Source organism: Eumetopias jubatus, unplaced genomic scaffold, assembly GCF_037043125.1.
Source record: "Eumetopias jubatus isolate StellerSeaLion01/CBP00866 unplaced genomic scaffold, mEumJub1_p1.0 scaffold_9, whole genome shotgun sequence".
Lineage (NCBI taxonomy): Eukaryota > Metazoa > Chordata > Mammalia > Carnivora > Otariidae > Eumetopias > Eumetopias jubatus.
This window is the reverse complement of record NW_028274815.1, coordinates 72,611,087-72,899,444: the sequence shown is the minus strand read 5'-3', so window position 1 is coordinate 72,899,444 and position 288,358 is coordinate 72,611,087. Positions and strand designations below refer to the sequence as shown.

The 288,358-nt window shown below is 45.0% G+C and overlaps 4 protein-coding genes and 2 pseudogenes across 4 annotated transcripts; 3 read left to right on the top strand and 3 right to left on the bottom strand.

Annotated features, from left to right (window-relative positions):
• Nucleotides 1–86,841: 86,841 nt before the first annotated feature.
• On the bottom strand, nucleotides 86,842–87,121 carry LOC148163557 (large ribosomal subunit protein eL43 pseudogene; annotated as a pseudogene).
• A 602-nt stretch (nucleotides 87,122–87,723) lies between these two features.
• On the top strand, nucleotides 87,724–104,166 carry EPCAM (epithelial cell adhesion molecule). Its single transcript, XM_088026628.1, has 10 exons — nucleotides 87,724–87,729; nucleotides 89,920–91,192; nucleotides 93,408–93,515; nucleotides 93,799–94,045; nucleotides 95,011–95,076; nucleotides 96,920–96,983; nucleotides 98,379–98,480; nucleotides 99,961–100,161; nucleotides 102,048–102,092; nucleotides 103,719–104,166. The coding sequence occupies exons 1-10, from the start codon at nucleotides 87,724–87,726 to the stop codon at nucleotides 103,758–103,760; spliced, it is 2,154 nt and encodes a 717-aa protein (XP_087882754.1). The 3' UTR covers nucleotides 103,761–104,166.
• Nucleotides 104,167–114,095: 9,929 nt separating this feature from the next.
• On the top strand, nucleotides 114,096–189,679 carry MSH2 (mutS homolog 2). Its single transcript, XM_028104039.2, has 16 exons — nucleotides 114,096–114,358; nucleotides 123,560–123,714; nucleotides 127,567–127,845; nucleotides 128,981–129,127; nucleotides 137,772–137,921; nucleotides 139,382–139,515; nucleotides 148,123–148,322; nucleotides 163,468–163,577; nucleotides 175,878–176,001; nucleotides 177,852–178,002; nucleotides 179,461–179,558; nucleotides 182,071–182,316; nucleotides 183,357–183,561; nucleotides 184,586–184,833; nucleotides 187,245–187,420; nucleotides 189,231–189,679. The coding sequence occupies exons 1-16, from the start codon at nucleotides 114,148–114,150 to the stop codon at nucleotides 189,399–189,401; spliced, it is 2,805 nt and encodes a 934-aa protein (XP_027959840.1). The 5' UTR covers nucleotides 114,096–114,147; the 3' UTR covers nucleotides 189,402–189,679.
• LOC114209828 (annexin A2 pseudogene) lies at nucleotides 154,285–155,289 on the bottom strand (annotated as a pseudogene).
• Nucleotides 189,680–216,444: 26,765 nt separating the features above from the next.
• Nucleotides 216,445–264,384, bottom strand: KCNK12 (potassium two pore domain channel subfamily K member 12). The gene is made up of 2 exons (XM_028103786.2): nucleotides 263,994–264,384; nucleotides 216,445–217,369 (listed from the first exon to the last, which is right to left on the bottom strand). Exons 1-2 carry the CDS (start codon nucleotides 264,382–264,384, stop codon nucleotides 216,468–216,470), a joined length of 1,293 nt encoding a protein of 430 aa, XP_027959587.1. The 3' UTR covers nucleotides 216,445–216,467.
• A 9,512-nt stretch (nucleotides 264,385–273,896) lies between these two features.
• Nucleotides 273,897–275,072, top strand: LOC114209691 (uracil-DNA glycosylase-like). The gene is made up of 2 exons (XM_028103804.2): nucleotides 273,897–274,699; nucleotides 274,970–275,072. The coding sequence occupies exons 1-2, from the start codon at nucleotides 273,897–273,899 to the stop codon at nucleotides 275,070–275,072; spliced, it is 906 nt and encodes a 301-aa protein (XP_027959605.2).
• The last annotated feature ends 13,286 nt before the right edge of the window (nucleotides 275,073–288,358 follow it).

Sequence of the window (288,358 nt, the reverse complement as noted above, 5' to 3'; positions counted from 1 at the left end):
GGCACTGTGGGAGCAGCTGGGGAAGGCCTGGGAACTGTGAGGTCTCCTCAGTGGGCCAGGCTAGAGTCTGAACCCCCGTGGGAGCAATCTGGGGGCTTTGCTTGCCTTCCTGTTGCTGATCTAAGCAGGACCCTCAATAAGCACCCTGCCTAGCTCCATGAGACCTGAGAGTATCCTGGACCACATCTCCACATTCTGATCGCCAAGAGTCCAAGTTTCGAAATGTCCTTATTTTGCGGCCTGACTCAAAAGGGTAAGGAGTGGAAAAATTATAGACGGCAGCCACCAAGGGACCTTGGCTTAATATAACTGGTGACCTGGGAAACAACAGGCAGAAAATAATTTCCCTCTCAGACTGAGAGAGCCTGAGAGGGCCTGTCACAGCTGACTCAAAATAAAGACATTTCCTTCTAGCAGACGGAGAGCGTTTGTGTGTTTGCAGGACAGGAAGACTCTTTTCTCTCACTTCCTCCTTGTTACGTTGCTCTTCCCTCCCCTCCTTCTCCGGCCCGGCTCGGCCCTCCATCATGCTCCTCTTGGCTTGTCTTTTCCTTCCTTGCTCTCCTTTCCCACTCCTCCTTCCACCCTGCCTACTTCCTTGCCCTCCTCTTTCTCCTCCTTCTCTCTGTTCTTTCAGCTTAAGCACAAGCCAGATATTTGAAACTGGTAAAGGATAATTTTTTAAAAAGTAAAATCATGACTTATGCAAATGTAAAATGAACACCTGCCTTCAACTTCGTCTACCTCATTAGTTAATGAGGGAACCAGTAAGATGTTATAGCCAGTTCACGGGAGAATTCGTTTTTTTTTTTTTTAAGACTTTATTTAGGGCGCCTGGGTGGCTCAGTCGGTTGGGCGACTGCCTTCGGCTCGGGTCATGATCCTGGAGTCCCGGGATTGAGTCCCACATCGGGCTCCCTGCTCGGCGGGGAGTCTGCTTCTCCCTCTGACCCTCTTCCCTCTCGTGCTCTCTCTCTAAATCTTAAAAAAAAAGATTTTATTTATTTATTTGAGACAGAGAGAGAATGAGAGATAGAGAGCACGAGAGGGGGGGTGGGTCAGAGGGAGAAGCAGACTCCCCGCCGAGCAGGGAGCCCGATGTGGGACTCGATCCCGGGACTCCAGGATCATGACCCGAGCCGAAGGCAGTCGCTCAACCGACTGAGCCACCCAGGCGCCCTCATGGGAGAATTCAAAACGCAGACCCATATATAGGCCATCAGGGATGCGGGGGGGATTTGCTGAGAGATGCAGAAGTGGCATCTTCCTTCACATTCCTAGAACAGGAATCCGTGTCTCAGCATCAGCCATGCGTAAGTAAGTAAACTTCTATCGCTACAGAGATGTAGCGTCATCAACAATAAAAGGCGCAGATCCCTGTGGAATCAGACAACTCCAGAAGGGTCCTGTAGTCCAGGCAACAGTCTAGACAGTGCCTGACATTCTGTTGAAAAGGTGCCCAAGGATTTTTGCCCCTTTCACAGTCTTTCACAGTTTTTCTTGATAAGACCTTAGAAGAGTACAGGAAAGAAAGGCGGGAGCCAGGTTGTTTTTACAAGTTTCCAAACAGGTCTCTGTTTAAAGATGGAAACTGATTCTGGCCCAGAGGCTCAGTCCCGGGGCAAGAGGTAGAGGAAAAGAATGGCTGGCTCTGATCGAGGCAGTGGGTGATGGGGCTTGGCCAGCACTCCATAAACCCTCATTCTCCTCCTCCTGCCATCATCCTCCAACCTTGGAGACATGGGGAAGGTCAGGGCAAAGTTGGAGGAAATCCACCCCACATGTGACCAGACCAGTGGAGGCAGTCCTGGGCCTGAAATTGGCCATAGGCCACTTTGTGGCCACAGGCCACAATCACTGACTGTGAAGTCAGTCCTACCCTATCCCCAATATTTGGCTCTTTCCCTATGAAAGATGACAGCTTTCAAGACCATCTCGCCGGGCTTTCAGGCCTGTCTCCCAGGGTCTGTGACAGGCCCTCATCACCCATGGCTTGGACCCTGCACCGACATGTTGCCCACTCCTAGACTCCACCCAAGTTCTCCGCAGCTGTCCCAGATTTGGCCTTCCTGGACCTCCGAAGTTAGCTGAGAACAACCAGGCATGTCTCTAAGGTGCCTGGAAGCATGAAGCAGCCAAAGTTCCCTGGGGACTACTGAGTGGCGGCCCCTGGGTGACATGCTTGGCAGATGCTGAGGGGAGGGTTGGGGATGGGGCGAGAGAGGGTAGTGTTTGCAAAGATGTGATCCCTGCTTTCAGAGAATTTCTAATCTAGCTAGGGTTGCCAAATACCCAAGAGACCCCAACAGCTGGTGGCAGATGTAGTGTGTGAGGGGAAAGGGATGTTGGGGGCAGGAAAGTGGAGTGGAGAACCTCTGACCTCAGAACTAGCTCTAGAGGAGAACAAGGAGCCCATTCACCACCAGAGTTCCTACAAAATTCCTCATCCCCTCGAAAGAAAGGGCAGCTACCTTACTCACCTACTTAGAGCAGGTGTCCTAAACTTTACCTACCTACAGAGAGGGCCTCAGGCTGGACCTCAGCCCCCATCCCCACCCCCTTTTTATTCCCACCCCTGCATATAAGGAAAACAGTTTCCAAGGTGGAAACCCCAGATGTGTAATCAACGAATTAAAAGTGTTTCTAGGTTGCAGAGGTAGGGCAGGTGATGAAACCTGTTCCACCAAAGGGCCTTGGGGCAGGGCTTAGGTGCAGATGGAGGATACTCAGGTTTGTTTCTTTCAGCTGCTCCAGGAGCTGTGTGATTCCGACGAAACAAGTTCTCAACTCATCTGTCGATAAGGGGTTTGGACTCTAGATTTATTGATTCATTTAAACTTAATATTTTTTTTATTGTAGCAAAATATACACAATATAAAATTTACCATTTTAACCATTTTTAAATGTACAATTCAGTGGCCTTAAGTACTTTTACATTGTTGTACAACCATCACCACCATTGATCTCATTTTTTCATCCTCCTCAACTGAAACTCCGTAGCCATTTAAAATAATACTTGCCCATTACTCGCTTCCCCCAGCTCCCTGGTAACCACCACTCTCCTCTGTCTCAACAAATTCGACTACTCTAGATACTGCATACAAGTGGACTCATTTGTTCTTTTCACATTTCTCCTTTTATGTCTGGCTTGTTTCACTTAGCATGATGTCTTCAAGGTTTATCCATGTGTTCAAATGTCATTGTTTTGTAAGACTAAATAATATTCCATTATGCCATGTTTTGTTTATCCATTCATCCACTGGTGGAATTTGGGTTGTTTCTACCTTTTGGCTATTGTGAATAATGCTGCTGTAAACATGGCTTGTACAAATACCTCTGCCAGTCCTACTTTCAGTTCTTCTGTATATATAGCCAGAAGTAGAATTATGGAATCAAATGGTATATTTAATTTCTTTCTTTTGTTACTGTTTCTTCTGCATGTGGATATACACTTTTCCTGGCACTGTGTTGTTTCCCTTAGTGGCTGCTCCACTGCTGCAGTCCCACTAGTAATGCACAAAAGTTCCATGTTCTCCATATCCACACCAACACTTGTTTTCTGTTTTTCCAAAAGCAGTCATCCTAATGGGTGTGAAGTGGTATCTTGTTGTGATTAAGATTTCTATTTCCCCTGTGATTAATGATGTTGAGCATCCTTCTGTGTGCTTATTGGCCATTTGTGTATCTTCATTGGAAAAATGCCTGTTCAGGTCCTTTGCCCATTTCTGAATTGACTTGCTTGGTGTTTGCTATTGAGTTTTAGGAGTTCTGTATATTCTTGATGTTTATTCTTAGTAGATGGGTGATTTGCAAATATTTTCTCCCATTCTGCAGGTTGCCTTTTTCCTCTGTTGATAGTTCCCTTTGATCCATAAGAGTTTTTAATTTTGGTGAAGTCCAGTTTGTTTACTTTTTCTTTTGTAAGTGTAGTGTCTAGCCCAGTAGTCACTGCCAAATCCAATGTCATGGAGTCTTCATTTGTGTTTTCTTCTAAGACTTTTATAGTTTTAGCTCTTGTGTTTACGTTTGACTCATTTTGAGTTAACTTTTGTATAGGGTCCAGTTCATTCTTTTGCAAATGGATATCTAGTTTTCCTGGCACCATCTGTTGAGTCACTGATTTCCAAGATCCTGTATCAGTTAAGAATTTTGTTCATCTTCAAGAAATAGAAATTGTAATAGCTTAAACACACAAGTTTGTATTGTTTCGCATAAATGTTCTCAGCTGCTGTGAAGATTCCATGGGGATCTAGGCTCCTTCAGTCTCTCTCTTCTGCCATGCATGGCTTCCATTCTAGGTCCACTATGGCTGTTGGAACTCCAGCCAGTGATACCTGTGAGTTCCAGGCAGTAAGAGGAGAGGGGGAGGGATACAAGAATGCCACTCCTATGAAACATTTCCGCTTAAATCTTGTTGGCCAGATTTAGTCACAGTGCAAAGAAGCCTGGGAAACGGAGACTTTCCTCTGGGTACGTTGCCATCCCAAATGAAATCAGAACACTCTCACCAAGGAGGAAGGGCAAGAGGAATGCTGGCCCAGATCGCTCTGCCTTGGGTTCCTCACACATCTGAAACTCCGTGGCAATCTGTCTCTTGGAGGAAAAGAAAAATGAGAAAATGATTGCAAAGTGCTTAGATAAATGCTCTCTCTCTCTCTCTCTCTCTCTCTGTTTTGTTTTGTTTTATTCTCTGGTCTCAGATAGGCCTGTTTCTATACCTGGGGGAACAGACAGTTCTCTGCATGATGTCGTTTACGGACTTCGGAAGTGAAAACTCCTTCCCAAATATCTTCCACACCAATGCCTTAAATACACCATTAGTGCTCCAAGTCTCTGTTTCTCTCTTCAGGCCTCATTTTCTTTTCTTTTCTTTTCTTTTTTTAAGATTTTATCTATTATTTGACAGAGAGAGACACAGCGAGAGAGAGAACACAAGCAGGGGGAGTGGGAGAGGGAGAGGCAGGCTTCCCGCAGAGCAGGGAGCCCTGATGCAGGGCTCGATCCCAGGACCCTGGGATCGTGACCTGAGCCAGAGGCAACGAATGAGCCACCCAGGCGCTCCTTCAGGCCTCATTTTCAATGCTGAGGAAGGAAGGGAATAGGTAGACTTCAGGAACAACGCACTCAGCCACCCTCGGCCACAGTCTATCGGATGCTCTTTTGCCTGGCTGCTGGCTGGGATCCAGGCCCCTGGGGAGTGGGCATCAGGAAGGGAAGGGACGTACACAGACAAGAGAGTACAGGCTGAGTGTGCATCTCAGTGAAGATGGAAAGTACAGGAAGGGGGCTGGTTGGCTGCCTTTGTGTACATGTGGGGGTGGGGGCACTTAAAGGTGGTGGAGGGAATGCTTTGCCCCTCCTTGTCCCTCCCTGACCTATCTGGACACACTGTCAGGCCCAGTCCAGTTACCTGCGGTGAAACAGGGCAGGCTGCAAAGGCTTGGGATCCGAACCGGAACCACCTGCAGAGTAGAGGCGCTGTAGAACCCAGAGGGTCAGAGATATAGCCAAGCCCAGGTGGGGGTCTTCAACATGGTTCCAGAGACCTGCGATCACTCGTCAGTCAGCTCTAGAACAATCTTTCAGATAGTAGGGCCCCAGGCAGGACTAAGCTGGGCTGCAAAAGTCCTTCCTGGGAAGACTGTCTAGATCCCTGTCCTTGTAGTTAGGTGTCAGCAGGTACACACAGCCAGGGAAAGGAGTGAAGGTGGAGCTGGAACCTCATGTCAGAAACCAGGCTGCAGGGGGTCCATTTAGTAGCAGAAGAGTGGGCTCAGGGTTAGCTCAAGTGGGTATGATATTCAGAATATTGAATCATCACAATGGCCGGACTCCCACATCAGGACACGCGGGCCTTAGAACTAGGACAGGGTCCTGGAGACCTCCTAATAGGCCAAGGGCCAACCAACCCTTTATTTTGTGGATCCTGAGAAGGTCCTGGGGAGTGTGGCAGAGGGGCCAAGGGGTCAGGAAGGGAGTCCTCAGGGGACATGGAGCTGCAGCCATTTCCCCACTGCTATGGAGGCACTTCAGTATTCTAACCAATAGTTTGTTGGTATCGGAGCGTCAGCCCTAGGCCTAGAGGGACAAATGTGGCTTGAGGCCCCTGACTTTCCTACCGTCTAGGGTCATTGGGATAGACTGGGTCAGAGCTGAGCCTGCCCAGGGAACAGTGGACTCCTTACACACAGGTACATACTCTCCCCACACCTCAGCGGACCCCTCAGTGTAGTGTTTTGGCTGAATCAGTGCTCTGACTGGAGCACAGGGGCAGGTGCTGGTGTACTTGGGGTGGTCGCTTGCTGGAGATATGTGGGCCAGAGGCAACCAAAGGTCACAGTCAAAGGCAAGATCAACCTAAAAAAACCAACCAAACAACAACAACAAAAACCAAAGGCAAGATCAACCTAAAAAAACCAACCAAACAACAACAACAAAAACCAAAGGCAAGATCAACCTAAAAAAACCAACCAAACAACAACAACAAAAACCAAAGGCAAGATCAACCTAAAAAAACCAAACAAACAACAACAACAAAAAGCAAAGGCAAGATCAACCTAAAGGGTCAGTTTCTAGGGAGAAGGTAGAGAGCACGAACAGGAACTGTGTGTCAGAACCAATACCAAGGGACAGGTGCCAGGGCCTGAGGACACACACAGGTAGTATATCAGGTGCAAACCCTATGCGCAAGTCTTGGGTGAAGGAACCGTTTGGGGCTGACCTTTGGTCCGTGCTGCCAGATCCCTGGAGAGAGCTAGGACAAGGCTGCAAGAGTCCACACTGGCCGAGTCAGAGGCTAACCTGTCTGCCAGCGGTGAGCGAACACAGGCTGTCCCCAGTTGGAAGCATAAATGACTACAAAACTGGTTCACTGGCAGCAGATTCCTGATGGACAATTAGGTGACAGTCAAGAGTAGCTTCAAGAAGGCTAGTATTCAAGGGGGCATGGTGGAAAGAGGGTCGAAATGGGACTTAGGGGCTCCAGTCTCCTCTCTAAGCTCTGCTGTTCAAAGGCTGTATGACCTCAGATGAGTCACTGCCCATCTCTCAGCCACATTTTCTCCACCTGTGAAATTAGAGACTGAGGCCTGGCAAGGATCTCCGGGGTAGAGATCATGACCAGAGGAAGAGCCATCCCTGAGTGAATCAGGGAACATCCAGGCAGGGGCTGCTCAGAGTGTGTCAGAGTAGAATTTAGCTTCAGCATCTGGGAAGGCTCCTGAAGTCCCAGTCCAGAAAATGCAATGGAAGAAAGGTGTTTTGAATCTTGGCTTGCTCCCAAAGATGCTCAGATCTCAGACTTGCATCAAGACCAGAAAGCCAGAGGGCAGAATTATCTTGAAGCTAAAGAAGTTTCAGGGTCCCCTACTTACATGAGCCCTTTCCAATACCTTGGAGAGCTCAAGCCCTATGTTCACTTTCTTTCCCTTAGAGAGGGTATCCCCAAACTGTATCTGTTTAAACCCCACGAAACCTGGCCCTAGCCCTGCCAGATTTGGAGCCATTATTATGGCAGGTGGGAGATACCAACAAGCACCCATTCTGGTCAGATGAGCAAGGCTCAGTGACAAACAGCAGGCAACTGCACTGTGGTGGCTTGGTGGCTTGACATGTACTTATTCACTTATATCTGATAAAAAGAATAATAGCATACACGCCTACCCCACTTTCACCTTCATTATCCCAGTCAGTTCTCCCCACAAGCCTGTGAGGTTAGCAGGACAGGTCTTACCACCTCTGAGCTCAACAAAGAAACTGATGCTCGGAGAAGCTGAAAGACCTGCTCAGGTTTACAAGGCTGGCTGAGGACAGAAGCAGGATTAAGCCCAGGACTTTCTTATGACCAGCACACAACTCTTAAGTTCCGCAATTCAGAAGCAGCCACAGTGATCCCAAAGCATACATAAAGAGATTCAGCCTTCTGCACCTGAAGAGGCACCAAGTGGCTGCTGGTAGCACAAGCACCTCCATCCTGGTCCAGGGAACAAAGAAGGCACATGTGGACATGAATCAGAAAACGCAACTTGGAATCACAGGGACAAAAAAGTCCAAGAACTTTGGGAAGGAAGAGATTTCTCCCTTTTCCCCTTATTTTCTTCCCAAACTTTGCATTCTTACTCATGACACAAGTCATTTGAATCAACTTTATTTATACTAAATATAAACACAAATACTCAACCAAAGTATAATTCAGTTGGCAATAACTTCTCTATGATATCCAGACTGGAAACAGCAACTGGAGTTTTAGGAACCCAGCGCGCACACAGCACACACACACACACACACACACACACACACACACACACACACACACACACACCTCACTGTAAAACTCTGGTGTCTCAAAGCCACAACTATGTAGAAGAGGGAGATCCAGCCCCCACCTCAAATCTGAGCCAGATCTGTAGAGTTGGTCTAGTCTAGTGAGACAACCCCACCCAGGCAACCTCAGGACCAAACCTACCAACTAAAACAACAGAGAAAGAAAACAGCTGCCGAGTGGCCCTGCTGAGCGGCCCTGCCGAGCTACCTTCAGTTGCTCTATGCTAACAAGGCCACCTGGGACTTCAGCGTAAGTAAGACCAAGTCTCATGGCCACTTGAGATAGTGTGTGTATGGCACCTCCAGGGCAGGGTTTCAAACCTGGGGAGACTACCAAAGAGCAGTTTGGAGGAAACATGCTGAACTTTTTGACCTCCTCTCAGAAGGTGGTGTCTACATTCTCAGTCTGGGTCACCGCAGGATACTGAGATTCGTTGGAGGGAAGCTTTGTTCCTACAACTTTCTGGCTTTAAAAAGGGAGCCTCCCCTCTATTCTCCCATAATTTGGAAAAATGGGCTTTCTTCCAGCCCTTTTCTGATTTATAGACTCTAATCAAGTCCTTTCTTTTTTTTTCTTTCTGATGGGTGAGACTGAATCCTTCTTAGACTATCTTCAGTGGCTTTTCTTCCTTCTGTCTAATCCCTCCTCATCACCCTGGATCCTCTGCAGAGAGGTGCAGTATGCCTCTTTGGAGGTATCCCAGTCAGGATTTGGGGTTTGTGTTGGGGGACATAGAGAGGAATTCCCACTTAATTCGATTGAAACTGCCCTTTATCTTATGGCTTATGTGATAGCCAGCCTCCAAGATGGCTACATGATGATTCTGCCTCCTGATATTCACATCCTTGTATAGTCCCCTCCCATACCATGAGCTGACCTGTCTGATCAGTAGAATATCGTGGAAATGACAGAATGTGACTTCTGAGGCAAGGTCATAAAAGACATTATGGTTTCTGCCCTGTGCTCTGTCTTGGAACCCTTACCCTAGCAGAAGCCTGCTGTCATGTGGTGAAGATGCTCAAGCAGCCCTATGGAGAAGTCCCTGTAGTGATGAATAGAGGCCTTCTGCTAACCTATGTAAGGGAGCCAACCTGGAAGTCAATCCTCCACCCAAGTCATGCCTTCAGATGATTGCAGCCCTGACTGACATCCTGATTCTGCCACCTTACAAGAGATGCAGAGCCCAACCACTCAGCTAAGCTAGAGATAATAAATATGTACTGTTGTTAGACGATAAGTTTAGGGATGATGTGTTACACAGTATTAGATAACTAATCATCAAAGCAAAAGGGGACAGAGCATAGAGAGCTGTTTGGAGCCCTGACAAATTACTCTAATTCTGGTGAGATGCCCAAGGTCTGTAGTCCCAGTGATGGGCACATGACCCCTGCTTGGCACATACAACTCTCCATCTCCTTGGCTCCCTTCTGACTGAAGCTTCTGGAAGTCTGAATTGAATTCGGAGGCGGCAAAAAGTAGAAAGGCAAGGAGGAGAAAGTTCAAGTGCTCTGTACTTCAGCCCAATCAAAGGATATAAAAGCAAAAAGTTCCTGGTTACTGGACTGTGCCTTTCCTTAACTATGCTGGATAGGAATTCCTGTGCCCTGCTCTTTTGAAAGGATATGGAGCCAGCATTCGCTTCCATCTATTTAAAAATAAGTGGATGGTGGGTGCTTGGGTGGCTCAGTTGGTTAAGCGACTGCCTTCGGCTCAGGTCATGATCCAGGAGTCCCTGGATCGAGTCCCGCATCAGGCTCCCTGCTCGGCAGGGAGTCTGCTTCTCCCTCTGACCCTCCCCCCTCTCATGTGCTCTCTCTCTCTCTCTCATTCTCTCTGTCTCAAATAAATAAATAAAAATAAATAAATAAATAAATTATAAAAATAAGTGGATGGCCACTTGGATGGCTCAGTCGGTTAAGCAGCTGACTCTTGGTTTCTCCTCACATCATGATCTCATGGGTCGTGAGATGGAGCCCTGCATCAGGCTCCACACTCAGCACGGAGTCTGCTTGAGAGTCTGTCCCTCTGCCCCTCCTCCCTCTCACAAGCATGCATGCTCTCTCTCTATCTCTCTAAAATAAGTAAATAAGTCTTTAAAAAAATAAATAAGTGGATCCAGGAGAGCCTGGGTGGCTTACTCAGTTAAGCGGCAGACTCTTTTTTTCTTTTTTTAAAGATTTTATTTATTTATCTGACAGAGAGAGAGAGAACACAAGTAGGGCGAGCAGCAGAGGGAGAGGGAGAAGCAGACTCCCTGCTGAGCAAGGAGCCCGACGCGGGGCTCCATCCCAGGACCCTGGGATCGTGACCTGAGCCGAAGGCAGACACTTAACCGACTGAACCACCCAGGCGCCCAGGGTGGCAGAATCTTGGTTTCAGCTCAGGTCATGATCTCCAGGTCGTGGGATCAAGCCCCGCATCAGGCTCTGCCCTGAGCATGGAGTCTACTTGGGATTCGTTCCCTCTACCACTCCTCCCACTCACGTACCCTCTAAATTAATTAGTTAGCTAATTAACTAATTAATTAATTAAATCTTTAAAAATGAAAATAAATGGATCAAACTCAGCGTAGGATTTTGGTGGAGCTGCATTTTTGTCCTCCTATCTAATTAGGGGAAAGGGAAGCAGTTTGTCTACATTTTCTCCATATGGAACATATAATAAGAGAGATGGAGAAAACATGATCTGTCTTTCAGCAACTTATAGTCTAAATGGACGATCATCTCTACTGGAAGAAATATCACAGTTGGCTAGGGGGACGGGGCACATACCTGGGAGTGGGACTGAGGTAGACCTTCCAATTCGCAGGTGAAATAAAGGCTGCCTGCAAACTTCTCTGGGGGGAGCCCTGCAAAACCCGTATTCTGGACATTTTATGTAAGTGGAATCGTACAATACATGATCTTTTGTCGCTGATTTCTTTCTCATGGCATAATGTTTTTCAGGTTCATCCATGTTGTAAAGCAGGAATCAGTATTTTATTTGTTTTTATTGCTGAACAAGTTTCCATAATATGGATATACTACATTTGGTTTATCCATTCATCATTGAGGGACACTTGGCTTGTTTCCAGTGAGAAGTTTTTAAGGAAGCCTGATCTTGTTGTGTTCAAAGTGATTTTAAGTGATGTTTCCTATCCTTGGGTCTCGGGGCCATAGAATCCTCCCAGGAAGCAGTGCACCCTGCTCTCACAGTGCAGTCAAGAAGTGGATACTGTGTTCTGTAAGGATGAAATCAGCTACATAGCTGTGGATTGACTGCAGGGAGTCCCAGGTCATGAAATTTCCCCCTGGGTGTTTTTCTTGGTATTTAGGCAATACCAGCTATTATCGCAAGCCTACCCCGGTGAGCTTGCTAGAATTCCTTTCCTTTTGCAGCCTGCCTGTTTCCAAGCTTAATGACAGCAGATGTGCTTTTACCTAGTCATTTGAGCAAATGATCACCCTGTGCCAGCCTAGAGATGAAGCAGATGATCATTCTTGACTGGATCATGTGGTATGCGGAGGGGAGGCCTGGTTGTGTGTGAGCGGGAAAGCAAAGATGATGGATGACTAGAAAGGAGTCCTTTTAAGTAAAACCACATTATCCATCTATCAGCCAGTCATTCTGTAAGTTTTCAGCCCTTCTGTGGTCCTAGCCCTGTACCAACACTATGGGGGGTGGTACATATCACTTCTTCTTAAAGACCTTAGGGCCTAAATAGGAAGGCTGTGATATATTACAGTACCTGATGAGCGAAAAGCCCCAGCTTCTATAATAGGGACAGGAAGGTTGCCTTGCACAGAGAAGATAATCGAATATTATCAAAACCAAAAGCCTGAACCCTTGAAGGGGAAAATAACTGCAAATAGGAGAAGTGTAAAGAAATGACACCTCTAGTTCATTTGCTAGAAAATTAGAAAGGAAAAGCTGGATATGCCCGTTACTAAGCTACTAGCTCTGGGACTACATATACTTTCTCCTTTGCCAACTGCTCCCTAATAGACTCTACTGTGGGAACCTGCAAGGCTGGAGTAAGGACACAGGGTTTGCTTCTTCTGATTGCTACCTGGTCCTGACAGTGTCACACCAGCAATGCATCTGCACCTGGCAGTGGCAGCTCCTTCCAGGGAGCAGCAGAATCACCTTCCGCAGCCCCCTTGGAGACACCAGGAGTGTTCAGGCAGCAGCCCCTCCTCAGAGGCTGAGTTCCAGCTCCGCAGAAACCCTTGTCCAAGTTCTAAGTGGCAGCAGTTCCAGCCTCTTTCCTTTGTTCCCTCAGCCTTAGGGGTGAAAGATGTGTCTGGCAGTTGCTACATCCACAATAAGTTAGTATTCTATTTTTGCCTTGTCAACTACCTTGTTACCACTAGTTTACAATAATTTAGTTCAAACTGTCTGTTAAAATAAATGGGGTGGTTCCATCTCCTGGCAACCTCTAAGCCCTGGCTGATAGAGTGTATCCAGACATGCTGAAATTGCTCTTGCTGTCCAGGGGAGACCCTTCCTGAATGAATATCCTACTTTGGTTAGGAGATGGCCAGAAGTGAGTGCCAGGAAGTCCACACTCTGCAGGAGAGGCCTCCAGCCATGCCATGTGAGCCAGAGTTAGGAAGACTTTTCATTCAATAGATAAATTCAGTTTCATAGATATATATCTTAAGAAGGAATAAGGGTTGAATGAAACTGGGCAAACTTTGTATAGCCCGCTACAGCATCTTCTTTTTTTTTTAAGATTTTATTTTTAGGGCGCCTGGGTGGCTCAGTTGGTTGAGCGACTGCCTTTGGCTCGGGTCATGATCCCAGAGTCCTGGGATCGAGTCCCACATCTGGCTCCCGGCTCAACGGGGAGCCTGCTTCTCCCCCCGACCCTATCCCCTCCCATGCTGTTTCTCTCTCTCTCTCTCTCTCTCTCTCTCAAATAAATAAATAAATAAATAAAATCTTTGGGAAAAAAAAAAAGATTTTATTTTTAAGCAATCTCCACACCCAACATGGGGCTCGAATTCACAACTCCAAGATTAAGAGTTGCATGTTTCACCAACTGAGCCAGCCAGGTGCCCCTACCACAGCATCTTTGCATATACATCCTGTTCATGTGTGGATAATACTTTAGATTCCCAGAAGTCATACTGGGGAGTCTGCACCCGTAAGTCTGTTCCTTGTAGTGTCACTTATTAAGAGAACCTGGTAGAACCTCAATGAGATACCACCTCACACCCGTCAGAATGGCTAAAATTAACAAGTCAGGGAACGACAGATGTTGGCGGGGATGTGGAGAAAGGGGAACCCTCCTACACTGTTGGTGGGAATGCAAGCTGGTGCAACCACTCTGGAAAACAGTATGGAGGTTCCTCAAACAGTTGAAATTAGAGCTACCGTTCGATCCAGCAATTGCACTACTGGGTATTTACCACAAAGATACAAATGTAGGGACCCGAAGGTTTACGTGTACCCCAATGTTTATAGCAGCAATGTCCACAATAGCCAAACTGTGGAAAGAGCCAAGATGCCCATCGACAGATGAATGGATAAAGAAGATGTGGTATATATACACAATGGAATATTATGCAGCCATCAAAAGGAATGAGATCTTGCCATTTGCAACAACGTGGATGGAACTGGAGGGTGTTATGCTGAGTGAAATAAGTCAATCAGAGAAAGACATGTATCACATGACCTCACTGATATGAGGAATTCTTAATCTCAGGAAACAAACTGAGTGTTACTGGAGTGGTTGGGGGTGGGAGGGATGGGGTGGCTGGGTGATAGACATTGGGGAGGGTATGTGCTACGGTGAGCGCTGTGAATTGTGCAAGACTGTTGAATCACAGATCTGTACTTCTGAAACAAATAATGCAACATATTTTAAGAAAAAAGAAAAAGAAGAAGATAACAGGAGAGGAAGAAAAGGGGAGTATGTCAGAGGGGGAGACGAACCATGAGAGATGATGGACTCTGAAAAACAAACTGAGGGTTCTAGAGGGGAGGGGGGTAGGGGGATGGGTTAGCCTGGTGATGGGTATTGAGGAGGGCACGTTCTGCATGGAGCACTGGGTATTATGAACAAACAATGAATCATGGAACACTGCACCAAAAACTAATGATGTAATATATGGTGATTAACATAACAATAAAAAATTTAAAAAAATTAAAAAAAAGAGCACCTGGTAGAGTCCTTTACCTATCCTTTTAATATTTCTTTCAAAAGACTCAATTTCTGACCTATGGCTCATAGCAAAGGTTTTTAGTCAAAGTGAAAGGATAGCAGAAACCAGTTGCTAATGACAAAACTGAATGACTGGTTAGTTTATTACAGTGACCAACCAACAATCCCAAAATGAAGAAGAGTAGACTTCTCCACTGGGTATAATATATAAGCACTTCATAATAATTCTGAGTTAATAATGTATTGTCGTCTTTGAGGGCATTGACAAATCTCAAGGTCCTTCTAATCCATCCCATAAAGGTGTGTTACAGTTGCTACTGGTTAGCAAGAGAATTTTAAACATGGGAAAAATTTTTAAAAATTAGTTTGTTGAGTTATTGTGTCTGTCTATGCACCTGAACACCGTCTGCTTCTTCTCATCCTGGAAGGTCAACAATCGCTGAAGTTACACTTTACCTGTTCCTAATTGACTCAGGAGAGTTGATCTCTTTTTTTGTTGACGGTTCTTCCCGTATGGTGAGCTTGAGAAACACAACAGCTCTCACTATCAGATGAGCGTTAAAACATGGAGATTACCAAACATACCTAATTATTTCCAGCATCTTTCCTTTTACAAAGCAAGAAAGTAGACTTTTGGTAACTGGCTGACTACTAAGAGTAACAGTGCAGTATTTTCAAATAAACAGAGCAAAAAGTATCATCATCGCGATGGAATATAGCTCTTTCAGAAGTGAGGAACATTTTTTTTAAAGATTTTATTTATTTATTTGACAGAGAGAGAGGGCACAAGCAGGGAGAGCTGCAGAGAGAGAGGGAGAAGCAGGCTCCCAGCTGAGCAGGGAGCCCGATGTGGGACTTGATCTCAGGACCCTGGGATCATGGGTCTGAACCGAAGGCAGACACTTAACTGACTGAGCCACCCAGGAGCCCCCAGAAGTGAGGACGTTTTGATGTTGGTTCAAAAGCACCAAAAATTGGGGAACCTGCGTGGCTCAGTCAGTTGGGCATCAGACTCTTGATTTCAGCTTGGGTAGTGATCTCAGGGTCGTGGAATCCAGCCCCATGTCAGGCTCCACACTCACTGGGGAGTCTGCTTGAGATTCTCTCTCCCCCAATGCTTGCTCTCTCTCTCAAATAAATAAATAAGTTTCTTATTTATTTGAGAGAGAGAGAATGCAAGTAGGGGAGGCAAGGGAAAGCAGACTCTGCACAAAGCGCAGAGCTGACCCGGGACTCGACCTCATGACCCTGACATAACCACCCAAGTCAAAATCAAAAGAGTTGGTCACTCAACCGACTGAGCCACCCAGGCGCCCCTAAATAAATAAATCTTTAAAAAAAAAACACCAAAATTAATGGGCTTCTGAGGAGGAATATTCAGTTGATATAAGTCATCTGTGCTCTCTAGGCAGATTACACAGATGGTAAATAATTTCTTACTATCATTGGTGAGAAGCAGATCAATTTTGAACCATGCATCTTCTCTTCATCATACATAATTTATTTTGCCTATTCATTTTAATATTTATATGTATGTATATATATTTATTTAAACATATACAGTTATGTACAAACTTAAATGACAATCTTAGCTTTAAAACATAACTTAAAAACATAAAAATAGGGCACCTGGGTGGCTCAGTTCGTTAAGCGACTGCCTTCGGCTCAGGTCATGATCCTGGAGTCCCGGGATCGAGTCCCATATCGGGCTCCCTGCTCAGCAGGGAGTCTGCTTCTCCCTCTGACCCTCTCTCCTCTCCTGCTCTCTCTCTCTCACTCTCTCTCTCTCAAATAAATAAATAAAATATTTTTTAAAAAACATAAAAATAAAAAATAAAATATAATTAACCTTATATTACATGACAAAGTATATACCATATTAAATTTACCTCTTTATTGGCACTTTAAAGATTTTATTTATTGATTGATTAAGAGAGAGAGCGCACATAATTGCGGGAGGGGCAGAGGGAAAGGGAGAGAGAGAATCTCAAGCAGACTCCACACTGATTGTGGGGCCCAACACAGGGCTCAATCTCACAACCCTTAGATCCTGATCTGAGTCAAAATCAAGAGTTGGATACCTGACTGAGCCACCCAGGTTCTCCTCTTCATTGGTGCTTTAAAAAAACAAAACAAAACAAAACAAAAATCTATGCTTGGTGATCCAGTTCTTTTCTCTCTGCTTCTCTGTGAATTTCAAAGTTCTTAAAATATATTTCAGGCAGCCAAAGATTTCTCATTAATTAACTGAATATTCTGTAATATTAATCTTAAAGTCTAGATAGAGCATGAGCCTCTTAATCTCGGGTTGTGAGTTCAAGCCCCACGTTTGGTGTAGAAATTACTTTAAAAAAAAAGCCTTAGGTGGGCGCCTGGGTGGCTCAGTCGGTCAAGTGTCTGCCTTAGGCTCAGGTCATGATCCCAGGATCCTGGGACTGAGTCCCAAATAAATAAATAAAATCTTTAAAAAAAAAGTCTTAGTTTTTTTGAGTAGCTTGAAAATTATGTTTAAGTTGCAATTACGAAATAACACAATCCTTGCTATTAAAGTTTGTCAGAGAGATGACAATTGGAAATTTTCCATGAACACTTGAAGGAGAAATAATGAAGTGTAAAGGATTTGAAGCATTGTCTGAAATTCACAAAAACCAACCATTTTTTTTCTTTCTTATCAATGCATTCATTATTACAATTCAATTTAGTTGAAAGCACATATTTGCATTCTCATAATCTTAAATACTTTCTGGAAACAATGATAATTTGTCTAACCCATAAAACCAAAAAATTAGAAAGTTGAAATTAATTAAGCTTTCCAAAGAAAACAAAAAACCCCGAATCTTACCTAAGATGAGATGTACATTTATATTACACCCCACACTGTGATAAAATGAAGATGAAACCATAGAGCTGTTTCTAAACCAAAATTATCAAATCAGTCTTTTTTTTTTAAGATTTTATTTATTTATTTGACTGAGAGAGAGAGAGCACAAGCAGGGGGAGCAGGAGAGGGAGAAGCAGACTCCCCACTGAGCAGGGAGCTGGATGTGATTCGGGTTCCAGCTCGATCTCAATCCCAGGACGCTGGGATCATGACCTGAGCTGAAGGCAGACGCTTAACGGAATGATACACCCAGGCGTCCCCATATCAAATCAGTCTTATCTGTTCAAGGAGTCACCTCTCCTGAGAGTATTGGTGAATGTGGATCCAGATATAATTCTGCATTCATTTATCAAATTTTGAAAATGCTTCATAGCAGTTCATCTTAGTACTTTTTTATGACTGTGTATTGACTATATTTTCTTATTTCCTGTCATCAAATTCAAAATTGGCATTTGAGGCCTTGATCCTGGACGGACTGGCCCTCCCAGGGCTAGCCAATTCCTAGAGAGCAAACATTCCTCTATAAGAGTGCCTTTGATATACAAACCAACCAGTTCAGAGCCTACACCTGACCATCTTTTTTTTTTTAATCAAACCCTCACAGGGGCGCCTGGGTGGCTCAGTTGTTGAGCGTCTGCCTTCGGCTCAGGTCATGATCCCAGGGTCCTTGGATCGAGCCCCGCATCGGGCTCCCTGCTGGGCGGGAAGGCTGCTTCTCCCTCTCCTGCTCCCCCTGCTTGTGTTCCCTCTCTCACTGTGTCTCTCTCTCTGTTAAAAAAAAAAAAAAAGATCACAGTCATGCAGGACATGAAACTCCATCAGTTTGTTACAAGAAACTGATGTTACGACAAACTAAAGTTTGTTACAACTTTACAAGAAAAACACGATCTTAGTAATAGCCAGACCTCCAGGAACCTATAGACTCAATTTCCTGGAGCCCTAACATCACCTTCCCCTTCACAGGATTAAAAAAAAACAAAACAAAAAACCCTCACACACCACACCAGTATTTCCCCTGCCCTAAATCACCTCAGGGCTGGGTACCAGACAACTAGGGACTGACTATAGCCCAAAGCCCACCAAAATTACTCAAAACACCCAATGCTAAATTTACTCAATGCATCTACCCTGCCTCACCCATTCCTTCCTATGAAAAGCACAATAAAGTCTTTGGGTAGTGCTCCCTGCTTCTGTCTCCTGATCAGTCCTGGTGCTTCCCCATGTGGCCCTGAGTGTCATGCCTAGCCTCCTGTTTCTAGAGATCTGTGAGTATAAATGTCTCATGACAATTGTTTCCATGTCTGCATGACTTACCATTCCTGATTTTTAAAAAACTTCTGGCTTCGGGGCACCTGGCTGGCTCTGTCAATAGACCCTCTGGCACTTGATCTCGGGGTTGTGAGTTCAAGCCCCACGTTGAGTGTAGAGGTTACTTAAAAATAAAATCTTTTTTTTTTTTAAGATTTTATGTATTTATTGACACAGAGAGAGAGACAGCGAGAGCAGGAACACAAGCAGGGGGAGTGGGAGAGGGAGAAGCAGGCTCCCCGCGGAGCAGGGAGCCCGATGTGGGGCTCGATCCCAGGACCCTGGGATCATGACCTGAGCCAAAGGCAGATGCTTAACAACTGAGCCACCAGGCGCCCCAAAAATAAAATCTTAAAAAAAAAATCCCGGATTCATTTTTAGAACAGGCTAATTGTTAGTTTGATGCCTATTTGTATTTCTTTTCCTTTTCCTGAGATCCCCATAACAAGTACAAGTGACAGGTTCCTGTGATCTGTTAACCCAGTTTCCCTCAACACTGCCAATCACAGGTACACAGACAGATCATCACACGTGGCCAATTGCTTTTCCTGTGTGGAGAAGGGCAAAGGTTTCCCTCACACACAGATGCACAAACAAGAACCACAAGTTCCAGTGCTCTAGCTTTAGCCATGGGTCAGACACAAGTACAGACACTAACACATGGGCCTACAGTAAACAAACAAAAACAAACAAACAAAAATAAGCCTCTGTAGGTAAACCCCTCCGAGAGTGCAGAACTGGACACGTGGAAAGTGTGGGCCACTACTTTCTCCCCATCCACCCTGGGGATCGTTCATGGTTCCATCCCGTGGAATTCCTTAAACAGAAATGTTGACAGAAGCCTGCAAGCCCAGGTCTGGACTTCTCCTCTGGAAACTCACAAACTTCCCAGCACAAACGTGGTTCCACAGAGCCTTACCCAGGCTCCCAGCCTTTAACCTGGAGGATGAGCATTTAACTTCCAACCTTGTCTACCAGGCCTTCTCTCTGGTCAGTGCTTCTGGGGCCCAGACCAGGCCTTTCAAAGGTCCCCTGAAAGACAACATCAGGTCCTAGCAGTTTCCAACGGGCAGACAGACATGACTTAGAGAACCATATTTTCTGTTTCTAATTTTTGAAAGACAAAGACATCTTATGCACAATGAATAGATAGGTATGACCACCAGACTTTGACGCAAAAGAGCTCTGAAAATGAACCAAATTTGCCGTATCTTGGCAAAAATTCATTGGCTGTGATGTAGAAAAGACGTTAGGGTTCAAAGCCGAATGCCAAGAAGAACTCTTGAGACGTCTTTGGCACGAAAAGGTGGTTTTATTAAAGCACGGGGGACAGGACCCGTGGGCAGAAGGAGCTGCACTGGGGTCATGAGGAGTGGCGCATTACTTACTTTCAAGTTGGGAGGGGGTTGGGGACAGCACAAGTCTCTAAGGAATTTTGGAAGCAAGGTTTCCAGGACCTTGAGGTGGCTAGCAGTTGTTGGGAAAAGGTCACTTATTACAGTCTAATAAGACCTCAGTCATGAGACCCTTCAGGTGTATATCAGTGGGCCATATGCTTGGCAATCGGTGTGATTGCCAACACATACCTTGGAGGGTTTAGAGATAAAAGAAATTTCTAAAGGAAATTTTATGTGTTAAAGTAGGCTTACAGCATCCTGGGGGGCGGGGGGCGGGCAGAGAGGAGGGTTAGGCGAGGATTATCTTTAGCCTTTAGCAAAGTATTAACATCGAGACAGTTGAATCCCTAGAGGACTGTCACTCTGCCTTTTTCAAGGACTTGTCAATGGGCTGTAGGTAGTAAGGAAATTGAACAATTTCTCTCTGCCTTTGTTTCCCACATCAGTTGGCTGAAGCAGTCGGAAGGCCCGGGAGGCACAAAGTATCTCTGTGAGGTTCTGGATCTAGGGCCTGCTCTCTGTTTTAGGGAGTCTTTGTGAGGGGGCAGGACCTCTGAAACTGTGAAATTAAATGACAATAATAGTCAATTATTGTCTATCAAATGAAGTTATATTCCTCAGCGAGTCGGCTGAGCTGTAGTTTGCCCTATTAGGACACATTCCTAGATGATATTAACACATCACATCTCTGCCTTATTTCCAAGTTTTGTATCATTTTCCCTGAACAAAGTTTCATTTCTGGAAAGTAGAAGCACAACCACAAGTAAAAGTAACTTCAAGCGCTAGATTTTCTGATTCCTAAGAAATGAGAAAACATTACCAGATAATTTAAAAACAGAGTCAGATGTTGAAAGTGTTCATAGGCTTTGAATTCAACATTCCACTGCTAAAAACCTATTCTGCAGAAGTATTCAGAGATGCATGTGCCCAAAGCTTCATGCCCAAAGATGTTTGTCTCAGTGCTCTTGATCGCGGAGAAGAACTGGAAATAGTCCAAAGGGTTCATTAATGATGTGTAGTAGAAGTTCTGACTCCTTCAACATGCTGCGACTATCCTCACTTTTCACTCCTTACCTAATGCACCGGGAACTCCTAGCCTTTCCTTCCTAGTCTGTAAAATTAAGACTAACAATGCCCAGGCCTGGATTACCTGGCATATTACACAGAGCAGATGTGTTCAGGCACTAGTAAAGCAGGGGCACCAAAGAAAATGCTTTTGAAGCAATCTAATGTTTGATAAGAAAAAAAAAAAAACACCACCAAAATAGTTAAAATAAAGTATACTTTCTTATGCTTATTTGATGCTTTTTTTGTTTGTTTTTGTTTTTAGTTTATGAACCCTGTAGTGGTACCATGATCTTGTTGGGGGAGAAAAACTTTACCTTTACCCTCTTAAATTTAATGCTTGGGACCTGTGAATTAAACTGACAGGAGAGATTAGCAAGAGAAGAGATGATTTTAATCACGTATGTATGGGAGTTCACAAAGCAGTGTGTTTCAAAGCAGTGATTAGAATTTGGGGATTACATACCATACTAAGAGATGAAGCAGAGGAGAGGGAGAAGGGCATGGTAGGGGAAAAATAAATGGGCCCTTAAGGGAGAGTATGGGAGACAGGATAGTTTTGTGACAATGTCTGTTTGGGCATGGTGCTGACTTCTCTGGGAAGATTAGAGTGGCTCCTGGGGAGGGGATTTATGACAATTGAGTTCTTTTGGGAGGCTCTGCATTTAGGCAGATAAGGGATTTCAGGAACTCAAAATATTTCCAGTCCAACTCAAAATAATTTTTGTACCATTGCCACAGAGACTTAAAAGAGGACCCCTTCAATCTCCTCCTAACCATGAATACTCTTTGTCAGTGATCAGTGTTACATGGATAAGCTACTTGAGAATTTGGGAATGAGGGAAGCAGAATTGCTCCAGATGGTGAACTGTAAACCCCGTGACTAATGCATCAGAGAGTGGATATGCAAAGTCACTGAAAGAGGCTCAGCTGCCCAGCAGGGCTTGACTGCCACCTGATTAAATATATTAACATATCTAAGGAAAGTGTGTTATTTAGAAGGAGGGCTGAATTTTCCCCTCCCAAGTAATTATTCTATTCCCCCAACTGCTTGTCTTTAAAGCAGACCCCCCCCATAAGCGTTTATGAGTTTGACTTAGGATGGCAATGAACAATACCTCCATTTATTGACCACCAGATGCCAGACGTTGGGCTAAATGTCTTAAGTGCATTATCGTATTTGAGTCTCACAACAGCCCGAAGCCCAAGTATTATTAACCCATTTAACAAATATTAAGAGAAACAAGTGTGTCGTCCAGGATATAGCCCAAGCTATCAGGTGGCCAAGCTAAGACCAAACCTCAGAATCCAAGCTCCTGCCCTCCATGCTGCCATAGTCCAGTCTCCACTCCAGGTGTCTTTCTCCTAGACTTTTGAATGGTTGGCTAGAATTCCCCCTACCCAAACTTTTGCTCATTTTTACAGTGGACCAAAGAAATGGAAAATAAATCTGGCTCTCCTGCCTCCCATTTGGGTGACCCACAAAAACATAAATCTTGCAGGGTCTTCAGCACCCAAGATGCCTAAAACCTAGGAGGTGTTGAACCCAAACATCACTGTGGAGGAGAAGCAGATAGTCCCTGTCTGAGCCCTGTTTCTGCAAACGTCTCCCTGGGTAATATGGGAGAAGTTGCTAAGCCTCTTTAGACCTAATTTTCTCATTTTAAAATGAGAGCAGTTATTTAAAATAAGATCATGCCTTAGCACTACCATCCTGGGATTCTATAGTTCAATAAAAAGGGTAAAAGGCTCCATAAGGGTAGAGGTTGCAGGAAGAGAGACTGAGTCCTCACTAAAGTGTTTTCAATTCCAGTGATAAAGCTATTTTTAGATTTGATCTGGTTCCCTCATGCATGTTGCATGTTACAGGATGGTTTTCTGGGTCAACCTTTCTCAGATAAACTGTCATCTAATCCATGACCAGGACATTTGTCCCTATAGAGTAACAACTTTTCCCGCAGTAGCATTGGCTGTTTTGAGATTGCTTTGCCCCAGTTATCTGAATGGCCTTCAAGAACTGTGATGTAGGGTCTTCACGTGTCTTTGTTTGAAAGGGGTATCTTGGAGGGTCTAGTCTGTCATACATGGACTTTCATGCATTCATTCATTCAGTAATTTGTTTTTCTAGGGAACCCACTTTATGCCGGAAACTTAGAATATGATGTGAGCAATAATAGACAGGATCTCTACTACCAAGAAGCTTACACTGGGGGAAAAGGCTTGAATTAAATAAGCCTACGAATTTTCATTGTGACTGTAACAAGTGCTACAAAGGACAATTACCGGGTGCCCTGAGAACTTAAAATTGGAAGCTCAAAGAAGGCCCTTAGGGAGGTGCTATTTGAACTGAGTTCTGAAAGATGAGGATAATTAAATAGGTGCCAAGGAAAGGGAAAAGCATTCCTGGAAGAGGAAAAAGTATAGGCAGAAGTCTATAAAAGGAAGAATCATGGGACTAAAAGAAAGCCAGTGTAGTTGAACAGAGATCAAGGGTATGTCAGGGAGGAAAATATTTTCCTCTACCCTCTTAGGTTCAGTACTAGAGGCTTGTGAATTAAACTAGCAAAAGAAAACAGGAGAAAAAAATATTCACATATACATGGGAGCTTACAAAAGAAGTAGCTCAAGGGGCGCCTGGGTGGCTCAGATGGTTAGGCATATGCCTTCGGCTCAGGTCATGATCCCAGGGTCCTGGGATCAAGTCCTGCATCAGGCTCCCTGCTCTGCGGGAAGCCTGCCTCTCCCTCACCCACTCCACCTGCTTGTGTTCCCTCTCTAGCTCTGTCTCTCTCTCTCTCTCTCTCTCTCTCTGTCAAATAAATAAAATCTTAAAAAAAAAAAGAAGTAGCTCGATAAATGGTTAAAGTCAGAGATCTATAAGCCTCATTTCGTAGGGAAAACAGATGGGGAGAAGGCCTCTATGAGAAGAACAAATAAGTTTCTTTAGAAAAGACAAATGGGTTTCTAGAAGAACAAATAGGAGATAAGAAAGTTTGTGATAATGCATGTATACGCATGTACAAGTGGTCTTTCTGACTCCTTCATGGTAGTAAAATTCCCCCCAGAAAGGGAGTTCATGGTAGGTTAACTCTTGATCTCCTTCCCAGGAGCAAAAGCTACCCTGAAGAGGGAATTTGTGGCATCTCCATCTCCCCAAAGTTTCTACATTTAGTCAGATAAGGGAAGCTCTAAGAAGGCTTCTTTCTGCATCTGTTGAATCTCGAATATCTTCAGTTTAAAATAATCTTCATACCATTTCTGGGGTTCTAAGTGGGTTTCTGTAGGTGGCTCATGCAAGGTGATGCCAGAGAAGTAACAGGGGCAAGATGGCACACAATGCTGCGTTAGGCTATGTTAGTTTCATCCTTTTCTTTAGGACAATGGGAAGTATTGAAGGGTTTGAAGCAGAACTACAGGATTAGATTTGCATGTCTTGAACTTGAGGTACATTTGAGAACTCCAAGAGCTGATGGTGAATAGGCAGCTAGCTGGATATACCCACTTAGAACTCAGAGGAGAGCTCTAAAAATCTTTGTATGAGTCATCTACATATAGATGGTAATTATAGACTAGTGTGTGGTTGAGATTGCCTAAGGAAAGAATGCATAGGAACATAATGCTCCTTCCCACCCAGGGAAGGAAGGGAGGAAGGAAGGAAGGAAGGAAGGAGGGAAGGAAGGAAGAATGGAAGGAAGGAAGGAAGGAAAGAAGGAGGGAAGGAGGGAAGGAGGGAAGAAAAGAACAGAAAAGAGGGTGCCTGGTGGCTCAGTCGGTTGAGTGTCTGACTTCATTTCAGCTCAGGTTATGATCTCACGGCCATAGAATCGAGCCCTGCATTGGGCTCTACAGTCAGCGCAGTCTGCTTGGGATTCTCTCTCTCCTGCCTTCCCTGCCCTTCCCCTACTCCCTGCTCTCTCTCACTCTCTTTCTCTCACTCTCTCTCTCTCTCACACACACACACACACACTCTCTCTCTCTCTAAAATAAATAAATAAATAAAATCTTAAAGAAAAAAGATTTTTTTTATGAAAAGGATAGAAAAAAAAGTTGTAGGAAAGAAAGCTAGTTTGCAGGGAAACAACCCATTTTGAGATTTGCAGACAGGACCTCTATGCAATTGTAACTGTATTATTTATATTACTTCATTGCAGCTCTGCCCTTGGAGTTGTCCCTTCATCTGAGAAATTGGATTTACTTCAGCTACTTTAAAGGGACTGATGAAACTCAAGTAAATATGAAGATTCTTACAAAATACAAAGTATTATAATATTGGTATTGTTGTTATTACAAGTGTTATTATTATCATATCATTGTTGGCTGAGAAAGGAAGGAAAGTGACACAGAGAAAAATAACATTTATTGTAAGTTTACCAATTTACCACACTGTGCCAACCAATTTGCATTAGTTAATCCTCACTAGAACCATAGTCAGATAGGTGCTATCGTCCCACTTTACAGATAAAAAATTGAACTAAGGCTCAGCAAGGTAAAAAGATTGCCTAAAGTTTCATAGCTAGGACATAATAGGACTGCAATTCACACACTCCTGACACCATGGCTCATTCTCTTCCTTTTTAAAGTTCTTTCTCTCCAACTGTGCGACCCCACTCTCTCTCTCTCTCTCTCTCTCTCTCTCTCTCTCTCTCACACACACACACACACACACACACACACAGATTTGTCAGCTCAAATTGTGCAGTACAATCAAAGGGAATAGAATTTCAGAGGGTCATAAAGTTTGGGCTGGCCAACTCCTCCGGACTCCTCCAGACTGGTAAAGCTCTTGTTCTGACACTCACTGGGGAAATGAAGAATGTCAGCCTTGGTCCCTGCTGTTCTGCTGCTGAACATGCCATTTGGCAGTGTTACATTATTATTTATTCATGTATGTCATCACAGACTTCTTATATGAAGAATTAGTAGCTGCTTATCTAATTGAAAGAGCTGGAAATCTATAAAATTCCCATCTCTGGGCCACACAAATCAAATCCTACTACATCAAAGGTATTCCCAAGCCTCAACCAACCAGTTTTCTGTTCTTCCATTTTCTTATAGTACAGGAAAAACTCCCAAAAGAAGAGTAAGGAAAAACTTTGGACAGTGTAGGTGTGTAGTTATTCAATAGCTCTGTAGTGAGAACCTTAAACACTACAGAGGATATGTACATGTACATATCCTGTCCTCAAGGAGCTTACACACCAGATATCATCTAACAGCCATCCTGCTGGGCCTTGCAAGTGAGAAATAGCTGCTCTTGCTTCAGAGGAAGGTCAGAGAAGTTACCGTGACTAGGGAGATTGAAGACACATTCACAGCAAAGGAGCTGCTTGAGTTTTGAAGAAAAGACAGGGTTCAGAGAGGTGCGCAGGAGAGCATTTCAGGCAGAGGGAACCACAGAAAAAAGGCACAGAGGTCAAAACTAAAAAAGGCAGGTTTAGGAATGGGGACAGGACCTGTCTGTGAGAAGCAGAAATGCATTTGGAGAAAAACGGTTGGACATGTGGGTTAGGGGCATATAATGGAGGGCTTTCACTGCTGAATCAGCTTAACTCAGGGTGCCTCAACCTCAGCACTACTGACATTTTGAACCAGATCATTCTGTCTGTGTTGGGGGGGTAGAGGTGAGAAGATGGAACTCTCTTGTAGATAGGGATGGTTAGCAGCCTCCCTGGTTTCCACCCACTAGATGCCAGTAATACCCTTACCGCCAGTTGTCCTCTCCACTCAGCTGTGACCCAAAAAAATGTCTTCAGACATTGCCAACTGTCCCTTGGGGGTCAAAATCGTTCAGTGGGCTGCGAACTACTGGGTTAAGGCGTGGTGATAGTGTGTGCGATCTGTGTGCGATGTTTTTCAGGGTCAACGTATCTGTCGTAAACTGGCTTCATTCTCCCATACACCATCAGGATTCCTGTGCTCTGGGCCTGTGGCGGTGACCTACACAGCCCATAGAGAATCCATCTTCCTGTCGGACTCCCTCGTCCAGGTGTGGGTGGCATCCTTATCTGCCAGCCCCTACTTCAACATGCCTAGAGAATGGCACTAGGGGAGAAAGAACAGGGAAAATGCATCAGTTCAAGAATTAACAAGAGCCTGCCATCCAAGTGGAGATGAAACACCTAAACAAAGATATTAAACAAAAACACATGGGAAGTTCTCAAGCAGTTTAGTATTAACATCAAACCCTTTAGGACGGCTGCTATTGACAAAACAGAAAACAGCAAGTGTTGGTGAGGATGTGGAGAAATTGGGAACCTTGTGCACTGGTGGTGGGAATGGAAAATAGTACAGCCATTATGGCAAACAGTATGGAGGTTCCTCCAAAAATTAAAACTAGAACTACCATGGGGCGCCTGGGTGGCTCAGTTGGTTAAGCGACTGCCTTCGGCTCGGGTCATGATCCTGGAGTCCCGGGATCGAGTCCCGCAAGGGGCTCCCTGCTCGGCGGGAAGTCTGCTTCTCCCTCTGACCCTCTTCCCTCTCGTGCTCTCTCTCTCTCATTCTCTCTCTCTCTCAAATAAATAAATAAAATCTTTAAAAAAAAAAAAAAAAAAAAAACTAGAACTACCATATAATCCAGAAATTCCACTGCTGGGTATCTACCCAAAAACTGAAAGCAGGGTCTCAAAGAGATACTTCTGTACCCATGTTCAAAGCAGCCTTATTCACAGTAACTAAAATGTGGAAGCAACCCAGGTGTCCATCGACCAGTGAATAGATAAGCAAATTATGATATACATACAATGGAATATTATTCAGCCTTAAAAAGGAAGGAGATTCTACAACATGCTACAGTGTGGATGAACCTTGAGGACATTATGGTAAGTGAAATAAGCTAGTCACAAAAAGACAAATACTATATGATTCCACTTACATGAGGTAATTGGAGTTGTCAAAATCATAGAGACAGAAATCAGGATGAATTTAATACCACTGAACTGTATACTTAAAAATGGTGGAGATGGTAAATTTTGTGTATGTTAGCACCATAAAGAAAGTGAAAAAAAACTAACACCAAGAATGGTGGGAAAATGCCCTATTTCCTTCTGAACATTGAGCCCATTAGCAATAAAATGACAACTGTGATTGTCCCAGAGTTGGACAGTGAAATGTTGTCCAATTAGACCTGGCATCAAGCCAACTCAAGCCCCTGATTAACACCAGCTGGGATGTTTAGAGGCTGACGTATTGTTTTCTTGCCCTCTGTGACTGGCAGGTTGTTGATATAGGAACCCTGTGAAAATGTTTACCATTATTCTGGCTTTTCCTAATTAGAGATTCCAGAACCACAGACTTTCCTCAGGGCCTCTGACATGGGGAACGGAATGTCAGGCATTGGAATGGAGCTGTGTGCTGCTGGGTGACCCACGGAGCACAACTTCCTGTCTCCCTGCAGGTCTTTCGGCAACCTGTTCCCTTCCAGTGTTATCTGGAAAGAAAGGCTGCTGAAATACCCACCTTGGAGCCTAGGAAACTTTAAGAATGTCATTCTGTTACTGTTAGAATGAATATTTGAGAAGCTGAATCCCATTGCAATGATAGCTAGCATTTACCTAGTATTTACTATCCTTAAAGGTGTTACCAGCGCAGGTGTGAGGAATCTGAGGCTTGAAAATGGCAGATGACCTGCCAAGGACACACAGATGGTAACTTGTACACTGAGAAGTTGAATGCAGTTCTGTATGTCTCTTGAATCCCCTTAACTTGAACATGACATCAGAATGCAGCAGTCAGGCCTGCCTACGTGGGCTGCTGATGGAAATTCTCCAGCCTTCACAAAAAGAACCTCTCTCCGTCAGGATTGCTTTCCATCAAGCCTGGGGACTTGCAGACATCTTGTCTGTGTCCCCTTCCTGACCAGCTTCTGCCTAGTAGCCACGGAGAACCTACGACAGTTCCCTTCTCACTCTTAAAAAAAAAAGAAGTTTCTTTTGCTTATCTATTCACTGTAGAAAGTTAGAAAACTCCTAAAACGCACAGGAAGAAAAAAAAAATCATCCGTGATTACAAAACCCAGAGATAAGCTTTTAAAACAGCTCAATGCATTTCCTTCACATACAACGTGTTTTTCAGAGGCCTGTTGACCCCAGACTCTCTACCAGCTGCTAACCCTCCAGCATTGGCAGTGTTCACAGGCAGGCCCACCCAAGATGCTACCCACAGGAGGTCCAGGAAACCCATGGTCTAGCACCCCCTGTGTCCTAGAAGCTTCTCCCTTTACTCTCATGGGTGAAGAGTTTCTCCTCAACCCCATGACGCTGTTCCTATAGTCTTCCTGCCTCAGGAGAAAGTCAGAATTTTGAAGCCAGCTTTTGAAGAAATCTGGAGAATTGACCACAAACAATGATATACCGTTTCCTCCCTGAACATCTTATCCTGAGCATAATGCTGATTTGCTTCAAATCCAAGCCCGGCTTTTTCAATTTCTTTTCTAAGATTTTGTTTTTTTTTATTTGAGAAAGAGAGAGAGAGAGAGAGAGAGCCTGCACAGAGGGAGAGGGAGAAGCAGACTCCCCGCTGAGCAAGGAGCCTGACTTGAGGCTCGATCCCAGGACCCCGAGACTATGGCCCAAGCTGAAGGCAGACACTTAACCAACTGAGCCACCCAGGTGCCCTAAGCCTGGCTTTTTTAGAAGCCAGGCACCCCACTCAGGCTAATATGGGGTGTACAGTTGCAGCCCTAGTAATTAACCACGTCATAAATCATCCAGTCCCTGTCCCACTAGACTGTCCAATAGAAATATAATGTGAGCTGCATGTGTATTGTAAATTTTCTAGCAACTCCATAAAAAAGTAAAAAGGAACAAGTGAAATTAATTTTGAAAACATTGTTAGCCCAAGATATTAAAAATATTGAGATATTTTACAATCTTTTTTGTGCTAAGTCTCTGAAATCCAGTATGTATTTTACCCTTATAGCACATCTCAATTTGGAGCAGCCATATTTCAAGTGCTCTATAGTCACAAGTGACCAGTGGCTGCCATATTGGGCAGAGCAATTCTGGACCCATTTTAACTCCATCCGGTGACCTGCAGCAGCCTCCCCAACCATATCCCCATTCTCAGGTCATTTCCCAGCCGGTCCTGAATGCTCCAAGAGTGGGAGAAATGGAGAAAGGGTCTTTTTTTGCACACTGGACAGCCCTGCCCTCCAGCATACTGGATGGCAAGAAGCCGAAACTGATGAGAGTCTCTGCAGACCTGGTGATGGTAGGTGCAATATCATTTAATGTGTAAGCCCTGATCACCTTCCTGGAAGGCGGAGGAGCACATCCCACTCCCTTCTTAAAGCCTTCCCTGGGTCACCTGGGTGGCTCAGTAGGTTAAGCGTCTGCCTTTGGCTCAGGTCATGATCCCCAGGGTCCTGGGACTGAGTCCCCTGTTGGGCTCTCTGCTCAGCAGGAAGCCTGCTTCTCCCTCTCCCTCTGCCTGCTGCTCTGCCTGCTTGTGTGCGCTCTCTCTGTCAAATAAATAGGTAAAATTAAAAAAGAAGAAGAAGAAGAAGAAGAAGCTCTCCCAGTAGCTTCCTATCGCATACACAATAAAGTTCAGACTTCACAGGCTGCCACCTAGCACTGATTTACCTCCTCTCCAGCTGCTTTTCTCGTGACTCCCCAGTGGGACCTTAGCTAAAGCCAAGCCATACCAACTTGGCACCCCACAAACATGCCTGGCACCTTCCTGCCTGCATGTCCTTGTGTCTGCCATTTGTTCACGGCTAGAACTTCCCCACCTACTAAATTCCAGCCGCTTCCGAAGGCCTAGGTCTTCACTTCTTCCCTGAAGCCTTCTTTAATGACTTCTGCTTGAGGGTCTTTGCCCTCCTCTGACATCTGTAACACATTTATCAGCAATAACCAGGTCCAGTGACGTCATGTTTTAGGACCTGTCTTATTTATTTTTTAGGTTGTAAACACCCAAAGGGCAAGCCTCAGAGTCTTAGAAATAATACAGGATGGTTTATGTCTATCGAGCACTTACTGTATTCCAGGCACTGTGCTAAGCACTTTACCTTTAATCCTCAACAACAACCCTGGGAAATTATTTCCATTTTATAGGTGAGAAAACAGAGGCAAAGAGAGGTAACTTACCCAGTCCCAGAGCCAGGCATGGCTTCAAACCCAGACAGTTTGAATGCTGGAGCCTGACCACCTCCCACCTAATGCATGTTCTATTGCCTCTCTGCTACGGTTGTTCCTTCTCCAAAATGGTACATGAACTCCGTAGACAGTCAAGACACATTTAATTATATGTCAACTACTTGGGGTTTTTCCCAGAGCATCAACCAGTGTGTTAGGCACATAATAGCAATGTAACAGGGATTTAAAAATTAATGTCCTCTACCCGCATGGCCACCACGGGACTGGACAGTCCTCGCACACCCGTAGTGCAGCTCCTTCCCCACCCCACCCCCAGCACCTATAGCACAGCTGTGCCATCAAATGCTGCTCTGTAACTTGATGTCAGCTTTGTTCTCGGTCTTGGTGCACACCACATACGGTGGAAGACATAGATCCAGACACTGGGGAGCAAAGAACATCCCCATGGGACACAAGTGAATTCCTCCCCCCCCCATTTCTATCAACTTTATCTGCTTGTTGTGGCTCTTATCATGCAGAGTCAATTTAATCCCCCTCCTGGAACCCAAAGTCACATACTCATTCCCCAAGGAGCTGAGGTAATAAGAAAGACCAAAAGTTTAGGATTACTCCTTGATAAGAGTCTTGTTTAAACAAGATCGCATATAAAAGCTGGTCTGCTCCCGCACATCCATCCCCCCCTCCCCTCCCTCTCTCTCCCTTCTTCCTCCCTTGCTTGGAAGATTATGAGATTGTGCGATCCCCCCAAGGGACTCGGGTTCTGACAGACCGAACGCCCATTGCTTTCAAACCCACAAATGTGTTTCCCAGCCCTCTCTGGGAGTGTGTGTTTGGGGCTCCCCCAGGGCTGATTGCTCAGACCAGTTCCTGGGCACTTCCCACTGGCACTTGCTCGTTTACATTTTGAAACTAGAGCAAAGTTCAACACCCGTTGGCTTCAGCACCCTACGAATTGCCCAACCCTGGTTAAAAAAATGCAGACAATAGCATCCTGGGAAAACTGCCCTCCTGAAATAGCCCAGCCCCACAGCATCTTGGCGACAGGTTTCCCTGCGGTGACTCTCCCCGCTCTGCAACAGTGGAAACACCCAGGGATGTAAATAGCAATGAAAAAAGGCCACTTGTGCCACTAGTGGTTTTCGTGGTGGCTGGTTCATTTCCCCCCACCCCCCCCCCAAAAAGCATCGGTTACATTTTTTGTTGTTGTTCTGTTTACACTTTGGATAAAAGCGTAAACACCATGAGTTGAGGCTCAGTTGTCCCACTTTCGTGTTTGTTCCCCTCCTTGTAGTGACCTGGCTCCTCTGTTTCAGCTCTGTCCTACCCTGACCTCCCCATCTGAAGACCAGTCCCTTTAGCTTCAAAGTGAAGGTAACACCACTGCAGCCTCAAGAGCTGGGAGGGATGGAATGAAGCAGCAGAGCCCCACGCCTGGCGCGGCGCCCACCTGCCACAGGCCATCTGAAGGTCTGAAGGTTAGAATGGGTTGCTGCAGGCACTGTGGGGGCGCGCACTCGCGGACCCCCTCGGCACTCCCCAATCACACAGGCACCTGGCAGGCTGGCCTGCTGGGCAGGGTGCAGGAGCTTCAGGTAGAAGCAGCCAGCGCGCCCCCCCACCCCACTGATCCCCTTTTGCAGGGTTCCAGGCCAGGGCCAGCAGCCCTTCGGCACAGAACTTTCTGTACATTCCACAGCAACTGAAAGGGCTTTTGTCCCCAACAGGAAGAACAAACGACAAAGGCAATTGTGTGTCTCCTTGCAGGCCTGTACAGCAGGCTTGGAAAGAGAAACTTCTTTCCCCACGAGGCCAGTTTGCCCGAGCAGCTGCGATCACAGATGTGGTCACACAGCCACACAACGCCGTGTAGTGTTGGAGTTCCCATGTGTGTGGCAGGGTGCTCATCTCACACACGGTACACACCCTCGTACACACACACAAACCCCAACAAACTGCTGCCCGGCCCAGCAAGGCTGTGAGTCACGTGCCACTACTGCAAGGGGCCCCAGGAAGGCCTCCGACAGGCTCCTTCAGGGCCATCACTTTATTCTTCCTCTTTTCAGGTGGGGCCACAAAGGTCCCAGGTCACATTGTTCTTTTCAGGGCCCACGGTCCCTTCCCGTGAAGAACACCGGGCAGCATCAGGGAAAGACCTATTTACAAGAAGTCCATCCTGGGGTCCCTTCAAACGCAGTTATTTCTGGCCCATTGGGTTCTGGGTTTGAACTCAAGACCGCCCACCTAAGGGCCATTACGTGGAAGGAGATTCCTCACTGGGGAAGGGTAGATCTCTCCATTGGCCGGTTTCTCCCTTCTCTTCTTCCCTTTTCTCCTATAATTGCCATAACAGGACACTGAAGGTTTGAAGGGTTTTAAAATGTGTTTGTTAAAGGGAAAAACTTTTCTTAGCAAATGAAATTACTATGTATCATTTTATTGCACCCTGTGAATTTCCCCCTGCAGCTCTGGCTGCCAGAAGGCTCAGTGCTGAGTTCGGTGGTGTATCGGTTAGAGCCACTTACTCATCCCAGATATATCTACTTCCCCCAGCAGGTGTCTGCCCGGATGTTTGTTTTTTAATTGTGTCTTGTCGCATCCCGAATTTAAACATCATAAGCGATCTTTGTGCTGTGCAAAAACCTTGACCTGGAAGAGTTGGGAAATCTGAGTATTATTTCTGGCTCTGCCTGTCGGATCAGTTCTACCTAGAGCAAGACATCCCCTCTGTCTGGGCCTTGATGTCCTCATTTATGAAACACAAGACTGAGCTGTCTGTGTCTCCCGAGCTTGTCTGTCACAGCATCCCCAGGGACTCTGGTTAACCGTACAGAACCCCAGACCCCTTGCCTGGATGGCAGGGGGAGGCTGAAATCTGTATCTTTAAACCAAGCAGCGCAGTGGATGGTTAGCTTCCAGCAAGTTTGGAAAACACTAACACCAGATGGTTGCTAAGGTCTTGTTCTGCACTATGCTCCATAACTTATATAAATAATTTTTTAGAAAGAAGATGCAACAAGATGATGATTTTGAAACTGTACGTTTTGTATTTACTGACTAGAGTTTATTACGATCCTCAGTTTTCATTTATAAACGCATGAGGGGCACACTTTGTATTTCCCTTTGCAGAATAATAACCCCACCCAAGTGCTGGGTCCTCATTCGGTTGGATTTTCACGAGGGTCATGCCCTCCCTGCTCCTGCCCATGGAGCCTGCGCTTCTTCAGGAGCTCAAGAGACGTTTCCGCAGACACGTGCGCAATTCCATACCTCACCACCTTCCCTCGGGTGCTTATTCGAATGTCACTTATCCCTGAGGACGTCCATGGGGTTAAGATCACAGCTCTCTCTTCGCTTCCTATCCTCCTTACCCGCTTTGTTTTTGTCCTTAGCACTCATCACCGTGTAATCTACTGAATTTTCAGTTATTTATCTTGTATGTCATCTGTCTTCCCTACTAGAAAACAGGCCCCTTAAGGGCAGGGATTTTTGTCTGTTTTGTTCCCTGCTATATAGCTTCAGCGCCTGGGCTGGGACATAGTAGTTGCTCAATCAATATTTTTGGAATCAATGAATGAAATGCTCACTGGATGAATGAGTGAATGAATGAATGAAAGTCCAGAATATGTCCAGATGTTTGACCCTAAGCTCTACACCCATGCCAGTCTCCAGGCTTTCTGCAACTGTGTGCCTAGCCTCTTGCTCATGCACACACTGGTCACATCAGATTCCGATGAACATTACCCAGTCCTGCCTTGCTCCTGTGGGATTGGTAACAGGGCGCACAAATCCCCATGGGCCCCTGTCCTCCCTTGCTCACAGCTTACTCCTTGATGTCCTTTAACATAGTCCCTTTTTTTCCTCTTCTTTTCCACTAGGACCTACTAGACCTTGCTCACCTTTGCTCCAGGCTGGGCTTATCCACCTCCCAGCCACACTCCTGAACCTTTCTCTAAAAACAAAATTTTCTTAGGGCTCAGATGGTTGGGTGTCTGCCTTCAGCTCAGGTCATGATCCCAGGGTCCTGGGATCAAGTCCTGCATCGGGCTCCCTGCTTCTTGGGAGCCTGCTTCTCCTCTGCCTCTCTCTCTCGCTGTCTCTCATGAATAAATAAATAAAATCTTTAAAAAAATAAAATAAAAAAACAAAAACAAAATTTTCTTATTAAAAAGAGGAGAAATGGTAGATGCCGGGATGCATCTCCCACCCAGAGGGATGAAACAGAGTCACAGGACTACAAGAGAGGTGGAATTAAGCAGGGGACTTTAACTAAGGTTTCTTGTATTCCGACCCAGAGAAACTGGTTCAGGCACTCATGGCTCTTCTATCATAATTAGCTGCCACAGTGTCCAATACCGAGGCATCAGCAGGGCCATGCTCCCTCCGAAGGCACTAGGAGAGAATCTTTCCTTGCCTCTGCTGGCTTCAGGTGGTCCCAGGCATCCCTGGCTTGTGGCTGCATCCCTCCAGTCTCTGCCTGTGTCCTCACACGACCTGCCTTCTCTGCCTGCCTTGTCTTCTCCTTTTCCGTCTCTTACAAGGACACTTGTCATTGGATTTAGGGCCCACCAGGATAATCCAGGATGATCTCACCTTGAGATGCCTAAATAATTACATCTGCAAAGACCCTTTTTCCAAATACGGTCACATTCACAGGGTCTGGGGTGAGGACATGGACATATCTTTTGGGGGGTTGCCATTCAAACCACTCCAGTAGCCTTGGTAATTGTGTGTGTGTGTGTGTGTGTGTGTGAGCGCACGCGCTTGTGCTCCCTTGCTTACTTAAATGCTATTGGTCAGCGTTCATATTTGGAGAGCCATTCCTGAAATTCTCTTGCCCCCTTTGCAAGTAAATTTCTTCTTTTTTTTTTTTTAAACCTTCCCGGTTTTCCTTTGACAAACTATCATGTAGGTTTGCCCCATTATTCCCCCTGATTTAGAGATGAGGAAACTGAGGCCCAGAGATGTAGAATGACATGGGAATTACGTGAATTCTCACAGGCAGTCTGCTCCAAAAACCCTCCCCCACAACTCTGCTGCTCAAGCGATAACTCACAATAACCCTTTGATGTGTAAACTTCCAGTCGTGTATATTTATTTTATTTTTGCGGAGTAAGAGTCATCCTGCTTCCATTTCATTACATACTGTTCAGCCCAGGCTTTAGTGGCTGCCATCGTTCCTCATGTGGATGTCCATCGCTCAGTGTCATTAGTCCAGCACATGTGTGTGCAGCCTTTTTATGTGCAAAGTGCTGCTGTGTTAGGGAAGAGAGATGATGAAGCCAGGTCTCTCTCTTTCAGGAGCTCACGGGCTAGTATGTGATTCTCAACCCTGGCTGCATACTAGAATCAACTGAGAAGCTTTAGTCTTTTTTTTAGGATTTACTTATTGGGGCGTCTGGGTGGCTCAGTCATTAATCATCTGCCCTCGGCTCAGGTCATGGTCCCAGGGTCCTGGGATTGAGCCCCACATTGGGCTCCCTGCTCAGCGGGAAGCCTTTGCTCCCTCTCCCACTCCCCCTGCTTGTGTTCCCTCTCTCACTATGTTTCTCTCTGTCAAATAAATAAATACATAAATAAATAGATAAGATTTACTTATTTATTTGTTGCGGGGGGAGAGCACGAGCAGGAGGGGTAGAGGGAGAGGGAATCTCCAGCAGACTCCACGCTGAGCATGGAGCCTGAGGCGGGGCTCAATTTCACGATGCTAAGATCAGGACCTGAGCCGAAATCAAGAGTCCCTGAGCCGAAATCAAGAGTCGGATGCTCAAACTGAGCCGCAACCCCCCCGCCCCGCCCCTGTGCCAGCACTGCTGAGGAGCTTTTAAAATACAGCCAGCTACCCCACCACAGACCAACGACTTCCAATTCCCTGCAGCTCCGGGCCCAGCATTAGTATTTTTAAATCTCCCCAGGTGATCTCAGTGTCCAGTCAGGGTTGAGATCTTAGGGCAGGGGACTCAAGCTCCTACCACATATGCTAACACCTACTCTCTTTGAAGCCCCTTTCCTACCCCCTGGGCCAATGGTTGGCCAGATCACAGAACTCACTGCAGGGTGGATTAACCCTTATACTCGGCACTTCTGCCCTGCTGACTTCAGCAGCAGCAGCCTCAAGGGCCTCCTGCCCATGTGGATGGTTCTGTGCTCCCAGCTCTTCTCTCTGTGCCTTTTTTTAATTTATTTTTTATTTAAATCCAATTAATTAACATATAATGTATTATTAGTTTCAGAGATAGAGGTCAGTGATTCATCAGTCTTTTTTGTTTTTAAGATCTTATTTATTTATATGAGAGAGAGAGTGCAAGCACAAGCAGGGGGGAAGGGCAGAGGGAGAGAGAGAAGCAGGCTCCCCACTGAGCAGGGATCCTGATGCAGAACTTGCTCCCAGGACCAAAGGCAGATGCTTAAACGACTGAGCCACCTCAGTCTTATATAATACCAAGTGCTCATTACCTCACGCGTCCTCCTTAATGTCCATCACCCAGTTACTCCATCCCCCACCCCCTTGCCCTCCAGCAACCCTCAGTTTGTTTCCTGTGATTAAGAGTCTCTTATGGTTTGTCTCCCTCTCTGATTTCATCTTTTATTATTTTTAACTTCCCCTATGAACCTGTTTTGTTTCTTAAATTCCACATATGAGTGAGATCATATGAAAATTGTCTTTCTCTGATTGACTTATTTTGCTTAGCATAATACCCTCTCGTTCCATCCACGTCATTGCAAATGGCAAGATTTCATTTTTAATGGCTGAGTAGTATTCCATTATAGATATAGATATAGAAATAGATGTCTCACATCTTCTTTATCCATTCATCTGTCAATGGACATCTGGGCATTTTCCATAGTTTGGCTATTGTAGCTATTGTGGACATTGCTGCTATAAACATTGGGGTGCAGGTGCCCCTTCAGATCACTACATTTGTATCTTGGGGGTAAATCCCTAGTAGTACAGTGGCTGGGTTGTAGCATAGCTCTATTTTCAACTTTTTGAGGAACCTCCATACTGTTTTCCAGGAGTGGCTGTACCAGCTTGCATTCCCACCAACAGTGTAAGAGGGTTCCCCTTTCTCTGCATCCTTGCCAACATCTGTCATTTCCTGAGTTGTTAATTTTAGCTATTCTGACTGGTGTGAGGTGATATCCCATTGTGGTTTTGATTTGTATTTCCCTGGTGCCCAGTGATGTTGAGCATTTTTTCATGTGTCTGTAGGCCATTTGTATGTCTTCTTTGGAGAAATGCCTGTTCATGTCTTCTGCCCATTTCTTGATTGGATTATTTGCTCTTTGGGTGTTGACTTTGATAAGTTCTTTGTAGATTTTGGATACTAGCCCTTTATCTGATGAGACATTTGCAAATATCTTCTCCTATTCTGTTGGTTGTCTTTTGGTTTTGTCGACTGTTTCCTTTGCTGTGCAAAAGTTTTTTATCCCAATAGGTCATTTTTGCCTTTGTTTCCCTTGCCTTTGGAAACGTGTCTAGCAAGAAGTTGCTGTGGCCAAGGTCACAGAGGTTGCTGCCTGTGTTCTCCTGTAGGATTTTGATGGATTCCTGTCTCACAATTAGTCTTTCTTGCATTTTGAGTCTATTTTTGTGTATGGTGTAAGGAAATGGTCCAGTTTCATTCTTCTGCACGTGACTGTCCAATTTTCCCAACACCATTTGTTGGAAGAGACCGTGTTTTTTCCTTTGGATATTCTTTCCTCCTTTGTCGAAGATTAGTTGGCCATAGAGTTAAGGGTCCATTTCTGGGTTCTCTATTCTGTTCCATTGATCTATGTGTCTGTTTGTGTGCCAGTACCATACTATCTTGATGATGACAGCTTTGTAATAGAGCTTGAAGACCAGGATTGTGATGCCACCTGCTTTGGTTTTCTTTTTCAACATTCCTCCGGCTATTCGGGGTCTTTTCTGGTTCCATACAAATTTTGGGATTATTTGTTCCAGCTCTGTGAAAAAAGTCGATGGTATTTTGATAGGGATTGCAGTGAATGTATAGATTGCTCTACGTAGCAGAGACATTTTAACAATATTTGTTCTTCCAATCCATGAGCATGGAACGTTTTTCCATTTCTTATCTCTTCCTCAATTTCTTTCATGAGCATTCTATAGTTTTCTGAGTACAGATCCTTTGCCTCTTTGGTTAGGTTTATTCCTACGTATCTTATGTTTTTTGGTGCAATTGTAAATGGGATCGACCCCTTAATTTCTCTTTCTTCTGTCTCAGTGTTAGTGTATAGAAATGCAACTGATTTCTGTGCATTGATTTTATATCCTGCCACTTTGCTGAATTCCTGTATGAGTTCTAGCAACTTTGGGGTGGAGTCTTTTGGGTTTTCCACATAGAGTATCATGTCATCTGAGAAGAGTTTGACTTCTTCTTTTTCAATTCAGATGCCTTTTATTTCTTGTTGTTGTTTGATTGCTGAGGCTAGGACTTCTAGTACTATGTTGAACAGTGGTGGTGATAGTGGACTTCCCCACCATGTTCCTGGCCTTAGGTGAAAGGCTCTCAGTTTTTCCCCATTGAGAATGATATTCACTATGGGTTTTTTGTATATGGCTTTTATGATATTGAGGTATGTTCCCTCAATCCCTACACTGTGAAGAGTTTTAATCAAGAAAGGATGCTGTACTATGTCAAATGCTTTTTCTGCATCTATTGAGAGGATCATATGGTTCTTGTCCTTTCTTTTATTAATGTGGTGTATCACATTGATTTGTGAGATGTTGAACCACCCTTGCAGCGCAGGAATAAATCCCACTTGGTCGTGGTGAGTAATAATCCTTTTAATGGAGTGTTGGATCCTATTGGCTAGTATCTTGGTGAGAATTTTTGCATCCATGTTCATCAGGGATATTGGTCTATAATTCTCCTTTTTGGTGGGGTCTTTGTCTGGTTTTGGGATCAAGGTAATGCTGTCCTCATAAAAAGAGTTTGGAAGTTTTCCTTCCATTTCTATTTTTTGAAACAGCTTCAGAAGAATAAGTATTCATTCTTCTTTAAATGTCTGGTAGAATTCCCCTGGGAAGCCATCTGGCCCTGGGCTCTTGTTTGTTGGGAGATTTTGTTGTTGTTGTTGTTCTTTTTTGATGACTGCTTCAATTTCCTTAATGGCTATAGGTCTGTTCAGGTTTTCTATTTCTTCCTGGTTCAGTTTTGGTAGTTGATACATCTCTAGGAATGCATCCATTTCTTCCAGGTTATCTAATTTGCTGGCATAGAGTTGCTCATAATATGTTCTTATAATTGTTTGTACATCTTCGGTGTTGGTTATGATCTCTCCTCTTTCATTCATGATTTTATTTATTTGGATCCCTTCTCTTTTCTTTTTGATAAGTCTGGCCAGGGGTTTATCAATCTTAATTCTTTCAAAGAGCCAGCTCCTAGTTTCGTTGATGTGTTCTACTGTTCTTTTGGTTTCTATTTCATTGATTTCTGCTCTAATCTAATTAATTCTGTTCTCCTGTTGGGTTAGGTTTTCTTTGCTATTCTTCCTCCAGCTCCTTTAGGTGTAAGGTTAGGTTGTGTATTTGAGAGTTTCTTGTTTCTTGAGAAAGGCTTGTATTCCTATATACTTCCCTCTTAGGACCGCTTTTGCTGCATCCCAAAGGTTTTGAACAGTTGTGTTTTCATTTTCATTTGTTTCCATGAATTTTTTAAATTCTTCTTTAATTTCCTGGTTGACTCATTCATTCTTTATAATAAGATGCTCTTTAGCCTCCATGTATTTGAGTTCTTTCCAAATTTCCTCTTGTTGTTGAGTTCAAGTTTCAAAGCATTGTGGCCCGAAAATATGCAGGGAATGATCCCAATCTTTTGGTACCCGTTGAGACCTGATTTGTGACCTAGCATGTGATATATTCTGGAGAATGTTCCATGTGCACTCGAGTAGAACGTATATTCTGTTGCTTTAGGATGGAATGCTCTGAATTTATCTGTGAAGTCCATCTGGTCCACTGTGTCATTCAAAGCCCTTGTTTCCTTGTTGATCTTCTGCTTAGATGATCTGTCCACTGCAGTGAGGGGGGTGTTAAAGTCCCCAACTATTATTGTATTAATTTTATTACTAATTAGTTTATATAATTGGCTGCTCCCATGTTAGAGGCACAAATATTTACAATTGTTAGATTTCTTTGTTGGATAGACCCCTTAATTACAATATAGTGTCCTTCCTCATCTTTTTTTACAGTCTTTGGTTTAAAATCTAATTTGTCGGGGGCCTGAGTGGCTCAGCTGGTTAAGCGACTGCCTTCGGCTCAGGTCATGATCCTGGAGTCCTGGGATCGAGTCCCGCATCGGGTTCCCTGCTCAGCGGGGAGTCTGCTTCTCCCTCGGACCCTCCCCCCTCTCATGCTCTCTCTCTCTCATTCTCTCTCTCAAATAAATAAAATCAAAAAAAATAAAATAAAATCTAATTTGTCTTATATAAGGATTGCTACCCCAGCTTTCTTTTGATGTCCATTAGAATGGACACTTTCAATCTGGAGGTGTTTTTGGTCTAAAATGAGTCTCTTAACAGCCAGCAAATCAATGGGTCTTGCTTTTTTATCCAATCTAATACCCTGTGTCTGCACCCTGTTTACCTCTTTTTCTCAGCTTCTTTATTCTCCATCAATTTTGTCTTCTGTATCACTAATTCTCTCTTCTGCCTCGTTTATCCTAGCAGTTAGAGCATCCATTTTTTATTGCATCTCATTAATAGACTTTTTTATTTAGACTTGATTAGATTTTAGTTCTCTTATTTCTCCAGAAGGGGATTCTCTAGTGTCTTCTATGCTTTTTTCAAGCCCAGCTAGTATCTTTATAATCGTTACTCCAAACTCTAGTTTTGACATCTTATATTCATACTGATTACGTCCCTGGCAGTCAGTACTCTTGTTCTCTTTTTTGAGGTAAGTTTTTCTATCTTGCCATTCTTGCAGGAAGTGGTCACTTTTCTATTTGTAGAGTTGCAGTTATTCTTTTCTTAGATCTCTGGTTGAGTTTGCAGGTGTTCAGAATGATTTGATAGCTATCTAGCTGAATTCCTGGGATCAGGGAAAACTAAGGTCTCCTACTCCTCTGCCATCTTGGACTATCTCCTCTCTGTGCCTTTAGATGGAGGATGAGGCAGGGTATTCATAAGTGGTTCAGGAGCAACATCACAGGTCTGGGAATCAGAAGGCCTGAACTTTAGTCCTCTCTTGGAGCCCATACGACCCTGGCCCAGGCACTTGCTCCATTCAGTACCTGTAATCAGATGGGTCAGTTCTGAGTTTGAGGGAAATTCATAAATTTGTGAAGTGACCGCAGATGCCACTGGTCCCTACCATGACTTTGTACAAATCCAAGTGAATTCTGGATTTTAATAGTCCCTCAGCTGCCTGTTCTTATGCAATGAACAACCTGAAAAATTATACCTGGCCTGAATGAAACACACCTTAAAGGGAATTTAACTGGCCAAGAGAACACCGGACTGGGGTGCCTGGGTGGCTCAGTCATTAAGTGTCTGTCTTTGACTCAGGTCATGATCCCAGGGTCCTGGGATCGAGCCCAGCATCGAGCTCCCTGCTCTGTGGAGAGCCTGCTTCTCCCTCTCCCACTCCCCCTGCTTGTGTTCGCTTTCTCGCTGTCTCTCTCTCTGTCAAATAAATAAATAAAATCTTTAAAAAAAGAGAGAGAGAGAGAGAGAGAACACCGGATGTCTACCTTCACCTGAGATGAAATGAAGGGTCTACAAATGGAAAGAATGGGGGACAGAGGAGGCTCCGAGAGCTGCTGCAGCCTCAAATGACCCCCGTAAAGGGCTGGGACAGACAACCAGCGAGCCACTCAGCATGCATGCTCTCAGCCATCCAGTGGGGCTGAAAGCTGGTTTGCAAACCTAGCAATACACGCTTACATGCCCACAGTCACACTCTGCAAAAAGAAGCTGTAATTTTTTCTTATTTTAATGAAGATTAAACAGAATCACTGAAGCTACAGATGTTAATCTTCCATCTGAACATTTGTGAAATTAGGCAACTTTGAGATACTTCCATGCCCACTTTGCTTTTTTCCTCCCCTTCTCTGTGCCCACTTAACTTTTTTTTTAAGATTTATTTATTTACTTGAGAGCGAGAAAGAAAGGGGCAGGTACGATAAAGGGAGACAGAGAATCTCAGGCAGACTCCCCGCTGAGTGGGGAGTCCAATGTGGGGCTCTATCTCATGACTCAGAGATCATGACCTGAGCTGAAACCAAGAGTCCAATGCTTAACCGACTGAGCCACCCAGGCGCCCCTGCCTGCTTAACTTTTTTACATGTCCAGCGTCCCCTGTTCCCTGCTTACCTTCCTCAATCACCTCACCCTCATCCCATTCCCATTCTACCCTTCCAGTTAACGTGAAAAGTTATTGAAGGGGCGACTGGGTGGCTCAGCCGGTTGGGCATCCAACTCTTGGTTTCAGGTTGGGTCATGATCTCAGGTCATGGATCTCAGGGTCATGGGATTGAGCCCCACATTGAGCTCCATGCTCAACGGGGAGTCTGCCTAAAAGATTCTTTCCTTCTGCCCCTTCCCCCACTCAATCTCTCTCTCTCTCTAAAATAAATAAATAAATCTTTTATAAAAAAGTTACTGGAAAGACTACAGACTTTGCAGCCAGACCGATCTGGATTCAATTCCTAACTAATTATGTGTACTTGTGCTAGTTACAAAACCCATTTGAGCCTCAGCTTCTTCATCTATAAAATAGGGATAATGATACTTAGCTGATATAATAGCACTTAGTGGATAGGGTTGCTGTGATAATTACCCAAAAATAGGCACAGAGTATCAGGCATATAGTAGGTGTTCAATAAATGCAGATTCCACTATTTTTTTCTCTCTGGAAAGTGCTGCTTTCATTTATTTAAGTTCTAGTACAAATTTGAATCATATCTTCCTTTTCCTTTATGTCTGGGCATTAACACTTATGTTGTTGTTGGTTGTTGTTTTGAAGCATTGTTGTATCTTGAGAAGCCCCAGGAGGGCTTGTTTCCTGAAATGCACTGATCTTAGCAAATGCTCAGTCTTGGAGGGGCAGGCAGCAAGGAGGCCAAGCTGCGTGAAAGAGAGCAGGGTACCCTGGCTTTATGCACACTTGACCAGTAGCCTGCTGGGACAAATGGTGGTGAGTCCTGGAGACACATGTATGGATGCCTCCTTGGCATCAAAGGCACAACAAGATGCAGCCACCTGCCCTTGAGCCTAGCAAGCCGGGGTCTCCTGCCCTGCCCACCACTGAAGCTCCACACCCCTGTTCTTTCCTGAAAGGCTCGGGCCACCGGTTTCCCACTGACTTTCTCAAGTGAGCTGCTGTCCCAGACTTCAATACAGAGGGAGTGCTGCAGCCTCCTTGAGCCTGGCATCCCAGGCCTTGCTAAAGGGAACAGCAGCCACTTGAAGCCACCCAGATGAAGAAGAAGTGCCACTCAAGTGACATTGGCTTTCCCCTTGGGCAGCTGTGGCTCCCAGGTCCGTGTGAACACCTGCACCCTTCCGAGGGCAACCTCTTCTGTGTCTCCATTATCTACTCTTCTTATAACCTCAAACTCTAAAACAGGACCTCTTAACTTCTTAGCCCTTGTTTGGAAAGAAAGTGTGAAATCTCTGTGCATTTTGAAGCAACAGAGCTGAGTCATAACCAGCAAAAAGCTCACTTCTTTCTGTCACACAACCGACCATAACTGCGAAGCCCCAAGGCTCTCCTCCCCCACCAGCTTTCACAACCTTTCACAACCAACCAGTCTGGCCTTTGAAGCTCAGAGTGTGCAGGTCAGAGCCTGCTCAATGCTATGGAGGGGGAGTAGGGGTGTTTGGTCTTTTGCTGGGGACAGTGGTTAAAATATTTGAAAAGCTAGCTCTCCCTAAGAGGGAAAGAGTTTCTAAAAGAAGAATCCAGGGGGGCCTGGGTGGCTCAGTCAGTTAAGCACCGGACTCTTGATCTCAGCTCAGGTCTTGATCTCAGGGTTGTGAGTTCAGCCCCGTGATGGGCTCCATGCTGGGCATGGAACCTACTTAAAATAATGATCATGATAATGATAATGATAATGATAATAAAAGAAGAATCTAGATGTCTTTCCCGGGGTCCATCAATAAGTCATTTTTGTAATAGATCAAAAGCAAATGTGGGTATTAACACTTTTATTATCGAAAATCTTTTTTACTACAAAAGCAGTGCATGTTAATTTTCTGAAAACCCAGAAAAGCAAAAGGGAAACATAGAAAACACTACAACCCCCCCCCCATCAGCACATTTACAATAAAAATCAATTGTTGAACAGCACAAGCTAGGCACAGTGCTCAGCCCATCATGTGCCTTTTTAAATTTAATCCACACAACCCTATACAATAGATACTATTTAAATCCCTAACAAATGATTTAACAGTCTCAGGGTAAGTGTACAGCTAATAAGGAGCAGAGCTGGGATTTGCACCCACTCCTCTCAACTTGGACTGTAAGACTTTATTCTCTGTTAAGGGACCTTCAGGCAGCAGAGATGATATTTGGGAGCTGAGGAGCTCTTTCCAGCCCCCAATCTCAAAGCTTCAGAAGCCTCCCACTCTGGAATTCTCTGCCTGGTTGGCCACCCCTGTCTGCACCCACCTGCCTACCTGTGCCAGCTTCTGCAGTGGCTTCGTCTTTGCCAATTGCCACAGCAACACATCTGCATGTGGCCCTTGGGGCTACTACACAGCATGGACAGAGCTCTCACTGGTAGGGCTGCTGATACAGGAGCCAGAGGTCCTGCCCATCACTACCTTGCAGGGTGACCTTGGGCAAGACCCTAGAGAGTTCCCATCTCTCATAGGAATAATAGCAATCAGATTTTCCTGTGGTTCTAAAGGAGGTAAAGTATACAAGACCAGCCAGATAGTTTAAAGATTTATTTATTTATTTATTTATTTATTTGAGAGAGAGAGTGCCCAAAGGCGGTGGGGAGGGGCAGAAGGAGAGGGGGAGAGAGAATCTCAAGCAGACTCCCTGCTGAGCACGGAGCCTGACATAGGGCTCCATCTCACAACCCTGAGATCATAACCTGAGCCAAAATCAAGAGTCAGACACTTTAGGACACCTCAGTGGCTCAGTTGTTTGAGCATCTGCCTTCGGTGGGGTCCTGGGATCGAGTCCCGCGTCGGGCTCCTTGCCCAACAGGGAGCCTGCTTCCCCCTCTGCCTACCGCTCCCCCGCTTGTGCTCTCTCTCTGACAAACAAATGATTAAAATCTTAAAAAAAAATAGTCAGACATTTAACCGACTGAGCCACCCAGGCGCCCCAAGACCATCCAGATAGTTTAAATGTCATATAACAGACAGTTACTGAGAAGGCACAAGTAAGTCGTATATAACATGTTTCCAATGTTCAGAGGGCATTTGATGACACGAGGCTATGAGAACAGATGCAGGCAGACCAGCTGACACCAAAGTTGTCTTAGGGGTAGGCAAATGCATATTGACAGAAGATTTACCTGACACGCCAACCCGGAGTAGGTAGGTTCCCTGTGACACTGGATGGGAGGAAGCTGGGACCCTGCAGATGAGACTGAGATTGGGCTGGAGGCAGGAGGCCCTGCGCTGGGAACAAGATCCTGATTTCTCATCTGCTCTGGGGTGGCCCTTCCTGGAAGAGGCTGAGTCCCATGATCCTCGCCCATCTGTTTTGGACTTTCTGGAAGCTGGGGAAACACCCCATGGACTTTGTCTCTTTGGACTTCAGAATAAGGCTTAACTGAGAAATAGGAGAAGAAAGTGGGCCAAGGCGTAACTGCGCAAACCAAGGGTCCTGCTAATTTCTGCATCTAAGCACGTCGACCCCCCCAGCCCAGCGTGCTAGATCAAACTGCTCACTTGTGGCCCCATGGCCTTCTGGGTCTAATGCCCTATAGTTTTAAATAGCCATCTCCTGCAACAGGAAGAAGAAAGTACTATATTTCTTCTAGGCTTCAACAGGCCCTTAAAACAATGCTGTTTCTGTTTCAGGTGATGCTACCCTGAAATGACCTGCCCATCCCTACAGCTGCTCATGCACCCTGTCAAGAATTAATTGACAGACTAACATTCTTAGCAAGGACACTGCTGAAGACCCAGTGCTGTGCTGGGCCTAGGAGGTTACCCAGGGGTTCACAACCCTGTCCCTGTCCTCAAGGAGGTTAGCCTCCAGATGGTGTTTGAGTCACCCTGGAGCTCACCATGGGCACCAGGGGAAAAAAAAAAAAAGTACAGGAAATGTGTTCCTTGGTGTCAGCCTGAGGACATTTGCCTGTTCTGGAAATGTTTACACGAAGATTGCACTGTATGGAGCGTGACACCACATGCATCAGCTTTTGTGGTTGTATTGTCTGTCCTTGAACATTTCCAGGGGCTAAGGAAGGGACGACAAGGAACATTCGTGGGCTCCCTCTGTGGGTGAGCACTGCAGCAGCAGTCTCCCGGGGGTTACTCCTCCTTACACCACCTGGTGGGAAGCTTCAGCCTTCTGCTCCGGGGAGGAAGCCCGCACCTCTCAGGGGCAGGGAGTGCTGTGCGCCGGGGCTGGGGCTGAGCGTGCGGGTTTGTGCGCTGTTTGTTGTAGGCGTGGGCCATAAGGTGACACAGCCCGTTCCAGCTCATGCAGCGCTCGGGGGCTGGCTAAGGAGTGGGACGTTCCTGGGAGCGGCAGGAGCTGCTCAAGGGCGGTGCTGATGTGATCACATCTGCAGGGAAGCGCGGAGGCAGCTGTGTGAGGAATGGCAGGGTGAGGAGGCCTCACTGCAAAATGAGACCAGAAGAGAGGGTTCTGGAAGGGCACATCTGTTGTCCCTCTCCTCCTCCCCACACACACAGAAGAATGGTTCCTGGACTCGAATAAACCATTTTAAATAACCCAGTTTTAAAGTTTAGACCCAAGTCAGTAGCCTCTATGTTAATTTGGATAGTCAAAATTAGCTAAACTGAGGGAGGGAAGCCAGGGCTGTGGGCAACGGCCCTGGGAGGTGGCTGCTAGGAGGGCAAGCGTGACAAGATCTGGCACCACGGCTGAGGGAGTGCCCAGCGGGAGGTGCTAACTGTGGATTTAGGCTGACTTGAGTTTGACATCTGGCTTGGCCCGTTACTAGCCGTAAGACCTTGAAAATGTCATTTAATCTCTGATCCTCTCTACCTCGTCTGTAAAAGGGATTTCATCATCCCTCTCTTGCGGGATTATGGAATTGGAGTATTCAAAGTGCCTAGCACACGGTTGGCGCTCAGTGACCTTAGCTGGTGTGTCACCTCCTGCCCTGGTTCTTCCACGGTGATGGCTGCCGCCGGCCTGGCTCTGCCCTGTGGAGCAACAGTGCCCTTTAGTGGCCAAACCTGGAATGACAGGTCTCCCAGGTGCCCGGGGGGCCCCCCTCCGGCCCCACCCCACATCCCACAGGTTCAAAGTTTCCTTTGTCCTCCACAGTCAGAGCTGACAACCACTCAGACCCAGCCAGCACGTGCCTCTCAGAAAAGCCCGAACCGCACTCTGGTCAGCAGGTGACAGGTTCCACTGTCCTAGAACTGAAGGACCTCAAACCCAGTGGGTTCTGAGCCTTGGGCTAGGAAGAAAACACAACCTTGAGTAGCCTGGGAACAGTTCTCTAGAGATGGCCATGACCTCCAGCCCCTCCTACCCCACCCCCAGGGATAGTGTGAGTTCAAAGCAAAACGTCAGCTGCACAGCCAGGCTTTCCCCAACAGAACAAGGAGGGGAGCCATTCATCAAACCCTGGGCACCCTCCAGGCCCCTGGTTCCACACCAGGCTGCAGATACCGCAGCCAGCAAACACAAAGCCCCGCCCCCAGGAAGCCGACTATTTAGTGGCATAAGGACATTGACCCAACACTCACCTGTATACATAATTGCAGACCATAATAAGGTTATGAAGGAAAGGTTCAGGGTGCTGACTTCATCCAGAACCAGATAAGGTGTGGTCTTTACTGCTCCCATGGGCCTCATGAGCACCTCACTAGTTAAGGAGCTGCCCCTAGGCTGGGTGCGCTTAGCATAATTTAAATGTTCATTGCTTTTTGGAGGTGGGCTGAGGTAGCTCTGGGCTGTCTGCCCCTCTGATTGGTAGACGGCAGTCAGGGAAGTCACCAAAGGATGAACAGGCATTAATAAGTGCTGGTTTTTATTTTTTTTTAAGATTATATTTATTTATTTGACAGAGAGAGAGACAGCAAGAGAGGGAACACAAGCAGGGGCAGAGGGAGAGGGAGAAGCAGGCTTCCTGGTGAGCAGGGAGCCCGATGCGATGCGGGGCTCGATCCCAGGACTCTGGGATCATGACCTGAGCCGAAGGTAGACGCTTAACGACTGAGCCACCCAGGCGCCCCAAGTGCTAGTTTTTAAAAAGAACATTCCCGGAAGCAGTACAGAGGTCCTGACGCGGGATCTCATGGGGCACCACGGTGCGCAGAAATCAAGGGCAGGGACGGTAACGCTAGAGCAGTAGGCAGGGGGTGATAACCAGGAGCATAGATGCCACCTTCGGGGCTTCTGTCCCCCTGCCAACTGCTCACCTGCCAGCTGCGACAAGCCCCTCCACCCCTCCTCCCCTCACTGCCCAGGTGCCTCCATCAAGTCTTGTCTGGACTCCAGCCTTTTTTCCCTTTTCCCTAGAGCATCCTATCAACTGTGACGGAGATGTTTTCCCTTTCTCCCTCCTTTCCCCAGAAAATCCTAAGTAAAAACTGGTCTTCAAAATCATACTCCCATGCCTAAGCTGCAAGGATTTCTTGCCCGCCCTGTGTGCCCAGCCCTGTGCTAGGCGGGGCCGGGGATGAAAGAGGAAAATATGCTCCTTCCTTACCCCTCAGAGGCTTCCCATCTTGTCCTGAATCCGGAGACTGGCTCTCAGCTATGCACTATTACAATCTGAGCCCTGTTGATGGAAACAACCCTTAAACGTGTTCCCTCTCTTTCTGAACATTCAGGTCCACACACCAGGAGTCAGCCTGGGGGCCAGTCAGCTCATCTGGTGAGTGGCTTGAGATACACAAGGAAAGAGCGTGGCAATCGGGAGTCTAAACCCCTGGGTTTGTAACCTGGCCCTGCCATTTTTTTTAAGCTGTGTGTCCTTAAATTTTCCCACTTCTCTGGGCTTTGGTTTCTTCATTGATGAAGGGGGGAACGAGAAGACTTTCTCTGCTTCCCTTGCAGAGGGTTTATGAGGATCAGATAAGGCACTGCAGTGGTCCGCAGATGAGGCTCCTAAGGTGCCACCCATGAGGACATTTTCACCAGCCCACAGTCAGCTGAGGAAAATGAGGACAATGGAGGGAGGTGTTCACAAAGGTAGATTCATTCAACTGGAAGGACTGGCCTATATTTTCAGACTGTGTCCTTCTTTGCATTGAAATTGCATTTATCTGGGAGCCTGGGGGGTGAAGTCAGTTAAGCGTTGGACTCTTGGTTTCGGCTCAGGTCATGATCTCAGGGTCATGAGATCAAGCCCCGCGTGCTCAGCGTGGAGTCTGCTTGGGTTTCTCTTTCCCTCTGTCCCTCCCCTTGCGCTCACTATTGTTCGCTCTCACTCTCTCTCTCCTGTCTCAAATAAATCTTCAAAAAAAAAAATTGCATTTACTTTATGAAATGATGTAAGAACTTTTTTTTATTTTAATGTTTTCACTTGACAAAATAAAAGGGTAACTATTCAATTTGGGGGAAACTTACTGCTCTGTGAAACCCCAAATCCACCCAGGTAAGGGTAACCAGAAAGCCCCCTGCAAACCACAGGTACTGCTCATGCTGCCCCACCTTCTGGACTTCTGGCCACAGCCTGTGTCCTTGGTGGTGGCCTTCTCATCCTGGCATTCAAAGTAAAGATTCTGGAATCTGACCATTAAGGCTTCAACACCAGTCATGCACTTCCTAGTTTCGAGTGATCATGGACACATTGCTTATGCTTAAGTTTCGGTGTCTATAGTGAAGTTTTTTGTTGTTGTTGAGTAGGGCATATAAGAGGCACCTGGATGGCTCAGCCGGTTAAGCATCTGCCTTCGGCTCAGGTCACGATCTCAGGGTCCTGGGATTGAGCTCCACATGGGGCTCCTGGCTCAATGGGGAGCCTGCTGCTTCTTCTCCCTCTCCCTCTGCCCCTACCCTCTATTTGTGCTCACTCTCTCTCTCAAATGAATAAAAAAAAAATCTTTTTTAGAAAAGGCACATAAAATAGCATGTGGCACATATGGGCACTCAGTGAATGTGAGCTGTGATTATATAATGATTTTTCCTCCCAGCCCCAGCTCCCAGGTCACAGCTGCCTGTGCCAAGCCTTAAACCATCATGAGCTCTGCTTCTCTGTCTCCATCTCCAAACCCTTTCCAGATCTGCCTTCAGGGACCAAGAAGCCATTGGCTTCTCCTGGAAAGTTCTGGGAAGGGAAATGTACAGGACTGTTCCCAGTAAGCAGAAAGAAGAATTTTAACTGTACTTTTGTTTCTCCTTTCCTTCTAAGACTCTGCCCATTGACTTGCAAAGAAAGGATCGCTTTCAGGTTTCAGCCATCTTTTGCCACAGCCAAGCCAGAAGGGGAACTTGGAAGCTGAAGACCCAGAGAGGAGCATCTGCTTGGTGGAGGCCAAGTGTTTTGGTTTGTTTGTTTTAAGGGAGTCCTTTTCTACTTCAGTTTCCCCTTCTCAGGACACAGACTCACGGTCCCTTCCGCTCATGGCAGACACGCGTGCTCTCAGTCATTTGCTAAGAAGACAGCACAGCACATGTCTGCCTTGTGATTACAAACGTGCAGGGAGCACGCACCTGCTTCCAACACTGTTCCATTAAGAGAGAACTCACAGCTGGCCCTAGGCTGGGGCCAGCGCATCCACATTTCAGCAGAAGAAGACAAGATGCTTGCTTCGTCCTGGACCTCCAGAACAAGCTGAGAACACCAGCTAGTCCCCAACTCCACGCTCTTAAGAATCAGCCGCTGAGGGCGCCTGGGTGGCTCAGTTGGTTAAGCAACTGCCTTCGGCTCAGGTCACGATCCTGGAGTCCCTGAATCGAGTCCCGCATCGGGCTTCCTGCTCGGCGAGGATCCTGCTTCTCCCTCTGGCCCTCCCACCTCTCATGTACTCTCTCTCATTCTCGCTCTCTCAAATAAATAAATAAATCTTAAAAAAAAAAAAAAAAGAATCAGCCACTGATGCCGCCTTGGAGCCCACAGAGGTAATGTGCTTTTGCTCTTGCTTATAGCTTGTGGTACCTGCATAATTGACAGTTGGAAGTTTGCAAGCAATGGCGTTTCCATTTTTTTTTCATACTTTGAATAATGGACACCGCGGGGTTTCTTGTTAGACTCTCTACCGATTTTGTCCCTAAGTGCCCCAAAAATCATGCAGAGGGTTTTAGCCTTCACAGTTGCTTTAATCAAGGTCTGGCTCCCTTTATCTGTGGTTCCCTAAGCTCTACCTTCTCTCCTGCTCTGCTCACACCACCAGCCTGGTGGCCAGATGGCTCAGGTGGGCCGTAAATGTCCCCAGGAAGAGAGGAAACAGGTCCAGCCCAACACGAGAAGCAAGAATCCTAAAAGTCACCCTAATAGGACAGCTCAGGGCACAGGGGCCCCCGTGAAAGCAGCGATGGTGCTGACTGGCTGTGCTGACCGGGGACCCCAGGAGCTGGGGCTGGGGTCCCCTTCCCCTGCCAGGTGTGGGCTGTGTGAGGAGGGGGTAGACACGAAGTCTAGGAGGATCATCAATAATGCCCACCACACAGTCATTCTTGAGCTTTGGAAACTGCTGACAAAAACTTGTGCCTACAAATTTAGAGGGTTTGTGGACTCTTGAAGTCCATCTCTGGGGGCCTGTAGGAACCCCCACACGGTCCTATTTGATTCAGCAGCTGCGACATGCTGCCTTGGAAGAGCACACACCTTTATGTCCCACTCCCCCTCAGAAACCTACCGGAGTCCTCTCTCATTACCTGAACTCCCCGAGCTGGCGGTGGCCCATGTCCCCTCCACCTGGTGCCACTGTCCCTCTCCACCTTAGCTCCCCCACCCCCTCCCAAGGGCCACTGCTCCTGGAGGTTTCCTGCAGGCGGCCTTTGAGCCTGCCACTCTCCCCGCCTGGATTGTGCTTCCTGCAGTCTCCTCTAGCCAAATGCTACCCTTAAAGCGGAGCCCACCCAAAGGCCCCCACACAGCCAGGCCTCATCAGAAGCCCGTAGCTCCTTCCCTCGTGGCTCCTGTGGGACACTGTGCCCTGGTAGTCAAGTGGCTCCTAGAACAGAAGGACCTCCAACTTGCTCGACAGCAGAACAGGCCTCCTTCACTCCGGCAGGGTATCAGTTCCTGAAAGAGGGAACAAATGAGCAAAGGTCTACATTTATACAGCTCTACCCTCTCGCAGTTTGTCCACATTTTCTCACTCTGTTTCCCCGCTCCCTGGCTAGACTGTGGAACTGAGCCAGGTGCCGTGACTCACACCAGCAGAGGACATGTGACTCTGGCCTCCCCAGCACAGGCCCCAAATAGCTGCGCTAACAGGATCTGGAGCACAAGGGTGCACTGCTTACACTGACTGAGACCCCGTATGACTATCCAGGAACTCAGATAAGTAGCAAATTAATTTTTAGAGAGAAAGGATTCTTTATCCCCCAAGTTACTCCCTTATTGTCTCTGACCCTCACAGGGCCTGTATCCTCCATGAACCACAAACCATGCAGTGGGGCTTCAACTGAAATAAATAAGAATCTGTTGAACATGTTCTTTGTTTAATTCCACATGTTTAGTTAGAGCATCCGCTGTGTGCCCGTAATTGGTCTAGATGGTAAGAATATGTCAGCAAACAGACAAAATCACCAACCTTCTAGAATGTCCTTTCTAGAGAAGGAAGGTAAGCAATAAACAAGTAGGTGTAATATTTAGTATGCCTGAGGGTGAAAGTAGTTTGGAGGAAAATAAAGTCGGGGAATGGGAATGGGGACCAATGGCAGTAAGAGAAGGTTTGGAATGTTCACCAGGGTAGTCAGGGAGAGGTTCACTGATGAAGCGACATTTGAGCAAAAGACCTAAAAGAGAAGAGGGATCAAGCCCTGCAGAGAGCTAGGGAAAGGACTTTCCAGGCAGGGGGAGAGCTAGTGCAAAGGCCTTGTGGTAGGGACAGGTCCAGGGTGATGGAGGAACAGTGTGGAAGGCTGAGTGGCTGTAGCGAGTCAAAGTACTTGGTGTCCAGGCCTGGGCTTGGCCTTCAGAGCAATTCAAGGCAGGGGAACAACAGAGCCCTTGATCTCAAAGAAGCAAGGAGCTTCTAAAGCCCACACAGCAAATGCTAAAATAATAGCACACCTAGAAAACATCGAGTCCCAGTCCATGCTGTGAGAGTTCAGAAGAGAAAGCTCGGGGTGCTCAGGGCTTAAAGGGACAGTGGAGACCAGCTGGGTAGGCATTAGACAGGCATGGAGGAAGGCGGTGTGGGCACACTGTGCGCTATAGGACATTCTGATCAGCTATCAGCATGTTCCCTGTAAGTCTCTGAGATTATTGCCGCTTGGGATTTGGGGAGACAAATCACAAAGGTTCATATTGTGCAGGTATTTCCTCCCAGGAAGAGATGCTATATCAAGGCCTCTTCTCCTTTCTTTCCTTTCCTTTTTTTTTTTTTTTTAAGATTTTATTTACTTATTTGACAGAGAGAGTACTAGCAGGGGGAGCAGGAGAGGGAGAAGCAGGCTCCCTGCAGAGCAGGGACACCTCCCCCAGAATCATGACCTGAGCCGAAGGCATATGCCTAACCTTGACTGAGCCACCCAGGCGCCCCTGGTAAAATTATTCTTAAAATTATCTGGTTTAATAATTCTTAAACTGATTAAAGGTCAAAGTAGCAAGACAGTGGCCACAGAGCATTAATCCCGAGTACAGACCCCTCTGAGCGTGGGACCCTTCTGAGCATGGGGCCTGTGTGACCACACTGGTTGCAACCCATGGAACCATCCAGGCGACAACTTTCAACACATGTATCTTATGGTTTAGGTCCTCTGCAAAGTCTGTTGCTCCCAGTAGCTCCTATCAGAGCTGGGATGAGTCCTCAGACTGGTATTAGGAGAGGTGTGAGGCTCCCCATTACAGTAATAGAAACATCCTCCAAGGCCTAAGGAGGATCACCTGAGCATCCTCAGATTGGGATCACTGCTGCCTCATCACCTTCTTCCAGATGCAAAAAGCACCTCAGGGTCTTGGGGACCTCATTTTTTTGTGTCAGATATAATAACTTGCCTGGTGATTGCTTTTAAAAACTGGATATGCTTCCATCTGCCAGCCTCTGAAATCAGACCCATGTTTCGTGTTTCCCAGTGTGCCTTTGAGAAAAGTCTATAAACCCATAAACACTTTCTTTTTTCTCTCCAAGGAGCAGTTTAACCCTAATACTTAATACCACTGATTACTGAGGAGTTGTGTGGAGAATATCTTCTCTTTGAGGCTCCATTTCCCACCCCAGGGGACTGGATGAATATGCACCCACACTTCATTATGGAAGATTTCAAAAGCCTCTAAAGAAAATGAAAGCAGGTTTGAGTTAAACCTATAAGGGAATAGAGAGGAAATACTGGTAGTAGAGTTTTCTATTTGGATTACTGATCCATTTGCAGAGATCTGGTTTTACAAGAGTAAAGAAAAGCCCCTAAGCATAGTCGCTTGTTTTAATACCCAAACGCATTATCCGGCAGCTGAGAGCATCTAACTTACTTGGTCATACAAGCGTATCTGAATAAATCCCAAATCTCTGCTGGGTCCTTGTCCTCTGTCTGCACAGAAACTGGCACCTGTGGGCTTGGCAACTGTGGCCGAGTCGGGAATCAGCAGTGCCAGGGTCAGCAATGTAGCGGAAGGAAAGTTCCATCAAAGGGCTTTTTGGCCAGGAGTTGTTGAGGGCTCAGGAGTCAGAAGAGCAAGGGGGACTCTCCGAGGTGCGCCGCCACCCCCAGAGCAGGGCAGAGTCTCCGAGGGGACTCCGGGAGGGGCCCACGGCCCCGCAGTCGGGCGGGTGGTGCTCTGAGCCATCGTTCTTTGAACATTTAAGCCGGTGCGACCTAATTCGCTAAGCACAGGCTTGGAGAAGTTAGATATACCTGCTTAAAGTCAAAGCCAGAGACACTCGGGGGTATTTTCTGAGGTATTTTCCTGGTGGTTGGACAATCGTTCTGGGATTGATTTGCCTCCCGCCTCGCGCTTAGAGTCTTTCCTCAGTCCTTCCCAAATGTGGGAAAGGACGTAGTACTCATCCTTGGTTTTGATGCGCTATACCACACTATGGCCAGCAGGAGGCAGCACTGCATTTCAGAACGGCAGTTTGAGAGCCTTTAAAAAACTCAAAAGAATTTGAGCACCCCCCCCACCTTGTCATTACTATCCCCTTCATATTATTCGTGAAGGCTTTGTTTTCTTCTGTTTCCTATTCTGGGGAACCTCAAAGCCATCTGAAATTATTCCATTGCTGTTGTGAGGGAAAAAAATGGATTTCCTCATTGGGATGGACGAGCAAAATTATACCATAGTAGCCCCCACCCCCACGCCAGGTAAGCCCAGCTGGGTTCTTTCTTTCTCCCTCCCTCCCTTCCTCCCCGTCCCTCCCCGTCCCTCCCCTCCCCCCTTCCCTAAATACAAAGTTTGCTGCCCATTAAAATGAATGTCAGGCATCAGTGAGCAGCCGAGGAAAACATTTGAGGAAGTAACAGGTCAAGCCAATAGTGTGAGAGTCTGAATCTCCGGTCCCAGAAACACCAGTGCCTGTAAGGTGAAGTCTTGCCTCCTAGCCCTGGACCCAGCTCTCCTTGGTAGTGCTAGTCATGGCTTCTAAACTGTTTCCTAATCATGCCCATGACTGAGCCCAGTGTAAATGTGCCTTACGAGTGCCAGGGAGTTTCCTCTGTGAGACGTGTTTTCCTTTACCCTGTCCCAATCCACAATTAGCCAAATCTTAGCCCATGCTACAGGCTGGGCTTTGGCTGTGAGACCCCTCCTTGCCCCTTCCTCCGCCTTCTGGCAACCGGTACCCTTTCTCAGGCTCCGAGGGAATCTAGAGGAGGGTTTCCTCCCAGGCTGCTTTCCTCAAGTTTTACCTCTGCATCTCTTGTCTGCTGGGGTGTGGTTCTCCAGTAGAAGTCCTACTGGGAAAAGGAAAGCTCATGCACCATTCACAACAGGATGTTCACGTTGGGGAAAAAAAAAAAACTTTTTATTTTTTTTTTTTAAGCAATTTCTACAGCCAACATGGGGCTTGAGGGACAATAACCCAACAGAATTGAATTCTAGAGGTGAGACTCCTAGTTTTGGAGCAGGGTACATGGAAATAGAAGAGACTAGGTTACCATGTAGGGAGCTGCCTCTTCACCAGTCACTGAGGCCAGCCTTGAGTCTAACCAGCTGGTACAGGGCCAAACACCCCAGCCAGGTCTGGTAAGCAAGCACTTCTGCCAAGCACTGTTGCTTTCACAGAGCCAGAGGTGATCTCATCACAGCGGCTGGGTCTCTATTATCTGTCCCAAGCACAGAAACACCTCTAATAACCTTTGCGGGTGGCAGTCTATCCTGAGCAGCTCCTGTATAGTCCGTACTGGGCTAATCTCTGAAGAGGATTTAGTGAAAGAACCCTCAATGCCTCAAGAAGCCTGCCACCCACCTCTTCCTAGAAGCTCCCTTCCCTTTCCACGTTTTTCTCATGGGCTTTTAATGGGTCATTTCAATAGTCCCACTCCATTGAGCAACATTGTATGCTCAGAATGGTGACGGCAGGCTTTGTTACACACTCCCATTACAAACTCCGGCATATATTTACATACGCACTGGTTCTCACCAAGGAAATCAAAGCCATTTACGGATCCTGTCCCGTTTGCTCTTACGGGAGCCCCGAAGGTAGAGAAGAAGGTGTGGGGCTCATTCTCTCTGGGAACAAAGAGACTGGAAGAAACTTCCAGGCCTTCTCTGATAAAAGATTCCTCCAACGTTAGTCATGGTCACCCATCTGTGCTTAATCGACATTTTGAGTTGATAATCCTAGGGCCATCTCATGAAACTCACATCTTGCAGGATGATAATCCTCATTCAGGAGCCAGGGTTCTCCTATTGAGTTCATAAGGCAAACTGAAACATCTAGATTCTGTGACAAGGGGTCAGTATAAGGACCAAGGCTTAAGAGCTTGCCTGGATGGCCAACCAGAGCCAGGCCGTGGCAAATCCCAGAGGATGGCATAGGGTCTCAGGTAAAATGAGAAGTTAGAAGAACCCAGACATTTTCATTCAAATGGCAATTCATTATTGTACAGACACATGAGAAAAGGTGAAAACGCCGATGTGTGAGAGCGTATCTGGGGAAATGACAACTGGGTCATGAGTGGGACGGGAGAGTGAGTGCAGGTACAGTGTGAGAAGCAGCTGGAGAGGCCACGCCGTGCAGAGCCTGTTCACTCTGACAAGATGGGTAGACTTTATTCTAATGGTTCTCTGACCGGCTTACACAGGATGAAGACCTGATCGGATTCGATTTTTGAAAGAATCCCTAGGGGGCGCCTGGGTGGCTCAGTTGGTTGAGCGACTGCCTTCGGCTCAGGTCATGATCCTGGAGTCCCGGGATCGAGTCCCGCATCGGGCTCCCTGCTCGGCGGGGAGTCTGCTTCTCCCTCTCCCTCTGCCTGCCTCTCTGCCTACTTGTGCTCTCTCTGTCAAATAAATAAATAAAATCTTAAAAAATAGTAAAATTAAATAAAATAAATAAATCTAAAAGAAAAAAAGGAAGAAGTAAAACATGTGATTACAATAGCGTAAAAGGTGGATGGGAGTGAAGAATTGGAAGTTTATTCTTGTAAGGTTCTTAAATTTTATGTGAAGGGGTATAATAATATTTTAAAGTATTCTGGGATATGTAGTTTATCCAAGGTTGCAAATACAGTAGAGCTGGGAGCAAATCAAAAATTCCCAATCACAAAGCCTTATATAGAGAAAGAAGATGGGAGAACAGGCTCACACAGCTGTGGAGTCCTACAGTGCTCCAAGACAGAGTTGTACCAAAGGCTATGGGAATTAAGCCCCTTCATCCCTGTAGCCAGTGGAATTGTGTCTTCTAAAAAGACATGTTCAAGTCCTAAACCTCTGTACTTGTGAATGTGACCTTGTATGGAAATGGGGGGGGTTTACAGATATCATCAAGTTAAGAGGAGGTTAGGGGCACCTGGGTGGCTCAGTCGGTTACGCGTCTGCCTTTGGCTCTGGTCATAATCCCAAGGTCCTGGGATCGAACCCCACGTAGGGCTCTGTGGGGAATCTGCTTCTCCCTCTCCCTCTCCCTCTACCACTCCCCCCTGCTTGTGCCCTCTCACTCATGCTCTCTCTCAAATAAATAAATTAAATTTTTTTTTTTTGAAAAAAGAGGTTATACTGGATTACGGTGAGCCCTAATCCAAAGATGAGTGTCTTTTTCTTTTTTTTAAGATTTTATTTATTTATTTATTTGACAGAGAGAGAGCACAAGTAGGCAGAGCGGTAGGCAGAGGGAGAGAGAGAAGCAGACGCCCTGCTGAGCAGGGAGCCCAATGAGGGGCTTGATCCCAGGACCCCTGGATCACGACCTGAGCCAAAGGCAAACACTCAACTGACTGAGTCACCCAGGCACCTGACTAGTGTCCCTTTGACAAGAGAGAAATTTGGACACAGAGGGGAAAAAGACACAGGGAAAGTGTTACGTGGCAGTGGCGAGGCAGAGACTGGAATGATACTTCTGTCAGTGTTGGAACGCCCAGGGTTGACTCAACCACCAGAAGCTGGAAGAGACAAGGAAGGATCCTCCACTAGGGTCCTCAGAGGAAGCATGGTCCTGCCAACACCTTGATTTGGGACTTCTGGCCTCCAGAACGATGAGAGAAGAAATATCTATTGTTTTAAGTCACCAAGTTTGTAGTAGGTTGTTACAGCAGTTCTAAGAAACCAATACAATCCTGAAAACTTGCTTTTCCCTCATGTTCCCAGTCTTTGCAAGGTGAAAAGGCTCTGGGGGCCCAGGTAGGAAGTGAATGAGGACAGCAAAGCTCTAAGTTGAAAAAACAAACTAGCTTCAGGATCTAAGAGCCATAAAGGAGGGAACTGGTTGGACTGGTTTTCTCATAAAACCCAGAGACTTTAATCCCAACCAGGTTGAATTTTAAAGTTAATTGACTCAGTGAGTAACAAGTAATGCTCGAACAGCTCGTTGTGTAGTGTGTGTGTGGTAGTGTGTGTGTGTGTGTGTGTGTGTGTGTGTGTGGTTGTGTGTGTGTGCACGCATGTGTGTGGTTTTTGTGTGTGTGTCGTTGTGTGGTGTGTGTGTGGTTTTGTGTGTGGGGGTGGGTGTGTGTGGGTGTGGTTGTGTGTGTGTGGGTATGTGTGTAGTTGTGTCTGTGTGTGTGTGTGTCCCTGTGTTAGGCCCACAGAGGAAAGCCAGATGAATCAGATGCCCTCAATCTTGAAAAGCTCTTTCTAGGAGGACTCACCTCAGTGAAAGATGTAATGAAATAAGTCAATGGAATTAATCAAGTAAGTGAGTAACTAGCTACAGGGGCTCAAAATCAAGAGTGATTCATTCCACCTAGAGGAAAATCAGCCAGATGGCTTCAAGGAGAAGGAGGAGACACTGTACCAAATAATGCTTGAGAGTGGAGGCTGCTGCCCCAAGGACAAGCTGATCTTCTGTGTCCAATTGATACAAATGGAGGAGAGCAAATCTACCAGGAATGCTGGTGTTTTTCCCCCGGGAACGTTTCATGATAATGAGGTAGTAGCGCTCTCTGCTCCGTGGAGAGGTATAAAGCTGTCTAGCCCTGGCTTGAGCAGGGAACGATTCTCTGGGCTCTCAGAGTCTCTTCTTTTCCTTCCTGGTTCTCCATGTGGGGTTGGTGTTCATCACCACATTCTGCAGAGGCTGAGGAAGGTGGCGAAGTTAGAGGAGGGACAGAGTGATATGGAACTGCTAATAATCTCTTAGCAACTACCTTTGTTTGAGAGCTGGTGGTGGAAGAAGGAGAGGGCAGAGCTTTGTCTAAAATGTGCAGGAGTCAGGGTAAGAGCCCAGCCTACATGTCCCAGCTCCATCCACATTGCCAAAAGGTAGCACCCCTTGGCCCCACTTGGGCCTCCCCCATGGCATGGCCCAGAGTCTGGAAAAGGGACCCAGAGAAGAGGCCGTGTCAACCCTGAAAGCAAACATGACCCTTCTGAGCAAGGACTTTTGGTGTCCTGAGTACCCAGGATGTGGTCTAAAAGGGAGGTGCAGGCTCTCGTAGGTATATTCCCGTGGCCCTCTTGACCCTTAACCCAGGGGGAAGAGACATGGCTGGAACAGGCCTGGAGCAGGACCCTCTAAAGCCTGGGACCTGAGCTCACTGACCCCTAGATTTCTCTGAGTCTAACATAGAATTGGGCAGAAGCACTCTTCAACTCAACATGAACTGAGTTTCTTGGTTTGTTCTGGTAGCTGGACAAGCTAATACCAATCATCATAGCAGCCTATGTAAAGAATCTCATGGAGGGTAATGTGTCTGAAGCAGTGGTTTTCAGCTGGGGGCAGTTCTGCCCTCAGGGCCATTTGCCAGTGTCTGCAGACATTTTGGGTTGTCACAACTGGAGGGTGCTACTAACATCTCGCGGATAGAGGCCCCCCCCACAGCAAGCAATGATCCAGCTCCAAATATCAATAGTGCTGAGGTTTGATACATGAATTTTTCAGTATTTTGAGCATGTGGACTTCCCTGCTGCAAGATTCCGAGGCTAGAAAGTATGTGATCACAAGAGTTGGGGCTCCTAAAGAACGACCCAGAGTAACTGCTTCCAGAAAAATGGGTAAATACCAACAGAAAAACAGCTTTACGGTGAACCTGTGACTACTATCAGCCTCAACAAACGGGCTTGCGGCCCATACCAAGATCTGCTAACACCAACTAGTCCCGAACCATCAGCCCCTTTCCCTTGTGCACTTTGCCACACACCACCCGCATCACCTCCACCGGGCCCTAGTCTTTGTTCTTCACAGGGGCAGCTCTCCAACTAAAACTCTAATGCTTAAACTAACTGAGTTTTCTTTGCAACTTAATACCATGCCTCACAGTGTCTTCTTTTATCAGGCTATATAACTCAGGACACAGGCAAAATTTGGCCTTAGGTCTGTGTGGTGAACTGAGCAATCAGTCCTAGTTCCCCAGAGCAGCCAGGGGTCAGGGAGGGATGCTTTGGGCAACATTTCACCAAATGTTTTTGGCCTCCCTCTAGCCAGAGGAGAAGGTGGCTGTCAGGACATTCTGAACAACAACGCGTCTTCTACCCCCCACCCCAGGTTCATGATGAGTCGGCAGGGCCAAGTCCAAGATCATACCCCTCTTCTTCTTCATAAGGCCTGGCATCCCAGCTGTTCTGGGATCTAAAAGTTCTTCAGGCTCCTAAACTTTCCAAAAATGTTTTCCAATAATTTCCAGTGATGTTTTCCTCAAAAAATTTCCCCAATCACTAGCTAAGAAAAAAAGGAAAACATGTATTTTTATTGACTCCGTCAATTCTTTATTATTCTGGGAGGAATTCTCCCATGAGAAATCCCCAGCTTCTCCTTTTCTCCCAGACTGTTCTTCATTCATTCCTTCATACATCTTTATCTGGAATCTACTAGATACCTTGGCATGTGTGTGTAAAGAGCCGTTTTCCTGTATAATATCACACAGGCTGATTCCCAGATTTACCATCGTAGTCTGGAAAGAAAGAAAAGTGTTTAATGAAATATTTGCCATGCAATTTCACCAGAGTAAAAACATCCCAGGAAATAATTCCTGATAACTTCAGTTATTTGAGGGCTCTGTAAAGGAGTCTTTAAAAAAGGTGGTATCGGAGAAAGGAAAGGGAAGGACGTTTCTGAGAGACTGGGTTGTTTTTAAAGCACCTTCACTTGGGACGCCTGGGTGGCTCAGTCAGTTAAGCGGCTGCCTTCAGCCTGGGTCATGATCCCAGGGTCCTGGAATGGAGTCCCACATCGGGCTCCTTGCTCAGCAGGGAGCCTGCTTCTCCCTCTCTCCTTCTGCTTGTGCTCTATCAAATAAATAAAATCTTAAAAAAAAAAAAGCACCCTCGCTTGGTCTGGTGGTTTTCCTACAAATAAATAGTACACCCATCTTTCAAGATCTGAAAAGTACTGGTGAGCATCAGTTTTAGGGAGAAATAAAACAACAGAGCTTCCTTTGTGCAGTAAGAATATATTAGCTTAACTTTTCTTTTCTTTTTTTTTTTTTTCCACAGACCTTAAAAATAGTGAAATCTAAGAAATTGGATTCTGGAGCTTGAGGTGGGAGGAATCCCAGGGTTGTGGGCACACAACCACATCAACAACAAAAACAAAAGGGAAAAGAAAAAGTGGGGGCAGCCGCCGGAAATCCCAGGAAGCCTGGTCCCAGCAGGGAGCCCAGGAAACTGCCAGGAGCTCGGCCCCATTCGAGCCACGTGATCCCCCTCTCGCGGGCCCCTGGGGCCTGGGGCCGCAGGAGGGGCGGAGACTCGGGGACAAAGGGCAGAGCTGTAGAAACCAGCCTGAGGGTGAGGATGCCACTGTTACCGGTCTGAGTTTCTGCCTTTGTTTTTTATCGCACCCAAGGGAAGTTAAAAATTCACCCGAGCTTGTAAAAGGACTCCTGAAGTAAAGATGTAGGGGCCTCTAAGGATACCTGCTCGTCCTGTCTGTTCGCCGTGCTGAGGCTAGAGCGCAGAGCGGGGGCGGGGGGGGGGGGGGCTTTGGGAGAGGCCCGAGCCCCCACGCCCCGCCCCTTCAGGGCCTCCCCCCCTACCCCCACCCCCTGGCCCCCCTGGGATCTCTGAGCAAACCTCTGGCCTCTGCCTCCGTATCAGCAGCTGTGCGTGCCGGCGCCCAGGCCTGAGCCACCTGCCGGGTGCGAGAGGACTCTGTGCACACTGAGATTGAGGCCCACCCACACAGCCGAACAGCGTGAAAGAGATTTTTGTTGTTGTTATTGGTGATGTTCCGAGAAACGCAAACAGCACGATGAGGAGGCCAGTCTAGAAGACACCGGGTTCGGGTGCTGGCGTGGCTGTGGGTTCAGGGAAATGGTGTCCTCTAGCTGCAGGATTCCCATGATCTCCGTTATTTGAAAGTGTATGTGTCTCTCCCTCACACACACACAATGAGAGCTAGATGAGGGTTTAGAAGTCACATATCTGTTGAACGGTGAATTTAAGTTTTGGAGAAAAGGAAAGAAAATCCCAGCTCTACAGTTCCACCCTAAGTTTATCTGCCTAGTCCCTGTATTGGGAGTTTTGGCTCCTCCTTGCTTCTCTCCTCTTGATTTCTCTCCTGGCTGAAGGTGAGGTATGATGGAGTCGCAGGCTCTGCCAGACTTTTTCGCATCAAAGGGCAAGGATGTGCATCGATGGGAGTAGTCTCTTGAAAGTGGCCCGGACACAGATATAAGGAAACAGCGCGTAACGTTTTCCTTGGTTGCTTATCAGTCTGCCCTTAGCTCTCAGGGCACCATTTTTCTTTACTTTCATTTTGTAAAAAATTGAGATATAACTTAGATATAATAAAATGCACAGATGTTAGGGCGTGGTTCGGAGAGTTTTGACAAGTGCATATGCTTGTGTAATTCACAGCTCTATCAAAATAGCAAACGTTTCCATTACCTCCTACCCCCCAAAATTACCTTATGCCTTTTACCAGTCTCTCCCCTCCCAGTCCCACCCCAGTCCCAGGCAACTTTGTTCTGATTTCTATCACCCTAGGTTAGCTTTGCCTGTTCTGGAATTCCATATAAATGGAATCATGCAATAAGTACTCTTTTTATCGGGCTTTTATTGCTAAGCATAATGTTCTTGAGATGCATCCATGTTGTTGCAGGTATCCATAATTTGTGTATATCTCCCTGTATATTCCAGGCCAGTGTCGGCTACAAGGGAAATGTGTGTGGTATTTGGAAGATGGCCATCAGCCATGATTTTAAGGGTCTAAAGGCAGGTGCAGGGCACCAGGCACTGATGCAGTCCATGTGCTCGGCTAGTTCACGGGCAAGAGGCAGCACCAGGACCCACCGCACTTGTGGCTCCCACCAGAACTCCTTTAGCTTCTCCGTGGGCTGGGTCAAGTGTGTGTGGCTCCCAGGAAAGGTGCCAGGATCTCCTGGAGGGCACCCATAGCATCTAGGCTTGAAGGGGTAAAAATAACACCTGGGTTTCAGTTTGTCCTCATGAGTTCCCATCTGTCCTCGCTCTCAAGTCAAATCCAGCTTTCTTTCCTGGCAGCCGGTGTGGTGACCTATAGTGACTTCAGGCCAAACATTAGATCCAAAGGCAGCAGCTTTGCTGTGCTGTCTTCTACCAGTTCCCATAGTTGTGTAATTCTAAATAATCCCTGTAATACATCCTTTATTCTATACCATTCATAAAGTTTCTGCTTCTCTGGGCAAACCCTGACTGATTCAGGAAGGACTAGAAGTCGAGATCCATGTGGACAACACATCCAACATGAAACCTATGCTCCCAGCTCCTCGGATTTGGAACCCGGCAGTCCGCTTCACCAGGCTTCTGCCGTGGACCCTGAGCTCTGAGAGCCCCTAGAATGTTCCACCTCTTCAGCTCCCAGCACACATTCTCGTTCTTCCCGTCTTCTCACTCTCCTTCCCTAACTACACCTGCTCCTGGGCCTCATCTAGCCAGCCTGCTGTTGACCACTCCTTTCTTTTATCTCCATCCCTCAGCTTCCTCTGGCTCCCCGTTTCTCTGCTCCATTCTACACCTCCTAGAACCACCTGGACCACTTTCTTGTCAGCAGCTTCAGAGCTATTAAGAAAAATTATCCAAATGTGGAAATAAAGCAAGACAATGACTGCTCTTTCAGTGTTTAGCACTGTTTAACGGGCTCACTTAAGATGATTTCTTTATCTAGAAGAAAGAATCCAAGTTTGACTTTGCTATTTACTATTGATTACAGCCCAGACACTGTGAAGTTACACATTAGCTTACAGATTTTTGTCCAATAGAGATGCAAATTATTTCTGTCCAATGGGAAGGATAAACTACAGTTTTGTTGCCCTGTAGGACATCAACCGGTTTTATATCTAACTTAGCAAATGTGTTCTAACATTCCTGTTCTTTGCCTATAAAGACCCAGTTTCTCAGTGCTCTTGGAACAGGCTTTGCTGTCTTACTGGTTCACTCATGAATTGATGAATCTTTAATGCGTGTTCATTTCATATTTGTATCAGAATCACATTTTTAAATTTTTGAAAATTATACTTTTTAAAAAAGATTTTATTTATTTATTTTATTGGCAGGGGAGGGGCAGAGGGAGAAAGAACATAAGCAGACTCTGTGCAGAGCCCAATGTGGGGCTCGGCTCAAGCCTGAGACCATGCCCTGAGCCGAAATCAAGAGTCAGTGGCTCAACCAACTGAGCCACCCAGGCGCCCCGAAAATTATACTTTGGCAACACCTTCACCCCTTGTGCATTTGGAGCATCAGCTCTACAAACCACCAACCCTGGGTGCGTGCCAGCCTTTTGTAGCAGGCTGTTCTGTGATGTGGTTTTCCTCCAACAGTGTCCTCCAACAGCAATGCCAGATGTGGGTGAGGCTATTTATGGTTGCTCTCTAGGAGCTTCATTGACTATGTCTCTTTCCCATATCTTCACCTTCTTTCCTGACTCCTTCCCCTCAGCTGACAAATGGGCTCAAATTTTGCCCACCCTGAAAAATATATCCCCCTTGACCTGAGAACCTGCAAGCACAGGAACAAACATCATGGTTCTGCTTAGGTTATCACACTCCTGAATCATTGGCCCTTCTGCTCCGCTGGAGTGGGAAAAGCGAAGAGTCAGGTGAGAAATGAGGAGAGAAGAAGGAAATGCAGGTCTGTTTGGGTTCTTGGCTTTAGGTCTCCTACACCCCATGTAGAAGTGGTTCCTCATATGGTCTACTTTCCCCAAACCTGGGTTTTGAGGCCAAAGCCTCACTTATAACATATTTATTGTCTATATAAACAATGCATTGCATTACTTACTGAAGATATAATGGACAACAAAGACCTGGTCCTTGCTCTACAGAACTTAGTGTGATAGGAGAGAGGGACATTGTTCAAATACTCCCCGAAATACAAAATTATGTTGGGAAAAAGTACAACAAGAGATAGCTACGGGGGACTCTAGGAGAATCAGACCTGTCTGTAGGGTCAGTGAAGGTTTCTTTGAGGAAACAGTGATCATGCTGATGTCTGAAGGATGAGTAGGTATTGATTAGACAAAACCGAGGGGGCAGAACATTTCAGACTGGAGGGGTGGGCAAAGCATGGTCAAAGCCCTACAGGGGTAAGGAGGGGCAAGGGGGAGCACAGTGTGCTGGAGGAGCAGAGGGAAGAAGAGGGCCCTTGGCAGCAAGGGCCCCAGGGAGGCTGGACGGGGAGCGGGGACCACACCGTGAGGGCCTTGGTGGTGTTAGGGATTAGGGTTTTGTCCTTAGAACAACAGGAAGCCACTGGAATGGGAATGGGGTAATTGGATTTGGGTTTTGGAAGATTCCTTTGGGTGTTGTGTAAAGAATGAGTTGGAGGGGGACCTGAGTGGATGTAGGAAGGGGCGGCTCGTTAGGACCAGGATGCCAATGTTGCTGGGTACCCTGATTAAATGCATCTTCATCTCGCACCATTCATTCCCATGCACCTTCATCCTTCCTCTGTTCCTCCTTGGTGGTTTCACCCCTACCTCGGTGTTTATTTTAGTGTATTATTGTTGTCTCTTTCATTAGCATGAGCACTTCACCATGGCAGTCTCCTTCACTCCTCTCCCTTCCTCAGCCTCCACCCCCCCACCCCCCGTGTTTTCAGCGTGATGACTGAGGCATAGTAGGTTCTCAAATGTTTGTAGACCTGAAGAGTATCTTCCTCCAGTTTTCACTCCAGGGTGAGGGAGAGGCCGTGCTCCCTGCCTCCACCTCTTCATGTCCCACTCACTCCCACCTACTCGGTATTCTGCCCCCAACACTCCACTGAAACTTCTCTTGCTAAGATCACCACAGCCTCCTGGTGGCCAAACACAATGGGCAATTTTAGTTCTTGCCTTAGCTTGACCTCTGCCTATCAGTGTTTTTTAACTGTTCCTTAGCTCGACTGTCCTCTGCTAGTTTGGCCCTCCCATTGTTTCTTCTCGATACTCCTTAAGGCTCTAGTTCCTCCAAATATCAGTGTTCCCAGAGATCCACGTCAGCTTTCTTTTCTTGCCTTCCTGGCTGATTAATTCATATGTACTTATAATTCCAGTTATGACCTTAGATTCTGAAGACTCTAATATCTATCCATGTACCTATCCCAAAACTTTCTTCTTAGCCCCAGACGTGTGCTTTCCTCAAATATACTAGATATCTGTGCCTAGTTGTATAGTAAGCACCTCAGACTCAGATATGGACTCATTCTCTCCTTGGTATCTACCACCAAACCTGCTCCCTCCCCTTCACTCCTTGTCATTGTAAATAGGACAACCATTTACCCCATCACCAAGTCCCCAAGTCCCAAGAGTAGAATCATCCTAAATTGCTCCTCTTTTTTTTTTTTTTTTTTTAAATCTCCTACATCCTATTGGTTTTACCTCCCAAGCCCCACACGGGTTTACACTCTCTTCTCCAGGACCTCCTCCTTGCCAGCGTCAGTTCAGGCCCCTGTTTGCTCTCTACTCTGATATGGTCTCTGTCGTCTCAGCCCTCTGCCCCTCCAATCTGTCCTCTGTATCGCTAGCAAAGGAATTTCTCCCCATCTCTGGCCACATCACTCCCTGGATTACTCATCACTTAGATAAAATCCCAACTCCCCAGTCATCTGGCTCTTACCTTCAGCCCCATCCCTACCATCTCCCTGGATGCCCCTGGAGATCTAGCTCTATGCAACTACTTTTGGCTTCCCAAACTTGTCACACAGATTCCCCATCTTTCAGCCTCTGTGTGAACTCTCCCCTCTGTTCCAAATGCACTTCCCCACTTGCTGGCCTGACAAATTCCTGTTCGCCTCCTGGACCGTTTGAGCAGCCCCTTCTCTGTAAAGCCGTCTCTGCTCTCCTAGCACCCTGACATTTCTATACCACACCCCTTATTTTTCCTGTAGTCCGCTCAACCTGCCCGAGTCCTGGGCTGTGAATTCCCTGAGCAGATTGACCCTGTCTTGTCCCTCTGAAGATCCCCAGTGCCCAGCACTGCAGATAATCCAGTAGACAGTGATTAGAAAGACAGATGACTAAGTAAAAAGAAACCCTCTTTAGTCAAGAAGTTCACTATTGGGTAAATAAAGCTAATGTATAAATAAAAAGGGGAAAAGAATGTAGAGCTATATACAAGTGAATGGAAATTAATAAAATGCCATTAGACTCAGACCAGAACTTAATGACGAGAGAAGTATCATGATTCTGTTGGAAAGAGATGGATACTTCATTAAATGATATTGGGAAAATGGGTTATTTTTTAATGTATTATTTTAAATCCTGACCTCATGCCATGCTCTAAGATTAAGTCCATATGAATTAAAGAATTACTGCAAATATATCATTTTTAAGAACTAGGAGAAAATTTTATCAGTTATGTGCTTTCTGGATGAGAAATGTTTCTAAGCGTTAATGGTCATGGAAGAAAAAACCTTAAAAAGGCTGATAGATGTAACCATATGAAAATAGAAATCTTCTGTAAATCCAAAAAATAAAAGTACAAGTCAAACAAGAAGCTGGGAAAAACACTTGTCTATAAATATGACAAAGTATTGTCACATAGCTGCTTATAAAAGTTGATTTTAAAAAAACCATTAAGATTTTGGGGCCACTTGGTGGCTCAGTTGGTTAAACGTCTGCCTTCCGCTCAGGTCATGATCCCAGGGTCCTGGGATAGAACCCTGCAGGGTGGGGGGGGAGGGAGGCTTCTCAGCGGGGAGCCTTCTTCTCCCTCTGCCTCTACCCCTCCCCCGCTTGTGCTCTCGCTCTTGCTCTATCTCAAATAAATAAATAAAATCTTTAAAAAATAAATAAAAACCATTGAGATTTCAATAGAAAGTAAGCAAAGGACACCTACACATAATTTAAAGGAAAGAGTCATGATTAATAAAAAATTAACATCATTAATTATCAAGGATATACAAATTATAACAATGGCCAGATAGTTTTGTTTTGTTTTGTTTTGTTTTTGCCTATCACGCTGACAAAGATTTATAAGATGATAACCGTCAATGGTAACAAGGGTCCAAGGAGCCACACACTCATGCCGAGCAGGGGGGAGCTTAAACAGAATCACTTTCAGAAAAGCAAAGCATAACTAAGGAACAAAAGGCTAAAAATGCATCTGACTGAGCCACCCAGGTGCCCCTGATTATGGTTTTCTTCTTTACGCTTCTAGATATTCTTCCAAACTGGTACGGTTCTTATAATTACAAATCAGTTTTAGGGTTTTTTGATACATGTAGGTTTGAGGGGAACCTGAAGTCCATGTGGAGACGAGGTACATCCAGTAAAGCTGACTGCCCTGCAGGGGTTTGCAGGTGATGCCGTGTTCACCTCTAGCCTTCCCCTCCACTGGAGATTCTTAAGTTACCAGCCTCAGAAAACCGTGCTTCTGGGGCGCCTGGGTGGCTCAGTCCGTGAAGCGTCTGCCTTTGGCTTGGATCATGATCTCAGGGTCCTGGGAGCTCTCTTCCTCTGCCTCTGCCCTCGCCCCTGCTCACACTCTCTTGCTCACTCACTGACTCTCTCTCTAAAAAAAACAAAGAAAAAGAAAACTTTAAAAAAAGAAAGAAAACTGTGCTTCTACCAACCAGACATGGATTTTGGGTAGAGCTAGCTTTGGGGGCAAGTGGTAGTTCTCTACCTACTGCCTCTACTTTCGGGAAACTACCTGACTATCCTCTGTGTATTTATAAAATGGAGGCAATAAGGCTAATACCCATTTCAAAGAATGAAGATCCCTATAAAGATGAGCACCCACTTACAAGCTCCTTTTAGAATTAATTAGAAGTTATTAACTGCCAGAGTTTATCTGAAACACAAACATTTCTCTCCATTTTCATGACTAAGACAAACACTTTAGGGCTGACAACAGCATTCGATGAGTTAATGCATATATGCTAGTTATGATTTCACAAATTATTGAAATGTTATCGCTTATGGTCCAAATTGTTACCATTTGTTAGAACTGGACTTGCATGAGAAATTAAAATATAATAATAACATCCTTAATTTTTAACCAAAGTGTTCTCTTAGCTAAATGCTTTCTTGTTCGTCTGCCATAAATATGTTCAAATAATAATAATTTTCCTTGGTGTTCAGGAGATCAGTATTCAGACATAACTTTGGAGCCTAAAGAAAAGCAATTAACATCCCCTGAAAGATTCTTCTGGAGATTAGTTTATGGACTCCCCAGACCCCAGTCTCATGATGGATTTGGGCACCATGACTTACCTTTCTTCTGGAAAGCTCAGTGCTGTACTCTAGTTTTATTGTCTGTTGTTAATATGTAACCGTTTATTTTTTAACTTCACATGTTTCGGATCTCTCCCAACTGGGCTAGAGGTTCTTTTTTTTTTTAAAGATTTATTTATTTATTTATTTGAAAGAGAGAGAATGAGAGAAAGAGAGCACATGAGAGGAGGGAGGGTCAGAGGGAGAAGCAGACTCCCCGCTGAGCAGGGAGCCCGATGCAGGACTCGATCCTGGGACTCCAGGATCATGACCTGAGCCGAAGGCAGTCGCCTAACCAACTGAGCCACCCAGGCACCCTGGGCTGGAGGTTCTTGAGAACAGAGCCTATGTCTTTTACTTCTTGGATACAAATAATGCTTAGCATAGAGTTGCACAGCTTAAATTAATTATAAGTGCTTAGTAAATATGTATTAAGTAAACAAGTCACAAATTAATCCCCAGCCAGGCCTGTGCTTTAGAGGGGTGATCTGACAGGTAGCAAAGGACCCTACTGCCTCAAACACCTCCCTCAAAACCAACTTCTGTGCCTCTTTTGGATGAAACATTGTCTCAAAGAAAACTGTATTAAAATGAAAATATCTAACCTGGGAGGTCTCCATCACTAGTACATTGTCTTTATCGTTTCCTAGCAGGGAGCTTGGGCCTAGGGTTGAGTCTGGGGAAAGGGCCAGAGAACCTAGGGTCCTGTCTGGGGGTGTGAATTAGGCGGAGCCACGCAAGGGCGTCAGTCACAGATGAGGGAGGGAGCGCAGAGCAGGAGTCCACCGGGCTGGGTCTCTGTGGGATGGGGCAGGGAATACCTAACCGGGTTAGAGTTTATCTCCATACAACTAGAACTGATCTGTAGTCGAGAGCCTTCAAAGAGAACCAAAGTGGGGCAACAGAGGAGAAAGTTTCTGGGGGAATCAGAGGGTTTTATTAACTCAAGTTTCCATCTGGAATTGCCCTCAAAAATGATGAGAGGAGGGGCACCTGGGTGGCACAGTCCGTTGAGCCTCTGATTCTTGGTTTCAGCTTAGATCCTGATCTCAGTGTTGGGAGATAGAGCCCCACATCAGGCTCTGGGCTTAGAGTAGAGTCGGCTTGGGTTTCTCTCTCCCGCCCTCTCCCTCTCTCTCTCTCTTGAAAATAAATAAATCTTTTTTTTTTTAAGATTTTACTTATTTATTTGAGAGAGAGAGAATGGGAGACAGAGAGCATGAGAGGGAAGAGGGTCAGAGGGAGAAGCAGACCCTCTGCTGAGCAGGGAGCCCGATGTGGGACTCGATCCTGGGACTCCAGGATCATGACCTGAGCCGAAGGCAGTCGCTTAACCAACTGAGCCACCCAGGCACCCTAAATAAATCTTTTCTTAAAAAATGACCCCGGGGGCGGGGCGCCCTGCGTGGCTCAGTCAGTTAAGCATCTGCCTTCAGCTCAGGTCATGATCTCGAGGTCCTGGGATGGAGCCCCTTGTCGGGCTCCCTGCTCAGCGGGTAATCTGCTTCTCTCTCTCCCTCTGATCCTCCTCCCTGCTTGTGCTCTCTCTCTCTCTGTCTCAAATAAATAAATAAAATCTTTAAAAAAAAAATGATGGGAGGATGGGTCAATGTAGTATGGCTCTTGACCCACACCAATACAGCTTCTGAATTCTGAGCAATCTGGACGCAAACATACCTACACCCACGCACAACATACCTATGCTTCAGTGCTTCCGTGGATATAAATCCAGGATATTTTTTCTATGAATCATTTGCTAGGAGTCAGAAGTCAGCATCATCCCAAAGTGAGTGAGGAGTCATGGATACCAGGCAGGGTCCCCTCTCCGTTACCAACCCCCAGTAGGAAGCAGACAGGGAAGGTTCCTATGGTTACAAGGGCTTGGCTGCTTTATTGCTTTCATTCTTCTGGGTGTCTTTACAAGAAGTAAACAAAGTACAAATATTTTATAGTCCTTTGGTTAGAAAGTATGATATCCCATTTCAAAGAATGAAAGCCCCTATAAAGGTGAGCACCTAACTACAAGCTTCGTTGGGAATCAATCAGAAATTATTAAGTACCAGAGCTTATCTGATACACAAATAAATATTTCTCTAGGTTTATGACTGCTAAGACATAGCGCTGAGGGCTGATGGCACTGAAACTGTGTGGGGAAAGCACATGGGTTTTGGAGTTGTACAGCTTAGGGTCAGGCCTTAGCACCACCATTCTCGAATCGATCATTCAGCTCATCTTGGGCATTACCTTACTGTGCCTAACCAGTCCTCTCATTTGTAAAATGGAAATAAAAGATATAGTCTCTGTGAAGATTAAATAAGATAATGTGAAAAAAAGCACATTGGGGGAGTGCTTACCAAATATTCGTTTTCCCTTCTCTTCCTTTCTTAATTGGTCAGCTGAATGAACTACCTGGTGAGGAAGATCTCCGATCAGTAGCCAAATAAGGCTCTAAGAACCCTCGAGGGTAAGAAGAATCTGAAAAATAAGCTGCAAAAAAGAAAGCAATCTGTTTCATAAACATTTTTAATAATTTAGAACTGGAGAGCAGCTAGACCAATCCTGAGTCTATTAATTCTGGGCACTGAGTTCTCTGTGCGGGTATCTGTCTCCGCCCTGAAGCTAGACACTCCTCAAGGGAATGCATGAGGACCTTGAACACTAAGAACCCTGTCTTGTTGGACTAGAATCTCCACAGAACTAGTGTGGAGCCTCCCAGTTTGATTGTTGATTAAAACAGAATCATTTTATCTCCCCTCCCTGCCAGTTGGCTCTGAAATACGATTCTCCTTAGGTAATTTTGGGTCCCCCTGAGTCTTACTTACAGGCCAGCTTTCACATTTTTGCCCCCATTTTATGCCCAATAACATGCATCAAATAAATTTACCTGTGCTTTTCAACAGCTGATTTCTGTAGGGGTGAGCCAGCTTGGGTTATGTACAAACCAAGCTACGCCTGTGTTCTCCTATACCCCTATAATTCTACTGCTTAGCCGTTGCCATTCAAAGGGGCCACTGCTTTCCCCTAAAAAGCCTTTTGCACCCAAGGATAGAAGCAAAATGTGATGTCCTCCATGTCAAGATGGCTAACTAACCCACCGGTCTGAGATAGTCTATGAGTTATTTGTAGCATTTAGACCCACATGCTATTTTTTTTTCTGGGCTATCTTTTTTTTTTTTTTAAGATTTTATTTATTTATTTGACACAGAGAGAGAGAGTATAAGCAGGAGGAGCGGCAGGGAGAGGGAGAAGCAGGCTCCTGTTGAGCAGAGAGCTGGACTTGGGGCTTGATCCCAGGACCCTAGGATCATGACCTGAGCAGAAGGCAGACGCTTAATGACTGAGCCACCCAGGCGCCCCCTGGCTATCTTTTTGACGTAATAAACCCTGCATGGAAATGGAAATGTAGTAATTACTTTATTGGTTCATAGTCTTCTCTACAGATTTCTGGAAGTTCCCTTTTTTTTTCTTTTTAACAAAGAGGGAACCAAATAAGGTATGACATATCCCCCTCCCTCCTCTACCCACATTCCTTTATGTCCTTCTTTCACATTCTTCTACCAGTTCATGGCCCTAATTCTCCCTCTAATACACTCAGTCCTCAATGACTGCTGACCCCTAGCACTGCAGCTGGGGACAGCCTAGAATCTCCCAGGAACATTATCAAACTGGGTACATTCCGAGTCAGTATTATATACAGTGATGTGTGTTATAAGAGGTTCATCTGGGCCATGACACTTGATAACCCACTCACCTGAGTAAGAGTGCCAATGAAATTAAGTTTATGGTATTTACTTCATTTTTATCACACACCTTGATTTTCTAGGACATCTCAGGAGACCCTATGGGGACAGATAATTCCGGAAAGGAAAGCCATGTAAGTGTGTATTTTTCCTTTGTTGTTTCTTTCTCGTGCCTTGCAAGCTGCCAGTGTGTTCCTTCTCAACCAGCAATGTGAGAACCCTGGTGACAGTCCTGTTTGACCCTGTCCAGTTATTGGGACGGGGAACTTCCTCAGAATTGTGTATGTATACCTGGTTGCTTTGGAGACATCATTAAACTTGAACGCTGTCTGAAATAAGCTCTCAGGTTCATCAGGGCTGTTGCATACACTGTATATGACCATCATAAAGACCCCACCCCTCTCTGATTCTGATAAGGTGAGGGTAAAGGTCCATCTCTGTTTGCCACACTCTAGTTCCTTCTGTCTAGGCCACAACACAGTTTCTGAAACCAGCCAGCTCTAAGAACACTGTTGGTGTTGAATGGTTAAGTCATCCACAAAGTAAATGCTCGGTACTTACTAATGATCACGACTCAATCATTCAAGGTGGTGAGTAAGCTAAGACTGGTCACCCCACAGCCCCTACTTCACTGTATCTTCCCCGAGAGAGCACCTCCACCCCTCCCTCCAAAGATTGCCACCACCCGCCATGATACTTTGCAGGGCAGGGCAGTCATCGTGAAGTTACTTGACCCTTGTATTCATACTCAAACTCTGCACCTCAGGCTGATTTCCCATCTCCCTCCAAGAGCCTGCCAGGCTGGTCAGACCATGCTTTATATCCCATTTGCCCTGGTCACTGCCAGAGGAGCAAGACTTCTAGGTCACCCAATGTCACAATGGCCATTCATCCCAGGACCACTGAGCTCCTCACCTAATCTCATCCAGTCCCCCTCTGCCCCCCCCTCCCATCGCACTCTTACTGACTCCTGCTCTGTCCCCATCAAACACCCTGGTAGCCTCCTCTTCCGTGAATAGCCCTTCCGCCTCCAGACGGTGAGTGAACCCGGCTCCTGCCGCGTGTGGAAGCTGCTTTTACTTTTCCCCTCACCTCCCAGGCACCTCAGGGCCAGGGGATGTCCTTGGGTGTTCTGCTTGTCATGTCCGGACTATTTCTTTACTCCCGTCCTTCGAAACATCCAGCTCCTTCAAATGCCCTGCTGTCACCGCTTGTCCTTTCGGCTCCTCGCTTATGAGCCCCGTTGTCGTCGTTCTTCTCTTTTGTCCGACAGACACTTGTCCCCTCTCGTCCTTACTTCCGAGCCCTGCTTAGGTCATGGCCCGGCATTGTCATCCCGCTTCTGCAGACACCTTCCACACTCATCTGGTCTTTCTCTTGTTTGCCCTGTTGACCTGGAATATCCCGCTCTGTTGACCCCAACTCCCTGGCCGTCAGAGCTTGTACCCGAACAGCTGGTTCTTGCTAGAAGAAATCGCACAATGTAGCTGATGGATTTCACTTTGGGTTTTTTTTTTTTTTAAGACTTTATTTATTTATTTGACAGAGAGAGACACAGCGAGAGAAGGAACACAAGCAGGGGGAGCAGCAGAGGGAGAGGGAGAAGCAGGCTTCCCGCGGAGCAGGGAGCCCAACCTGGGGCTGGATCCCGGGATTCTAGGATCATGACCTGAGCCCAAGGCAGACGCTTAACTGACTGAGCCACCCAGGCGCCCGGAGGGATTTCACTTTGACTTGTGACCTTAAAGCTCAGAAGAACACTCAACACTGCCTGGCAAATACCATCACGTTTTCCAGGAAAGTTCACTGTCCCACTCTAAAATGACATTCTCAGGGACACTTGAATGGCTCAGTTTGAAGAGCTTGTGACTCTTAATGTCGAGTTCATGGGTTCAAGCCCCTCATTGGGTGTAGATTAGTGGAATCAGTAAATAAATTTGTCAGAGATTTTGCTTTAAAATTGTTTAATCATCTTTGTTTGAGTTTTATTTATTTAAGTAATCTCTATACCCAAAATGGATCTCGAACTCACAACCCCAAGATCAAGAGTCACTTACTCCTCCAACTGAGCAAATGGGGCACCCCTAAAAAAAGTTTTTTAAATAAAAAAATAAAATGAAGAGGGCGCCTGGGTGGCATAGTAGGTTAAGTATCTGCCTTCAGCTCAGGTTGTGATCCCAGGGTCCTGGGTTCAAGCCCTGCATTGAGCAGGGAGCCTGCTTCTCCCCCTCCCTCTGCCTCTCCCCCACACTTGTGCGCTCCCTCTCTCTCTCTCTCTCTCAAATAAGTAAAATCTTAAAAAAAAGAAAAGAAGATATCAGACAAACCCCAACTGAGGGACATTCCACAAAGCTGTACTATACTCAAGAGTACTGACTAGTAGATTTTTTTTTTATGATTTTATTTATTTATTTTTAGAGAGAGAGAGGGCAGGTGAAAGGGCAGAAAGAGACTCTTGAGCAGGCTCTGCACTGAGAGCAGGGCTGGACATCTCACGACCCTAGGATCATGACCTGAGCTGACCAAAACTCGGATGCTTAACCGACTGAGCCACCCAGGCGCCCCTGACTAGTAGTACTTTTTATTTTTTTTAATTAATTTTTTTTTAAGATTTTATTTACTTGATACAGAGAGACAGCGAGAGAGGGAACACAAGCTGGGGGAGTGGGAGAGGGAGAAGCAGGCTGCCCACGGAGCAGGAAGCCCGATGCGGGGCTCAGTCCCAGGACCCTGGGATCATGACCTGAGCCGAAGGCAGACACTTAACGGCTGAGCCACCGAGGCGCCCCATAGTAGTACTTTTTAAAAGTGTCAAGGTCATGAGAGAAAAGGAAAGACAGAAATGGTCACAGATGGAAGGAGACTAATGACGTATGATGATTAAATGCAATATGAGATCTTAGATCAGAACCTGGAACAGTAAAAGATCATTAGTGGAAAAAGTGGGAAATCCTGAATAAAGTCTATAGCTTAGCTAATAATATTGTACCAATGTTTAGTTCTTATGGGCCTCTAAGGTGTTAACACTAGGGGAAACTGGGTACAGGGCACTGAGGACTCTGTGCTACATCTTCAACTCTTCTGTAAATCTAAAATTATGTCAAAATAAAAACATAAACTAATAATTTTCACATCTCATCTTCATACCCTTCTTTCAGCCAGTGACCTCACCTCATACATCCGTGATCAAATAGGAGTGTGGGAATGGAACTTTCTTTCTCCCACGACCACATTAGCTGGTGTACCTGCATCTGCTTCCATCCTTCTGGAAGAAGAGCAAAGCTGCCCCTGCTCTTCTCCAGGGCTACCCCTTCCTCTCTGGGTCCCATTCCCTTTCCCTTCTCCCTTTCTCGAGGATGCCCCTTCCTCAACTACTCCTCTTTTGTCCTGCATCAGCGACCCCCTCCCTCCTGGGTCACTCCCAACACCATGTACACCTGTTGTGCTGTCTCAGATTAAGAAGACCCTTCCCTGTCTCTGTCTCCCATTGCGCTACCCCATTTTCCTTGTCCCCTCGGAAAACATTTTGCAAGACTTATTTGCACATGTTCTCTCCTCGATTGCTATTTCCTGTCAATTTCTCTCCATGCTTGCTGTGATTCTACCAAAATTACCAAAATCCAATGGACTCCTCTATGTCATCTTATTGATTTCTCAGTGGCATTCAGCACAGTTGACCATTAACTGTATTTTGAAAACCCTTCTCTCTTGGCTTCTGTGACGCTCCTTCTCCTAGCTTATTCCTACTTCATTGGCCACTGCTCCTCAATGTTCTTTCCTGGCTCCTCCTCTCCAGCTCAACTTCTAAATGATGGAGTACCTTAGGGTTCCTTCCTCTTTTTTCTACCTACATTCTCCTTAGTTACTTGGTATACTGGCTTAGCTTTAAAATACCATCTTTATACAGATGACTCTGTATGAATTTAGACTTCCATATGCCACACCCTACTTGACATCTCTGCTTGGATGATTAATGGGCCACTCAGACATTTCCACCCCAAGTACTCCTCCCCAGTCTTCCTCTTGTCAGCAAATGGCACCATTATCCTCCTCAGCTGCTGAAGCTAAGAGCCGAGGAGTGATCTTTGATTCCTCACTTACCCTCATGTTCTGCATTGGCATTAGTAAGTCCCATCTGCTCTAACTTCAAAAATGCATCCCTTATGTATTGGTACTTCTCTCCATCTTCACGGCCACTAGTCTTGTCCAGGTTAACATAATTTCTCACAGAGACTACTGCAGTAGCTTCTAAATTCATCTTCCTTCTTACACTCTACACACCATGCATCTCTACAAAGCATTCAGAAGTGATCTTTCTACAACATAACCCATGTCTGTCCCCTGCTTCTCTCCCTACAACAGAATAAAATCCTTACCATGCCTCAAGGCTTTGCCTGAGCTGACTCCTGCCCTCAAGCCTTTCCCCTCTCGACCACAAAATTCTAGGCCCATTGACCTGATTTCCGTTCTTCCAGCATACCTTTTGTGTAGTCCGCTTTCCCTTTTGTTGTTGTTGTTTTGCTTTAAAAGATTTTATTGGAATCCTTTTGATAAAAACAAGTATTTATGTTAAAGAAGTCAAATTGGTCTAAAAATATTTAAGCATCTGAAAATTTCTTTTTTTTTTTAAAGATTTTATTTATTTATTGACAGAGAGAGACACAGCAAGAGAGGGAACACAAGCAGGGGGAGTGGGAGAGGGAGAAGCAGGCTCCCTGCTGAGCAGGGAGCCCGATGCAGGGCTCGAACCGAGGACCCTGGGACCATGACCTGAGCCGAAGGCAGATGCTCAATGACTGAGCCCCCCAGGGGCCCCCATCTCAAAATTTCTGGGCAGTTTCTTTCCTCCAGTAAGTTGACAGCTGCTCACATATGTTGATGCAGGAAAGCTGGATGGAAGGTCCTAGGATCTGCCCACCAGCAGATAGGAGATATCTTCTGCCTTAACATGGTCCACTTTTTCTATCTTATCTTATAGCAATACTGAATTAGATAAAATATCTTGCTGAAATCAAGGTGTGCCATAATTTAAGGCTGTAACTCTTAGTCAGAAGTGGTACTGCCTTGCCCAAAGGGCTGGAAATGTATGGAGGTCTTTTTTGAGTTGTCTAAATGACTGACTGAGTAGATTAAGTGGGTGGAGGCTAATCTCCTTGAAATATTTTGAAGAATATCCCATCCAAAAGTCCAATATAGTGCCTCATGTTGAGACACCTACTCTAAGGCATTCTTGTGTCCATAAAATACTTGTAACAGTAATATTTGTAGCAACTTTATTCATAATAGCACCAAACAGAAAACATCCCACCCGTCCATCCATAGCAGAATGGATTAAAGAAATTGTGGCATGTTCATACAGTTCAATACTTCTCAGCAATAAAAGAGAACAAATTGTGAACACATGCAGCATGATAAGTTTCAAAAAATTTTTATGCTGAGCAAAAGCAGCTTTGCACAAAAAATGACATATGGTTTGATTCCATTTGTATGACAGTTCTAGTGGGACCAGCTACATAAATTCCAGGGCCTGCTGCAAAATGAAAACGTGGACTCCTTGTTAGAATACTGAGAATTTCAAGATTGTTACAGCTCGCATTATGCCAAGTATGTTACCCTTTTAAGCATAGGGTCCTGTGTGATTGTACGGGTTGCATGTCCATGAAGCTGCTCTTCAGTGCTGGAGTAGGCAAACTAATGTATACTGGAAAACAAATAAAAATTGGGATTGCATCTGCAGGGAACTGGGATTGACTAGGAAAGGAAAAAGAACTTTTTGGAAATGATGGTTAGATTAATCTTTTTTTTTTTTTTTTTTTTTAAGTAGGGTCCTGACCCAGTGTAGAGTTCAATGTGGAGCTTGAACTCACAACACTGAGATCAAGACCTGAGCTGAGATCAAGAGTCAGATGCTTGGGGCGCCTGGGTGGCTCAGTGAGTTAAGAGTCTGACTCTTGGTTTCAGCTCAAGTCATGATCTCAGGGTTGTGGGACTGAGCCCCAAGTCAGGTTCCATGCTCAGTGCAGAGTCTGTTTAAGATTTGGTCTCTCTCTCCCTCTGCCCCTCTCTCCCTCCCTGTCTCTTTCTCTCTCTTAAATGAACAAATACATCTTAAAAAAATAAAAGAGTCAGATGTTTGACTGAGCCACCCAGGCACCCCAGTTATATTTATCTTGATAAGAGTCTGTATCACAAGTGTATGTACTTGTCAAACACTTAAATTTTTTTCTTCTTGTTTTACTGAAAAAAAAAAGAACAAGCTTTAAGTGAACATTGATCTTCAGTTAACAGTACACGTAACTGAAGCAGTTAGAGAAAAATGTGTACAAAGTCTTCAATTAATTTGGAAATGCATCAGAATAATGACAGATGGGCAGATAGATGGATAGGTATGTGATGAAACAAGTACAGTAAAGCATTAATGGTATAATCTAAGTTTGGCTATTTCAATACTCTTCTCTCGATAATTGAGAGTAGTGGACACAAAATCAGAAGGAATAGACAAGACCTGAAAAACACCATCAACCAACTTGAACACTCCACCTAACAAAATTCTTTTCAAGAGCACACAGAACATTCACCAAGATAGACCATAGGCTGGGTTTTGAAACAAGTCTTGATAAATTTAGAATTGACATCACCCCAAGTTTATTCTCTGACCCCACTAAAATTAAATTAGAAATCAATAACAAAAACTTATCTAGAAAATCTTTAAATATTTGGAAATTAAACAACACACTACTTAATAATTATGGGCCAATAAAAAATCATAAGGGAAACTAGAAAATATTTTTAATTGAATGATAACTATAACAGTACAAAATGTGTGGAATGCAGCTGAAGCTGTGCTTAGAAGGGATATTATAGGTTTAAATGCTTATGTTATAAGAGAAGAAAAGTCTAAAATCACTGACCTAAGCTTTTACATTAGGAAGTTAGAAAAGGGAGAGCAAATTAAATCCAAAATAAGTGGAAGAAAGGAAATTATAAAAAAAAGAGAGAAGGGCGCCTGGGTGGCTCAGAGGGTTAAGCGTCTGCCTTCGGCTCAGGTCATGATCCCAGGGTCCTGGGATCGAGTCCCACATCGGGCTCCCTGCTTCTCCCTCTGCTTCTGTTTCTCTCTCTCTCTCTCTCTCCTCCTCTGTCTCTCATGAATAAATAAATAAAATCTTTAAAAAAAATAAGAGAGAAAACCAATGAAATAGAAAACAGACAAGCAATAAAGCAACATCAATAAAAACAAAGTTTGGCTTTTTGAAAATAACAATATAATTCATAAATCTCTAGCTAGATTGGTCATTTTAAAGAAGGAAGAGGCAAATTACCCATAACGGGAATAAAAGAAAGACATCTCTAAGTATTCTACAAATATTAAAAAGATATAAGGAAATATTATAAATAACTTTATGCCAATAAATTGGATAATTTAGATGAAACAAAAATTTCTTAAAAGACACAAGTATTAAAACAGACACAAAAAATAGAAAATCCAAATTGCCTTCTATTTATTAAAATACTGAATTTGTAATTAAAATTTTTCCTACTGGGACACCTGGGTGATTCAGTTGCTTAAGCATCTGCCTTTGGCTCAGGTCATGATCCCAGGGTCCTGGGATTGAGCCCTGCATGGAGCTCCTTGCTCAGTGGGGAGCCTGCTTCTCCCGCTGCCTGCCACTCCCTTGGCTTGTGCTCTCTCTCTTTCTCTCTGACAAATAAATAAATAAAATCTTTTTTTATTTAAAGATTTTTTAAATTATTATTTATTTGTATACCTGAGCCAAAGGCAGACGCCTAACTGATTGAGCCACCCAGGCATCCCAAATAAATAAAATCTTTACAAAAAAATTTTTTTTCCTACAAAGAACCTCCAGACCCAGATGGCTTCATTGGTGAATGCCTACAAACATTCAATAAAGAAATATATATATGCATCCATAAAAACTCTTTCAGAAATTAGAGGAAGAAAGAATATTTTCCATCTCATTTTAAGAGGCCAGCATTGGGTGCCTGGCTGGCTCAGTCGGTGGAGCCTGTGATTCTTGATCTTGGGGTTTTGAGTTCAAGCCTCACATTGGGTGTGGAGATTACTTAAAAATAAAATCTTTAAGGGGCGCCTGGGTGGCTCCATCAGTTATGCATCTGACTCTTGATTTCGCATCAGGTCATGATCTGAGGGTTGTGAGATCAAGCCCCGTGTTGGGAATCTGCACTCAGCAAGGAGTTTGCTTGAGATTCTCTCGCTCCCTCTGCCCCTCCTCCCACTCAAGTGCATGCTCTCTCTCTCAAATAAATAAATCTTTTAAAAAATAAAATAAAATCTTAAAAAAAAAGAGGCCAGCATTAACCAAAGTGATAGGAAAACTACAGACAAATATCCTTGATGAACATTGTTACAAAACTCTTTAACAAAATATTAGCAAGTAGAATTCTAATTTATAACAAAAATAGTACATTATGATGAAGTGAGGAACGCAATAAATACAGGAATGCCGGGTTAGATTAACATTCAAAAATCAATGTAATTTAAAAAAATCAGTGTTGGATGGAGCTGGAGTGTATTATGCTAAGCGAAATAAGTCAGTCAGAGAAAGACAAATACCATATGATTTCAATTTTATGTGGAACTTAGGAAACAGAACAGAAGAACATGTGGAAGGGGGGAATAAAGGGAAAGACAGGGACGCAACCATAAAAACTCTTAATGATAGAGAACAAACTGAGGGTTGATGGAGGGTGGTGGGTGGAGGATGGGTTAAATGGGTGATGGGTATTAAGGAGGACACTTGTTATGATGAGCACTGGGTGTTACATGTTAAGTGATGAATCACTAAATTCTACTCCTGAAACTGGTATTAAGTATAATGTTAACTAACTAGAATTTAAATAAAAATTTGAAAGAAAAAAATTTTTAATTAAAAAAAATTAATGTAATTTGCCAAAAAATAGAAAACAGAAGGAAAATCATATGATTATCTCAATAGAAGCAGAAAAAGCATTTAATGAAATTTAACCCCCCCAAAAATGGGGTGCCTGGCTGGCTCATACAGTAGATCGTGCAACTTTTGATCCCCGGGTTGTGAGTTCAAGGCCCCCTTTGGGTGAAGAGATTACTTAAAAATAAAGTCTCTAAAAAAAAATTTAACACCTGTTTATGATATTCCCAGGAAACTAGATTTTTTTAAAAAGTGTTTCAACCTGAAAAGGCATCCATAATAAAAAACCTGCAGCTAATATAATACTTATATTTGTTAAGATTCATTTATTTGAGAGAGAGAGAAAGAGCTCATGTGGTGGGGGAGTGGGCAAAGGGAGAGGGAGAGAGAATCTCAAGCAGACTCCTCACTGAACACAGAGCCTGATCAACCAAGAGTTGGAGATCAACAGACTGCACCACCCAGGCACCCCAGTATAATACTTAATAGTAAACAATTGAATGTTTTCTCTCTAGGATCAGGAATAAAGTGAGAATGTCTACTTTCATCACTTCCGTTCAATATTATAACTGGAGATTCTAGTCAGTGCAATAAATAAGATTTAAAAGGAAGAAGTAAAACTTTCTTTGACATGATTGTAGGACGCCTGGGTGACTCAGTTGGTTAAGCATCTGACTCTTAATTTCAGCTCAGGTCATGATTTCAGGGTCCTGGGATCAAGCCCGTTCTGGGCTCCATGTTCAGCAGGGAGACTGAGATTTCTCTCCCTCTCCCTCTGCCCCTCTCCCCCAGCATGTGCTCTCTCTCTCTCTCTAAAATAAATAAATCTTAAAAAGAAAAAGATGACATGATTGTGTACATATCAGATCCTAAGAAATCTACAAAAAAAAAAGTTGTTAGAACTACCAATGAATTTAGCAAGTTTGAAGGATATAAAGTCAATATATAAAAATGCATTGTATTTATATATACCAGTAATGAACAACTGGAAAATGAATTTATAATACAATTGACCCTTCAGTAGTACAGGCATGAACTGCACAGGTCCACTTATAATATAGATTTTTTTATAGTACAGTACTTTATTATTTTATTTATTTATTTGACAGAGAGAGAGAGCCCAAGCAGGGGGAGCAGCAGGCAGAGGGAGAGGGAGAAGCAGGTTCCCCTGCTGGGCAAGGAGGCCGATATGGGGTTCGATCCCAGGGTCCTGGGGTCATGACCTGAGCCCAAGGCAGATGCTTAACTGACTGAGCCACCCAGGCGCCCCCCCTTATGACTTTCTTAACATTTCTTTCCTCTAGCTTACTTTATTGTGAGAATACAATATCTAATACATATAACATACAAAATTTGGTTAATGAACTGTTTATGCTATTGATAAGGCTTCCTGTCAACAGTAGGCTATTAGTAGTTAAGTTTTGGGGGTGTCAAAAGTTACACGGGGGATTTTCCACTGTTGGGGGTCACGCCCCTAAACCTTGTGTTGTTCAAGGGTCAGTCATAGCATCAAAAGATGAAATGCTTATGGTTAAATTTAACAAAATATGTGTGAGATCGCTACACTGAAAATGAAAAAACACTTTGAGAGAAATTAAAGTGAGATATAAATAAAAGGATAGACCATGAACATAGGCTAGAAAACTCAGTATTACTAAATGTTAATTCTCCCTAAATTTGATATGTAGATTTTTTTTAAGGGTTTTATTTATTTATTTGACAGAGACACAGCGAGAGAGGGAACACAAGCAGGGGGAGTGGGAGAGGGAGAAGCAAGCTTCCCATGGAGCAGGGAGCCCAAATCAGGGCTGATGCGGGGCTCGATCCCAGGACCCTGGGATCATGACCTGAGCTGAAGGCAGACACTTAACATCTGAGCCACCCAGGCGCCCCTGATATGTAGACTTAATATGATCCCAAAGTCCCAGCAGTCTTCTTTGTAGAAACTGACAAGCCTACACTAAGATGTATATGGAAATGCAAAGGAGCAAGAGTAGCTGAAACATCTTCACAACACTGGAGGACTTCTGCTACTTGATGTCAGGATTGCCTTAATTAAGACAGTGCAGTCCAGGAGCAAGGATGGGCACATAGATCAAGGAAACAGGAGAGTTCAGAAATAGACCCCACTCACCATGGTTAAGTGAGTTTTGGTAAGCAGCAAGGTAATTCAGGGGAGAAAGGGTAGTTTTTTTCACTGTATGATGCTGGAATGACTAGCCAGACATCGAAGTTAAAAAACAAAACAGGGGGTCCTGGGTGGCTCGGTCGGTTAAGCGTCTGTCTTGGGCTCAGGTCATCTCCCAGTGTCCTGGGATCGATCCCGCCATCGATCCCCGCATCGGGCTCCCTGTTCAGTGGGGAGCCTGCTTCTCCCTCTGCTGCCGCTCCCCCAGCTTGTGCTGTCAAATAAATAAAATATTAAATACACACACGCACGCGCACAAACCTTAACTTTTTTTTAAACATAAATTAACCTATTGATTATTGGCTAGCAATGTTTCAAATGGTGTAGCTTCTACTGGTCTTTCAATTCCTTCAGTCTCCTGATGGCAGATTTTACTGTGATGGCAAAAATGGTGTCATAGGTCCAGGCACTACCAGCCACCGTTTTCATGAAAGAACCACAATGCCAGATTCCCCAGAGCTGGTCTTTTCATCCGGGTTTTTCTACAGAAGGAGCAAGTGTACTCAGTGTGCTGGCTTATTTCAATTTTCTTCACCATTTTCCTGAGGGAGGCACTATAATGGGTCTGCTATTTACTGATGGCTCCGACCTTCTTGGAGCGTTTGGCCATGTCGCCCCAAACTAGGTCCCAGCCCAGGGAGTCAAAAATTTTGACCCTTACATCATACACAAAAATTGACTTGAAAGAGATTACAGATCTAAACTTAAAACCTAAAACTATAGGCCACCTGGGTGGCTCAGTCAGTTAAGCATCTACCTTCCGCTCAGGTCATGATCCCAGGGTCCTGGGATGAGTCCTTTGCTGGGCTCCCTGCTCAGCAGGGTGTCCGCTTTTCCCCGCCCCGCCTCCCCCTCCCCTCCCCCCGGCTCGTGCATACTCTCTCTCTTGCAAAAATAAAATCTTTTTTTTTTAAAGCTAAAACTGGGGCGACTGGTTGGCTCAGTTGGTTAAGCGACTGCCTTCAGCTCAGGTCATGATCCCAGGGCCTGGGATCTAGTCCCACATCGGGCTCCCCCTGCTCAGCAGGGAGCCTGCTTCTCCCTGTCCGACTGCTGTTCCCCCTGCTTGTGCGCTCTCTCTCTGTCAAATACATAAATAAAATCTTTAAAAAAATAAAATTAAAATAAAAAATAAAAAAGCCAAAACTATGAAAGTTCTAGAAGAAAATGGTAAGACAACAAAACGTGGGATGATTTCCACATAATGGAGAGATGTGGGTAAGAGGCTTTGTAAGAGAAAAATAGTCTTCTACAGTGGAATATGAATAGATACCACATGAAACAGGAGAAAAAGCAGCTAAAAACAAAGTGGTTGCCTCTAGTGGAACAAGAATCAGTATGGTGAAGGGAGCTCCTATTTTTTATTTTAAATTTTGTGGGACTACTTGACCTTTATACTGTGTACATGCATTTCTTTGATAAAAGTAAAAAAATCTACTGTATTATTTTTAATTACAATAGATATCACCTAATAAGCATCTACATATTAACGTACTAAACAGTGTACTAAGTATTATGTAGCGCTTTATATTTTATAAAAGAATTTCAAGGGTCCAAAGATATGAAAAAGGGTTTTTTTCATGGTTAGGGGTTAAAAGTTTTGCTTTGGAAACAAAGTTAATTTTTTTTTAATGACAGATAAAATGACACTTGATAAAAATTATACCCATACATATATTAAGGGGGACTCTAAATACACAAATGCAAACTCGTTTTATAAACCTAAACCAAACTAAGTAATATCCTCCATTTTACAAAGAATAAATCCTATGAACCTGATTCTTTAGGATATGTGAGTAGAATTAATGAACAGGTAGCATGAATACCAAACCATTAACAACGATTATCTAGGATTTCGTTTTCTGGATAGTGGTCAAGAACTTTCATTCTTCATTCTTTTTTTCTTTTTTTAAAGATTTTATTATTTTTATTTATTTTTTAAAAAGATTTTATTTATTTATTTGACAGAGAGAGACACAGCAAGAGAGGTTCGGGACACAAGCAGGGGGAGTGGGAGAGGGAGAAGCAAGCTTCCTGCCGATCAGGGAGCCTGCTGCGGGGCTCGATCCCAGGATGCGGGGCTCGATCCCAGGATCCTGGGATCATGACCTGAGCCGAACGCAGATGGTTAACAACTGAGCCACCCAGGTGCCCCTAAAGATTTTATTTTTTAAGTAGTCCCTACACCCAACATGGGGCTCAAACTTAAATCCCCAGATCAAGAGTTGCCTGCTCTACCGATTGAGCCAGCCAGGTGCCCCTCATTTTTCATTTTATATAATGTACTTTTGTTTTCTACCAATATATTACTCATGAAATAACAACAAAAAAAATTTTTTTAAGAGAGGGAGGCGAGAAGCAGAGGGAGATGCAGAGAGAGAGAATCTTAAGCAGGTTCCACCCCCAGTGCAAGCCAGACACTGGGCTCAATCTCACAACCCTTAAGATCATGACCTGAGGGGCGCCTGGGTGGCTCAGTTGTTAATCATCTGCCTTCAGCTCAGGTCATGATCTCAGGGTCCTGGGATCGAGCCCCGCTTCCGGCTCCCCGCTCAGCGGGGAGACTGCTTCTCCCTCTCCCACTCCCCCTGCTGTGTTCCCTCTCTCGCTGTGTCTCTCTGTCAAATAAATAAATAAAATCTTAAAAAAAAAAAAAGATCATGACCTGAGCTGAAATGGGAGTCTGACACTTAACAGACTAAGCCACCCAGGTGCCCCAAAATAAAAAAAATTTTAAGAACTAGCAATCCTTTATAGTAAATGTTTACACATTACACTTCCCTTGCCCATTTTCAAGAATAACATTTATCCCATTTAAGGTTTCATTAAATTCACATATTATAGGTACGCACGGGCACACATGCACACACACACTCTAAAATCTATGTGAAGAAACTACTATAGGATATTAACTAGGTAATTTTCTTAAAGAAAAAGTAAGGTAGTAGTTAGGTAACTAGGTAATTTTTCTTAAATTTTCTAATTGTTTTTTAAGCAACATGATTCTTTTCTCCAATGCTGATTATATGTAATATGATATAGTTTTACTTTAGAAGTATCCCTGGGGCGCCTAGGTGGCTCAGTTGGTTAAATGTCAGACTCGGATCTCAATCTCATGGTTGTGAATTCAAGCCCAGTGTTGGGCTCCATGCTGGGCATGGAGTCTACTTAAAAGAAAAAAAAAAGTATCCCTTACATAGTCAAGAAAAAGTCATAACCAAAATCCCTATTCAACCAATATTTTGTACTACCCATATATATACATTGTACTACATATATATATATATATATACAGGCGTGCCCGTCAACTTTTTTTTTTATTGTGGTTTGGACGCTACTCCCGCTTTCCTTCGCAGTCCATTTTAGCTTCCACCTTCCTCTTCCCAGACCTCTCACTCTTTCCTTCAGGCCCCATTTCTTCAAGGTTTCAGCGTCGTGCTCCCTCTAGTAAAAGGAAGACTCAAGTTTTTCTCCGTGGCCACCAAGGGTCCTTGCCAACTGTCACGGCCGCAGCCCACCGCCCTTCCAGCCCCCACGGACTGCCTCAGGAGGAAGCACCTGCTGGCCGCGCGGGGTTGGGCACCGCCCGCGAACACCTGGGGAGGGGGTGGCGCCCAGAAAGCCGCGCCGGGTGTGGGGGAAGGGCGCTGGCTCCCTCGCGTCCGCCCCCAGGCGGTGACTCACCGCCGGGGACCTGCGGACAGAGGTGAGCAGCCTGGGGCAGGGCCCGGGAGGCGGGGCCGCCAGGTCAGGCAGGTCTGCTCCGCCCCGCCGCGCCCGCAGAGTGCGCAGTCCCTCGGCGAGCTCGCGCCGTCCTCCTGGCAGCACTCGCCGCCGTCCTTCCGACGCGGACCCGTGCGTCCCAGGCCTCGCGTCCCCGGACGGCCAGCGGGCTCCAGGCACCCCGCTCCCTCCACGCGCCTTCCCGCGAACCCCCAGCCCGCCTCGCGCCCCTCTCGACGACGCGCGCGCACTATGGCGCGCCCCCAGGTCCTCGCGTTCGGGCTCCTGTTCGCGGCGGCCACCTTGGCGGTGGCCATGGCTCTTAAACGTAAGAAGCAGAGCTGTGGGCTTGGGCCGGGCGGGGGCGTCCCTCGGCATCCGAGACGGAGATGGTGGTGGAGGGGCTGCGGCAGCCCAGGTCCTCTGCGCAGGAGGCGGCGGGAAGGCGCCCGTTCGCACGGCCGCGAGGGAGCCTACTCGCTTCGCCGCTTTGCCCTGCTCTCCAGGAAAATGGCCCGCAACAGTGGCGGGGGGCAGGCAGGGAACGGAGTGGCCACGTCCGGGGACTTCTCGGCCTCGGAACGGGCCAGGACGGCCCAGGGCGGCGCCGTGGCCGCACGCCGTCTGGGCGCGCCCACCTCCTCGGGCCGGGCGCGCGCCTGGGGTCCTAGCGTGGCAGAAACTAGCAGCCGCGGGGAGAGGAGGGGAGTCGGCGGCCAGCAACCGCTGGCCTGCCCCTCCCCTGGGCACCTGTGGCTGGCCCCGGATATGGGTCTCGGGCGGGGACAGGTAGCTGCAGGGAGGCCGCCGGGGCCGCCACGCACCTGCGCGCGGGAGCAAGTCCTCCTGGGCCTTCAGGACCTCGCGTGTGAGTGTGGGTGCTTCCCCTTTTTTAAGGATCGTGTAGGTAATGCCAAGTTTATTGTAGGGAAACCAGAAATACCGATACCTGTACAGAGTAAGAACAAAAACCAATCCACAATCCCAACACTTCAAGAGAATCCCATTATTAACCCCAGTATATTTTTCTTTTAGACATTGCTGTAAACATTGCCCTAAACCGAAACACAGTTTTATATCTTTTGTGTGTATATGTGTTTTTACTCCCACATAACATCCAGAGTTTTCCATTTCTTTTAGTCTTGGAAATTGCGATGTAAGTGGTGACGGAACAGTCTCTGGTGTGGAAGGTCGCGCCCATATCCACATATTGGGCATGTGGTTTGATTACAGTTTTCTTAGTTTGGAATAAACATCTTGTCTGCCATCTCTTGATGTTTTGTAAGAAAGTGGCAGTTGGCCAGAGCTTTCTGGAAAGGAGACCTTCACCAACAGCGCATGGGCCAAATTAATTACACATTCAAAATAATGCGGTTTAATCAGCTCCTGTTTTTCTAGCTTCAGTCCAAGGCTAAGTACTTAATCTTAAATTTCTTTAAAGTGATGGTAGCTGCTATAGGTTCAGAAAAATCTGTACCTGATTGGTCTGTTTTAAATTTCACATCCCTTGGGCATGGAAAGGTGCTTTCGAGCCGTGGTATAGTAGAGTGCTGCATAAGGTTTTAACTCCTTGAGGACAGCCACTATCTCCTTTTGTGATCCCAATACTGAGTTTAGTGCTGGATGGATTTTAGAGGTGGTTCATATTAATTATAACTTAAACAGGGAATAGGGCGCCTGGGTGGCTCAGTTGGTTAAGCGACTGCCTTCGGCTCAGGTCATGATCCTGGAGTCCCGGAATCGAGTCCCACATCGGGCTCTCTGCTCAGCAGGGAGTCTGCTTCTCCCTCTGACCCTCTTCCCTCTCGTGCTTTCTATCTCTCATTCTCTCTCTCTCTGAAATAAATAAATAAAATCTTTAAAAAAAAAAAAAACTTAAACAGGGAATAACTAAAGCCAACTTGAGATATGAAGGAGCAATACAAAAATTCTTTGTTTTGTCACTGTTTTTTGTTAATGATTGGGTTCTCTCAGATAGACAATTAAAAGGAATTAAGAGGCGCTTGCCAATTTGAAGTTAAAACAGCTTTTGAAATAGTCAAAGATACAACTTATTTTCAAATATTTATTTGAGAGGGAGTGCGCGTGCGAGAGAGAGAGAGAGAGAGAGAGAGAGAGAGAGAGAGAGAGGGAGGGAGAGAGAGAGGGAGAGAGAGAGGAGCAGGCGGAGGGGCAGAGGGAAAGGGAGAAGCAGACTCCCCCCTGAGCTGGGAGCCTGATGTGTGGGACTCAATCCCAGGACTCAGCCCAAGGCAGTTGCTTAACCAAGTGAGCCACCCAAGTGCCTAAAGATATAACTATTAAACTGGCATTAATATCCAGGATAAGCTGTGTAATATCACTTTCAAAGTTGGGTACTAGAATTTAATTTGGTTAGGAAGGCAACAAACAAAAGTGCCCCCAAGTTCATATGAAAGTATAATTTTTCCAAGATAAAAAATTGCCCAAGGGTTGACTGTATTACCAGTAAGCTCAAAAGCAAGCATCTCTTTTTAAGAAAATGGGCTGGGAAGAGGGAGGAAATGTGAGTTATTCCAGATCCTAGAATTGGAATTGTTGTTTTTCGGGAAAAGAGTCAGTAGCTAACAAGCAGGTTTTGTCTAGCAGTACCCGAGGAGGGAAGGATCTGAGACTGGGAGTAGTATCATCATGGAGGCAAAGCTGAATATGATGTTTAAAGGGCTGTGTTATTGACTTAAAAAAAATCAAAATGGGAATGCATGCAAATTAGACTATGTGTCTGTATAATATATAAACTATTCACCATAGTATCAGCCACTCAAATTACAGCTGAAAAATAAAACAAATTGCAGCTTAAAAATAAAACATTTTAGGGCGCCTGGGTGGCTCAGTCGGTTAAGCGTCTGCCTTTGGCTCAGGTCATGGTCCCAGGGTCCTGGGATCGAGCCCTGCATCGGGCTCCCTGCTCGGGCTCCCTGCTCGGCGGGGAGCCTGCTTCTCCCTCTGCCTCTGCTATTCTGCCTACTTCTGCGCTTGCTCGCTCTCTCTCTCTGTCAAATAAATAAAATCTTTAAAAAAAAAAATAAAACATTTTAAGGCTTTGTGGCTCTGTAACTTAGGCATTATTGTTAGAGTATAATTTAGCTGAGACACCAGAGTTCATAGTTGGATTCACATTTTAAAATGGGATTTTGTTTTTTTGATTTATCTAGCATGTGTCTGTGACACGTACAAACTGACCACAAACTGCTCTTTGAACATAAATGGTCTGTGCGAGTGTACTTCACTTGGTGCACAAAATTCCGTCATTTGCTCAAAACGTGAGTAGAATTATCCTCATTGCCTTTAAGTTGTATTTTGACTTAGCCTTCTTTAATTGACGTGTCTCGAGTCGGGAGGCATTTTTTGGGCTCAAATTTGAATCATGTTCTTTTGTCAAAATTATCTCATAGCTGAAGCTTTTTAAAATTGAGAAAGTGAACATGGGAACACATAAGTCTGCAATAATCTTTGGCTGTGGGAGTTTGGAGTTAAATTAAAATTTTTTTCCTTAAGCATAAAACTGCAGTTATTTTTCAACGTGACATTAAGCTTTCTTTACAGTGGCAACCAAATGTTTGGTGATGAAGGCAGAAATGACCCGCTCAAAGTCTGGGAGAAGAGTGAGACCTGAGGGGGCTTTCCAGAATAATGATGGGCTCTATGATCCTGACTGTGATGAGAAGGGGCTCTTTAAAGCCAAGCAGTGCAATGGCACCACCACGTGCTGGTGTGTGAACACTGCGGGGGTCCGAAGAACGGATAAGGATAATGACGATGAAATATCCTGCTCCGAACGAGTGAGGACCTAGTGAGTTGGGCTGCCCGTGTTCTTGTTTTCATGCTTTTCAGTTTCATTTAAGTAAATTTATTTTTGAATATGTAATATGATTTGGTGGTTTAGAATTCAAAAGAAAGGGAAGGGTATGTAAACAGTGCAAAGTTTCCATTTTATCTCACCCCCCCATACCCAGTTTACCTCCACAGAAATGGTCACCAGTTTGTTATAGAACCTTCCAGAGATATTTAATGAATTCACTAGCAATATGTATTTCTTATTTAAAAATTTTTCCTTGTGGTAGCATACTAAACATGGTTTTCCTCTTCAGTTTTTCCTTAACACTGATCAGATTTGAAAGTTGGATTAGTGTTAAATGTATATGAAAAATTCAAGTTGTTTATATATTTGCTCATTTATTGTGTTTTAAAACGAGGTATGTTTACTCCTGAAACCAGTATTGCACTGTATGTTAACTAACTAGAATTTAATTAAAAATAAAAATAATAAAACCAAAGTATGGTTGTCTCAGATTTATACAGTAAAAAGGAACAGAAACACACTCAAGCTAGCTTAAGCAAAAGAGGTTTTATTAAAAGTGACTAGAGCTGAAAAGTCATCCAGACCAAGGCAGGCACTCTCTCCTTTGGTCTTCTGGAGCCTCATGGTCACTTTTCTGTCTCTCTCTGCCTTTTTATCTCTTCCCTTGAATGTGGCCTAGCATGACCAGCTAAGCCTTGGCTTTACATGATCTTGAGTATTGTGGCCCAAAGTCAGGGGTTGACCTGTTCGAAAGGGTGTTTTCTCCTGGATGAGTGCTTTATGAGCAATGTGTGGGGGCCAAGGAAGAAATGAAGGGCAAACCTATTGCATGAATCCTTTTCTGTTGATTGTACTGTAGTTCCACTTGGGAATTTTGCTATTAGCTTATTAGGAAAAGACTATAGAAGGCTGAGTTGTTATAGTCAATCATTAAATACTGTCTTTTTACTTTACAGCTGGATAATCATTGAACTAAAGCACAAAACAAGAGAAACACCTTATGATACGGAAAGTTTGAGGACGTACGTACTGTTAAGTGCATTATACTTGCACAGTTGGTACTCAGGTCTTCATTCTAAGCCATTAGAAACACTAAAACAAGTCTTAATGCTTTTTTATATTTGTGAAAAAATAAAATACTATAATGTTTTAACCTTATTTTGAAATAGTTGCAAGAATAGTAGATTCCTGTAGTACTCTTCACTCAGACTCACCAATGAACATTTTGCCCCGTTTTCTTTTTATATGTGTGTGTCTGTACTTTATATATCTACCCACACATGTATAGATATTTTTTCCCAGAACCATTTGAGAGCAAGTTGTAGATGTCATGCCCCTTTACCCCTAAATACTTTAGTCTATCTTTTCCTAGGAATAAAAGGCACTCTCTTTTTTTCTTTTCTTTCTTTCGTTCTCTTTCTTGTAATCTCTATGCCCAATGTGGGATTTGAACTCATGACCCCAAGATAAGAGTTGCATGCTCTACCAGCTGAGCCAGCCAGGCTCCCCAAAAGGCACTCTGTTTTGTAACCACTCTACAGTTACCAAATTCAGGAAATTTAATGTTAACACCATATTGTGCCAGTTTTCCCAATGTTGATCTTTATGGTAATTTTTTTTTCCCCTTTCACCCAGAACTCAATCTAAGATCATGTATTGCATTTAGTTGTGATGCTTTATTCTCTTTTAATATGGAACACTGTCTTGGCTTTTCTTGATCCTTCATGATGTTGATATTTTTGAGGAGTATAGGCAAATTATTTCATAAAATGTCCCCCAGATTTGGATTTACCTGATGTGTCCTCATAATTAAATCCAGGTTAAGCTTTTTTTTTTTTTTTTAAGATTTTATTTGAGAGAGAGAGAGTACATGAGAGGGGGTAGGGTCAGAGGGAGAAGCAAACTCCCTGCTGAGCAGGGAGCACAATGCAGGACTCGATCCCCGGACTCCAGGATCATGACCTGAGCTGAAGGCAGTTGCTAAACCACCTGAGCCACCCAGGCGCCCCAGGTTAAGCATTTTTGACAGAAAAACTACATAAGTGATCCTATGTCCTTCTCAGTACCTCACATCGGGAAGCGCATGATGTCTTCTTGTCTCTTTATTAGTGATGTTAACTTTGATTAAGGGAATATCTATCAGGTTTGTAATGTTACTGGTTACCTCTTTGTAATAATTTTTTTGGGGGGGCACCTGGGTGGCCCAGTCGTTAAGCGTCTTGCCTTCGGCTCAGGTCATGATCCCAGGGTCCTGGGATCGAGCCCTGCATCGGGCTCCCTGCTTAGTGGAAGCCTGCTTCTCCCTCTCCCACTCCCCCTGCTTGTGTTCCCTCTCTCGCTGTGTCTCTCTCTGTCAAATAAATAAATAAAATCTTTAAAAAATAACAATTTTTTTTCAATTTTTTAAAAAGATTTTATTTATTTGAGAGAAAGAAAGAGTGCACAAGCAAGGGGAAGGGCAGAGGGAGAAGGAGACACCTTGCTGAGCAGGGAGCCCAACACAGGGGTCAATCCCAGGACCCTGGGATCATAACCTGAGCTGAAGGCAGAGATTTAGCCAACTGAGCCACTCAGATGCCCCACCTCTTTATAATTAATAAATATAATCTGTGGGCAGATACTGGGATCCTGCATAAATATCCTGTTTCTAATCAAACTAGAACTGAACAGTTTTAGCATCAATGGATGATTCTAGCATGAATCAATTACTATGATAGTTGCAAAATGGCATAACATTTTTAAAACAAGTTTGATTAATGACAATTCTAGAGCTTGAACTACCTGCTTAGTTAAAAAGTAGTGCTTCTTAAAACATAGTGCTGCTTAATGTTGTGTAGTACTAAACAGATTTTTAATTATTTACAGTGCACTTCTGGAGATAATCACAACTCGTTACCAACTGGATCCAAAATATATCACAAATATTCTGGTAAGATTTTTGTTTTTAATAAATGAGCTCTAGCAGGAAGTTAGTGGGATAGAATGGTTTGGGTATGACTTTTGGTAGTGGTTAAACTGCAATTGAATACAGTTTAAACCCTGGACACTTAATAATTCAAATTTCCTTGAGTTGTTGTTTTCCTTCCATAGCCTTTGAATACCTCAGTTTTACCCTTAAGGAAAATGTAGTATCTCTGGTTGAAAAATACCTGAATATGTGATGGAACTTTTTTAAGGCAGAAAATTAATGTTATTTTTAAGGACAGGAGGGAATATACTTTTTTGCTCCTTAAAAGCAGAACATGGTAAATGCATATTGCATTTTGGATTGCATTTCTTTAGCATTTTATTTATTTTTTTAAGATTTTATTTAAGAGAGAGAGAGAGAGTGTGCAGCAAACACAGAGGGAGAAGCAGACTCCCCACTAAACAGGGAGCCCAATGTTGGGCTCCGTCCCACGACCCTGAGATCATGACCTGAGCTGAAGGCAGATGCTTATCCAACTGAGCCACCCAGGCGCCCCTAGCATTTTATTTTTAAAGTAGTCCTAACCAAATAAGATACTTTTTTGTGTGTGTGTTTTCTTTTGTTTTTTTAAAAGTAAGTGCTACAGGGATGCCTGGGTGGCTCAGTGGGTTAAGCGTCTGCCTTCGGCTCAGGTCATGATCCCAGGATCTTGGGATCAAGTCCCGCATCAGGCTCCTTGCTCAGCAGGGAGCCTGTATCTCCCTCTGCCTGCCTCCCTCTCTCACTCTCTCTCTCTGACAAATAAATAAAATCTTTAAAATAAATAAGTAAATAAAAATAAAAGTAAGTTCTACAACTAATGTGAGGCTTGAACTCATGACCCTGAGATCAAGAGTCGTATGCTCTAGGGACTGAGACAGCCAGGCACTCTCAACTAAAATGTTTGGGTTTTTTTTCTAATAAGATACTTTATTTTTTAAAAAAAAAGATTTTATTTATTTATTTGACAGTACAAGCAAGGTGAGTGACAGGCAGAAGAGAGGGAGAAGTAGGCTCCCCGCTCAGCAGGGAGCCTGATGGAGGGGGCTTCACCCTTACCCGACTGAGCCACCCAGGCGCCCTCAAAAAAGATATTTTAATACCTTGTTTTAAATTTTTTTTCAAGGGAAGAAAATACTCTTTTGAAAAGAAAATAGGCATCATCATTACCTTTAGTTGCATTGCTGTCTTATTTCCCTTGGAGAGATTTTAAAACCTCCCAAAGATTTGTAAATTATTTGTACCAAGTGGAAAGGAACACTGACAGATGTAGATTACAGAAAATCAAAAACTGAATATTCTGATTTTTGAACCATGATATTTTTACATGATTTTGGTTGTATTGATATTAATTTGTATTTTTTATTTTTCACCCAGTATGAAAATGATCTTATCACTATTGATCTGATGCAAAATTCATCTCAGAAAACTCAGAATGATGTGGACATAGCTGACGTGGCTTACTATTTTGAAAAAGATGTGCGTATAATCTTCCTTATTTTATTCCTGTGTTTAGAAATGTAATGTTGTCTGTCATGCCTCAATGGATTTAAGATCTTTCATCTTCTTTTTCTCCACTTACACATCAACCACACCTCTGTTCTCCCAAGTGGTTCTTGTGCTGCAGTTAACTTCGTCCTCATCCCTCCCATGCATCTTTCTCACCCACCTTTCTGACCTGTTTGTTGTATATTTATGCCTTTTTTTCCAGTTCTTTTACCTAAAATGTTTTCTCTCATAATTCTTACCTATTGCATCCTTGATCGTTACTCAGTGTGTGTGTATAGCCTTCCCCATTATAATGTCCGTGAACAAGAGGTTATGTAAGAAATGCTGTGTCACTAGTGTGATTAAAATAATTTGTTTCTACTTTAATATATTATCAAAAAAATAAATAAACTTTAGGGGCGCCTGGGTGACTCAGTCGTTAGGCGTCTGCCTTCGGCTCAGGTCATGATCCCAGGGCCCTGGGATGGAGCCCCGCATCGGGCTCCCTGCTCAGCGGGAAGCCTGCTTCTCCCTTTTCTCTTTCCCTCTGACTCCCCCTGCTTGTGTTCCCTCTCTTGTGCTGTCTCTCTCTCTCTCTCTCTCTGTCAAATAAATAAATAAAATCTTTAAAAAACTACAAGTAAATTAACAAATTTTAATATGTTCTAAGTGAGCCATTTTCTTTTTTTTTTTAAAGATTTTATTTATTTATTTATTTATTTATTTGAAAGAGAGAATGAGAGAGAGAGAGAGAGAGAGCATGAGGGGGGGAAGGTCAGAGGGAGAAACAGACTCCCTGCTGAGCAGGGAGCCCGATGTGGGACTCGATCCCGGGACTCCGGGATCATGACCTGAGCCGAAGGCAGACGCTGAACCAACTGAGCCACCCAGGCGCCCCTAAGTGAGCCATTTTCTGATGAAACCTGGGATTTTCTCCAAAATAAACTGGCCCAGGGGGAGGGGGAAGGAAGGAAGGATGAAACCAAGAATGGATTGAAGAAGGTTGGCCATGTATTTATATTGTTGAATCCGGGATGATAGGGATAATGGGACTTCATTATACTATTCTTTCTACTTTCATATATGTTTGAAAATTTCTCACAATAAAGTTTTTTTAAAGTTTGAGCGCATGAGAGTATTACCATTGAAACCACAAAGATCCTTGACAGCAGTTCTTTCAGTGTAGAATTGACAAGTAATTCTGTGTGGCCATGGTGGATTTTCTTTTTCTTTTTCTTTTTTTTTTTTTAAGATTTTATTTATTCATTTTGAGAGAGAGAGAGACAGAGAGAGCACAAGCAGAGGGAGAAGGAGTAGCAGACTCCCCGCTGAGCCCGACGCGGGGCTCCATCCCAGGACCCTGGGATCATGACCTGAGCTGAAGGCAGACGCTTAACGACTGAGCCCCACAGGCGTCCCCATGGTGGGTTTTCTTAAATATTTTAAATTGCTTTTCTCCTTCTCAATACAGGTTAAAGACGAATCCTTGTTCCATTCCGGTAGAATGGACCTGAAAGTAAACGGGGAACAATTGGATCTGGATCCCGGTCGAACTGCAATTTACTATGTTGATGAAAAACCACCTGAATTTTCAATGCAGGGTCTACAAGCCGGTATTATTGCGGTCATTGTGGTTGTGACCCTAGCAGTTATTGCTGGAATCATTGTGCTGGTGAGTATAGAACTAGTCAGCTTTCCCTTGAGGACAATATTCTTCCAAGAAAAGGCGACAGCATAAGATCCATGTTCTACATCCGTGTTCTAGAACATATTAATGAAACAAAAGCTTCATTTTTTTATAATTTGGTATAGTGAACGAATCTCTTGAATCTGGTCCTTTTTTATAAAACAGTCCGTTTCTGAAGCAAGAAAGGATACTAATCTGAGAAAAGCTCGTAGCCAAGCCCCTCACAGGCCAGTTACGTGGCCATCAGGCGACAAGTGTCCATCAGTTCTCTCGCCGCAGTCTACCAGTCCTGCCAACGTCAGTGCAAAATCCCTGAACTCCCAAACCATTGGACGAAATGCAACAACAGAACCCAATTAACATTAGCATGGAAAGGATTGAAAGTGGTAAATATGAAGAGCAGTTCTAAACAAAAGATTTACAAATTGAATTTAGCAGTGCTTCAGCAGAACAAGGTACTACCTGAACGGACAGGGTTTATTTTAGATGTAAGGATGCTCCAGCATTAGAAATCTTAACAACATAGCAGAATTCAGAAATACATTTGATGGTATGTGGGAACTTAGATTTTCGGTTCAATGGAATTATACTTGGCTCTCCATCTGGAAGAAAAAAATGTTGCATTCCTATTTGACCCCACCGTGGTGGGCCATATTGCCCACCTGTGTGAATGGCACATCATGGACAGTGCACCCATTTTCAAACCCAAATTCCAGATGGATTATAGTCCAAAATGTTAAAAAATGAGAACAAATTTCAAAATTAATTTAGGAAATGTTTGTACAACCTTGTGGTAAAGGGAACCAAGTAAGGCAAGAAATCTGGAATCCATGAATGAAAAGATACATATTTGACTGAATTGAAATTAAACATTTTATATGGCAAAGATACCGTAAAGTGAAAAATGTCAATGTTCGGTTGGGGGAAAATCTCCATGATGCATAAAATAAAAAAGGTTGTTATGCATAATACATAATTAGTTCTTACAAATTGATGAGAAAATTAAACAATAGCAAAAGGCATGGATAGATGATTTACAGAAGAAATCCAGATGGGAAATAAGCACAAGAGAATCATAGAAATCAAATTGTCTCATAGAAACAAAAGCACAGGTTCTTAAGAAGCATGGTCAAGGTTATATATTGTGGTGTTGCCAGGAAGGATGAATCTGGAAATAACTTGTGTGTACGTCTGTGGGAGAACGGATGAGTAGATTGTAGAATATCCATGGTATGGAGTAAAGTTATTAAAAAGAATGAGCACAATCTATAGCTTTTGATCTGGAAAGGTTCCTGTGATGTGGATACAGACTGTGCAAAGAGAGAAATGATACTGTATTATCCCATTTTTTTAGACTGCCCCCCGTTTCCCAAAACTCATGCACATATGTTTTTGTGTATATTTTCATGAGGATGGAACAAAATGTGGAAGGATGCATACCAGGCTGTTGGATTTTATTAAAGATTATTCATGGTTTTCTCAGTGCAACTTTTTTTGTTTCCCTGGTTGTGTTACGCTTTTTGTTGTTGTTCCAAAAGATTTTGGTTTAGCAGGGGAGGAGGTCTTGAAAGTTTTTTTGATTTTTTTTTTTTTTTAAATATAATATTCAGTGTTACATTAGTTTAGTTTCAGGTGTACAACATAGGATTCAGCAATTCTATACATTACTCAGTGCACCTCATGATAAGTGTAGGCTTTTTTTTCTTTTAGTTTAGTAGGGAAATTTTAATTTAAGAAATAACATCTGTGGATAGATTTGTAAGTTAAATTTGTTCAGATAGGAATTATATCCATTAAAATATGTGTCAATTTAGATCAACTTTTTCTTTGGATAGCAGTTCTAAAATAGTAATCATTTTTCTTCCATTCAGGTTATTTCCAGAAAGAACAGAATGGCAAAGTATGAGAAGGCTGAGGTAAATGGATTACTTTATAAAAAGCCCCTTTTCTAATCTCTTACTCTTGATAATCATTGTACCTTCCAAGACACTGATAGGACTCAATTATACTGGAGCCCCTTTATAGTGTAGTTCTTAGGGTCTGTCTTTCAATGCTCCCTTACTTACATTCCTTTTTTTTTTTTTTTTTTAAGATTTTATTTATTGAGAGAGCAAACACAGCGGGGGGGAGGGGCAGAGGGAGAAGCAGACACCCCGCTGAGGGGATACAGGACGCGGGGCTCGATCCCAGGACCCTGAGATCATGACATGACCCAAAAGCAGACACTTAACCAGCTGAGCCAAGGTGCCCCTTAACTGCATTCTCTTGCGTGAGATCCACAGCAGGCCAGCTGATACTGAGTTCTGTCTCAGAGTAGTGGGATAGGAAGCCTGCGAGTTTTGTTTGATAAAGTGTCAACTTTTAGTAGGGTCTTTTAGAGGCATACTCTATAGATTCATGTTAGAGAAACTCCATGGGACTGAAGACCTGATTCACTGTCTCTATGCCAGTGAAATCATCATTAAAAAAGACCTTAGTTTATGTCCTAGTGGATCAGTTGCATGCTAACTAGTCATGTACATTAGTGTGGAAACAAACTGTCGGATCGTTAGTGTGTCAGCCACTTGGATATGAAACATACTTGTTCCTGAACCCTGTCAGTAACATTTTCAGTACACCCACCAATTTTTATATATTTATGCATTTATTTGTATAGTATATGTACTTTTTACTAATATTTTACCAAGAAATTTTTATATATTATGCATTTATTTGTATATATGTACTTTTTACTAATATTTTACCAAGAAATACAGAAATGTAAAAGAATATTGAGAACAACCCAATAGAACTAGAAAGTTGTAAATTTTTTTCCCATACCATAGTTGATCATCTGGCTTACCTGGTTTGGTGACCATAGGTCTAGGGGATAGACTCTCCCTGAACTGAAGCATAACAGAAAGTGGAATGACAATGTATTATAGTGGTTAAGAGCAATATAGATGTGGGTTTGACCACTTGTTAGCTGCGTAGGCAAGTTACTTAACTTCTCTAAGCCTCCATGTTTTCCTTATCTATAAACTGGGGATAATATTACAGACCCGTTGTAAGGATTAAACAAAGTAGAGTGTATAAAGTATTGGTCCCATGCATGCCACATAGTAGAATGTTTGCCAGCATTGGTAGTTTCCGTCATCGCGTCTCAGCTCTGCCCGTAACTAATTGTGTGATCTGGGACAAGTCACCTAATTCTGAACTTCAGTTTCCTCATCTATAAAATTAAAAGATTGATGATAGAAAATAAGATTCTTACTGGATGTAAAAATGGCATACATCTAATAAAGACCTTATCCGTTCTTACAGATGTAGCTCACCTGCTGCTTCCCCTGTCACTTTGACCCACCTTACCTCCAAATAACAGTTTGGGTCATGCCTTCAGTGTGTGCTTCCTTGTAGTACATTTTTCTCTTTCTCCAAATAAGGCTCATAAATGTGGGAGATAATCATCTTGCTTTCCTCTTTTTTTTTTTTTTAACTATTTTCAAGATGAACGAAAGGTTGGAAAATTACTTAAAATTTTTTCTCTTTTTCTTCTATTTCAGATAAAGGAGATGGGTGAGATGCATAGGGAACTCAATGCATAATGACTATAAATTGAAGAGTAACTACAAGAAGGGAAATTAGCAGATTGCAAGTGTATGAGCATGGGACAGAGATCTTTGAGGACCACTATTTTGCTAGTTAACATCTTCATCTACAGTGAAACCTGTACTCAGTATATAAACAGCTTCAAATTGACTCTACCAATCTTAAAATTTGACCACAGGGTCCTATCTTTGCAGATCTGATATAAAACCCAGAACTTGGACTGCATAGTTAAAATTATTTATGCCTAACATTGAGGTGTGTGCCTTAAGTATGCTTCCACAGTAGAGTTTCAATGATGCTGTCTCATCCATTTGTGATTGAAAGCTGCCTATCTACTTACTTTGAGTCTTGTACATATAAACTTTTTTTTTACAAACTGAAATAAAACATTTTAAAACTGAATTTCCTAACTTTGAATCATTGAATCAAATTTCATAGTGTACACATAAGGTAACAGGTTGAAAAATGCTCTGAATGCGAACTACAAATTAGAGTTTTGTATGAGTACTTATAATCGTGTATTTAATAGAAAATGTATAACCTAAAATATGTAACTTCTAACAGGAAAATCAAACAATTTTATTCTGAATGAATCTAAGGTTCTGTTTTAAACAAATCAGCACTTTGGCAAACACTTAAGCCTTGGGGCAAAACTGATGGAGAATGTTGTGAACCATGAGTGCTGTGCTTGGTTGAATTAAAGCACCAGTCATTCAACATCTTACGTAATGAGTAATTGTAGTACAAACACATTTTATATGAAGTTAAAGTATCCTGAAGTATTTTGCTTTCAATAGGAAATTTTTTAAAACACTTTGAAAAGAACAACATTAAAGAAAATGTAAAAGCTAGATTGAACACAGATTTTTATCTCTTCTGTAGTAGGCAGAATTCTAGGATGGCCTACAAGATTGCTTATCTCTGATGGATATGCCCTCCCCTAGAGTGTGGGTAGGGCCTGTGCATGTCCTGAACTGCCACTCCCAAGATGAAGTTACCTTTTATGGCGAAGGCCAGGAGATCTTTAAGTGCAGATGTGATTAAGATCCCTAATAACTCGACTGAATTAAAAGGGAGTTACAAGAGTGCCCAAAGGTAGGAGACAAGAAGTAGAAACTGTAGATGTGTTCTCCCGTTAGCCTTAAAGCAAACTACCATGTTGTGGAAAGGGTCACCTACCAGCAAACACCAGGCTGCCTGAAGGGAGGGCCTCAGTCCCACGACCTCAAGAACTGAATTCTGCCAACAACAACGGAACTTGGAAGAGGACCCCAGCTCCAGATGAGATCACAGCCCTGGCCAACATCGCTGTCATCTCGAGACCCTGAGAAAAGGATCCACTTACGTGATGCCTAGGCTCCTGACCCATGGGAGCTGAGATGATAAAGATTTATGGTCATCAGATCCTGACTTTGTGGCAATTTGTTAGGCAGCAATAGAAATTGATACAGCTAGTAGGAAGTAAAGAAAATGGGAATAGATAACAAGGAGCAGCCATTACCCTTAGGGCTGAGAGAGCACCCAAGGAAGAGCTCTACTTTCTCCTAAACCCCACTCCCTGGGCTGAGATCCGGACCTTGTGGGAGGGCAATGGGGCTCCTTGAAGAGCAGGGAAGTGGCCTTGAGGCTGCACTGGAGGGGCTCAACTGAAAACCTGCTGGCTAGGACAGGAGTCCTCAAACTACAGCCTGGCCCACCATCTGTTTTTACATAGTCTGGGAGGTAAGAATGGTTTTGCATTTTTAAATATTTGAAAAGAATGTTCCCTGGTATGTGCAAGTGACATGAAATAAAAAATGTCAGTGTCTATCAATAAAGTTCTGTGGGAGTACAGCTACGCTTATTTATTGTGTGTGGCTCTTTTGCACTATAGCGAAAAGAGTTGAGTAGTGTCAGACCCAGTGGCTGGCACAACCTAAAATATTCATCCTGGTCCTTCACGGAATGAGCTTGTTGACCCTTGCTGTAGGGTGCTGGGGAAAAGCTGTTCATGAGGAGGTGTCCTTCCAGACACCAAAGGCCCTCCATAAAGCTGCTTTTTATAATTTGGGTGTGGGAGCAGGTACTCGGGGAAGCTGCTGACTACTGTCCCCTGCAGGAGCAGCCGTGTGCTGGAGAAGCCCTGGGGGCTGTGCACTGGGGAAATAGCAGGTGTTACAAGAGGAGCGAACTACCCTTTCTTGCATGGTCTGTCCTGCATCCTCCACTGACAAAGCTTTGGGTGCATTTTTACAGAGCAGGCGAAAAGAGTGAATTTGCAGGTAAGAGGCAATAAATCGATAAGGACACGTTCTTCAACTCCATGCCCTCAAGTTTCTGTCCTATCTCTTCTGAAGACAACACTGACCTACTAATTGCCAATGGTCCTTTTTCCCCAGTGTTTAGTCATGTGATCTCTCCACAGCTTATCATGATGACTCTCCCATTTCCTACCCCAGTATGTTGTTTACAGATTTTCTTCTTTAGCATAATTGGCATTAGTCTCCCCTGATTGTTTCCCTCTTCCACTGACTCTGAAACACTGATGTTCTCAGGATTTAGGCTTATTAATATTTTCTACTCCTGTGGATATAGTATTACTAAAAACTGTGCCTTTTCTTCTGTTAATCTGCCTTCTGTCAGTTTAATTCACATACTCCCAAGAACTGAACCTAAGAGGATAGAGGAAAGTTTGTCCTCTACAAATACACTTCTGAAAGGTACAACATAATTTCATAACTCTTTTCCGTCATCCTAAAACATGCCCCCAAACTCCTCTAAAAATTCCCACTGACCTCCCTAACAAACTACCATTCCTTTGTCCTTTCTTATCAAACTTTCAATTTTTAAAAACTTTAATTCCAGTATAGTTCACATACAATGTTATATTAGTTTCAGGTGTACTATAATTCTGTACATTACTCTGCTCACCACAATAAATGTACTCTTTATTTTTATGTAATCTCCACACCGAACATGGGGCTCAAACTCACAACTCTGAGATCAAGAGCCACACACTCTTCTGACTGAGCCAGCCAGGTGTCCCATTTCTTGTTTTTCATTTTATTTTAGCCGTTCTGACAGGTGTGAGATGATATCGGATTGTTTTGATTTGCATTTCTCTGATGATGAATGATGTCGAGTATCGTTTCCTATGTCTGTTGGCCATCTGTATGTCTTCTTTGGAGAAATAAATGTTCATGTCTTCTGCCCATTTTTAAATTGGATTGTTTGGTTTTCCGATGTTGAGTTATATAAGTTCTCTATATATTTTGGATACTAACCCTTTATCGGATATCATTTGCAAATATCTTCTCCTATTCAGTAGGCTGTCTTTTAGTTTTGTTGATAGTTTCCTTTGCTGTGCAGAAGCTTTTTATTTTGAGGTACAGTCCCAGTAGTTTATTTTCGCTTTTGTTTACCTTGCCTGAGAAGACACTTCTAGAAAAATGTTATTACAGCTGATGTCGGAGAAATTACTGCTTGTGCTCTCTTCTGGAATTTTTATGGTTTCAGGTCTCATATTTAAGTCCTTAATCCATCTTCAGTTATTTTTGTGTATGGTGTAAAAAATTGGTCCAGTTTCATTCTTTTGCATGTAGCTGTCCAATTTTCCCAATACCTTTCGTTGAAGAGACTGTCTTTTTCTCACTGGATATTCTTGCCTCCTTTGTCGAAGATTGACCATATAATTACGGGTTTATTTCTGGACTTTCTATTCTGTTCCACAGATCTATGTGTATTTTTGTGCCAGTACCATACTGCTTTGATTACTATAGCTTTGTAGTATAACTTGAAATCTGGAATTGTGATACCTCCAGCTTTGTTTTTCTTTTTCAAGATTGCTTTGGCTATTCAGGGTCTTTTGTGGTTATATACAAATTTTAGGATTGTTTATTGTAGTTCTGTGAAAAATGATGTTGGTATTTTGATAGGGATTGCATTAAATCTGTAGATTGCTTTGGGTAGTATGGACATTTTAACAATATTTGTTCTTCCAATCCATGAACATGGAATATCCTTCCATTTGTTTGTGTTATCTTGAATTTCTTTCATCAGTGTTTGATAGCTTTTTTAAAAAAATGTTTTATTTACTTATTTATTTGAGAGAGGAGAGAGAGTGAAGGAGCAAGCACGAGCAGGAGGGGCAGAGAGAGAGAGAATCTTGAGCAGACTCTACGCTGAGTGGTGTCTGACAAGGAGCTCAATCTCATGACCCTGAGATCATGACCTGAGCTGAAACCAAGAGACACTTAACCAACTGAGCCACCCAGGTGCCCCCATTCCTTGATAGTTTTTAAAGTACAGGTCTTTCACCTCTTTGGTTAGGTTTATTTCTAAGTATTTCATTATTTTTGGTGTAATTATAAATGGGATTGGTTTCTTAATTTCCCTTTCTTCTGCTTTATTATTAGTACATAGAAATGCAATGGATTTATGTACATTGATTTTGTCTCCTGCAACCTTACTGAATTAATTTATCAGTGCTAGTCGTTATTTTTGGTGCAGTCTTTAGGGTTTTCTGTATGTAGTATTATGCCATCTGCAAATAGTGAAAGTTTTATTTCTTCCTTACCAATTTTGATGACTTTTATTCCTTTTTTTGTCCAGTTGCTGTGTCTGGGACTTCTAGTGAGAGAATAAAAGTGGTGAGAGTGGACATCCTTGTCTTGTTCTTGACCTTAGGGGAAAAGCTCTCAGTTTTTCACCATTGAGTATGATGTTAGCTGTGGGTTTTTTCGTATGTGGCCTTTATTGTGTTGAGGTATGTTCCCTCTAAACCTACTTTGTTGATGGTTTGTATCATGGAATGGATGTTGTGCTTTGTCAAATGTTTTATTATGCATCTATTCAAATGATCACTGATTCTTACCCTCTCTCTTATTGATGTGATATATCATGTTGAGTGATTTGCAAATATTGAAACACTCTTGCATCCCAGGAATAAATCCCACAATCATGGTGCATGATTTTTTTTAAAGATTTTATTTATTTATTTTCCAGATTGAGAGAGAGAGAGAGAGAGAGAGCACAAGCAGGGTGAGTAGCAGGCAGAGGGAGAAGCAGGTTCCCTGCTGAGCAGGGAGCCTGATGTGGTACTCGATCCCAGGACCCTAGGTTCATGACCTTAGCCAAAATCAGATGCTTAACTGAGCCACCCAGGTGTCCTGAATGAATTTTTTTTTTTAAATAGGTGCTCTTATTTATTTATTTATTTATTTGAGACAGACAGAATGAGAGAGAGAGAGAGGGAGAGCACATGAGAGGGGAGAGGGTCAGAGGGAGAAGCGGACTCTCTGCCGAGCAGGGAGCCCGATGGCGGGACTCGATCCCAGGACTCCAGGATCATGACCTGAGCCGAAGGCAGTTGCATAACCAACTGAGCCACCCAGGCGCCCCCTGAATGAATTTTTTAAATGTATTGTTACATTCTGTTTGCTAGTATTTTATTGAGGATTTTTTGTATCTATGTTCATCAGAGATACTGGCCTCTAGTTCTCTTTTTTGTAGTGCCTTTATCTGGTTTTGGTTTCTGGGTAATGCTGGCCTCATAGAATGCATTTAGAAGTTTTCCTTCCTCTTCTACTTTTTGGAATAGTTTGAGAAGAATAGGTATTAACTCTTTAAACGTTTGTAGAATTCACCTGTGAAACTGTATGGTTCTGGACTTTTATTTGTTGGGAGGGTTTTTTTGTTTTGTTTTGTTTTTTAATGTAGGCTCCACATCCAGCGTAAGTCTTTATTTCAAACACTGAGATCAAGAGTCACATGCTCTGCTCACTGAGCCAACCAGGTGCCCATGTTGGGAGTTTTTGATTACTGATTCAATTTCATTGCTGGTAATCAGTCTGTTCAAATTTTCTATCTCGTCCTGATTCAGTTTTGGGAGGTTATATATTTCTAGGAATTTATCTATTTCTTTTAGGTTGTCCAATTTGCTGGCATATAATTTTTCATAATATCCTTTCCTAATCCTTTGTATTTCTGTGGTGTCAGTTATTTCTCCACTCTCATTTCTGATTTTGTTTGAGTTACTTTCTTTTTCTGATGAGTCTGGCTAATGGTTTATCAATTTTGTTGATCTTTTCATAGAACTAGCTCTTGGTTTCATTGATCCGTTCTATTGTTTTTTCAGTTTCCATTTCATTTATTTCTGCTTTAATCTTTATTATTTCCTCCCTTCTCCTGGTTTTAGGTTTTGTTTGTTCTTCTTTTTTTTTCCTAGCTCCACTAGGTGTAAGGTTAGGTTGTTTGAGATTTTTCTTGCTTCTTGTGATAGGCTTGTATTGCTATAAATATCCCTCTTAGACATCTTTGGCTGCATCCTAAAGATTTTGGACCATTGTGTTTTCATTTCTATTTGTCTCTATGTATTTTTTGGTTTCCTCTTTGATTTCTTGATTTCATTGTTTAGTAGTATGTTATTTACCCTCCTTGTATTTGTCCTCTTTCCGGATTTTTTCCTTGTGGTTGATTTCTAGTTTCATGGTATTGTGGTCAGAAAAGATGCATGGGGGGCACCTGGGTGGCTCAGTTGGTTAAGCAGCTGCCTTTGGATCTTAGGGGCTTGGAATTGAGCCCCACATCGGGCTCCCTGCTCAGCGAGGAGTCTGCTTCTCCCTCTGCCCCTCATCCCACTTATGCTCACTCTCTCTCTCAAATACATAAAATCTTAAAGATGCATGGTATGACTTCGATCTTCTTGAATTTTTTCAGTTTGTTTTGTGGCCTAATATTTGATCTACTTTGGAAAATGTTCCATGTTCATTTAAAAAGAATATGTATTCTGCTGTTTTAGGATGGAATGTTCTGAATATATCTGTTCCAGTGTGTCATTCAAAGCCACTGTTTCCTTGTTGATTTTCATTTGAATGATCAGTCTATTGATGTAAGTGGGGTGTTAAAGTCCACTACTATTATTGTATTACTGTTTTAAAGTCTATTTTGTCTGATATAAGTATTGCTACCCTGGCTTTCTTTTAACTTCTATTTGCATAACAAATGCATCTCCCTCCCTTCACTTTCAATCTGCATGTGTCTTTAGATTTCCGATGAGTCCCTTGTAGGCAGCATATACATAGGCCTTACTTTTTTAAAAAAGATTTTATTTATTGGGATGCATGGGTGGCTTAGTCAGTTAAGTGTCTGCCTTCGGCTCAGGTCATGATCCTGGGGTCCTAGAATCAGTCCTGCATCAGGCTCCTTGCTCAGCTGTTTACAAAAGATTACAAAATATAAAGATTTTGTTTATTTATTTTATAGAGAGAGATGGAGAGAGCATGCAGGGGGTGGGGGTGGGGAAGGGGAAGAGGGAGAGAAGGAGAGAATCCCGAGCAGACTGCACTGAGCGTGGAACCTAACACTGGGCTTGATCCCATGACTTGGAGGCCATGACCCACGTGGAAATCAAGAGTCAGACACTTAACCGACTGAGCTACCCAGAGGCTCCAAGATTACAAAATATTTTCAAAGCTATTACCTCCTTTAATCCTCACATCAATCCTGGAGGTAGGTATTATTATTACCATGCTGCCTCCCTCTGAACTGACTATTTAGAATGTGAACTAGGAAAGGGGAGAGATGAGATGACACTCAAAGACAAGTTATATAGAAGCGGTTATTGTGAGCCATAGTTCATTCATTTACAAACATTTCCTGCACACCCAATAGGTGCCAGGCCTTATGGTATACACGATGTGGGAAACAAAGGCAGAGGGAAATGGAGATAAAATTAAACGTCCTTATAACCTGCAGCCCATTGACAGATACTTGAGATAGACAGATTACAACATTCCTCCAGGATCCTGAGTCTTCTTTAGCATATGAAAATCCTTTTGGAACTTCCCTTTTCTTTACTCCCTTCAGCCCCAAGGTATATAATCAGTTGCCCCTCACAATCCCTCTTTCTGCCCACAGGTCCTGTCCCATGCTTTCATAAAACCACCTTTTTGCACCGAAGATGTCTCAAGAATTCTTTCTTGGCTGTCGGCTCCAGACCACACCAACACACCAATATTTTAAAAAAATGACATCACACAGATGGTTAAGCATACAGAATCTGGAGCAAGACAGAACTCTAGCTCTACCACTTACTACCAACTCTGTAATCTTGGGCAAGTTCTTCACATCTCCAAGTTTCAATTTCTTCATTGTCGAATAAGAATAACAATAGTACCTAATACCAAGAGTTTTGAAGATTAAAACAGTAAACTCATGTAAAACTAAGGAAACACCTGACAGTCCATGAATGCTGATGAACAGTAGCCATTATCATTAACTATAAACACCCACTGGTGTCCTCTCCAAGTGCTTAGTCAAAGAGGTGAACAGTATTTCTAAAACAATGCAGCGAATATTGTTATAATATAAATATGAATAAGGTGGTACTCCAGAAGATAATGCAACTAATTATACCTGTGGAAACTGGGCAGGTTTGAATGAGGAGACATTTGGGCCTGGAAGACAGAATGATGACTAGCAGTTTGCTAGACAAAGAGCAGGAAAGGGCCATTCCAGAAGAGGGCCAAGTTTGTGTTGGAGCCACAAGTGTTGAAAGGGAAGGGGAATTTATTTTAATTATAATTATTATCTTTCAGTAAGCTCTCAACCCAGCATGGGGCTTGAACTCAGGACCCAAGATCAATAGTCTTGTGCTCTATGGACTGAGCCAGGCACGGGGAAAGGGAATTTACTGGCCCAGATCCCAGAGGCTGCAGTGAGAGGCTAGAAGGACTGCAGGCTGCGGGAGATGCAAGTCTGTTGCAAAGTAGTCTGCAGTTGGATGATCCACTTCCTCTGCTTCCCAAGGTATTTGAATTTTAACTTGCAGGCCAGTGGTTTCAGAACTGATTGTCAGGACTACCCAAGGAGGTTTTTAAAAACATCCCAACACCCCACCTTCAAAAATTCCAAGCCTTTATATGTGGGTGGGGCCCAGGAATATCTCTGAAAAGCCTCCGGGGGTAATTCTGCAGCTCAGTCCAGGTTGGGGCTGCTTCCACAGTTTAAGGGTGGGCTTAACAGGAGCGTGCAATACCATTCCTAAGGCAGCTAACTGCAGGACACATCCTGACCCGCAGGTTTTTTTTTTTTAAAGATTTTATTTATTTATTTGAGAGAGAGAATGAGAGATAGAGAGCACGAGAGGGAAGAGGATCAGAGGGAGAAGCAGACTCCCTGCTGAGCAGGGAGCCCGATGTGGGACTCAATTCCGGGACTCCAGGATCATGACCTGAGCAGAAGGCAGTCGCTTAACCAACTGAGCAACCCAGGCGCCCGACCCGCAATTTGCTCAATATTAAAAAAAAAAAAATTTCATCCTATGTTTTTCACCTGAGCAGTTATCTTCTAACAGTTTACTTACTATACATTTACTTACTGTATCATCTGAATTCATTCATTAGAATGCAAACTGAACATTACTAGTGATCCTCAGATTCTAGAAGAGGCTGGCACATTGAAGGCACATCGTTTTGTTTTTGAATGTGGGCTCCTGGGTGGCTCATTCGTTAAGCATCTGCCTTCGGCTCAGGTCATGATCCCCGGGTCCTGGGATGGAGGCCCGCATTGGGCCTCACATCGGGCTCCCCGCTCAGTTGGAGGCCTGAGTCTTCCTCTCCCACTCGCCCTGCTTGTGTTCCCAATCTCTCTCTGTCAAATAAATAAATAAAATCTTTAAAAAAAAATGTTTTTGAATGAGTCAAAGAGTGGAGGAAACGAGAATGTGGCTAGTACAGAGCAATAAGGAGGTTATGGAAAAACCTATAATCTTGATGTTGGCAGTTGGTTAAAAAGGAAAAGGAAAGGCTGTTAGGGAGAGTGGGGTGCAGTTTTATTTTTTTTAATTCCAGTATTAACGTACAGTGTTATGTTACTTACAGGCGTACAATATAGTGATTCAACGATTCTATACATTACTCAGTGCTCAGAGAGGAGGTGAAGTTTTAAAAAAAATGTAGTGATGGGGAGAAAGGCTGGTTTTTCCTGTTCCCGAGGTTCTTTCTGATTTCACTCTCATGCTTCCGAGTACTAAACTCATAAACCGCCAGATAGGCCCACTTGGCCGCCTTCCCTAACTACCTACCCACCCGGATTCCACGCGAGCACTGCAGAAACACCTGACCTGAAATCTTCTAATGTCGGCCGTCTGCAGGGTCTGCGCGCGACCTAGGTTTACGCGTGCGCAGTAGACAGAATTACCACCGTGCGCGGGAAGCTGGGCCGCGTCCGCCTATGATTGGCTGCCGCGGCGGACTCCCACCCACCGAAGTGCAGCGGTGGGTGTGATTGGGTGTCTCAGCAAAGGCCGGACGCCGCACGGGAGGGAGGGAAGGGAGGCGGGAAACAGTTTAGGGGGTGCAGGGTCGCGTAGTTCCTTCTGGCAGGCGGTGAAGAGGTTCCGAAATGGCGGTGCAGCCGAAGGAAACGCTGCAGCTGGAGAGCGCGGCCGAAGTCGGCTTCGTGCGCTTCTTCCAGGCCATGCCGGAGAAGCCGACCACCACGGTGCGCCTCTTCGACCGGGGCGACTTCTACACGGCGCACCACGAGGACGCGCTGCTGGCTGCTCGAGAAGTGTTCAAGACCCAGGGGGTAGTCAAGTACATAGGGCCGGCAGGTGAGGGCGGGGACGGCGCGGGCTCCCCTTAGGCCGCGGGCGGCGAGCGGGCTCTCGGGCGAGGAGGCACGGGGGCGGGGACGTCGGTGTCTCCCAGGGATGGCGATTTCGCCGGCCGCTGCCTGGCCGAGTGGGGCGCCATCCGCCCCTGCCCCACCTCCGCCCTGAGCGTGTCCCTCTGCAGCGGCCCCAGACCTGAACTAACAACGGACACGGGGGGAGCGTTCACTCTGGCAGGCGTTTTAATACACTGTTCTTTTTAATTGCACAGCAGTCGCGTGGGTGTCTGCCCACGGCCCCGCCTTGGCCCTGTAAATCTCCCCCGCAAACTCCGGTCCGGGAGTGAGATTTAAAGTAGGGGGTTTGGGAGACCATTTCATGTCACCAGTGTGGTTTTGCCCACACTCCACTTAACACCTCTGGTTCAGTGTGGGGATCTGGAACGGGTTGCTGTTAGACCTCGAATTTGGAGCCAGATTTCTTGGATTCACGTCGCGGCGCCTCCACTTAATAGCTGCGTGACTTTGGGCTAGTCACGTATGTCTTTGCCTCAGCTCGGCATTGCGTGCCCTCCGTAATCCGACCCCATCTCCCCCTCATCATCTCCCCCTGTAAGGCTACAGACTTCTCACCCAATGTGAGCGAGATGTTCTAGATGTTTTATATTGATTGCTTTACTCCCCGGCATCGTTGTGATGATGGAAAGAGCATTCTGGGGGGAGTGAGGAGTCGTGGGTTCTAGTCCTGCCTTTGCCACATGCTGATGGAATGTCAATATTTCATTCATCAGACAAAAGTTTGAGTGCTGCTGTGTCAGGGTTATGGACAGTTGGAAAGACAGTATCCCTGCCTTCACACACCTCACTCTAGTGGAGAGCAAGGCAGAAATAATAACTGAAGGTGAAGAACTGTGGAGGTGTGCGCCATAGCAAGTTTTTGAAGAGGCATAGAAGCAGGTATGGCAACAATTGGAGACCACAGAAGAAGCATTAGATGAGAAGCTAAATTCCACTTGAGTTTTGAAGGACTACACTTTCCTGGGGAGAGGGCCTGAAAGGAGGCAGATTGGTGGCTCTGGAGCAGAGAACCCGGAGGAGGGTAGCCCAGGTGGGTGGGGTCCGAGGATGAAAGGTTTTTTGTTGTTGTACTGAGTTGAAATTTTATGCTGTAGGCCCCAGAGGTTGGATGACTTAAGGTGGAGTGGTGTGTTGGATGTTTGGCTGTAAGATGGGGGGGGATGGGGGATGGGTTAGAAGGGGGCAAGAGGAGATTAGGATCAGTGAAGACCAGCCAGAAATAGTGAGGGATGGCTTCATAGTTAATGATGGTCTAAGTTCCTTTCCAGTTTTAAACTTGAAATTCAAGGCTAGTGCACTTAGCTCTCCTATTATTGTATTACGCAGTTTAGAATAACTTTTAAGCATTTAAAATGATGTAAAAAGTTATAAACGTACTTGTATGTTTGTGTAAATTGAATCACTGATTTTTCTAAGCACCTGTTAATGATTCTAATGCTTTTATTTTTCTAATTTAGATTATGAAAGGAATAATGGAAGCTAAGCATTACACCCATTTATTGGGAAGGAAATTTAGTATGAATATCCAGAATCTTCTATACTGGAGTATAGACTTTTAAAAAAACAAAAATTTTCCTTTCATTGCTCTTGAAGGTTAAAATGTAGGTGTTTACTGGGCATATTTCTAAGAATAATCTCGACAGTCACCTCCTATTCATGTTGATAATAGTGTTAAAGGTGAATTTAATTTTTCAGAGATTAGCAAGTAAATGTGAGTTATTCCTAAGTATGTAGTTCTTAGGTTAGACGTTTATGCCAAACACATTTTAGGTAAAGGATTGTCCTAATATGTGTTTGGGTAGGATAATAACAGTAAATTTTTTTTTTTAAAGATTTTATTTATTCATTTGAGAGAGAGAGAGCACAAGCAGGGGGAGAAGCAGAGGGAGAGGGAGAAGCAGACTCCCCCGCTGAGCTGGGAGCCCAGCATGGGGCTGGATCCCAGGACCTGGAGATCATGACTTGAGCCGGAGGCAGACACTTAACCACCCAGTGGTTGATGGGTGGTGAGCCACCCAGTCGCCCTGGATAATAACAGTTATAAAAAGATTGATCATTTGTTACTAGAAATTGGCTGATATAAGTGAAAGAAAGAGGGACTCACAAATGTCCCGGGGATTCCCAAAGTGGGTGTCTTGCAGTTTTCACTGTGCAAGGTGCAGTGTAACTGAGCATCTTTTTAAAGAATGTAAGGCTGCCAATACTTGTTTTTTGGGAGGAATTTTCCTTCATTTTATTATTATACCATTTAGGTAAAGGGTTAACAAAACCTTTTCCTGTGCTTCCCTATTCCACCTGGAAACCGTGATCAAGTTGAGAAGGTTACTTACATTTCTAGGCAGCATTGCTTATTGCAGAAATGACCCTAGAGCGGTAACTTATATCTGGACTGTAACGCCTGATGAACTATAAATAACTGATGAGGATCCCATGTACTTGGACTTGAGGCAAATCTCCGAGCCTGTGACCTTTTCCAGCATTCTTTAGCAGTCGAACTTGTCTCTGACTGTAGAAAACAGAAGTTGTTAGAACTCCCATCAATTTCCTGCTCTCAAACCTATACTTTTTTTTTTAATTTAAAAGATTTTATTTATGTATTTGACAGAGAGCGAGAATAGGAGCACAAGCAGGGGGAGTGGGAGAGGGAGAAGCAGGCCTCCCACTGAGCCGGGAGCCCGATGTGGGGCTTGATCCCAGGACCCTGGGATCATGACCTGAGCCAAAGGCAGACGCTTAACAACTGAGCCACCCCGGCGCCCCTACTTTTTTTTTTTAATGTAACTGGTTTGTTGAGGTATTATTCACATACAATATGATTCACACATTTATTTATTCTTGATTCACACATATAAAGTATACATTTCAGTGTTTTATCATTCAGGGGTTTTTAGTATATTCACAAAGTTAAGCAACCATCATTATAGTACATCTTTTTTTTTTTTTAAGATTTTATTTATTTGAGAGAGAGAGAGCATGAGAGGGGGGAGGGTCAGAGGGAGAAGCCGACTCCCTGCTCAGCAGGGAGCTTGATGTGGAACTCGATCCCGGGACTCCAGGATCATGACCTGAGCCACCCAGGTGCCCCATTTTTTTTTTTTTTAAAGTAGGCTCCAGGCCCAGTGTGGAGCCCAGCATGGGGCTTGAACTCAACGACCCTGAGATCAAGACCTAAGCTGAGATAGGATTTGGACACTCAACTGACTGAGCCACCCAGGTGCCCCACCACAGTGGATTTTATTTATTTATTTTTATTTTTTTAATCATTACCCAACATGGGGCCTGACCTCAAGACCCTGAGATCAAGAGTCGGATGAATGCTCTACCGACTGAGCCAGCCAGGTGCCCCCACAGTAAATTTCTAAAACATTTTTGTCCCCAAAAGAAACCCTGTACCCATTAGCAGTCACCCCTCCTCCCCCCCAATTCTCCCAATGCTAGGCAGCCACTAGCCTGCCATCTCTCTAGATTGGCTTATTCTGGACATTTCATAAAAATGGAATTATAAGGGCGCCTGGGAGGCTCAGTTTGTTAAGCATCTGCTTTCGGCTCAGGTCATGATCCCAGGGTCTTGGGATAGAGGCCCACATTGGGCTCCCTGCTCAGCGGGAAGTATGCTTCTCCCTCTCCCTCTGCCCCTCCCCCTGCTCATGCGTGCATGTGTGCGCTCTCTCTCTCAAATAACTAAAATTAAAAAAAAATGGAATCATAAAATATGTGGTCTTTCATGACTGGCTTCTTTCACTTAATATTTTCAAGATGTATCTCTATTATCAATACTTCATTCCTTTTTATTGCCAAATAATATTCTATTGTACGGATATACCATATCTTGTTTTTACCTGTTTGCCAGTTCACAGACATTTGGGTTATTTCTTAAACCTATACTTTTTAATTTCATCTGTACCCATTCTTTCCTCCCTATTGTGCCAGTGAAAAGATGAGCCTTTTGCTTTGGTCTGGATCCCAGTCCCCTCTTCTCAGAGGTACTTTCTGTTTCCTCTATCTGGTTCATGCTATTCGCATTTAGACTTACATCTTTTTAGCTACTTTCAATCTTCAACATCTAGTACTCACATTGTTATAAAAAAGCCCTGTGAGATGAGTTAGTACCTAGCTCCAATTTATAAATAAGGAATGTGAGTCCCTGAAAAAGAAAATTACTTAGTTTGTGCATCTTTTGTTGTCAAAACTCAGCTTAGAAAGCATCTCCCTTTGGAAGCCTTTGTTTTGTTTTGTTTTTTAAAAAGATTTTATTTATTTTTTTGACAGAGACACAGCGAGAGAGGGAACACAGGCAGGGGGAGTGGGAGAGGGAGAAGCAGGCTTCCCGCTGAGCAGGGAGCCCGATGCGGGGCTTGATCCCAGGACCCTGGGACCATGACCTGAGCCGAAGGTAGACGCTTAACAACTGAGCCACCCAGGCGCCCCGGAAGCCTTCGTTGATTCCCATGTTAAGACTGCCTGGTTAGCTGCCCTGCCCCTCTTAGGTATTCCCGGCTCTTGGATCTCCTCCTTACCCTAGACACTGCATTTATTCTACCTATTGCCTGTCTATCCCAATAGACTGAAAGCTCTTAGAGAGCAGGATCTATGTTTTAACTAATGCCTGCCTCTGAACCCTAGCCCCTGGGACAACGTCCACATGTAGCAGACACATGGTAATTGTCAGCTGAATGAGGTTGGGGTCTCCAAATTATTCTTGAAGAGAAGAATCTTGTACGAACCTGAGGCTATTCTTTCTGCGGTACCCCAGGTGGAGGCTGGGTAGCTTTCTGTTCCTGTTCCCCTTATTTCACACCAGGAGGTCAGTTTTACTTCCTAGCTGGTTAGACAAAGCCTACAATGCTAGTCTCTTACCAGCAACATAGAGTAGCTATACTTTAGGTGCTTGTCAGTAAATAAGACTTAATGCACTGTCACCCAGTATGTCACAAAAACTCCTTTGAGAGAAATAGTATCTTTGGAGGATAACCTTGGCAGTTGGGCAGCCTGATTGTACATTAGCAGTGGAGATAGGGGAGGCCATGGAGGGAGGGGAATCACCTCATTTGTCTCTTCACCCCACCCACTCTTAAGAAATCATCACTGTTACGAATCTGTGTTCCTGTTGAAAGCCTCATTATTAAAGAGACCAAATTGCTCTGAATCCTTCTATCTAGAACCAGGTAGACAACAGTGATATGCAGAGTAGTTGGGTGTAAGAGGGAGTGGTGGGGCTTGTGTATCTGAGAGTGCTTGTTCATCCTGTGGTGGCATTCAATTTCACGTACTTTAAAAACCCTGTGCTGGCAAGACAGTTCTCCAGGCACATCCTACTGGTTTAATGACTTAAGAGCTATTTCAGAATTTTGCCAAACTAATGTTTTTTTTTTCCCCTCTCAGATTTGTTTTTGCTGAGTTGGACTTTACGTTTTGCCTTTTAATTTTAAGGATGATATGACAAACAGTGGGGTTTTTTTTGTTTTCTTTTTTTTTTAAAGATTTTTATTTATTTATTTGATAGAGACACAGCGAGAGAGGGAACACAAGCAGGGGGAGTGGGAGAGGGAGAAGCAAGTTTCCTGTGGAGCAGGGAGACCGAGGTGGGGCTCGATCCCAGAACCCTGGGATCATGACCTGAGCCGAAGGCAGACGCTTCACTGAGCCACCCAGGCGCCCCTGAAAAACAGTGTTTTTTATGTCTTGTATTTACTGGAAGTTGCTGGTAATACAGTGGCGTTTATCAGTGCCTTTAGGAGAAATTCTTCTCTGATTTTGTATTAACTCTAGTTTGCTGCTTTTCCTTTTCTTTGTTTTTTGTTTTTTGTTTTTTAAAGATTTATTTGTTAGAGAGACCCTGCACTAGCAGGGGTAGGGGCAGAGGGAGAGAGAGAGAATCTAAAGTGGACTCCACACAGAACCCAGCTTGGGGCTCGATCTCACAACCATGAGATCGTGGCCTCAGCCAAATCCAAGAGTTAGAAACTTAACTGACTGAGCCACCCAGGTGCCTCTGCTGCTTTTCTTGAGCAAGTTTTTTTTCCCTTCATTTTTATTTTTATGACGTCTTTATAATGAATAATGTTACTCATGTCGAATTCAACTGGATGGATTGGTAGGGTGACCAGTTGTTCTGATTTGCTTGGGATTGAGGGGGCTTCTGGACCATTGGACTTTGAGTATTAAAACTAAGAGAGGCTCGGGCAAAATGGGATGAGTGCTAGGCAAAACCAGGAAATTATTTATTAATTATTTTTAAAGATTTTATTTATTTATTTGACAGAGGGGGAGAGAGCACAAGCAGGGGGAGCGGCAGGCAGAGGAGAAGCAGGCTTCCCACTGAGCAGGGAGCCTGATGTGGGGCTCGATCCCAGTACTCCAGGATCATGAGCCGAGGCGAAGATAGATGCGTAACCTACTGACCACCCAGGCGCCCCCAAACCAGGAAATAATTTAGGTAGGGCTGACCATTCCACTCAGGTTCTGATCCTGAGTGACTGTTAGTTGGGAGATAGAAGTCTTTTGCAGGCTGGAGGCCTTTGGTCTCGCACATCCCTCTGAGAATGTGAGTATAGGCCTTGTTGAATGGGATTCTAGAGTAAACATAATATTCATATAATTTGCTTTCTAAATGCAAGCTAAAAACATTTTAAAAAGCTAAAAAAAATGCAAGCTAAAGAAACAGCAGTCTATTCAAGTCTCTAAGAAAATATGACTGTTAAACATACTGAGTTGAAAACTGGTGGCCTATATAGTGTTTTGCTCTAAGTTTGAACTGATTGCCTGTATTTTAAAAATTGGGAGATTTCAGGGAAAAAATTCATATTTTGAGCTGCTTCTGAAAAATCTGCACAGTTGAAAACGTGGGGTGTAAATATCCCTGCAGTTCAGCAGTGGTTTGGAGCTGAGCGGCTGCTCTCTCTGACATAGTCTAGACTCTTCCTTTACCCTGATGTGCTTTCTTTTTGTCACTGTTCCCACCACTCCATATGGTCTCTTTTGAAGCCACTTGTCATGTCAGCTGTGTTGTTGCTCTTCTTTTGGCTTCCTTTGCTTGTTTGGTACCTGCCTGGTCCCTATAGATACTTGTTTGCCAGTCCTGGATGAGGTAATGAGGAATGTTCTAGGGAAGAACCTTGGAGAGGCAAGATTTGAGCCCTTTCTCAGGGTGTCTGACAGTGGGAATTCTTGCTAGTACTTGTAACTAATGAAAGGGATATTGGAAGCCTCAGCTGTCCTTAGCTGTACAGAACGATTGCCTTATGTCATTTAATTAATCTTTATGCTTGTTTATATTTGATATTTGTACTCGGCATGATCTATTAATTAAATTTAGGTTACAGGAGCACCTGGGTGGCTCAGTCGTTAAGCGTCTGCCTTTGGCTCAGGTTATGATCCACGGTCCTGGGATTGAGCCCCGCATCGGGCTCCCTGCTCAGCGGGAAGTCTGCTTCTCCCTCTCCCACTCCCCCTGCTTGTGTTCCCTCTCTCGCTGTGTCTCTCTCTGTAAAATAAATAAATAAAATCTTTTAAAAAAAATTTAGTTTACATCTTTATTTTTTATTTTTATTTTTTCAAAGATTTATTTATTAGAGAGAGAGCACGTGAGCGTCCACACAAGTAGACCCAGCAGCAGGCAGAGGGAGAGGGAGCAGCAGACTCCCTGCTGAACAGGGAGCCCGATGCAGGACTCGATCCCAGGGTCCTGGGATCATGACTGGAACTGAAGGCAGATACTTAATTGACTGAGCCACCCAGGCACCCCCAAGTATTACCTTTAAGTGAATAATTGGTATTACCTCTAATGTATGAAAATTGAGTTTTTATTCCATTTGGTGGTATGGGTGATTTTATTAATTTTGTAGGAAATTGGTAATTGCAAATCAAAACTAAGGTGGGACACTTTCCTATCTTGACCTTGGCACTATTGATATTTTGGACTGAATAATTTGTTGTTGTGAGGGGCTCTCCTGTGCATGTTTAACAGCATCTCTGCCTCACCATTAGATTCCATTAGTACCCCCCTTTCCTCCCTCCCCCAGTTGTGACAACCCAAATGTTCCCAGACATTGGCACATGTCTGCTAGAGAAACAAGATTGTTCCCAGTTGAGAACTAGTGATCTCAGGTAAAGACCAGAAAGTTTTAAAACTCTGTTGATTGGATAGGGGAAATAGATGCACTCATACTTTATGGATGATAGTGTTAATTGCCATAGCCAACCAAGGAGAATAGTCTGGCAATATTTATCAAAATCACTCATATTCTTGATAATTTCCAGTTTAGGGGCTTTATCTTACAGATGTACTCACATGTTTGGAGAGTGAAGCATGTACAAGATTATTTATGCAGCATTGTTGTAATAGCAGAGACTGGAAACACTCTATTATGTCCATCAGTAAGACTAAATTATAGAATATCCTCAGAGTCATTGGAATGTTTGCAGCTGTAAACAGAAAGGAGCTGATTGTACTGATGAACAACCTCCAGAATATATTAAAATTAAAAAAAAGCCAATATACAGAACAGTGTTTGTAGTATGCACTTACTGATATAGGAGAGGAACAAAGTAGTGCTTGTGTGTGCACAGCTTGTGTTTGGGAATATATTTTATAAACTTGATAGCACTTGGCTGGTGAATTGGATGTGTAGGCAATCAGTGGTGAAGGGGAAGGCTCCTTTTTGCTGTACTTTTTTGAACCTTTGAATTTTGATCTGTGTTACCTAGAACATTTTGCAATGAATAATGACTAATTTTTTGGACTTTTTGGAGAAAGTTTTAATTCTGTACAAATGCTAATATAGTTATAAGACTTTTATTCAGACTTCTGAGAAACCAGTTATAAGAAAGGACAAGTAAGTTTAGCTATGTATGTATATACTCATTCTTTTATCTTTGTATCTTCTTAATTTTTTATTTTGATGTGTAGGTTCCACAGAAGGGGGCCGAGTGGGGTGCTGCATCTCTTCACCTTTTTATACCCTTCAACTGGGACGAGTATTAAGTGCTTGATAAATAGTTTATTGAAGGAATGAATTACTGAGAGAAGAATTTAGCCTCGGGGTAGCCATTGTGTTGAGTATTTGAACACTTACTACTTTAAATCCTCAAATCTGTAACATGTATTTTTAATATTTTTCTTTAGGAACAAAGACTCTGGAGAGTGTTGTGCTTAGTAAAATGAATTTTGAATCTTTTGTAAAAGATCTTCTTCTAGTTCGCCAGTATAGAGTTGAAGTTTATAAGAATAGAGCTGGAAATAAAGCCTCAAAGGAGAATGATTGGTATTTGGCATTTAAGGTAATTATCTTCCTCTTTAATTTGGTTATGATTTTGAAGAGTAGAAAAAATAAAGATGTGGGGGAATTCTATTGTGTGTTTTCATATTTTAACCAGGTTGTGATAATAAAATGCTTTGAGAAATAAATACTCTTTAGCATGTGGTTTTTAAAATCACAGTTTTATAGCAGTATAGAAATTCAGTAAATCCTTATTATGAAAGTGAGTTTTGTCAGTATCCCTGAAACCTAAATAATAAAATAGACTTTACATAAAATTGAATACCAGCATTAAACAACAATTTGATTTTACTGTTTTTAAAGTAGTATCACACAGATTTACTGTATCCCGAATATCTCATTTATACACATTTGTTTTTTAAGATTTAAAAAAAATTTTTTTTGAAGATTTTATTTATTTATTTGAGAGAGACAGCATGAGTGGGAGGGGCGGAGGGAGAGAGAGAATCTTAAGCAGACTCCATGCTGAGCATGGAGCCAGACGTGGGGCTCTATCCCAGTACCCTGAGATCGTGACCTAATCAAGAGTCAGATGCTTAACAGACTGAGCCACCCAGGCACCCTATTTTTATTTTATTTTTAACGATGTATTTATTTGAGGGGCACCTGGGTGGCTCCATCAGTTAAGTGTCTGCCTTTGGCTCAGGCCATGATCCCAGGGTCCTGGAATCAAGCCCCACATCGGGCTCCTGCTTGTGCTTTCTCTCTATCCCTTTCTCTCTCTCTCTCTCTCTCTCTCAAATAAGTAAAATCTTTAAAAAAAAAAAAAGATTTATTTATTTGAGAAAGACCTCGAGAGCAAGTTAGGGGAGGGACAGAGGGAAAGATTTTCAAGCAGACTCCCCACGGAGCAGGAGCCCCAAGGCCAGCTCAATCTCATAACCTTGAGATCATGACCTGAGCAGAAATCAGGAGTCTGGCACTTAAGCGGCTAAGCCAGCCAGGCACCCCCCCCCCTTTTTTATTCTCAATTTTTTTTTATTTTTTAAACTCTATTAATTTAAAATAATCTCTACACCCAACGTGGGGCTTGAATTTACAATCGAGTCACGTGCCAGTCAGGCGCCCCTCATTTGTACTCGTTTGTAATGTGTTTGTATCTTTGTATATCCTTTCTCTTCCATTAACTCTCTAATTTTTTATAAGTCAGGGATTTTAGTGGTGATCCTATTTCTTGATGTCCTTAGAAAGGCTCACTGACATGAATGCTTCTGCCTTCATGGAGGTAGTCGTGCTATTTGGTTTTGTATAATGATTCCTTCGTTGTGAGTCTGTAAGGTCCTGTGTTTGATGTTCAAATGCAGTGCCTACAGAGTAGGTTCCCAATAATACTGGAATAAATTAATGGTTAGAATGTAGTTGGGGAGGTGAGATTTATTCTCGAAAGGAAATAAATGTGTGATAAGGGAGACAGTGCTCTGGGCTTATAGTCAACATATGTTCTTTTCTCCTCTGTCCCTCTGGGTGTCCTTGGCAAATTTCCCAACCTTCTCTTGTATCTGTTTCTCCATAAGCAATAAAATTAGAAGGTTTTTTTTTTTTAATGTTTTCCAATTTGAAAGTCCTTTGATTTTTTTTTTTGTCTTGTTTTCCTTGTGAAGTTTAATAGAATACTTAAACATTTGATCTTGGTACTACCCCAAATACAATCTTTTTTAAGATTTATTTATTTATTTGTCAGAGAGAAAGCGAGAGAAAGAACATGAACAGGGGGAACAGCAGGCAGATGGAGAAACAGGCACCCTGCTGAGCAGGGAGCCCAATGCAGGACTCGTCCTCAGGACCCTGGGACCATGACCTGAGCTGAAGGCAGATGTTTAACCGACTGAGCCACCCAGGCGCCCCAAAAATAATCTTCTTCAATCTTTGTTCCATAGTGTGTCCTCCTCCCCTGCCCACCTTTGTAAATGTAGACATTTACTGAAGATTATATCTGGGTGGGAGAATTTAGCATTTAACATCATAGAGTTTCCTGGGGATTTTCATTGGTGTTTTCCTGAGAATGGTGGGGCCTTTACTTAGAGTTTTAGCCTATGTCTTGAAAGATTTTAATAGAAAATTGAGGGTACCACAAAGTGATGTTTTCTATCTCATTCTTCATAGAACTCAGTAACACCAAAATGTGGAATCCTAAATTTAAGAGATTACCTTGATTATCAGCCCATCACACCTCACTCTGACATATCAGAATCCTTCAAGATGAATTCTCCTTAACCCCTACCTTTTAGGTTGGGGAAATTTTTTCAATTATTTATTTTTATCAGATTAAAAAGGTGGTATCTTCATCCTGACATGTTAAGTTCAGATCTAAAACTGCAAAAGCTGATTTATCATTACATTTTTTAGCTTATTGATTCTATGATAAAGTTTAGTGATATTTAAAATAGTTGATCTCTATGATTGGTTTTTTTCTCATGTTCTCGGTGGTATGTTCAGAGCAGGAAAAGACCTTGGATACCATTTAGTTCACAGGTTACCAGTCTTAATCATTTTCAAGCACCCTCAAGAACCCAATTTTATTAGCTACTGGTTCCCTTTTGAGAGTTTTTTAAAGGTGTGCTTCATAATCTGCAAATCCAAAGTGTATACGTAAAAGTACTGTTTACCTTTGCAATTGAATCTGCTTTTAAAATTTGAATGCAAGATAATGCTTTTTCCATTTCATTAAAAATTTTTTTAAAGGGTGCCTGGCTGGCTCAGTTGGTAGAGCATGCAGCTCTTGATCTCAGGATCATGAGTTTAAACATTGGGCATGGAGCCTACTTTAAAAAAAAAAAAAACATAAGCAAAATAAAAAATTTTAAAAAGATTTTAAGTAATTTTTACACCCAGCATGGGGCTCAGACTCACGACCCTGAGATCAAGAGTCCCATGCTCTTATGACTGAGCCAGCCAGGTGCCCCCCTTCATTTCATTTTTGATCCAGATTTTAATCAACAATCCATAGTTATAGGATATTTAGAATCATGTTATAAAAAATAATTGATTGTCATGACTATGATGCTAAAGACCTTCAGGAACTATTGAACTATTGATGGCTGTTGGTTGTTTAAGTTTGGCTGTCACCATGGTCATTTGGACAGTTTGTGACGATCTCCTGTATCATAGCATGGGCCGTCAATTGCCCCGAAAAATGCCATATGCTACCAGCATATTTCAGCTTCTGATCAGGTTGAAATACGTAGTGTCACCACTGACCTGACACAAGTTCAGCCAAAAGCAAAGAAACTTGAAACTTTAGTTGACTTGTATAGTCTTAAAGAGAGATTTCTAATCTTTTTGAAATATTGAAAATAGGTCGAGGACCCTGTATTTCTGGGTATTGGAAATCACTGATATAGAACAATCTGTATTTGGAAATCGCTGATAAAGGAACAATCTCTGCCTTTTACAGATAAATATATTGATAGAGAATTGACTTTCCGAGGTCAGCATTTTTGGCTAATTTTACTGGTCTCCTGTGTGGTATAGTCAGTGAAAATACTGGTATGTGCAACTAATAGGTAGATATTTTCACAGGACATAGAAATTTAAGCATACCATTGATAGGATTATCACTTTGAACACCTTAATGATTATGTGTGTATAAATCCAGTGCCAAATTTCAAATTGAAAATCTCTTTTGATATGTTTATTTTTAGATATGACCCAGTGTCCTGAAAATAATTGGAAAAATAGGGAGGATACTTTATAGAAAACAAGATAATAATAATTGGAATATATTGTTATAAGCAGTTTTTTGTAAGAGAAAATTTTGTTAATAAAATTGGTCAGGGTTGGGTAATGCTTGTTTACTAGTAAAATTTTAAAGTACAGTCAACAGTTCTTAAAATTGTTCTTTATCTTTGTTAAGGCTTCTCCAGGTAATCTTTCTCAGTTTGAAGACATTCTCTTTGGTAACAATGATATGTCAGCTTCCATTGGTGTTGTGGGTGTTAAAATATCTACAGTTGATGGCCAAAGACAGGTCGGAGTTGGGTATGTTGACTCCATACAGCGGAAGCTAGGACTTTGTGAGTTCCCCGACAACGATCAGTTCTCCAATTTGGAGGCTCTCCTGATTCAGATTGGACCAAAGGAATGTGTTTTACCAGGAGGAGAGACTGCTGGAGACATGGGAAAACTGAGGCAGGTAAGGGAATCAAGTTAGTGATGGAGGAAAGTCTAAGCCTAGGAAAGACTAATTAACATGATAGACACTGTTTTATTTAAAAAAAAAAAAACAACTTCAAAAGTCAATTTTTTATATCTAAATACAGTAACGTATTTTGAGGAAAATGTTGATGTTCATCTTTCACAGGAACTTTGTATCTTTTTTTTTCCCTTAAAGATTATATTTACTTACTTGACAGAGAGAGAGAGGGAGAGCAGGAACACAAGCAGGGGGAGTAGTAGGAGAGGGAGAAGCAGGCTTCCTGCCGAGCAGGGAGCCCAGTGTGGGGCTCAATCCCAGGACCCTGAGATCACAACCTGAGCCGAAGGCAGACACGGAACGGAGCGACTGAGCCACCAAGGCTCCCCAGGAACTTTGTATCTTTAAGAGGACATTAGAACAGGCTGTTTATTGTTGAAGACTTGTTCTACTTCAGATCATTTCCCCCTCTCCTTCCTTCCTTCCTAAAAGAGTAACAGAATGTCATCTTAAGGGGATCACATCTGATAAAAAGTAATGCTTTCACAGTTGGGGGCGGGAGGTTATTCAGGTCTATTAAAAATCCACCAATTTATTACTTACTGTGTTTAGCATGGGTTTATCAAATAAGATGTAGGTCTTCAGGATTTTTTGGTAGTTCAGGCGGGACGTGTAGCCTCTTATTTTACCGAGTCTTTTTAAAAAATTTGATTGTACTGATTGTGTGCTTTATTTAAGTATTTAAGGGATGTTGTATCCTCTAAGGATTCTTTTCTTTTTTGGGCCGCAAATGCCATACAAACTGCTTGGGAAAGAGCAAATCTGTGATGGGCATTGTTAGCATAGATGGTATCTAAGCAACATTCTGCAAGTATTACTCTGTTAAGAGTTTTTACTATTGGGACTATTTTTTGAAAGCTTTATGTGAACTTAATTTTAAATTTCCATGGAAACTTAGCTTATAGATTTTAAAAATACTTGTTTATATATTACCAATGTCTTGCACATTGTATAACAATTTAATGTGGGTTAATAATTGGTGAAGCTGTTGCTACTGTATTTGTGGTATAGTTTTTTCTCATTTCTTTTTTAACTCCTTTTCTTGAAGTAATTTAAATTATTTCTTGTAAAATAGGTTATTCAGAGAGGAGGAATTCTGATCACAGAAAGAAAAAGAGCTGACTTTTTTACAAAAGATATTTATCAGGACCTCAACCGGTTGTTGAAAGGCAAAAAGGGAGAACAGGTGAATAGTGCTGTCTTGCCAGAAATGGAGAATCAGGTATGTGCATTACAATACAAATTTACTCTTAAATTATGATCATGACTTATAGAAGGCTGCTTGTTTCATCTCTCTCAAGGTCTAAACTGTGGATCACTGATATTAATTAAGTTTATCATTACTGTGATGAAGCTTGTGAAAAATAAGGAAATGACTATAAAAATTGAAACATAACCTTAAATATAATTAGTTATATTTATGCAACATATATCCTTGGGGCAAGAAGAGTTTTATTGATTTCACAGGAAAGAGCCTGATTACTGTCATTTAAGTGGATGAGATAGCATAGTGGTTGTAGGGGGAAAAAAGACCTAGCACAGCAATTATAATGTATAAGTAGTGGGTTCCTTAATAAATTACTTCACCTTTATGACAGGCAGTTTTATTTTTTGTTAAATAGATAATTTTTGTTTTTTTTTTTGAAGACTGCACTTTTTAAAAAATATATATTTTATTTACTTATTTGTCAGAGAGAGAGAAAGTGCACAAGCAGGGGGAGCAGCAGGCAGAGGGAGAAGCCGGCTCCCCACTGAGCAAGGAGCCGGATGTGGGGCTCGATCCCAGGACCCCGGGTTCATGACCTGAGCCAAATGCAGATGCTTAACCCACTGAACCACCTAGGCCACCCAGACATCCCTAGATCATAAATCTTAAAGGATTGTTGTGAAGATTAGGAAGTAATAAGGTTGGAAGTATATATAGTATGCGTAGTGCATAATAAATACTACATTTTAACAGGTTGGCTAAAAAATTGGCACTGGTTATGTATGTTTAGTTGTAGAAGTGAATATGGAAACAATGTAATTTTTTATGGGATTTTTTTACTGGTTGAAGTGTTTCTTTGTTCAAACCTTTGAGGTGAGTATGGCATGAGATGTATTTTTACATATTTAAAAAAATATGGGAAGCTCTTCACAGGATATTTGTGGGTCACTGATAAGTAAAATGAAAAATTCTATTGTATACTTAAACAAGACAGAACAAACTTTATAACTTAGAATTCTCAAAGTAGATTTCAAACTAGAATGAACTGGGACTGTTATGATTATCATGATTTTGAGGTGATTGCCTGTCATAATAGTTTGATTCTTTATTTTTAAGGATTTTATTTATTTATTTGACAAGAGACACAGCGAGAGAGGAAACACAAGCAGGGGGAGTGGGAGAGGGAGAAGCAGGCTCCCTGCTGGGGCTCGATTCCAGGACCCTGGGATCATAACCTGAACCGAAGGCAAGCGCTTTATGACTGAGCCACCCAGGCGCACCCTAGTTTGATTCTTATAAATTGAATAATTATTTTAATGTTTGTGTGTGTGATGTAATCAAAAGCCAGTATATATGAGTAGTAATACTGGTATTAGAAACTTAAACTCTTGAGGGTACTAAACGAGAAAAATATGCAGCCAAGAATACTTTTATCTAGCTAGGCTGTCATTGAAAATAGAAGGAGAGATAAAAAGTTTCCAGGACACACAGAAACTAAAAGAATTTACAATCACCAAACCAACCCTGCAGAAAATATTGAAAGGGGTCCTCTAAGCAAAGAGAGAGCCCAGAAGTAACATAGACCAGAAAGGAACAGAGACAATATATAGTAACTGTCACCTTACAGGCAGTACAATGGCACTAAATTCATATCTTTCAATAGTTACCCTGAATGTAAATGGGCTAAATCAAAAGACACAGGGTATCAGATTGGATAAAAAAGGAAGACCCTTCAATATGCTGTCTGCAAGAGACTCATTTTAGAACAAAGACACTGCCAGATTGAAAGTGAGGGGTGGAAAACCATTTATCATGCTAATGGACATCAAAAGAAAGCTGGGGTGGCAAACCTTGTATCAGACAGATTATAAACCAAAGACTGTAATAAAAGATGAGGAAGAACACTATATCTTACTTAAAGGGTCTATCCAACAGTATCTAACAATTGTAATTATTTACACCCCTAACAAGGGAGCAGCCAATTATATAAGCCAATTAATAACAAAATCAAAGAAACACATCAACAATAATACAATAATAGTAAGGAACTTTAATAATCCCCTCACTGAAATGGACAGATCATCTAAGCAAAAGATCAACAAGGAAATAAGGGCTTTATTTTATTTTTTTTTTAAAGATTTTTATTTATTTATTTGAGAGAGAGAGAATGAGAGCGATAGAGAGCACGAGAGGGAAGAGGGTCAGAGGGAGAGGCAGACTCCCTGCCGAGCAGGGAGCCCGATGTGGGACTCGATCCCGGGACTCCAGGATCATGACCTGAGCTGAAGGCAGTCGCTTAACCAACTGAGCCACCCAGGCGCCCGGAAATAAGGGCTTTAAATGACACACTGGACTAGATGGACTACATAGTTATATTCAGAACATTCCAGAAGTGCCTGGGTGGCTCAGTCATGAAGCGTCTTCCTTCAGTTCAGGTCATGGTCCCAGGGTCCTGGAATCGAGCCCTGCATCGGGCTCCCTGCTCAGTGGAAAGCCTGTTTCTCCCTTTCCCTCTTCCCCTGCTTGTGTTCCCTCTCTGGCTGTGTCTCTCCTGTCAAATAAATAAAATGGGTGGCTCAGTCGTTAAGCGTCTACTTTTGGCTCGGGTCATGATCCCAGGGTCCCGGGATTGAGCCCCACGTCAGGCTCCCTGCCCAGCGGGAAGCCTGCTTCTCCCTCTCCCGCTCCCCCGCTTGTGTTCCCTCTCTCGCTGTGTCTCTCTCTCTGTCAAATAAATAAAATCTTTAAAAAAATAAATAAAAAAAAGAACATTCCATAACAAAGCTACAGAATACACATTCTTCTCTAGTGCACGTGGAACATTTTCCAGAATAGATTACATCCTGGGTCACAAATCAGGTCTCAACTGGTACCAAAAGATTGGGATCATTCCCTGCATATTTTCAAACCACAGTGCTTTGAAACTCGAACTCAGTCAGAGGAAAGTTGGAAAGAACTCAAATACATGAAGGCTAAAGAGCATCCTACTAAAGAGTGAATGGGTCAACGAGGAAATTGAAGAAGAATTAAAAAAAAATCTTGGAAACAAATGAAAATGAAAACAAAACTGGGGCACCTGGGTGGCTCAGTCATTAAGCGACTGCCTTTGGGGGCGCCTGGGTGGCTCAGTCATTAAGCGACTGCCTTTGGGGGCGCCTGGGTGGCTCAGTCGTTAAGCGTCTGCCTTCGGCTAGGGTCGTGATCCCAGGGTCCTGGGATTGAGCCCCGCTTTGGGCTCCCTGCTCGGCAGGAAGCCTGCTTTTCCCTCTCCCACTCCCCCTGCTTGTGTTCCCTCTCTTGCTGTGTCTCTCTCTGTCAAATAAATAAATAAAATCTTTAAAAAAAAGCGTCTGCCTTCGGCTCAGGTCATGATCCCGGGGTCCTGGGATCGAGCCCCACATCGGGCTCCCAGCTCCAAGGGAAGCCTGCCTCTCCCTCTCCCATTCCCCCTGCTTGTGTTCCCTCTCTCACTGTGTCTCTTTCTGTCAAATAAAATCTTTAAAAAAAGAAAAAGCACAACTGTTCAGAAATCTTTGGGACGCAGCAAAGGTGGTACTAAGACAGAAGTATATACCAATACCAGCCTTTCTCAAGAAACAAGAAAGGTAATGTCTCAAATACACAACCTAAGCCTACACCAAAAGGAGCTGGAGAATGAATGGCAACGCCTAAACCCAGCAGGAGAAGAGAAATAATATCAGAGCAGAAATCAATGAAAGAGAAACCAAAAGAACAGTAGAACACATCAACGGAACTAGGAGCTGGCTCTTTGAAAGAATTGATAAGATTGATAAACCCCTGGCCAGACTTATCAGAAAGAAAAGAGAAAGGACCCAAATAAATAAAATCATGAATGAAAAAGGAGAGATCACAACCAATACTGAAGAAATACAATTATAAGAACATACGAGCAACTATATGCCAACAAATTAGACAATGTGGAAGAAATGGATATGTTCCTAGAGATGTATAACCTACCAAAACTGAACCAGGAAGAAAGAAAACCTGAACAGACCCATAACCAGCAAGGAAATTGAAGCAGTAATCAAAAATCTCCCAACAAACAAGAGCCCAGGGTCAGATGGCTTACCAGGGGAATTCTACCAAACATTTAAAGAAAAATTAATACCTATTCTTCTGAAACTGTTCCAAAAAATAGAAATGGAAGGAAAACTTGCAAACTCATTTTATGAGGCCAACATTGCCTTGATTCCAAAACCAGACAAAGACCCCACCAAAAAGAATTACAGACCAGTATCCCTGATGAACATGGATGCAAAAATTCTCACCAAGATACTAGCCAATAGGATCCAACAGTCCATTAAAAGGATTATTCACCATGACCAAGTGAGATTTATTCCTGGGCTGCAAGGTTGGTTCAACATCCGCAAATTAATGTGATACACTACATTAATAAAAGAAAGGACAAGGGGTGCCTGGGTGGCTCAGTTGGTTAAGGAGCTGCCTTTGGCTCATGTCATGATCCTGGGGTCCTGGGATCAAGCCCCGCATCAGGCTCCCTGCTCAGCTGGGAGCCTGCTTCTCCCTCTGCCTGCCGCTCTGCCTACTTGTGCTTTTTCTCTCTGTCTCTCTGTCAAATAAATAAGTAAAATCTTTAAAAAAAAAAAAAGGGCAAGAACTATATGATCCTCTCAATAGATGCAGAAAATACATTTGACAAAGTACAACATTCTTTCTTGATTAAAACTCTTCACAGTGTAGGGATAGAGGGTACATATCTCAATATCATAAAAGGCACCTATGAAAAGCCCACAGTGAATATCATTCTCAATGGGGAAAAACTGAGAGCTTTTCCCCTAAGATCAGGAGCATGGCAGGGATATCCACTATCACCACCATTGTTCAGCGTAGTACTAGAAGTCCTAACCTCAGCAGTCAAACAACAAAAAGAAGTAAAAGGCATCCGAATCGGCAAAGAAGTCAAACTCTCACTCTTCGCAGGTGGTATGATACTTTATGTGGAATACCCAAAAGACTCCACCCCAAAACTGCTAGAACTCATACAGGAATTCAGTAAAGTGGCAGGATATAAAATATATGCACAGAAATCAGTTGCATTTCTTTACACTAACAATGAGACAGAAGAAAGAGAAATTAAGGAGTCGATCCCATTTACAATTGCACCAAAAAACAAGATATGTAGGAATAAATCTAACCAAAGAGGCAAAGGATCTGTACTCAGAAAACTATAGAATACTCATGAAAGAAATTGAAGAAGACACAAAGAAATGGAAAAACATTCCATGCTCATGGATTGGAAGAAGAAATATCGTTAAAATGTCTGTGCTACCTAGAGCAATCTACATATTCAATGGACTCTCTATCAAAATACCATCAGTTTTTTTCAGAGGTGGGACAAATGATCCTAAAATTTGTATGGAAGCAGAAAAGACCCCAAATAGCCAGAGGAATGTTGAAAATGAAATCCAAAGCTGGTGGCATCACAGTTCTGGACTTTAAGCTCTATTACAATGCTGTAATCATCAAGACATTATGGTATTGGCACACACACAGACACACAGATCAGTGGAACAGAATAGAGAACCCAGAAATGGACTCTCAACTCTATGGTCAACTATCTTCGACAAAGCAGGAAAGAATATCCAGTGGAAAAAAGACAGTCTTTTCAACAAATGGCATTGGGAAAATTGGAGAGCCACGTGCAGAAGAATGAAACTGGACCATTTCCTTACACCATACACGAAAATAGACTCAAAGTGGATGAAAGACCTAAATGTGAGATAGGAATCCATCAAAATCCTTGAGTAGAATACAGGCAGCAACCTTTTCAACCTCGGCTGCAGCAACTTCTTCCTAGAAACATCCACAAAGGCAAGGGAAACAAGGGCAAACATGAACTATTGAGACTTTAGCAAGATAAAAAGCTTTGCATAGCAAAGGAAACAGTCAACAAAACCAGAAGACAACCGACAGAATGGGGAGAGTTATTTGCAAATGACATATCAGATAAAGGACTAGTATCCAAAATCTATAAAGAACTTCTCAAACTCAACACCCCAAGAACAAATAATCCAATCAAGAAATGGGCAGAAGACATGACATTTCTGCACAGAAGACATCCAAATGGCCAACAGACACATGAAAAAGGGCTCAGCATCACTCGGCATCAGGGAAATACAAATCAAAACCACAATGAGATACCACCTCACACCAGTCAGAATGACAATCAGGAAGTTGCAGATGTTGATGAGGATGCAGAGAAAGGGGAACCCTCCTATGCTGTTGGTGGGAATGCAAGCTGGTGCAGCTACTCTAGAAAACAGTATGGAGGTTCCTCAAAAAGTTGAAAATAGAGCTACCCTACGACCTAGCGATTTCACTACAAGGTGTTTACCCCCAAGATACAAATGTAGTGATCCGAAGGGGCACCTGCACCCCAATGTTTAAAGCAGCGATGTCCACAATAGCCACACTATGGAAAGAGCCCAGATGTCCATCCACAGATGAATGGATATAGATGTGGTGTGTGTACACACACACACACACACACACACACACACACACACACACACACACACACACACGGAATATTATGCAGTCATCAAAAATGAAATCTTGCCATTTGCAATGACGTGGATGGAACTAGAGGATATTCTGCTAAGCGAAATAAGTCAATCAGAGAAAGTCAATTATCATATGATCTCACTGATATGTGGAATTTGAGAAATAAGGCAGAGGATCATAGGGGAAGAGAGGAAGAAATGAAACAAGAAGAAACCAGAGAGGGAGACAAACCATAAGAGACTCTTAATCTCAGGAAACAAGCTGAGGGTTGCTGGAGTGGAGGTTGGTGGGAGAGATGGAGTAGCTGGGTGATAGACATCGGGGAGGACGTGTGTTGTGGTGAATGCTGTGTTATTGTGTAAGACTGATGAATCACAGACCTGTCCCCCTGAAACAAATAATACTTTATATGTTAAATAATAATAATAAAAAAACCTTCCCTCTTGAAAATACCAAGAAGCTTTTAGGGTTACTGAAAAGTGTTTCTATCTGTGTGGTAACATCGTAGGAGGTTCTGACAGTCTTACACATTTGCTAGAGTTTGGCAAGGACACATAGATGACTGTTTTCAATTAGGGAAAATAGGTTACAATTTACAATCCAGTACCAAGTATATTTTATTTATTTTTTTGACAGAGAGTGAGCACAAGCAGGGGGAGAGGTAGAGGGAGAGAGACAGCGAGAAGCAGACTCTGCTGAGCAGGGAGACCGATGCGGGGTTGGATCCCAGGCCCCTGGGATCATGACCTGAGCTGAAGGCATTCGGTTAACTGACTGAGCCACCCAGGCGCTCTCAAGTATGTTTTAGTATGTAGGATTCGTCTTTGGGCTCTCAGTTTGATGTCCTGAAACTTCTTATGTTATAGTAATAACATAGACAGTTTATTTAAACTTACTTATTTTCAAAAGATTTTATTTATTTTAGAGAGCGGGCGCTTGAGTGGGAGGAGGGACAGAGGGAGAGGCAGAATCTCAAGCAGACTCCACACTAAGCACAGACCCCGTGTAGGGCCCTATCTCACGACCCTGAGCGAAAATTGAGAGTCATACACTTAACCGACTGAGCCACCCAGGCGCACTGAAATTCTTATTAAATACACATGTAGGTAAGTGCATATATCACAAGTGTATAACTGAATTTTTTTTAAATTTTTCTTTTTAAATATTTTATTTATTTGACAGAGAACACAAGTAGGCAGAGTGGCAGGCAGATGGAGAGGGAGAAGCAGGCTCCCCGCTGAGCAGGGAGCCGGATGTGGGGCTCGATCCCAGGACCCCAGGATCATGACGTGAGCTGAAGGCAGCCGCTTAACCGACTGAGCCACCCAGGCGCCCCTAACTGAATTTTTGTAAATTGCAAATACCCAAATAGCCAGCATCCATGAAACCAGATGGTACCAGCACTTCAAAGACCTTTTTTTATGCTAACTTACAATCATTACCCACCAGACGTAACCCTGGTTCTTAACTCTGACAGCACAGATTAGTTTGGCCTGTTTTTATAGTTTATATTAATGAATCATATAGTTTGTAGCCTTTTGTGCCTGGCTTCTTTTGTTTAGTATTTGTGAGATTTATCCATATTGTCGTGTGTCACTGCATTGTTGGTGCTTATATCTTTTTGTGCATTATACCATAGGGGTGAACATACCAAACTTGGTAGGCATTTGTGTCATTTCCTCTTTTGGCTATTACAAATAGTGTTACTATTACAGTAAATTTTGACTTTCTAAAAATCATTTTCTTTTTTTTAAATTTTTTTTTAAAGATTTTATTTATTTGAAAGAGAGAATGAGAGAGAGCACATGAGAGGAGGGAGGGTCAGAGGGAGAAGCAGACTCCCTGCTGAGCAGGGAGCCCGATGCGGGACTCGATCCCGGGACTCCAGGATCATGACCTGAGCCGAAGGCAGTAGCTTAACCAGCTGAGCCACCCAGGCGCCCATTTATTTAAACTTTTCTGATTTTCTTGATTTGGATTGGGAAGGAACACCAAGGAAAATGATCACGTTTAGAATTTATTTCCATTTTGCCGTTTTTTTTGTTTTTGTTTTTGTTTTTTAATCTCTAGGATTTTAGTGATAGAATCTTTCCTTTTAAATTCTTCATCTTAGGTTGCAGCTTCAGCATTGTCTGCAGTAATCAAGTTTTTAGAACTCTTATCAGATGATTCAAACTTTGGACAGTTTGAACTGACTACTTTTGACTTCAGCCAGTACATGAAGTTGGATATTGCAGCAGTCAGAGCCCTTAACCTTTTCCAGGTAAAAAAAAAAAAAAAAAAAAAATACACGGTTAAAAATATTGAATGGTTATTATAAGATGTTTCCTTTATTATATACTGAAGAATACTATTAAGGAGCTTAAATATTTTGAAATATTATTATACTTAGAATAGATAAGCAGTTTTTAAAAATTTTTCTAGTTGCTATATAAATAGTATTTGTCTTAACTTTATGAATAGCTTTATTAATGGCAGTTTTTTAAAAAATTACATTTTAAGTTTTATGTATAAAACTAGTAATTATAAAGTGATTTTGGTTTGAGGAAAAATAACAGTGCAGAAAATACAGATTAAAAGGTTGGAAGTTTGATTTTTTTTTTTTTAAAGATTTTATTTATTTGAGAGAGCGAGAGAGAGAGAGCACATGAGAGGGGGGAGGGTCAGAGGGAGAAGCAGACTCCCTGCTGAGCAGGGAGCCCGATGCGGGACTCGATCCCAGGACTCCAGGATCATGACCTGAGCCGAAGGCAGTCGCTTAACCAACTGAGCCACCCAGGCGCCCGGAAGTTTGATTTTTTAGGAAGAGTTTGTGGTGGTTTTTTTTTTTTTTTAAGAAAAAAAATTTATTTCTTTACACACATTTTGCTTTAATAGCCACCAAAAAGACTGTTTCATTTCCTCTAGTGGACCCTGTCTACCAATTATGTTGGCCTTCAACATATGGCCATGGCAACACATACTAATATATATTATGCATTTAAACATGCATACACACTTTCTAAAGCACCATAAGACACAAGCTAGGCTTTCACACAACTGGGAGCCTCTCACATGCTGTTTTCAAATGACCGTGGGATTGCTTTACTCAAGACTTTCAGTGGGCTTGGTCTGGCCATTAGTACCAGTTCTCCAGAGATGAGTTAGAATGACAAAATGGAACAGTATTTTTTTTTTTTTAAGATTTTTATTTATTTATGTGAGAGAGAGACAGAGTGAGAGCTTGAGCACGAGCAGGAGAGGGGCAGAGGGAGGGAGAGAGAGAAATTGCAGCAGACTCCCCCCTGAGCAGGGAGGCCAATGCAGGACTCAGTCCCAGGACCCTGAGCTCATGACCTTAGCTGAAGACAGACGCTTCACTGACTGAGCTACCCAGGCACCCCAAAATGGGACAGTATTTAAAGTGAAATCGCCACACTGTGGAGGTCTTAAAAGAATGGAAATGGGAGGTGTTAGATTAAACATAAGATGGCATCTGGGAAGCCAGCACTTGGACTGTGTGGATTCAAAATACTCAGGTGCTGCAGTATAGACTGCCATCCAGCTTGACAGTGACCCAGCTGAGGAAGGGGAACTTCTGTGCAGATTTCTCATTTAGTATTTACAGAATATTAAGTGTTCTTGTTTCCAAAATTCTTTAATTATTTTTCATGGCACAGTAAGGTTTTCACTAATGAGCATGCTATTCTTCCTATTTTGTTTGTTTGTTTGTTTGTTTGCTAGGGGTCTGTTGAAGATACTACTGGCTCTCAGTCTCTGGCTGCATTGCTGAATAAATGCAAAACCCCTCAAGGACAAAGACTGGTTAACCAGTGGATTAAGCAGCCTCTCATGGATAAGAACAGAATAGAAGAGAGGTATATTTTTCATGTCCACTTCTGTAAGCTTTGATAACTTCTCATTACTCCAGGATTATGCCACTGTAGTATGCAGATTTGCTCCTATATTTTAGTATCTGACTACACAGAGAGCTACCTACACAGTAATAGAGTAGCAATGATTTAGATTGATAGAGTAACTTAGTTTATTAATTACTATTTTTTCCACTATAAAAAGGTAAGGTTTTATTATGAAAATGGATGGATAGTGCTTCAGAGCATGAACTTGGGAGCCTGGGTATCTTGGTTCAAATTATGGCTCTACCACTTATTAGCTGTGTCATCTTGGGCGAGTTACTTAACCTCAGTGTTGTAGTTCCTTCCTTTTAAAATGACAGTAATAACCTACTTCATAAGAGTTATGAAGACTAGATGATTTAATATATATATTATAAAGTATTTTGAAGAAGGTCCAGTACATAGGAAACAATTATTTTAGAAAGGATTTAAGGCAGCCTAAACATATATTTCAGAAAATCTCTTAAAATTGAGGAAATGAAAGAAAAAGTTTTATAATCCTGCTACCCGAATATGATTAGCACTTGGGTATATTTTGTTTTTATCTTTTCTTTTAGATATGAGTTTTAAGACTTTTCATTGAAGTATAATATCCATAAGAGCACAAATTCTAAGTGTGCAGCTTGGTGGGTTTTCACAAAGTGAACAACATCAGTGTAACAACAGTCAGATCAAGAAACAACATGACTAGCATCCCTAGTAACTCCCCTGGATTCTTCTGCTAGTTACTACCCCATCTCATTTCAAAAGTGATTACTGTCTTCTTAACATTTATAGATTAATTAGTTTTACCCATTTTTGAACTTTATTTATTTTTAAGATTTTAAGACAGTGCGTGGGGCACCTGGGTGGCTCCGTTGGTTAAGTGGCTGCCTTTGGGTCAGATTTTAAGACAGTGAGTGCATGGGGCACTTGGGTGGCTCAGTTGGTTAACTGACTGCCTTTGGGTCATCTCTTTTCATGATCCTGGTGTCCTGGGATCGAGTCCCACATTGAGCTCCCAGCTCAGCAGGGAGCCTGCTTCTCCCTCTGACCCTCTCCCCTCTAGTGCTGTTTCTCTCTCTCTCTCTCTCTCCCTCAAATAAATAAATAAAATCTTAAAAAAAAATATTTTAAGACACTGAGTGCATGGGGGTGTGGAGAGGGGCAGAGGGAGAAGGGAGAGAGCATCCCAAACAGGCTGCACTAAGCATGGAGCCAGACACTGGGCTTGATCTCAAGACCCTGAGATCATGACCTGAGCTTGAAACCCAAGAGTCGGATGCTTAGCCAACTGAGCCACCCAGGCGCTCCATGAACTTTATATAAATGGAGTCATTTTATATGGTTCACTCTTACATTAGTCCTTTTTTTCCAAAAATCATAGTTGGAGGGGTGCCTGGATGCTGTGGGTGAATTCTTTTAAGGAGAGCAAAGATTTCTCTTTCTTCTGTTTTCATTAGAGCAGAGGTAGGGACAGATGTGACTAGATACTTGAGTTTGGTGCATACATCTTATGAAGGATAATAGCCTTGTTGATAACTTCAGCAATAATGACGGAAATGGGATTACCTTTAGATTATTGTCAAGCTATTAGAAGGCGGAGGGTGATAAGACTGGTATCTACTTTGTGCCTGCCTGGCAGTTTGCTAAGCATCTCGAATTCATCAGCTGTAATGTGGTGGAGATTGGATTTAAAGCCAGGCTGGCCTGACTACAGAGCCCAGGTGCTTAATTAATTGCTGCACTGTATTTATTACTTCTATCAGTACTATTTAATTTGATCCTAATTGGACTACTAGAAATGGAACATATTATTTTGACTTTTATTTAAGTTATATCCATGGAATGGCTGTATCTGTTGTCATGCTGTTTCCATTCACTAAAACCTATTTGCACTGAGACTACAGATACTTTTTATTTTTAGCTAATGGCTTAAATACTTTCGTCTTCAATGAGAATGGTAAGTTATTTTTACTACCTTTTAGGGGCGAGTATCAAGGTAATTTCTTCTTTTTTGTACTTCATCTAACAATCAAATTAGAAATTATAATAAGAACTCTGTCCACCTTTTGATTCATTGCTTCCAAGAGAGCAAGATGGTTCCTTTCTGGAGTCATTTAAAAAAAAATTGGCTAGGGGCACCTGGCTGGCTCAGTCAGTAGAGCTTACAACTCTTGATCTCCGGGTCATGAGTTCAAGCCCCATGTTGGGGGTAGAGTTTACTTTAAAAAAAGAAAAAAAAGTATTTAAAAAAGAAATTCAGCCAGGATTCTCGTCCTTGCCTCATCAGCATAAACTGACATGGTCTGATCCAGAAATAGGGCCTCAATATGTGCCACTAGTGTTTGTCAGTGCCTGAAGAATATGGGCTTCATGAAATTGGATTAAGTGAACTTCCTTGAATGGGTCATCCCAAGAGAGACCTACCTAACTACAGATGTCCAAGATACCTACCCTAATGCCAGCTCTTTGTATATAAAATAAAAATATTTGAATTAAAAAAAAGAACTTTGTTCATATTACTATTTGTTTTAAAGATTTTATTTATTTGACAGAGAGAGACACAGCGAGAGAGGGAACACAAGCAGGGGGAGCAGCAGGCAGAGGGAGAAGCAGGCTCCCCACGGAACAGGGAGCCCGATGCTGGGCTCAATCCCAGGACCTTGTGATTAGGGCCTGAGATGAAGGCAGATGCCTAACGACTGAGCCACCCAGGTGCCCCATGTAGCAATTTTAATAGAAACATAAGTCTCTGAATTAAAGTATGGTTCCTGTAAATTTAGATAAATAGTGATGAAGCTTATGTGATAGTATATCATGCTTTTTGAGGCAGAGGTGTACTCCTAGGTCCCTACACTTATGTCTTTCCAGGTTATATTATCCTTTTGTGTAAGGTTATCTTCAGTTACTAGTCCAGGCCCAGAGTGTGTCTCCTTTTACTTTTATTACGTGACAAATTAAAGGGACCAATCCAAAATTTTACACTTTTCTTGAAAGTCTTCAGCTGCCTCCTACCTCTAAGCAGATCATCTCCTTAATCCTTATAATCTCAAAATATATCTGTATTTTCAGTCTTACTCCCTGGCTCTTAGAAGAAGAAATAGTGCTTTTTCCTTTCCAAAGCCAACCTTTTCATTTTACCTTTGGACATAGTTTTTCCTATTCTTTCTCTGCTTCAATTTCCCATTGCATCCTGTTACTTTTCTCCCTTCAAGTCTCTGCTGTGGCCTCCCATCCCAAGTAGTCTCCCCCAAGTCCTATTTCTGTAAATCCCAACTGTGCAAAGTACAGGCAGATGAAATGCCCCAAAGTGAAGTTTTCTTATCCATATCATGTTTCATTACATTTTTTATCTCAGCACTAACTGTAAGATGGAGCATGTCCTCCACTAGATTGAATATTCCTTAAAAACATGTTCCTCTCTTTATGTCTTGTCATGCTTTTCCTTTTTTAATCTTCTCAGGCCTAGCAGAGTACACATCAGATGAGTGGTTCTGACTGCATTTAATCATGTGAGAACAGGTAAAGAAGAGACTCAGAAATTTATGATTGTAGTTCTTTAGGGACCAAAATTGTTCTCAGCCATATGAATATGCTGTTGTGAAATGCCAGGCAGCTGTTCTTAAAATCAGAGATCAGAAATGCTAGTTTTTTAAAAAAAATTTTAAGACTTACTTGAGAGAGTGGGAGAATGCGAGTCAGGGGTGGGGCAGAGGGAGAGAATCCTGTTTCACGCAGACTCCATGCTGAGCACAGAGCCCTGCAACCCGTGAGATCGTGACCTGAGCTGAATCCAAGAGTCAGACGCTTAACTGACTGAGCCACCTAGACATCCCCAGAAATGCTAGTTTTAAAGAAAGGACAGAATGTGGGTTTTTTAGGATACCAAACTTTTCATGATTAATTTCATGATTTACTCTCTTCCAATTTTAGAGATGAACTGACCCTAAAAAATTCTTTTATTCTAGTCAATTTGCAAATTGCTGTGTCATATTGTGTACAGCTGAGTAATTTTATTGTGTAGGATTGACAGGTATACTGTGTTATGCCAACAGTAACTTTGGAGCTTCTCAAATTGTGATTTAAGAGTGGCATTGTCATAGAAACAGTTAGCAGAGCAATCCTTCTAAAAAACTTGTTAGCCAGCACATGAACTGACACTGTAATTATTTCTGAAATGGCATACTGAACAGACTGTGAAACTAGCAATTTATTGAGCTTTTAATGATACCTGGACCAAAGATTGAGGCGGCTGTGTAAAGTGCCTTGTACTATATGTTTTAGAAGCTGTTTTATTCCCTTGCTGTCTTACTTCTTAGAGACCTACTGGAACTCTATGCTCTTGAATGGTGTTGATTATTTTTTAAGGACACAAAGTTTGCTTTAAGTATTTCTTTGGGGGAGGGGACATCACACTTCTACTCAACTAAGAGAAACATTTCTACATTCCAGAGGTCTTTTTTTTTTTTTAATGTCTATCATGCCATGAATTCATAGGGAATGGGTTCCAGCAGCTCAGGCTCTTTTCTGTAGTTCTTAAAAAGTGTGCTTCTCTGCATGGAGCAGCCTGGTGCTTCACTTGGACCCAGGTACTTTTCTCCTGGCTTCCGTTTTCTCTGATCATTTTCCTTCACAGGTTGGAAAGGCTGAATGCTTAATATGCTCAGTATATACACTAATTCTCTTGGCAAGAATCTTGCCCTTAGTTATCAGCATGCTGGATAACACTGTGTAAACTCTTTGAGTTTTGCCATGGTAACGTTCGTGGGGTGTTACTTTTTGAATAGTGCCATTCCCCTGATGTCTATACAGTGTCATCATCTTGCTTGTAGATGCGCATATCTGTGGCCAAAGGACCAACTCTGTTCTCTAAAAGACCTAGAGAACATAGTGGGTGCCTCTCTCCATTTGTGTTGGTCGTTTTGGCAGATTACAGGGCCAAAAGGTGGTGCTGATGACTTGGGACCTAGTCCCTGATCAGTTTGAGAGGAAACAGTGATAAAATAGATGGAATAGGGAAGAAGCATTTTTTTTTAAAAGATCATCTTTTGTTTTTTAAGAAGATTTAAAAGAAGATTTTTTTTTTTTTTAAGATTTATTTATTAGAGCACGCACAAACAGGGAGGGGGCAGAGGGAGAGAGCGAATCTCCAGGAGACTCTGCTGGGCATGGAACCCCATGCAGGGCTCAATCCCACCACCCTGAGATCGTGACCTAAACCGAAACCAAGAGTCGGACACAGCCAACTAAGCCACCCAGGCACCCCTGGAATATTCTTCTTCTTCTTCTTTTTAATATTTTATTAATTGACAGCACAAGCAGGGGGGAGTGGCAGGCAGAGGGAGAGGGAGAAACAGGCTTCCCTCCGAGTGGGGAACCCGATGCAGAGCTCTATCCCAGGACCCTGAGATCATGACCTGAGCCAAAGGAGACGCTTAACTGACTGAACCACCCAGGCGCCCCACCCCTGGAAGATTCTTGATCAGAAATATCTTCTCTGTGGATTCGTCAATTACCTAAGAGTGGCCTAAGGATACGGGAATCTTAGGAAAAGAAGAGAAAAAGATCAGGGGTCAGTCAGCCAAGCATCAGGTTTCTTTTATCCTTTCCTCACCCCTTTAGTCACTTTCCCCACTTTATCATGGGAGCTCAGGGCTTTCTTGTGATTGTTAGGACTCAGACTTTATCAAACTGTTGGTGCATGAGAAGCGCATGGAAATTTCACCCCCAGGAATATTGTACTGTCCGCTTCCAAGTGACTTCTGTGCTGGTGATCTTGAACTGAACTTAGAGATGGCCAGTTAGAGCCCCAGAGGTTTAGGTAGGAAGACCCAAATTTCCTTTATTGGATTATGGGACTTGACTGCATCTGTCTGCTCAAGTTCTGTTTTGTCTTTTAAATCTAGAGTACAAGCCATATAAGTCTTCTGGAGCAGTAAGTACCTGAAGTGTTCTAGAAGTTTGTTTATAGCCCCAGGGACTGGTACACAGTATAAGACCAGCTTGGTAGCAGGACCTCCCCCGCCCACTAATTTGGCATTTGCCATAGTGCGTATCTGCTGCCAGCTGCCTAGATATTACCTTTTTTTTTTTTTAAGATTTTATTTATTTATTTGAGAGAGAGAGAATGAGAGATAGCACGAGAGGGAAGAGGGTCAGAGGGAGAAGCAGACTCCCTGCTGAGCAGGGAGCCCGATGTGGGACTCGATCCCGGGACTCCAGGATCATGACCTGAGCCGAAGGCAGTCGCTTAACCAATTGAGCCACCCAGGCGCCCTGCCTAGATACTACCTTGACATTTCTATAGGATTTTAGTTATTTTTCCCTTTTCATCTTTTAAAAAGTGATTCAAGTTTCTTTAAGCTGGTGGTTCTCAGCCTGGGGCAAGGGGACGTATAGCAGTGTCTGGAGACATTTTGGTTGTTACCAGAGTGTCAAGTGTAGAACTCAGAGAAGTTGTTAAAGAGCTCAGAAGAGCCCCTCACGACAAGGAATTGTCTAGCCTAAATGTCAGTATTGTCAAGGTTCAGAAATCTTGCTTAGGTGATTACTCTGGGGGCAGCATAATTTTCCCCTTATATAATATGCTGGAAGAACATTTTGATGATGGAGGAATTGTAAATGCTGTTGGAGAGATCAGTAAATAGTTAAGAAACTTAGAAAGCTGATTTGTTTCCTTTCTCCTTGTGTAGTTTGAGGGTTAATTTACTGCTCTTCTAGTTTACAAATACAAGGAAATGGTTGCTCATTCATAGCCTTCTGAACCTCGGACCATTTGCTATGCCCATGGTTGATTTTCCTTGCCCCCTCCCCTTTTTAAAGTAGGCTCCTCGCCCAGCGTGTGGCTCAAACTCACGACCCCAAGATTAAGAGTTGCATGCTCGGGGCGCCTGGGTGGCTCAGTTGGTTAAACTTCTGCCTTCGGCTCGGGTCGTGGTCTCGGGGTCCTGGGATCGAGCCCCACATTGAGCTCCCTGCTCAGTGGGGAGCCTGCTTCGCCCTCTCTCTGCCTCTTACCCCTGCTCATGGTCTCTTTCTCTCTCTGTCTCAAATGAATAAATAAAATCTTAAAAAAAAAAGAGTTGCATGCTCTACCAACTGAGGCAGCCAGCCAGGTGCCCCCACCCTACCTTTGATTACTAAACTTTACCTTTTGTCTATATATATGTTACTGCAGTAGGATCTATAATACAGCTTTTCACACTGCAAGTTGTGACCCAGTAGTGAGTTATGAAATTAGTGTAGTGGGTGAAAACTAGTATTTTTGGATAAATTAAATATGAAAGAAAAATAACAATACATTACATATAGTAAGAGTAATAAGTATTGTTTGTGTAGCCTATTTTAATTATATATTGTAGGGAAGGAAAATTTCTTTTTTTCTACTACCCTCAGTAGGTTCCCTGGCTGAGGCCCTATAAGACTGACAAAAGACAGATTAACAAGAGAAAAACAAGTTTATGCTTTTACACTGGAGCACTCAGATAAGTAACTCCAGGGTTGATGAGAACTTGGGCATATATAACATCTTAGCAAAGGAACAATAAATTTTCAGAGAAGAGACAAGACAAAGGAGAAGGATTTTGAGTTTCTAGGGCTGCAAATTATGGGAAGCTAATGGTAGATAAAGGCTAAAATTTGTTATGTAGATTCCTCTGGTACCATTTCCAGGCTGATAAGAGTCTAATGTTGTGGTTAACTTTTGTTCTTTCTGGTAAAGAGGAGGGAGAGGACATCTGTAAATTTATGTCCTGCTTTTGGGCAAATAGGGAGAAGGCAGAGGGCTTTTCTTTTTGCTTCTTAATTGTTGTCAGCTCAAAATAGGCCTTAAGGACTCTAAAGTGGCATGTTTTGAGGTGGCATATGATGCCTCCTACAATATCTATGCATGCATGTGCTGGGTCATGATGTAAAAACATTTCCTTTTTTCCCCTCCCCTTCCCCCGAAACATTTCTTGCGGTGAGTTACAAGGAAGAAAATGGAAAGCTGTGGATTCCAATAAATTGCAAAAGCAATATGAGCTGCATGTTTTGTAGTTCTTCGAATAGGCTAAGATTTTATATATTGACTTAGGGGAAGCAATAAACTTATTTCAGTTTTTTAATTAGAAATTTTTGGCTTTGTACTGTCATAAGGTAATTGTAGAATGCATTCTGAAAATTTATAAGAACTTCTGATAGAATAAGTATTGGATTTGGCAACATTCTTGAATTGTAATTGTTTTATTGAAGATCATTGTTTACATGTGCACTAATGTGTCAGTAACAGCAGTGTTCCAATAACGAAATCCTTATATTTAAGAAAAGGCAATTTGATGAAAGGCAAACGAAATTGGGTATATATTAATATCTTCTGATACTACTTAACTAAGTGTTAGTTTGGTTGTTAACTAATCAGAAAGTGCTTATTACATCACAGTATTATGGCGCTTTCCATCCTCTCTAAGAAGCTGACATTTAAGGATAGAGTCAAGCTTCCTGCATAGAATTTTTGAGTTCATTTAGTTGATTCTTATGTACCTAGTAGACAGATTTTAATTTTATACCAAAATATTTAAGATTAATTCCAGTGCGATTTTTTTTCAGACTGAATTTAGTGGAAGCTTTTGTAGAAGATGCAGAATTGAGGCAGAGTTTACAAGAAGATTTACTTCGTCGATTCCCAGATCTTAACCGACTTGCCAAGAAATTTCAGAGACAAGCAGCAAACTTACAGGATTGTTACCGACTCTATCAGGGTATAAATCAACTCCCTAATGTTATTCAGGCTCTGGAAAAATATGAAGGTAACAATGATTGTGTTTTTGTTTTCCTTTACTCTCAATATACTTAGCACATATGCTGTCCTTATAAAGTTGGGTCTGGTAACTCACTCTTAAGTTTTTCTAATAACAGGTTAATATTGACCTATAGCTGCGTTGCAGAAGTCAGGAATCATGAGACAACTTAGAATTTTTGCTTATTTTTTTATTATTTTATTTTTAAGATTTATTTATTTATTTGACCGCAAGCACACATGCGCATGAGCAGGGGGAGAAGCAGGCTACCCCCTGAGCAGGGAGCCCAATGTGGGTCTTGATCCCACGACCCTGGGATTATGACCTGAGCTGAAGGCAGACACTTAACAACCAACTGAGCCACCCAGGTGCACCAAATTTTTGCTTTTTAGAAGTGAATTTTAGGGTAACTGGATTTATTGCACTAGCAGTGGCAGTTGACCAGAGTTCAATTGCTAAAGACTCACAGGACCCAAAATGACATTGCTTTCAAATCTGTAGTTTATTAAAGGAAAAAGGTACAGTCTAGGAGTAGCACCAAGGGAAGGATAATGTGTCACAGCCAGTCTCATGGCCGGGGCCCAGGGAGGTCAGGTGCAGGCTCCTATTGTCCTTCCTTTTTTTAAGATTTTATTTATTTGAGAGAGAGTGAGCAAAAGAGCACAAGCTGGGTGGGGGGCAGAGGGAGAGGGAGAAGCAGACTCCCTGCCGAGCAGGAAGCCCATGCGGGGCCTGATCCCAGGACCCTGAGATCATGACCTGAGCTGAAGGCGGATGTTTAACCCCACTGAGCCATCCAGGCGCCCCTTGTCCTTCCTTTTGAAAGGTCCTTCCTGAGGTGCAAGATTTCTCGCATCAGGGACCACCAATGTGTGCAGAACACCTTGGAACTAGGGAGCTTAAAATGGAGTCTTGCTGGACTTCCTTAAATTTTGCTGGTCTTGTGGGCATATTCCTGTTCTGTAACCAGCCTCTGTAGGAGAACCCTCTGGCACTGGAAGGCCTCACTGAGACCAGGTGCAAATTATCAATCACAAACAGTGCTGACAAGCTGAACAAACCACCCTGATTATCCTCAGATCCATGATTACAAAACAACATGCCTTGACCAGGGATCATCGCCATAAAGGAACTTTAGGAAAACAGTTCAGGCTAATTCCAGGCCTGCTGGAGTGAACCTTTCCAGCACACCTATAAAAGAAAGTTAAGACAAGGGGTCTTTTTTTTTTTATTTTTTTTAAAGATTTTATTTTAGAGAGAGAGAACGTGACAGCACAGCAGGGAGCCCCATGTGGGGCTTGATCCCAGGACTCAGATCACGACCCAGGCCGAAGGCAGCTGCTTAACCAGGCTAGCCACCCAGACACCCCAAGACAAAGGGTCTTGATGATCTCTAACAGTTGACATCAGAATGAAGTTACCAGAATAAAGTGTGCAAAGTCACATATTAATCAATATAGTATTGGTGGATAAAATCAGCTTGCCCTTACAAGCATAGTTTTTAACTTTTAAGTGAACGTAAGTACTAAATTATTTGTTGTAGAAACGTATGAAGTTATATGTCTAATATGTAAAGCATTTTAAATTTCAGAGTTAAAAATCACCATCCCTTAGAACTGTTAAACCTTTCAGTATTATGAGAAAGCTTTTCCTGCAGACAGACTTAAAAAACTCAACTCTATAATGACAAAATAAAAAATAAGCATAGATTTTTTTTTTTAAAGATTTTATTTATTTATTTATTTATTTGACAGAGAGAGACGAGAGAGGGAACATAAGCGGGGGGAGTGGGAGAGGGAGAAAAGCAGGCTTCCTGCTGAGCAGGGAGCCCGATGTTGGGCTCGATCCCAGGACCCTGGGACCATGACCTGAGCTGAAGGCAGACGCTTAACCGACTGAGCCACCCAGGAGCCCCAAAATAAGCATAGCTTTAATTTTATGATAACCTTTTCCCTTAATTATCTCGCCAAGTGTGGAAGATATCTTAAGCACTTACCTTAAAGTACCACTGTATAAAGAGTATTCCCATTCTAGCTAAGGCTCCTCTTTAGACTGATGACGCTTAAAAGCCCTTGCATTTTGTTCTACCCAAGTGGGATTAAAGAAAATGGGTCTTAAATCTTTCCTGTGCCCACATTTCTCTAGTATAGTTTAGGCTGCCATTTACCCTCCTTTTGCTTCAATTTCCTCATCCAGTAAAGGAAGATCTTTTACTGCTGTGCTTTTCTGATTCCATATCCTCTGGCTCCATTTCAACAGGATTAACTGGGAGCACAAGGGGATTAACCAGTAGCAGGGCTATAAGAATTAGATTATAATGGAGATAGGCTTTCTAAATTAGTTCACTCTTAGCCACTTATATCAGCTGTTTTGAATCTTTTCTCTTCTACATCTCTCCCTTCCCATAGGAACAAAAATGCACCCTTGTTCCTGTGTCCTCTAGTACCTACATCTCTTTTTCACATTCTGTTCCCAGCCAAGGTTTAGAAAGCGTACATTTCCATCTTCCATTTGCTCAGTTGCCTTCCAGCCCTGACCACAGCACTGAAATGGCATTTGCGAAGTTACTTATGTTGCTAAATCCAGGAAACACCGTCTGGTCATTATCTTACCAGCTTTCACTGCTGAGTTTGACGGTTTTTTTCCTTCCAGTTTTATTGAGCTATAACTAACATAACATAGTATAGGTTTAGGTGTGCACCATGATTTGAAATATATATGTATCGTGAAATAATTACAATGAGCTCAGTTAACATCTGTCACCTCACAGAGCTTTTTTTCTTGTGTTGAGAACTTTAAAGATCTGATCTCTTAGCAGCTTTCAAATATACAGTACAGTATTTTTTTTTTTTAAAGATTTTATTTATTTATTCATAAGCGACAGAGGGGGAGAGAGAGAGAGAGAAGCAGAGGGAGAAGCAGGCTCCCAAGGAGCAGGGAGCCCGATGCGGGACTCGATTCCAGGATCCTGGGATCATGACCTGAGCCGAAGGCAGACGCTTAACCATCTGAGCCACCCAGGCGCCCTACAGTACAGTATTTTTGACTATAAGTTGCCATGCTATACATTACATCCTCAGAACTTAAATCTTACAACTGGAAGTTTGTACTTTTTGACCACCTTCCTCCATTTCCCCTCCCCCCGCTGCTGGCGAACGCCATTCTTTTCTATTTCTGTGAGATTAATTTTATTAGATTGCACATTTAAGTGAGATCCTAAGTGACTTTCTCTGCCTGACTTCCTTCACTTAGCATAATACCCTCAGGGTCCACCATGTTGTCACAAATGGCAGAGTTTCCTTTTTTATGGCTGGTAATAGTCCATTGTGTATATACACCACATTTTCTTTATCCATTTATCCATCGATGGACACTCAGGTTGTTTCCTTATCTTGACAGGTGTGAGTATACTGCAGTGAACAAGGGAGTGCAGATATCGCTTTGAGAGAATGATTTTCTTTCTTTTAAATATATACCCAGAAGTAGAATTGCTGGATTCTTTTATAGTTTGCTTTTCCCTTAAGAGTCCTCCACCCCAGTTCTGTTTTTGGCCCTTTTTTCATTCAGTAGCAGTAACTTAAAAGCTAGAATTTTTTTTAAAGATTTTATTTATTGGGGCACCTTGGTGGCTTAGTTGGTTAAGCGACTGCTTCGGCTCAGGTCATGATCCCAGGGTCTTGGAGATCAAGCCCTGCATCAGGTTCCCTGCTCAGCGGGAAGCCTGCTTCTCCCTCTCTGTCTGCCGCTCCCCCTGCTTGTGCTCTCCTGCTGTCTTTCTGTCAAATAAATAAAATAAAAAGATATTTATTTATTTATTTAGAGAGAGAGTGAAAGCGAGAGAGATCACAGAGAGAGAGGGAGAAGCAGACTTGCCACTGAGCAGAGAGCCTGATGTGGGTCTCGACCCCAGGAGATCAGGACCTGAGCCAAAGGCAGACACTTAACTGACTGAACCACCCAGGCGCCCCAAAGCTGGGATTTTTGAATGAGTTCTTAGAATGGTCTTGACATTTTATACAAGATTTTGTGTATGTGTATTTTTTCTGGGAAAAGATCTGCAACTTTCATCAGATATTCAAAAGCATATGTAAAACCCCTCTCCCCCAAAGAGAAAGGGTAAAAAATACTGTTGTGCACATTGTTTGGGGAATCTTTCTCATTCCCTGGAATAAGCACAGAAGTTAGGAATTGTGCTTAAGAGTAGCTTGGCTCTCTTCCTCCTGCATATGTGTGGCTCAGTGTACTCAAGAGTCTTGCAACACGTCATTAATTTCCCACTTTTGTGGGGTTATGCTTAAGTTATATACACCTGTGAGAGAACATAACATCTAAATCAAAAGCTTCACATTATCAGTTTGACAGCTGATGTTTGCTGTACGGTGTTTGAAGTCACCCAACCTAGAGAATATTAGAGGAGGAAGACTGTTCCAGGTATTGTGGTGCTACGAGCTATATTTGTTCTTTTCTTTCTGTAAGAAACCTTGGAGGAGGTGCATGGGTGGCTCAGTTGGTTAAGCGTCTGCCTTTGGCTTAAGTCGTGATCCCAGGGTCCTGGAATCGAGCCCTACATCTGGCTCCCTGCTTAACGGGGAGCCTGCTTCTCCCTCTCCGTTTGCACCTCCCCTGCTTGTGCTGTCTCTCTCTCGCTCACTCTTTCTCTCTCTCTCAAATAAATAAAGAAACACTGGAGAGTCTAGGTGTGTCCTAGTCATTAGGAACCTAACTGTTCTGAATTTTGTCTTAAAAAACAACAGAATGGAGGCTCCTGGCTGGCTCAGTCATTGGAGCATGCGACTCTTGATCTCGGGGTTGTGAGTTTGAGCCCCATGTTAGGTTCAGAGATTGCTTACAAACAAAATCATTAAAAAAAAAAAATGGCATTTTGCTGAGTTCAGCATAGCTCTTTAGCCACTGATGTCATGGAGGAAGCCAAAACTGAGGCTAACTTATGAGGAAAATAAACCAAATGCACTGTCCTTAAAGATTTTTCTTACTTATTCTTTATTTATTTGAGAGAGGGAGAGAGAGAGAGAGAGAGAGGAAAGCATGAGCAGGGGAAGGGGCAGAGGGGGAAGAAGCAGCAGACTCCCTACTGAGCAAGGAGTTCGATGTGGGGCTCGATCCCAGGACCCTGAGATCGTGACCTCAGCTGAAGACAGATGCTTAATGACTGAGCCACCCAGGTGCCCATGAATTGCCCCTAAAAGGAGAATCATGATATAAAAAAAATTATTTCTAGGGGCGTCTGGGTGGCTCACTGGTTAGGTGTCCATCTCTTGGTTTTGGCTTAGGTCGTGATCTCAGGGTCATGAGATTGAGCTCCAGTCTCACGTGCTGAGAGTGTGGAGCCACCTTGAGATTGTCCTCTCCCTCTTCCTCTGCCCCTCGTGCCCATATGCACTCTTGTTCAAAAAAAAATTTTTTTTGTATATTAGTATATTGCTAGATATGTTCTCCTATCTTATGGTGTTTTTGGTTTTTGATTAAGTTTAGGTTTAAAGTTATATTAACATTATTCCTAAAAAAAATATTAAAATAAGTTCAGAGACAGCAGAGGGCAGCAGCATGTTAGAAAGCAGACTTGCACTGAGTAATGGAAGGCTTACACTGAATCATCTTCCTCCTCTAAGAAGTAGTTATTTGAAAAATATGCTTGGCTTCCCTTATCCCTTGTAGCTTCTTTTTTTAATTTTTAATTTTTTTTTAAAGTAAAAATTCAGTTTATTTATCTGTTTATGACACAGTACATAAGAGGCAAAGTGTTTCACATCATAGATTTCACTTCCAACTCCTTGGAATGTTCATTCCTTTGGCTAAAAGGAGAGACTAGACACAAGACGCAGGCAATGCTTAAGCACCTGAAATAAGGATGGGGAGGGCACTGCTAATGTCATCCTTACAGGGCTGTTTTCTAGAACTGTTAGCTGGAAACAAAGGAGCACCACTCCTGGATGCTCATCTGTCGTGGGCCTCAGTCATCCCCACCACACAGGTACTGCAGTGCTTCTGATAGTTGACCTTCGTGTCTTGCTGAATGTAGTAGTACAGGGACTTGCAGTGCTCTCTCTTGAATTCAGACCTAATTTTCAACATGTCCACTTCACTGTGAGAGACCATGATTCTAATCAGGACTTTATTGCGAGTCCCCTTGCCTTTCATGGAGTCGTACAGTCGGTCAGCAAAATACGGCAGCTTCTTCTGAATGCACTGGACAAGGTTCAGGAAAGCATTTTCCAGGTCTCCTTTGACCTCCTTGATGCTCTCCAGCATGTCATAAGGGCTGTAGCTCTTGTACCTATCAAATAGTTTCTGGAGGGGACACACACTCCACTCAGTCATGATGCTGATCCATTTGGGCACATCAGTTCCTTTCCTCTTCACTCCAGCATCATAGAGATCCTTGGTCAATCAGTTCATAATCAATGACAGAGCCATCCTCTGCTCTTCTACCCTTTTCAAGGGCAGCCATCAGCTTGCGGAAGTCACCAGATGTGTCAGACACGATGTCCCTCTCCAGATCAGTCTTGCACATTTCTTTGTAGACTCTATTAATTTCCTGAAGCTCTTGGATGGTCCTTGAGCAGATGATCTCAGGGAGTCCTCATCAGTCCCCAGCCCCTTCATGGAGGCTTTCAGCTCAGAAGCATCATACCGAGCAGGCGTTTTCAGTAGGTCCAAAATCGCAGTCTCCAGGTGTCCAGACAAGGCTGACTTGAGTGCTGATGCAAGTTCCTTTTTGGTCCTTCTCTGGTAAGGCGAAGGCAACATCCTGTCTCTGTTCATTGCTGCAGTTGGTCAAAATGTTGACAGTGGTGACCTCATCCACACATTTGGTCTTGGTGGCCGTTTCATTGTTCAGAGCATCACGCTCAGCATCAAAATTGGTGTATACTTTGACCAACCCATATGTACTTGGGGGCATGGAGTGATCACCTTCCAAGCTGAACTTGCAGAGAATTTTGTGAACAGTAGACATTTTGAAGGAAGCTGGGCCTGGCGCCGAGAGCTGCGAGCGTCCCCAGTTGTAGAGCCCCCTTGTAGCTTTTAAAATTAAAAAGTTGAGACAAAACCTAGAATAATGGTATTGTGCATTTAGGGCAAATTTCTGATAGTGCTTAAAACAACTCCTCTAAACATCTAGATTTTTTTTTTAAGATTTTATTTCTTTGACAGAGAGGGACCCAGCGAGAGAGGGAACACAAGCAGGGGGAGTGGGAGAGAGAGAAGTCAGGCTTCCCGTGGAGCAGGGAGCCCGATGTGGGACTCAATCCCAGGACCCTGGGATCATGACCTGAGCCGAAGGCAGATGCTTAATGACTGAGCCACCCAGGTGCCTCTATCTAGATTATTTTATTGGTAAATTTTATTCTAACAGCCATCACACTGAGGCACATAACTTTTCCCTCTTCCCATATCCAATTATTCACGTTTCTGTTTAATTTCTTCTTAAAAACCTCGCATTTGTTATTTTCCCTCCCCTGGTCTGTGCATCCTCCTCAGTGGTTTCATAGTAATGTTTCCTAGCTCATCTCATAATGTCATTTCTTCTCCTTCAGTTCAGAACACATTAATTGCTTTCTCTGACCTGTAGGACCAGAGGGGCCTTGTCTGCATTTTAACAGCAAGTAATTATTTACTGACAAATTACTTTTCCAAGAAGGTTGTACTCATTTCCAGTTCTAGTCAAAAGATTTTTTTTTTTTAAGATTTTATCCATTCATTTGACACACAACACAAGCGGGGGAGCGGCAGGCAGAAGGAGGGGGAGAAGCAGGCTCCCCGTTATGCAGGGAGCCTGATGCGGGGCTCCATCCCAGGAGCCTGAGATCATGACCTGATCGAAGGCAGATGCTTAACTGCCTGAGCCACCCAGGCGCCCCTCCAGTCACAAGATTTATAAGAAAATTTCTTTAGGGACATCTGGTAAAGCGTGTGTCTCTTCATCTAGGCAACAGGCAGGCACCCCCTTGAATCACCCTTTTAGAACAAGAGATGCTCCTAGTGCTCTTAACACTTAGGAAATTACAAGAGTTTATAGGTGCTCTGTGCCAGGAACTGGGGGCAGAGACGGAGATGTTTTCTATTATCTCCCAGGGACTACAAGCACAGGTGTAAAATGATACTCATAAATAATCAGTGGAGTCAGAAGAAAAAGTCATTGTAGAAGAGAAAAGTATTCTTTTGTCAAAATGACAGTAGTAATGAAAATGAGGGGTGGTGTCAGAGAAAGTATTACTTGCAAATGGGGGAACCGAGACAAGTGGTTGTACTTAACAACCACTGGCTAGAGAAACAGACAAGAGAGGGTGAGTGAAGGAAGCAGGCAGGGGCCATGAGGAAGGATGAGAAGGCCATACTGCAGAGTGGCTGACAGCAGGGAAGGAAGAGCAGAGATGGCCTTGCGCCCAGGGTCATCATTCAGTGATTTAATTAGCCATTTTACCATGATTCACCTGCACTTCTACTTCTGTTGGCTTCTTCGTTTAATTTGGGAATTTGTTGGCTCCAGCCTCATATTTGTGTGAACACTTAAACTTTAATTAGCAGTATCTTATCCTCATTTTTTCACTTACCTGGACTTTTAAATACATTTCATAAATACATTAAAGGGGTCAGGTAAAGTTTAATTATGCTTAATAAAACTTTGAGATTGAAATTAATACAAAGAATTTATGTAAAATTAGTCAAGGAAATGTAGGCATAAAATAAATTGTTTAAATTTTTGTTAATTGAAACTCATGTCTTTTCATTATCATTTACCAAAATATTTAATAGAATAAAATGTTAATGCCAGCTTTATAATTAATTTAGACTTCAGGCTGATGTTCTCAGTCATGGACTTACGAACACAAGTCTGATGTAGCAGACTTGTGACTAGTGCCAGGCCTTGGCTCTGAGGGTAGCGTCAGTAGGGCATGTGTAAGGAGGCACTTCTGTCTGCTGTCCAGGACTAGCCTGTAGTTTGTTTTGATTTTAGTGTTACTTGCTCATTTAACTTCATTAGACAGTCCATAGTCATTTTCTTTTTTTTTTTAACTTAAAAACATTTTTTTGGAGTCTAGTTGACACACAGTGATATACGAGTTTCAGGTGTACAACATAGTAACTCAGCAACTCTGTATGTTACGCTGTGCTCGCCACGAGTCTAGCCACCAGCTGTCACCTGAACACCACTGCCTACGCTCCCTGTGCTGAACCTTTCCTCCCTGGGGCTTACTCATCCTATTCCCTTCACGCATTTTACCCATCTCCCCACTCCCACCCCTCTGGCCACCACCAGTCTGTTCTCTGTACTTATGGGTCTGTTTCTGCTTTTTGCTTGTTTTTTAGATTCCACATATAAGTGAAATCATATGATATTTGTTTTTCTCAGTCTGACTTGTTTCACTTAGCATAATACCCTCTAGATCCATCCATGTTGTCACAAATGGCAGGATCTCATCCTTTTTTTTTAATGACTGAGTGATAATCCAGTGTGTGTGTGTGTGTGTGTGTGTGTGTGTGTGTGTGTGTGTGTGTGCGTACGTACATACCACATCTTTTTTTTTCTTAACTTTTTAAAGATTTTATTTATTTGTCAGAGAGCACAAACAGGGGGAGCAGCAGGCTCCCTGCCGAGCAAGGAGCCCGATGCGGGGCTGGATCCCAGGACGCTGGGATCATGACCCGAGCCAAAGGCAGTCGCTTAACCAGCTGAGCCACCCAGGCGTCCCAGTACCACATCTTCTTTATTCATTCAGCTGTCAGTGGACACTTAGGTTGCTTCCATATCTTGGCTATTGCAGATAATGCTATAAACAGAGGGTGCATGTATCTTTTCAAATTAGTGTTTTTGTTTTCTTTGGGTAAAAAATACCCAGTAGTGGAATTACTGGATCATACAGTATTTATATTTTAATTTTTTGAGGCACCTCCATACTGTTTTCCACAATGGCTACACCAGTTTACATTCCCAACAGTGCATAAAGGTTCCTTTTTCTCCACATCCTCACCAACATTCGTTACTTCTTGTCTTATTTATTCTAGCCATTCAACAGGTATAAGGTGATAACTCTTTGTGGTTTTGATTTGTGTTTCCCTGACGATTAATGATGTTGAGCATCTTTTCATGTGTCTCTTGGCCATTTGTATGTCTTAAAAAAAATAGATATGTTTCTATTCAGGTCCTCTGCCTATTTTTAATTGGATTGTTTTTTTGATCTTGAGTTGTATAAATTCTTTTTATATATTTTGGATATTAACTCTTTTTTTTTTTAAGATTTTTTTTTTAGGGCGCCTGGGTGGCTCAGTTGTTAAGCGCCTGCCTTCGACTCAGGTCATGATCCCAGGGTCCTGGGATCAAGTCCTACATTGGGCTTCCTGCTCAGCGGGAGGCCTGCTTCCCCCTCTCCCACTCCCCCTGCTTGTGTTCCTGCTCTTGCTATCTCTCTCTCTATCAAATAAATTTAAAAAAAAAGATTTTTTTTTTATTTGTTTACTGAGAGAGAGAGAGAATGGTAGAGAGAGAGCATGAGAGGGAAGAAGGTCAGAGGGCGAGGCAGACTCCCTACTGAGCAGGGAGCCCAATGCGGGACTCGATCCTGGGACTCCAGGATCATGACCTGAGCCGAAGGCAGTCGCTTAACCAACTGAGCCACCCAGGCACCCTGGATATTAACTCTTTAATGGGTATATCATTTGCAAATATATTCTCCCATTTAGTAGGTTGCCATTTTGTTTTGTTGATGGTTTCCTTCACTGCAAAAGCTTTTTATTTTGGTGTAGTCCCAGTCAACTTTTGCTTTTGCTTCCCTTGCCTTAGGAGACGTGTCTAGAAAACAGTTGCTATAGCCAGTGTCAAAGAAATTACTGCCAATGTTTTCTTCTAGGAGTTTTATGGTTTCATGTTTCACAGTTAGGGCTTTAATCCATTTCGAGTTTATTTTTGTGTATGCTGTCAGCAACTTCAAGAAGTTATAATAAATCTTCTAGTGGCTGGCAGTGAATTGGAGTTCCTACAGAAATATATTTAAAGGGGGCGCCGGGGTGGCTCAGTCGTTAAGTGTCTGCCTTCTGCTCAGGTCATGATCCCAGGGTCCTAGGATCGAGCCCTGCATTGGGCTCCCTGCTCCATGGGGAGCCTGCTTCTCCCTCTCCCACTTCCCGTGCTTCTGTTATCTCTCTTGCTGTGTCTCTCTCTGTCAAATAAATAAAATCTTTAAAAAAATTTAATGATTTGATTTACTTGGACCTTTCATATTTTGGTTCACTTAGGAAGCTAACAGTTATTTCCTTGTGTCATCTTTGGTATGCTTGCTAGATGAGTGTTGTGTGTATCAAAACTAATGACCAGTGATTGCTTCACCAGTCCCTTGCTTCCTTCCTTCAATAAGTCATTCATTCAACAGATAGGTGTTGTCCTAGGAGGTACAACAGTACATGTGACAGATAATGTCCCTGTTCTTATGGAGGGCAGCAGTAGTGGAAGGATAGAGGGAGACAGACAATAAACATCAGTGAGCAAGAATTTCAAGTAGTAATAAGTATAGTAAAGGAAGTATAATATATTGATATGATAGAGTGACTTGGCTGGGACCAGGGAGACACTCGATCTTTTGGTCAAGGATGGTATCTCTGGAATTGCTGTCTGAGTTCCACAACTTGACTGATGGAAGGAGCCAGCTGTTTTAAGATCTGGGGGGAGGCTAGTGGGACCAGCTAGTGCAAGTGCCTAAGGCTTAACTTGTTGACAGAGTGAGGGAAGGCTAGAGTGGTCAGGCACAGAGATAGAGAATAAGGGCCATGTTAGGAGTAGAAGCCAGAGAGGTAAGGCCTATTTGAGGTTTTTAATTTTTTGTGTGCTGTGGACCCTAAATAAAGTCTATGAACCCCTTTTCAGAATAGTGTTTTTAAATGCATAAAGTAATGCAGACTTGCAGAAGAAACCAATTATATTGAAACACAATCAAAATATAAAACAAACTGGATAAAGAAATCCTTTTTACTAATGCATTAAATAACATGATCTGAGTGAAGTTCTACTAAGGTCTTAAGTTTTGAACTAATAATGAGTTTAAATGATACTTAAAATTTTATCTCCCAAAACTGTAATATGATATGAAAATATATCTGGGATTTTGATTGATGACAAAGACATAGGTACTGGGAATACTACTGTGGTGTATTGCACACATTAATAATGGAAGGAGATGATGGGTGCCTGGGTGGCTCAGTTGGTTGAGCGACTGCCTTCGGCTCAGGTCATGATCCTGGAGTTCCGGGATCAAGTCCCGCATAGGGCTATCTGCTCGGCGGGGAGTCTGCTTCTCCCTCTGACCTTCTTCCCTCTCGTGCTCTCTCTCATTCTCTTTCTCTCAAATAAATAAAAAAAATCTTAAAAAAAATAATGGAAGGAAATCTCAGATTCTAGTTAGATGTTAGAGAAAATGAAGTTGGAATTTTTTTCTTTTCTGTGTTTATGTAGTACTTTGAATTTAAGGGTCTGTAGTCTTTGCGTTAAGACCCTGGAATAGATTGTGTAGGGCCTTCTAGGCTGTGTTAACAAGTGAAAAATGGAGTTAATAAAAAACCAATTGGTGTCCATCACTTGATGAATGGATAAATAAAATGTGCTATATCTGAATAATGTGATATATTTGTCAATAAAAAGAAATGAAGTATGGATGCATGGTGCCACATGGATGAACCTTGAAAACATTATGCTAAGTGAAAAAGTCAGTCACGGTATCATATCCATTTATGTGAAATATGCAGAATAGGCAGATCTATAGATACAGAAGTGGATTAGAGGTTGCCTGGGCTTGGGAGGAGTGGCCGGAGGTTGGAGAGTAATGGTAAGTTACTGCTAATGGGTACAGGGTTCCCTTTTTCTTTGAGAGCAGTGACAGTGTTCGAAAATGGATCGTAGTAGTCATCACACAAATCTGTGAATAAACTAAAAACCATTGGATTTTACACTTTAAAATGGAGAGTTTGGTATGTGAATTATATCTCAGTAAAGCTATTATTTTTAATTTAAAAAACCATAACCATTTGGGAAAAAAAAAACCCAGTTGGAAATTGACAGCTGGGGCTCGGTACAAATTAAAGGTAGGGGCAAGAATTCAAGATGTTAGTGAAAGTTTGCAGGATAAGGAGCAGGTGAGCTCAGAGGGGCCTATTGACTCTGAGAAGAGTTGCAGCAAGGTGGGCCTTATGTGTTTGAGGGACCCGAGGACATGTTGAGGGTGATAGGTTCTGAAGGTTGTACAGGTATTTCTGTAATAATACCACGTGTTTATTAGCAAACTTCAGTGTCGTGTCTTAGAAAACATAACAGAACTTACAGAAGAAATGGAGTTAAAGTAGACCTCAAAGTATATGAAAATTTTAAAAGGATTACTAGCAAAAGCATTAGCAAACTTTAATGAAACAGTAGCCTACATATATGTCCATTGCATTTGTACCCAGGACGAGCATCAGGTGACTCTTTGCATGAAGCCTTAAAGTCTAGGGTTCTTGTTCCTCCTTTGAGATGCCCTGTAAGGCTGTTTGCTTCTAATAAAGGTCAGTTTCACAAAAGTTAAACATCCAAACCAGGGTAGAGAATTTAGTTTAAAAATTTTTTTTTCTTTTGAACACCAGCAAATGTTTTTGTACCTTTCATCTATACTCTGCTTTTCTTTGTGTCTTAGCATAGTGGTAAGTACACGGGCCAGTAGGTCAACTACTCCAAGGTCTTCATATATTGCTAAGTTTACTCTTTAATTGTGTGTAAGCTTGCCCTTGATCACTTCAGAACACTAATGGGCTAAGAAAAAATCATTTGTGAACCAGTGCCACCTCTGCGCCTTGCTTCCATTATTCCCCTATTTACCAATAGCATATGAACTAGCTAATTCAGAATAAAGAACCAGGGGTTGAAGCACAACAGACATTATGTGGGCAAAGTGTTGTTTATAGACTGTCTAAATAATGTTTCACACATACGTACTATTTTCTAAATATGTGTAGATGCTGTTGTGATTAATAAAACATGAATTCTTGAAATAATTTTGCCGACTTCATATTTTTTCATCTTTTTCTCAATTAACTACTGCTACTTCTAGAAAAGGTTAGGAACTATTGCTTTGGAGCAAAATGCAGTAGGCTAGAGATCATTTGCAGAATACTTGTAAAAGAATTTATTGGAGATCAGAAAAAAAAAATCCTTGCAGTGTAACCAATAACAATATGTGGTAACAGTAGCTCAGCTCCTGTTAAGTGTCAAGCATATTATGTTAAGTGTTACATAAAGTTACCTCATTTATTCCTCTTCTGGGTTGCTGTTATTACTCCTGCTGACCCGGAAAAGGGACTCAGTAACATGCTCCAGATCACAGAGCCAATAGGCAGCAGAGTTGGGGTTGGCACCCAGGTCTGTACTCATGCCTTTCACACTATAGACTCTGCTGCTTCACTTACTCCTCATACAGTTCCCCAGCATGTGCTCTTAAATAGCATCAGGTAAAGTGCCAGTGTAAATACTTGGCTTGATTTAACCTCTGTTAATTGGAACACTGTATTATTAATGGAAATTGGGGATAGAAGGTAAGTTAGGGGCATTTTATTTTAATGACTTGGACTTTGGGTTATTAAATCTGTGAAGAAATACAGTTCATTTAGTTGTAATTAATTTCATGTTTCTGCATCTCTAGTGCTCTTTATGAAGGAGATTACAGACAGGTAGGGGAGGCAGTGTTTTATTAGGAAGCTTTGAGTGCCAGATGATCTTCCTTCCTATAAAATAAATATAAACACATTTGAATTAAAGTATGGGAGGGCTCCTGGGTGGCCCAGTTGGTTAAGTGACTGCCTTCAGCTCAGGTCATGATCTGGAGTCCCAGGATCGAGTCCCACATCGGGCTCCCTGCTCAGCAGGGAGTCTGCTTCTCCCTCTGACCCTCTTCCCTCTCGTGCTCTCTGTCTCTCATTCTCTCTCTCTCAAATAAATAAATAAAATCTTAAAAAAATAAAATAAAATACAGGAGTAGATAGTAACTTTGGAGACCTGCTGCACTACTTGTGCTTTTTGGATCACATGCTGTTTATTGTCTCAGATGAATTTTTATGATGTGTGGTCTTGTATTTTTCAAAATAGGACCATTTTATTTTATTATTTTTTGCTTTCTTTTAGGAAAACACCAGAGTTTATTGTTGGCAGTTTTTGTCACTCCTTTTATTGATCTTCGTTCTGATTTCTCCAAATTTCAGGAAATGATAGAAACAACTTTAGATATGGATCAGGTATGTAATCTACTCTTGAATTTAAGCAGCAAAGTATTTTTGAAATGCATGTCAGAAAACTTTTCATATTCTCTTTTTTTAGTATTTAATTTTGGTATTTTTATGAAGCACCTTTGAGATCGTGGACATAAAATTAAATGATGGGGCAAGTTTGTTGTTTTCTTAAAAATAATAATTGTTTTGGTGGATGAAGAAAGATTAACAGGAAATGAATGTTGGGCATAACTGGCCTGATTAAAGGAAATCTCACAAGTAAAAGATTTCACATGTGCAATCTGAATTTTCTTTAATTTCAAGAGAGAAGGAAAATTGTAGTTACTGAAAAAGAGAAGATAAAGGTAAATATGGAACACGAGAGAAGGCAACTTCTCCTTTATTTTCCATGTAGGGAAGTGTTTGGGGGAAGAGGGTAGAATATGTGTGTATCTCCTGAATAGTTGTTGATATAACTAAAAAGTTAACCATACTCTAAATATTGTTTAGTTCCAAATTCTTGTTAGTTGAGAAGAGCATTTAGGGTGTAAGCGATCTGTATCCTCAGGTTTATAACAATATTAAGCAGTAATTTATATATAAAGTGGGAATAGTTCTGAAATAGTTGAAAATATCCTTGTATGAAAATGAATTTGAAAGCAAATTTAATCAAATGGTAAAATTTACTGTCAGAAGTTTGTAGAACAAATTTAATATGGGGCCGTTGAATGTAGGGTTTTTCAGTTTTGTGACTTTAAAAATAATAGCTTTAAAATTTTCTACACTAAATTTTCTGTCAAAAATGATGCAGGGAATATGTGCTCTCACATCATTCATATTAAAGTAATAGTTTGCTTTGCTAATTGTTAGATTCTTTGCATTCTTAATAACTGGATTTGAGTTAATGTTTGCCCTGTGGGATGTCGATTTACTTGTTTTTACTGGATTGTTAACTGAGATTTCAAATGGTCAGGCCCCACTCACTCTGCGCTCGGTTTTACAGACCTGTGTATATGCGTATGTAGGTGTAGGTGCTTTACTTCCCTGGTGCTGCCTTGTCCGTGATAGGCCCAAGCAGCCAAAAAACTTGTATTGTTCGCCCCTCATTTGGGAAAACTTGCATTTTAGCTATTGTTACGTCACTCTGTAATGTTGCTTTTAGTGGAATGATTTTAGGTGTACAACTTTCAGATCAGTGGGGGCCAGAGATACTGCTCACAGACATGCTGAAACCACCTCTGCTACCAGGAGCTGGGGGTGTGGCCTTACCGGTGATGGGGCAGAGCTGGATATTTGGAAATGGTCTTTATTTATTTTTTTAAGTTTTTATTTATTTACTGGGGGCGGGGGGACAAGCACACTCCTCACGGAGGACCCTGAGATCATGACCTGAGCTGAAACCAAGAGTCAGATGCTTGACTGAGCCACCCAGGCGCCCCTGTGAACATCTTTAAATGAAAGCACGTAAAGGTGTAGTTCTTGGTGGGTAATAAAAGCTCTGACTAAAATAGGGAGGTGGGAAGGCAAGAATCAGAACGTTTCATTGTCTCTGCAGCTTAGCTGAAATGCTGCCCTTGATTTTGCCCTTTGTGGTGAACTTTATTCTTCTAAAAGTTGCCACGCTTTAATATTGTGGGTCTCAAATGTAAGCATGTATCAGAACCACCTGGTGGGCTTGCTGAAACAGATTGCTGGGCTCCATCCCCAGAATGAGAATCTTTCAGTCTGGGGTGGGGCTAGAAAATTTGCATTTCTCACATGTACCCAAATGATGCTGCTTGTCTGCGGACCACACTTTGAGAACTACTTGCTAATAAAATAAATTACTCCTAATAAATTAGGAATGCAATCATATTTCAAAGTGAGAATGAGCATGTGATTTCTTTTCACCAATATGCAGCCTGCTGCAAGTGCTGTGCTCTTGGGCAATCACTGGGCATTATCTGGCCAGAGGTTGGTATGTATAAATTGGGAATGTTTAAGAGTTTCTTAAAATTTATAGCCCCTCTGTCAGTATACAGATCTTCTTTTGAAGACCCCATGCAGCTGCCTTTTTATCTTGGTCATCACATTCACAGCCTGCCCAATAGATGTGGAGGCCCTGCCTAATAGGACCTCTCTTCTCCCTCTCCTGCTCTTGGACAGTAAAAGCTATCTCCTGCAGTAAGCATTTTGTTTGCATTATATACAAGATGTTAGCCATTACTATGATAATTACAAAAAGCAGCAGGATGATAAAATGCTGGATACTTTTGTTTCATATTATGCGTTTTGATGTACTCCCTCCCCACCTTCTGGCCTTCCATCCCTCCTGTCATGCAGTATTTTGACCACATAGATCCAGCCCTTGGGATACATACCTACTGGCAGCAAATAAGCCAAAATGATGATGTACCCAAATACCAGAATGTAAATTTTTAAAGTGTTTTCTTTATTTGAAGCTTTTCTACTTAATGAGGGTAACACATACTATTAGAACAAGTGAAACAAAATGATACAAAGAAGTATAGAGGCAAAAGTGACCATTCTTCCCTCTTCAGATGAACAATATTGGCAACCTGGTCAGCTTCCTCCAGCTCCATTATACTCTCTTTCCTTATTGTGGGTTAAGATTTTTTACTTTGATCTGAAATACTTGACACATATCTGTTAAACTAGACTATCCTGTGACTGTAAAATAGTGTTAATTCTCGATTAATGCTATGGGATTAGAGTACTGTAAGATTTTGTGTCTGGGAAGAGTGGATTTTAGGAAGGCAAGCAGTGCAATTATATGGATATAGGCTGGAAAAGAAGAGGTCATTTGTCCTAATTTCATTGCTGTCACTTAAGATTATAACAAACCTTGATTTCTTAATCTGAAAGTAGAACATTAAGTAGTTAACTTTGTAGGGGAGAAAAAACCTTTTTTTCTGTTCTCTTCTGTTGGTTGTTTGGAGGTCTGCTAATTAAACTGATAAACAGATTAGCAAGAGAACAGACAGATTTTTGAGTTCACAGAAAAGTGTGAGTCAAGGAGGCTGTTAGAATTTGGGGCTTATATACTGTTGGGGAATAGGAGAGGGAAAAGGGGCACTTAGGGGAAGACAAATGACTTCTAGAACTGATTTATGAGCCCTTTGGAGAATAGATGGAGGATATGATCATTTGACTTCCTTGGTTGTGAAACTCTTGGGAGGGGATTTACAACAACTGAGTTCTTTTGGGAGGCTCTGCTTTTAGGGAGATAAGAGAGTTCAGAAACAAAGTCTATTCTCGGATGCTTTCATCTTGGAATAATTTTTATGCCATTATGGCATATTCTGGACCCCTCATCAACAATAAGTACTGTGTCAGTAAGATTTGAGTTGTGGATTTCCTTTTTTTTTTTTTCCCCTCTGAGTAGACTGAGGTTAAACTCAGTATCAGTCAGGACTCTTTATTTTGCACATAACTTAAACCTCAGTACACCCTGGCTTATGAAATTAGAAGTCTAGAAATAGGGTAGGCTTTAATGTAGAGTTGCTTGATCCAGCAGCTCAATGATACCATTCCAAAGGACCTAATTTCTTGAACTCTTCTGTCTTTGTGATTTGAATTTCAGCTAAACGCTGGTTCCTCTTTGGTCCTGGGTTGGCTGCCTACCAGTAGCAATTCATGCAACATTCCAAGGAAGAATCCTGCAAGTTGCCTTGTTGGGACCATTTAAGCAGTGATTGTGGCCAGGGATATAGAATGTGATGATGGGCCTAAGATAACTAGGGGTGGGTTATCCCTCTGTTGGAGATACAGAAAATGAGAGAGCACTACTGGGAAGGCGGAAGAAGGGGAATGACTGTGGTATAGACAGCCAGCCATATCTACTAAGATACAGTCCTGTAACTAAAGGCTTTCATGTTTTATAGTGTGATGCTGTCTTTTAAATAAATATGATTCCTAGTTAAAACCTGCTCTAGATTCTCTAGGGAATCAGCCTAATATAATATCTTCTTTATTCTGTTATAAACCTTTAAACTTAGCTTGGGTTATAAAGTGAATTCAACCCTTCACTGTCACTGTAGATATTTGTAATGAATTTATGCATTTAAATTACATGACTCAGAACTACTTTGAACAAACCTCAGAGGATAGCAATCATTTCATGTATGATTTCTGAAAGCTTTACTCATGTTTTCCAGCTGTGCACTTAAGGAGCTTAAGTGATGAAGGGAGCAGTCATTTACATGCATGGTTGGGTTAATTTGTCTTTTTTTCTAGGCTTAGCTTTGTATCTAATGCTTCAGGTGTTTCTGTGCTTTCCATAAATCTTACGGAAAGATTTTCTATTTTTGAAATAAATAGAAACATAGATCTATACTGCCCCCAGGACAAGGCTCAAAAAGGCAATGGGTTTGCACCAAAAAATAATGTCAGTTAGATTGGGTGGTTCAGTGAGATATATTAAATTTTAAAATCTTTCTATCCTGTATTTGAGCATTTTATCTTTTAGTATTAGTCTTCACTACACTCATTGACGTTTCCTCTATTATTGGAAAAGTAGTAACGTTAGGTAAATCTTTACTGACAATACTGGGACAGAAAAAATTGAAATAGTTTTTGAAAAAGCCACAGTTGCATGATCCTAATACAACTATATCATTGTGTGAGTATATATATGTAAGCTGTAAAGATACTGTAGTATATAAATGCTTCAGTATTTTTGTTCTTGGACATGAAAAAAAAAATCAAAAAAGGAAGTATTCATATTCTCTCACCTAGAATTATCTCTAAATACATGTTGATATTTTTGCTTATAGTTGTCCTTATTTTCTATTTTTTATTTTTATTTTTTGATTGAAGTATAGTTGACACACTATGTTAACATTAGTTTCAGGTGTACAACATGGACAACTCAACGTGTAATGCTGTGCTCACCATACAACGCTACTACAGTACCATTTACATTCCCTAAGCTGTACCTTTCATCCCGGAGACTCATTTCATAACTGAAAGCCTGTACTTCCCACTCCCCTCAGCTGGTCTTGCCCATCCTCCCATCCCTCTCCCTTCTGGCAGTTACCAGTTCTTTGTATTTATGGGTCTGACTGTTAACTGCTTTTGTTTGTTGGTGGACCTTCCGGTTATTTCTGACTCTCAGCTATTATGAATAAGGCTTTTGTGAACAGTGATACACAAGTATTTGAGTACCTGTTTCCAGTTCTTTTAGGTACTTATTTAGGAATAGAATTGCTGGGTCATATGGAAATGTTACGTTTAACTTTTTGAGGAATCACTAAATTGTTTTTCAAAGTGTCTGTACCATTTAATATTCCCACCAGCAATATAGGAGGATTCCATTTCTTCACACTGTTGCTAATAATTATTCTTTTTTTTCTAAGATTTATATATTTTAGAGCGAGAGAGTGAGAAAGCGGGTGCTTGTGGGGGGTGGCAGTCAGAGGGAGAGGGAGAGAAATACTCAAGTAGACTCCTTGCTGAGTGCAGAACCCAACGAAGGGCTCAGTCCTAGGACCCAGAGATCATGACCTGAGCCAAAATCAAGAGTTGACTGCTTAACCAACTGATGAGCCATCCACGTGCCCCTATTCTTTGTTTCTGGGGTATTTGTCTTAATAGCCAATCTAGTGGATGTGAAGTGGTATTTCATTATGATTTTGATTTACATTACCCTGGTGGCTGATGATGTTGGGCATGTTTTCATATGTTTGGTGGCCGTTTATTTGTATATCTTTGGAGAAATTTCTTTTTTTTTTAAGATTTTATGTATTTGAGAGAGCGAGCACATGAGGGGGGGAGGGTCAGAGGGAGAAGCAGACTCCCTGCTGAGCAGGGAGCCTGATGCAGGACTCGATCCTGGGACTCCAGCATCATGACCTGAGCCGAAGGCAGTCTCTTAACCAACTGAGCCACCCAGACGCCCTGGGGAAATTTCTGTTCAGATCCTTTGCTCATTTTAAAATTGGGTTGTCTTTTTGTTGTTGAGTTAGAAGAGTTCTATATATATTCTGGATATTAGACCCTTGTTCTAAAAAATACATACTTTGAGTTTTCCACTTGCCTCAAGTTGTTCATAGCGATGCTTATTATTTTTTAAAAACACTGCTGTATTTGCAGATATATTCCCTGCTTATTTTTAATATAATTTGTACCTCCCCCAACATTTCCTCCTTTCCATAGTTTGGGTTTTTTTTAGAGAATCGGTTTGTGACTTTTTAAATCCTCTTTTGTATCTGCTTTTTATTTCATTAATTTCAGTTCTTACATATATTTTTCCACCTATTTTTTTTTTTACCTCTTTAGTTGAGTGCTCACTATTTTTCCAGCCTTTTTTTTTTCAGGAAGCATTTAAGATTGCACTTTTCTTTCTATGTGTTGCTTTAGCTGAATGTATCCTATAAGTTTTTAAAGGTACAGTCTCTTACTCAGTTTTCAGAATTTTACTCCTGTTTCATTTCTTTTTTTTTTTTAAAGATTTTATTTATTTATTTGAGAGAGAGAGAATGAGAGATAGAGAGCACGAGAGGGAAGAGGGTCAGAGGGAGAAGCAGACTCCCTGCTGAGCAGGGAGCCCGATGTGGGACTCGATCCCGGGACTCCAGGATCATGACCTGAGCCGAAGGCAGTCGCTTAACCCACTGAGCCACCCAGGCGCCCCTCCTGTTTCATTTCTAAGCTTGGTATGTGTCAGTTTGATAAAAGTTCTCAGTGTAGTTGAGGATCATGTGTGCTCCCTAATTCTGGTTGCAGAGTTTTCTGTATGTCCATTAGATTAGATAAAGCTTTAGTTTTGTTCACATTGTCTGTATGCTTGCTAATTTTTGATCTGCTGAGTTATTGAGAGAAATGTGGATTTCTTTATATAGTTCAGTCCATTATTGCTTTATTTTCAATACACAGCTGTACTTTTCTTTGTGGTGAACTGAACCTTCATCATTCTTTAGGGACAGTATTCTTAGTAATGCTTTTTGCCTTAGTTTTTTTTTTTTTTTTTTTTTTTTTTGTCTGATAGTAAGAGGGCTATGCCAGAATCCTTTTTGGTTTTTTACATGATGTATATTTTTCCATCCTTTGTGAGTCAGTGAAGTTTATAGCTGGATTTTATTTATTTTAAATTTCTTTTTTTTTTAAGTGGTAATTTGGATTTATTTCTACCATATTACTTTGTGATTCCTAGTCTTCCTGATTCCCCTTACTCATCCTATCTTTCTTATATGTTGATTGGTTTTTTTTTTTAAAGATTTTATTTATTTATTTGGCAGAGAGATAGAACAAGTAGGCAGAGAGGCAGGCAGAGGGAGAGGGAGAAGCAGGCTCCCAGCCGAGCAGGGAGCCCGATGCGGGGCTCGATCCCAGGACCCTGGGATCATGACCTGAGCTGAAGGCAGCCGCTTAACCTACTGAGCCACCCAGGTGCCCCTTGATTGGGTTTTTAAAATTCCATTTTGCCTTTCCTGTCCTCCCCCTTCCTATCACACCCGCACTGGTTTGGAAGTTATTCACAAATTTTTACAAAATGTGTATACATAACTTATCAAAATCAAGTCTGTCAGTATTTTCTCACTTATCCCCCAAAATACTAGGGCCTTAGGATATCTGAGATCAGAATACATCTCTTCATTATTGGCTGGTATTTTAGTTCTGTTTTTTTACCCCTTTAGATTTCCATTCTATACAGTCAGTGTTAAGTTTAGATTTGCCCATATGCTTACCAATTTCTTTGCTAGTCATTCCTTCTTCCTGAATATTCTTTAGAAGTTCTTTTATTGGCAGTCCATTTAGTTAGGTTTTGTTTGTTTGGAAAGGACTATATCACCCTTGTTCTTGAAGGAAATTTTTGTGGGTGTACAATTCCAGGTTGATAGTTATTTTTCCTTGGTATCTGTAATACTGTGTTGTGCTGTCCTTTGGCTTGAATTATTGTTGAGAAGTCTTGGTTCCAGATATTCCTTTTACTGCTCTGAGTCCAAAAGTGGATTTCTTTTTTCTATTTGGATTTGCTGTGTTTTCTTAATCAGAGAATTCATGTCTTTTATCAGTTCTGGAAAATTATCAATCATTATCTCTTTTAAATGTGTTCCTTCATTCTCTTCTCCTAAAACTGCGAGTGGACATATGTCAGACTTTCACACCCTCTTCCCGCCGTGTGTCTGCGCTGCTCACTTTGTGACGGCTTCACACGCCCCGGTTCACCAAGTGTTCAGCTCGGGGCTGTGTAACCAGTCCGTGGGGGTTGTCTTCAATGATTATATTTTATTTCTAAAAGTTACTTGGTTCATTTCTAACTGCCTAGTCTTTTTTTTTTTTTAAAGTAGCATCTTGTTCTTTGCTCCTGTGTTCCATTCTCTATTAGTTCAAACATTTTAATATACCTAATATTCCATATTTAAAATTTCTTGGTTTAAATCTACCCCTTGTTTCTGCTGAGTCTTTTTTTTTCTTTGACTCTTACTGTTGGTGGCTTCTTTCCTTCTCTGTTATGTATATTTAGATTATGAATTTGCATCTTTCTGGGTTCTGTCTGTGCAAATCGTACATCCTCCCCCTCCCCCAGATAAAATTTACTCTTGCCATATATCCCACAATGTAAGCCAGGAATACTTTTTTTTTTTTTAAGATTTTGTTTATTTATTTAGAGAGAGCTAGCAAGAGAGTGCGTGGGCAGGAGGGAGGGGCAGAGGGAGAGAGATGAGCATGGAGCTCCACGTGGGGTTTGAGACCGTGACCTGAGCTGAAATCAAGAGTCAGACGCTCAACCCACTGAGCCACCTCAGTGCCCCAGAAGCCAAGAACATTTTTAAGTTAATTTCTCAGCCTGGAGTTTTTTTGATTTGTTGGAGCAAAGATTTAGCTGCTAAAAAAGAAGCCCCAAATAAATAAATAATGGTGGCTTAAACAAGAATATGGGCTTAATTTTCTGTCAAAGCAGGGTGAGCATAGTAGCACAGGGCTGGTGGGACAGCCCTCCTGTCTCCAAACCTGCCTCCTCCTTTATTGCTCCAGAACAGAAGCCTTAGGGTATTGCCTTCAAGGTCCAGGTTGGCTTACTACCTTACCTTTATTCCAGCAAGTGGGAGAGGACAAAAGGGGAAGTGGGGGACACATTATGGAAATGGTACACGTCATTTCTGCTCATGTTGTGTTGGCCAGAATTTAGTCCTATCTCCACACCTAGCTGCAAGGGAAGCTGGAGCTGGATTCTTTGTTCTTGGTAGTTATGTATCCTCTGAAAAGTGGTCAGATCTACTACTGTAGAAGAAAAGGATAATAAAAATGGCAACAATGGGCAGCCTTTTTCTACTGCCAACAAAAATAGACATTTGAAATCCCAACCCCAGTGAAGGCTGGCTTTTTGTCAGGGAGGAAATTCTCTTTTCTTTCCCTTTCCTACGGGCTCAGGCTGAGAGAGGTTTTTTGTTTTGTTTTGTTTTTTTAAGATTTATTTATTTATTTGAGAGAAAGGGCACAAGTGCGGGGCAGGGGAGTGCAGAGGGAGGGGAAGAGAAGCAGACTTCCCCCTGAACGTGGAGCCCCACAGCACGAGGCCCACACAGGCCCAATGCAGGGCCCCATCCCAGGACCCAAAGATTGTGACCCAGGCCAAAACCAAGAGGCAGATGTTTAACTGACTGAACCATCCAGGTGCCGATAAAGATGGCTATTAAAAATGGTCCTTGTGGCCTGGTTTTATGCTGGCAACCCTCCACTTTGCAGGGGCTCTGATTTCTAGTTTGTTTTTTTTTAACTCAACTATACATTTATTTTAATAAATGCTTATAATATTTAGTATTTCTAGGATAGTGGAGTGCTTTTGTTTGTTTTAAGCTCTCCAGTATCTTCCCTATTTATTTTCTCCTTTCTAATTACTTAAATCTATCTTTTCATGTAACTTCTCTGATTATAGAAAGTCTACAATAGTAGTAGTACAGGTAAATATTTTTTTTTTAAGATTTTACTTATTTGAGAGAGAGATCACAATGGGGGTCAGGGAGAGGGGGAAGCAGACTCCCCACTGAACCCCACATGACTCTGCCTCTCTTAAGTTCACTGGAAGAGGCAAATTCTTTAGTAGTGTCAGCCCACCATTGTAGTATTATTTTCCCTTGGAATTATCCTAAGTCTTGGCTCTTTTTTCTAGATCATCTTCACTGTCTATTTGAATCAACTGTATAATATTATTGATATACCCTTGTGCAAATGTGTGATGTTTATCATTTCTGGGTTTTGCTGTAACAGATAAATCTGCAGAGATCTTATTCATCCCTGTGTTGTTTTGCATCTGTTGCATTATTCCTTAGGTTGAATTCCTGGGAGTAGAATTGCTATGTCAAAGAGTATAACAAGTATTTCTGAATCTTGTCTCATACTGCCTTTTTTAAAAGGTTATAACAACTTAGATTCTCACCAGAAATGAATGAATATACTGATTTCACTGTAGCCTCCTCAGTATTTGGTGGTAGGATTTCTTTTCCTTTAAAAAAAAAAATAGCTGTAGAATAATATCTTAAGGTTACTTAAATATTCATATCTTTTATTGAGCTTTAGCATTTTCTTGTGGGTTACTTTGCTACTTATTTTCTCATCTGTGAGTTGTATGTTTTTATATTTGCCTATTTAATGACCCTTGGTATTTTTCAAATACATGGAAACCAAGTTTCTTTATTAAAAAAAAGTTAATCTTTCCATTTTTACATTTTGTGTAGCTCTTTTTACAAATCTTTTTTTTTTAATTGGGCTTATTCAAAAATTTAAATTTTAGTATATTGAAATCTCTTGTCAGTTTAAGTTGAGAAAGTTATTTGATCAATGTTTTATTTTTTTTTTGCTAGCTTTTTGTAATTTTAATTCCATATTCTTGTGGTGTTCGCCTTTGGTATGTGAAGAAGGTGTGCTCTGAATAAGTGGAGAGTAATTGGAAAGAGATTATATTAATCTCATTTATGAAGTTTTGGAAAATCTTGTCTTAGAAAACTGCCTCTCCTGTATTGTGCTTTTTTAGTAGTTTTTGTTTGTTTGTTTTAATAGGCTCCACACCCAGCGTGGGGCTTTAATTTATTAATCCCTGAGATTAAGAGTCGCATGCTCTATGAGCCAGTCAGGCTTCCTTCCCCTAATTCTTTTTAACAGTTCTTAGTGTCTGTAAGGATATGCTTCATTCTTTTTTAAAAGGTATTCTTTCCTAATTTTGTCTAAGTTTTAATTCTTTTGTTTCAAAAAGGGATTCCTATTGGACAGTCTCTTAGGAATGAGTAGATGTTAATGTTTGATTTGATTTTCTCTTTTCATAGTTTACCTTTTTGCTTACCAGTTGTTTTAAATATTCCAGTAAGCAGTTATTTTTTATAAAAGTCCTAAATAGTTGGGATGCCTGGGTGGCTCAGTCAGTTAAGTGTCTGCCTTCGGCTCAGGTCATGATCCTGGGGTCCTGGGATTGAATCCCCTGTTGGGCTCTCTGCTCTGTGGAAAGCCTGCTTCTCCCTCTCCCTCTCCCTCTGCCTGCTACTCTGCCTGCTTGTGCGCTGTCAAATCAGTCAAGCAATCTTTTTAAAAAAAAAAGTCCTAAATAGTTAAGACTTTGTTTCTAAATATTTTGTGTATACATTTGCCATTGTAAGTGAGATCTGTCTTTCATTATGGTTTCTTGATGGCCTTTGGTAAGAATTTAGGGAAACAAAGTATTTAAGAGAGTTTTTTTTTTTAAGATTTATTTATTTGAGAGAAGGGGCACAGGTGCGGGGCAGGGGGAGTACAGAGGGAGAGGGAGAATCCCAAGCTGACTTCACTCTGAGCATGAAGCGTGATGCCAGGCTTGATCCCAGGACCCTGACATCATGACCTGAGCCAAAATCAGGATTCAGACACTCAACTGACTGAACCACCCAGGCGCCCCCTTGAAAGATTTTGATCAACTTTCAGTTTGAAGAAATGAAATTCTGTAGCTTTTTTAAAAAAAAATTTTGAGGTTCCTAAGATGGATCCTTGGTTTGGGTAAAAACTACACATTCTTTTATAGGCTATGAACATTGAACACTCTTTAGTAATGGTTAGGAAGAACATATTGAACATTGTTTAGGGGGAGGTGTAAATAAAAATACTGAATACTACTAGTGACATAAGCTCTGCATCTTTTTCATCTGAAAGTAATTTCTGGATGTCTAGAGCTCTAATAAGCTCCTTACAAACAGAATTTTACATCTAATAAATGGAAACTCCTTAATTGGCAGAGTAACTTAAAACATAAGTTTAACTCAAAATACAAGTGAAGTTTAAATGAAGGAAAAGAAAATACATTGTTATTTCCATCTTTACCCATCATTTATAAAATTTAGCCATTTTTTGTTCTGTCTATAGGTGGAAAACCATGAATTCCTTGTGAAACCTTCATTTGATCCCAATCTGAGTGAATTGAGAGAAATTATGGATGACTTGGAAAAGAAGATGCAGTCAACATTAGTAAGTGCAGCGAGAGATTTAGGTAAGAAGCCTTCATTGGCGGTTTGAATAATTCTTTTGTCTATATGGTACCCCCACTGGTGCCAGGATTACTTGCCTAGAAGACACAGTGAATCATGCCACTTCCTTGTTTAAAGTGCCAGGCCTTTTTTCCACAGAAGGAAATTATAAACACTTCCAAGTTGAGGTATAGGATACTTTGCATTTGGAGCCTCACTCTCTTCCAGATTTGTCTCTTACTACTCTCCAACCCCAGGATGATCCCACAAATCAACCAAGAGGCCTTGCATCATTTCCTTGAAATAGGATCTGTATTAAACATCACCTCCTCTGTAAGCTTCATTCTATTAGGAATAGTTCGTTGATTTGGCTTTGGGGTTCCGGAGCACTTCATTAACATCACCTTTTTTTAAATGTCTGCCTTCCATACTAGATTTTTTTTTTTGAGGGAGAGAATGCATGCGTGAGTGGGGGTAGGGGCAGAGGGAGAAGGAGAGAGAAAATCTTAAGCAGGCTTCTCCTCAGCCAGTGTAGAGCCCAGTGTGGGGCTCAATCTCAGGACCCTGAGATCCTGACCTGAGCCAAAATCATGAGTCTGATGCTTAACCAACTGAGCCACCCAGGCGCTCCATACTAGATTATTAATTCCCCAATTAGTCTCATATTATTCACACTAATTTGTTCTGAATTTATGAATCTTTTTGTTTGAGCATCTTTCATGTGTATGGTGAATGAATAAATATATCTTAGCATATTAGAAGACGCCTCAAGCAGTAATTCTTATTAAACTTTTGGAGAATCTGATGAAAGTTATGAATCCTCTTCCCAGAAATATGTCCATACCTGCATATATAAAACATTTTGCAAATAGTTACCATGGAGGATCCATATATGGACTAGACCCTAGGTAAAGAATCTTTGCCTTTCTTTACCCTTCTCATTTCATAGCTCTTTCTACGTTCTTTCTATGATCTCTTTCCTCCCCGGCTCAGTGAAGTCTGTCTGTAGTTGTTTGCTGCTACTAATATTTGATAGCCATGCTTTAGCTATCAAATTTGTAGATGATCTCTCTCTTCTGATTTATACTCTAAAGATCATATTGATGAATGAGATGATGGGGACACACTTATAAAAACTCAAAAACCGGGCGCCTGGGTGGCTCAGTTGGTTAAGCGACTGCCTTTGGCTCAGGTCATGACCCTGGAGTCCCAGGATCGAGTCCCACATCAGGCTCCCTGCTCAGTGGGGAGTCTGCTTCTCCCTCTGACCCTCCCCGCTCTCATGTGCTCTCTCTCTCTCACTCTCTCAAATAAATAAATAAAATCTTTAAAAAAAAAAAAACTCAAAAACCTGAGGTAAATAAAATCTAGCAGATCAATCATTGCTTGTTTTGTGAAGTTTCCTACACTTAACAGAAACTATGTGTCCTAGTTTTATAGAGTTTCATTGTGAGAGTCTTTTAAGTTTTTGTTTGGAAAGTGTGTTTGTTCCCTTTAATCCTACTCTTGTATTAGTTCCAGAGATATGCTTCAGTGAAGTAACCCTGGTGCAGAGCTCCTCAAGGGCAGGGGCTGTAGCGTATCCATCCCTGTGCCCATAGCCCACTTTTGTGCTCTACAGCCTTGGTTGGCTGTACCCAGAGAGCTACTTCCATGTCAGAAGCTACCTTTTAATACAAGAGTTCGAGGATTTTATAGATAGCCTTCATTCATGTAGTTGAGTGAAGTAGAGTTTCAATATTTCCCCGTTAGATCGTCTTAATAATTTCCACTGTGCTGTCTTGTAATAAGAGTTAATTATTTTAAACATTTACGTTGAAAGACGGCTGTAGACATCTATGACATACTTTTTCTTTATCTCCATATCATGAAGGTTTGGATCCTGGCAAACAGATTAAACTGGATTCCAGTGCACAGTTTGGTTATTACTTTCGCGTAACATGTAAGGAAGAAAAAGTCCTTCGTAACAATAAAAACTTCAGTACGGTGGACATTCAGAAGAATGGTGTTAAATTTACCAACAGGTTTGTATGCCTACGTTATTTTGTTAAGCCTTCAGTAGCTCCATGGAACTCTAAATTATTCTCTCATGAGACATGAATGTTCTATAATAAGGAAGTTTTACCTTACTTGTTAATTGATATGAGGTATCAGATAAGCATGAAGCTTTATTTTCTTATAAGAACCTCATTGGTATTCCAACACCCCTTGTTAAATAACTCCTCTTTTCCTTATTGACTGAAGGGACACTTTGGGGTCTTTTTTTTGTTGTTGTTATTTGTTTGTTTTATAAAAATTTTATTTATTTATTTGAGAGCACAAGCAGGGGGGTGGATGTGGAGAGGGAGAAGCAGGCTCCCTGTCGAGCAGGGAGGCTGACATGGGGGCTCGATCCTAGGATCCTGGGATTATGACCTGATCCAAAGGCAGATGCTTAACAAACTGAGCCATCCAGGTGCCCCCTTTGGGTCTGTTTTTAAGATTGTTCTTTCACGAGGCACCTGGGTGGCTGAGTTGGTTAAGTGTCTGCCTTCGCCTCAGGTCATGATCCCAGGGACCTGGGATTGAGCCCCGCATTGGGCTCCCTGCTCAGTAGGGAGTCTGCTTCTGCCTCTTCCTCTGCCCCTTCTCCAGCTTGTGCTCTCTCTCTCTCTCGCTCTCTCACTTCACTCTCTGTCTCTCTAAATAAATAAATAAATAAATAAATAAATAAATAAATAAATAAAATCTTTAAAAAAAAGATTGTTCTTTTCATGGGGTGCCTGGGCAGCTCAGTGGAATTAGTGTCTTGCTCTTGATTTCGGCTAAGGTCATGATTCCAGGGTTGTGAGATTGAGCCCCGAGTCAGGCTCCCTAGTCAGCGAGATTCTCTCTCTCTCCCTCTCTTCCCCTCCTCCCTCCCTCTCTCAGATAAATAAATCTTATTTATTTATTTATGTATTTTGAAGTTTGTTCTTGGCCACCTGGGTAGCTCAGTTGGTTAAGCGTCTGCCTTCAGCTCAGGTCATGATCCCGGGGTCCTGGGATCGAGCTCCACATCGGGCTCCCTGCTCATCGGGGAGCCTGCTTCTCCCTCTGCCTGCCACTCCCCCTGCTTGTGTTCCCTCTCCCACTGTGTCTCTCTGTCAAATAAATAAAATCTTAAAGGGGTGGGGGGAAGATGGCCTCTATCTGAAATGAGGATGAAGACTTAATTCCATTTAAATATTTTAGAAAAGGTCACAGATCAGAATTTTACTCAGGGCAATAAATGTTACAGCAACATTTGTGCCAGTGGGCTCTTCCAGACAGTGTAAATGTTAAATACACTGAATTCCATCCACCTCTGTCCCTAATGAGTTGCCCATTTTCTACTCACATTTTCATTTTCATTATTGTTTTGGTGTTTTTTAGGATAGATGCTCTGGATATATTTTATGTAGTACACATTACTTCAGTAGATGTTTTGATATTTTTAATAATGTCATTATCTTGACTTGCAGTAAACTGACTTCTCTCAATGAAGAGTATACCAAAAATAAAACCGAGTATGAGGAAGCCCAGGATGCCATTGTTAAAGAAATTGTCAATATTTCTTCAGGTAAATTTAATAGAACCAATACATAAAATGTTCTGAATATAACCTGGTTTTTAGTAATAGAAATAATATCAGGATGTTTCAAGAGTGGTTTTTTAAAAAGCTGTTACATACTGTGACTATTATGTTAGGCTACCTATAAAATCATGCATGCTGTATTGTGGTGGGAAAAGTAACTGGAAATAATTCTTATAGATAGAAAGAGAAGCTAGTGCAGGCTAAGGAATGGGAATACCCTGAAAAACACACTGCAGAAAAGCACAAAATTTATTGTAGTTGTAACAAGAAACACCAAGGACTAAAGGCACTAATAATCTTAGATAATTATCTATGGGCTCATGCTCTGAGTTTTAGAAATAAATATCACTGAAAAACAAACAGAAAATTACGCATGAAGCAAGCCTTTCCAAGTTCTATGTGCCATTTTGTAGATTTTCAGAGTTCTGGAGGGCACTGTTTGAGAAAATTGCGTGGCTTGACACTATGGTATTGCCCTTGGCACAGAATGAAGCACAAGGTGAGGCTCATGTGTTAAACTGGAAGGTTTTGCCTGTCATCACGTGTGTATTGACTATAACTGTTATTGTGCCTTTCAAAAATATACCAAAGAACTACTTCAGCCAAGGGATCAAAGTTGGCATCCTCAGTAATGGGACAAATGACATATATATGCTTCCTGATGTGATGTAGAGGGAAGAGCACAGTATTGCCCATGTGGTATTCTTGACAAAAATGTTTAACCTGATTGTTAACAAGAAGGGAAAACGGAGATAAATTTAGATTGTGGGACATTCTTTTTAAGGCTTGTACTCTTTAAAAATGTCTGTGTCATGGTAGCAAAAAAGGAATGGCCAGGATCTGTTCTAGATTATAGAAGACTTAAGGAGACACGACAAACAAATCAGTAGATGGTCCTTGAATGGATCCAGGACTAGGAGTTGGGGATGGGAAAGAGCTATCAAGGACACTCAAGACAAATTCGTGAAGTTTAATAAGAGATAACATGGTATTGGTGTCATATTTCTTGAGTTTGTATTGTGAGTAAGTAGGAGGATGTCCTCATTTCCAGGATATTCATGCTGAATTATTGAGTGGTAAAAAGTCATTTAAAAACTATGTACTTGTGTAATTCTATAAATTATTTTACTATTACGAATTTTATAGTAAATCAAAATAAACATAAAACTTAAAGGTTTTTTTAAATTTTTGTTTATTTGAGAGAGAGCACAAGAGGGGTGGGGAGAGGGAGAAGCAGACTCCCCGCCAAGTAGGGAGCACGTTGCGGCGCTCAATCCCAGGACCCTGAGATCATGACCCGAGCCAAAGGCAGACACTTAACTGACTGAGCCACCCTGGTGCCCCTAGAGTTACCTTGAATTTAAATGAAACCTTTTCTTGGTCTAATATATGCATTATCTGTATTTAAAAATGTAATGGATCATTTTTATGGTTCTTTATCTTCCTATTAAACCAGACTAGGTGATGCTGTTAAGGGCTAGGTGATGTGAGATACCTTAAGAGGCTTCATTTTCCTTTTTTAAAGTAGTCACAGTAAGTACTCCATTAATGTTTAAGTAATTCTTGCAGGTTCTTGTTCCTACATGATAGGGTAGTGTGAACCATTCCTTTCCTTTTTTTTTTTTTTTTTAAAGAATACCTGTTAGGTAAGACAGGAATAAATTTAAAAGTGGTGAGACGGTAACAGAATTATTTGTATTCAGCCATTCATAAGTTAATTTTTATTTTTAAAACATTTTATAACTTTTATGGGGAACAAGGGAGTCAAAGATGAATCCTATTTCCTGCCATTTCATTAATTCTCATGAATGTCCTTTGAAGCTTTTGACACACTGATGCCCATGTGATAGTTTACATAATGTATGGGATATTCTACCAACCCCTCCTTGCTATTAAAATTTCAGAATCTATTCTATAAATTTTGACCATTTTTATTGTTGAAACACGAATTGCCTGCCACCTGTCAAGGATTTTTTAGTGTACATAATAGCTTTTAGTTTTAATGTTCTAGAAGAGTAGAATCTCATTGAAAGTATTTTAAGTGACAATTATGGATCTAAATTTTGCTAAAATTCAACTGCATGTGGTACTGATGGGGAAAAAAAAGCTCAAGTAACACTCGTATGGTCAGGTTTATACAGGCACAGGCCTTGATGGTCACATTATTAGATCTTACAACCTGGTGTTTGCATATATCTTATGATAAGCAGCTGTGTGTTTTCTATTTTAATGGATTTTGGTAAGGGAGGGTATCACACTCTTTCTATTTTTGAAGTCTGTTCATAGTAGGGGAAGATGTAGTAATACGTTTTAACCTTGGAGGTTTTAGGTGTTCCTTTGAAGTTTAGTTATGGCAAACTTCTGTTAATTATTTAAGTATATAAATTAGAAAATGGATTTTAAATTCCTAAATAGGGAAGTTAAATTTATTCCTGTAACTGCTTATATGTATTTTCTTTATTCAGTATTTCTGTGCACATTTTCTATTTTTATACAGGCTATGTAGAACCAATGCAGACACTCAATGATGTGTTAGCTCAGCTAGATGCTGTTGTCAGCTTTGCACATGTGTCAAATGGAGCACCTGTTCCATATGTACGACCGGTCATTTTGGAGAAAGGACAAGGAAAAATTACATTGAAAGCATCCAGACATGCTTGTGTTGAAGTTCAAGATGAAGTTGCATTTATTCCTAATGATGTTCACTTTGAAAAAGATAAACAGATGTTCCACATCATTACTGGTAAAAAAATAAAATAAAACAAAAAACCCACCTAATTTATGGGCTTTTTTGGGGGGTAATGTTTCCCTTTTTTTATGTTGGAGTGGAAATATTTAAAACTGATGAAGAAAGTCCTAGTTCTTGAAGTTAGTAAAGGAACATGTTATTCATCCTAGTTAGTAATATGTTCACATTTAGGTTAGAGGGAAGATTTGGAAGGAGGGGGAGGCCTTAGGAGCGCATGTCATCTTTATATGAAACTTCTGTTCCAGGGGTTTAGTGCATTTAAAAATGAACATGCCTTCAAAGCCAGACCTTTTGATAGTGCGTCATTGAAGGTCAAGCAGAACTGACTGCTGAAATGACCTCAGCCTACGGTAGCAATTCTTTTAAAGACATGGGACTGTATTTGTGTGAAATTTGAAAAAAAGTTTGCTTATAGACTAATGCAGCCTGTCTCTCAAGCTGAAGTATTTTTAGATCTTAACCAGATTCTAGAAACAAAAGTGGGGAGGGGGTAGTCTTTGACCAGATGTATTTGGGAAACAGTCAGAGATAATATTCTAGTTCCCCAAATGGATTTTCAAGTTGTTGATATGATCTAACCCAGACAAATAAATTGTACTTTAGTGGAAAATAGGGTTGTGTCTTAGGGCTTTAGTGTGGAATTTAAGTGATTTGAAGGATTAGACCATAATGACCCATTCACTAATAGCCTCGTTTATTAATGAATTACAGTGTTTAGTTAATCAGTTAGATGTGTACTACTTTTCTGGATGACATAAAATTATCGTGCAGGCAGTTGTATGAGCTGTGGGAAAATCTGTGGTTCTTCTAGGCAAATTATAGGTAAGGTATGTTTTTTATGGTCCTGTCGATGAAAGGTGCAGTGTAGGTTTGTCTGAAGGGAGAATAGCATTACTCTGGCAGTTGATGGTTCTGCTGCTTATATGCCATATCTGTATGACCAGGTGATTAGTCACAAAAATGCGATTTAGGACTAGCAATTTATTAGTGGCAGAAATAAATAATCTTGCTTTTTGATATAATTTATTTCAAAGGCCCCAATATGGGAGGTAAATCCACATATATTCGCCAAACTGGGGTGATCGTTCTCATGGCCCAGATTGGGTGTTTTGTGCCATGTGAGTCAGCAGAAGTGTCCATTGTGGACTGCATCCTGGCCCGTGTAGGGGCTGGCGACAGTCAGTTGAAAGGAGTCTCCACATTCATGGCTGAAATGCTAGAAACTGCTTCTATTCTCAGGTGAGTGATTTTCCCAGTCCTCTCAAAATGGAAATGAATGTCCCTGTACTGTTAGAAGTACATTTGCAGATTCATCGATAAAACATTGGAAAACCTTTGTCTGGTTTAATAGTTTTCTTGTGAACTTTATGTGCTTCATATTATCTTAAAAGGGTAATTGGTAATAGTTGAGGAAAGCTTTGATCTTTAAATTTGTCTTAAGGTTTTTGGTAGTTGTTCATCTTATAACCCCCACCACTGCCATGCTTTTGCTTGAACTGTTCACAGTACCTGGAATGTTTACCCATGTCCTTTCCAATCTTTAAAGGCCTTAGTGACAGAAATTCTACTTCTCTGATGACTTTCCTTGTCACATAAGCCTCAGGTCATGGGTATTTCTTCTCTGAATTCTTTGACATGCCTATAATTATTCGGTTTTTTGTTTTAGGGGTTACTGAAATCTTTTGTCTTTATTTCATTTTTTTAGACACTTCTTTAAAGGTAGAGAAGCTATGCCTTCTGTTCCTTGGTGTCTTCTAAAGCACATCACATATAGTAGATGCCTAGTAAATTACTGTTCATTGTTTGTGGGGAATTATAGAAGCAGTACAAATGTTTGGTGTAGTAATTGGTCAACAAGCTAGTATTTATAAGCTATCAGTATTCATAAGATGTCTGGCAACTCACAGAAAACAAATGACCAGTAAACACATGAAGAACTGTTGCATTCTTGGGGCGCCTGGGGGGCTCAGTTAGATAAATGTGCAACTCTTGATCTCCGCTTGTGTCTTTTTTTTTTATGTTATGTTAATTCAGCTCATGTCTTGATGTTCTATTTAAAAAATATTTATTCACTATTTGTTTCCTTTTCGATCAGTTGTTTATGACCATGCCCATTTTCTTCTTTTAATTGACTATTGAATTTTTTATATATTAAGATGATCTGTTATGTTTGTGGCACATCTTTCCCAATGTATTGCCTTAGTTTTGTTTTTTTTGCGTTATCACATATCATGGGTGATTTTCATGTAATTATGTGTTTCAGGTCTGCAACCAAAGATTCTTTAATAATCATAGATGAATTGGGGAGAGGAACCTCTACCTATGATGGATTTGGATTAGCGTGGGCTATATCAGAGTACATCGCAACAAAGATTGGTGCTTTTTGCATGTTTGCAACACATTTTCATGAACTTACTGCCTTGGCCAATCAGATACCAACTGTTAATAATCTACATGTCACAGCACTAACTACTGAAGAGACCTTAACTATGCTTTATCAGGTGAAGAAAGGTGAGTGTATACCACTGGTGTACTGTAAACTCAGGTGTGGCAGTGGGAAACTTTTACCCATGACATCATCAGTCATTGCCTGATTCTGAGTATGAATTATTGATGTTTGTACAGAACACATTTACTCTTAGTTCATAATCTGGCTACAAGGACAGAGTACATTATATTTCTGTGTCTCATGGTAGGACCACTCATTATAAGACAGTTGCAGAAAGAATAACCCCTACTCTTCAGCATTACCGCAGAGGGTTTTGTACTACCTCCCATGGCAGCCTGATTTCTTGTCAAAGTATCTACTAGATAGTAGCAATAATAAGCTTTGAAGTTCCTAGGCTCTTTTGCTGTTTAGGAAACCATTTATTATAATTATCTCGTCGTGGGGCACCTGGGCGGCTCAGTCGTTAAGCGTCTGCCTCGGCTCCGGTCATGATCCCGGGGTCCTGGGATCGAGCCCCGCATCGGTCCCCCTGCTCGGCGGGAGCCTGCTTCTCCCTCTCCCACTCCCCTGCTTGTGTTCCCTCTCTCATTGTGTGTCCATCTGTCAGATAAATAAATAAAATCTTAAAAAAATAATAATTATCTCATTTTTAAGGGTGTGTTACATAAACAGGCTCATTTAAAGGTAGGGTTTCCACAAATCCTGAAATTGTTAGTAGTTCTTACATAGGGAATGACTTGTTGGCATTTCATCCTTTTCAGAAAAGTTTGTCATTTGTGGGTCTGACAGCTAATGAGATTTACCAAATTGATGAGATTAACGTGCTGTAAAGTTTTTGCTGCCTAAATATTTCACCAGTCATTGGAATATTTTCAGATAGCTTTCTGATTTACCAAGAACACATTTTCTTGCAGTCAGTTGGTTGCACATAAGTACAGTATTATTTTTGGTTCTTTTATCCTTTGTTGCTTATGCTTCAGTGGGAATCCTTTTGACTTACTGTGTTTACATTATTATTATTATTGACATAAAATATAGATACTTTTAGTTGGACCTGGCATTTAGCACGAAGTTGAAGTTTTGCGTTTTGTGTTTTATATGATAAATGGGTTCAGAATTTGATTTAATTATTGGAGTGTGAGCATGCGAGGGGGGGGTGGGGAGGGGCAGAGGGAGAGAATCATCCCTGCTGAGCATGGAGATTGCTGTGAGGCTCGATCTCACGACCCCCACAAAATCGTGCCTGAGCTGAAACCAAGAGTCAGATGCTTAACCGTCTGAGCCACCCAGGCGCCCCAAGAAGTGGGTGCAGAATTTTATTTTTAATTTTTTTTTTTTAAGATTCTCTTTATTTGACACAGAGGGAGTGAGAGAGAGCACGAGTAGGGGGCAGAGGAAGAGGGAGAAGCAGACTCCTCACTGAGCAGGAAGCCCAACGAGGGGCTTGATCCCAGGACCCTGGGATCATGACCTGAGCCAAAGGCAGACGCTTAACCGAATGGGCCACCCAGGCTCCCCTGGGTTCAGAATTTTAAAAGACTAGATGACCTGAGAGAAGATAGGAATAAATCCATCCGTCCCTGTGGATGTTTATCAACATTTGCTTCTCTTTTATTTTTGTTTGTTTCTCTTAGTTGTGTGGAGTATCCAGCCCAGAGTGTGTGGGATATATAACTAGGCCAAAAAAATTTTTACAGTTGATACATAGTTGAGGCAAAAAATGGAAGCTCCATGATAACTCTATGAGCATCATTTGTATTAAATGTCTGGAAGGAATGTTGTAAGTCCATTTATTTTCTGCAAATGGAGATGAAGATAAGCTACCTAGTCTATAAAATTTACTGGTAATATGAGTCTAAGATTCCATTGTCATGTGTTTGCAGTAGTTTAGAGTCAGAGTAAGATTATGTAAGACTGGTAAGTTAACTTTTCTAAGACCAGTATTGTAATTATTTGTATTTATCCAGCCAATTTCCTGAAGTCACTATCTCTAGAAAATGACGTAGGCAGATAGAAGATGGACTCTTCAGTAATAAGCCATATATTTTGAGTAAAATGCTCTTAATTAGTGACACATTTATCTTGTTTTTTTTTTTTCTTCGTACTTTATTTAATTCCTCCCTTATGAAGTGAGAAAACCTCAGGGGGATAATTGAATTGATTAATTTTTCTTCAGATTCTGATATTTGTCCAGACCTCTGAGGATTCGCTATCAAGCTTTTTTGGGGGGTATTTTTATTTTTCCTACTACATTTGTCAAGGATAAAACAAAACACTGTGTGCCAAGTCATAATTACTTTCCACTGAAAGCTTAATTAAAATTCCTTCATCTGAGTTACTGTGAAACATTTGGCTAATGTATTTGAAATACAAAATTAAGTTTCCAAATGACAAGGTGAGATGGATGAATTCTATTTACATCAGTTGCTGTCTCTTTCTGCCCTGCTTCTCACAACCCCCAAATTTCTCCTAGGTGTCTGTGATCAAAGTTTTGGGATTCACGTTGCAGAGCTTGCAAATTTCCCTAGGCATGTCATAGAGTGTGCTAGACAGAAAGCTCTGGAACTAGAGGAGTTTCAGAATATCGGAGATTCACAAGGATATGATGACATGGAACCAGCAGCAAAGAGGTGCTATCTGGAAAGAGAGGTTTGTCGCATTGTGTTTGTAATTATTTAATCCTGTGTTGTTAGATCTGTCAGGTCCCGTGTGATTCTAATACTTACTTAATCATTCATTGTTGCCTTTCACTTAGATTTCTTTGCATGGCGAAGACTTCATCTGTATCGTTATTGATTTCTGCACTATGTACATGACCAAAAGAGAGCATGTCAATACCACATTTTAAATGTTGGAGGACAGGAATATTAGTCTAGGTTTAAAGGAAGTAATTCAAAGGAGTTACAGATGTCCAAGCCCTTTTTTGATTACTTCATAAACAGGTCACATCCAGTTAATTGCACATTTACTCAGTTAATTGCTTAGTTAAGGGACTAACAAAAAAAATAAACACAGTTCTGCCTTCCAGTTGTCTAGAATCTAGTTGGGGAGATAATGATGAACATGTCAAGGAGAATAATGCGGTATATGACATGTTTACTCTACAAAGCTCTTTGTGGGCAGGATGCTTCAGTTCTCATGGGAGAAGTGCATCTTAAGTTAGGCCTTCTCTGATGGGTGAAAATCACACAGAAAGGTACAGCATATGCCTGATGTGTATTTTTAAAAGTAAAGGATAATGCCCTGCAATAATGAAAATAAAAGGATCTTAATTCACTGGTGGGTCTTGGCAGCATTTACTGTGTTTATGCATTGTGAGAACTTCTTGTCATGGTTTAGCTTTTAGCCAGTGAGTTTTTTGATGTTCTTACCTGAAGGATAGGTAGTTGTTCCAGTAAGAGATGAGCATGTCTGATTTTTAGGCTGAAAAGGTAAGAGTTTTGTCTGTTGTACCCCTAGAGGCAGGAGAAATGTGTTCTGTCATGCTACTAGTTTAAGTCGGGGAGGTTGCTTTGGAATGGTCTTGTTAGGAGCAACACAATGGTCTGGGGTTAGGTAGGCTCTGTTATGTGATCCCTGGTTTCCAACTAGAACAGAAACCATGTGCTTTTGATAATATTAATTACATTGTATTTTGAAAAAACTTTAAGCTAAGGGAGATGCATAACTATCAGTGTTAAGTCTAGATTCTGTCTTTATTTCAAAAAGAGTGTACTTGTTATTTAATAGAGAAATATATCTTCTTTACCTTACCATTTGGATATCTACCTTTCAACCCTCAAGGTACTTACTACCAACTAGCTCCGTGTATGAAAAGCAGACTTTTTAGTTCTGCTTCATATGTGATGATGAACATTTACATAGTACTTACCCTTTGCCAGGCACTGTTCTAAGCACTTCTAAGCACATATTCACTCTCCAGTTCTCCCAACAGCCCTGTGAGGTTGGGAATATCATCCCCATGTTATGAATGAGGAATGTGGGTTAAGGAATTTCCCCACGATCACATGGCAAGTAATGGCCATGCTCTTTAGAATGCCAATAACTGGCCAGTAAATTAGTAATTTAAAAATTCTGTGTGTTTATGAGTACTGAATTTTCTGGGACTGTCTAGGCATTACAGTATTTATAAACCTTGAGTTATTTTTCTCCCAGAAGATTAAGTTTTTATATCGATTACAAAGGGTGATGGATTTGGGAACTACTAAAATATTGAGCCCCTTTTCATTAGCAGCTGAGAATGTATTTATAAATACCCTTTAATAACTTGTTATGATGAAATGTGGTCAACTAAGGGCTCTCTATATATTCTGGATAGTGCATGCTTAAAATTTAAAGAATGTTCTTTGAATATCGGGTGGTGTGTTTAGATTGAAATTTAATGAAACAATTCATTACAATTTATTGTGACTTTTTAAAGAGATTTTAAAGACTAATGGAGCATTCATATGTCTTTCAGCAAGGTGAAAAAATTATTCAGGAGTTTTTATCCAAGGTAAAGCAAGTGCCTTTTACTGAAATGTCAGAAGAAAACATCACAATGAAGCTAAAACAGCTGAAAGCTGAGGTAATAGCGAAGAATAATAGTTTTGTAAATGAAATCATTTCACGAATCAAAGTTACTACATGAGAAAATCCCACCAAAGGAACGAAGAGAATACTGATAAGCTGTTGTCTATAACACTTTTGTATTGTTTTATATTAACCCTGTTTTCGTAGTGCTGGCAATTTGAGACCCATGGGATATCAACTTAATAAAATATTTAGTAATACTTGGAGTACATTTTCAAAGATTTTTATTTTGGAAGAATGAGAGCTGTAGCTGAGGAATACTTAAATGGACATGGGCAATAGTAGGTGGTGTGTTGAATTTTATAAATAAAGTCATGTAGTTTGTGGAATTTGAAATGCGTTGTGTTTCTTTGTGATAGGACGTGTATACGTGTTTCTTCCCAAGTGGTATGGAAAAAGCAAGTTGTACCCAAAGACTTTGCAAAAATAAAGGCTCTTAAAGCTAGAAGGAACCATGGGAATCATTTCCATTGATCTCCACAGTGTCCATATGTTGGCAGGAGCCAGGTTGGCTGCATACTCATTAGCCAGGGAATTTACTGTACACCTGAAGTCCTAGTGTGATCCTCCTGCCTGCCTGCCGTTCTCCCACCTCTCTCTGTGGGGAGACTTAGAAATCCGCATTTTAATAAAACCTTTCAGATTGGGAACCCTGATTTAGTCTGCTTCTCTTATTTTACAGGAAAGAGATGGAATGGTTAAGAGTTAGTGGCTAGCCCTGCTAAATATGGGTGGGGAGGACCGTATTTCCAATAAATGATGATGGGATAGCCATATAAGAACAAAATGAAATTGGATCCCTGCTCTCTATATAAAAATGAACTCCAGGTTGGAAGTACTGAGCGGGGAGGGTCCGAGGGAGAAGCTGACTCCCTGCCAAGCAGGGAGCCCGATGTGGGACTCGATCCAGGGACACCAGGATCATGACCTGAGCCGAAGGCAGTCACCCAACCAACCGAGCCACCCAGGTGCCCTGAACTCCAGTGAATTTTTGACCTAATGTATAAGCAAAACTGCAAAGCTTTTAGTGTTTAGTTTTGTAGTTCTATAGAAAATAATACAGGGAAATATATTTTCGTGATTTGGCTTTGGGAAAGATGTCTTAAGTCACAACACCATTCACTCAGCTATATTGAAACCATTTCTTTTCATTAAAAGGCATCACATAGTGAAAAGACTAGATCCATCATGGGAGAATATATTGGTACTATGTAAGATATCAAAGGATTTATTACCAGAATATATAAAGAACTACTCTATACAGTTACTAAGAAGATGGGCATTTAAGAGTCTTAATACATCTCAATAACAAAAAGACAATCCAGTTAAAAGCCAAAGAATCTGAAGAGATACTTTTCCAAGGAAGCTGTGCACATGGCCGATAAGCACATGGAAAGGTACAGGATGCCATGGGGAGAGGCAAATCAAAACCACAGTGAGCTTCCACTCTACACCCATTAGGACAGCTAAGATCAAAAGTCAGATAACAAGTATTGATGAGAATGTGGAGGAATTGGGGTTTTCATACACTGAGAAATATAAATGGTACAGTCACTTTGGAAAATAGCCTGGCATTTTCTCAGAGTTACCATATGACTCAGCATTTCCATCCCTAGGTATATATCCAAGAGAAACATATCCACATAAAAACTTGTGCACAAAAGTTTATGGCAGGATTATTCATAATAACCAAAAAGTGGAATCACCCCAATTGGCCAAGGCCAATGGATGAATTAAGGAGCATATAAAATGTGGGATACCTATACAGTGGAATATTATTTTGCCATAAAAGGAATGAAAGACTTCTACGTGCTACAACTTGGATGAGCGTGGATGGACATGAGTGATGAAGTCAGGTACAAGAGTTTATGTATTATATGATTCCATTAATAAGAGAGTCCAGAATATAAAAAACTATAGAAAGAGTAGTTTAGCAGTTGCACAGGGCTGGTGTGCAGAAAATGGGTAGCTAAGGAGGTGATATGATAGCTAAAGTTTTGGGTTTTTTTTTTTTTAAGATTTTATTTATTTGACAGAGGCAAAGCAAGAGAGGGAACACTAGCAGGGGGAGTGGGAGAGGGAGAAGCAGGCTTCCCGCTGAGCAGAGAGCCCAATGCGGGGCTCAATCCCAAGACTCTGGGATCATGACCTGAGCCAAAGGCAGACGCTTAACAACTGAGCCACCTAGGTGCCCTAAAGTTTCTTTTTGAAATGAAAATGTTCTAAAACTTGATGGTTGCATCTGTCTGAGTATACCAAAAGCCACTGAATTGTATACTTTAAATGGGTGCATTGTGTGGTGTCTGAATTATATCTTCATAAAACTTGGTTCAAAAAAAGTTCAGGGACTTTACCCAAGAGAAATCTAAATGGTCCGTGCACATGAAAAGATCTTCAATCACCACTTAGAAAAATGAAAATGAAAACTGCTGGGTTACCGCCCCCCTCCCCACTAGACTGACAGTCATTTAAAGTGTGACAGCGCCAACTGTTGGTGAGGATGTGACATGACCACACTGCTGGTGGGAATAATTTTCTAGTATGGGGAAAATATGCACAGGACCCAGCAATTCTCCTAGGTGCACACTCTAGAAATGCTTGGACATGTTGTACTACAATGAATATACAAGAATGTTTGTGATAGACCCTAGCTGGAAACAACCCAGCTCTGGAAATTAACTACAGCTCTACAAAACATCCTGGATGGAATCTTAACAATAAGCAAAAGAAGTGAGAGAGAGGAATAATAGTTTTTTCCCACTCAGTTGAAGTTGAAGAATAGGTAAATTCTGTTTGGTGGTGCATTCATAGGGGCTGAGACTAAAGAACAAGAATGTTGAATGTGGAAGTCAGGAGGGTGGTTTGTCTCTGGAGGCCCGGGTACTGAGGGGTAGGCGGCTCCTAGCGGGCTTCTGGAATGCTACAGCATTCTGTCTTCTGACCCGAGTGGTGGTTGTGCACGTGCTTTACGGTTACTGTTAAACTGCCATTATGTTTGTTATGAGAACAAATGAAAATTTAAGACCCAATGGGCCCTTTAAAATGTTCATTTTAATTTACTGTGCTCTTTTTCATCAGCGACAGTTTAGGATGAGTTATATATCAGTTTTTCGTTTCTGGGTACCAAAAGCTTGGGAAGAAATTTAAATGTGGAAATTTTTATTGGTGACAAAATCATTTAGTCACTTCCAAATGGAAGACTGTCATATAATTCAAAAGCAATTTTAAAATTCCAGTGAAATATTTCATCCCCTGCTTAGCTGGGAAAGAGTGATTTTAGATTGCTACACAAAAGCATGCATAAAACAGAAATCAGCCCACGGTTTTAGTTGTTAGCCCTATAAGAAACGGGGGGGGGGGGTGTTGATGCTAAGAAAACGTAGTCTATCAAGCTCTGATAAATCAGGCGGCTTTCATTTCTCTAAAAGAGATTTAGTGTTTAGTTGTAAGATGTTTTTGAAAATGACAAATACATAATGGAGCCCTTTGAGATATTTCAGGCCTAAGCTGTGCTTATTACATGAATATGCTAATGAAGCAACCAGGCCTTCAATGAGAGTCTCCTTCCTTTCGGAATGGTGGATGTAAAGCAAAAGAAAAGCAAAAGACCCTTGCATTTAAAAATTGTAATTGTGATGTGGTTTGGGTTTTCTTTACTCAGACATGAACTTGGATATTACCAGAGTAAAGTCGAATATATATTTTCCAAGATTTAGAACTTAACCATACTGTTACCATGAAATCTGTGGGCCGTATAACCACGTTTCTGAGAAAACAGGATTTTTGCATTTTTTTAAACGATCTCACTAAAGATCCATCCAAGTTGCAATTGTTTTTGTAATTAATTTGATTTCTTCCCTTAAAATACTGTTGTGAGGATAAAAACTGTAATAGAACAGAAGAAAGATGTTCTAGGATAGATATATTTAAAGAATAACTTTTCCCCCTTAAAATCTCAATGTTCCACATACTAAGCACATCCTGTTAGACTTCTTAAGTATTAAATGCATCTTCTATCCTTGGTCTTTCTGCATTTAGCTTTTTTGGGAAGTATGTTTTTACCCACAGCATATGGTATGAGCTGCTGATTCAGTATTGAGTGGCTCTTTAAGCTTGTTAGTTACATTCTGTTGATCAAAATGGTGCGATGAACAGTCAGAAGAAAAACCAGTTCCTGGTCTGAAATAAATTAAACACTGTTAATCAGCATCTGAAGAAGAACAAATGAATAAAGGGGATTTTGTAAGGAAATCTAACACTGCCTTCCTGGGCTCAGCGTGTTTGGGTCAGGGGGATTGGGTGTGGCCGGGGACGGTGATGAAAAATGCCCAGAGTGATACCCACAGTTTGAGGCTAAACCTGGAAGTGGAGCCCGAATTAAAATAATAGTTTTCTGCCTGCTGTTCTCCCCACTCCACTTTCCTTGATAGAGCGAGCTGCTGCTTTCTCTTAATTCTGCTTCAGATTTTATCCATGTGGCCTTCAGATGTCTGAACTCTGTGCTGCCGAGCTTGCGTGTCACGGAGAAGGAGTCCCTTGTAGGAAACGGCTCGTTGCTGGTAGTCATGCCTCCCGCCCGCTGCAGAGGGAAATGGGGAGCCCTCGCCTTGCCTTTGACACAGCAGCTTCCCCACCTCCCTGGAAGCAGTGTTTCATGGTGTCAGACAACATTCAGAACATGGTCCAAATTCAATGTATGTTAGCATATTTTTGCTTTGGCTTGTGGTTTGTCCAACAGAAGTGCCCACACACATCTTTCATCCAGCTCTGTGGGAAATTCAGCAGTGGCACGAACAATATGGGATATCGGGCAGCCTTCACTGGACCATCCTGCTCTTACTTCTAGGCTTGGTGAATAGAAGACCAGACTGCTGTTGCCTTTGGTTCACTTCAAAGAGGTAAAGAGAAATTATAAACTCCCTTAAATGGTTAAATTGAGAAGGAAAGGAAAACTCTGTCAGTGGACAATTCATTAGCTCTAACAAAAGAACAATGGCAACGAATCCCTTGGTGTTCAGAAGCAACCAGTAAGTTTAACCATAGCGGTTAACCTGTATCATCACACTATTACTATTATGTTTATTTCCTAGAATCTTGGTGACATTTATAACTGGCAGCCAGTTTAATTTTACAAATAATCTTGAATGGAAATAGCTTAAAACCAAATTAAGCATAGTTAAATCTAGGACAGTGTAACTATTTTCAGTTCAGACACCGATCTGGAATTTTAGTATGCATTGTCCGTCCAGCAAGATGTATTTTTATTTTCTCTGTCTTTTCTTCACATAATGATCAGGACTTCCTATTTAGTATCAGTTTTAATGTGGTATTTTATTGTTAAAACATTGTGTGGCTCAGCCAAATCAATCATGACAATGACTTTCCACTATGAATCCTGAATATGACAACCCGGATGAACAATTTGGCAACATTAAATACTTGGTGAGTATCTGAAAGGACAAGGTCCTGTGCTGGTTCCTCCAAAAGCTCCTAGAGGTAGACACTTCTGTCTGCACTCCACAGATGAGGCTACCTGGCCTCAGAAGTTCAGGGATGTGGCCGGGTCACATGGCCAGTAAGTGGCAGAGCTAGGATCTGCACCCCAGGAGCGTGTCTCCAAAATTTGTACTTTTTCCCCCCTTTCCATTTAGAGCCTTAAAATATAGTTAGGAATCTGAAAGGCACACTTGTGATAAATTTAATCTTTCTAAATATTATTTAGTGTCAAAATGAGTGGTGCAGGCAAAGGAACAGGAGTTAAGGAAAATAGGAGGTGCGGTGCAGATGTTAGGTATTTCTAATTCTGTGGTGGAAGCTGGCACTCCTATAGAAGGCTTCTCTCTTGGCAGCTGGGGACACAGCGAGAGGGGTCCATCCACGAGGGCCCTGCTGCCCGCCGGCTTTACGGCTGACACAAGGCCACTGTCTAGGGCTTGTGAGCCCAAGGACACTGAGCAGCTAAGAAGCTGCTACGTTCTTTCAGGCGCTTACCAATCACCAAATGCCACCCTCTAATCAAGCGGCGGCACTGTACTCTGGACAAAGGATTACGAAGAAATGAAAAGAGATGGTTGGCCAGAAGCCTGCAAAATGGGGGAATGAAATGAAAAGTCAGCCGCGTTTCTAGCAGGACACTGAAGCTGGCGCACTCGGATGTTCTGATCACTTGACTTGGAGGTTATGTACGTTCTTTCTTGAGCCAGGAATGTTTTATCCAGCCTGTGGGGAATAGCCCTGCTGGTTGTCTCAGGCGCTCTGCTCTAAATCTGTTCCTAGTGAGCAAACTGATGACTCAGCCTGCACAGGCCAGGCCACGCGGCTGAGTGAGAGTGAGCGGCAGAGTGGCGTATCCGGACGGCTGTCGGAGCTGCTTAGCCCTTGCGTCGCCACTGAGCTGCGTGACTTGAAACTGCCCCTCCTCGGAGACTCCCCCCCTCCCCGCCATTTTCTGTAATTTAAAGGGACCGGATTATTAGAGTTCTCAAATGCCACACCCTCGGGGCCGGACAGGTGCGGGGTGTGGAGGGTAGTGGGGTGAAGGCGAACGCCAGCCTAAAAGCATTCAAAGGCTTAGAAACGCTGCTGACCAGGAGAATATGTCTGCGGGTCTGATTTTGTCCAAGGGCCGCCCGTGTGTGTCCGTTGGGGTGGTCTCATATTTCCTGCTTATATGAAGTGGATGTTGTACACCTGCTAAAAAGGGACTCGAGCCTCTGTTGTGGTCGGTCTGCGCCGGCACCCCAATTGCTACCCTGACGGGGTTCCGTCCTCCTTGCTCCCTCTCCCAGTACCATGTTTCTGATCCAGCCAGTAATTCTCTCGTCAGGAACAGCACACTTGGCAGCTTTATCTTCTATTATCAGCTGTGATCTTAGCACCCAAGTATGTCAAGGTGTAGAAATACTCATTGATAATGCTTTTCCCTGAATCTCTTTTGGTGGCTCCTTCACTAGAACCAGACATGGAGAAAAAAGACCCAGTGAATCCCAAGGACATAGAATGGGGGAGGACCTCTGGTTACCTGACAAACGAAAGCCTAGCTGGTTGGATCAAAGCAGCACTTCCAACCTGCATACACTTAAGTCCACGTTTTGGGGAGAGTTGGGGGGTGAGGAGATAAAGCAGGCTGTGACCCTCGGAATTTGCTCTGACTTAAGTAACCTTCAAGATTGAAAAATAGTAGCTTGAAGCAAAATCAGACAGCCACCAGGTGGAGGACAGGAATCCCTGGAAGGTTGGACCTGCTGGGTTTGGGTGCAGTGGAGGACTTTGGGGTTCAATGAATAATAGCTACAAAGAAAAAGTGATTGGGAAGAAAGGTGGTGGGAGTATTAACTCTGGGGATATCAAAATTTCATTTAAAAAAAGTAAAATATAGTACACTGCCCACTTCAACTATGTATCTTGCTCATTTAGTCATAATAATTTATTAGGTTTTTTAAAATTTTACTTCCAGTCTAGCTAACATACAGTATTCTATTAGTTTCAGATGTACATTAGAATGATTCAGCAATTCTATGCATTACTCAGTGTTCATTGTGTCAATTTTATTTAACTTTTAGAAGAACCAGCGTTTGGTTGGTTTCCATGATTTTTCTTTATCGTTTGTCCATTTCTGTTTCGCTGATTTCCACTCTGTTTTATTTTATTAAGTTAGTAATAATAATTTAAACACCAACAAGTAATTTAAGGAAAATAGTAAAAAAAAAAAAAAGTACATATATTTGGGATAATGAAGTACATGAGAGAGGAAAGGTGTAGAAATACTCTGACATTCTTTCTGTAAGATAATGTCTCAAATTGCAAAATAAAGACATAGCAGTATGAGCATGTGATAAAAAGCATGGAGACAAATGCCAGAGGGATTCTAAGAGCTGAAAACAGCCCCCTCTGGACAGTGAGCAGGACAGGCAGGGAGGACTGCCGTTTTCTATTATGAATCTCATGGTAATACAATTTCATTTCGGAAAACCCTATTTTTCTCTCATGCAAAAGAAATCTGGAGGTAGGAAGTCTCGGTGCTGTGGTTCCATGAACATCAGGGACCCTGGATTCCTTGAGCTTGTTTCTGCACTGTGTGTGGCATCTCTACTCAAGGCCTTCATGGCCCAACACAACCACTGGGGCTCTGGCCAATGTACCCACACTTCAAGCAGCAGAAAGGAGGCGCTTGTGAGGTTGTTCTTGCTAGCTTTAAGGAAACAGGGAAGTGGTACACATTGCTTCCACTTGCATCTTCCTGGCTAGAATCGAGTCGGGTGCCTGCACTGAAGGGGCTGGGAAATGCTGTCTTTAGCTGTTCACCCTACCTCATTGGGGCGCTTGAGCAAAACTCATTTTGAAAAGTGTGTTTTAGAAATGGCAGGGGATTTTTAATTTGGCGCTTAGTAAATACTTTGGGATGATGATGTTTCTTCTTCTGCGCACCATCTTCGGGGACCCCCCCTTTAATATTTATTTCCTCTCAAAGTGTCCTTTGGTTTCTGTTCTCCTCCTTCCCGTGTAATAACTTTTTCAGATTCCACTCTGTTCTATAATCCTGTTTCCAGTGAATCCAACTAAGCTCCAAATTCAGGACCTTGTCGGTCTTGCGCACAGTTCTGACCACCAAAGGTGTGGAACAAGCCCTCAGGACACACCTGTGTAGCGAGTGTAAGCTCCAGGGGGGACCCAGCTTATCGGCACCTTTGAGCGTGGACTCTGGTGTGCCCCCATGTATATACCTCCCTCTAGGCTGTCACGAAGGGTTGTGGAGCTCTCAGACATGGGCATGGCTAGAACAAAATGACCCTCCACAGAACAGATAGGCAGAGTGTTGAAGCCAGCATGCAGAGCTGGGGAGCTAGGCCTCAGGTCTCATGGGTGGTTGGCGGCAGAGCGGAGAGTGGGCCTTCTGACCCTCAGGCACCTCCTCTGACCACAGAGCTCAATCGAACACTGATTTCAAGGCAAAGCCTCATCACACAGCATCATTAAGAAAAAAAGAAATAGGGGCGCCTGGGTGGCTCAGTCGTTAAGCGTCTGCCTTCGGCTCAGGTCATGATCCCGGGGTCCTGGGACTGAGCCCCGCATCTGGTTCCCTGCTCCGCAGGAAGCCTGCTTCTCCCTCTCCCACTCCCCCTGCTTGTGTTCCTTCTCTTGCTGTGTCTCTCTGTCAAATAAATAAATAAATAAATCTTAAAAAACAAAAAATGGATAATAAATTCTTATGTATTCGGAAATTGTTCCTCTCCTCCCTTCCTCTTGGAATTGATTCGCTTAGCTGGAAATAACAGACCTGAACTGATTTTTTTGAGCACCAGGTCTATATGGTAATTACTGTTCTTGTACCTTGTTTATAGACTTCCAGAAGACCATAATACTTATTAAGAGGATCCTTTTCTTTCCCCCAGTTTTTTTTCCCCCCCTTAGTGTTGAGAGCTGAGGAGACAGAAAATAAATGAGCTGGAAGAAAGAACAGTTTCTTTTTTCTAGGAGTTGTGTCATATTTCTAAAGGGCAGCGCTGTAAATACCGCACTCCCCTTGGGGAAGGAATCATGCTTCAAGGACACCTCACTGGAGAACACACTCCAGGGAAAGAATGGCCAGTTCGGGACTCACACAGTCATTGGCCAAATTCCTGCCTTCCCAGAATCTTGCTGACCGAGGCCCAGAGTCACCTCATATGGGTTTCTTGGTTTTGGTTTTGGTTTTTTGAGGCCATTTCTGCTTTTTTCTGACTTTTCTCAGGTATTTGTGGTTCGCTTAATGACATTATCATTCAGACTGCTTGAAATCAATCCATGCCTGTCTCTTGGTTCTTTCTTACATCAAGTAGTCTCCTATTTGTCCTCAGCTGGCCTCATGGTTTCGCAGGCAGCCGTTCCTCTGAGTCTCTCAGGGGTTAGTGAGCAATTCCATCCATGTGGCTGGGAGCACCTGGTGAGCTTTATAGAGGCAGCACAGTGTCCCCAGGAGCTAGTCCCATGGTGACTCCTGCCCAGATTCTGTGGTCACACCGGAGAGGTCCCAGGTGACAGCTCAGAGACCAGCTCCCACACCACCTCCTGGGAGCTCTGGGGGCTCGGCTTCTGATTAGCTTTAAGACATTCTCTTGTATATCCCGCCTGGGCCGTGGCAGCCCAGTGGCCAAGGAAGAAAAGTCTGAAGCTGAGTAGCTTCCCTCCACTTTTACCCCCTCTGGTTCCTTTCCTGGAGCTTCCAGATCTCTGCCCTTCTGGTTCCAAATGCTCCCTGCTAGCCCGGGCAGCCAAAGGACCGAGCACTCTCACCGTTTGGACTGTTGAGGCCAGTTCTTATCACAAGGAATTTGATCTTCCCATTGTGCCCAGGCCCAGCCACTTCCTGCTCTGAGCTCCGCTTGGGCTGCCTCCTGCCGTCAGGCTTCACCCCTTGCCCCTGCCTGGGGGAGGACAGGCTCCCTAGAGGAAATGGGGAGCATCATGACCCAAAGGAGTGAAGAAGGGGTGCTGGGCTGAGAACAGCACGTCCATGCACTTCCAGGAGGTGAAGGTTCAAAGAGATAGAGCAGGGGAAACCTGAGCAGTGTCTGTTGCTCCAAAGCCCTCAGTAAGAGTCAGCTGGCTGTGTGGCGGTGGTGGGGGCGGTGGTGAGGGGGGGAGGGGGAGGGGGAAATGGAAGGAGCAGGAGGAGGGCTGGGCTGTGCTCTGCGCCTTGCATGAGGGCCGCCAGCTGGTGGCCAAGTGGGCTGTATGCCAGCCCTACCTCCCCTGTGTGCTCTGGCCCAGGCTTTGTCTGCTCCGAGGGCCGCCCCGTTCCCACAAAGGCCCTATATGAAAAAGATGTCTTTGTGTTGAGACACAAAGAGCTAAAATCCCTGAACTCACAAAGGCCAGCGCTGGAAAAATGATTCTCAAGGAATGCTGAATGGGAGCATGAATTTGTGGCTGGTGGGGTAGTGAAATGAGGAAGGGTTTTGGAAAATCACTTTCTAGAAGCCAAGAGCTACGGAGCCTGCGTAGGTTTCCAAGTGGAAATCAGCCTAAGGCATTGGTCAGGGCCTTAGCTTGGGGCCCCAGGGAGACCCTGTCCTGGGCGGAGGGGAACTGAGCATGGACAGCAGAAGTCTAGGGGAAGGGGACTAAAGCTATGGAGCACACAGTCTGCGCCATGCGCTCTGCACACATACTCTCATTTAATCTGCACACAAACCTGCGAGCTGTGGGGACACCCAAAGGGAGGCTGGGGAAAGGGAAGTCACTTGCCCGAGGTTGCTGAGCTGAGCGATGGAAGGACGGCTGCCCCCCATGTCTCCTGCCCCCCCCCCCCGACCCCTGTGAAGTGCTCACCGAGAGAACACTCCCCACGCAGAGACTGGGACGCGGAGATTCAGAGGGCTGGGGGACCTTGCCCAAACTCGCTGGGCTGGCCGGGGCAGGGTCAGCGGCCACATTGGCTCCATGATGTCTTTGTGGGAATCTTGCAGTCAAATTCCGCCTGCGGGGTGAGTCGTGGTCTGCGGAGATTTCAGAGTGTTTCATTTCTCATGTTGATGGGTCCTTTCTCACTGTGGCAACAAAATTTGTCAGATTTTCCTCCTTCTTGTTTGAGAGATGCATCTCGATGCTGTTTATCAGGCACTTTTGTAGCAAGATACGTTCTCCCTAATTCCTCCTGGGGTTGACTGAAGTATGGGCCGGACCCGTGTGCTGGGGAGAGGTGCGTAAGGGGTGGAAGTTGGCTGCTGACGCGCCGCGGAGCCTCCCTTTACCAGCTCACCGGAGCGCTGCTGTCCAGGGACAGTCTGGCCCCAGGCAGCTGTCTTCAAATGTATCCATCATCTTCTCATTTAGCTCGTTTTGCTGGTTTCACAATCCCTCATGGAGAGTCCAATTAAAATCTTGGAAGGAATCTGGCTCTGTACATTGTCCTCAGTGGAGCAACTAAGAGTTGAAAAGAGTAAAATGAAAAGTGAGACAAAGCCATTGCTCAGGTTAGGATAATTAGAATTCAAGGCTTCTTCCTTGTATAAAAGGAAAAAAAACCCACTATGCTGGTGGTCTCCATTAGAGAAAGAAATGTTTTATTAAATCATATGTAATCCTGGCAATTGCTTTCTATTGGAGCTTGAAGAGCCTGGGAATGTTTCATCTCCCAGCGCTTTCTTTCTCTGTACCTCCCTTACGACACTCTTTACTTTCTGCCAAGTTATTTGTGTCTGGTCTTAATGTTTAATTTTTGCTTCTAGATAGTATGTCCCTATATCTACTTCTGTGGACAATTTGCAGTGGTTTGTGTGCATAGAAGGTGTTCCATAAATGATGTAATATAAATACGTGATGGTTGGATGGATGGACAGACTGACGGACGGACAGCTGGTTGGATGGATGGCCCCTGATAGGCAGGTTGGCACAGGAAGAGTAGAACTTATGGATTCAGGAGGGGAGGGGAAAAGGGGAGCTGATATCCATTGAACGTCTGTCCTTGCTAAACACTGTGTTTGGCACTTTATAACCATTTCAGTAATCGTTACACCAATGCAGTCAGGTGGGTTTGTTTTCTCATTTCAAGGTGTTTAATGCCCAGAGGGTTAAGGAATTCGCTTAATGGGATCCTCATGTAGACCAGTCTGAATGGAAAACCCACCACACTCTAAAAGTCAACCCAGCACCAAGTGGGCACCAAGAGTTGACTTTTATGATGTTGTTTACCCAGTGCACTGACCCCAAAAGTATGTGGATGCAGATTGGTAGAGCAGGTTTGGGCATGACTGAGGGTCTGTTGTGGGAGTGAGCGAGGCCCTGGCCTCCCCAAGGCCTGGGTGACTGAAGTGTCAGCTCAGGAAGACTGGCTTCCCTCTTTGGTTCCAGAGGAGTCAGGACAGGTGTGGCCGTGCCCGGAGCGTACCTATCCTAGAATGCTGTGTGCCTGGGGGCACCTGGGCATGGGGCGCAGTTAGTTAAGCATCCGGCTTGGTTTCGGCTCAGGTCAGGATCTCGCATCGTGGGATCGAACCCTGCTTCGGGAGGAGTCTGCTTCAGATTCTCTCTCTCCCTGCCCCTCCTTCTCAGGCACATACACTCTCTCTTTCAAATAAAGAAATAAATAAAAATCTTAAAAAAAAAAAAAAAAGAGTGCTGTGTGCCAGCAGAGGTGGCCTTCTCACCTCCCATGTCCCCCAGCCCGGCCTTTCCCCGCAGACGGCCGACTGTACCCTTCTCAGTGCCTACTGCAGAGTGTCAGAGCTGAGAGCAAGAGTTACCTGAATGGCAGGCCTCAGAGGAGGAGAGAGAGGAGGCCGCATTCTGCCAGCTGGGGGCTGCCTGGGAACACGTTTGCCAGGCCTGGCCTGCAGCTGATGTCACCGTCAAAGGAGACAGGGCTGGGAGCCAGCGGGCAGCAGGGCCTGGGAGCCCAGACTATGCATTTGGTTGTGAAGATTGAATCCTTTGTGTGACTCCCCCGCATGGTGGCCGTCTGCCCTGAGGGAGCATCCTGGTTCCAGAGTCTATCCCGACCAGACCTGGTGGGTCTGTCCCTCACAGATGCCCTGTCTCGTGGGGGTGGGGGGAAGGCTCCCATCAGCAGGCCCACCCCGACAAACAAGCTGCCACGGTTACTCTGTCCTCTTTGAGGTGGAGCTTCTGAGCTTCTTCTTTTTTTTTTTTAAGGATTTTATTTATTTATATGAGAGAGAGCGCGCGCACATGAAGGGGGGAGGGGCAGAGGGAGAAGCAGACTCCCTGCTGAGCAGGGAGCCTGATGCGGGACTCGATCCCAGGACTCCAGGATCATGACCTGAGCTGAAGGCAGTCGCTTAACCAACTGAGCCACCCAGGCGCCCCGGAGCTTCTGAGCTTCTGACAAACCGTAAAGCTACCCAGCTTTTGTGAACTCCTCACAAACCCCTCTCCCCACCCCTTGAGATAACCAGTGTGGCCTACTGTTTCTTCCTTTAGCTTTGCCATCAACAACCTCTGCAAGGCTTCTGTTATCCGACATTTATTGGTGTGGGAGTCTTAGTGGAAACTACAGTATCTCTTTCTCTTGTTTACACTTCAAGTCATCTTATGGAGAAAAAGTTTGTCAGTCAAAGAATACTAATCCTAATTTCTGTTCATATGGCCTTCAACAGTAGACATTATTTTTTCATATATGTTGTCTTTTGGGGTGATTATAACCCTGTTTTACTTGCATCTCTGTGGGAGACTCATCTGCCTACCTGAACGCCTTGGCAGGCCCAGGCTATATTGGCATATTGGCACACATCTGTATGGGGACCCTCAGGAGTCCTTGTGCCCTTTGGAGTGGGTGCTTGGTTCCTGGAACACATCCCCAAAATGGATGAAGAGAGCACCCCTCCCCCCACCAGGGAGCTGATGAGATAGAGGAGAAAGTCCCCATGAGGTGGCAGAGGCTGAAGGCACTCGTGCTGGACCTTGTAATTCTGTGGGGAGAGGCACTTTTGGGTAGGAGTCTGTGTAGTGCCCTATGAGTGCCCTATGACCCACGTTATCCCTGGCTCCTTGAGCAAGAGGGCTATAGGAAAAAGAGACAGCCAGCCCCTGTTGGAGACACTCTTAGAAACTGTAACACGGGTTGGGAGAGAACCCCAACCCCCCAAAGAGTGGAAAACAAGATGTGTGTGAAAGTGATACGGTGGAGGGATGTCAAACAGTGGCCATGGGAGAGAACTGTGTCGCCCCCCCCCCCCGCCACCGCACTGCGGGGCCTCGGGAAGGAGAGGGGACAAGATGTAGTGAGTCACTCATGTGAACCCCTGTCTGTTCACCTGGGGCCCTGATCCCTGTAGGGGCTGAAGCATGAGTAGCTGAGGTCAGTCATGCGGGTGCTCCATGCCCATGTGACTGACCTCCGCCCCCAATAAAAACCTAGACATCGAGGCTCAGCGGCACTCCCCTTGCTGGAAGACTTTGTACGTGCCACACATTGTGACTGGGAGAATAGATGCCCTCCGAGCGAGCCCACCAGGAGAGGACCAGTAGGTGCTGCCACTGGTTTCTCCAGGATTCGGCAATCTGTGCTTTTCTCCGTCGCTGATCTTAATCTCTACCCTTCCTCTGTGATCAGCCACAACTGTGGGTAGCATAGCTTTTCTGAGTTCTGTGAGTCCTTCGTTGAACCTGAGGGTGGTCTTGAGGACCCCCAACAAAAGGTGCCAGGACCTGAGCCCCATGTTTTTTTTCAAAGGCCCTACAGCAGGTGGTCTCACCCGTGTTTGGCACCAAGAAGCTGGTGGGGAGTGTTACTTATTTTTCTTTAAGTGAAAGGGGGAGGAGATGCCCTGAAATCTCACCTCAGAGGCAGATCTGCTTCTGTTCTAGGCTTCCCCCCCCGCCCCGCCCCCCCCCTCCTCCGCATACAACCAGGACGGCAAGTCACTTTCCTTTCCCCCCCAGGCTCCTTGTCTGTAACACGGGAGGGCAGGCTAAACCGTGGGGAAGGGTGGCCAGTGCAGGCTCTGGAGTTCGGGGTGTTGTTCTGGCAGCTCCTTCCCTTGTGTCCCTGGCCTCCCTGGTGTGCAGCGGGTGAGCTGGAGGGGGGACTGAGAGGCTGGTGATGCTCGGCTTGTGTTCCCACTGCCCCGAAGGGGGCACTGGGCTCTGGTGTCAGATCTGTCCGGAGTTTCTGCAGCAGGAGCAAAGCTCCTGAATGGCACTGGTGGTGGAGCAGTGGGGCGTGAGCCCAGCCTGGAGTCTGCACGCAGGACCCACAGAGGATGGGGTGCTCACTGCGCGGAGGCTGCGGGCGGAGAGGGGCTTTGATGCTGTCAGGGAAAGGGGGTGAAGGGCTGCAACGCCAGGAGAAGCCCGTGCCCTAAGATGTCTCCTGGCCGGAAAGCTCGATTCCACCCCCAGTGCTTCTGCGTTATGCCTGTTAATTTGTTTAGGATGAATAAAACTGCCGTAATCATAATTTCCCCCCACTTTTATTATTTTTATTTTTAACCAGTGGAAAGGGAAATCCCTTACCGGGGAGGGTGAGGCGAGGATAAGTGTGCTGTGGAGGGGCAAATGTTCCTGGTTTCTGGAACAGAGAGACTCTCTAGCCAGTAGAAACCTCCCTCCAGCCTTCTTGCCTCAAGCTCTGGATGCTGAGAAGAGAATCTAGGGAAATTGGAACATGGAAGAAGGAGACAGATTGAGAGACTCTTGCGAATCTTGGGGTGTTTGGTTAATAGTATCAGAACTGGGCTGGCAGAGGCCCTGTCACATAAACACTAAGTCAACGCTGGAGACAACATTTGTTAGAAATGTAACAGGAGATGGCTGGAAATTTGTCTTTTTTTTTTTTTTTTTGAGAGAGAGGAGGGGCGGGGCAGAGGGAGAAGGAGAGAGAGAATCTCAGGCAGGCTCCAAGCCCAGCATGGAGCCCGATACAGGGCTTGATCTCATTAACTTGAGATCATGATCTGAGCCAAAATCAAGAGTCAGATGCCTAACTGACTAAGCCATCCAGGTGCTCCAGAAATTTGTCTTTTAAAGGAAGGAATGTTAGGGCTTACATTCAGCTTCAGTCCTCCGAAGCCCGAAGTCAGCAAGGTGGATCAATGATGCCCTAGAATGGCCTTTTCTGTGGCCTTTATCTGATTAGTAGGGTTCCCATCTTGATCTGCTGGGAGCCCAGGCTTCTGCTTCCTTCTGATCCATCATAACCTGGGCTATCAAATAGCCTGTATGTCACTGGGAAAGCCAAAAAGACGGGGTGAAGCTCTCAGGACTGACTCTCGGGGAGAGACACACCCAGGCAGCCAGATCCCTAAGAGGAAGAGGCTCCACGGACAGTCATTTACACTTTAGTGAGAATATGTCATTGTACTCTCTGTCCCACAGATGTCTGCATTCCAAGACTGAACTTTCCCATGAAAGTTGCTTCTGCTACAAAAGACATCCCAGCCCTCCAGGAGCAGGGAAGGAGTTATCCTGGGTCAAGGACAATGTTAGTTCACATTTTTCAGTTGCAGGGTGACCTAACTCAGTCATAGACAAAGGGGGAAATTACTGGCTCACACTGGTGGGAAGGAAGCTGAGGATCCTCCCGGATTTGGGGGAAGAAATGCGGGCGCCAGCCTCAGGGGGCACAGCTGGGCTAAGGCAGGCCTGCCTCCACTTCCCTTTGCAGAGAGGTTTCCTTCTCTCTTCCTGCAGGCTGCAATCCACACTCTTTTTAGAGGGCTGCCCTGTACTGCAGAGACTAGGAGGCGGGAAACTACGTTTCCCAGACTCTCTTGCAGCTACCGATCTGGCTGAGGTTTAGATTCTGCGTATTAGATGCATTTGCACAAGATTTGAGAGGCAAATCAGAGGTAGAGCCTCTGCTTCTGCTGTTTGCTGCTGGCAGGGGGGTGTGTCTGATTTTTCTGGAGTGACTTCTTTATCAGGGTGGCCTTTACGCAAATGGCTGCTTCCTGATTGTAGGAGAGGTAGCAGCCCTCTTAGGGACCCGGCTGCCTGGGTGTGTCTCTCCCCGAGAGTCAGTCCTGAAGCTTCACCCAGTCTTTTCGGCTTTCCCAGCGACATACAGGCTATTTGATAGCCCAGGTTAAATACAAAGTAAAGCTCATTAGACCAAAAACAGTGAAAACAATGTATGGCCAAGCAGGAAACCTGATTCAGGACAGGGTCTGGGAAGGCTGTTCAGATGAGGTTTAGGGAGGAGAAATGGGTAACGTCTTTTAAAATCAAAAGACTGCAAATTCTGTGTCTCAGAGCAGGAAAGCAAAGTCTCCTGGTGATGCTGACAGATCTGTCAGTTGTGTAAACACAGGGGGACTGGAAGGGGCCTGCTGGGTGCTGGTGGCGCCTGTCTCAGGATTATGGGTCCAGGTGTCTCTCCCAAGCACATCAGACCCTGCGGGGGGCTATGGCACCAGGGCCCTGCAAACTCAGTTAGGCTGTTAGTGTCAGTGACCTCGGTGGCCAGGTCAGGGTTTATCCCCTGTAATAAATCTCATCTGCTTAAACCAGCTGAACTGGATTCTATTGCATTAACTTGGCCCTGACTGGTGCACCAGGCCTCGCTTGTAACCTACGAGAGGAAAGGGCCACTCGGTCGCCCCTGATCCTTGGAAGGTCAAGGAGGTGCTCCCTGGCCTGCGCCATGTGCCCTCCCTTAGACCAATGACCGTGTCTGAGGATGTGGAACCAGGGGTGATCCGCCCTAGAGAGAGGGTGCCAGGTACTGTATGTAGGTGGTCTCGCTCCCTACATCCTCTTGTAGGGGGACTGTTGCAGGTGATGGTGACCATCTTCTGGTCAATGAGATGTCAGCAGAATGGCCCCAGGGAGGCCTAGGAATGCCACCTCCTGGGAAGGCTCCCTTCCTGCTGCCTGCTGCTGGTGACACAGACGTGGGACTTGGAGGTGTGGCTGCCTCAGCACCTGAGGTGACCAGCATGAGGACCAAAGACAACATGCTAAACATGGCAGGTGGGAAGAGAGGAGGAGCCGGCCTTCCTGCCTTACGGCAGCACCTGCCACCAGACTCTGGTTATGTGAGTCAAATCATCCCCTTCTTCTGCTTCTTTAAGCTCCTCTCTATTGGATTTCCTGTTACTTGCAGCTGAACACGTTCCTAACTAACACAGGAAGCACCCTGGGATTGACAGGTCCACTAGACCACAGGGAGATGGGGCAGTTTTTCAAAAGGACAGGACAGGGACATATTGTTCCCAGAGGAAGGGGACAGGAGAACGTCCAGGACAGATAAAGGCAAAGGCTCCACAATGTACTTTGATGGGCCTTCTCAACAGCCCTAATCTGTCCCCTGCAGGCGGTACTACCCCAACCACGGGTATGACCAACTACCGTGGTTTGTGCCTCCTGCGTGGAAGCCAGCAGGGCTGGGACCTGATTAAGAAGAGAAGGACTTGAAGAACCTGATCTGGAGCCATCTGAGGGGGAGGAACAGAGAGGATCGGGGTTGGGTAGGAGAGGTCTATAAACTCCTGTGTTCACTGGCTGCTGAGATTTTGATAAATACCAACCTCGCCCCCACCCCAGCCTGCCCAGCCCTAGGGCGGCCCTGGAGTTGGAGCTCTCTGACCCCAGAGCTCTCTAGAGCAGCCCTATGTAACAGGCCCTGCTATAGTGACAGAAACGGGTTTTATCTGTGCCGTCCAATATGGTAGCTATTAGCCACATGTGAGTGTTGAACTTGAAATGTGGTTTCTGCAACTGAAGAGCTGAATTGGTAATTTAATTAAATTTAATTTTAAATTCATTTGACTGTAAATAGCTGTGTGTGGCTGGGGGGTGCTGCACCGGACAGGGCAACTCCTCAGCACAGCCCTTTATTGGTCCTGGAGGAAGCAGAGACACATAAAGACAAAGGCCTTGAGCTCACAGAGGTTCCCAGAGGGCTGGGAGTGTGTGTGGAAGCTGCAGTCTTCAGCAGGAAGCTGGCCAGCCTGCCACGGGCACGTTTCCTTCCATCCCGCATCCGGATGGCTGGTCCTACTCAGCGCGGTCCATGGAGAAAGAAGGGGCACAAATGGTCCATGTTGGGTTAGGCATTCGGCAGATGTTGGCTAAGTGTGGTTCTTGAAGGAATCCCCGTGGACTCTCTCATTTCTCCCCTCACCCCCTGTTCTCCTGAGCCTCAGAGTGACAGAGCCCAAAGGCCCGGCCCTCACAGGGCTGACATGGACAGGGAGCCCCAGTGAGAGGGAGAGGCCTGCTGGCCATCAGTGAGAGGCAGCCACAGGGCAGAGGGGAGCCCTCATGGCCTCTCGTTAAGCCTTTCTTCAGTGATTCCATCAACATCTGTCCTGTGAACATTTCCCTCCAAATGGAGTAGGCAAGAGGCCAGGGATATAATTTGCTTTGCCCAGACTCCAGTTCTTTTTTTATTTTTTGTATTTTTTAAAATTTAAATTCAATTAATTAACATATAGTGTATTATTAGTTTCAGAGGTAGAGTTCAGTGACTCATCAGTCTTTTTTTTTTTTTTTTAATTTTATTTATTTTTGACAGAGAGAGAGGGAGCACAAGCACAGGAAGCATCAGGCAGAGGCAGAGGGAGAAGCAGGCTCCCGCGGAGCGGGGAGCCCGATGTGGGGCTCGATCCCAGGACCCTGGGATCATGACCTGAGCCGAAGGCAGATGCTTAACCATCTCAGCCACCCAGGCACCCCAAGGTTTTCTCATCAGTCTTATATAACACCCAGTGCTCATTACATCACATGCCCTCCTTAACGTCCATCACGCAGTTACCCCATCCCCCCACTACCCCTTCCCCCCTCCCCTCCCGCAACCCTCAGTTTGTTTCCTATGATTAAGAGTTTCTTACGGTTTGTCTCCCTCTCTGATTCCATCTTGTTTTATTTTTCCCTCTCTTCCCCTGCGATCCTGTTTTGTTTCTTAAATCCCACATATGAGATCGTATGATAATTGCTTTCTCTGATTGACTTATTTCGCTTAGCATAATACCCTCTAGTTCTATCCACGTCGTTGCAAATGGCAAGATTTCGGTTTTTTGACGGCTGAGTAATATTCCACTGGGTTTTTTTATATATATATATATATATATATATATATATATATATATATATATATATAGACCACATCCTCTCTATCCATTCATCTGTCGACGCACAGCCCAGACTCCAGTTCTTACAGCCAAGAGAGCACTCCATGTCCTTCCCCTCTTTGGTCTTGTCACTTGCCACTGCTCCTGCCTGGGACACTTCCTGCCCCTCATCAGCACACTCAGCTTGGACAGCCTGCCTCTGAGGGCCTTCCCTGACGGCAGGGCAGTGGGCTGGCTGCAATACCCCTAGGTACTCCCACAGCCCAGTCTGTCCTGTGGATCTGTGGCACCCATCCTGCGTACACCCATAGGGTGTACAGGGACAGTGAGGAATGTGCTGTCTTTCTCACCCATGTCTGTCCAGCCCCTGGGGCGCCTGGGTGGCTCAGTCGGTTAAGCGTCTGTCTTCGGCTCAGGTCATGATCTCAGAGTCCTGGGATCGAGCCCCGCTTCGGGCTCCCTGCTCAGCGGGGAGTCTGCTTCTCCCTCTCCCTCTGTCCCTCCCCCCTGCTTGTGCATGCTCTCTCTCTCACTCAAACAAATACAATCTTAAAAAAAAAAATTCTGGGGCCATATCTCTCCAGCCCCTAAACAAGAGGAGGGTGGCTGGCCTTAAATTAGACAAGTTACTTACCCCTGTGACCCAGGACAAAATGGGGGAAAGTACCAAAATCCTAGGGTAGGTAAGGGACAGTGAGATAAATATGCAAACTCTTGTCCAAGGGCTGGCTTAGAAAATATAAGTTCTTTTTTCTTATCTTCTCCTCAGGAGAACAGAAAGGTAACTGACCATAGAAGGGAGAAGGTTGCCAGTCCATTGGGCATGGCTGGTAGCGGGTCTAAAATGGCAGAAGAATCATAGGCCTCCCATTTGAGAAGAAGGTAAGGAGCACCTTGTGCAGGTAAATCCCCCACCTGAGCTGATTACACAGCTGGGGCCGGGGGCGGAGAGAGGAGGGTTGAGGGGCACCAGAAGCCAGGCCCCTCCCACGCCACAGCTGGTGAATGGGTCTTTGCTGGAAGCAGGGTAAGAGGGCTCTTTCATTCCAGAAACACTGCAGGCCAGTGTTTTTCAAACTGCTGGGTGTGATTCATCAGGAAATCAATTTAACAGCTTTGACCGGCATTAAGACAAAACAAAAGAGAATGGAAAATAGGGTACTGAGAGTCACTACAGTGCCATGAAACCTCTGGGGTTGGGGGAGAGAGAGTGATTTTGTAGATTGAGGTGGGCGGGGCCGTACTTGAGTGACCTGTAAACTACTTCTCAGGTCCAGGGAGGGCACCCCAGGGAAAAGGATGACCCGGGGACGGGCTGTGGAGTTTGCACTATTATGATGGCACCACGGACAGAAGCAATCATCTAGATGGAACCTTCTTCCCTAGCTGGCCCTGCAGAAGCAGTAGGGGCTACCTGGTCCCTCTCAGGGCGACCCTTTGCATTTGTGGAGAGCTGACACTTTTCAGTTCTCAGCCTCTCATTTACTTTTCATAAGACTCCTGTTGGGGGGGGTGGTACATGATATCATTATCCCATTTTAGAGATGAGAAAACTGAGGATCTGAGCCAGCAGAGTAACTGCCAGATGCAGAACTAGATTTCAGGTTTCCTGGCTTCTAAGTGGGTGCGCTTTCCACACTATGAAGACAGTGCTCTGTGTTTAGAGTGTGGGTTCAAGACCCTCCACTAGGAGTACCCGGGCACCTTCCACAAAACTCCAGTGTCTGCCTGAGCTCCTCCCAGGACTGAAATCAGGATCTCGGGCCTGGGGGCCAGAGGCAGGAGTGGGACGGGGGGCGGGGGTAGGTGGGGGTGGGAGAGATGAGGGGTGGGGAGTAGGGGTGGGGTGGGGCGTGGGCATCAGTATCTTCTCAAGTTGCCTCTGGAGAATCTTGTGCATCACCAGGGTTGGCAACCGCTACCACAATGGGGCCAGTTTCCTCTGCGCCCATCTTCCCTCCAGGCGGGGCTCTTAGAAACTGGCCCCCACGCAATTGGGCCAAGCTGCCTGCGGGGTTCATTGGTGCCTCCTGGCTCGGATGGATATCACCGTTGTGTTGCTGAGTAACGTCCCCTGGGAGCTGCTGCTGGGGCCCAATCCAAGGAGCTGAGGTCTCCTGGGGCCCCTGAGAGGAGGTGTGATCAGGGAGGTAGGGAGGTAGGAGGCTCTGACAGACAGACAGCAAACAGCTCAAAGGGGTGGCAGGCTGCATTTTATTCATCGTTAATTTCAACACCCTTCAACTCCTCTCTTGGAGTACTGCTCAGAAAAATAAATGTATTGTTTAAGAAACCCTGCAGGCTTGCCCCGCATGCTCTAACCCCCCTCCTGAGAGAACACAGTAGCATAGAAAATGATCTGTAAAGCGAGGGGGAGCTTCCCTAGGGAGGGGGGGCGAGGAGGAAGAGGCTGAAGGAAAGGGGAGGAGGGTCTCGGGCCCCGTGAGTACAGAAATCCCATCGCTTCTCAGCGCTTAAGGAGGTGCCTGAAGGTGCCAGAGCTGCTCCTGGGAGGGGGCACGAGTCCAGGCCCCGAGTCCGCGCGGAGGAGCCGGCCCTGGCTCGGGAATGGTCTCCGCAGCCCTTCCCCCACCCCGGCCCGCAGAGCGTGCCGCCTCCGGCCGCCCCGCGAGGAGCTCGCAGTACCGCAACCCTGCAACAGAGAAGCCCCAGCGCCTCTTCCGGACTCGGAAGGGCCCTAAGCAGTCTGTCTGGCTGTGCTTTCCAGACAGTGTGCAGGTGGAATTGTGCTTTTCGTTTGTTAAGAAGGTAAAAAGTTACAGTAAGACGGAACCCGCTGGCCCACAGCTCCTGGGGCCGCCGCCACCTCTGTGGGCTTCCATCTGCCTCGGTTCCCCAGAAGCCTCTCCTTTGGCTGTGAGGGCTCAGCCACCCTCACCCCGGAGCACACAGGAAGAGGGCGTCTGCTAGGAGGCCTATCTGAGGGGTGGAGGAGCCTGCGTAAATTTAGCAGCTATCTTCCACGGTTTGGCTTGGGTTTGGACGCTGGCTTCTATGTAAAACACAGATTCAAATTCATGCAAAATGTACGCGAAACTCCCCCAAGGCGGAGAGGAATTTTCCAGGCCCTAGTCTCCAGGGAGTTAAAAATGGGAACGCTTTCTTCTCAACGTGATCTAGACTGGGATTTTTCCTTGGGGAAAGGGGCTAGTAGCTCTTGGTAAGGCTGGTGTGTGTGTGTGTGCACGCACGCGTGTAAGTACACATGATGCTGTGATGTGTGAAGCTCCTGGGCAAATGCCCAGGACTGTCTGGCATTTTCCACAAGCAGAGGGCCTGACACAGCCTGAGCCTTCTGACTTTTTCTCCAGGCCCCGGGGGCTCTGGCTTCAACCAGAGGACAGAGGAGCCTGACCACCTGGCCTCATCAGCAAGCAAGGACATCGGGGCGGGGGGGGGGGCTTCCCTACCTGTCTGCTCATCCCAGAGAAGTCCCAGCTGCTCACTAAGACCCTGGCCTCTGTGTCACCACAGCAGGTGGCAAGGGCTGCTTAGAGCCCCACAGCCCCAGCCCCAGACGGGTGAGTATAGGCCTAAGGTGAGACAGCAATCCCGGGAGTTGGGGGGTGGGAGTCATAGACTGCTAGGAGCTACCAGCCGTGGGTCAAACTGGAGATCCCCACATGGAGGGAGAAGCCACAGCATCTAAGAGGATGGAGCCTTTGCTTAGCCTGAGGTTCAGAAGAACCTGCACCAAAGAAAGGGTTTCCTATCAACATCATTATTCCCGAAATGATGGTAGAATCCCAGTCCTGGTACTCAACGCTCCGCAGGATGGCCAAATAAGCTTGAGGCAGGGGTCTAGGCTCCAGCAATCCCCCTAACTTTGGGAGCCCGTCTTTTCCCCCCCCAAGAAGCAGCCACTGACATTTGGGGCACTGAGCTCTTTGGCCTGAGGTGAAGGACAACGATGGTATGAATTTGGGTGGGGGGACTAGGGGAACATGGGCAAAAATACAAGCACGCCATGGGATCCTGAGCTACTTTTGTATGTTGGAGGGCTGGTGTTTCTCTGGGAGGTTGATGAGAAGGAAGGGTCCCTTCCCTGTCCCCATTAAGCCAGGCTTATGGCTCCTTCAGAAGCTTGCTCAAGCTGCTCACAATTGTCTCCTTCCAAAGGCAAAGCATAGAAGTGAAAACAGCTAAGGCTGCAGCATGAGCAATTTAGGTTAGACTTTAAGAAGCACTGCTGACAGAGAAGAATGCCAAGGAAGGTTGTGAGCTTTTCTTCTCTGTAGGTGGGTCCTGCTCCCTCCCGTGGAGACACGGTTCTGTGCAGTCCTGTGCACTGGTCAGTGGGATCCCCTGGACACCTCTTCGGCCTGTCTAGCTCAGAGAACCTCGTTAGCTAGGTCTTAAGCTTCCTGCACTGTTGCTGGGGCTCACTTCACCTGGGTTGACTGCTGTTTTGCCTGCTGTCAAGTCCTCGTGGTCTAGATGCCTCCATCATGGGGAAATCTCACCCCCCCCCCGTATGCTTCAGATCCCCAAGTTATTGCTCGTTGCCTGGGTGACACCTCTAATTGGATGCCTTTTCATCTTCCCTTCTCCTAGAGGGATGGGCGTGGCACTTAATTTCTAGGCCCTCCGAGAGAGCCTTGGCCTAGAGGGCGTGTGCCTCTCTTGGGGTGCTGTCACTGCAGTGTGACTGAAGCCGTGGCTCGGGCAGGGCAGGGGTGCCACCAGCTGGCCTGAGCGCTGGTCCCGGTGACTCCTGAAGTGTGGCTCTCTGGAAGCCTACCCTTCAGGATTTAGCAAGACTGACCTCTCTCCTGGCCGCTCTGCCTCACTGGCCTCACCTGCAGATTAGGGCCTGTGTTGAAATCCCAATCCCAATCCCAATGAGAAATTACCTTGAGTAGCTAGGGAGTCATTCAGATCCCAACACATTTTCCCCTTCTGGTCATGAACTGAAGGGGGAGAGGGGAGGTTGACATTCAAGCAGGACTCCTAATGCTGTGTGCATGTGTGTGCATGTGGGTGTGTGTGCATGTGTGTGTGTTCCAGGCACATATGCTTCCTTCACTGCCGGGGAGGGAGATTTCACGGCTTCCCATGCCTCGCAGGCATGCGGTGTGAGGCGTCCTGCTGCTTTTCTAAGACTTCCTGGCAGAAGCTGTAGATACTGGTGGGTCACACGGTGTCTGACTAGACTCTGGCATTTGTCCTTGGGATCATCTTTGTAGATGAGAAAAATGGGCCGACAGAGCATTGTTCCTTCACAGTTCAAGAACCCCATCCTTTCAATGAAAACAGCATCTGACCTTCCTCGAGGTCAGGGACCCCTCTGCAGCAGAGGGTGGAGAACCGGTCCCTCAGCTTGAGGATCGTCCATCGCAAAACTAATTCCAAAACCGCTTCCATCCACCCCTTCCATCAGCCCCCCCCTGCCCCCCGCCTTCCTCCACCTCCAACACAGACTGTAAGTGGAGAAAACAAATTCACTTGACTATCAGTGGGGGCCAAACAGGGTTTAGAATGGGATCTGTCCCCAAAACATTATGGGCTCTGGAACCAACTTCTCTGAGACATTTGCAGGATGGCTGCTGTGGGTTCCTGGTGCTGTGGAGCCCTGACTCAGAGGAGGAGAAGGGGGTTCCAGAGGCTGCACTCTGCACCCTTAGGGGGAAAACGAGCTGCTCAACGGGAGTTAAGAAACGAAATCCACACCAACAAAGCAAGATCTTGTGGGAGAAGACCCAGACATTCCTGATTAGTAGTGAAAAGCATTCCCAAGGATAACGCTGGTGAAAGGAAGGAGGGTTTGGGGATTCTGAGATGGGCCCCCAGCCTCAGAGATCAGCTGGGTGAAGCAAAGCAGGGCTCCTGCAGCCTGCTTGCTCCCCTCCCTGCCGGCCACCCTGGATTTCCGGCATTAAAAGTAGCTGCCCTGTGTGCTGTGCTAAATGCACTAACTCCAGGCTGAGAAAGGCCAGCTGAGCCCCTTACCATCCCAATTTCCAAATCTCGGGGAAATGCCACCGGCCGCAAGTTGGTGCTGTGTTTCATCTCATTGCATAATACTACACCATTCTCCGTGTGTAGCGGCTGTTCTATTTATATACATCGGTAGGCAACATATGGCTCTCCCCACCCCCACCTGTCAAAACTGTGACTACATCACTTCTGACGACCAGAAGGAAGCTGCTAGGCTGGGCCAGGATTCTAAATGATGCGGAGGTAATTCAGAGCCATGAGAAGTTGCACCATATGCTTTGGGGTTGCCGGCTGCTTATGTGCATGGGGACGGGGTTTAGTGCCAGTCCGCAAAACCCAGGGATGGCCCTCTCCTCGCTGCGGTATGCACCGGGTGAGGGTCTGGGGTGCCACTTTCTCTCTCCCTGGAGGAGAATCTGTCGGGGGCCACGGTTCTTCAAGAGGGGACCCACGAGGAAAACAGGCTCGCCCGAAACCTGCCCTGGATAACATCAGGCCTGGCCAAGTAGTATTTCTTTAAAAAAAAAAATTTTTTTTTTTGGTTTGATTTTATTGGGTAAAGATTAAGAAAGCGCCAGCGTCTGAGAGAAGGAAAGCTAACCACGGCCGGCGGCACGCCAGCCTGCCGAGGGTCCGTGGCGCGGCCCGGCGGTCTACCTGGAGGCGCTGGTCTCCGCCAGCCGGTTGTTCATGATGCCCAGCGCGCCCACGCCGCCCGAGAAGCCGTTCTGGCGCGTGTTGACGCACACGCTGCGCGGGTAGCCGTTGGCCGTCTCGGACAGCTGCTTCTGCAGCAGCGCCAGCGACACCTTGTTAGAGGCCGTGAGGTCGCGCATGGAGATGAGCTCGCCCGACAGGCGGCGGCCCTCGGCGTCGCTGTCGCGGGCCGCGGGGTCGGCGCCGAGCGCGGCCAGGCGGCGGCGCAGCCGGGAGCCCGGCGTGATGGCGTTGCGCCGGGAGAGAGGCGCGCCGGGCGCCGGGCAGCAGCGCGCGCAGCAGCGGCAGCTCAGCTTGCGCAGCATCCAGTTGAGCACCTGCTTGATGAGGATGGAGATGACGTTGAAGAGCGAGTAGATGCAGCACACGCCGAGCAGGATGAAGAGGAAGTTGCCCAGGCGGTAGAGCCCCTGGTTCCGGTAGGCGGCGTGCTGGCTGCTCACCAGGTCCCCGAAGCCGATGGTGCTGAAGGTGACGAAGCAGAAGTAGAGCGAGTCCACGTAGTCCCAGCCCTCCACGCTGGTGTACATGGCCGAGGCGCAGCACGACAGCAGCACGGCGAACAGGCCCAGGATCAGCAGCACGTGGTACACCGAGGGCTTCCAGCCGGCCAGGCAGTCAGCCTCGGAGAGCGCCGAGCCGCGGCGGAAGGTGGTGGGCAGCAGGCCGCTGCGGCGCAACTGGCGCTCCCGGCAGGCGCGCATGATGAAGGCCAGCAGCGAGATGATGCGCTCCAGGAAGAGGTTGAAGAACAAGATGGTCCCGGCGCAGCCGAACAGCCCGTAGGCGATGAGGAAGGCCTTCCCGCCCACCGTCGCGGGGGTGGTCATGCCGAAACCTGCGGAGATAGGGCAGGGGTCAGCGAGGCCCTGGCTGGGCGGGTGGCGCCTGCTGGGCGTAGAGCCGGGTGGGCCTACGAAAGTGCTGGCGTGGCTTCTACCCTGAGTGGCTTCACTCAGTGGAGGGGAAACGGTGCTTGGACATTTCTCTGTCCCTTGGCGGCACTAGGCATGATTCCCGATCGGGGCAACGCCTAAACTGCTGGAGGAGACACGGCCCCTGGTCTCGGGGATCTGTAGATTGAGATGGTGGGGCAGGATGGTCACTAGGAAGGACCCATGAAGGCGCAGGAAATGAAACCACTGCACAGGTGCAGACCACTGAGATACCTACAAAGCTACAAAGAGATGTTTTGTTTTGTTTTTAGAGGTAACCAATGGCACACATGGGCCTACTTAGGACAGAATTCCATAAAGGCTTCATTTTAACTGGGATTATTAGGGACCAGGTAGAGTGTGTTCAGTCCAGGTAGCTGTGTGTGATGCTCTCTGAAAGAGGGTTTATGAAACTGACAAAAAGATTGTTTGAGAATGAGTCCACACCCTTCAGAGAGTGAGCTGGCTCTGTCCTTGAGTGTCCGACATGGGGTTTGATCCCAGGACGCTGGGATCATGACCTGAGCTGGAGACAGCTGCTTAACGGACTGAGCCACCCAGGTGCCCCTATCAATCCACTTCTGCAGAAGGTTTGACTTCCCACCAGTGCGCTCGGGCCCCAGCCATCCAGGGCAGCGTAGCTCCGCCCCTCCCACTGAGCTCTCAGCCCACTGCCGCTGTGGTCTCCTCGTGGGACCCATGTTTGCCTCACTCTGGTTATAGAGGGGGTTTAGTCTCTTGGCACAAAGATTCACTGCTGCTTGGAGTCTGAGCTAGAAATGGGTCATCTGTCTGAGCAGCACCGGGACACCTTTCAGCACCTATGCAGCAAAAGTTCAGGGGCATCCTGTGAAATTTATGCCCCACGTCAGGAGGGCTGCCTGTGTGCTGCTATACTAGTGGGGCGAGCCATGCCTGGGAACTCGGTGGAGAAGAGTTTTGTCTCCTTTGGCTTACTATTTCCTTAAAAGAGCCAGAGAAAAAAATTTTTTCAGTAATTCCTTGAGCCTATATACTAATCATTTTCTAGATTCCCTGGAGGAAATCTCAATTGCCTAACCTCGGTCTTCATCTTATGCTTAATCACTTAAGTTAGGAGAAAAGCTTATGACGATACCCAAGTTGAAGAAGATGAATTATATCCCTAGATTCAGATTTTGACCACAAGAGAGGAAAAACAAAAACACCAAAACCATACTAGCAGTGTAACCAATTTAATCGAGGGATTTTTCCACACTTTAAAGCCAAACCCAAGGGGTGCCTGGGTGGCTCAGTCGGTTAAGCATCTATCTGCCTTAGGGCTGAGCCCTGCATTGGGCTCCCTGCTCAGTGGGGAGTCTGCTTCTCCCCTCTCCCTTTGCCCCTCCCCCGCTCGTGCTCGTGCTCGGGCTCTCTCTCTCCCTCTCTCAAATAAATAAATAAAATCTTTTAAAAAATCTTAGGAAAAAAAAGCCAAACCCAAGTTCTTGAATTCACAAAGAAATCAGCTCTGAATCCATATGGTTATAGGTGGAGTGAAAGTGTTTGTTATTTGTGTGTCTGTGAGCACATTTATATGAAGTCCTAGATCGATGACCCAAATATCCAGCACCATAACCAAGTCACGGTCTATTCATACAAGGAAATAGACAACAACGAGAACGCATCAACCACAGCTACTTGAAATAATATGAATGAACCTCACAAAAAGAATGTTAAACAAAGAAGCTGAACACCTTCTGTATTATTCCATTTATAAAAAACTCAAAACCAGGCACCTGGGTGGCTCACTCAGTTGAGTGTCTGCCTTTGGCTCAGGTCATGATCCCAGGGTCTTGGGATCGAGTCCCACATTGGGTTCCCAGCTCAGCAGGGAGTCTGCTTCTCCCTCTGCCCCTCCTCCCTCATGCTCACTCGCTCTCAAAAAAAATCTTTTTTTTCCAAATATTTTATTTATTTATTTGACAGAGAGACACACAGCGAGAGAGGGAACACAAGCAGGGGGAGTGGGAGAGGGAGAAGCAGGCTTCCCGCTGAGCAGAGAGCCCGATGTGGGACTCGATCTCAGGACCCCGGGATCATGACTTGAGCCTAAGGCAGATGCTTAACGACTGAGCCACCCAGGTGCCCCTCAAAAATAAATCTTAAAAAAATGCAAAACCAAACTATAGTAATTTTTTTAGGGATGCATTCTTGGTTGGTAAAATTATAAGAAAAATCAAGGAAGTATTTTTTTTTAGTTTTTATTTACCTGAGTAATCTCTACACCCAACACAAGGCTCGAACTCATGACCCCAAGATCAAGTGTTGGATACTCTCCCAACTGAGCCAGCTAGGTGCCCCTGCTCCTTTTTTTAAGTTTTTATTTAAGGGAAGTAATTTCAATAAAAGTCGGAATAGGAGTTTCCTCTGGGCGTGGCAGGGGGTTAAATGGGAGGGGATACAGGGACCTCTGGGGTGCTGGAAATGTTTTGTTAATCTGGATAGTGGTTACATGGGTGTTGTATAATTATCTGTGCGTTTTGTAAGGGTTTTTTTTTTTTTTTTTGTACTCTCATAAGAAAAACTTAAAAAAAAAAAAACCTAGACTCTTAACGGTAAGGGACCTTAATTCTAATCTACCTCTCACAGTATAGGTGAGGGAGCAGGGGCAGAGGGGACATGACCTATAGCTCTTTGGGGATAGATACCATACATGGCTTCTAGCCTGGTGCCTAGACCATTCTACCGGACACTGCCTCTACACACTGAGGAAAAACAGCACCTCTAATAGGGGATCCCTTTGCTAGATTCTGGAAGAAATGGAAAGTCCTGAGCCTGGAAAATGAATACTTGCCTGAGAGAATACTGAATGGGATTTTCCCAATCTTGAGGATTTTTAGCTGAAGTTTCAAAGCTAACAGTGACATGTGGTATGTTATCCCCAATTTGAAAGAGAAGTTCTAGATACATCTATGCTGGATTACTAGAAGACCAAAATGGGTCTGGTTATTTAGCACGCCCCACCCCACACCTCCAGGCTATATGGAAAGGCCAGAAATTATCCAGGGGTGATGGGAGATGGTCATGAAGCAGCAGAGCTTCTGTAGTAGAAGGTGCTGTGCCATCCCGCACCCACCCCCAGGGCAAGTGATGGGGGTGCGGTCAAGAGCACCTCAAGCTGCAGCAGAGAGCGGGCAGCTCACCTCCGGAGGCTAGCCAAGCCGCGGGCACAGGCAGGCCCAGCCAGGGTCACTGGCTGCAGTATAGTGGTGGTTTGGGGAGAGCCGGAGGCATTTCCTAGAGTCTGAAGCTGTGCTGGAGAGTTCTCTGGATGGGAGGCTGGCTGAAGTAGCCTATGCAGGCAGGGGTGGGAAGAGGGGAGCAGTCCGCACTGCCGAGACGCTTGTTGCATCAAGGGTGTGTGAGAGTGACACGGTGGAGCGGAAGGCAGCCAGATCTGAAGAGACTCTGCCCAAGAGGGTTGCTGCTGGACAGAGGGGCCCCTAGCAGTAAAAGGCTAAGGGGCAGGGTGCTGGGGCAGCACTCAAGGTCCTCACAGGCAGTAGGATGGAGAGGGCATGCCCACTGAGGGAATAGCGCAGGGCAGTGGTCTCCAAACACCCAGAGAGGAGCCCCATGAAAGGGCACGTCTGTCCCAACAGTGGCCATGGCAGCGCCACCGGCAATAGCTAAAGAAAGGATTATAGTGGGCCCAGCGATGTCAGACCAAGAGCGAACACATTGCCCCTCCCACACCGCAAGCCCCTGAGCGGAGGGCCAGGCCTGAGCGGGAGGGAGAGGCTAAGCTTTGATTAGAAGTGAACTTGAAGACTGGATTTAGATTGGATTGAGATCAGACTGGATATCTGAGACTGAGTTTCAATTTTAAAGCGGCTGGTACTTAAAAAAAAAAGACTAGTTGGAAAACTCCAGCATTTGCCCAAGATGTGAAGGGATCCAAAGGGAAGTTCTTTAAGACAGCAGATGAAGAAGAGGCCATTTCCCAGGTCAGCCCATTGAATAAACTGGTTCCACCTGGATTTGCTCCCTGGAGGGAAGGCCACCCTCGCCCCCCCACCGACACCCCTCCAGCGCCAGCCCCGCAGGCCTCCTAGCTTCATCTTTGCAACAGCTGTGAGGGAGGCACAGCCCACTCCACAGACAGGAAACCGTGGACCAGGGGGTTAAGTCGTTGCCAAGGCCCCACAGCCTGGAAGGGTAAGCGGAGAAGGAAACCCAGGTCTGCCGGGGCACACCGTCCACATCCTTCCCACACTGCCTTCCGAGGGCACCGTGGGGCCTCCATTCCTCCTAGAAAACCTAATTTCCATCCTCCAGGGCTGGCAGCCAGGAGAGCGCTTTCACATGGGGAGGCTGACCCTCAGTCACGACTCCTGTCCCCAGCAGTCCTCTTTTCCCTGGTGGCTCTCTTTCCACGGATCATTGCTGGGGGGAGGGGCCGCTGCTCCTCCTTAATGTTCCCACCAAGGTGGACTCTTCACCCCTCTTGTGGCGCAGTGAAGACAAGCATGGCTTTAGAACCAGACTCAACCCCGGGCTTGGTTAGGGACAGCAGGCGGAATGCAAGGCCGAGGGCACCTCTACTTTTGGCTAACGGTTGGGCTGACTGCCCACAGGCAGGGGACTCATCTGCCCCTTGGGGCCCTCACAGGACTGCCCCTATCTGACCTACCCCCCCTGAGTCAAAGGCCATGCCCTTCATCAGGAGCATCCTCACATTCCTCCAAACTCCCCCATGTCTGGCTTTCCGGTCCCTCTCTGGAGCTAGATATCCTTTTTTTTTTTTTTAAGATTTTATTTATTTGACGGAGAAAGAGTGCGCACAAGCAGGGGGAGGGGCAGAAGAAGAAGGAGAAGCAGACTCCCCGCTGAGCAGGTAACCCAATGCAAGGCTCCATCCCAGGACCCCGAGATCATGACCTGAGCAGAAGGCAGACACTTAACTGACTGATCCACCCAGGTGCCCCCCCTTCTCTCTTTTTTAAGATTATTTATTTGACAGAGAGAAAAAAACACGATCGGGGGAGGGGCAGAGGCAGAGGGAGAAGCAGACTCCCTGCTGACCAGGGAGCCCAACATGCAGCTCAATCCCAGGACCCTGGGACCATTACCTGAGCCGAAGGCAGACAGTTAACCACCCAGGCGCCCTAGAGCTGGGTTTCTTGTTGAGGATGTGTCTGTTCCCTTGATGACGGGACTGAGAATGAGATGAGTTTCCTCACCGACCTTCCCTGAGGGGGTGTGGCCTTATCCTAGGGCCCCTATAAGGCACGGCACTAGATATGCCGCCAGAAGACCAACATCCGCCCATTCACTCCTTCAGCAAACGCGGTTTGGCAGGCTTTATGCTAGGCTCAGGGATATGGTGGAAAACCAGACAGAGGCAGTTCCTGCCCTTGTAGAGTGGCTAGCTGGGCTGTCTTCTTAGAGGTTTTGTACTGACTTCTAGTCCTCTGCTGCCGCAGGCTCACCCCTGGGCCAGGGCACAGCGTTGCCCTGCTGCCCCCACATAGAGGCTGGGCCAGAACTTGTTCTGGGGTCTCCTCATGGCCATGACCACAGGCTCAAAATGGTGCCGAATGCTTGATTGTCTGTGGTACCCTCCTCCCAGAAGGAAGGGGATAGACTAAGAGTCTCTCTGGCAGCACAGACGGTACCCAATCAAGTGTCCCTCTCACCAGCCCTATTCCTGAGGTCTGGCTCTGCTGTCCACTGTACCTCCTTTTGCTTTCCTACAGACGACACTGTCTGCTCAGCTCAGGAGATAGGGTGGAGGTGGCATTTTACCCTCCTTCCCCCATTCACACTCATAGACTCAGAGCTCTGGCGGGGAGGGCGCTGAGGCCTTGGGGTCAGGCTTCTTGCTGAGGGCTGGGGGGGGCAGGGGGGCTGTCTATGCCTGGCCCTGCTGTCTAGCCAGGTGCTTCCCAGAGGGGAGGAGCAGTCCCCCAAGCTCTGACAATCTCTGGTGAGTCAGGCTGGCCCTGGAGAGGGGCCTTGAAGCCTCAGCCAGAGAAAAGGCAAACCCAGGCATCCTGAGAGTCCCTTCCTTCCCCCAATCACACCCTGCAGAGGCGTAATCTGTCCCTGGGTTCGCACCAAGCCTGCTGTTTTGTTTATGCCACAATTGATCTGCCATCCCAGTTTGCAAAGAGCAGACACTTGGGGGCTTTATTATGCCACTTTGACAAAAGCTGTGAAGCTCGTTCCCACAGCCTGTCTGGTGCCGCCTTCGCAAGTGGGGCCCTGGTGACAGGGCCTCTGGAGTTCAGCTCAAAGAGGCTGGAATGGAGATGGGGAGACCAGTACTGATCTGTATCGGGTGCTCCTGGTGGGCAGCCTCTAGGCTGGACACTGGACACATATCCTCTCATCCAACCCCTCCAACCACCCTGTGAGGGAGGCATCATCAGCCCCAACAAGGACATGGGCTAAGGGAGCTGAAGGTGGTTGGCTGAGTTCCAGTTTGTAAGTGACTGAGCTGACCCTGAAGCCCTTTCTGCTGGGCCAGACAGAGCGGGAGTCTTTGCTCTTCCCCCCCCCGGGAACATTTTTCTGCTGGCTCTACAGTGTCAACTTGGAGAAGGGGAGATATAATTTATAGCCCAATCCAGTATACTTTTAAGAGTAAAAGGGGCACTAGTAATAATTACCCCAGGACAGCATGTAGAAATCAGGGCTGATCCAAGCAATTTAACATTTGTTAAAATGCAGATTCTAAAGCAGAGGCCGGTTAGCTCAGTTGGTTAGAGGGCGGTGCTAATAAAAATGCAGATTCCAAGGCAGGTCCCACTCCAGAGGTTTATTTTGTGGGTCATGAAAAGGGTGCAGGAATCTGCATTTTAACAAATGTTCCCTGATGATTCTGATGCAGACGGACTAAAGCCCGGTCTTTAAGAAACGATGTTATAAGGTAGCCCTGAATGCCCTACTGGTCTGAATCTGCCCGGTTTCAAATATTTTGATTTATATAATTTCTTAGTTTCTTTTAAAAAATGGCTTTATTGAGGTATAATTAATATATAAAATTGTAAGATATTTAAAGTGTATATTGTTGATTTAAATTTCAAGTGGCCTTAAACACTTGTGGTGGATATTGTAGCTGTCTCTTTAACCGCACCTCCCACCCCCCAACGCCTAGTGAGGCAGCAGGGCCACTTGAAGAACTGACCCAAGTCCAGGGGCGGGCTCCGCGTTAGTCTAGCCAATGGAGATGACCCCTCCCTTACCGTGATTGGCTCAAGGATGGATAGGCCTAAGCCAATCAGTGCAGGGCATTTTTCGGGCTACAGAGATGGGTGCAGGAATGGGCGTGTGACCCCATGCAGGTGAATCAGATGAAAGAAGAGTTTCTCCGATGGGTTTTGGGCAGAAAGATTGTCACTCTGGAGCTGCCCTGGATCTGGAGGGAGCGGGAAGTAGTCCCAGGAGTGGCTGGTAGCCATCTATGGCCGTGAGGTGAAGCCAGCCTTAGATGAAGCCGACACGGCAGGAGGCCGAGTGGAGGCAGCTGAAAGAAATGAGGCCATCAGGACCCCAATGAGCGGTCAAATCAAGCTGGCCATGCTGCCCAGCCTACCTCAGGACTGCCAGTTGCTTGAGCCCATAAACCCCTTTTCCTGCTTACACCTTCCATGACACACAAAAAAACACACTCCAATTGCTGTGACGGTGAAGGGCCTGGGCGAGCAGCTCAGGAAATAGGAAATAGGACCAGACTTGAACTCAAAGGTTTGACCTCTGCTGTGGCCTCTATGGGCCAAGTGTGAAGCAAGTCGCTACCACGAACTTCTCTGAGCCTCCATTTCTTCATCTGTAAAATGTAAACCTCCCAATGTGAACGCTCTTTGTAAACTGTAATAGGATATGCCCAAGTATGCTCCTCAAGATGATAAAACAGACTTAATGGTGGTGGGGAGAATTCCCAAAAGTAAAAAGAAAAAGTGGATGAACGTGAAACAAGTTTATTTATGGCAGGACTTTTCAGAGCACTTATTGTGTTACTGTGATTTATGAATCTCAGGGGGCTGTGCTAACACTCTCCAGTGTTCCCCATACTAATCTGACCACAGATTGTATTTAATTGCCTCTGGTGAACTTGAGTGTTTCAAAGAATAACCTTTGGGAAATGCTGCATTCTACCCTCATGAAGACTTAAGGCTGAGACATTTTAAAAAATGCTTGAGGAGTACCCACATTTTTCAACAGTCACCGTGACAATGCAGTGCCTAGAATAGCCCCTGCTATGCAGAACGTGCTCGAGCTAAGCTTGTCGAGTGAATAAATAGACTCTCCCTCTGCTTGTTTGGAGCAGTGATTCCCAAACTAGATTGCCTAGGACCCACCTGGGGATCTTGTTGGATTCTGGGGCAGGGCTCCTGATTCTGCATTTGTAACCTGGCTTCAGGTGATGCCACTACAGCTGGTCAGTGATTTTTATTTTAAGTAGCAAGCACAGATGACATACAGCATTAATTACCTTCGGGGCCCGTCTCCACAATGAGACTGGAATCCCTCGCAGGTGGGGCCACATCATATTCGCTATTTGGAACTATGTTTCTCAGGTTTGAATCCTAGCTCCACCACTCCCTGGCTGTGTGTCTTTAAGCAAATTAATTAACTTCTCTTTGCCTCAATGTCCTTATCTGTAAAATGCAGATAACTACCTCAATAATTTTTTGTATTGAGTTAATATTTGCAAAATACTTAATGCCTAGCACATTAGGAAGTCCTTAATAAAGATTTATTACTAATCTTTCTGCGCTTTACAGTGAACCAGGGAATCTTATGTAAAGTAGGCAATGATAGTTACTTGTTGACCGAATGAAAGTAAAAATTTTAAGAACCTCTCAAGTGTGAGAGTTAACTATCAGAGACAGTGGGAAAGCAGAGGGGTGGGATGGGGTCAACAGACAAGGATGGGCAAGGCCTCATTAGGGTTGCCAAATAAAATACAGAACTCCCAGTTAAATATCAAATCACTTTTTAGTATAAGTATGTCCCAAACACTGCATCAGGCACACTTGCACTAAATGATTCATTATTGGGTGACTGGTTGGCTCAAAGGAGCATGTGACTCCTGATCTTGGGGTTGTGAGTTTGAGCCTCATGTTGGGCACAGAGATTACTAAAAGAAATAATAAAATAAAAAAATGTTATTGTATTTTAAAAAAAGGGAGTGTTATATATTAGGAGCACCTAGCTGGCTCAGTCGGTACATCATGCAACTCTTCATCTCAGGGTTGTGAGTTCGAGCCCCATGTTGGGTGTAGAGATTACTTAAAAAATAAAGATTTACTTAAAAAAAGTTTCATTATTTATCTGAAATCCAAATATAACTGGGTGTCCTGTATTTTTATTTGCTCAATCTGGTGACCCTACCACGGCTGCACTTGTCTGCTTGGCACAGTTCTCTGGGAAGCCTTCCCCAACGTCCTCATCTCATTTGATCCTTTCTGACTGGCTGGACGAAGGATTAACAGCCTCACTTTAATAATCAAGGAACCTGAAGCTCACTGGAGGCTGTCCTTACTCAAGGTCAGGCTAGCAGCCAGGCCCTCCCATGCCCTTCCGTCTCCAAGCAGGGAGCAGGGGGAGATTCCAGGTGGGATGTGGGGTGAGGGGTACGACTGCCGTGAGGCTGCTCTGTGGCTACAGCTAAGACACTGACTCACAGGGAGAAGGAGGGTGGCTCCTCCTTGGAAGAAGCCTGGACCCTTGAGAGGGCATCAGGCTATTGGGCCAGAGAGACTTCCCTGGGACATGAGCCCCAGCCCTGGAACCTTGGGGCTGCCTATTCATCCAGCTCTAATCACTACCCTGAGGCCAGGGGAGGGGGGCATGGGAACAACTCACCACCCTGGGTAAGCACCAAACATTTTGGGAGAGCTGGGGCTGGAAAAGTCACTAAAGCATTCCATGAGGAATAAAAACGTGGCAGGGGCTAATAATAGCTGACATGTACTGAGCCCTCACTACTTCCGGGCCCTTGGCCAGGACTTCAGGTATATCCATGCATTTCATCCTCACGACGACTCTGTGAGGCACTGGGTTTCATTCATTCTAAGTCACAGCTTTTTTTCCTTGAATTTTAACATGCCTGAAACCAGGATGCTTCTTACAATGATGACCTGACACAGTTTATTTGGCAACATTTAAAATTCTTAATGGCATACAATACTGGTGCATTTATAGTCAATGGTGCAGTTATAATCTCAGATGGGATGAACCACAAGTGGGATGTTATTATCATCCCCATTTGTGAGATTAGCAGATGTAGTCTCATTTAATAGATAAAGACTCTGAAGTTAAATAACTTGCCCAGATCACACAAGTGGCAGAGCCAGGACTTGAGAGTGGAGGAAGGAGCTTGCTGTGTGGTAAGGGAGAGAGTCAAGTGCAGGGGAGTTCGGAAGAAAGAGAGGTAGGTTGCTTTTGGCTGGAGCAGCAGAGCTTCACTCCCGGCTGCACGGGAGAATCACCGGGGAAGACTTAAAGCTGTCCCCAGTGCGCAGGCGCGCCCACACGAGCGCAGGTCAGAATTCGGGCTGAGGTCCTCCGGCAGGAGGGTCTGGGAAAGACCGACCGAGGAAGGCGTCTTTGTCCAGAAGGCTGGGTGGGGTTTCGAGAGGGAGGAAGTAGAGGCCCGGCCTTGAGAAAAGCATGCGCGCTGGAAGGGTGCCGTGCACAGGGCCAGGTGTGCGGGGGGCTCACCCTGGCCCCCAGACAGTGTCCGGTAGCTCTCGCGTACCGAGTGCGTGACTGTGTGGAAGAAGGAAGAGGACGATGTGGGAGAACTTCTCATCCACCTTGTTCTCAGGCTGAACTTTAATGGGAGCATTGTGGGAGTGAGGCCTCTAGAAGCTTCTCCAGCATCTGAGCCGGCAACATGCCCTACCTTGGACAAACTTACAGGCTCCGGAAACCTCAAGCTGCCTGAGACAAAACTGGCGAGTCTCCATTCCTGTTCCTGCAGGCTTGGGAAGGGCCAAGGTCACCTTTCTTGGAGGGCTGGGAGCAGGGGCTTTGGCGTCAGGCTCTTGCCTCACTTGATAATGGGGCAACATTAACATGTTACTTCCCCCTCGTAAATGGCCTGCTGACTGCCTACCTCGGAAGGTTATTGTGAGGGGTCGGTGGGGAGATGGTTCCCCCAGCTTCCCACAGTGCCTGGGGCATGCTGAGTGCTCACCAAGCAGCAAGCTTGACTGGCAAACAGCACGGGAGAGGCACGGCCCCTCCATCACAGCTCAGGGGCATCAGGTGAAACGTGCGAGCCAAGGGCCAAGCCGTGACTCGAAGTTTCAGCAGCCAGAAAGAGCTCCCCATCTACACACGGCGGACCCGACGCTCCCACTGAGCGCTTTCGCCTCCCCCGCCTCGGTTTTGCTCGCGGTTCCAGGTGAGTGGCAGCACGCCCTCAGGCTGTGCTCGGCGCTCTGGCCCCTGCGCGGGGCGGGAGGCCCGGCTAGAGGCAGGCACCGCCTTCCCCCGTCCCCACTTCCGGCCAGGCAGCGCAGCCGGGATGCTGGGATTCGCGGCGGGCGCGGCCCTGCTGTATTGGTTGGCGCTTGTGGGTTTGTCTAGATGGCCGACTCCATGGCCACCTTCCCGAGGACAGCAGCCCTTGGTTCCCTTCTCTCCACGGCCGAGCGTGGGGTGGGGCTCCCACGGGACAAAGTGGCACCGCTGGCAAAGCATCTGGGGAACGTGGGCCCCTCCTCTCCCGCGTGCTTTTGGCTTGTTCTGGGGAAGGCTTTGGGATGAGCTTTGTCTGAGGAGAGCAGGTGGGGGGTGGCTGAGAGGGCGGCGGCCTAGGAAAAGAGGACTGAACACCCCCCCCCCGCCCCCGCCAACAAGCTGCAGGCTGGTGATGTTTCACATTAGAAAACTTTTGGTAAACCGTGAGCGATGGGCAAGTGACCCCAAGAACTGGTCGTGAACCTTGGCACGGCTTTCCTGGCCCGCCGGGGCTCACTTGAACCTCCTCCTACTCTGTGCTGCTGCCGTGGGATTAAGGTTTTCTCTCCTCACCAGAAATCATTCAGCAAAATGAGTTCTTAAAAACCAGTTAACTACTTCTGCCTCCGGGTAGCTCCCGCTTAACAACCTCTCCCAGCAGTTGTCAAAGCCGGGCCCCGTGGAGCTGGCGGGGGGGAGATGAGTCATTTACATGGAGCCTATCATCCGTCCTGCCCCCCAGATCTGTCCCTGCCTCTCTGATGACAAATTCTTCTCAGGGATGAGATCACTGCCCCTCCTGCCCCCCCCATCCCCAAAGAGCAGAGCCCTAGCCTCAGCCCAGGAGGGGGGGGGGGGCGCGGACTCCAAGGCTAGGGGAGGCAGAACCTTCCCTAACGGGACACAGGCCTGGCGGGCAGGAGCCTGGAGCTGGCCTGGTGACATGAGGAAAGCCTGAGGCCCGCCCTAGCCTCGCTCCTTGCTCTTGGACCTCTGGGGCCCCCATAGGGCTGGGGGAGGGCTGCTCATTCAGAGAGGAGCTTGAGAGCGCGCCTGCTTGGAAGTGTCACTACAGTGTCAACTGAATCTCCTGTCACCTCAAGTCCTGGATCCGTAGGGGAGCAGTGGTTTTCAAGCCCATGGTGGTTCCCGTAGAGCAGAGTCTTGCTCTCGCACGGACAGTTCACCTCCTCTCAGTCCGTTCCGCTTTCATGCACCCCATCCTTCATCCCTGCCTATGGAGCTGCAAGCCACATTTGAAGGAGGGCCTCCGTGCCCTGCTAAGGGGAGACACAGGGAAGGAAGTCGGGTGCTGGGAAGCTGGGTTCCGAGCCCTCAGGGACAGGCTCCCTGTGCACAGCGGGGGCACTCTTCAAGGCCCTGGTCTGTATGCGGAGTTGTCCCAGCACTTGGCTCCTCCCCCTACCTCTCCTCACAGGAGGCCTGTGGGCTGCTCCAGGGGAGTGAAAAAGACAGGAGGCATGATGTGGACAGCGTCACTGTGGAGAGCTGCAGCTGGGGAAGTGCTCTCGACGGTTCCCGCAGAACCCCGTGTCCGCCCCGGTGCCCACTGACATGCCCCCTGCCCTGTAGCAGACAAGCTAGAGGGGCTGCCACAGTGTCTCGGCACAGGGGTCTCTGTTAGGGCTTGGCTGTGTCGGGAGGATTGGACTTGTGGCCTCTGGACTGAGGTTAAGGCGCCAGGAGTGCCTCTTCCTCCAAATGGGGCAGGGTTGCTCCTGGATGTTCTGCTCTCAGCCAACTGCAGGGAAGGGTGGTTGATCACCAGCTCGCAGGAGGTGAGGGATGGGGGAGACTGTGTATGGAGCCCTACCCCATGCCCGGCATTCTGCTCTTGCTTTCCCAGAGGTGCCCCACAGAGCAACTCCTGGAGCGGGTGCTTCTGGTCCTTATTCAGGTGAGAAAACCAAGGCCCAGAGAAGTCAAGTAATGAACAAAAGAACACCAGCACACAGGTCCCAAACCCCATACCCACGGCTCTTTCCATCACCGCCCCCCCCTCCCCTTGAGGCCCGATTCAGCCTTTGGCTCAGAGAATACCCTGTGATCGGGCCCTGAAACACCACACCGTGATGGGGCAACTGTGGCCGAAATGCCTACCCTGGGTCTGTGGCATGAGTGTGCCTCAGATCCTGAGTGACAGGAGATGGAGGCTGGGGCTCAGTGGTGTTAAGGACCTCGTCCAGGGTCACAGACAATGGCAGACAGTGGGATTCCAGCTCAGGTTTGCCCGTCCCCAAATCCCACATTCCTCATCAGCTTGCCTTTAGCCTCCCTACCCCCATCCACAGAGAAGCCTGATGCCTTGGAGCCCTCCTTCTGCAGACTGTCCTGGGCGGACTGTCCTGCTCAAGCCACACAGAGCTCCCAACAGGAGGACCCGGAATTTCTCAGACTGGCACTCAAGGCCCTGACCCACTTTTCTCGCATCATCTTCCCTCTTTGAACCTCCTTCCTCAGGTGCTCGGGTCCCCTCACTGTCTTATGCAGACACACATTCGCTCACCAGGAATTCACGGAAAGCCTGCTCTGTGTCAGGCACTGGTGGACAGGAGGCGAGCAGGATGGGCAAAACTGCAGCCTGCACAGAGCCTTGTGTGGGGCAGATGCACCACAGACACCCCCCCGCCATGCCTTTGCATCTGCCGTTCCCCACCGTGCAAGGCCTGCGGTGACTTCTTTCCTCTCTTTACATTTCTCTGAAGCCCATTCATCACCTGGCAGCACGTTTAGCTGTGTGGTGGCCCCTGTGCTGTTGACCGTGTTCCAGAGTGTTCGTTACCCCTTTGTGCTTCTCTGTGTTGCCTTGTCAACGAGGATGCAGCCCGTGTCTTATATTTCCTCTCTCCCTCCACGACGCAGGTGCTCAGGGAACAGCTGCTAATTCCCAACGGAACTGGCACTTTGTCTAGTGGTCACGAACAGGGCCTGTCTCAGAAACATGGTTTGCACCTTAGCTTGAGTGAATTCATCTCACATGTTTTTGAGATCTGCTCTGTGCCAGGCATGGGGCGCGGGAGGGAACAGTGTGTGGACAGTATCTATCGTCCGGGCCCGGCAGCCAAAGGCCACCAGGAACACACCTGCAGACACACAAAATTGAGTCTCCTGACTCATTGCAACAAGGGAGGTGTACACCGTGGGGAGCTGGGGGGCATCTCCACCGGTGGGTATCAGAAAGGACTTCTTTAGGATTTGGGCTTGAGTTAGGTGATTTGGGGGGGTGCTCAAGGAAGCAAGGCTTTGCTCCGGATTGGATGCTGCCAGGGAGCAGGGATAATTCTAGGAGAGGACATTTTAGTAACTGTTACCTAGAAGGTGGGAGTAATGGAGCAAGGCCAGAGCCGAGGTCAGAAAAGCAACTGTAGTCTACTCATCGAGACCAGAGAGGGTGTATGGTCATGTGGGCGGCTTGGATGATGTTCTTACATGGTCAGTGTTCAGACATGGTCATGGGTGAGTGGTTTTGTTTTTGTCTAACCCCCTGTGGTCCTCAAGTGGCCTTGTCTGCTGTCGGTGCCCTGTGGGGTTATGTTCCCTGTCCAAACACCCCAGCCTAGATGTGAGCGTGGGCCCGCTCCTGGCTCCTGGGGGCTGCTTCCGTCTTTCTCAAGATGGTTCTGCACCCAGCATTCCCTAACAGCATTTTATTAGATGCCATTCATTTTTCTTTTTAAAGAAATTCCTTCTAAGTCTTTCAGTTTATTAGGAGGAAAAATATATATATATATGCATGTGTGTGTGCATGCACATGTATTTAATTCTGTAAGTGGAACATACCTCTAAGTTGTAGAACTATGGGTGATTTTTATTTTAATTTTCTCCTGTATGCTTTTATAAATACTTCACATTTCCTCTGGTACAAATGGGATAGTCACTACTTTTGAAATTGTAACTTCCCCCCCCCAACAATGATTTAAAAAAAAAAAATTTATAAATAGGGACACCTGGCTGGCTCAGTCAGTACTGTGTGACTTTTTTTTTTTTTTTAGATTTTATTTATTTTTTGACAGAGAGAGACACAGTGAGAGAGGGAACACAAGCAGGGGGAGTGGGAGAGGGAGAAGGAGGCTTCCTGCGGAGCAGGGAGCCCGATGTGGGGCTCGATCTCAGGTCCCTGGGACCATGACCTGAGCCGAAGGCAGATGCTTAACGACTGAGCCACCCAGGCGCCCCAGTACTGTGTGACTCTTGATCTTGGGCTCGTGAGTTCAAGCCTCCTGTTGGGTACAGAGATTACTAAATAAATCAGTAAAATTAAAATGTATACATAAAAATGAATGAGATAAGGACCCCGTTCTCAAAAGAATGACCCTGATACCCTATGAAAATGACAGCATGGGAGACGTCACAAGAAGCCGGCAAATAAGAGAATAGGCCTAGGGGGCTTCTCAGAGGAGGTGTCTTTGGCTGAGTAGTAAACCTGCCTTAGCCAAGCAGGTGGAGGCTGGGAGATGGATTCAGGGGTCATATGGGTTAGACTTCTCGGGGAGTGTGTACAGTATGAGAATGAGGGCATTCTCTGGGGAACCCTGGGGGTAGAAGAGGAGCCTGTGAAGGAGGCTTTCATGTACTCAAATATTTATTGAGGGCCTACTATGTGCCAGGTGTTAGGCTGGGCCCTTGGGATCCATCAGTCATTCAAACAGTTCCCTGCCCTCACAAGGCTTATATTTCAGCTTGGAGATGGGTAATAAACTACAAACATAATATGTAAATAAATTGTGTTAGGAAGTGGCTGGTGCCATGGAGAAAAAAAAACTAGAGTTGGCTAAGGGGATGGGGGTGCCATGGGCTGGGAGGGGGCACCTTGCAGCATCAAGTGGGGTGAGTCAGGGCAGGTCTCACTAAGGAAGGAACATTTGATGAAGCACTGGAAGGAAGTGACGTCTGGGGTAAGAATGTTCCAGGCCAGTCAACAGCCAGAGCAAAGGCCCTGAGGCAGGGGAGCTGGAGGTGGAGGACGAGAGCAGGAAAAAGAAAGAAGAGACTGGGCAGAGGGATTAGTCAGCGAATCTCTCATGGACCCTCTCAGAGCCAATTTTAACTCACACAGATGCCCCAGAACGTAAGAAAAGCTATCACTCTCATTTGATTTTTTTTTTTTTTAATTTTAGCATGAGGGATAAACAGATAAGCTAGTGGTCTTTAAAAAAAGGGGAAGGAATATAATAACTATTCAAGTAGATTTCAAAGGACAGCAGAAATGCTGAATATAACTGATAACTACCTTTTTTCTCTATTAGAATCACATGCCATTTTAGAAGGAATTAAGATTATAAGAACAACTATCAGCTGCTCAGTGTACAGAGCAAATTTTTATGGTTTATTTCCTTATTACTGAGAAAGAGTGCACACGAGCATGAGCGGGGTCGGGGTGGGCGGGGGAGGTCGGTGAGGGGAGGAGGAGCCGGAGAGAAAGAATCCCAGACTCTGCACTGAGCACGGGGCCCCACTCGGGGCTCCATCTCATGACCTTGAGATCATGACCTGAGCCGAAATCAAGTCAGACATTAACCGACTGAGCCACCCAGGCGCCCCTGGCTATTAAAATATTTACATGACAGTAATAATAACAACAACAACAACGATAACAGTAAAGCCTGTCTCTGGCTGCTGTGTTGAGGACAGCCTGAAGGGTCAGGATCTAGGGGTCCAGTTGAGAGGCTGCTGCACCAAACGGGGAGGGGGGTGGCCCTGAGCAGGGCAGTAGCCAGAAGGGGACTAGGAAGGGGGGGCCAAAGGGAGGACGCCAAAGCAGGAGAGAACAAAGTCACGGAAGCTAGAACAGACAAAGGGTTTGAGAAGCACGGATGATGGAGCAAGGGGTCAGAGATTTCTAGAAGGATCTAATCAGATAGAAACCTGACAGGTCCCCTGGGATTTGGCAACTGGGAGAAGCTGGCTCTAGGAATGAAAGGAGGGGGTAGGGCCTCATGGATGCCAGGCTGCAGGGGGTGCGCAGAGGTCCTGAAAGGGGAGGAAATGGGCACAGGGGAGGAGCCTGCCTTTGAAGCAGGTTATGGGGTGGGAGGGGGGAGGCTAGGACACCCCCACCTGGCAAGGCTCGGGTCCAAGACAGGTGCTTCACTTACTTTACCTCGAGCAGTGTTGTGGTCTTAATGTTTGTGTCCCAGCCCCTGAGGTGATGGCATTACAAGGTGGGGCCTTTGAGAGGTGATTAGGTCATGAGGGCTTCTCCCTCATGAATGGGATCAGTGCCCTTGTGAAGAGACCCCAGTGAGCTCCCTCATCCCTGCCATCATATGAGGACACAGAACAGGTGTCACCTGTGAACCACGAACTGGGCACTCACCAGACACCGAATCTGCCGGCACCTTGATATTGGACTTCCCAGCCTCCAGAGCTGTGAGAAATAAATACTGTTTCAGCCACTCGTCTCTTGGTACATTTGTTATAGCAGCCCAAACAGACCAGGTGGGGAGGTTGAGTAACTTGCTCAAGTTATCAGAAGACCGCATTGGTTAAAATCCCAGGCCCTGGGGTCAGAGATTCAGGTTGTCCAGCTCCACCCTCACTCAGGGCTACCTGGCATGCCTGTGTCTTCCATCTGTCACTTGGAGACAGCAGGACCTCACAGGGTGGCTGTTGTACTCAGAGGAGTGGACATCAGTGTGTTCAATGTTAAGGTTACACACCCTGCAAGGGCCGAGAGGGAGAAGTTCCTAGCTGGGCAGACCTCGTCTTGGAGGAAATGCAAACAATGCTCCTAAAATTCAGGTGTCAAATCTTGCTTTTAGGCATTTGCACCCTGTCTTAGTCCATTCGAGCTGCTATAACACAATTCTATACACTGGGTGGCTCATAAACAACAGAGATTTATTCCTCACAGAGCTGCAGACTGGGAAATCTAAGATTAAGGAGCCAGCAGATTCAGTGTCTGGTGAGAGACCTCTTCCTGGTTCACAGGCACCTTTTTCTCTGCGTTCATCTGAGGGAAGGAGTGAAGGAACTCTCTGGGATCTTTTTTATAAAGTCACTAATCCTGTCGTGAGGGCTCCACCCTCATAACCTAATCACTCAGAGGCCCCGCTACCTAATACCGTCATCTTTGGGATTAGGTCTCAACATCTGAATGTTAGGGGGACACAGACATTTCAGATCATACCACGCCCTCACTTACATGTGCCCTCAACTGGTCTCTCGCTTCTATAATGTGATGTGCCTATATGTGTCAGCCATGAGGGGTGTTCGCTATGCCAAGGGGCTTCATGTCTGGCTTGGGAAGTGGGAGGACACAGGCTCACGCCATTAGAGGCTTGAACAAGAGCCTGGAGGCTCTAAGCAGCAAGCCCCCTCTTGTGGGGTCTCCAACTGCCATCTCTGTGCTAAATCAGGTCGTCAGAAAACAGCTACTGTGGACCATACTGTCCTTGCCCCCCACGGAAATGCTTTCAGAAATGATTTAATGTTTTACTGCCTGCCTGTAGGAAGACCAGGTCTGTGTCTTCTGCAAAACCAAACAAAAAATATTGCCCATGTCCCTGAGTAAAGATCCCTGAGGGGCACCTGGGTGGCTCAGTCGGTTGGGCATCCAACTCTTGATTTTGGCTCAGGTCATGATCTTGGGGTCCTGGGATCGAGCCCCGAGTCGGGCTACACGCTCAGTGGGGAATCCGTTTGAGGATTCTCCCTCTCTTTCTGGCCTTGCCACACTCTCTCAAATAAAAATAAATAAATCTTAAAAAAAAAATCCATGAGATTTGCTTCTCCTTGGATGTAGGATCTGAAGTGTTGGTGTCCTGGGGGCACCTATGCACTTGTTTCCTTTTCCTGAGAGTGCTGAGCGCCCAGCGTGCCTGCTCAGGGGAAGCTCGGGGCCAAGGTAGTGACCCACTGCTGTAGGACTGTGTCCCAGCACTTAGAACAACTCTCATCAGTTTTTAATTATTTTTTAGCTCCTTTCACCCCTCCCTCGCTCCTTCCCTCGCCCTCTTCCTCCTGTCCACAAGATCTGCCGAGCACCTGCTCTGGGCCAGCTCCGTGCTAGGACACAGCCCTGCCCTCTTAGAGCTCACAGTTCAGCTTATTTCTAAGTTTTACCACTAAGTTTGTTCACACTCTACGGAAAGAAGCTGGCTTTTAGGGGCACCTGCGTGGCTCAGTCAGTTAAGCAGCTGCCTTTGGCTTGGGTATGATCCCAAGATCCTGGATCAAGCCCCGCATCAGGCTCCCTGCTTCCGGGGGAGCCTGCTTCTCCCTCTCCCTCTGCCTGCCGCTCCCCCTGCTTGGGCGCTCTCTCTCTCTCTCTCTCTTCAAGTTAATAAGTAAAATCTTAAAAAAAACAAAAAAACAAAAAAACTGGCTTTTAGTTGTATATAACAAGCAGCAACAATTTCCAGAAATCAAGTCACAGTGGTCCCACCAAATACATGGAATGTCTTTCTCTAAGGGGGTTTTTAAAATGCAGACCAACTCTCCTTCATCAAGGACAGTCTCTGACAGTTTTCATTCTAAAGGCAGGGGGATGACCTCGATGACCTCTTGCTCCCCCCAAATTCTTATGTTGAAATCCTAACCCTCCAGTTCCTCAGAACATGACTGTATTTGCTCATAGAGCCCTTGAAGAGGGAATTAAGGAAATATGAGGCCATATAAATTATAGGTCCTAAGCCAGACTGGGGTCCTTATAAGAAGAGGAGATTAGGACCCAGACACACACCGAGGCAGGACCACATGAAGACACACAGGGAAGACCAGCCACCACCTACATGTCAAGGAAAGAGGCCTCAAAAGAAACCAGCCCCAGGGGCGCCTGGGTGGCTCAGTCGGGTGAGCGTCTGCCTTCGGCTCAGGTCATGATCCCAGGATCGAGCCCCCACATGGGGCTCCCTGCTCGGCAGGGAGTCTGCTTCTCCCTCTGCCCCCTACCCTGCTCTTGTGCTCTCTCTCTCTCAAATAATTAAATAAAATCTTTAAAAGAAAAGAAAAGAAAAGAAAAGAACCAGCCCCAAGAACACCTTGATCTTGGACTTGGGGCCTCCAGAACCGTGAAAACATAAGCCCCCGGGGCCTGTGGCGCTTTGTCCTGGGAGCCAGGCTGGCTGCGGGAGCCTGTGTGCGAGGCTACGGGGGCCGTGCGTCGCTGCACCCTTGCTCATCCTCGTGCTTAGAGCAGTGGTGGCAGCAGGGAGCCTGGATCAGGAGGCTGTGTTTATATTTATCCTGCTAACTGCAGGGGACTGTTTATACCCAGAGCAATAACCTCCCGGGCAAGATGAGGGCAGCCGAGGAACCAGCTGCTTCCGTCAGGCCTGCTGGCTTGTTCCAGCCGAGCCCACGCTGTCAGGCCCCGTGGTTCTCAGGTGCCGCCTCCCTGCAGGCTCTCTGTGATGCCAGCTCTCCTCACCCCCACACCGGGCCTGGGGCTCAGGGGCCGGAGTCTGGTCTTTCCGGAGCACAGGCGGATTGCATGGAAGCTGACTACAGCTCTCATGCTCCCCACAATGTGCACAGCCCAAGGACTCCTGCCTTTGCAGACAGGTCTCCATCCTAGTCTCACTCCGATTCACCAAGACGCTGGGTGTTCAGTAGGTGCTCAATAAACAGAATGAGGAGGGGTTTGGGTTTTAAAAAGCTTGTCTAGACTTCTACCTTCGTAAACCGTCAAGTGCTTTTGCCCCCCGTCCTCCCTTCTTGCTCCCCTTCCTGGGAGCTCTGAGGGAGGGTCTCCTGTGACTTGGGGCTCAGCCAGTCTGGGAACGTTCAGGGGTCTGACAGCCAGCCTGGACCTTCAGGAGCCGATGAGAGGTTTCCACAGGACTCTGGCCCTAACGCACAGATTGTTATTTTATGGGAGAAATCACTGCCGCGCTGTGGCCGGGGAGGTCCCCGCCTGGGGAAGGAGTGAGATGCGAGAACCCAAGCCAGGTGAGGGGGCCCAGGCTTCTGCTGTCTGCAGAGAATTCCAGTGTGCGTGCACGGTAACAGGTGAGCAAAGACACAGACAGGCCTGCAGATTTCGGCGCCGGCTAGAGGAGACAGTGTCTGTACTCCTGGGTGCATAAGTACACGGGTCAGTCTCCACACTGACACGCACACGGGTTCTCTTCAAAGGGGTTATTTGAGCGGGAACGCTTATTTACTTGAGCAGCTGTGTCAGTGACACTGTGAAAAAGGGAGCCGTCGGAGCACTGCCTCACAGACCCTGTCACAACCACAGCCACCACCACAGGCCCGGATGACAACTACCTTGTTGAGCTCTGATCCCTACTCTGTCCCTTTCCTCACTGGATTTCCGTGGGGGTGTGCAGTTGTGGAGGTCATCTTCACATACAGTTTATTTGCCTTTCCTCCCAGCCATCGGAGGTGGGTGCGATTACCCTGTGTTTCAATGCACAATCTGACAGGCATGGTCTGAGGCAACAAAGTGGTGGAGGTGGTCTCAGAATTCGGGTCCCGTGATGTCACAGCGGCTGACGCTACCCCCCTTTCAGGTCTCTGACAACACTGTCCTGGGGTTTCAGAGCAGAAGCTCATCGGAAGCTTGGCTGTCCCACTAGGTGCTGCTGTCTTACCAGGTGCTGTTGCCCCTGACTGGACAGATGCCCCGGAAGCCAGTGGGCCATATTCCCCCAGGCATGTGCTCTGTTGGCTCTCTGGGTGGAAGGGCAGTGCGGGGATCCCCATGGTCACGTGGTCCTGACCATTGGCCACGGACTGGCCCTTTGGGAGACAGGCCAGCGAGCTAGGACTGGGGGATGGGTCATTCCCTCCTGCCCTCTGCTGCTATGATTCTGGAGGTCTGTAGAACGTGTACCCTCTTTACATTTCTCATCTCTCTGCCACACAGTGAGGCCTTGTCCACCCAGACTCAATTCTCATAGCTCTTTCTGTCCCTGATGAGAGGAGGTCAGGGGCTCTTTCCACTAAGGAGCCAGGAGGACACCCATCACCGCTCCTAGGAGAAGGGGTCCCCAGATGTGGCACTGAGTCCCCAGGGCCTGCCTTCCCTCAGCTCTTGGCGGCAGTGAAAGGGCAAGGAACATTCTAGAAACACGACCACCAATTTCACCTCTCTTTCTTTGGGACTGCACGGTCTCAGAGGAGAGCAAAGACAGACTTCCACCCAGATGACAGACACACAGACATGCCCGCACTCCCGCTCCACTGCCTCATCCCCCCCACCATCCCCCTCCACACACATAACAGGGATAAAGCTAGGCCAAAGGGATTCTCGTCATCAGCTCTTCATGTAGCTTCAGCCTGTTCTTCGGCCAGGCCTCGCAGCCCGGGGAAGCCCCGGCCTCTGTGCACAGGGCCTGCACCTCACCAGCTCTGAGTGACTGGGGTCGCGGGTGCTGGACTGCGGCCAGCATCTGGGAAAGCCTTTCTCTTTCAAGCGGCACTTTCCGAGATGGTTAGCTTTTTTTTTTTTTTAAAGAGTTTTGTTTTTTTTTTTAAAGATTTTATTTATTTATTCATGAGAGACAGAGAGAGAGAGAGAGGCAGAGGGAGAAGCAGGCTCCCAAGAAGCAGGGAGCCCGATGTGGGACTCGATCCCAGGACCCTGGGATCATGACCTGAGCCGAAGGCAGATGCTTAACCATCTGAGCCACCCAGGCACCCGAGATGGTTAGCTTTATTGTTCCCAGGGCTCTCACTAAAACACATCAGTCCTGTGTACTTTCCTGTCTGAGTAACTCATAGATTGCAAAAGCTATAATTTCATGGGATTTGTTTTAAATGCCCTTTGTTGGCAGACGTGGGCTCAGCATGAGCCCTCGGTAATTTTCCAGCCTCCTAAGCGGCCCCCCTGTAGCTAACACATACCACGCACCAAACATAGCCCACCCTCTTTCCACCCTCCAGACAACCCGATTACTCACTCACATGGTCTTCACCAGGACCCTCCTGGCAGGGTGGGGGGTGGGGGGGGTCCCTGGCCTAGGTCCTGTGGGGGAGGCATGCGTGCTTCTGACAAGCTATGGCACATCCTCTCCAAAGAGTACTACGCATCCAACAACAGGGATGCTTTTAAAAAGTTTATTTCTATATTATGTATCAATAATGTAAGACCTGAATTTTTTCTCCAGAAAAAAGACTCCAAGGCAAATCTCTGTCTTGGTTCTACTTTAGCAATAGAAATATTGGAACACTTTTTCTTTCACTTGGGTGCTTCTCTCTTTATCAAATGTTCAATAATAAGCATATAGTATTTGAATGGATTAAAGACTGTCATTGTTTTTTAAAGGCGGGGTGTAAGCACCTGGTGGGAGGGAAGTCATATGTGTGTGGTCAGATAGTTGCTGGCAGGAGTGAAACAAAGGAGGGTCAGTGGAGGCTGAGTTATCAGGGTGGGCTCTGCTGAGGAAGAGGCCCTTGAATGCTGCGGGGGTTTTGGAGAAGTGGGGAAGACGGGAGAGGGCTTCCTGGGCAGAGGTGACGTTGTAATAAAGAGCGGAGGGACGCGGTACCAGGTCATTTGACTAGAGCTGAGGGTGGAGCAAGGAGAGACTTGGAGAGGCTGGGGCCAGTTTCTAGAAGCCTGGAGGACACCAGGCAGGCTGCCGCCAGAGGATGGACCCTTTGGGAGGCCTGGAGACAGTTCCACATCTTTCTTCAATTCAGTCATTTACTAAGTCCCTTTTCTGTCTCTAAGTCCCCCATCATTCTGGCAGCACCAGCTTTGTGGTGGGGTAGGGTGGGCGGTGGGCTGGCTGAGGAGGAAGCAGTGACCCCGGCGTCAGAGTCTCCTTTCTGTCACTCGCTAGCTCTTTGATCTGAGAAAGCCCTTTAACTTCCCCTTGCTTCAGTTTTCTCACCTGTAAAGTGAGGCTTTGATAATTGCACCTGTTTCCACAGGACCGTGATGAGGATTAAATGAAATAAAGTATGTAAAGCATTAGCACTGGCCTTGGAAATGTTGACCATTTGTGCTGTTAGAGAACAAAGAACAGAATTTCTAAAGATAGGAGATGAGGAAGAATGGAGAAGAGAAAGGTGGCAGAATAAAACTCCCAGACTGAATTTCACTAAGCTTCCTTTGTTTTCTTTGGGTAAATAATTGGCTCAGGAGGCCAGCTGGTATTGTCTACGTGTTCTCTTGGGGAAGAACCCTCCCACATTTAAACTCCCAGAGAGAGACAGCTATGGACAGGGAAAAGCTGTAAGTGAAACCCACATCATAGGTGCCCCAGGAACAGAGGAACAGCCCCTCCCTTGTCAGAAACTTCCAAGGACTTCCAGAGCCTAGAGCTCTGGGTCCCAGTTGTCTGGCTTAGATTCTCACAACTCTGCATTTATTGCAAAGGCATCTGAATCTGTGTGTTCTCAGCCATAATAACTTTCTCCTACATGCCTGTGCTATTAGTTTTCAAATATATGTGAAGTAAAACCATGAATGCATTTAAAAGTGGGATTGCATTCAGAGGACTTTGTGTCGGTATGTATTTTCCCTATTAATTAACAGATACTGAAAGTGTATGTAACTTCTATCATGTGTTCTGTGAAAATACTCTAAATAAATAAAAATATTTCGGGATGCTTGGGTGGCTCAGTCGGTTAAGCGTCTGCCTTTGGCTCAGGTCATGATCTCAGGGTCCTGGGATGGAGCCCTGCATTGGGCTCCTTGCTCAGCGGGGAGCCTGCTTCTTACTCTCCCTCTGCCTGCCGCTCCCCCGCTTGTGCTCTCACGCGCATGCGCTCTCTCTCTGGCAAATAAATAAAAATCTTCAAAAAAAAAATTAAAAATAAAAATATTTATTATGTAAAAATATTTAAAGTGATCCTCACCTTTAAAAAAGGTTTGGAGACTTCTGGTTTTTAAGATGATCATCTAATCACCTGGATTGATCCCCTCTCCCTCTAAGACCCTGTTAAAATAACAGTAAAGGGATAGAAAGGCGTAAAGCAGGACCAACACTGAAAATGGGGAGGGAGGTTTCCAGTGGATGAGGAATCTCAACATACTTCTGGAAGGTGACAGCAGGTGAAGGAGTGGTGACTGGTGAAGGTGGGTGTGGCTCAGGAGGCAAAGGAGATGAAGTGACCCTGGACAGGCTTGGGTGAGGGCAATACCACAAAGACAATGGCTAGCTGCTCACTAAAGAGAAACTTGAGCTGACAAGCCCCATCCATGCAGCCAGATTTTCTATTTTTAATTCGTGAATGTGAATGGACAGCCACAGTTCAGACATTCACAGAACGCCTGTGACCTCCTGTTGGTTCTCCTAGCTTGGCCACTCCTTCAGCTTTTGGATCACTAAGACTCAGTCTTCAGATCACTTCTGAGTCCCATGATCACTCCCTTGGCTGCACATTGGAGTTACCTAAGGACTTTAACAAGATACTCGTTCCTATGCTCTACCCCTAGAGAATATGATACAGTTGGATGGTGGGGGTAGGGTGCTGGTTGGACATTAGGATTTTAAAAAGCTCCCCAGGTAATTTTAATATGCAGCCAGGGTTGAGAACCACTGCCCTAGCTGATCTTTGGCAGGGCATCAAATGACACTTGTAAGAGTGGTTCTCACTCCTGCCTGCACAGTAGAACCATCTGGAGAACTTTAAAAAGTATCAGTTCCTAGGTCCAATCCCCAGAGATTCTGATTGAATTGGCTTAAGGTCCAGTCTGAACATTGACTTTTCTTCTAAGTTTCCTAAGTGTTTTTAATACCACTGCAGTCAGGGTTAAGAACCACTGGTCTATAAAAAATTGATATCTCAGCCCTGAACTCTCTCTTCAGTTCTAGATTTGCATATCCAACTGCCTAACTGAGATCGAACCTGAAGTCTAGCGGGCATCTCAGAATTAGTATCTTCAAAACGGAGCTCTTGATTCTCCTCTCCATCCCAGCAACTCCCCTTCTTGATTTGACTACAGCCTTCCTTATCTCGGTAAATGACAAATCCATCCTTCCAGTTGCTAAGGTCAAAAGTCTTAGAGTCCTTTTTTATTATTTTCTTTCTTTCACACCCTCTATCTGATCCATTAGCAAACCCTTCCATTCTACTTTGAAACATATTCAGAATTTAACCACTGACTTTTGCTTCAGGCCATGAAGGAGTAGCTGGATCCAGACATACTTCCCACCATAAACAACGGGGAAACTAGACAAAATCTATGAAAAAATTATTTTCAAACAGTGGAAAACAGGCAGTACAGGCTTATGGTCCCTGAGAGAAGGGAAACAACCAGGCGAGACCTTTGCTCTGGTTTTCTGCTTGGATGCAATTTTCAGACAGCAATAGAGGAAATGGGGATCCAAATAGAGCCCAGCACTTACTGAATTGAGGAGATAGAGATTTGAGTTCAAGGAGGACAAGGCAGCTATCAAAAAGGCAGTACTTGCAGGGTGGTGTATGGGAAAGGAAGGAACTACCGAGAGAAAAAGCATAGGGGTTTCCTTGAGTCTTTGGAGGAATAACAACCTGCACAGGTGTAGGGTGAAACTTCTTAAGACCAAGAAAAAAACAACTTCCAGGAAAGGACAACTGCCAGAGCTGTGTAAGCCAAACCATTTCCAGAGCTCTTACAGAGCTGGGAATCACCTGAATTCCCACCAGCCAAGGTACGAAGGTTTTAATGAATACACAAGGCACTCAGTAGAGACCCCAGAAAGGTTATGCCTTAATAGTGGGGCTAAACTAGCCCCAGAGAAAAGTCTCCTTTATATCTGTCTTTAAAAAGTTTAAAAACAAGCCTGGAAAAGATAAAATGTATCTGTCAGTAACTCAGCTGTCTTCCAGAACAAAGTCCAACCCTTTTTTAAAAACAAAAAAAATTATTTGAGTGAGAGAGAGAGAGAGCGAGCGAGCATGAGCAGGGGAAGGGGCAGAGGGAGAGAGAATCTCCAGGAGACTCCCTCTCAGGCATGGAGTGCAATGCAGACCCTGAGATCATGACCTGAGTGGAAATCCAGTCGGAGGGCTTAACCAACTGAGCCACCCAGGCACCCTGTCCAACACTTTTTAAAGGAGTACAGCATAATCATCAAAAATATAAAATTCACAATGTCTCTAATAAAATTATCGGACATGCAAAGAAGTAGAAGTCCACAAACAAGAAAACTTTGTCAGTAGAAAATGATCCAGAAATGCTAAAGATTAGGGAACTAACAAAGACATTTAAACAGCTATTTTAAATATGTTAAATATGTTCAAGCATTTAAGAAAAAGATGAACATAATGAGAGAGATGGGAAAAATAATAGAGAATTTCTAGAGATAAAAAAATAAACTATCTGAAATGGAAATTTCACACTGGGTAGGATTAACAGTAGATTAGCCACTGCAGAAAAAAAAAGATCGAACCTGAAGACAGCAATAGAAGCCATCCAAAATGAAGCACAGTGAAGAAAAAAAAGTCTGAATAACAAAAAAAAAAGCAAAGATAAGAGCTGCTGTTACCTGTGAGACAGTATCAGGTGGTCTAACATATGTGTAATTGGAGTCCACAAAGAGATGGTGGGGGTAACAAAAAGAATATCTGAAAAACTAATTGTCAAAAATTTTCCAAAGTTGGTAAAATTTATAAACACACAGACCCAAGAAGTTCAATAAGACTCAAGTAGGATAAACACAAAGAAAAAACCATGCCAAAGCACATCAAAATCAAATTCCTGAGAATCAGGGTTGAAGGAGAAATCTTAAAAGCATCCAAAGGAAAAAAGAAACACTACTTACATATAAACAAAGATAAAAATCACAGACTTCTTGTCAGAGACCATGTAAGCCAGGAAACAATCTTTAAAAGGCTGAAGGAAACAAAACAAACAGCCCTTCAACCTAGATTTCTATACCCAGTGAATATATCTTTTCTGCGGTCTCTTCTGAAAGATCTCATCACTTCTTCCTGGCTCTGCTGTTAAAACCTGGTCCAAGTCACCATCGTCTCTCACCTGGAATATTACAAAAGCCTCCTAACTGGTTTCCATGCTTCTACACTCACTCCCCTGAAGTTTTTTTCCTGAACAGTAGTCAGAGTGATCTTAAAATATAAGTCACATTGTCTCCCTCCTCTTCTCAGTACCCTCCAGTGGCTCCCCCATTTCACTCAGTAAAACCCAAAGGCCTTGCCTACAGACCCTGCAGGATCCAGTCCTCGGTGGTGGTTCTGACTTCCCATTCTAACACTCTCCCACTTGACCCTCCTCCAAACACTATTCCAGCCACAGGGGCCTCACTGCTGCTCCTCCAACAAACTGAGGAAGCTCGTGCTTACCAACAGTGACTGGAATAATCTTCCACCAGGAAGCCACATGGCTCACTCTCTTACTTCACTCCATGGCTTTGCTCAAGGGCTATGTCATCAGAGACACTTTTATATCACCCAATCAAAAACAGCACTCCCATTTCCATCACTCTTTATTCTCTTAACTTGCTTTTCTCTTTTTGTAACCTTTATCACCATCTGACCCTTATTTTTTTAAATTTTTTCCCTTGTGATGAGATCTTTTTTTTTTTTTTTAAAGATTACTTATTTATTTGACGGGGGAGAGAGAGAGAGAGAGAGAGAGTGGGTGTGAGGGAGTGGCAGACAGAGGGAGAGGGAGAAGCAGGCTCCCTGCTGAGCAAGGAGCGCAATGTGGGGCTTGATCCCAGGACCCTGGGATCATCACCTGAGGTGAAGGCAGCCGCTTAACTGACTGAGCCACCTAGGAGTCCCTGACATTTATTTATTGACTGTCTTCCTCAACTAGAATGTTAGCTCTTTACAATGGAGACTTTGTCTACTTGTTCACTGCTGGATGTGGAATGTGAAATCAATCACTCCCACGCATACACACATATACACACTGCATCCCTACCTCATGTTTTTCTGGAACTCTAGTTCTGGACTCCTTGATGCATAAAACATTTTGGTACCCTCAAAGGGGTTGGGAGGAGTTCTAAATGACATATGTTTTAGTACAGTGGCACCACTCTGGGGTTGGAAACCCTGGAAGCGTTACAAGAGGCAAAGGCCGGGGCCTTACAGATGTTGGCTCATTCGATCATATTACATGGGGAAGTTGGGCCTCTCCCTGCAGGGTCTGAATCATCTTCTTCTTCCCTTCTCAGCCCTGGGGAGTGGGGCAGGGTCAGGAACTGGGATAGAATTAATCAGAGTACTCAGCTCCAAGTCTGCAGCTGGAGTGCCCTTCAGCCATAAACAGCTATAAAGAAGAATTTTTTATGGAAAAACCATTTAAAAAGAAATCAAGCAGAGATTTATTTGGAGGTAAAGGTAGTTCTAGGAACAAAGAGGCTGTGAATTAAGGTCACTGCTACGCACCAGCCTCTGTTGCAGACTTGCCACCCTTCCCTAGCACCTTTCTCACCTGCAGGGCACAGGAGGCTGCCCTTTGCGATCTGTGGGCTGCCCTGCTGAGCCCAGATTTGGAGGAGGGGCTTTCTCCTCTGGCCTCAGCCTGACTTCACTCCCCACCTTCTGTGCAGTTGGAGCATTTTCAACTGCCTTCGCCCTCTTATTCAACACACACAACTCTGGATGTATTGTAGAGATCCCCAGGCTCACTTTCAGTCCCTTTCCCTGCATCCTCATGTGTGGCCTTGATGTGGAGAAATGGCGGCAGAACAGAGAACAAGAACACTGAAGAGTAGTAGAGATGGTGTTAAGTCATGTTGAGCGCCGATCACTAGATCCTGCCATTTGGTTCCTGAAAACACCTCCCTCAACTTCTCTTCTGTTCCCTTCCAAAAGCCGCAGGATCCCCGGCCCTTGTCCCTAGCCCCTTCCACCCAATTCACTCTGCACGCAGATATTCAGCATCCTGGGTTGCCATATAAACAAATGAACAAACATTTCTGGAGCCCTGGCCTATTATGTGAGGGTCTTCCCTGCAGCCCTGTGAGGCAGACATTATTGTGGGAAAGATTTGTATGTAGCTGCGAAGTCCAGTGTGCCAAATTCTGCTAGCTCTTTGTTCAATGTGTGTACCCCAGTAGCTATAAAATAAAATTATAACCTTCATAGATCATGAGCCACTTAGAGCTCATGAAGAAACAATACACATTGGCAATCCTTTTGAATGAGTTTGGAATCACACTGTAGTTCAGAGCTAAATATACAAACTAAGTACCTACTCCTCAAGGATTTACCACCCATAGAGACATGTAAGCTCCCCATAAAGTGCAGGGACAGGACAGCTGGTAGTGGGCTGATTTAAATGTTTGAGGTGAACAGCCAAAATGAGGTACTTCACAATTATCTGGTGGTTTCCAGGCAGTCTAGAGAATGACAATTTGGACTAACTAGATTGCCTGATTTAATGACCTACTATATAGTGACTAATCAGCCAGAAAGCTCCTCCGGAACACTCATCCTCACATTGCCCTCCTGCTCAAGAACATGTAATGGCTCCTTACTGCTTTCCGTGCCAAGGCTAAACATTTCTGCCTGGGTTTTCAAGGCCCGCTGATATGAACCAAACCTATAAAATCAGTTTTACCTGTCACCGCTCCATAACATGCCTAAGACAGGCTGGTCCTTCTGTCATTCACTGTTCCTCCAGGCTCCCTACCCTGCAGCCTGAGAGGTGGTGTCAGACACGGTGGAATGAGCAAAGGCTCTGGGGTCAGAGAGCTCAGCTCAGGGTCCAGCTTTGCCACTCACGGTGTGACCACAGCCACATTATTCATTAATAAAAACACTAGCTCGGGACGCCTGGGTGGCTCAGTCAGTTGGATGTCTGCCTTCAGCTCAGGTCATGATCCCGGGGTCCTGGGATCGAGCCCCGCATCGGGCTCCCTGCTCAGCGGGGAGCCTGCTTCTCTCTCTCCCGCTGCCTGCTGCTTCCCCTGCTTGTGCTCTCTCTGACAAGTAAATAAAATCTTTAAAAATAAATAAAAAATAAAAACACTAGCTCACTTAGAGCACTTATTAAATGCCAGGGCCAGACTAAGCACTGCACACATTATCTCCTGTCATCCTCCCGACAACCAGTGAGATAGGCGCTATTATTACTTCCATTTTCTGGATGTGAAAACTGAAGCTCTGGCAGTGCATTCACTGGTTCAGCAAACCCCTGGTGCTCTGCTCAGGGACAGGAATATAACCGTGCATGAGAGAGAGAGGAACCCTGCTCTCAAGGAGCAGGCAGCAGCCAGAGGTCGGGCAACTGACAAGCAAACAAACAGATACACGAACCAGATCATTTATGAAAGTGGTTCCTGCTCTGATAAGACATGGAAGTGTGATGAGCAGGAGTCGTCAGGGGGGTCAGGGCGGACTCCTCAAAGGGGCACATTTTAGCTTTCGACATTGAGACTGGAATGCGGTTGAGCTGTTAGCCATGCTGAGACACAGGGAACAGTGCTCTAAGGAGCAGGAACAGCAAGTGCAAGTCCCTGAGGTCTAATATCCAGTTTGGGTGGAGTGACAGGAGCAAAGGGGAGAGCGGCACCGGTGAGGCTGACAGCAGGCAGGGCCAGATCCCACAGGGCCTTGCAGGTCATGGTTAAGGAATCCGATTTCCTGCAATGGGAAGTCATTGAAAGGTTTCAAGTGGACAACTGGACAAGAACTTGATCTGATTAGACCTTTAAAGATCTCTGTGGCTGCTGTGTAGAGAAGAGGTTGTCAAGATGCAGACAGGAAGCTGAGGGTTGGTTAGGAGACTGATTCAGTTGCCCCAGCAGCAGGTGATGGTGGTGGTGGTCGGAGCAGACGGTACTGATGGGCATGGGGGCGAGGGGATGGGATTGGCACATATTTTGCAGACTGAACTGACAGGAGTTGATGATGGATTGGATACGGAAGGTGAGGGAGAAAGAGGAATCAGGACAGCTCCTTATGTTGGTGACATTTATTCAGATAAGGAAGACTGAGCTGGGGCAGGAATCGAGAGTTCTTTTGTTGGTCTTTTTAAGTTTTGATACCAAATTAGCCATCCACATGGAGATGTCAAGGAGGCTGTTGGACCTATGGTCTTGAAGCTTAGTGGGGAAGATTGGGGTTATTCTTCTGGAATTCATCAGCAGATAGGGTTTCAAGCCATGGGCTGCAAGGGGATGGGAGTATGCAGACCCAAAATATGCAACTTTGGCGTAGGATTATTTTGAGCTGAAGGCAATGGAGAAACAGCAGATGCAGGAAAAGCTCTCTACCCTTTCCCTATCTGCCTAAATGTAGGGTATAAAATTTCCTTTGTGAAGACGTCTTCCCTTCCCTCAATCGTACCAGAAAGAGCTCTTAATCACCAGAGACCCTCTTATCACCCTGGTACTGCATGAGATTGAGTCTGCATAAGAAACCCTACTAAAATAACCCTTATGTTTCATTAGTTTCCCCTGCCTACAGTTTAACACTCCTAGAAAGCTAAACCCCCTTTCCTTTGTCTTATAACTTCACAATTTATTGCTCTTCATTAAGATGGCATATAAGCCCCTGGCCTAACTGCTTCTTTGGGTATTCAGTTCTTTCCTTAAAAGACCTCCACGTATAAACATAATAATCCCTTTCTACTGTGCACCTGGCTTTTGTCAGTTTAATTTGCAGGGCTCCATTAACTGAATCTAAGAAGGTAGAGGGAAAAGACCTTTCCTCCCCCACAGGTGAAATGACATTGTCTGAAGAGAGAGCAGAGAGAAGGGTCTGAGTGAGGACTGAGCATGGGGCTCTCCAACACTGGGAGGCCACACAGGGGAGGGGACCCGGTGAAGGAAACTGAGGAAGGCAGCCAATGAGGATAAAGGAGAGCATGGTGTCCCAGAAGCCAAGAGAATAGAGGATTTCAAGAAGGAGGAGTGGTCAGCCATGTCTAATGTTGCTGGGATGCTGCGTAAGATGAGAACAGGGAAGTCATCATCGGATTTGCAAGAGGCTGCCGGGGATCTTGCAAGCTCAGACTCTGGAAAGGTGGCATGACCTCTTGATTGATGAGGATCCGGAAGAGAAGGGAGGGGAGGAAGGAAGATGTTGACTACCCTTTTGAGAAGTTTTCCTGTAAATGGGAGCAGAGAAAGGAGGAGGTAGCTGGAGGATGATGCAGGGGTCAAGGGAGGGGTCTGTTAAGAAGGGAGAAAATACAGCATGTTTGCATACTCCTTGAGGACACTCTGGTAATGCATGGGAGTGGGTAATGGCAGGAACAGAATCTTTGAGCAAGTTAGAGGGGATGGGTGGACAATTCATCTGCTGTCTTAACAGGGAAAGCAGCTCCATGTGATGAGTGGATTTAGGGGTGTGAGGATAAGAGAGTCCCTGTCTGATTCCTTTTATTTTCTCCATGAAGTGTGAGCAGAGTGAGGGGTGTGGGAGGCTGGAGGCTGGAAGGCGGGGAGAAGCGGTGAACTGACATGGTGGGAAGGTGGTAGGAGGGCCTGCCAGTTGGAGTGTCCAGCCGGTACCCATGGATCACTAACACGAAGTTGGATCAACCAGCATGTTGGCACTGTTTTCTCCTGCCGCATTCAGCTGCTTGGGTGCAGGAGAGGAATGGGTAGAGAGCTGGTGCTTTGATGGTGGCAGAGTGGGCGTAGGGGCACAGCACACAGGGAGAAGGGCAAGGAAGTTCAGGGTCCCTGCAGAGGGAGTTAATCCAGGCTGGGTTAGAAAAGAAGTGAGGGCCCAAACAAGACAACGGGAACATAAGAGCAGGACACCGTAGGTCCTGAGGTCCCAGGATGGCTGTTTTGGGGCAGGAGAGGAGGAGAGCTGGAAGGATAGGAGGTGGTGGGCAGAGGCAGGGATGTTTGGAGTCAAATGCTTTGAAGGTAGGGCAGGATCATAGCACGGACAGCGGGAGAACCGCGTACCTGCGGAGGGGGACAGAGAAGAGCATGGTAGTAGGTGAGACGGTCGAGGGACATGAGCCCTGGGTCTTCGACGGGTCCCGCTCGGCAGACGGGAGCGGGGTGCAGACGAAGTCAGTGAGCAAGGCTTCCTCAGTGATGGAGCAAGAGACGTGCCCCAGCAACCGGCTAGTGAAGGACAAGAGCTGAAATTCAAACCCCGGACCAGGGCTCTTGGCGCTCTCCCTGCCCCCTGTGTCCCACCACCAGGTGTCTGCTGGTGATGCAAGATTTCCTCATTCTGCAACACCCGCCGCCCGCTGACCAGTGCGAGCCAGGGAGATTCGTAAAGCACTTTGCGCGCACAGCAGGTGCGCAGTCCGGTGTGCAGCCCCCTGAGTACGAGGGCGCGCTAGCCACATCGGCTCTTGGCACTCCTGCTTCTCAGATGCCCACTGGGCCGTGCAGAGTGCTCACTCATTTGACCACAGTCGCTTGCCATTAGGGACTGCGCTGCCTCAGGGGTTTAAGGCTGGTGTGTAGGTGGTGATGGCAGCAAAGGGGACTGTATACGGCTGCTGGGCCCCTGACATACTGTTTGCATGGTGCGGTGCACTCTACATGCACTGAGGTGGCTGGCTCTACTTCCAGAAGCCCTGGGATGACTCCCTCCGCGAACTGAAGCTTTCTTGGACACAGCAAATCGTTGTCGGATTTTCACATTTTACTTTTTCATAAACGGGTGCCTAGGTAGACCTGAGAATCTTGGAAACAGCCATTCAGCCCACAGATATTCCTGGAGCCCCTCCCAGCCATGGCGGCAGCCGGGGTGGGGGGTGGGGGCACAGCAGAGATCAGAAGATGCAGGAAACACCCCCCCTCCCCCGACACACACACACACACACACACACACACACACACACACACACACACACACACACACACACACACACACACACACACACACACACACACACACACACACACACACACACACACACACACACACACACACACACACGCTGGCTGCTGGCGGGGTAGGACCCTGCGGTTCTGCATCCAAAGGCGGTGTCGTCTTCCCTGCCTGCTACCCGGGGCTTTCAGATCTTCCCCAGCACTGGCTCACCTGCCATCTCACCTTTCCTTCCCTACCCTCCATTTAAAAATAGAAGCCAGCCATCAAAACCTGCATGGTCTCCAAAGTGCACCCTGCCCTCCTCAGAAAAGCCAACAAGTTCAATGTGGGCAGAGTTTTGTGTATTCCTTTCCCTCTGGGCCCGGGCTGTCTCTGCAGCATTTCTGGCAGGCCCCGGTGTGAGGAGCTCAGAATTCAGAACACTTGGCAGCAGGGAATGAGATCGCGGCCATTTGGAAAGGATTAGGAAGAAGTTACACGGAGTGTGGTTTGGGGTTTGTGTTTATCTCAACTGTAACTTTCCAGAAAGCTGGGAGACCCAATTCCAATAAAAGCCTCCCCAAGTATTTTTGGGAGGCATTGTGATGCCGCTGGATTATGTGGGTGGGGGTGGTTTTCCCAGTTTGTGCCGTGCGTTTAATTACTGGGAAAACTTCTGTCCAATTTGTGAACCAACATGTGGTTCCCGAGGGATGTGCCCTGGGCAGGTGGGGAAGGTAGCACTGCTGGGCTGAGGGGTACAGTTCAGCAGGGCCTCCTTAGAGCAGGGGCTGTGGCCAAGGCCAGGCCAGACAGGGAATCAGAGTGGGCGGGGGAGCTGGGACCAGGGGTCTGGCTTTGTTGTTGCAGACTGAACTTCTGCTACCACTCCTGGGGCGACAGGGGCTGAGGCTCAGAATCGGCTGGCGTGGGTTCACGCCAAGGATCGTGCAGGGCCCCAGGCAGACTCAGAGAGCCCTGGAGGCAGCGCTGCAGGCCTAGGGAAGCCCCCCCAGCACGAGCTGGCTGCCTCAGCCGCTGAGATCGGTAAAGCAATGGCCCAGCAGAGGGGCCAGGGCCCAGCCCGCCCCTCTGGCTCCAGGGCAGAGGGAGAGGGAGGCGCAGGGAGGTTCCTGGAGCCCAGCCTGGGCCCAGCCTTTTGGCATTAAAAAAAAAAAAAAATTTTATTACTGTGTCTAGCAGTCCAAGGTTTTCAGTTACTCACACTCATTTATTCATTCCATCCGTTCAGCATACGTTGATTGATCACCTATTTTGTGCCAAGCATTCTGCTCCATGACATACAGAAACTCTCTCTTTGCTTTAATTATCTCCGTCCATCTCCAGACACAGTGCCCCTTTATAGTAGTCGTTCAGTGCACGGCCATTACTAACTGTAGCAGTGACAAGCCCTCCTAAGACGGAGTTCCTAACCTGGAGGAAGAGGAAGGGAGAGTAACTTCTGACACCTACTACGTGCTGGGTCCTGTGGCAGCTATTGACATGCTTGCATTATTTCCAGGGAAACTGGCATAGAGACATGTAGTCACCACAAGTCTGAGGGCGGTAAGGGGGACTTCATAGAAGGTCTCGCGCTAGGGGCCCCCTTTGAGCTGGGCCTTAAGGACCAAGTTCACTGGGTAGAAGAAGATGGAGAGAAAGAGAAGAGCATTTCGGGTGGAAAGAACAGCACAAGCCATGGCCTGGAGGCTTGAAGTGCCTGTAGTTTGGGGGTGAGGGTGAGTGGGAAGGGTTGGGGTGGAGTGGGGTAGGGGAGGGACGGCAAGAGGTTAAGAGTGGCTAGAGACGGGGCGAGGGGTGGGTACATTGATAGGTGCCTGGTTTCATGCGCTCCCCTAACATCTGGGCAGGGTTGCCTCCAGGACATGACCTTGAGCAGAGTCTTCCATAAAGCAACTGGCCCTCGGGAGCTGAGCTGGCCGAGTCCCCAGACTTTGCTGGCTGGTGTGCGGACCTTCTGGTTATTTGGTTTTGTGTTCCCACCTCTCCGTGTCCACTGCTGCTAGCTCCCGTGCAAGGCTGAGGGCCCTCAGGGCCTGGGGTCCCCTCTCTGGGCAGGAGCTTGGCACAGAGTTCCACACAGGCTCCCAGAGTTCTGGTGAGCTCTGCACAAAGCACTGTGCTTGTCTCCCTTCTCTCATCTGCCTGGCAGCCCCCCTCACAGAGAGGAGTAGGCTGTAAAGGATGGAAAGCCGGGAGCTCTTGGTTCAGTGTAGCCACTGGGGCTGCAAGAAGCACAGCATAGCCAAATCTGAGTCCCTAAATTGTGCTTGAACCCTTGCTGATACCTCCTCATGTTCTCCTCCTCCACCCCCACCACCCAGTAGACCTCAGAGTGGGCTCTGATCCTTCCCGATCTGTGGTAATGCGGGGCTCAGGGGCAGAGAGGATGCTAGGTGGTCAGGAGTCCTGAATCCTCTCTGCTGCCAATGACTCACTTGCTGTGTGACCCCAGGCAAGTCACTTGACCTCTCTGAGCCTATTTCTTTGTGAAATGAGGTAATAGCATCCTCTTTGGTGTCCTGAGTAGACATGGGTGAGAGCACAGTAAACCGGCAAGCATGGCACGTGTATGAGGGGGAGACCATCAGTGAGAGTAATGAGGCTTCAGCTATCCCTCTTGCTCCCCACAACAAAGGCCTGGGCTGCTGGCAGGGTACAGTCTGGAGCCGGGGCTGGGCGGCGGGGGTGCTGGCAGGCTTTCTCTCCCGGTCAGAGGAGCGGAGGTAGCCCCCTGGGGAAAGAGTGTAGGTGTGTCAGGGCCTGAAGACCTGGAGTGCCATCCTGGCTCCCACCCACAACGGGGCTGTTTGCTGCAGTGCTGTCCTCCAAAGGCCCCCACCCGCAGTCCCAGCACCAGGTCCACCTCAGGGAAGTATGGGCCGGTCCCGACTTCAGCTGGTGCCGGTCTCTGCCCGTCTCAGCTCCGCGCCCTCTCCCTAGGCCCCGGGCACTGCCAGGAGGCCCCGGCGCACTGGGAGACGACGAGGGTGGGCAGGGGGTTGGCTTGCCAGGGCTCTGTTCTGGGAGTGGGGAACAGAGAAGTGCCAGGGGACACTAGTCTAACCCACCACTCAATCATTCATTCGGTTATTCACTACGTATGTTCTTTAAAAAGATTAAAGAGCACACAGACATGAAGGATTATTAAGACAGTCTAGTTGAGGAACCAAAGAAAATGCATTTTAAAGAGCACCCTCTGGGGCCAGTTATGTAACCGTGCAGGTCAGCAACACGCCCCAGAGACAGTAGCCAGTGAGAGGGCAGCAAATGCCACATTGCAGGGGTGGCTGAGGCCCAGAGGGCTGTGCACAGGGTGGTGTATGCGGCTGAACTGCGGGGGGGGAGGGGGGTGAGTAGTGCCTCAGTTTCCCTCCTGTGCAGTGAGGCAACGCAGGGCTCGCCAGTGGGGCCAGCCCAGCTCTGGGCAGCTGATGCTTCCTGAGGGCTGACCAGGCATGCAGTGCACACAGCCTAGCTCGTTCGGTCCTCACAGTAACGCCCCGTGGGGCAGGAACCCTCATTATCCTCACTTCCCAGAGGAGACCCAGGTGTGGAGAGGTACGTCCCCTTGCCAGGAGCACTGGGCTTGTAAGTGGCAGAACCAGGCCTGGGACTCAAGCAGGTGGGCACGGCTAGTGTGTTCGGTCTCTACTACACTGCACTGGGACCATGGGAGCAAATCGCCTTCCGGGACATGAGGACGTCAGAGCTGGAAGGGAGCCCTGGGACTCTGGGTACTCGTTCCTTTTAGGAATGGAGAAACCGAGGTGCCGCGTGGTGATGTGTCCTGCCCAAAGGCACACAGCTCATGAGTGGCAGAGCGGGGGTCTCAGCTGTGGGTCCACTGATCCGCCACTGCTTCTCTACACCTGGCTAGTACAGGTGCGGCCTAGGGACCAATGATAGGGGTATTCCTGGGAGCTCGTTAGGAATGCAGAGTCTCGGGTTCCCCCAGACTTACGGGGCAGAAACCTGTATTTTGACAAGAGCTCAGTGATTCACATGCACTTTCTAGCTGGAGAAGCAGTGCTCTGTGCTGCTCTACCTTCCTGGTCTGCAGTGTCTGTTACCGTGAGTTCCACGACATTGTATCCAGATACAGTAAAGCCTGAAATCAGGCAATTCTGGAAGCTCCATCCCAGGCTCACGTGGGGGTGAGTCCTCTGGGATCTGGGAGAGGCAGACAGAGCAGGTCCCCCAGAGCTTGGTCCTTCTTGGGCTCAGGCACACCAGTCACCACTGACCTGCTGCTCAGCTGGGAGCTTAGTCCTGAGCTGGGGGTTGCCAAGCCCAGGGAAGAGGGTAGCACTGAGACCGGGTCCAGAGCATCCTCCAGCATCGCCGCTGATGGCTAGGGGAGGAGGCCTAGACTCCTGTGAGGGAAACCTAGGCCCAGGGGCTGCCCTGGGAATGGCAGGTTCAGGACAGAAGTTCCTGGCAGCAGGGGTGGTAGCCACGAGCTTGGGCGGGGCCGAGGGCCAAGGAGCTCTGGTTCTTTCTCTGCTCTCTCCCAGCACCTCCATGTGCACTGTGAAAGGCTCTTCTCAGTCCCATGGAAAGGCCTATGTCCTCACAGCCTGGAGACCCTCCGCCTCCCCACTCTTACCTGCACAGAAATCTTGCCACTGCCCCTGAGTGAAGTCAGAGGTTGAGATGACCCAGCGTGCCCACCGCAGCCCCACACTCATCCTGGTTTGCTGGCTGGCAGCCCCTGTCCTCCACCCTGGGTCCTGGGGAAGTCAGCAGATCTGGGCAGAAGACTGGGGAAGACCCCGGGCTGGGAGTGACCACAGGAACACAGTGGCCTTTTGCTCTGTCTCCCAGCTCCCCTGAATCTGAGGCAGCTACACAAGGGCAAGGAGTGTCCCACTGTAGCTAGCAGGGCTGGGGGCACCGAATCCACCTTCCTGCACAGTCCACCTTCAGATGGGGCAGGAGAGGACACCTCCAAGGCCCCCAGCTTATTTGCTGCTCCCCTGATGCCCTAGTCTCCTCTCTACATGCTCTTCCCCTTTCTCCTCGATGTACAGCTTAATGTTCCTCTGACTTGCTGTGTAACCTTGGGCAGCCTCCCCCCCTCTCTGAACCTTATGTGAAATGAGGAACAAGGCTAAATTATCCCTCTTCAGGTGGGTCTTGGAGGAGCTCTAGGGCTCCTTGGAGCAGCCTCTGGGGAGAGCATAGCATCCAAGGGTAGACCTGATGGGCAGGCCTCCAACCCTTACCTCTAATCAGAGCAGCTTTGCTACACTCCGATTTCTATAATGGGATGTTTGTTGGCTTGCTTTCTTTTTCTTTTCTTTTCTTTTTTCTTTTCTTCCTTCCTTCCTTCCTTGCTTGCTTGCTTGCTTCCTTCCTTCCTTCCTTTCTCTCTCTCTCTCTTTCTCTCTTTCTTTTCTTTTCTTTTCTTTTCTTTTCTTTTCTTTTCTTTTCTTTGCCAAATGGTCTACATGCTTGGGAGAAGTTCTGGAGGACTTTTATAGTACTGTCCAGCTGGAATCCCCTAGGGGTAGATTTTTGCTCCATGTGGCACAATTCTGGGCCATTCCAGGCTGGGGCCCAGTCAGGGCTAAGGGGAAGGATGCTCTCCCTCAGCTGGCTTGGCCCAGGAGTGCAGAAGACAGGAGGGGAGAGGGTCCAGGTACTGGACCTCTCTCTCAGTCTTTGATGGTCTGACAGCTACTCCCTTCTGTTCCTCTTTCCTGCTCTCCTTCACTCACCCAAAACTTCCCAAAGGAAGCAGCTCTCATTAAGTCAGTGGAGGCTGACAATGTTGAAGCCACAGCCTTGTTCAAGGGGTGGCTCAGCCCCTGGGACTGAATGCAGTCCCGGCAAAAACCAAGTGGCCTGTTTTCCATGGAATAATAAGCTGGATAACTGTCCAGTCTCCGCTAGGCCATGTAGAGGTGTTGGCTCAGCTTGGGGGAGACCAGACAGTCCCTCACTCTGAAGGGGCTGGCCACCGAAGCCAGGAAGACAGCAGTATCCACTGACTCAGCAATTTCACCCCTGGGAATTCAACCCAAGGAGATATTACAGAAAGAAAAGGCCATCTGCATAAAGATGATCACTGTGGCATTACTCAAAATAGCCCTAAACAGGGAACTACCCAGCTTCCCAGCAATAGGGGTAGTAAATTATAGAACATCAACCAGATGGAATATTATGCACCCACTAAACTTAGCATGTGAAGGCTATGTGGAAACATGGAAACAACCCTGATGATAAAATGTTAGCGAAAGGGAAGCGGCTCCGCACACATCAGTACTCTTTCTTTTCCCTAGCAAAGGTGTGACAGAGAACGGCAGCTGTATTATGAGTGACTCGCTGTGTCATTCACTGAAGAAATAACGATTGAGTGTCTCCCATGTGCTGGGGCCGGGGCTGGGTGCAGCTGAGAACACCTTTCCTGCTCTCCATCTAGCGCCTCCCGTCTAGTCCTAAAGCTCTTCCCTAAATGGCCTTCAAAATTGTCACAGCGTCATCTTTCAATAAGAAGTGGTTGATGAGGGAAATAAGGGAGGAGAGGTGCTCCTCTCCTTCCTGGGAATGTTCGTTGGCTCCCGGGATCAGAGCCACCTCTGGCGGGAGTACATACATGTCAGAAGAAAACCAAATGTCAATGTGGTAGTGACATTTCGGTCTTATAATGTCTTAGTTTCCTTTGAAGCAAAAACAGTTTTAAAAATCCATGTTAAAAAGGAGGAAAAAAGTTAGGACTTGTTACTAATCTCGCGGCTGAATAATTAAGTGTGCCTTATTCTGAAAGTAGCAGGCGAAATTATGCAGTGCCAAAAGTGACAACTCTCATACCTACACCATCCCGTCTCTAGCAGCATGGTTTTAACTTTATAGCTAAACTACGCTGCCAGAAAACCTAATAAAAGGAAGCAAAAATATTTCTGTTTATACCAAGCTGCCATTTGAGAAAGACTTTTAAATATGTTCTTTCCCATGTGTAAATCTGACAGCAGTTGCATAATTAAAACCCCAGTGGAGAGTTTCCTTTTAATCTTTTAAAAGTAAACCGGTAAAACGTCCTTTAGGATGTGAAATGATGGATTAATACTTGGCTATCTTTGAGCCTCCGAGAATATTGTTTAGTGCTGAAAGAACACAAGCCACCATCTTTATCTGTAGGAGTTCATGTAATCACAGGAGATGCAGATAATGATGTGCCAAAGGGCACACGTGCACCTATGATGAGTTCTGCTCATCTTGGATTTTGTTAAATGGAGGACCGAATAAACAAATGCAATCACATGAAAACAAACTTGATTTCAACCCCTTAGGAATATGTCACGTAGCATAGATTAAAGAAATAATAATTACCCAGGATTTCAGTTCAATATGAATGATTTAGGCCACAAAGTGGTTTTTTATTTTACTTGAGCTGTTCAGGTTGACTTTCTAAACAACCTCAACTACTGCTGAACAATCACTGGCAAATTTTTCCTGGATCTGTACCATGTGGACACACATGTGTCTCTACAGTTGCAAACTGCCTAGCTCTGGGGTTGGGGCTCTGTTCAAGCCAAATGTCCAGACAAAGATTTCATCTTATCATGATGTTCCATCTAACCCTGAATACACATAGCCACACCTGAACTTTTCTTCTATGTCTCCTGTAGCTGAAGGCCCATTCCTGCCCCTTCTTCCCCTTCCCTTCCCTGCATGTACACGTACACACGTGTACACACACACACACACACACACACACACACACACACACACTGGGGCAAAAGAAGGCAAAAAGCAAGTGGTTTCTGTCTTTGTACCATTCTGATAAACACCAGAATGTCTCCTACTTGCTAGCACCTCTGTCTCTGACTTTCTTGGTATTGGCTCTTGCCTTCTCAGCTTAGACCTGCCAGATGCTTCTAGTCTGTCTGACCTCTAAGATATGTTTGATCCTTCACGTTTTCTCAGGACTCAATCAGTTGTTGGCCTGACCAACAGACCAGTCCTCTTGCCCAGCCCTGCCCTGCTGTCAGACCCACACCCACCCACACCCATTATTAAATACTCCAGTCTCAAACAAGGATGTGCCCACTAATTATATGCATGAAATTGGTAGACCAAACACTGCATAACGTGGATTCTGGACCCAGCTGAACATATAATCAACCGTGACCTGAGACAAGTCCCTTAACGCTCTGCACCACATGGGATTGGACTAAAGGTCTCCTCCTTGTTCTAGTCATCTTTAGTGCAAATAGCCAGGATATGCCGCCCATAAACACTGTGATCCATCTGTTGCTGGAATATGCTTTAACCTGTGTCTTGTAGGATAAGCTTTAACTTTTCAAAATGTAGCACCAGGCCTGACATACACAATTCATCATATTTATAGAATAAATAAAAGAAGGGGTTTTTTTTTAATACTAAAATCTAGATGCATCATTTAGCAGGGTCCACACAACACAACAAAAGGAATATCCACACTACAGCACGGACCATAGTCACCATGATCTTACACTGATCAGATAAAACTGAGTGCATGTGAATTTCCCTCCCCACTGGATGAGGTGACAGGCAGAGAATCCTGACTGCCCATTTTGGACTGAGCTTTGGCTCCCTGAGCCACTAAATGCATAAAAGCACCAATACTAATAATTGTCTCTGAAGACTCAGGGCATTTAAGGGAAAGAAACCATATAAGCAGAAGAGAAACTGACGTATATAGGTCTTTAGTTAAATCTCATTGAAGTACATTTTGCAAGAGAAGGCTGAAATGACAACCATGGTACTTTGGGATTCAGCAGAACTTATCTGATGGACAGAGTGACTGATTTGAACCACTGGCCCAGACCACTAGAGCAGGTGGGTAACTGACAGCGATCCTGCTACTCGCATGGCTGTCCTGACATCCCCGCAAAGGTCTGTTTCGATGCTAAGCTGTCCACAGGCTGGTTCTGGTCTCTGAGTGCAGCTCCCCTGAGAGATACATGTCTCCCTGCAGCAGATTTTGGAAACAATGTGCTGGGTCATTCGTAACACAGCCACATGCTTGAGTGTAGCCCTCCTACACTGCTTGCCTACATCTGAAAACACAAATCAAGAAAGAGAACATAGCTCCTTTCTGCTTGACTAAAGAACAGCCTATTCTGCCAGTAGATTAAAGGCTGGGGCTTGGAAAAATTTGCCAACACACAGACTTGATTTTGTGCAAAGACAGAGAAGCTTTAGGAGCTGTGGCTGGGCAGTGAATGAAGAAATTGATGGGAGCTCCATCAGAGAGGTGCCAAGACCACATGTCATTGGCATGGGGCCCCCTTCGGGTGGACTCACTGCCTATAGGGGAAGAGGATGCTGCTAACACCTTTCCCTTTAGCCTGTGAGTTCCATTAGGAAGCTAAAGCCAGAGTGTGTAAGTGGGAGAGAAATGCTGTCACCACCCAAAATGTGCACAGGTATGCCTCTAGGTGGAAGAAAGCAAAAGGGTATGTTTACAAGAGGAAGAGCACAAATCAGTAATGAGCGATGAAGGCATGATGTCATCCTCTAGGACTAAGCATCCTTAGTACTTTTAAAGCACTTTAAAAAAACTCTAGTTGCTATAGCAACTTGATGCAGCTCTTAAAAGGGGATTTTTTTTTTGAGGGGGTCATTTTATATCTTCAATCACCATAACAACATGATATAGCTTTTAAAGGGTATTTTTATCCAATTTGTGTGTGCTTTGGGCTTGGGCCATATTTGCCTTTTCTACTTAAAATAATCAGATCAAGCATGACACATGAAAAATCATTGAAGGAAAGGAAGCCCTTTCGTAGACTGTACATATACACTCAGAGAGACATCTCTAGCTGCTCATATTCTGCACATGGATGAAGGCTTTCTGTCTCCCAGCAGCCATCTGCGATGGCTTACACTGGCCAGTTAGTCTGTGCCCGTCTCTGAGCTGGCATAGCAAACTAGCCCAGAGCCTACCCATGGAAGGTGTGTCCATGCAATCCCTCACTGCTCAGCCCAGTGAATCCAGCCCCCTCCTCCAAAACTACCACCAGGAGATAGTGCCTTGGGGTGACTAGTGATATGGCCAGCCGAATGCCTTCTCCCACCCTGGGACTCAAAGCAGGAGCAGATGGGACACACAAAATCTCACCAAAGTGGAAATCCTGTGTTTATTCTGCACTCTCTAGTAGCTGGGGAGGAGGTCTGTTCACATGACACCCAGGGTCCAGGGAAAGGGGGGATGGGGAAAGTGGGTGTCAGGAGAAGAAGTAAGACAAGGAAGGGGCAGAGTGGGGAGCAGCAAGGGACTCCAGCTTCTCTACAGGAGAGGTTCAGAGGAGGGGTAAAAGTGGGAGAAGTGGGGGGCTTATTAAAGGAGTATTTAAACAGCATGGTGTGTATGGTTGCGAAACCGTGAGCTGTTTATCCCCCCAAAAAAAGGAAAAGGGGGGGCGCCTGGATGGCTCAGTTGGTTAAGCGACTGCCTTCGGCTCAGGTCATGATCCTGGAGTCCCGGGATGGAGTCCCACATCGGGCTCCCTGCTCGGCAGGGAGTCTGCTTCTCCCTCTGACCCTCTTCCCTCTCGTGCTGTCTATCTCTCATTCTCTCTCTCTCTCAAATAAATAAATAAAATCTTTAAAAAAAAATAAGGAAAAGGGATAATAAGTATAGAGAAGCCACCCCTCCCCCATCCCACCCAGCTACCCCTTGGTGCCACTATTGGTTGGAAAAGACGGCAAGGTAACAGGAGAGGTCAAGAAATTGGAGAAGTTGGGAGGGGGTGGAGGGAGAAGGGTGAGAAGTGGGGGAAGCAGAATAAGAGCGCCGAAGTCCGGGCCTCCAAGTCTAACGGGCTTTTCTTTGGGGGAGGTGCGGTATGGACCGGAGGAGAAGCGGGTGGGAAGGAGATCAAGGAAAGTGGTCGCCCTCCCCAGGGTAAAGGGCTAGAGGATACTGGAGGAAAACGCGTGGCGAAAGAAAGAAAGAAGAGAGAAAAACGCTATGAGGGGAGGTAAAGGGGGCTTCCCAAATCATGTGGATGAGGAAACAGACCCAGGGGGCGCGAGAAATGCAAGGAAACAGCAGGCCCTGGACGCTCGTTCTCACGAGTCCTCTTAGAGGCGAAAACCGAGGCGCACAGAGGTTAAGTCATGGAAGCTGGCAAGCGCTGGAGCGCGCGGGCGGCAGCCGGTCAGCCCAGAGCCTGGGTGAGTGTTCTCCCCGTTCGGCCGCACTGCCTGGCAAGTCACCGCTGGGTGAGCGCCAGAGATGGGCCTCTCAGGCCACTTTCCGCGCCAACAGCCGGTTAAGAAAGAGAAGGGTTAGGAGGAGGGGGACGGGCAGAGAGGTGAGGGCAAGAGGAAAGTAGGCGGTGGGGTGTTAGAAGGTAAGGGGGGAGCCAAGGGACGCGGACCCAGCCTTTTAGCGGTGGAAAGGGCAGCAGGTGAAAGGCACGGAGAGGAAAGACGCGCGCGGGGCGCGCCGCTCACCTATGGTCGATACCACGGTGCCCACGAAGTAGAAGGCGCCGGGGAAGTCCCAGCGCGGGCGCAGCGCGTCTGCTCGGACGCCGGCGGCCAGCGCGGCCTCGTAGTGCCGGAGGAAGGCGCGCAGCTCCGGCTCGGCCACGCCGTGCGCTGCGCTGAAGTTGCGCAGCGTGGCGCCCCAGCGCGCCCGCGCCTCTGCCTCGCCGGGGCTCTCCAGCGCAGAGAAGACTGTGGCGCCCGCCACCAGGTAGAGGCCGATGAGCGCCGCCAGCAGCACGAAGCGACCCGTGTCCTCGTTGAGGTGCGAGCGGCGGCAGCAGCAGCAGCAGCAGGAGGGGCGCGGCAGGCGGCGGCGGCAGCGGCGGGGCGGGGGCCGGGGGCTGCGGGAGGACATGGTCCGGAGCTCAGCCCCGGGGCCGGCGCGGCGCTCGGGGCCCGGGCCGCGACATCCCCCCCGCGGGAGCAGAAGCGTGAGGATGATGGCCAGGGGTCGGGGGCCGCCGCGGAGCCCCTTGCCGCCTCCCCCAGAGCCCGGACGGCGGGGCGCCTCGCCCCCGCCTCCTCGGCACTCAGGCCGCACACGGGTCCCGCGGCCCTTCGGGCGCCCGGGCTGGGACGCTCCTCTCCGCGCCCCGACGCCTCGCTGGCTTCCGCGGCTCCTCACCCGCCACCCTCGGGCGCAGGGGTCTGAAGCTAGGCCCCTGCCGCCCTGTGGCCGGCGTCCGCGGGGCCCCGGGCCTCATACTCCTCTCCAGACAGGCCGCGGGCTGCGGGCGGGGCGGGGTGGGGAACCCGGGAGCCTAAGACTGGGACGCCGCAGCAGGGCACGAAGAAAGCCCCCGGGGGCGTCCCATGGGGCGTTCCCCTCTCGGCGGCTCCCAGGCGCAGCCTGCGCGGGCAGTCCGCTCCCACCCCCGGGGCCTGAGCTGGCGGCGTCGGCTTCGAAGCCTCAGAACAGAGCCGAGTCCCGGGAAGCGCTCCCTTTCCAGCTCCAGGCGTAGAGCCGCCCGGCTCGGAGAGGCGGAGTCACCGGCGCCCGGGGCGGGGTGTTGGGGGGGAGATAAGGCTGGAAGGAAAGGGGTGGGGAGTTGGGCTGCTGCGACGCCTCCCGGTCGTTCTGGCGGCACTAAATACGGGGCACCGAAGCAGGTGTCAGGACTGCGGTGCTGGCTGCCCCCCTGACGGGGAACCCTGTCCGGCCCCTCCCTGAGCTTCGGCTTCGGAATCCCTTTCTTATCTCCAAGCTGCCGCCAAACTTTGCTCAACTTGACAGTGCCCTGCGGTCTTCGGGGTTGGGGGCCACACGACGCGAATCTTCCAACACCCTGCTCTCGGGCTGCAGTCCGAAGTTTAAGTTCCCTCTTGCTCGCTTCTTCTTCTTGGATCCTTCCGCAGTGCTAGGTCTCTGAGGGTTCCTTTGGGGAAATGATCCCGCGCCTGGGAAGGAATGGGGGTGGGGTCACTCGGCTCCGGGCGACCTGGGAATGAGGGCGTCTCCTCCCTTCCCGACCGAGCGGGCGGCCGGCGTCAGCACCGCGGACAGCGCGTCGGTGCCGCAGCTCGGGGGCGGGCGGCGCTAGGGCTGCGGGGGCCTGCAGCGCGGGGCGAGGCCCATCACCCTGATGCGCGGTGCTCCCCAAACCCTGTTTCCCTTTCTCCTTTTCCTATCGCCCCCCTCCCCCAGTCGGCGGCAGGTACAGTTGCTGAGCAGCGTGCTGACAGGGCGAGGACGCTGCGGAACAGAGACAGGGGAGGAGTCAAGTGCTAGTAGGGGATTGAGGTGCCACCGGAGGAGGAGGCGTCCAGACCCACCCTGCTGCTGGGTCTTCTTTCGCCGCCCCAGCTCCCTGACTTCTCCAGCCCGCGGTGGGGAAGCCTGGATAGGAACCTGGCTGTGGCAGGGTGGGTAGAAGAGGTGCAGGGGAAGCTCCCTAGCAGGCTCGCTCCCCCGAGGCCGGCGTGGGGCGCGGAGGAAAGGGTGTGCTTTTGAGAGCGGCGGGGGCGGGAAGTCGTCGTCCCCTAGTCCCGCCGCGACCGGGAAACAGCGGGTGCTCGGCGCTACCGCGGGAGCTTCTCCGCGGAACACAGTCCCGGCTTCACCTGGGTCACAAAGTTCTGTGGCGAGTGAGGAACACCCTCGGTACGGAGGGACGGAAAAACATCCTCTTCGGGAAGCCAGCCCCTTCTCTGTCTGCCACCTTCCCATGATGATGATGAGACTACGCAGATAACAGAAAACAAAAACAATAATGGTGACTGTGTTTAGACACGCTAGGTGGGTGAACTGTGGCAAAATGTAGAGCTATCTCCCCACCCATTTCCCAGCCTGTCTGGCCTCCACACCAGAACACAGTCAAGCTAAGGTCAACCCAAAGTGGCAGCAGCATCGTCAGTCCCCTTAAGGGTCGGGGTGCTCAAAGTGGTTCCTGAAAGAGCCTCCGCTACTCACTGAGCATTTCCCAGCTTAGAAACTAGGTACCTCCGAGCCCATGCCACCATATGGAGACTGGGATGGGGTAGGGTAGGGTGGAGTGGGGTGGGAGCAGGAGAGCTGTTAGAAAGCTAAAAGGCATCTGACTTGGGGCATTGGTTTTCTTAAACCAGGCACATTGGAGACTTGGATCTTCCTAGAAATGCTGTTGCAGTTTGTAGATAGAGCCAACTGCATTCCCCCATGCGTTAGGGTGGGACAGATGAGAAGAGACTCCACCACCATAGTCAGAACTAGGATTTCTGGCTGTGAGTGGCATGTGTCAAGTTTTGCAGTGATCTTCTTAGAAAGGGGCAGGGGAATCTTTGCATGAGGGGGAGAATATCTCATTCATCCTGGGAGCTTTATTTATTTATTTTTTAAGATTTTATTTATTTATTCATGAGAGACAGAGAGAGAGGGAGAGGGAGAAGCAGGCTCCCCTCTGAGCAGGGAGCCCCATGCGGGACCCGATCCCAGGACCCTGGGATCATGACCTGAGCTGAAGGCAGACGCTTAACCATCTGAGCCACCCAGGCGCCCTTTACTGGGAGCTTTAAACAAACACAAATTATTGCCATTGCACACTATTGCTATTATTTGCAAAATGCACTTCAATTATTCTCTTTCCAAGTCTTTGCCTCTCTTAGGCTTTATAAAAGTGCCGTTTCCCCAACTTCTTCTCTCTTCCCTGCGATACCCCCATCTCTACGAGTTCCTGCAGTCAGGGAGGACAGCCCAGCCATGGACCTTTGGAGCTGGATTCCACTTGACTGGTCAGCCCTGACAGAAACCCTGAGAAGTGTCATTCCAGGAGTTGGCACTGGAAGCCTCCAGATGCAGCTGAAGGGAATTGCCAGACCTCTCAGTGGCTTTCTTTGCCCAGACTCCCAGGGCAGGGACAGAGTGCTTTGCTGCAGTGTTCTGTGCCTCTGGACCACTTCCTTGCCCGGTTGGCAGAGGGCCTGCCTTGTCCTCCAGCTTGTTATTCTAGGTTGATTAGCAGCAATCCCCTGGCATCAATTTCAACTCTGAATGATCTAATCAATTTATATAATAGGAAAATGATGAGTTCCCTGCACATAGGCACGGGGTCCTTTGGGGGACCAGTCCCGCAATGAATGCCACTTTTGCCCACTGAATCAATATTTAAATCACTGATTTCCAGCTGGCTATCCTCAAAGCCTTTACCTTGGCCCTGAATTGCTGCAGGAGCCTCCTAGGGATGAAGCCTTGCTATCTCAGATGTCTCCCTTTTTAGCTCCATCCTGCTTGCATCTGCCAGTCATTGCTGTGATCATGCCATTTGATCTGATCATGTGACTAATGTCCCTAGATCACAGTCTTACCTGGCTCCCCCAAAACTATAAAAATTTAGTCTTTAAACCCTCGGGGCTGCCATTCAAAGCCCTTGCTGATGTGATTCCCAGCAAATCATTCCAGCTTCACCTTCTGCTATGTCCTGCTTATCCCCCGAGTACTCTGTGCTCAGCCAGTCATCAGGCCTTTGCTTGTGCTATGGCCCCTGCTGGAGTGCCATCTTCTTTCTCCTTCTCTCCAGCTCTTCAAATATACAGCTCAATTGAAGTTAAAACTTTTTTCCAGAAGACTTTTCCTTTGTAGGATATTTTGACCCAATCTCTTTGATGCCATCATTTCAATCCTAAGATCATTTGATTCCGCTTTGTCCTTGAGAACTTCAGATAAGACACCTGAGCAGGTGCAGGTCTTCCCTTTTTCTGTATCTCTCTGTCTTTTATAAAAGAAAACACGATGGCAAGAGCATTAACCAGGAAAATTAGGGAAGGTCAAATGCACCCAATTGTCAATTCTACCCCTACCCATATACCCAAGATTAATGGAAAGATATAGCCCCACAAAAGCTTGTCCATGAATGTTCATAGCAGCATTTACCAATAATAGCCAAAAAGTGGAAACAACCCATCAAGTTCATAAGTGTCCATCAACTTATGAATGATAAATACAATGGGATATATCCATACAATGACATATTCAACAATAAAAAAGAATGGAGTACTGACACATGCTACAACATGAATGAATCTTGAAATATCACACTAAGTGAAAGAAGCCAGCCACAAAAGATGACCTATTGTATGATTTCATCTGTAAGAAATATCCAGAATAGGAAAATCCACAAAGATAGAAGTAATTTAGTGGTTGCTTTGGGCTGAGGAATTGAGGAGGAATAGGAGTGACCACTAATGGGTATGGAAGTTTCTTTGGAGGTGATAAAAATATTCCAAAATTGTGGCAATGATTACACAGTTCTGCAAATATACTAAAAAGCACCAAATTGTACATTTTAAATTAATGAATTGTATGATATATGAATTACATCTCAATAAATCTATTAAAAATACAACTAGTTGATCAATTGCTTTATTGAAAAAAAATAGAAGTAGAAAAGAATTGATCCCAGGGAAAATGATTTCTTTAAAATAGGAAAAATTGTGGAAAGTTTAGCTGCACTAGAGAGAAAATTGATTATGAAATTAACTTGAATAAAATAAGTTTGCTCCAGAAAGTACTTTCTCTTAAAAATTAATCTCCGTTGGTAAAATTCTCATGAAAAATTCTGCATTCCAAGTAACAAATTCAGAATTTCCTGGGTGCCTCCAAACCTCTTTGATCTTCCTGATCTCAGAACCCCTCTATTATTTATTATTCATTCGCAATTAGTTGTGTAACAAGATATAAATAAAGTCCGGGTCTGGAGAAGCTAATCATCTCGATCATGTGAAGGGTCACTTGAGTTGTATAATTGCAGAAACCCTTCTCCCCTCATTCTCCTGGAATTAGGAAAAAGGAAGACCTTTTATGTTTTATGTGATCTGGCAAAAATTTCCTGACACCATGTTTTACAGAGCTGGTGGCTGAGGAGGACCAAACCGATTCCACCCAGGACCTTCTGGGATGGAAAGGAAAGATGTCTGATTTGTCTTTCCTGAATTTGAGGTCAGAGAGGCTTGTTGAGGAAGGGTGCAGAGGGCAGTGGCTAACCACAGCCCAGGAGCTGGGAGAAAGGCCCTTTGAAATGAAATTATTCTGAGGATGAGGAGTCGGATTGGAAGCTAGGCTCAGACAAGTGTCTAAATGCTTTGGTAGCAGAGGATGTAACCGATGCCACATGTCCCATAGGCACATCTCCCTAGCACTCTGTGGGATCTGAAGACCAGAGCTGGTTGACCCTGGGCTTGTGACCTGAGAGGAGAGTATCCTTGGTGCCCAAGGTGGCACCTCATGGTAAAGTGCGTCTGAGCAGTGATAGATAAGCAATGCTGCAGATAGTACAGAGGTGCTTACAATAACAGGGTCGATCATGCTCCTTTTCTTTCCAATTTGCATTTGGAGGAGGGGGTTCCTTTTGGACTGAACAAGCCTCTATTTTCTTACTGATCCTCTGTCTAGATTTTCTATCCATTATCAAATGTGGGTATTTAGAGGCCCCTGGGTGGCTCAGTCAGTTAAGAGTCTGCCTCCGGCTCAGGTCGTGATCTCAGGGTTCTCTGCTCAGCAGGGCGTCTGCTTCTCCTTCTCCCTCTGTGCCCCCCAACTCATGTTCTCTCTCTCTCTCTCAAATAAATAAATAAATAAATAAATAAATAAGTGGGTATTTAAGTCTTCAACTATTATCATTAAACTCATTTCTCCCTTCAAATCTGTCAGTGTTTGTTTCATATGTTTTGGGGCTCTGTTATTTGGTGCATATGTGTTTATAATTATTATAGCTTCTTAATAGATTTACCTTTTTTTCAATATATGATGTCCTCTTTTGGTCTAGTGTAACAATTTTTAATTTAAAGTCTATTTGGGGATGCCTGGGGGTCTCAGTCCATTAAGTATTTTCCTTTGGCTCAGGTCATTGATCCCAGGATCCTGGGACTAAGTCCCGCAAGGGGCTCCTTGCTCAGCAGGGAGCCTGCTTTTCCCTCAGCCTGCCGCTCCCCCTGCTTGTGCACTCACATGTACTCTCTCTCTCTGATAAATAAATACATAAAATCTTTAAAAAAATTAAAGTCTTTTTTGTCTGAAGAAGACATCCAAATGGCCAAAAGACACATGAAAAAATGCTCCACATCACTTGGCATTGGGGAAATACAAATCGAAACCACAATGAGATAACACCTCACACCAGTCAGAATGGCTAAAATTAACAAGTCAGATGTTGGCGAGGATGCAGAGAAAGGGGAACCCTCCTACACTGTTGGTGGGACTGCAAGCTGGTGCAGCCATTCTGGAAAACAGTATGGAGGTTCCTCAGATAGTTGAAAATAGAGCTACCCTACTACCTAGCAATTGCACTACTGGGTATTTACCCCAAAGATACAAATGTGATCTGAAGGGGCACCTGCACCCCAATGTTTATAGCACCAATGTCCACAATAGCCAAACTATGGAAAGAGCCCAACTGTCTAGCAATAGATGAATGGATAAAGAAGATGTGGTATATATATATATATATATATACACACACATACACACACAATAGAATATTATGCAGCCATCAAAAAATGAAATCTTGCCATTTGCAATGATGTGCATGGAACTAGAGGGCATTATGCTAAGCAAAATAAGTCAATCAGAGAAAGACAATTATCAGATGATCTCCCTGATATGTGGAATTAAAAGAAACAAAACAGAGGATCATGGGGGAAGAGAGGGAAAAATCAAACAAGACAAAAACCAGAGCTGGAGACGAACCATAAGAGACTCTTTTTTTTTTTTTTTAAAGATTTATTTATTTATTTTATTTGACCGAGAGAGAGAGAGAGAGAGAGAGAGAGAGAGAAAGCACAAGTAGTCAGAGTGGCTGGCAGAGGGAGAGGGAGAGGATGAAGCAGACTCCCAGCTAAGCAGGGAGCCCGATAACAGGACTTGATCGCAGGACACTGGGATCATGACCTGAGCCGAAGGCAGAGGCTTAACCACCTGGGCCACCCAGGCGCCCCAAGAGATTCTTAATCATAGGAAACAAACTGGGCGCCTGGGTGGCTCAGATGGTTAGGCTTCTGCCTTCGGCTCAGGTCATGATCCCAGGGTCCTGGGATCGAGTCCCACATCGGGCTCCCTGCTAGGCGGGGAGCCTGCTTCTCCCTCTGCCTCTGCCTCTCTCTCTCTCTGACTCTCATGAATAAATAAATAAAACATTTAAAAAAATGTTTAAAGAAATCATAAGAAACAAACTGAGGGTTGCTGGAGGCAAGGGGGGTTGGAGGGATGGGGTAACTGGATAATGGACATTAAGGAGGGCACGTGATGTAATGAGCACTGGGTATTATATAAGACTGATGAGTACAGGCCTGTACCTCTGAAACCAATAATACATTATATGTTAATTGAATTTAAATAAAAAATGTTTTTAAAAAAATAAAGTCTATTTTGTCTGGAGTATAGCCACTCCAACTCTCTTTTTGTTACTATTTACATAGAATGTCTTTTTCTACCCATTTACTTTCATTTTTTAAAAAAATTAAAAAATTTTTGAAAGAGAGTATACACAAGTGGGGGAAGGAGCAGAGGGAGAGGGAGATAAATCCTCAAGCAGACTCCCCACTGAGAGCAGAACCTGACGTGGGACTTAATCCCAGTACTCTGAGATCAGGACCTGAGCTGAAACCAAGGGTCAGATGCTTAATCTACTGAGCCACTCAGGCACCCCATCACCCATTTACTTTCAATCTATTTGTGTCTTTGGATCTTATGTGAGTCTCTTGTAGATAATATATAGTTGGTACATGAGATTCCTAATTGAACTTGTTAAGAATGCCCATGATTTGGGCGCCTGGGTGGCTCAGTCTTTAAGCGTCTGCCCTTGGTTCAGGTCATGGTCCCAGAGTCCTGGGATTGAGCCCTGCATCCAGCTTCCTAGTCGGTGGGAAGCCTGCTTCTCCCTCTCCCACTCCCCCTGCTTGTGTTCCTACTCTTGCTGTGTCTCTCTCTGTCAAAAAAAAAAAAAAAGAATGCCTGTGATTGTTCAGCTGCTTCCTGGTATATTCCCAAATAATCAATGAATAGACATTTACTGAGAGCCTATCAAGTACAAAACAATGTGATGTAAGTGTCTGTGTGTATGTGCATGTGTGCGCACGTGTGCGCACGTGCTGGGCTCTGCTGTCCCTTCAAGAGCTTAAAGCCTGGCTCAGGAGTCAAGATGCACATATATGAAGCCAGTATGGACCATGACACAGCAGGTACAGGTAGGAGCTGACTGTTTGGTACTCATCATAGATGAGAGAAAGGAGCCTGTGGTGAGGACCACAGGAGTCAGAAGAAGCTTTGGGTAGCAGGCAGAATGGCGTCTGGTCCTGAAGGATGGGTAGAATTCAGATGGACTGGAAGAAAGGGAACATCCCAGTCAGGAGAGTGGATCTGAGTGCTACTGTGGAAGCAGGAAAGAGCATATTGTGTTTAAGGAACTGTGGCAAGCAGAGAGGAAAGTTCCTCTGTCTTTTACAATCCATGACTCCATTGGCTGGCCTGTCATCCTTTTAATACCCCTTGAGTGCATGCAATAACTGGCCTGTGAAACCCAACAGGGAGTGTTTTCCTTCCAGGATGAGTGTCAGATATCGAATATAGGTGAATTCATGAAGCCAATTTTATGGCAAACTTTTAGTTTCCCCATAGACACACCACATTGAGGGGACTGTGGATCAAGTTGTATCTGCAGAGGAAAAGAGGGACAAATGAGGAATGTATTAGAGCCACAGGCTCTAGTGTTTAGACCTCCCTGGGCTCCAGTTTCCATATCTGTCTTTGCAAAGAGTGTACAGTCTTCTTCTTTTTTTAATTTATTTTAGAGAGAGAGAGAGCACAAGCGAGGAGGGGCAGAGGGAGAAGGAGAGAGAAACTCACAAACAACCTTCAGGCTCAATGTGGAATGGATGAACGGCTCAGTCTCACCACCCTGAGATCATGACCTGAGCCTAAGTCCAGAGTTGGATGCTTAACTCAGTGAGCCACCCAGGCACCCCTGTACTGTCATCTTTATGTCAGCATGATGCTCAAGGATTAATGAAGCCACTGATGCCTGTCTGGTTATAAGGAGCTTGGAAAGGAAGCCCAGAATCCTAGAGTGAGGAGTTGCCATGAGGCCACTGGGGACCACTCCTTGCCACCTAATTCTCTTGTCCATCCAGAAATCTATGGGTTCCTTGTCTAAACATCTCTATGAGCCCTCTCTTCCAATGCCAAATCACTTCTTAATTTTTAAATGTCTATTTCAACTTTTATTTTAAAATCTGACCCAGATTTCTTGTCCTGTATGTAAGACCATACGTGTACTGATTTGTCCCAAGTGGACTTTGACATAAGTTTTTAAAGACTGTATAAACAGGCCAAGTTTGGACCGCCAGGGCTGGTGCGTACCACGGGTTCCCGGGCGGCTCGCCTCTGCTCTCCTGGGCTCTGGGATGATCCGCCAGAAGACGCTCTATTCCTTCTCCCTGAGCATGGCAGGGAAGCGTCGTCCCAGCAGTCTGGAGCCGGCCCACCCGCGGACCGGCCTGGCGGCGGTAGCTAGCCCCTCCAAGACCGTCCAGGCCAGGCAGGAGGACCCCAGCACACTGCCCTCCTCGCGGCTGAGCCCCGCCCTGTTGGTCCACATCCGGAGGAATAAGGTGGCCCTGCTCAGACTTGCCGCGCGCAACATGCCCGTGGGTTTCGGTGAGAGTTGGCAGACGAGGCTCAGCGCAGCATTTGGGAAACCGTATTTCATCAAGCTAATTGGATTTGTTGCTGAAGAAAGAAAACATTACACTGTTTATCCACCCCCACACCGAGTCTTCACGTGGATCCAAATGTGTGCCCTAAGACATGTGAAGGTTGTCATCCTGGGTCAGGATCCATTTCATGGACCCAACCAAGCCCATGCGCTCTGCTTTAGTGTTCGAAGACCCGTTCCACCGCCGCCCAGTCTGGAAAACATTTATAAAGAGCTGTCCACAGACATAGATGGTTTCATTCATCCTGGTCATTTATCCGGGTGGGCCAAGCAAGGTGTTCTCTTACTCAACGCTGTCCTCACAGTCCAGGCACATCAGGCTAATTCTCATAAGGAGAGAGGATGGGAGCAATTTACTGATGCGGTTGTGTCCCGGCTAAGTCAGAACTCTAGTGGCCTTGTCTTCTTGCTCTGGGGCTCTTATGCTCAGAAGGAAGGAAGTGCCATCAATAGGAAAAGCCACCACGTGCTCCAGGCTGCACAGCCATCCTGGCTGTCAGGGTACAGAGGGTTCTTGGGATGTAGGCATTCTCTAAGGCTGTCGGGGTACAGAGGGTTCTTGGGATGTAGACATTCTCTAAGGCTGTCGGGGTGCAGAGGGTTCTTGGGATGTAGACATTCTCTAAGGCTGTCGGGGTGCAGAGGGTTCTTGGGATGTAGACATTCTCTAAGGCTGTCGGGGTGCAGAGGGTTCTTGGGATGTAGACATTCTCTAAGGCTGTCGGGGTACAGAGTGTTCTTGGGATGTAGACATTCTCTAAGGCTGTCGGGGTACAGAGGGTTCTTGGGATGTAGACATTTCTCTAAAACCAATGAGCTACAGCAGAAGTCTGGCAAGGAGCCCATCAACTGGAAGGATCTGTGACCCTGAGCAGAAGGGCTGTCTCTGGGCAGTTTTCTAGAAGCTGCTATTGAAGCATTTGCCAGGAGTGGCAGCTTGATCCAGACAGAACCAGCGAAGGCTCTACCCTGGGACCAAATGGCTGTCTTTGCAACATGGCTCTGGCCTAAAACTTGAGGTCACAGTATCTGGGAGAGAGTGGAGGTCAAATACACCTGAGACTTCTTCTGTCACCTTTATGGTAAAAGGGGACAGGGGACAGAAGCACCTCTTTGGTATAGCCAGCTGCTACTTGTTTTTTACCTGGCAGGTTAGACTTGAGGTTGTAAGGTGTCAGGTATGTTTATCTAGAAAGCCCCCCCCTTTGCCCCACCTGGCATTCCAGTTCTTGGCCAAGTACACTGCTCCCTCCATCCTTCCCCGAGCCCTCAGGCCCCTCCTTGAAGGAAACAGCAGGACAGTTTGCAAGTGCCCAGAAATTTAGGGATGAAAATTCCTGAGGACTGATCCTCTGTGTGAGCCTTCACAGACAGGCAGAGGGAAGTGAGCTCGAGCTTGTTTTTACAGTTATCCTGTGGGTGTCCCTAGGAATGAACAGTAGAAGTTGAACTGGAAGAAAGAGAAAGGGACATTTTTTTAATTTTATTTTTTTTAAGCAAGGAAATGCTTTTCTCCTAGGTGTATCCTGAGTTGGAGTTTTTAACGCAGCAGACTGCCAAAGGCTGTTTTTTATGGACTGAAATCGCATGGGATTTTTTTTTTCCTGCAACACTGGTGAATTTTGCTGTTTTAAAAATACTTACGCAGATGTGTGTGTATATATATCTCTGTGTGTGGGGGGGGAGAGAGAGTAATCCTTTGTTGGGGAGTAATTTTTGTTAGGTCTGCACCTTCATCCTAGATCCTATTAGAGATGCTGTTGATGTGTAGACATATAGACCAATGGAACAGACTAGAGAAACCAGATATGGACCGTCAACTCTATGTCAAATAATCTTTGACAAAGCAGGACAAGACATGCAATGGAAAAAAGACAGTCTCTTCAATAAATGGTGCTGGGAAAATTGGATAGCCACATGCAGAAGAATGAAACTCGACCATTCTCTAACACCATTCACAAAGATAAACTCAAAGTGGATGAAAGACCGCAATGTGAGACAGGAATCCATCAAAATCCTAGAGGAGAACATAGGCAGTAACCTCTTTGACATCGCCCACAGCAAGTTCTTTCAAGATACATCTCCAAAAGCTAGTGAAACAAAAGCAAAAATGAACTTTTGGGACTTCATCAAGATAAAAAACTTCTGCACAGCAAAGGAAACAGTCAGCAAAGCAAAGAGGCAACCCACAGAATGAGAGAAGATATTTGCAAATGACACTACAGATAAAGGGCTGGTATCCAAGATCTATAAAGAACTGCTCAAACTCAACACCCAAAAAACAAATAATCAAGTCAAAAAGTGGGCAGAGGATATGAAAAGACACTTCTCTCAGGAAGACATACAAATGGCTAACAGACACATGAAAAAATGTTCATCGTCACTAGCCATCAGGGAAATTCAAATCAAAATCACATTGAGATACCACCTTACACCAGTTAGAATGGCAAAAATGGACAGGGAAAGAAACAACAAATGTTGGAGAGGTTGTGGAGAAAGGGGAACCCTCTTACACTGTTGGTGGGAATGCAAGTTGGTACAGCCATTTTGGAAAACTGTGGAGGTGCCTCAAAAATTTAAAAATAGAGCTACCCTATGACCCAGCAATTGCACTCCTGGGTATTTACCCCAAGGACACAGATGTAGTGAAAAGAAGGGCCATATGCACCGCAACATTCCTAGCGGCAATGTCCGCAATAGCCAAACTGTGGAAAGAGCCGGGATGCCCTTCAACAGACGAATGGATAAAGAAGATGTGGTCCATATATACAATGGAATATTACTCAGCCATCAGAAAGGATGACTACCCAACTTCTACAGCAACATGGATGGGACTAGAGGAGATTATGCTAAGTGAAATAAGTCAAGCAGAGAAAGTCAATTATCATATGGTTTCACTTATTTGTGGAACATAAAGAACAGCATGGAGGACATTAGGAGAAGGAAGGGAAAAATGAAGGGGGGGAAATCGGAGGGAGAGATGAACCATGAGAGACTATGGACTCTGGGAAACAAACAGAGTTTTAGAGGGGAGGGGGGAGGGAGGAGTTGTTAGCCCGATGATGGGTATTAAGGAGGGCATGTACTACATGGAGCACTGGGTGTTATACGAAAACAATGGATCGTGGATCACCACATCAAAAACTAATGATGGGGCGCCTGGGTGGCTCAGTCGTTAAGCGTCTGCCTTCGGCTCAGGTCGTGATCCCAGGGTCCTGGGATCGAGCCCCGCATCAGGCTCCCTGCTCGGCGGGAAGCCTGCTTCTCCCTCTCCCACTCCCCCTGCTTGTGTTCCCTCTCTCGCTGTGTCTCTCTGTCGAATAAATAAATAAAATCTTAAAAAAAAAAAAAACTAATGATGTATTGTATGGTGACTAACATAACATAATAAAATAAAATAAAAAGAAGAGATGCTGTTGATGTGTTAGCCAGGGAAAGAGTTAACCCCAAGTGAGTTTGGGAATAAAAGATTGTTGGTTAAAAAAAAAAAAAAAGACTTGTATAAATACTGTGTGACTAACAGAGAATAATTGAAAAATTCAAGGGATGCCTGGGTGGCTCAGGGGGTTAAGCATCTGCCTTCAGCTCATGTCATGATCCGGGGTCCTGGGATCGAGTCCCACATTGGGCTCCCTGCTCAGTGGGGAGCCTGCTTCTCCCTCTACCTGCTGCTCCCCCTGCTTATGCTCTATCTCTCTCTCTGACAAATAAATAAATAAAATCTTAAAAAAAATTCGATAAAGCAAAAAAGAAGAAAACAAAAATCACCCGAAATTCCATCCCATTATCCTGAGAGAATTGCTGTTGTTGATCATTTTTTCCTTTTTTTTCTTTTTTTAAAAGTAAGCTCTATACCCATTGTGGGGCTCGAACTCATGACCGTGAGTTCCAGAGTCACATGCTCTATGAACTGAGCCAGCCAGGTGCCCCTGTTATTAATTATTTTAATGATTCCTCTGCCTGGTTGACTGGCTCTATCTATCTATCTATCTATCTATCTATCTATCTCTCTATACATATTTAATTTTGCTAAATGATGGGATATTTTACATTATAGGTTGTTCACAATTTTTTCAATTATTTCTCCCCCCCCCCAGTATTTCAATTCAAGTATATTTGTTGAGCACCTACTATGTGCCAAGAACAACTGTCCCAGTACCTGGGTTGATTAATGATCATGGAGCTTATGTAGCTTTCATATCTGTATCTATACCTCTATCTATGGAGAGAATATCATTTGTTAACATTGTGCCCACATTGGCAGGTCTTCCTGAATTTTTTAGGTTCCCCCTCTTCCCTCTCCCTTGTCTTTTTTCATCACTCTTTCCTTTCCCATTAAAATATCAGTAAATGTTTGGGTTTGCCTTCTCAATGAGACTGCTGGTTCCTATTCAAACCCATTCTCCACCTCTTTTTCAGTAGTAATTTGTTATAAATTCACATTTTCTTGGCACATACTATGTTGCAAGCATTATTCTAAATGCTTTAGATAGGTTAATACTTTTAGTCCTCACAACAACCCTATAAAGTAGGTATTACTATTGTCCCCATTTTACAGATGATAAAATCGAGGCACAGAGGTTAGCTAATTTGCCTAACGTTATACAACTAGCAAATGGCACAGCTGGAATTGGAGCCCAGGCAGCCTGGCTCCAGAGTCCATCCAACAAATAGAGTCCACAGGGCTGTGGGGTTAGTGGGGCAGGCAATCAGTGCAAACATGCAATTTTGACTGAAACGTTCAGGATGGAGGACACAGCTCACCGAGCATTAAAAGGATGCCACAAGAGGTGAATTTGTGATTGTAAAAGGCTTTCTGTTGTACGGTTTGCTTTTTTCCCCCAAGAGGGAACAGTCTGTAAGGACTGTTTTTATATGTTTGTGAACCGACCAGGTGGGTTTTTGTTAAAGGGTTAGGAGCCAGTGGGGAGCATGGTGAAGCTACGTGGGTGCAGAGCAGAGCTAAGGCAGGGACGGCAGGGAGGTCAGCCTTGTTTTCTAGCTCCCAGCCTTTCCATCCTACCAGGCACTCTCCACAACTATATTCTTCATTCACCTCCTGCCCTTTCCTCCAGCACACTGGATTCCTTCCACATTTCAGAAAGACTGCAAATCATCTCCCTTGTCCTCTTGAGAGAAGTGTCCTGTTTCTTAGACAAGGAGCTAGGCAGAGATGGTTAATTAAATTTTTCAAGTCAGTAGGCAGTGGCTTCCTTACTTTGCTGCAATGGGGGTCAGCACTGGTTCTTTAAAAAGAGATTTGTAGAGACTCAGCAGATTCTGAGTATGAGTTGGATGCTTGCCTGACTTGGGCCCGGACAAAGAGCCTATTTCCCACATTCTCCCTGCTTCTGGCCTACTCCCACCTCCTTACTTCTGGAGGAGCTCAGTGCCTGCAGTATTCCTTCATCCAGGCACAGGACCTGAGTGGGAACAGGGGTGAAGTCCCTAAGGTGGATCATTCCCTGCCCTGGAAGATGGAAGCCTCCTGGAATGAATGCCTTCTGTTGGATATATTCCTTAGTTAATCATCACCGCGTCTGTAATGGGGCCCCTAGTGGTTTCTAACTGTGCGCACAAGAGAGAGGGAGCAAGGAAGATCTTGGGTTGGGCCACAGGTTGCAGAAGGAGGTCCAGGAGAGGAGGACTTGAATCCTGTATGAGAAAAATGGCAGCCTCAGGGAGGGAAAGGACAAGGAAAAAGGCACTCTTGTTTTCTCTCTTTTACTAGCTCTATGTTCCTGGACCCAAATCCACTATTCATCACTGAAATAAAACTCCAGGGGGTCAGCTAGTTCCTGGTAAAGCAAAGACTGTTTGGTGGTCAAAGAAGTGATTAGGGGAAAGCCCACGTAGTCAGTGGGGCTGTGAGGGCCGCTAACCATGTTTTCTGATCTGGAGTCAGGACACATGATCTGATCCAAATGTGATATTGGGACAGATGACTAAAAGTTAGGACTGTGCCAAAGAACTCAAGACCTGTAGTCAGGTCCACATACATAGAAATCATTCCCCTCATGCTATGTCCTCCAAAAATGTCTCAGCAGGAGGAGAGGGGGAGCAGGAAAGAGAGGGACATGAGAAGTCACGCTCTTTGTGGTTCTGGAGTAGATGTTGTTGTTTTTGCCCATCCAGACTCCCTCCCCTTCTCAGTCTTCTGGTTTGGGTGGGGCACGTCGTATGCAGCTCATCCCCACTCCTACCCTATCCCCACCATAGGGATGGCAAGATCCAGCCTATCCAAGCGGTGCACTCCATCCACCTGCCATGGGGTTGGCTCAGGCAAATGAGACTTAAACCTGGGACTTTTAACAGGTCCTTTGGAGAAAGTGAAGCTCTCATTCAATGGGGATCACTAACTTTAGGGACAGTGAGTGAGTGGAGGGTCCAGAAGCCAGCATGTGGCCAAGCCTGTCAAGGGGGCAACTACTCATCAACTTTCTATTTCTGTGGATTTACCTATTCTGGATATTCCATATAAATGGACTCATACAATGCCTGACCTTTTGTGACTGGCTTCTCTTACTTAGCATCATGCTTTTGGGGTTCATTGACACTAGCATACGTCAGTGCTTCATTCCTTTGTAAGGCTGAATAATACTGTTGTATGGATGTACCACATTTTGTTTAACACAAACAAGTGTTTGTTGAACACTTGGGTTGTTTCCACCTTTTGACTATTGTGAATAGTGCCACTATGAACATTTATGTCCTTGTTCAAGTGTTTGAACACTTGTTTTCAATTCTTTTGGGTATGTGCCTGGGAGCAGAATTGTTGGTTCATACATTAATTCTTTGCCTACCATTTTGAGGAATTGCCAGATTCTTTTTCCACAGCAGCTGAACACAAATCCCCTTTTTATTGTCCCGTGTGACTCAAGGAGAGGTGAGATGCCAAGGCTGTGCCCTTTACTGTTCCCAGGGCCCCCAGGAGCGTGGTCCTCACTGGTCTGGAATTGTTCTTGGGCTGGTGACTCTGACGGTGCAAACTGGCACTCAGGGATCATCACTGCTGAGGAGCCATGTCCCAGAACAGCCTCTCTCTTCAGCTGCTGGGAGAGGCACTTCTGGACAATGTCCCTCAGTCTGTCTATTCAGACTTTCCTCCGGGGCAGCCTCCCCCAGAGCAGTGCTGAGAGGTGGCAGGCTAAGTTGGGCTGAATTTCAAGGAAGGTCGAGGCTGTAGAATGGTCTATCTCTCCATAGACCCAGGCCTTTGGGTCCATCCACCGTAAGGTGTGGGAACAGCAACCCAGGTGACTGTGGAGAGAGTCAAGCCAGGGCCAGGACACTTGTGCTTTATCTGCTGCCTACCCACTATGTGACCTTAAGTAAGTCCCTTCCTCTCTCTGGGCCTCAGTTTCTCAAGTGTCAAATGAGAGGGGCCAATGATTACACTGACCATCTTAGGGCTGGGTGCCTCCCACCCCACTTTGCTCCCAAACTTTCCTTCTCTGAATCTTCATAAAAGTCTAGGATTCGGGGGCACCTGGGTGGCTCAGTTGGTTAAGCATCTGCCTTCAGCTCAGGTCATGGTCTCCAGGTCCTGGGATCAAGGCCCGAATCGGGCTCCCAGCTTAGCAGGGAGTCTGCTTCTCCCTCTGCCCCTCCCCCTGCTTGTGCTCTCTCTCTCTCAAATAAATAAATAAATCTTATAAAAAAAGAAGTCTAGGATTTTGCAGCTGGCCAGAGGCACAGCAATAATCCAAACCGCCCAGTTTGGCCCCTCGTTCCCACTCTTGGTGTGTGTGTGCTGGTCTTGACGGGCCATCGTGTATGGGAGCTGAGCGCCGTCTACGGAGGGCATTCATTATCAGCACCGGCGCCTTCCTGCAGCTGCTACTCTGCACACAGCAGCTGCCCAGCAGGTGCATGATCAGACCGCAGCTGCCCGCAGATGCATGATGAGATGTGCCCTCCACAGCTGGCCCCTAGTAATGTTGCGACTTCCGGGGGCTGCATGGGGAGGCGGCTCCCTGTCTAAAGGCTCAACTCACAGTTGTCAAGTTCTTCTGCCTCAACAGTGGCACAGCTGGGTGCCCCCAGGTGCTCATTGCCAGGGGCCTTGGAGGGCTGAGCAGCATTTGAGGTACCTGTCTGTGTATCTGTCTTTCATACACACGCAAACAGCTGTCATGGAACCTGGCCCTCACATACTAAGTAGCCACCTGAGAATGCCTCTCTCTAATATTCTATTATTCTAATCAAATGTTCCCTCTGTTTTACAACATATATAAGTGTATTTGACACACCCAAAATGCTATGATAGAGTAAGGTGTATTGTTTCTATTGCTATTGTTATTTTTATTACCCATGTCTTATAAATCCAACAATCATAAGTGACAGTTTTCGAATTGCAGTTTTTTTTAAAGATTTTATTTGAGAGAGAGAGAGAGAAAGACTGAGTAGTGAGAGAGAACACAAGCAGGGAGGAGAGAGAGAAGCAGGCTCCCTGCTGAGCAGGGAGCCCGACAAGGGACTCGATCCCAGGACCTTGGGACCACAACCCGAGCTGAAGGCAGACACCCAACTGACTGAGCCACCCAGGCGCCCCTCTAATTGCAGTTTCATAATGATTCTCAAGTCCTAAATATTTGTAAGTTTCCATATAGAAAATCTAATGCTCTTGAACTGGTCTTTTGAATATGGCATAATAGAAACCAATGCTCAGACACCCTCTGTCTCTATGGGAGGGGAGGCATGTGTGGTTTGGGGAATGTTCTATTCATGTCACAGACCCCTGATTTTCAAAGGGCCAGTAAATTGCCTTATTGAAAGATGGGTTTTATGTGATCCCTGGGGCTCCATTGCCCTATCCCTTGATGTCCTCTCAAGGAACAGACGTTACCAAGGCTACTGATGGGGTAAGTGCCCTTGACCACAGGTAGCACCAAGAGGCCTTAGTAATGAAGGATGGAAGGGGGTGGGCAAGGCCATGGTGGAGAAGATGGGCACTGGAGCTCTTGCTCTTTTAGTACTATTGATGTTCACAAGGGGATGCAGGAGATGGATGAGGGGGGCTGGGGGCAGGGGGATGACTAAATGACCCCTAAGCTGTTCCCCACTCTGTGGTAAAAACTATTAATTGGGACTACATCCCCTGAGGATTTTGTGCCATATGGGCCCACCCTGCCCAGGGAGGCACTCTTGGGCTCTCACCTAACTAGCCCTCTGCATCTGCCCAGGCAGGGTAGGGGGATGTGCTTTTGCCCACAGAAGGTGGCCCAAGGTAGGCACACAGTGCCTATAGGAAGGACTCGCCCTTGTTGGATTGACTGACTGTGGGTGGCAGTGTCGGGAGTGGGCATGCGTGTAGGAGACCCCTGCCCCTAGCATTGTCTTTATCTTTGTGGCCCCCAGAGACTGTGCCAACTAGTAGAGCAGGATAAAGGCACAGAGAGGGTAAGGCTCTGTGTGTGGTGGGATGCATATGGGACATCCATTCATCAATCCAGTCAGACCCATGCAGGCTCCTAACTGGATCCCTCCCTGCTCTCTGTCCTGCAGGCCAGGGCTATGGACTGCCCAAGGCCAGTTGGATCTGTACTAAGGGGAAAGGGCTAGCAGAGCGCACGAGTCCCTTCCTTCTCATTTCTCCAGTGAGCCAAGAGGCTCAACCCAGGGGAGAACCCTCTGACCATGATGACCAGGAGCCTGTGTTTAGCTTTCGCCTAGGCAAAATAGACAGCAGCCTATGTGGTATAACTTACGAATTAGAAAAAATTCCAGTGCCACCCTCAATATATTTTCTTTGTTGCCTCAAATTTCATCACTAGCGGTTCTCACCTTTGAGTTTTGATGACTTAAATGTTTATGGAAAGGGCAATGTTACACTTGAAGACCTGTCCCTCCCACATTTTATTTTTCCCATGATAGAAGGGCCCTGGAGGGACACAGCTCCCACCCCCACTCCTGGTGTGGAGCAGGATCAGGGGAGAGGTCCCTCAAGTGGGGCAGATGTGTAGAAGACCGATGTTCTTGACTTGCCTGTTCTGCTGTGAGCATCATAGCAGTGCATGGAGGAGTGGACAGGAAGGGGAAGGGGGGAGGCTTGTTGTGAGTGGCTGCTGTGAATTTTAATTCAGTTCAGTCTGGCTGGCTTAATGATTCTATGTTGGGAAAACACAGTGCTCTCCTGGGAGGAGGAGTTTATATTGGTATAAATAGAAGGTATTATCATTGTGAGGCAACTGGGGGACATCATGTAGCTCAGTACAGCTCAAGGCAGCAGAGAGAGTCCCAGCCATGGGCTGTAGGGCTGCAAGCGATGTGCTTTCATTTGCTTGTCCCAAGAGAAAGAGCTCTACCTCTATTCAGGGCTCACTGTCAATGTGGTCTGAGCAGATCCAGTGCCCTCTCTGGGCCCTTAGCCTCTTCACTGCTGGGCATATGGGGCCACATTTGTTCTCAGGGAGCACTTGATAGGGTCCTAACCGTGCCAGTGAACCAATGGTAACAAGGGCTTACCACTCTCCACTCAAACTCTGAGTGAGAGCTGTGCCTTCCCCTGATACTGTGTTCTTTATTTTTAAACAGCTTTATTGAGCCAAAATCATTATACCATACAACTTACCCATTTAAATGTACGGTTCAGTGGTTTTAGTATATTCACAGATAGATAGAACCGTAACCACAACTTTAGAACATTTTCATCACCCCCAAGAGAAACCCTAAACCCTTTAGCTATCCCCTGCCATCTGCCTATCAACACCCAAGAAGCAACTCTACTTTCTATCTCCATAGATTTGCCTAATCTGGACTTTTCATATAAACGGAATCATTTAATATGTGCTCTTTTGTGACTGGTTGCTTTCACTTAGAGTAATATTTTCAAGGTTCATCCATCTTGTGATATTTGGTTCTTTTTTATGGCCAAATAACATTCCATGGTATGGATATACCACGTCTTATTTATTGCTTGGACATTTGGGTTATTTCTACCTTTTGGCAATTATGAACAATTTTTTGTATGGACAGGTGTTTTCATTTCTCTTGGGAATATATCTAGGTATGAAATTGCTGGGTCATATGGTAACTAAATGGTTGATCATTTGAGGACCCTCAAGTTGTTCTTAACAACAATTATTAAACAACATAGATTAATCGTGGGCCTTCCAGGCAGTCATTTGACAAGTACTTCTATAGCTCTTCCTTTGTTCCAGGCCCTGTTCTGGGAGCACTGTGAATAATGGAGGGCCACCAGCCATGAACCTTTCCACGGTAAGAACTTTGGCTTTTACTCTGCATGAAATACAGAGAATTTGGAGGCTTGTTTTTTCTCCCAAATGGTTTATCAAAGTATAATTTACAAACAACAAACTGTACACATATAGAGTGTGCAGTTTCATGAGTTCTTACATGTGCATATATCCATAAAAATATCACCACAAGATAGTGAACATCATCCCCATAAGTTTCCCGTGTGTCCCTTCGTAATCCCCCCTCCTGCCCCTCCTTCTGTACCTACCCCCGGGCAACCACTGATCAAACTACAGATCAGTTGCATTTTCTTTTTCTTTTCTTTTCTTTTCAAGTAAACTCTTTACCCAACATGGGGCTTAAACTCATGATCTTGAGATTAAGAGTCACATGCTCTACTCACCTGAGCCAGTCAGGTACCCCTAGTTGCATTTTCTAGAATGAAACAGTATGTGCTCTTTTTAGTGTGGCTTCTTTCACTTGGCGTAGTTATTTTGAGGCTTGTCTATATTGTTGGTTGTATTGATAGTTCATTTTTATTGCTGAGTAGTGGTCCATTATACATATGTATGACAATTTGTTTATCCATTCCCCAGTTGGTGGACATTTGGAGTGTTTGTAGTTTGGAATTATTACAAATAAAGCTCCAATGAACATTTGCGTACAAGTCTTTGAATGGACACATGCTTTGGTTTCTCGAGTAAATACCAAGAGTGGAAAGGTAGGATCCTATTGTAGATGTATGTCTAACTTACCAGAAACTAACAAATTGTTTTCTAATGTGATTGCTCCATGTCTACTTCTACCAGCAGTATATGAGAGTTCCAGCTTCTTAATTTTAGCCATTATAGGTGTGTAATGGTGTCACTCATCATGATTTTAATCTGCATTTCTCAATGACCAGTGATGCTAAGCATCTTTTTGTGTGTTTATTTGCTCTCTGTATCTTCTTTGGAGAAGTAAGTGTCTGTTGAAGTCTTTGCCAATTTTTAAAAATATTGGGTTGCTAGTTTTCTTGAGTTTTGCGAGTTCATGTTATATACCAGATACAAGTCTTTTACCCAACACGTGATTTGCAAATATTTTCACCTAATCTGTGGCTTATCTTTTCATTCTCTCCTTTTTAAAAAAGATTTTATTTATTTATTTGAGAGAGAGAGAGCACAAGCATGGGGAGGGGCAGAGGGAGAGGGAGAAGCAGGCTCCCTGGAGGACCCTGGGATCATGACCTGAACCGAAGGCAGACGCTTAACCAACTGAGCTACCCAGATACCCTGATCTTTTCATTCTCTTTACGGTGTCTTTCAAACAGCAGAAATTTTTTTTTTAAAGATTTTATTTTTAAGCAATCTCTACACCCAACATGGGGTTCGAACTGACAACTCCAAGATCAAGAGCCGCATGCTCTACCAACTGAGCCAGCCAAGCACCCCACAAACAGCAGAAATTCTTCATTTTGATGAGGTCCAATTCATCAGTTTCTTTCATGCTTCCGGTATCATAGCAAAGAAAACCTTGCCTAACCCAAGGCCACAAAGCTTTCCTTCTGTTTTCTTCTACAAGTTTTATAGTTGTAGGCTTTACATTTAAGTCTATGATTCATTTTGAGGCCGTTTTTTTCATATAGCGAGAGGCATGAATTGAAGTTCATTCTTTTGCATTTGGATCTCCAGTTGTTCCAGCACCGTTTGATGAAAAGACTATTCTTTCTCCTCCGCGATGCCTCTGCACTTTTGTTGAAACTCACTTGTACATAGATGTATGGGTCTATTTCTGGACTCTCTATTCTGTGCCATTGATCTATTTGTCTGTCTTTATGCCAATAACAGCCCGTCTTGACTAACTTTATAATAAACTTGAAGTCAGGCAGTGTTCCTTCGGCTTTGTTCTTCTTTTTCAAAGTTGTTTTGATTAGTCCATGTAAATTTTAGAGTCAGTTTGTCAATTTCTACAAAAGAGCCTCCCAGGATTTTGATTGGGATTTCATTGACTCTGTGGAACAGTTTGGGTAGAATTGACATCTTCACAGCATTGAGTCTTATGAGCCATGAGCACAGGCTATCTCTCCATCTGTTTAGATCTTTGACTGCCCTCAGCAGTTGTGTCGCTTTCAGGGTCCGGGTCTCTACAGGGTATGTGTGCTCCCACATCTCAGCGTAGAACGGTCGCCTACTAGGTGAGCTCCACGCCTGTAACAAGAGTTATTCTGGTTGACTGATAGAGCAAGGACCCCCACCTGGGGCCACTTGCTGGGGATGTGGAGGTGGTGATGAACTTGTAGTATCAGCACCTGCCCACTTTCCCTGCCAGAAAGCATCATGCTACTGCTGCTTGGGGATTGATGAGCTTTTCTGGCTGCCATCCTGCACGCCTGCCATCCAAGTGCTGTGGAGCCTCAGGCCCAACCCAGGCCTGGCACTGACATCCACAGAAGTAGGGCTGAGCCTGTCCTGCAGAAAGCCAGCTCCTTCCTCATACTCAGCTTTGTGCACGTCCTACCTGATGTGGACTCATCATCTCAGATATGCATATGTCCCCTGAATCATTTTCTTGGACACTACTCTAAGTTTTTCCAGGAAAACACCCACAGATGAGAAATAGCCAGATCGGTGCTGTTGGTGCCAAAAGCCAAGAAGTAGCGTAAGGTAGGGTAAGTCTGGAGCCCAGAAGGACACGTGTGGATTCTTCCTTTCTAGGATTGGTCGGTTCCCCTCACCCATGCCGCATCCCCTCATGCTGGGTTAAAGCCATGGATGCCAGGCTGGATGGCTCTAGACTCTCATCTCCAAATAATTTCTGCCTGGGTTGGGCTAGATTTATCCTTATATATCACTGTATATTAATCACATTCCTCTCCTGCTCAAGAACCATCTGTGATTCCCCAGTACCCTCAGGTATATAAGGTTCAAACTCCTTGGCCTGGTATTTAAGGAAACCCGGCATCTTTTCCTT

What these genes read in the sequence shown, in the direction of transcription:
- LOC114209691 (XM_028103804.2), top strand. Translation starts at nt 273,897, where the DNA reads ATGATCCGCCAGAAGACGCTCTATTCCTTCTCCCTGAGCATGGCAGGG. An exon ending in CAGGCTGCACAGCCATCCTG is followed by an intron (nt 274,700 to 274,969) that starts GCTGTCAGGGTA and finishes ACATTCTCTAAG; the next exon opens with GCTGTCGGGGTACAGAGGGT.
- EPCAM (XM_088026628.1), top strand. An exon ending in AATACCGATACCTGTACAGA is followed by an intron (nt 91,193 to 93,407) that starts GTAAGAACAAAA and finishes TGATTTATCTAG; the next exon opens with CATGTGTCTGTGACACGTAC. An exon ending in CTTACTATTTTGAAAAAGAT is followed by an intron (nt 98,481 to 99,960) that starts GTGCGTATAATC and finishes TTCTCAATACAG; the next exon opens with GTTAAAGACGAATCCTTGTT.
- KCNK12 (XM_028103786.2), bottom strand. Translation starts at nt 264,384, where the DNA reads ATGTCCTCCCGCAGCCCCCGGCCCCCGCCCCGCCGCTGCCGCCGCCGC. An exon ending in CACCGTGGTATCGACCATAG is followed by an intron (nt 217,370 to 263,993) that starts GTGAGCGGCGCG and finishes CTATCTCCGCAG; the next exon opens with GTTTCGGCATGACCACCCCC.
- MSH2 (XM_028104039.2), top strand. Translation starts at nt 114,148, where the DNA reads ATGGCGGTGCAGCCGAAGGAAACGCTGCAGCTGGAGAGCGCGGCCGAA. An exon ending in TGCCAGAAATGGAGAATCAG is followed by an intron (nt 129,128 to 137,771) that starts GTATGTGCATTA and finishes TCTTCATCTTAG; the next exon opens with GTTGCAGCTTCAGCATTGTC. An exon ending in GGTGCTATCTGGAAAGAGAG is followed by an intron (nt 187,421 to 189,230) that starts GTTTGTCGCATT and finishes TATGTCTTTCAG; the next exon opens with CAAGGTGAAAAAATTATTCA.